This window comes from Chiroxiphia lanceolata, chromosome 10 (assembly GCF_009829145.1).
Source record: "Chiroxiphia lanceolata isolate bChiLan1 chromosome 10, bChiLan1.pri, whole genome shotgun sequence".
Taxonomy (NCBI): domain Eukaryota; kingdom Metazoa; phylum Chordata; class Aves; order Passeriformes; family Pipridae; genus Chiroxiphia; species Chiroxiphia lanceolata.
In genome coordinates, this window is record NC_045646.1 from 1422410 (window position 1) to 1656165 (window position 233756).

At 45.9% G+C, this 233756-nt stretch overlaps 7 protein-coding genes and 2 long non-coding RNA genes across 16 annotated transcripts; 5 read left to right on the forward strand and 4 right to left on the reverse strand.

The window, feature by feature from the left end:
- Nucleotides 1-28759: 28759 nt before the first annotated feature.
- LOC116791791 lies at nucleotides 28760-31403 on the forward strand. Of its 2 annotated transcripts, none has more exons than XR_004358867.1 (3): nucleotides 28760-28837; nucleotides 30520-30726; nucleotides 31176-31403. It is a non-coding gene; the product is annotated as an uncharacterized LOC116791791 (long non-coding RNA). The 2 variants fall into 2 exon arrangements; XR_004358866.1 differs by having other exon boundaries at nucleotides 28777-28871.
- Nucleotides 31404-33755: 2352 nt separating this feature from the next.
- On the reverse strand, nucleotides 33756-38213 carry SHOX2 (short stature homeobox 2). Its single transcript, XM_032698124.1, has 5 exons — nucleotides 37926-38213; nucleotides 36719-36927; nucleotides 34342-34399; nucleotides 34123-34211; nucleotides 33756-34036 (listed from the first exon to the last, which is right to left on the reverse strand). Exons 1-5 carry the CDS (start codon nucleotides 38179-38181, stop codon nucleotides 33785-33787), a joined length of 864 nt encoding a protein of 287 aa, XP_032554015.1. The 5' UTR covers nucleotides 38182-38213; the 3' UTR covers nucleotides 33756-33784.
- Nucleotides 38214-43561: 5348 nt separating this feature from the next.
- On the forward strand, nucleotides 43562-148303 carry RSRC1 (arginine and serine rich coiled-coil 1). Of its 2 annotated transcripts, XM_032698122.1 has the most exons (9): nucleotides 43562-43841; nucleotides 45767-45892; nucleotides 66446-66622; nucleotides 91291-91327; nucleotides 103386-103437; nucleotides 132108-132176; nucleotides 145070-145176; nucleotides 146012-146158; nucleotides 146899-148303. In XM_032698122.1, the coding sequence occupies exons 1-9, from the start codon at nucleotides 43657-43659 to the stop codon at nucleotides 146989-146991; spliced, it is 993 nt and encodes a 330-aa protein (XP_032554013.1). In that variant the 5' UTR covers nucleotides 43562-43656; the 3' UTR covers nucleotides 146992-148303. The 2 variants fall into 2 exon arrangements, with proteins under 2 accessions (XP_032554013.1, XP_032554014.1); XM_032698123.1 differs by lacking the exon at nucleotides 66446-66622.
- On the reverse strand, nucleotides 52821-53547 carry LOC116791792. Its single transcript, XR_004358868.1, has 2 exons — nucleotides 53513-53547; nucleotides 52821-53023 (listed from the first exon to the last, which is right to left on the reverse strand). It is a non-coding gene; the product is annotated as an uncharacterized LOC116791792 (long non-coding RNA).
- An 8021-nt stretch (nucleotides 148304-156324) lies between the features above and the next one.
- MLF1 (myeloid leukemia factor 1) lies at nucleotides 156325-169730 on the forward strand. 2 transcript variants are annotated; one of them, XM_032697813.1, is made up of 8 exons: nucleotides 156325-156456; nucleotides 161320-161491; nucleotides 164013-164057; nucleotides 164951-165037; nucleotides 165331-165459; nucleotides 167048-167207; nucleotides 167473-167599; nucleotides 167854-169730. In XM_032697813.1, the coding sequence occupies exons 1-8, from the start codon at nucleotides 156410-156412 to the stop codon at nucleotides 167957-167959; spliced, it is 873 nt and encodes a 290-aa protein (XP_032553704.1). In that variant the 5' UTR covers nucleotides 156325-156409; the 3' UTR covers nucleotides 167960-169730. The 2 variants fall into 2 exon arrangements, with proteins under 2 accessions (XP_032553704.1, XP_032553705.1); XM_032697814.1 differs by lacking the exon at nucleotides 164013-164057.
- An 842-nt stretch (nucleotides 169731-170572) lies between these two features.
- Nucleotides 170573-186929, forward strand: GFM1 (G elongation factor mitochondrial 1). Its single transcript, XM_032697816.1, has 18 exons — nucleotides 170573-170693; nucleotides 171352-171504; nucleotides 171777-171909; nucleotides 172370-172574; nucleotides 173239-173355; nucleotides 173881-174031; nucleotides 174144-174298; nucleotides 174922-175006; nucleotides 175650-175787; nucleotides 176275-176376; nucleotides 176476-176532; nucleotides 176914-177051; nucleotides 177726-177808; nucleotides 183733-183895; nucleotides 184716-184860; nucleotides 185500-185660; nucleotides 186185-186238; nucleotides 186500-186929. The coding sequence occupies exons 1-18, from the start codon at nucleotides 170640-170642 to the stop codon at nucleotides 186629-186631; spliced, it is 2226 nt and encodes a 741-aa protein (XP_032553707.1). The 5' UTR covers nucleotides 170573-170639; the 3' UTR covers nucleotides 186632-186929.
- Nucleotides 177484-183258, reverse strand: LXN (latexin). 3 transcript variants are annotated; one of them, XM_032697819.1, is made up of 6 exons: nucleotides 183130-183258; nucleotides 182127-182189; nucleotides 181430-181604; nucleotides 180732-180868; nucleotides 178998-179060; nucleotides 177484-178129 (listed from the first exon to the last, which is right to left on the reverse strand). In XM_032697819.1, the coding sequence occupies exons 1-6, from the start codon at nucleotides 183256-183258 to the stop codon at nucleotides 178034-178036; spliced, it is 663 nt and encodes a 220-aa protein (XP_032553710.1). In that variant the 3' UTR covers nucleotides 177484-178033. The 3 variants fall into 3 exon arrangements, with proteins under 3 accessions (XP_032553710.1, XP_032553708.1, XP_032553711.1); XM_032697817.1 differs by lacking the exon at nucleotides 177484-178129 and having other exon boundaries at nucleotides 178140-179060; XM_032697820.1 differs by lacking the exons at nucleotides 177484-178129; nucleotides 180732-180868; nucleotides 181430-181604 and having other exon boundaries at nucleotides 178140-179060.
- A 2172-nt stretch (nucleotides 186930-189101) lies between the features above and the next one.
- Nucleotides 189102-197810, reverse strand: LOC116791614 (ovocalyxin-32-like). Its single transcript, XM_032697821.1, has 6 exons — nucleotides 197473-197810; nucleotides 192331-192393; nucleotides 191350-191524; nucleotides 190565-190701; nucleotides 189797-189859; nucleotides 189102-189675 (listed from the first exon to the last, which is right to left on the reverse strand). The coding sequence occupies exons 1-6, from the start codon at nucleotides 197698-197700 to the stop codon at nucleotides 189517-189519; spliced, it is 825 nt and encodes a 274-aa protein (XP_032553712.1). The 5' UTR covers nucleotides 197701-197810; the 3' UTR covers nucleotides 189102-189516.
- A 19847-nt stretch (nucleotides 197811-217657) lies between these two features.
- MFSD1 (major facilitator superfamily domain containing 1) lies at nucleotides 217658-231522 on the forward strand. Of its 3 annotated transcripts, XM_032698167.1 has the most exons (17): nucleotides 217658-217859; nucleotides 218577-218629; nucleotides 218988-219100; nucleotides 219438-219480; nucleotides 219900-219967; nucleotides 220391-220499; nucleotides 221979-222081; nucleotides 222671-222769; nucleotides 223791-223902; nucleotides 224398-224454; nucleotides 225054-225210; nucleotides 225833-225930; nucleotides 226668-226780; nucleotides 227249-227296; nucleotides 227709-227769; nucleotides 229849-229963; nucleotides 230192-231522. In XM_032698167.1, exons 1-17 carry the CDS (start codon nucleotides 217682-217684, stop codon nucleotides 230249-230251), a joined length of 1587 nt encoding a protein of 528 aa, XP_032554058.1. In that variant the 5' UTR covers nucleotides 217658-217681; the 3' UTR covers nucleotides 230252-231522. The 3 variants fall into 3 exon arrangements, with proteins under 3 accessions (XP_032554058.1, XP_032554059.1, XP_032554060.1); XM_032698168.1 differs by lacking the exons at nucleotides 229849-229963; nucleotides 230192-231522 and adding an exon at nucleotides 228934-229691 and having other exon boundaries at nucleotides 217659-217859; XM_032698169.1 differs by lacking the exons at nucleotides 229849-229963; nucleotides 230192-231522 and having other exon boundaries at nucleotides 217659-217859; nucleotides 227709-227773.
- Nucleotides 231523-233756: the final 2234 nt, after the last annotated feature.

Consider the following 233756-nt stretch of genomic DNA (forward strand, 5'->3'; position numbering starts at 1 on the left):
ACTTTCTAAGTAGCAGGGAGGAATCCTAAGCCCATATACACATGTTTTATCCTCCCTTTTTATCATAAGTTGTAGGGAAAAATTCATAACTCCTGCACTAATGACCAGTACAGTGATAAGTGTCCCACCTAGAGAGGTGATAGGCACCTTCTGGGAGGCCACAGATGCCCACCCGAGCAGAGAAAATATTTCATGCAGAGGGATGATGAATTTGGGTGTACTAAAATGCTCTGCCAGGTCTTGGGCTGCAAATCTGCCCAGTTCTGTGAACAGAAGCTGTTCATTTGCCTTCTCCGATTTTTTTCTCCCAGTGGAAAGAAAAGAAGACAAAATAAACAGAATTATCTTTTTTTAAAGAAAGGAGTTTCCCTTTTAAAATCTGCCAAAAGGACTGTGCATTGGAACAGCATTTTGAAGAAGACATTCATTAGGAATTTGTGTTAAATACAATGTAATGGTCCCCAAATGACAGCAGTGATTTGGTTCTAAAAATTGCCCCACATTTAATAACGACATAAATCACGTGTAAAAGATTCTTCACACCAAGCGAAACTGCTTTACATACATAACCCTCATAATTTGTTTTTATTGAAAAGATTCCGACAGTCGAACATTATTTATGTTTTTAATTTGTCTGCATCACTAAATAACTCCCTCTCTCGGGCACAGGGAGACAGGGCTGCTGCTCCAGGGGCTTTGTCCCCAGCTCCAGCCTCTGGTGTCCCCAGTGCCCAGGATGCCCAGGCAGTGCCCAGGGATCCAGCAGGATCAGCTGGAGCCACAAGGACTGAACATCCTTCTCCCTCTCTGCAGCCTGGGGTCCAGTGTGGGGGTTTGGAGCATGTCCAGGGAAGGGGATAGAGCTGGGGAAGGGGCTGGAGCAGCAGGAGCAGCTGAGGGAGCTGGGGGGGCTCAGCCTGGAGCAAAGGAGGCTCAGGGGGGACCTTCTGGCTCTGCAACCCCCTGACAGGAGGGGGGAGCCGGGGGGGGTCGGGCTCTGCTCCCAGGGAACAAGGGACAGGAGGAGAGGGAACAGCCTCCAGTTGTGCCAGGGGAGGCTCAGGTTGGACACCAGGGAGAATTCCTTCACCAAAAGGTCTATCCATCCCTGGCACAGCTGCCCAGGGCAGTGGTGGAGTCCCCACCCCTGGAGGGATTCAAAAGCTGTGTGGATGTGGCACCTGGGGACACGGGTCAGGAGTGGCCTTGGAGTGGTTGGACTCAGTGACCTTAGAGGGCTTTTCCAGCCTAAATTCTGTGATTCTGTGACTTTTTAAATGCAGAAACATGCCATAAACAGCTGTGCAGGGGACAACCAGAGGTGGGTGTTGGCGGGGCTGTGGCAGCTGGGGGGTCCCTGGGGGCTGTGGCAGCAAAGCATCACCCGAAGGGGGCAACCCACCCCCACTCCTGCACCAGAGCCTGGCAAACCTACAAAGGGCTGGAAGCGGGGGGAGCAGGGTGTCTGCAGGGAGGGGCTTGGCACTGCTTGTGACAGCCAGGAAAGGGCCACCGGTGTCTCCACTGCAGGGGACAAACCATCCATCTGTGCTGCGGAGGGTTGGGTGAGTGGAGGTCTGACAAAGTGCACCAGGAACCCTCAGCGCTGGTGAGCGGCTCTTCATGGGGAACATCACCTCACGGGGACTGGAGCTGCTGCTGGGGGTGGCAGCCCCGGCCCCAGCTGCTGGTTCTGCTCCTGGAGACCTGGGCACAAACACATTCTGTGCTGCTCAGCTGTTGGTGGAGCCAAAACACTCCAGGGTGTGCCCAAGTCCCAAAAGCCGACTGGGTTTGAGCCTCCTGCTCTCCAGGCTCCCCAGCTGGGGCTGTGCCAGGGCACAGAGCCCAAGCCAGCACTGGGAATGCAGGGCCCAGGATCCTGCTGTGGAGCAATCCCTGACAGTGCCCTCACCATGGATGGACTGTGTGGAGAGGACTCCTGTGGATTCTGGCTCTGTTTGGGATGAATGCATTGCAGAATTTTGAATTTTGCCCTGAACTAAGGGGAGACCTGCCAAAGACCCGCTGTCAGATGGGACACCCCTGGGTTCAGGCAGCAGCTGGGGGTGTGGTTTAACCTCCTGGTTATGAAAACATTAGTGAAGTGTTTGCAGTCCCCCATCAAAGCCCCACCTTCAAGCCTTTTCTAAGCCCTCTCACACCGTGGCATTACACCTGGAGAAACCTAAAAACAGCGTCCCCAGGGGAGCTGCACAAAGTAGCCAAAAAAATGAAATAGGTGTTATTCAAATATAAGCTGTGAAGTCGTCCTGGAACACCACGATCTGTCCTTGGGGTGTGAGGTTTGGGCTTGGGGCGTCCTGGGTGCCAGTCCAGGGGAAGGCCATGTGCCCTGCCTGGCTGGTCCCTCCATGGGGTGGAGGAACTGGGGGCATCCTTGGGGCTGTGCCGGACCCTGGGCTGCCTGGAGGAGGCACAGTGCCCCAGAGCCACCCGTGTGGGACCTGAGCTGTGCTGGGACATCTCTATCCGGACACAACCCTGTGCCACGTGCTCTGGGATGATCCTGCTGGAGCAGGGAGGTGGGACCAGGTGACCCACTGTGGACCCTTCCATGATCCATCCTGTGATCCCGGGGTCCCGGAGGGCAGGGACCGTGGGATGTGAAAGCACTGGAGTTTGGGGTTTTCCTTCACCCCAGAGCAGCACTAGGTAAAAATCCCTTGCACCGATGGTGGGCGACACTCGGTCAGACGCCCCTTTCCCGGGGGCAGCGCCCTCCCCACGGGCACCCCCTGCTCCCATCGGGGCACCCCCTGCTCCCACCCAGCCGCCCCTTCTGCCGCCTAATCCCATTAGGGGTCGGGGGGAGCCGGACAATCCGATTTGGCGCAGGGAGAGCCCCTCTCGGGCTCGGTCCCAGAGCGACTCCATCCTCTCCCAGCGCGATCCCGGCTCCTCACACGCGCCGGGCATTGTGAGCTGTGACAGCCTGATTTAATCTGCAGGAGGCTGAATGCCTCTGACCACTGCGCCGAGTCATTAACCTTGACTCGCATAATTGAATTCAAGGTTGATTGCCTGTGACCCTCCTCGGCGAGGTCCTCAAAATGTACATATTCATTATGAGGCGCGCGGCTAAATGGATTGCACAGTGAAAGCTGTAGCAATCAGCCTGCTTGGTATGCGGAGGGCGAGGAGGGCACTAATTGCATGTTAGAGCTGAGGATTAGATTATGAAAAGAGTGAGAAAATGAAGATAGATCCCCGTGACACTGTCAGATTAAGGGCAGCCACGCACAGGAATATGACATGGAAATTTACGGCGCCGTTAAGGGAAGGGACGTCGGGAAGGGGGTGTTGGATGCAATTTTTTTTTTTTTTTAATTCACATGTATTTGCTCAGTTATGAGCTATTTGAAGGCACAGGCTGATAAATGCATATTTTAAACCTCAATAAATTAAAGCTGGAGTGCTCTGGGTGTCTCTGGATGGCTGCTATGAGGAAGGTGTGCTCTCACCTACCTGTTGTTTAACACAACCCTGAGCAACTCGCTCGGGTGGAAGGTGTCCTTTCCCACGGCAGGGGGGTGGAATGAGATGGTTTTAAGGTCCCTTCCAACCCAAACCATTCCATGGTGATTCTGTGACTACAAGTTGCCCACTGTGCAAATGCCCAAGGACTGGGATGGGCCCAGGATGCTCCTGGTGGGACTGCAGCAAAGCCCACACTGGGCAGGGGGCAGTGTCTGAGTCCCCCAAAGCCTTGCCTTGATCCAAGAGGGGTTTCCCACATCCAACTCCCCTGCTTGGCTCCATCCCAGAAGGAAGGGGAAGGAGGAAGGTGGCCATGAACAATCTGTGGGTTCAGGTCAGTGCTGTTGTGATAACTGGGGAGGATTTTCCCATGTTTTGCTGCAACTCCAACCAGATGTGATTTTTTTTTCTTTTTCTTTTTTTTTTTGCATTAAACAAAAGATAAGTACAAAAACATTTTGGCCACAGGGGATTCTGATTCTCAATGTGCTTTTAATAACTGTTTGTAAAACATTTAGGAAAATCTATGGCAACATGTTTAGGAAGGGAGGAAAAATCAAGTTATTCTTGCCTGAAGTTGTTATTCTGGTATCTAAACTTTATGAATCATCCTGTGTGGGCCAATTTCTAGTCAGTCACAGTGTGGAAGAGAATGGAAGTGTCTGAATTTATTCCATGTAAAATTGTTTAATAAAGATGCTAATTGGCTTAAAATCTATTAATAACTTTTTACTAATTTGGATGTCCAACCCCTGCAGTCTAACACAGCAAACCCAACCCAGTTCAAATGGATGTTCTTGTTAGGATTGATTGCAATGTGAAGGCCCCAAGTCTGTGCCAGCTCTTTAAGGTTACTCACGTTAAAATCAGGCTTAAAATCCCAGAATGGATTGGGTTGGAGGGACCTTAAAGCTCATCTCATTCCATCCCCTGCCATGGGCAGGGACAGCTTCCATAGACCAGGTTGCTCCAGTCCCTGTCCAACCTGGCCTGGGACACTTCAATCTGCCATAAAACAGTGTTTGAACTCCAGCATTTCTGGAGGTGGAAGCTGAATATTTAAACCCCAATCCAAAGGCTTTGCCTGTTGTTAGGGAGAAAAGTTCGTGCTGTAAATGGGGTAAAAGCTCATGCAGGTTTTTATCCCAATCCTACAAATGGAAACAGAAGATTTTGGGAAGTTTTTCCCTTCCTATTCCCTGTTATTGTGATTTCATGTGTCAGGGAGGCTGTGAACAGGCAGAAAGCACCCAAGTGGCTTCACACAGGTACAACCTGCACCTTTTCCTTGCAGCAATCTTACCTGTTATGCAAAGAACCCTCCTTTTTCCTAACAACCAAACCCTGGAGAGCTGCAAAGAGCTGCAGAGCTCTTGGGATGTCTTGGCTTCCCTTCAGGGAGAGCAGAGCTCCTCAGCTGGGCTGCTCCCTGCTAACGGCCTGTGTCCCTCAGCCACCTCTCCAGAGCAGTGCCTGCATTAATTTGATTAAATTCCCAGTGTCCAGAGCTCGTGGTCCGGTAACGACACCAGGATTGTAGGTGGCACCACATCCAGAAACATAAACCCTGTGAATTGCCAGAGTTTTGGGGTTTCTAATATGCTGAGGACATAATTAACAGGAATAACTCTGCGGTTTCAATCAGAGGGCTCTGTCCTGGAAGGAGGGTTTCTAACTCAATGGTATGTCAGGACCGTGCTGGATGAGTCTGACCGGAATTTTTATCTCCTGCTCATTAAATTACCTCCGTGTATGACTTTATAAGCACTGGAAGTCAAGGCAAATCGTTGCTGACTGACAATTTGGGATTGCTGGAGAGTGCAGGTTACCAACAGCTGTCTCCAGTTGAATAAGACTGACAAATTAGTCCTCCTGCTCCCTGGACAAGGCTGTAATAAAATCACCCTGCCACGTGTGGGTGTCTCCCGTGTGGGAGGGCGGCGGCACCCCCCCGAAAGACAAAAATAGTCATTTATTCACTGGGGGGAAGAGAATTAAGTTTATAAAGTCTTCAGATACAACAGCAGCGCGTTGCTCTGTGCAGTTACACACATGCAATGAGACAGCTAAAATCCATTTGTCTCCAAAAACCCCTTTGATTGGTTTCAATTTATGAATGAGCCGAGGAGAGCGGAGGAAGTGCCCAAGGAATGCAAATGAGGTGGCTGTGCCATGGTCTGTGAAAAAGGCCCCCAGACATCTGATGAAGGAAATTTTCTGTGAGGAAACCCGGTTGTTGGCATTTTGTAAACCCTAAAAACACCCAAAGACAAATAGTCTAACTCACTACTGCTGAAATTTCATTTACTTACCAACCACACTAATGAGGCAGTGCAGAGGGACTTCTAATTAGATCCACTTTATTCCTGTCACTGAAATGAATTTATTTTCCTTCAGCTTCTAGAACTAGTTTGATATTTTCCTGATTTTTAAGCTCAGGCAGTACAAAGGCTAGAAAAGCTGGGACTGGCTCTGGTATTTACACCCGCCTCATGGCTGGAAGTGGAGGGTTTGGTGCAGGTTTTATCTGGAGCCAGAAGATCTTTATCAGCACGTTTAGGGCAACTCTGTGCTGACCACGAGGACAGGGGATGGTGCAGGCCCTGGGCTCGAGGTCCCCAGAGCCCAGTGAGGGCTCTAAGTAAGCACTAAAGCAGCAATATTGTGCCACTTGGCGATTTCCTGCCTCATGCATATTCAAAGGGGGAAGAGGCTGGATGCATAATTCATCAGCCATTACAATTGCATTAGACTATTTATACTATTACTTCGGTAGCTGTTTAAATTAAGGGTTACAAATGGCTCGTTTGTTTTCTGCTGCTCTGGCAGGAGGGTTCAGCTCCTCGAAGCCCAGGGAGGGCTTTGGCCAGGGCAAGGGGTGCAGGGGGGGATCCCTGTTGAGGGCACCCACTAAAGTTTGCAAACTTTGTGTCCTGCTGCTTTCCTTGCCAGCAGCTTTCCCCCACGAAATGGGTGGAGCCCCCAGTTTCCAACCCCGGGGGGAAGCTGAGCCCCATCACTTGAGGGTCCAGGAGAAGCTGATTTGGACACTTGCAATGCCGAATAAATCCCGGTTGTGTCAGTGATGTGGCTCGAAATCACCCTCTTCACACCCTAATAAAACCCAGAGAAACATGGGAAATCCTCAACTGGTAACTAATTGTCAACTAACTACCAAACCCCAGCTCTTGATGCCCATATTACGACTCTTGGTGCCTTTCCAAACATTATTTTATTAATATGAATAATATATTAACTATTGAACAGTCTGGATTTCATCCAAACCACTCTGTTGTAAGTGCTTTGCTCAGACTTACCAAGGATATTTACTTCTCTAAACAACAGGCAACATTTGTATCGGTTTTGGTTTTATTATTGTTTTACTAAATAGTTGTGAGAGCACCAAGAGAGGAATCTGAAGATTTTCAAAACGGTTTGAAAGATAGTCCATAAAGTGCTTTACATCTTCGGGAGTTTAAAAGGTGAATTACTGTTCTTTAATAATTTAAAGAAACCCCTCCAGAATGCATTTTTAAATGTATTTCCAGCTAAACACAGGTTCCTGTTCTCTGTTCTCATCACCAGGGGATCACGTCAGGATGAATCACAGCGAGGGAGCCGCAGTCAGGGCTGTGTAATCTAAAGCAAAGCTGCCAAGGGAAGATCTGCTCCCCAGGGACAGCCGGCAGATACCGACGGATGATCTCTGCTCATTACCATGTGCCCAGGTCACGGACCAGAGACGGATCTGATTTAGATGAGACTCAAAATTCAATTTCTCAAAGTTTACTTAAAATGACTGAGACTCACAAACGCTCTCCTGGAGGGCTGAGGCATTAAAGCTGAGGGAGGTTTAGATGAGATGTCACGTCAGGCCTCCTTTGCCCTGAGAGGTCCCGGCTAGAGCTTGGTGACCAGGAGCTGGGCTCGGTGATCCCTGTGGGTCCCTTCCAACTCAGGTTACTCCAGAGTTCTGTGAGTAGGAAGAAATTCTTCCCTGTGAGGGTGGGGAGGCCCTGGCACGGGTTGCCCAGAGAAGCTGTGGCTGCCCCATCCCTGGAAGTGTCCAAGGCCAGGTTGGAACAACCTGGGCTAGTGGAAGGTGTCCCTGCCCATGGCAGGGGGTGGCACTGGGTGGGCTTTAAGAAACCTTCCCACCCAAACCAGTCTGATTCTGTGAATAAAGGAGGGATGCTTTCGATTGGGGTTTTGGTTTTTTGGTGGCTTTATTTTGGTTGGTTGTTGATTTATGTGATTTTTTCTGCAAAGAATCCCTTTAAAGACCACATGAAGCTCTTGTCCAGGTTTAGCAAAATCAGAGTAAAAATCAGGTGGGAGTATTTACCTTCAGGCTGCATTACTGGGGAGGGGAGGACAGGGAGAATCAGTCCCACTGAGGGACAGGACAGGTCTGTAAATCTCAGCTGGGGCTGGAGGGTGGTGGTGCCCACATCCCCTCGGATGATGTGCCCACATCCCCTCCTCTTCACTGCAGAAGCAATTTTTGCTGTCCAACTGGTTCAAATTTTGCTGAGCACCATCCAAACTCACTCTGACATGAGTGTGGACAGTTATGAACATCCACTGGGATGACAGTGGTGCCTCTGCTCCCTGCACTCCTCCAAACTCAGCATGTCCATCGATGCCTCTGACCATGGACACGGGAAGAGTTTAACCCTCCCCGGGCTGTGCAGACCCAAAAGATACCAGCAGACAACTCTCATTTATAAACTCTCAAATTCATATCAGACTTTCATTAACCCTTCCCTAAATGTGCTTCTTGCCTGACAGACCCCTCAGGAAGCAGCGTTTCACCTCTCAGCTTTCTCAGTCTCTGCAGATTTCTGCCTCGCTTTTTCACCCCATCCCACATCCCGGGGGTTTGGCTGGGACAGGGATGGTCCCACCACGCTGGGGTTAACCCAGTGCAGCTGGAGGGAGCTCCCTGCTCGGGTCTGAGGATCCTCTTCCAGACAGCCCATCATCTGCTAATGGGACTTAAGACAGTTGCTGCCTCATCGGCAGGAGCGTAATGATCGCTGGGCAGCGGAGAGGCCCATTATCCATCATCCATCATCCAGAGTCCTCCTCTGATGATAATGATTTCTTAGTTCAACAGGAGTGCACAGGGACCTCTCTGCTTTGGGCACCGCTGCAGTTTAATATCCTGAGTGAGACAAACACAGGCTGTGTCTGGGCTGCAGGGCCGGGCACCCAGTGCTGTGCAGGGCAAACACAATGAGGCTTCCCTCAAAGGCTTAGAGGATATGCAAGATTCCCAAGAAAACCTGGGAAGTGCCTGTGTTTTGTGCAGCAGGGGCGAGGTCGCTCCCCTCCCTGCCCAGTGCACAAGTCCCTTCCAACTCAGCGTGTTCTGGGATTCTTTGAGATGAGGATTTGAATGAAAAGAATTGGATCAGGAGAGGAAGAGAAGAAAATAACTGAAAGCTCTTCAAAATCCATTTGTACTTCCTATTTCATTTTTCTCCAACCCAAACCGTTCTCTGATCCTCTGATTATTGATTGACTATCGGCATTTCAATAATTACAATTAATGGATTTAAACAGAAAGAGTGTAGGTTTAAATTGAGTATAGGAAGAAATTGTTCCCTCTGAGGGTAGTGAGGCCCTGGCACAGATTGCCCAGAGAAGCTGTGGCCCTGGAAGTGTTGAACAGGGCTTGGAGCAAGCCTGGGATAGTGGAAAGTGTCCCTGCCCGTGGGAGGGAGTGGAACTGGATGGGCTTTAAGGTCCCTCCCAGCAGCTGGTTCACCATGCTGGTGACCTTGATCACAGTGATGCTGTGATCAAGGATGTGCTTCCCTGTCCCCCTTCCCAGCTGGAGGAGCTGCACTCTCCGCTGGCAGGGAGAGGGTGAAGGCACCTGGCTGACACTATCAGGAACTTCAAGTCCAATAAACGATGCTCAGAAGAAATACAATAGCGGGAGCAGAGCCGCCGCTGAAAATTAAATCTGAAAGACAAGTATTTATTCTTCTCGGACCTCCTCGAGGAACACGGGCACACCAGCAGCATGTTAAACAGGGCAGAGGTGCAGGGAGACAAATGTCCAGGCAGCTCCTCTGCAATATCCATTTGAAAGAAGCTTAGTGCCACGAGGCTTTCATCTCAATATTCCTGAGGCCGGATTTGAAAGTGCTTAAGGTTAAATATTACTCACTCTTGGAAAGAACATCTCCATCTGTCTCATAAAAAAAGCTTTCAGTCTTGGAGGTACTCAGGGAAACTCACCCATAAACACGGTCATTAGAGACTTCAGAGGGGAAAAAAAAAAATCCAAGGAGAAATTAGCCTTTCAAATCCAGCAATGTTTAATCCCACAAAGTAATACACGAAATCTAATCCATGTTTCCTGTGGAGCTGAGCCGGGGGGTGAGTGTGACCCTGCCTGAGGAGCCACTGCACAGCCGGGTCCTGCTCACCCACAGCCGGGTCCTGCTCACCCACAGCCGGGTCCTGCTCACCCACAGCCAGGTCCTGGTCCCCCACAGCAGGGTCCTGCTCGTCCACAGCCGGGTCCTGCTCACCCACAGCCAGGCATCCCGAAGTGTGGGGCGAGGGGGAACGTTCCAGCAAACCCACCTGACCCCGAAGGATCCCAGAAGGATGCTCCTGCCTCAGGATGAAGCCATCGTGTGTTCCTGGCTGGCTGGAGAACTCCTGCAGCATCTCAGAGACGCCAAGAGCCTCTTGGGCTGCTAAATGCTTGATTCACTCTTGAAAACTGGATTTAAGCTGCTGGTTTGGAACATTTGCTGTAAAAGAGAGACCCGCAGTAGCTCTGTGTGGTTTGGGGTGCAGTGCCCCAAGGCCTGGAGATGATCATTGCAGACTCTTTAAACAGAGAAGGTACATTTTTTTCCAGGTGGTGAAAGCAGCTGACGACATCCCCAGGGACCTCCCGCAGCTTCCGAGGGGAGAAATCCTTGTCTTTTCAGAGGCTGACAAATGACAGAGCTCAGCAGCTGGAACGTGGCTCATGGAGCCCTGGATCAAACCCAGCGGGGTGGTGATGGTGCCCTTGTGACCACCACGTGGTGTCACCAAGCAGAGGGACCAGCAAGCCACGAGAAACCCATCCCACAGCTGGAAACACCATGGGAAACATCATCCACGGAGAGATGGCCCAGAGGAAGCTGGTGGGAAGCTCTGCTTCAGGGATCACTCCCTGTTCGTCCCCGTGGAAGGAGAGGAGATGGGTCCTGCTAACTCAGAGAGAAACCTGGCTGGTTCTCCTCTCAGGTGTAAACCATCCTAGGGGTTATCCCAAGGCCAGGAGGTGAGGTCTGAAGTATCCCAGTCCTTACTGTTGTCTGGTCTGTTAGAATAAAACCAATCTCAAGACTAAGACGTATTTGAACTGCTCCTCATTCTGTAAAAAGCACATTATTCTGCAGGATCTCCTTCAGCTTGAGACCTCTCCCCATGCCACCATCCTCATTCCCGCTGTATTTTCCCTGCTGTGCTCAGCTGTGTGAGGCCCCAATATGGCATGAGGTGTCTTCTTCAACCCCCCAAACTCCAGCTTAATGAGATTGGTCTGAAGATGCTGCTGCACTGATCACTATGTGCTGACCTGGTGGCTGCACGGGGAGGCTACTGAGAAAACCTGAGTTTTAATATATTGATCATTGCTATTTGATTACACGGGGAGAAAGGTCGGAGAGAAAATGCCAATAACAGTGCAAAACTTGGAAGCAAATTAATGCTTTTCCATCCTCACAGTCCTGCCTCCCACCAGTGCAGAAGAGCAACAGGAAGCACAGCATCACACTGAGAAGATGTGGTGGTGTCTTCTCCTTCCTACTGCATATGAAGTAGGGAAAGATGGGTTATTGTTACCAGTGTGGACTTGTCTTGCTTAAATACTGCCAATCTGTGCCCTGGTGTGATGTGCCCAAAGGTCAGACCTCTCAAATGTGGGTGCTGGGACAGCCACAGGGGGTCCTCAGTCAAATCCACACAGGAAAAATGATGTCAGGAACCCAAAACCAGTGTTTTCCAAACACTGAGAATAGGTCAGAAATAACAGCTCTGCTATTCTGGTTTCAAGTGACTCAGGAAGTTCAGAAAATAAAGTGCTATAAAAGTCAGAGGCACGTCCACCATGGATGGATATCCTGGGCACCAGGATTGTCATGGAGATTGGGATGCTTATCTGGAGATTGGGATGCTTATCTGGAGATTGGGATGCTTATCTGGAGCCAGCTGTCCAGCGACGCTCTCCCAAATGGGCCCTGGCTTGGGTGGAAAATAAACACAGTGAGGAGACCAATAAGAGACCTCACAGAAACATACAAAAGGGAGAGAATCAATACCAATAAACTGCTTCAGATGGTGATTAATTAATAGCAATTAATTTTGAAAAGAAGAGGATATTGACCTAAATTGACAGAGGGAGTAACCTTTGAGCAATTCACAGCAAACGTCTTTAAAACAGAGTGATTAAGTTGTAGAAAGTAATAAAAAGGCTACACTGCCTCCAGGACGAGCTGAACCCAGCTTGGGAGTGGTGTCAGGAGAGCCTCTAATTAAACATTGGAGCTTGATAAAGCAAATTGATGAGCTTGGCTCTGCCAGACAGGAGTTAAACAACCATCGGAGTTCTCAGTGTGCCCTTGGTACCAGGACAGCCAAAATTCCTGCAGAGCAGCAAAAAATGCTGAAAGCTTTGCAATCCTGAGGTGCTACAGCAAGGAAGGCTCCATGGCAGGAGGATGGAACTAGATGGTCTTTGAGATCCCTTCCAACCCCAGCCATTCTATCATCCCATGACACCTCACCTCCTCAGAGGTCACGACCATTCCAAAACTTCCTTATTCATCAGAGAACAAGTATCCGGATTTTACCCCCTCATCCAGGCCCTGCTGTTGGGATATGGACCTATGCTTTACTGAAAGCCATTCCTGCAGGTTCCCTTACTCCAGAGAACCTTGGAATGTTTTGGCAGGTCTTTCCTTCTGACCCAAGCACACGGGTTGTCTTCGGGCGAGCAATGCTCCAGAGCCAGCCTGCAGCAGAGGAAAGCCTGGCTTAGGCTGGGAATGAATCAAACCAACTGTGAACTGACATTACAGATGAAAGGACTAAACTCAGCTCTGGTTAACTGCTGGTAATTAATTATGAGCAGTGGGTCACTGTAGGGCTGAGCGTGGCCGTGGCGCGTGGACATGGCCCGTATTCACAGCAGACGTGGGTCAACCTTGGTCTTTAGACTTCTCATTTTCATGAGAATATAAAGTGATTAAACACTTTTGAAAATAAAATAGAGGCATCTGCTGTGACAGGTTCAGGAGACACAACATCTCAGCAGGCCCAAATTGCATTCTGAAGGTCTTCATTTCTTCTCCCCTTTCTTCCTCGACATTCTGAAGCCCTGGCAGACTGTTTGAAGTAAGTCCTAACCATAATCAAACAAAACTAATTTCCCAGTCTTCATAAAATACATCCCACGGAATGACCCTCCATCACAACAGGATGCTCGGAAATTCCTGAAAGCTCCTCCTGCTGGGAGCTCTCCCCAGCCACGGGTTTTCCAAGGAAGAGGCTGTTTCTTTTCTCAGTTCTTTGCTCTACCTTTACCCTAGGGTTAAACCACGACTCAGGACTTGGAGGAAATGGTTAATCACAGCCACATTGTCTGGGATGCAGCACGTGGGCTTGGACACGATCTGATCGCTCTGTGGTTTTGGAAAAACGACCTTGTTTCCCAAAATGGGCAGTTTATAGCTGGTTCTTACAGGTCTGGTGAGCACAGAGTCTCCAGGGCAGGCACCTCTGTCTACTAACAACTATTTCCAAACAGATAATTAAAGCCTGATTTAGATAAAAACTTTAAAAATAAAGGAATTCTGGAGTCGCTCTCGGCTCGTTTTGAAACCGCTCCATTAAATGTCAGCGGATGAAAATATCATCCAGCAACAGGGAGCTGAGCCCTGCTCTGCAAAACAAATAGCCCTGATTGGATTCAGCTGTGCAACAATGGGAACGCTGGAAAATCCCAGCCAGGGCTTCACCCCCGGGAAGATCACGGCCCTTCCCGCCGGCTCCCGGCCCCGCAGCGGAGCCCGGGAGGTGCCGGAGCCTCGTGGAGCCGCCCCTTGTCATCCCCTTGCTGGGCAAAATAAAGTCATTTCTGTTGGCGGGGATTTGGGAAGGATCCCACGGCGTGATCGGGTTTCTCCCTCGGAGCTGAGAGGCTGAAGACAGCTCTGTCTGCAAGGGAGCAAATCATCGTCGAGGCTGAAGACCTAAAATGACCTTGCAGAAAGACAACACTGTGATGGGAAGGGAAGGAACCCACCCCAAGAGGGTCTATTGTTAATAGCTGGCACAGCCATAAAGTTCACGATTGGTTACTTATTTAAAGATTAGTTTTTCTCAGATTTTTTTGCCTTTTGCAAATCTGACTTGAAAGGAATGCCATTCTTTCAGATCTCTACCAACACTCGTGTTTGCAGCCATGAGCAGCCCCTAAACTTGTATTTCAGCACTGAAGACAATTGAAGAAGCAGATCCAGATTCTGATAGGACTTTTTAAAAACAAATAAACATCCCCCGGTGGGATTTGCAGCCCATGGCTGCAGGACCAGGCTGATGAGTGGGAGCTGGAGAAGCTCATTTCTTAGGGCACAGGATGAACCAAACCAGTTCTTGGCTGTTCAAGTGGAGAATGTGGAAAGGAAACTGAATGCAGGGCTCCGAAAACTTGATGAGGTTTCTAGATTGCTCTTGGTATTATTAATCTACACTGCTGCCTTTTAGCACTGGGGACCAGCATTTTAATGCCCTTTAACCTGGCACTGCTCCTGGTGGCCCGGGAACTCTCTCAAGATGGGTTTGGTGTCGTGTTTTTGACACATTAACGGGTGAGGACATGCTGCATCTCACTGGAACCAGAGAGTAGGCTTCTTCTTGATCCAGTGCTGGCAAAGCAACAGTGAGACCTCAGCCCCAGGTCTTGATCCAGCACCAGACCCCCAGAGAGCGACTTCCAATGTGGTGGAGCCTTGATCTGTGAAAAATGAAGACAGAAAAAAAAAAATAGGAGAAGAAAATTGAAACAACGGAACATTGGACTCATTTAAATGTCAGTTTATCTCTGTTTTAAATATCAGTCTAATTCAATTTTAAATGTCAAGGCCTGATTCTCCTCCAATTCCCGCTGAAATGGCGTCAGCCCTCCCTGCCTGCCAGGCTGCAGAGCCCTGGGTGCTCTGTGAGGGGGCTGAGGGGGTCACAGCCTCACAGAGCCATGCAGTGGCAGCCTGGCTTCCCCCAAATTGGGGGGAAAAGGAGATGTGTGGGTCTCTGGTGCAAACTGATGGAGCCCATTGATGGGACACCCACATTGACACCAGCTGGGGACGTGGCCATGGAGGACAAAGTTGCTCCTGCCGTGGCCCTTTGGACCATGTGAACCCTGCTGCCTCCCAGGAACCCTCAGGAACACGTGTTTGATAGCAAACTCTGCATTTTTTGGGTCAAGATTTGCAGCCAGGGGACTCTTCTAATAATATTTTACTAGCTGTAGTACGCCTGTTATTACACAGTGAGGAACGAGATAGGAACCACATGTGGAGACATTATTTGCTGCAGAAGTTAAATTCCACCAGTGACCACAGAAATATTTACATTTCTAGTTTGTAATGAAAAGCTGGGTTATAATTATGGATTTGCAGAGGTGGGAGTAAAATATCACCACAGTATTTGCAAAAAAAAAAGCGAATTCCCAGTCCTGAAACCCTGAGTCAGAGTGAATCTTGGAAATGCAGGGACACCTCACTTCATAAAGCTGCTACAAGTCCAGAATCCCTTTTTTTTATGATCTAACTCATGCACAGAATTTAATAAAATTGTATTTACTTTTCCAAAGGCTTGTGAGTGCAAACATGTGGAAGGATATATAGGGAATGTTTTGGAAAGGGGAAAAGATGTTAAACTCCATCATGGAGAGATGGGAACCCAAAGCCAAGCAAAGTCTGCAGCAATAAGTCCTTGGACCAGAGACATCAACAGAGATCAAGGCAGTCTTTTGACTCCTTGAAAGATGAACTTTTCACATTTTATCTCCAAAAGGTCCAACAGAGCCGAGTTTTGCTTCTGCAAAGGCCCCTCCAAAGGCATCAAATCAGGAGTTCAGAAGGTGGCTCCTCTGGCTCCCACTGCCACACAAGAAGCTCTTGTTTTACAGGATAATATTCACCCTTCAAAACAACATTTTAAATACACTTGGGGACAGGGATATTTAATGTGGGCTGGCAGGGGGGCCGATGGCCAGGGGAGTTACTGAGCTTGGGTTCTCCAGCACTTTGGTCCTTCCTCCAGGGCTAGGAAGGTGCAAATCCCTTCTGGGATTACCCGGGAGTTGAGGTGTTCACAAAGCCTCTCTCATCATCCAACAGTTGACTCTGAAGCCATTTCAGAAAAGTCCAAGTGCTTGGGGTGGGTTCTTCTGAGAGGACCTCTGGGGCCACACTTCCCCAGCTCTGCTGACCAAGTGCTGATGCCCAAACCCTACACTTGATGGCTCAGATGGTGTTGGAATTTTTTTTTCAAAAGTAGTTTAAATAAATATATTATTATTATTATTATTATTATTATTATTATTATTATTATTATTATTATTATTATTATTACTATATAAATATTTAAACTACTATTTTTCAGTGCTCTGTCTGAGGATATGGCAGCAAATCTAAGAATAACTAAACTCTGCTAATGAGCCAAAAAATACTTGGGTATGAATGTGTCCAACCCAGTGGTGGGTGATGACTCTTTATTGATTAGGTGGAACAGGATTCCTCTCTCATTATGTGAACCACAGATCCTCTAAAAATGTTAAAGCAAACTTGCAATTGGAGCTACATGGCAGGTTATTAAACAAGATTTTTAGCACTGGAGGCCAGGATTTCCCTTTTAATCAATCATAACAATGTGGTTGAAAGGACTAATTGAGCACATTTCATTTTTCACACCATTTTGCTGTAGTTGGGTGGCAGAGGAGCCACAGACCACCATGGCTGCTCCATGAATTATAAGGAGCTAAATTTCCAGTGTCCCAGCCAGCTCCTGGAGCAGAGTTATCCTCCAGGCATTAGGGAAGAGCGTTACAATAATGAAAACCTTAAAAATTACAGATATGTGTAGGTCGAATAAGCTGTCACACCTTCAATGAAGATAACAGATTTGTACAAGCACCTAAAATATTCCTGCAGACTTCGGAATTTAAGCTTATGGTATAATAGCATTTGCACAATAATTCAATCTAATTGTGGAGGCAAGCTGTAAAACTGCTCTATCTCTGATGGTTTACTGTGCAGGGGGAAAAAAAAGGATGCTGTTCCACCTTTTTCGCTGACATCTAATGTTTCAGGTTTTTAAAAATATTGTATAAAGACTGAGATTTATTTCCTAAGATGTTTCATTAATGGTTGTGGCAGGCAGCTGGCCTGAGGTTTGACACACAATAAAATCCATGTCAAGAATATTAAAGATAGTGCAAAAGATAACTATGAATTTACATTCAAACAGGCTTTTGACAAAGCCATTGCAACAGGCTCCTAATCAGGTCTTGAGACCCAGCCTGCCCTCTCTTTAAACCCGTGATCTTGAAAAGGAGCTTTAAATTGGAAATTATTACACATTAAAACCTCAACATGGGCCGGATCGAAGCGGATCGATATCTTGCCGAGCACAATAAATCAGCCTCCTGCTCTGCGGTTACTGTTTGCTGAACATATTTAAATTTTCTTGTAACAAATTAATTCCAACATTTTCCCTTGATTGAATTAGGGCAAGTGTTGGAGCTGTCACAAGTATTTCACTGCTTCAGGGAGACAAATTGCTCGTCTGGACACGGGTAACAAGCCAAAGTGTTGAGTCCCTGATAATCTTTCCACTAATTCTCCATTACAGCAAAATGAAGCCATAAATCACCGTGACAGCTGATCGATGCAAACATTGTTTCCGCCATGATTGCCAGCGCTCCCCGCGGACCCACTGTCCGCTCACAATCCGCCCAAATTACTCCCCGGGCAGGTCCCCGGGAGCGCGCGAGCCTCGCTCCACAGGCTCCTGCCGCAGAAGTAACCACCTCATTCCGGGGCCCGGCCCACCCCCCGAATAGCAAAATATTAATCAAAACGCCCCGTTTTAGCCACCAGCCAGGTGATCCTTCCCGGCCACGAAGCGTTCCCGCCGCAGTCGCTCTTTGGGCGGAAAAAGATGGGATTTTAACCCTGCCGTGGGACAAAACCCGTCGGCGCCGTCGGGCTCCGGCCCTGTCGTTCTCTCTTAACTAACTGGTGGCAACTTGGATGAAATTACTTGACCCTTCATCGAGTCCTGCTAATGTCTTCGAGAGGAGAAATTAAAGCCCCCTCGGCGTTGCCCCGCGGCGGCTCCGCGCACATTTAATTCCGGGGAAGATGGATTAAGTGGTTCTGTGGGGGACTAATTCGCACGCCCAGGTGGCTCCGTGGCATTCCCGGCTCTGACCAGCACCCAGCCAGCTGAGGAACCTGTGAGGGAAGGACAGGGCCTGGAAAACTGCCCATGTGGGTTGTCAGTCCCCATTCAGATGGAATTCTGAATGGAGACGGGGCTGATGTGGTGCTCTGAGGGAGGAGGGTTGTTGGGGTGAGGTTTCACCACTAAATGGGGACGTGGCAAGGAGGAAAAATCCCAGGATCACAGAATGCACTGAGTTGGAAGGGACCCACAGGGATCATCAGTCCAACCCTCAGCCCTGCACAGGCCCATCCCCAGAGTCACCCCTGTGCCCCAGAGGATCATCCAAACCCTCCTGGAGCTCTGGCAGCCTTGGGGCTGTGCCCACTGCCCTGGGGAGCCTGGGCAGTGCCAACCAGCCTCTGGGGGAAGAACCTTTCCCTGAGATCCAACCTGAGCCTGCCCTGACACAGCTCCAGCCATTCCTTCATGGGAGCCAGTGCTTCCCAAACCTGCTTTGGGACAGCTCCTCTGGATTTGTGAGCAGTGCTGGGAACTCCACACAAACAAAGCACAGAATCACAGAATCATTTGGGTTGGAAAAGCCCTCCAAGACCATCAAGTCCAACCATTCCCCAGCACTGCCAAGGCTACCACTGACCCGTGTCCCCAAGTGCCACATCCACAGGGCTTTTAAATCCCTCCAGGGATGGGGACTCCACCACTGCTCTGGGCAGTCTGTGCCAAAGCTTCACAACCCTTTTGGCAAAGAAACTGTGCCTAATATCCAACCTAAACCTCTCCTGGTTCCCTTTGTCCTGAGCACAGTGTCACTGGTGAGATGCTCCCACTGCTGCCTGCAGAGAGGAGTGACAACAAGTGTGCTGCATCCAATGCATCCAACGAGATCCCTGCTAGGGATCTTTCCAAAATATTAATGGTCCGGAGCTGGGATTATTTTAGATGTCAGTGGTGCTGCCTTATCAGCTCTGAAACTCCGCTGGCAGGAGAAGAGGCACAGCCTTGCCCTTGCAAAGGATGGGCCGGTTATCTCTAAATAAAAAATGGGAAAGCAGCAAGTGGGTGACAAACTCCATGTCCTCATATAAAAGGTAATGTGGCCCATCATGTCAGCACTGAAATCTCTCCCTTCCACATAAAAAAGTCCTGCGTGTGTTGTGAGAAATTACATGGAGGCGGTTTGGGATCGTTTGTGTGCAAAAAGAGCCTCTTTGAGGAGCCAAAATTCGCCTCCCACGTGCCTACAACAACCAGAGCCCCCAGTTCTCCCCCCAGCCGGCCGTGCCACGGATCCGGGGAGTTCATCCCGGTATTGGATGCGAAGGGTGTGAGGGTTTCAGAGCATCCATCACTGTCCCCCTCCGAGCAGCTCCCGACTGATCACGGGCTGAGATCAATGAGGGATCGTTGGGGAGGAGGGAGAGACGCTGGAGGTGACCAGAGACGCGGGAAAGAATAACAAACCCTGCGCCGGCTGGGATATGATGGATCGCAGAATTTAAGGATGGCTTTAAAGACAATAATAATAATAAAAAAAAGCCATTTCTGCATCGTCCCCTTATTTGAGACTTTTCCACCCTGCAAGTTCCACTTTGGAAACTCTTATTGTAATTGAAATACACTTAATTGAGACACGCTACAGTGAGACTAATTGAAATTCCACTGCCACAGCAGCAAATTGAAAAAGAGGGGGAAAGATCAGAAAGGGTGTTTGCCTGACATGGCCAAACTCCAACTTCTTTTGCTGTGCCAAACTGGAGCGCTGCTAATAAAAACTCCTGTTCTTTTGCAGTAATTATGCATTTTCAGATATTGTTTTTAAGAAATAGCATCCATTATTTGCAGAAATAGAAATGTCAGTCAAAGGCATTCAGATGTTTTCACTGATGCACCGCACGCAAATCTGATTTATGGTGGTTTAAACAGTTAAGAAATCCCCCCAAAATAACTTCATTTATTATTTTATTGCCTGATTAATGGTTCAGAGGAACTGATTTGTAGCTGAAGTTTTACAGAATGCAAAATTAAAACAAGAGCCTTTTGTAAAAACGCCCCGTATTTGTTCAATTATGTGTTTAAAACTGCAACAAATATAAAAACTTCAATAAATATATTTTCTTCCAAGAAATGACATGCTGTGGGTTTGCTGTTATTGTTGGGCTTGATGTTTTTGCCTCTAAGGAGGTCAGCAATATGGAAACATAAAGGCCAATTTAATTTGGGCATCTGTGGCTGCCAAGTATTTTAATTCCGACAGCTGTGACTGAAGAGTTAATATTTTACTTGTCAAAATCCCAAAGAAGGCCAGTGAATCACTCTAATTCTCATTAAGAGGCTTCCCCCCAGTAGCACCCTAATTCAAAATAATGAAAGTAGAGACTGAGTGCCATTCTAATACCAGTTGAGACCTATCTTTTAATATTTCTCTGGTGATGGATTAGGGATCGGGGAAATTCATCTCAGATCATAGAGCCTAATTTAATAAGGGATCATTCCAAGAGTATTGCATTTTATAATAATGTCATTTAATGTGTCGTCTTCCATTTTTACTGTCCCATATGTATGCTTACATGATGGTGCCACAGGGATAAACTTTTAAAGGACCAGGATCATTTTTTGTCCTGAATTCTTCTTAACGAGGAAGTTTATCAGTGAGATGGTCTATTAGTGAGCTGTTATAATTATTAGAGTTAAAAGAAGCAGTGAAAGCCAAGAGAATGGTGACACAAACAGCACTTTCAAGCCCTGGAGTGGAGGGAAAGGGAGAACATTTAAAAGTAGGTTAAAATCCGATTTTGGTGTCTAACACAATAGTGCCATTGCATGAAAAATGTGGTCACCTGGTTGTTTAAAACTCAGGATAATAAAATAATATTCCCCTGTAACCACATCTCCATAAAACATTTCCCACTTCCTTGGTTGGTATATTCCTGGGATTATTTAGGTAGAACTAATTGCCTGTTTGGGGGTTATGACTATTTTCCAATGCTCTTTCCCCCGAAATGCAGTGATTTGCCATCCTGTGAGAGCAGCAAATTATCAACAACCATTATAAAGGGTCGGCCATAATTACTGTGTATTAATAATTGGGCTCTATTTAAGATTTAAATTAATTCGTGTTTCCTGGCATTGCACCGAAGGGCAAATTCTGGGTGATTCCCACCCCAGAGCCTGAGCTACTCAAGGTCAAGAAATAACCCAACCACCCAACCATCAATATATTGTTACTGCCTGTAAGTTGTAAAGCTGCAGCCTGGGCTTTGCCTAATCACACAGAGCCTTTAGGAAAAATGGGCTTATAATGAGGATTTTTGTTCCAAATCCATTCCCCTGATTAAGTCTTTATTTTCAGGTAACAACTCAACGGCTCCACTGTAAGGTTTGACAGAATTAGATCAAATACAGACAGGCTGAGCAGGGACCAGTGGAGTAATAACCTGCTGTAAACAATAATCTCATTACAGGAGTTTTCCAGCATTGAAATGTGTCGTTTGAAAGGGAACACAATTAATACAAAATGAGGGCTTTCATATTCTCCCTTTTTTCCTGAGTATTTTCACGGTTTTGTTTTCTTTAGAACATTGTAACTCGTGGCATTTCTTGCACCTTTTCTCGTACAACTCAATTTTTTATTCTTGACTCATTGAAAATATTTTTCCTCATAGTTTCTTTTGATTTTCTACTTTTCTCCTTTTGCATTTTGCACTTGCTTTTTCAAGTCCCCGTTTGTCTGCTGATTCTTTTCTTTCTCTTCCATTTCCTCTTCCTTCCATTTTACCCCATTTCTCCTCAATTCAGTTATTTCACGTTTCTCAGGTTTAATTTCTGAGCTGTACCGTCGCTTAAACCAACATTTGTAAAACCCTTTGTACAAATTGGAAAAGTTCATGTAAATTTTATAGCCTGGATTTTCTTTTTCTCACCATGTTATCTCTTCATGTGTCAGTGTGTTGCTTGTTAAACTTGTTGCTTTTGATTAAATATCAAAAGTTATTCCTGCAGTAGGAATGTTACACATGTACATGTTTGGCATCTGGAACCGCTTTAGAGACTCACTTTCTGAAGAGAAAATTATATTTATAACTGTTATAAATCAGAAAAAAAAAAAAAGAAGGGTTTGTTTGTATCGAAAATAATTAAAAATGACAAGTTTATATTAAAGAATTAGAAGCAAGCAAACAAAAAGTTAAATAAACAGGTTTGGAGGACTGTTTTTTAAGGAGTGTTGCCTGTGTGGGTCACCTTTTTCAATTTCCAAGGCTTGTTTTTCCCGCGTCACCTTCATTCCCATCCCTGGAAGTGTTCAAGGCTGGGTTGGACAGGGCTTGCAGCAACCTGGGATAGTGGAAGGTGCCCGAGGAGTGTGGAGGAGATGGGATTCCACAATCCCTGGGAGCTTTTTGGAGCTTTGGGAACAAGTTCAAAGCAGGACCTCCTCCCCCTTGGGCAGGCTGGTTAAAGGGAAGTTAAGCCAGTCTTTAACTGGTTGACTTGGCCCCAGCCCAGCCGAGCTGCCCATCCCACACCCAGTGCTATAAATAGCAGTGGCTCAGGGAAAGGTTGGCACCAGGCAGGAACTGGGTCCCACTCAGACACAAGAACAAGGTGCTATCAGCAAGTGAACTCCCTACCAAAGAACATCAGTGGAAGGATGTTTCCAAACTTCGCCATTTCTCGCTTTTCATTTGTTCCTTCGTCTCCCCCTCCCTCTTTCCCTTTCCCATCCATGAGCCCATCCTACTCGTCCCTCCCACCACCTTCTCCTGCTGGGGTCATTTTTGGCATATCTGCCCCCCATGGCCGAGCTCAGCCTGGCTGAACTGATTCCAGACTGGGAGACCATCTCAGAGGAGAAATGTCCTCAAGAACACAGCCTGGGAAGAAGCTTTCCAGGATGTGACCACTGTAGGTTTTCCTTCTTGCCTCACCAGACCCAGACAACACCTGCCAGGGAAGCCAGTTTGGCTCCTCCCTGGACCAGAGGTGTTCCCATCCCACCTGAAGCTGGGATGCCCCATCCCTGCAAGTGTTCCAGGCCAGGCTGGATGGGGCTCTGACCAACCTGGTCTAGTGGAAAATGCCCCTTCCCATGGCAGGGGGTGGCACTGGATGAGCTTTAGAGTCCCTTCCAACCCAAACCATTCCATGATTCCATGATCTGTTCAACCCTCCATCCACACCAGACCTCTCCCTTCCAGCATGTCAGGTAGTGGCCCAGCTCATGGCTTTCCCTTTGTTTCTTTCCTACCTTAAATTAATTATAATTCATTTTTAATCTGAATTTCACAGTCAGTTCACTATCAGAATTTGATAGTCCATACTTAGGGTAATAGAATTGTGCATTTAAGTCTTAGAGCATTTTTCTTTAGCTGTCTGGGCAGGTATAAATCAGTCTCACAAGAAAACCTCAGGCTGCCACAGCAAATCTTCTTTATTACAATACAAAACTGATTTTCAACAAATAAAATATGCTGTTGTGGTCAGTACTCCCCCAGATATCTGTGCTGGGAAGCATTTGCAGACAGCAGGCACGGGAGAAGACAAACACCCCACGAAGTGCATGTTTTAAAGATCAACCCAGCAGCACACAAAACCTGCCAGGGGTCTGCTCTGATCTCACTGGGGCATAAAACAACACCAGCTAAAATCTCCCACGGCCCGGGGAAGGCAGGGCTTGGGGATTTTCCTGGAAGCCCAATCTTTACTATTTTTTTTTTTTTTGTGTCCAAATAATAAGACCTGTTTAAAAATGTTGATAAAAGCGATGATAGAAAGGGAACCAGATTAGTCACAGAAATGTAACCAGATTAATGATCCTTTTCCCTCTGATACTGAACTGATATTTTTCGCTCTGCAGTTACTTTGTTAAATGCCATTAACTTTACACCAAACAGGCCAAGCTCCTGCTCTCTGGGGAGTGTCTTAAGGACACGAGATAACTTTGGTTCAGTTTAGAAGCATCACCTGCTCTTGCAGTCCCCGCACACGCCACATTCCAGCACTGCCAGGATTTATATGCACAATTATCCTTAACTTTTATTTCCTCGTGGACCTCCTGGATTATTCCAAGTTGAGCAGAACGTTGTGGGTGGAGGTGCAGATCCCCTGGGAGAGCTGGAAGCTCTTTGCTCTCCTCCCTGAGAAGAAGGGGGAGATGCTGGATGTGCTGGATGCCTCCATGTGCCCTCCCAAGGAGCTGCTCCAGCACGAGGCTTAAGATCCCAACACGTCCTCTCAGCTGGAACCCTCTTTACATCACTTGTAACAGAATCTGCTTCGCTACCCTGTGCTTTGAGTGTGAAATAAAGACATTAAAAATGACTAATTCAGGAATGTCTCCCCCTCTGAAAACCCAAACTGAGCCCACAAAGGGCGCAGGGGCTGTGAGGCCTCGGGAGCTCAGGGCTCTCTGTGATTTTTAGCAGAGCTCTGGGCAAACTCACACAGTTTAAGCACCCAGGGAGGCAGCTTTCACAGCTCTGGTTATGGCCACATTTTCAGATGTAAACTGGAATTCAACTTTATTCTCTACAAAGAAATGTTTATGGGTTTGTGTACAAATAAAATTTAAACTAACAGTTTATTTTGGGTACTCAGTGGCTTTGCTGAGAACTCAGACGTAAATCGTCGCTTAGGTTTAAATTTGCTTTAAAATGGATGTCAAAAATAAAAGTTATACTTTGTGAAGTTCCATTTATGCCAACAGATCTGAGCCACAGAGGGTGCTGCTCATGAGGCTTTCCATTGAGTCACAAGACATTGAAATATTGTCCATCTGTTGCAAATGAGGGAAGACAGCTATAATTAAATGATATTTTGCATTAATTGTATTTAAAGGCTCACAGTTTGCTGGCAGCCAGGGTGAGGTTGACTGTTCAGATGTGTGTTTGTACAAATTCTGGTGGAGGGAAAAAATATTATATAAAAGCTTAACAGTCCTCTGTCCTCCTTTCCATGACTGCCCATCCCCTTTCCAGCAGGGTTTCATAGAATCATAGAATCTATTGGGTTGGAAAAGACCTCCGAGATCATCGAGTCCAACCCTTGGTCCAAATCCAGTCCATTTACTAGATCATGGCACTCAGTGCCACGTCCAATCTGCATTTAAAAATCTCCAGGGATGGTGAATCCACCACCTCTCTGGGCAGCCCATTCCAATGCCTGATTACTCTCTCTGTAAAGAATTTTCTCCTGATATCCAACTTAAATTTCCAGCATCCTCAGGCAAAGAATTACCTGGTTGGCAGCAGGTAGGAGGCCAGAAGGGCATTTTTTGAGCAGGAGGATCTCCATGCCCTTTAGGGAGTCTCCCAAAGGTGTTTTAGTCTTCCAAAGATGTTTTGGTCTCCCTGCCACTGGGAATTATGGAGACAGTGGCCATTAATAGACAATGGATTACTGGGTATCAGGAAAATTTAATTTCCTGGTTGCACTCTGGGATTCTGCTCTTTCTGCAGGGACATAAATGCCCACGAGATAATGGTAATTCAAGGACCAAACCGTGGATATTCCCTTGCACCCTTTTCCTCCTGAACTCAGGAGATCTGGCCAAAGGGACAGCACTTTGTCACAAATTCGTTACCCAGGCTCTCTGGGATTGTTTAATTCAGGACAACAAACTGATGAGTGGGCAAAGCATTCCATGAACACCTCAGGTTTATTTACGGCCCTTCACCGGCTCCAGCTGGACAGGAGCCAACCGAGCTGGGAACGCTCCTGTTCTGCCCACAGCTCCCCCCTCTGCTGGCAGGGACCATAAACCAGCTGTGCTCCTCCCCACCGGGGTGTTTGTTCTTTGCCTCCTGCCCCATCTCCTCCCTGCCCCTGTCACACACGGCAGGGGCACAGCAGTGCCCAGCTCTGCCCTGTGCTGTCCCCGCACCACGAGGGTGCTCTCCACCCACACGCTCCTGATCCGTGACTCATCCCGATTCCTGGCTGCATTCAGGGGTTGGTTTCTACTGTTTTGGCCATTCTGTTGCATAAGGAAGCCCAGTGGTTCCCTCGTCCATCTGCAGCAAAGCTGGGCTGTGGATCCTCCACCTTGGGCTTCGTGATGTTCCTGCACAGCACAGATCTCAGATTGCATCATGGATTAACTCATCTTGCTCCTTCCTGGATGTCAGAATTCAAGGATCAAGGGCAGTTTCCTTCCAAGAGGTGTTTTCACTTTGTTTATTTCCTAGAAACACAGAATCCTAGTCTGGGTTGGGTTGGGAGGGACCTTAAATCCTTAAATCATCTCATTCCACCCCCTACCACGGTCCCTTCCAACCCAAACCGTTCCGGGATTCTGGGATTCAATAACAGAAGGGCTTGTTTCTGCTCCAGTTACTCTCTTGCACACTTGAACCCCCAACATTAATCCCTGTGTCTCCTTCAAGTTTTCTGAAATTAGACGAGACCAAATTCACCATTTCCTCACTGACAAGACTTGGAGAATATTGAACCACCACGTATTTCCCCGTGGCAGTGAACAATGACCGTACCCAGGGAACAGTTAAAAACAAAGGAAATTCCTGGTTAAGGCTTATTTTTTTGTTTTTGTTTTCCTGAAAACTAAGTGGGACGCTTAGAGAGCTTAAGCAAAACTTGAAAAAAATTTAAATAAATTCATAGCCAATAGAGATAAATTACTCCCAGGAATACATCCCACATAACTCAGCCTGACCTCGGACATATCTTGGCTAATAAGAGTTGTTTTGAAGTATATATGTTCCATTTATAACAGAGGGCTTAATTCATCTTTCTCCAGGCTCAGAGCAGGGAGCTGACACCCTGTAAATCTGCCTCTCCATTGTTTAACAGAGACGTCTCGGGGCAGATGTTATGCAAGAAAAGCTCAGAGGGAAAATTCACAGGCATTTCCCCAGCCCATGAAAAGAAGTTCTTGATTACAGGCAAAATGAGTTCATTAGAAACTAATCCAAATTAATTGCATCTGAACATAAAGTAATGTATGAATTGCAAATGCTTCTATTTCCTTTAGCAGGATTAATATGGTTGAATTAGTTTTGAAATTCATACAGAATCCTTTACCCAGGTAGGGAATTATTGTAAACCACTTGTGTAATTAAACTGATTACACGTGTCAAAACTGTCATCTCTTCATGGCACAGAGCTGGCTGTCAGCTGCCTGAACCAGGGACAGACCCCACCAAGGGTCTGGCACATCTTTGGCTGCTGCAGTGAGTACAGGGCAGAGCTACTGCTGCTTCCACCAGGCCAGACCTGGGCTGTGGGGCCAATAGATCCCACCAGAGAATCCTCCCCTGCCATCCTGCAGCCCCAGCTCTCTGGGAATAACCCAAATCCCACCTGGGGGTCCAGGACAAGGAGAAAAAACAGCTAAAAAATGACCAGAGACCACGTGGGTCAGTTCACATCCCTTCCCAGAGTAAGGATGGATGTTGTAGCAATGGCATTCCTTTAAATTAATGACTGTTCAAGTAATTGTGATAATCTAAACCAGGTATAAGCTGCCAGAGGGCAGGGCTAGATGGGACACTGGGAAGGAATCCTTGCCTGGGATGGTGGGGAGGCCCTGGCACAGGTTGCCCAGAGAAGCTGTGGCTGCCCCTGGATCCCTGGAAGTGTCCAAGGCCAGGTTGGATGGGGCTTGGAGCAACCTGGGATAGGGGAAGGTGTCCCTGCCCATGGCAGGGGTGGCACTGGATGAGCTTTAAGGTCCCTCCAACCCAAACCAGTCTGGGATTCTATGATTTAAAATGCATCAAACCCAGTTAATTCATTAGGCTGATTTTTTTCTAATTGGTTCAGGGCTCTGGGCTTCACCCCGGCAGAATTTCTGCTGCAGTCAACAAAGTCACTGCAAACATCCATGAATTTCCTGCTCAGGGACAGCAGGAACATTTACATGTGGTTCCCATTGTCCTGCATTTAACCTCTCTGAGATATTTTGGGGGAATACTTTATTTACATTTTCTTTAACAAAGAACATGTTTACCTTCTTCCTAAAGATTACCACATGCCCAAACACTTCCAAACCTAAATATTTCCTGAAAGGGAACCTGCATAATAATTAATGTACACACATTAAGTGGAGGAACAGTGAAAAAAGTTGTTCTGAGTATTCACAGGGATTTTGTAACGGGATATGGGCAGTATCCTAATTTTTAGCAGATTAGCAATAGGGGCAAGTGCAAGCCAAGTTTCCACTGCTTAAATATTTACTGAAAGGACAATAAGAGGTTGGTAAGTGTGCTGTTGTTAATACTAACAGTTTGCACTCTGCTGTCTTTGCTGGGGATCAGTGCACGGTCTGAGGGCTGAAGCCCCCTCACAGAGGGGTGATTGCTCAGGGCCAGCTCTCACCAGAAGAACTATTTGAGATCTAAAATAGTTCTAAATTAAAATGATCTCTGAGAAAAGTCGTTGTGTCTCTTTCTGGTTGCACCCAAAATTCAGCTGTTTGTCCTAAGAGCATGTAGGGACAGCACACAGGGAATGGCTTCCCACTGCCAGAGGGCAGGGTCAGATGGGATACTGGGAAGGAATTCTTCCCTGTGAGGGTGGGGAGGCCCTGGCACAGGCTGCCCAGAGAAGCTGTGGCTGCCCCATCCCTGGAAGTGTCCAAGGCCAGGTTGGGACCAACCTGGGCTAGTGGAAGGTGTCCCTGCCTGTGGCAGGGGGTGGAATGACACGAGCTTTAAGGTCCCTTCCAACCCAACCATTCCATGATTCTATGACTCCATAATTCTAATAACACACAGACAGTTCTTATTTTCCAAACCCCCTTTCTGGCCTGAGCTGCTCAAACGTGGCTGAACTCCACCCTTCTGTACAAGCTGCATCTGGTGTTCTCATCAGCGGTGGGTGACCGGTGGGTTGTGTTCCCCTGGAATGAAAAGAAGACAGTAGGTTTAAATTGTTGTTAGGGAAGTAGGAATGGTGGCAGTGGTTGCCTACACAGGAGTGATGAAATGTCTCCCCTGTTCCAGAGTGTGTGGAGCACGTCAGCATCTCCCTGGAGCTCCAGGGCAGGGCAGAGGCCGCTCGAAGGCAGCTGACTGAGAATTAAAATAGTTGGGTTCCACTGGGGGCAGGAACTGTGGGGTCAGTGCATTATTAAAACTGGTATCTTGCTCCTCTAAATTAGCTTAAGATGTTCATCAAAGATCCCACTGCTCTGCCTCTGTGCTCTGCCAACCAGGGGGTTTCTCCTCGGTGCTTCCAGGGTGGCTGTGGCTGCTGAGAAAGTCAAACTGCCCCTTGTTCCTTTTGTGCATTTTTTACCTCCCCATTTTGGAATTCTCTCCCAGGATTTTTCCTCTGTGTGAAAGGAGACAGTTGATGGCACATCAGCGTGTCTGATGTGCAAAGGCCATAAAACCTTTGTTATGAAGGAAGACGTCCCCAAACAGCCTTCACAGCTGCCATATAAGAAGAGTTTAAGAGAGAAAAGCCCTCTCTGGGAAAAGCCTGGGCTCCTGTGAGCACAAGAGGATCCTGCTGGAGGAGAAGCTGCCTCTGCAGCACAGCCCAGGAGCCGTGTGTGGGCACAGCATCGCTACGTGCTGGGTGATGCTGCACGCGGATGATTCGGCAGATTCCCACAGATCCTGCAGGCAGGAGCGCCTGGCACTCCCAGCCCTTCCCACTGAAACCAAAAATCAGCCCCAGACTGGGGAGGAATTAGGTTTGTGCTGCTCTTTCCTGTCAGAAGAAGGCACGGGGTCACCACGCTGCCGAGGAAGACGATGGGAACTGAGGGCTCTGCTGGTTCTTCCATTAGAAACTGAGCTTTTGGCCAGTCCCTAAAATTAGTAACAACAGGCCAAACAGCACAAATGCATCCTAAAACCTGCGGTCTGCCACTGGGCTGGGGAGACTCGTGGTGTAGAAAATTCTGAGTATTTCCTTCATTCACACCAACTTAATTGCCTGAAGAACACCTGCAGGGAAGGCTGGGCGCTGGTGTAAAGTGTGAGTAGTGACAGCTCACATTTATTAGATCCCCCAGCAAAACCAGGGGCAGTTGCTGCTCAAGTATAGGAAAGGTTAAAAATGAGGACAGTTTTTCCAGCTCCTTTCAAAAGTTTGCTGCCCACCTCAAAAGCACAAAGGTGATGCAGATCTGCTGCTTTATTTCTAACATTTCTGACCTTTAAGGGGCACTTTTGCCTGCTGGCACTTCACAGAAAGGCTGAGAAATAGCGAGAAATTGAAGATTCAAGGGCAAACGAAATGGGAACAGCCACAAAATTGGACAAGTATCAATATTTACTGGGCAGGAAGCAGCACAGTGTGTAGTGTTACGCAAAGCCCATTATTTATTCCATGGGTATCCAGCCACAGCTCACTCGAAGGACTGGAAGCCACGGAGGTTCAAGTGCTTTTCCAGGGCTGCTCCTCTGAAAGGCAAGTTTAAAAGCTTTACCTGCAATAAAGCTGAGCTGTGAGCGAGCAACACAACGCATCAGTTTTATACACAGCATTCAGCAGGTTTCCATGTGGTTTTATGCACTGGGCAGACACAGCGTTTTCTTTTCTTCTCCTTTCCAGGCTTTTTGTGCAGAGAACTGGGATCCACCAGCATGGCAGTGTCCAAGCTCCCTGTCAGACACCTGGCTGCCCTCGCCCTGCCCTGCTCACCTCACCTGGTGCTGTTGCAGAGGGAGAACAAAACCTGGAAGCTGCTGCTTCAGCCCCGAGGAACCCGCGTCAGGTCCTGCTGCGAACGCACCACGGGCTCTGCGAGGACAGAAACAGGTGTTTACTCCTTCCTACACGATTTGTTTGATCTCTTCCCTCAATCCCCTTCCCAGGCCAGCGCATCTCCATGTAAATTCCACAGGAAAATTTTCTCTCCGGGAAGCGCAGGCTGTGTGAGCGCCGGCTGGCTCGTGGAATACCCATAATTACTCTTCAGGAAACCTTTGGGGTTTTATATAGGCTTTATATGGGTTCAGACAGTCTAAGAAATAAAATAGAAACAGAAGAGTCCTGGCCAACTTCTGTCGGCCTATAGACTTATTAGGTATTCCAGTCCAAGGAAAGCAGGAATGTAAGTATTCCTGTCCAAAAATATCCCGTTAAGACTATTTTATTTTAATCACAGCTGCGCTAAAAAATACACAGTTCTCTTACACCATCCAATCGTCTTCTCTGGTAGGATGAAAGCACATTTTTCATGTCTTTTTATTACAATCATCTTGCAGACAGACGTGCCGAGAGCTGAGTCAAGGTTGGAGATTCCCATTGTACATGTCCACCAAACTCACGTTGCACACATCAATAACCTGCACAAGGTTGTTGCATAACTCTACTTAAACTAGTTGGAGTCTGAAGAGAGCAGGTAAAACGTGCCAAGTTTATCTGGAGGAGGGTGAGGATCCCGAGGCTGAGCCCGGGCTCTGCACCGTGTGCTGCTCGTGCTCATATTAATGAACTGCTTTATTGGGGGATCAATCGGCACCACCGCGAGTTCTATTGACTTTATAATTAGCAGTATCTTACTTTTGCTTGAATAAAGCCGTTTTCCCTAACATAAAATCCATCATTTCCAGCCCGTTATTTGCATAGAAGCGTTCCGAGCTGCTTTGGCTCTCGCTGCCTTTGGGCTTCGCCGGGAGGGCTCCGGGCACGCTGTCCCTGTCCCTGCCCATCCCGCGGGGGCACCTCGGGCTCTCTCCCGCAACCGAGCCCGGGGGGACCCTTCCTACAACTCACCGGAGGTCGCCGCTTCCCCGAGGAGGGGTTCGAGGGCTGCGGCTCCCCCTCCTCCCCGCCCGGCTCGCCCCCAACCAGCCCCGTCCATCCCCGGCCGCTCCCGGAGCCCGCTGCTCCCGCCGGGATACCCGGAGCTTCCCTGGGCCCGTTGTGAGGGGGCAGGAGCCCACCCCGGTGCCCCCGAGAGCGACCCGGAGCCACGCCGGGCTCTGCCGGGTGCGGGAGGCTCCGATCCAATCCCCCCCCCCCCCGGCTCCCGCCATCCCTCCCTGGAAAACATTCCGAGCCGTTCCACTTTCCTCGATTTTATTACCTGAGGGAACCTGACAGAACTTGTAAAGACACAATTGCTATAGAGCTTCCCACCGGCCGGTTTGGCTGCAACAGAAAAGCCACCGCGAACGCCGCGCCCCGGGGTTTGTGCGGCCGAAACTCAGGAAAAACTCAGATAAAGTGGTTGTAAAAAAAAAAAAAAAAAAAAAAAAAAAAAAAAAAAAGCGCTTCCTCGTCGTGCTGAGCGCTATCGGCGTGTCGCGATATCTACGGAGCAGAAAGAAACGTGCGAGCTCTACAGAAGGGTGTAAACACAGAAAAGAAAGAACATCACCGATGGTCGGACATCGACAGTACCAGGAGGGAGGCGAAACCGTCCCCCAAACCGTCCCCCCCTTCAGTCAATAGGTCGCAAAGTGTCTTAAATTCATTACTTGGCACTTATTGAAATTCGTGACGTCGAAAATGGATTAAAAAAGGTGAAGCAAACCTGAGTGAAACAAAATATATTGTACTGACAACAAATGCAATGAGATAACAGCATCTTGCTTTCTTTTTTTTTTTTTCATTTTCTTTTTTAAATAACTTAAAATACACTAGAAAAAATATGGTCAATATAAATAATTTTGTTTTCATGGAGAACAAATAGATACAAAGCCCGTCCATACCAAAGTTCACGTAGAAGAGCTTTCCCTCTGTCTTGGCAATAAGCTTGAGGGTCTGATGGCAAAATCTGGGATAACAATCACCGACTGCAGGGTGCCCCAGGTTAAATAGCTTTACGTCTCTCAAATAATAATAATCATAACCAAAAAAATCACAAGATTACATGAATAGATACACCTTTATGAGATAAAATGTAAATGTTTGACAGTCAACTATCAATTCACAAGTTATAGCCAAAATAAACTTTGTTCGTGTGTATCAACATATTTTACATGTACCCAGTACCTCTTATTGGAATTTGCCGTGGTGTCAAGTGGTGGTTGGGAATTAAATACTCTTTTTTTTTTCGTTTTCTTTCTTTTTTTTTTTTTTTCCTCATTTGTTTTTGCCCTCAGGACAGGAGAGACCCGGCAAAGCGAGGCACACTCCGCTCTCCTGGTGCTTTCCGCTCCCTTTTATTTCAGAGGTGGGACAGCAAACGACCAACAAAGATTTAAGAGTGGAAAAGGTAGTGCTTGATCTCCCTCTCTCTGCCTGCTTCCCTCCAAGATTAAAGGAGAAAGAACCCAGCCACGTTTGTTTGTTTGGTTTTGTGGTTGTCTCGTTTTTTTTCTACTAAAGATGAGGGTGAAGTGCAAGTGAATCAAAGGACTCCATCAATGAAATACAAATACATGCAACCCGGAATGCTGCTGGAGGAAGTATCCCGGACAGTTTCCCATTAGAAATTCGCAGAGAAATCAGTCTTTTTTCTTTTTTCCCTTTTTTTTTTTCCTCTTCATCGTCTCTCTTCCTTTTTTTTTTTTTCTCCTTTTTTTTTTTTTTTTTGTCGCTATTCCAGACGTGGTTGTTAAACTCAAGTATCTGATGCAACGTGAAGGGAGGCCCGCCTCTCTTATCAAATTTCTTGTATTAAAGTGAACTTCGCAGAAAAAGGTCAGTTTCAAAACCTGTGAACTTCCCAGCTGCGCGTCGAGTTCCTCTAATTCCTTAAATAACTATATATCTCCCGTCCGTTTCTCTTTTTTTTCTTTCCTTTTTTTTTTTGTTTGTTTTGTTGTGGTTTTTTTTGTTCCCCCACCTTTTTTTTTTCTTTTCTTTTTTTTTTTTTTTTTTTTTCTCCCCCTCCTTTTCCTTTTAAAAAAGCGGCGCGGGGCGGTCACAGCCCCAGGGCGGCGGCGTGTTTCTTGGCCTTCAGGCGGAGGTCTGCGATGCTGGAGTTCTTGCTGGTGGTCTTGGCGGCGGCGGCCGCGGCCACCACGGAGGCGGCGGAGGCGGACTCGGCGAGGGTGGCGAGCGGGAGCCCGAAGGGGGGGGCCGGGAACATCATGTAGGGAGCGTGGGCGAGGTGCGGGTGCAGGTGGTGATGCGCGTGGGCCACGGCGCTGTCCAGCTGCAGCTGCGCCTGAACCTGCGGGGACAGCGCAGGGCGGGCGTGGCGGCGACCCCCGGGCGGCCGCGTGGCCCCCCTCCCCATCCCACCCGCCCGTCACTTGCCTGCTGGAAGGGCATCCTCAGCGCGCCCACGTTCACGTACGGGGCCACCCGGCAGGCTTCGAACTGCGTGGCGGCACCGATGAGCACCCCTGGGGGAGGGCACGGCAGGGTCAGCAGCGGAGAGACCACCCCCCGACCCACCGCGCACCCCACGCGGGTCGCACCATCACCCACCCACCCACACACCCCCCATCCCCACGCCGCCCCCCTCCCCGGTACCTTTGTGCAGTTGGTTTTCTTGCTTTCGGCATTTGGCTCGTCGGTTCTGGAACCAGACCTGCGGGGAGGGGGGCACACGGTGGGGGGGTCACGGCGGCGCTGCCGCGGAGCTCCAAACCGAAAATAAACCCGAAAATAAACCCGCCAGCAACACCGCTGCTAATAATAATAATAACAACCAAAAAAAATCCCAGACCGCGCAATCCCACCGGCAAAGACAGTAGCCCCCGCTCCCGAGCTCCGAAAGGCAAAAAGGAAAAGGGAAAAAGAGTTAAAATACCCTGAAAATGGCCACGAGCGGAGTGCGCGCCCCGGGGACGTGATTTCCCAAGCCCCGGGTTCCCCTTTCCAAACCGAAGTCCCCAAAGACCGAAATTGCTCCCTGATATCCGATACTAACGCGCGCTAATGGGCCCGAGAAGCTCGTGCTCATTAATAAATAAATTAATTAGCTTTATCTCCCAGAAAAACTCAGCACCGAAGAGTTTAATGACTTTTTTCTCCCTTTCCCCCCTTTTTTCTTTTGTCTTTTTTTTTTTCTATTTTTGAGGGGGAGTAATTACGATCCTAAAAGCTTCGCTACAAAGAAGTTTCGAATTTCTCTGTTCACTGGAGTGTAGCACAGAAGCGGAATAATTGTCTCATTATCATGATAATCTAATTTGCTTGCACAGAAAACGCTGCCCGTTAGACAAGAACATACTTTTAATATCGGAAATGAAATCGTTAAAATAAATTTCCAGATTAAAGTTCTGCTCGCTCGGAGAAGTGCGCCTTTAAAACATCCCTGTTTTAATCCCGGCAGCCACATCCACCGAGGAATCTTTTCCCCGTGGCCAGGAAAAAAAAAAAAGTATAAAAATTGCATTTTTTGAAGTCTTACTCAAAGAGAGGAATACAAACGGGAATTTCCCTCGCCCTGTCATTTACTTCAGCCACGGAAAACCTGCCCAACAGCCACGTTTGCCCTCAGCTTCCCGTGGAAACGCACATTCCCTAATTTACAAATCAGCGCGGATACGAGGCAAAATATTATTGGAAAGCGCCTTTTTTCCGGCGGGATTTCTAGGGAACGGGTTTAATCTATGTAAATCTCCAAAAGTTATTATGCACCCTGCGATTTGGCATCATGGAAGCGCGGATTATGCGCCGCTGCCGCCTCCTTTGTCGAGCACCTCCCTGCTCCATTTTCCGCAGCCAACAACTTTTTGCTTTGGTTTTGTTAAGATTTCGTGGACGAAAATAAAAAATAAATTTAAAAACCACAAACAAACAAACCCAAACAAAAACCATTAACTAAATTTAAAAAAAAAAAAAAAAAGAGGGGGGGCAGGGGGGAGAGGAGAGGGGAAATGATGCTTTTATTTTTTATTTTTATTTTTTTTGTGGTTCAGGCTCTGACAAAAGCTGCTCATTTGGAGTTTTTCTGTTCCCCGCGCCGGCTCTGCCTCTGTCCTTACAATCTTACACGATGCAGGGAAACCCCCCAAGGATTGAGCGCATAGTTGGGTGCAGATGGTGCCTGCGAGCACAAAGATTGAGGGGGAGTATCTGTTACAGAGATACTTTCTACCAGCTGCAGATGTTCGGGGCCTAAAACTGCTCCATGTGTTCATACACATAATGACCATCATTTTCTCTTCTTTTATTATCAGAACGGAAATACACCGGAGCAGCTACATTTGTTCTCATTTGAGGAATCACCTTCTTCCCCACTCTTCAGCTCATCCCGACAAAACTCGCAGAAACCAGCCCGGGAACCCATTTTGAAAAACTTTGGGAGGGTGAAAAGAGCAGGTTAAATCCAAGGAAGCCGCGGCTTCTCGGGGAGGGAGAAAGCTTAAAATAACCCCTGTTCATCCCAGACTTTTTGTATTTCATAAGCCCGAACAAAGCACCTCGCTCAATTTTTGTGCCGCTTCCCTCAAAATTTAAGAACTACGCGGAAAACCGGCGTATATATATATAAAATTTTTTTTTCACTTAAGGGTTTCTAATTCAGTTTATGAATTAGAAACATCCCTGAAGTGAATCTGTGTGTCCGCGGATGAGTCTTGAGCAGGGAAGGAGAGGGACCACAACCCACACCATCACAGAGCCACCGAGCTGCTGCCGAGGCAGGGATGGAATAAACGCGGAGCTGGGAAAAACCGCGGCGGAACGAAGGGATGGGGACACGCCAGGAGACAAATCCCGAGGAGGCAAAACCCTGGGAGGCGGTTTCCAGATTTGCTGGGTGAAGCTGGGGCCGGGAGCTGTCTCCTCTCCCCGGCAGAAGGATGAGGCTCTTCCCCATAATGTCCCCGGCTCTTCCCGAGCTGGCCCTTTCTCCCGAGCACACGCACCCACGCGGGAGGGACCCCCGCAGCCCCGCTACCTGCACCCTGGCCTCGGAGAGCCCCAGCCGCTGGCTCAGCTCCTCCCGCATGAACGCGTCCGGGTAGTGGGTCTCGTCGAAAAGCCTTTCCAGCTCGTTCAGCTGCTCCAGGGTGAAATTCGTCCGGCTCCTCCTCTGCTTGATTTTCGTCTGCCCTTCGTCTTCCATCGCTTTCGCATCCTCCTTGCGCTCCTTCAGCTCTGGGGACACTGGGCACGACACAGCGGTCAGACCGGCGGGGCTGCGGGACGGGCACCGCGCGGTCCGGGGGCTCATCCCGCACCCGCCGCTGCCCGGGGGGATGCGGCGAGAGCCCCCCGGGGCCGGGACAGCCGGAGCGGGGCCTGCCCGCCCGGGCCTCGCTAGGCCGCCGCCGCCGTTGCGGGCCCCGCCGCCGGCTGCGGGAAGGCGGGCGGGGGGGAGCGGGGTCCGCACCGAGCCCTCCCCGCCGACCCCCGGGGGATGCGCTGCAACAGGTCCCCGGAGCCGAGGCCGCTCCGCGGCCCCCCGAGAGCCGCTTTTCCTTGGGTCCTTTTCTGCAGGAGACGCGCCCCGGGCCGGAGCTCGGAGCCCCCGCAGCGACCCCCGCACCGGCCCCCGGGGGCCGCCCGGCCCGGCCCTGCGCCCGCCGCGCTCCCCCGGCCCCGGTTCCCTTATTCCAGGCACCCGCTCCGGGGATGCTCCGGGCGCTCCGCCGGTCCGAACAAAAGGGCGGCAGCGACCCGCGGGTCCCCGCGGCCCCTGGGACGGGCCCGGCCGCTTCCCCGCAGCGCCCGAGAGCTCATTAATAAATCGGGGCGGCCCCGGGACCGGCCCCGAGCATCGCCCCGGGACCGGCCCCGCCGTACAGCCGCGGTTCCGCGGGGAGCCGCGGGGCGCGGAGCGGGGCTGAGCGCGGGCAGCGCGGCCCGGCCCCACGCGTGTCCGCGCAGCCCCGGCCCGCGGGGCCGGGATTTCGTTGGCTTCCCGTGGGATGCCGAGCGGGAACAAGATCGCGTTCCGAGCAAGTTAAATCCGTGTTGCAGCATTTTAATCTAAAAACTTCGAGGCTGGCCAAGGATCCCCCGCGGCCGGCGAAGCCCGGGAAGCCGCCCATCCCCGCCGGGCGCAGCCTCCCCGCCGGCCCCGCGCGTACCGACCCCGCCGGGGAAAGCAGGGCAAGGGCAAGGGGAAGGGGAGCGGGGGGGTCCCGCGGTGCCGCCGTTACCGTCGCTGAGCTTGGGGGTGGCCGCCTCGGCCGCTCTCTCGGCGGCGGCGTCGGGCTCCCTCGGCGGGGTCCGCCCGCCCGGCCGCGCCGCGGGGCTGCCCGTGTCCTCCCGGCCCGGCTCCGCCGCCGCCCCGCCGGGCTCCCGCGGGCCGCGCAGGGGCCCGCTCTCCAGCACCTCGCGGTAGGTGATGAGCTCCTTCTTCTCCTTGGCTTTGGGATCAAACGACTTGGAGACGAACGCCGTGAGCTCCTCCATGGCTCAGGGGCGCGCTGCCCCGGCTCCCCGGGCGGGCATCCACGGCGCGGGGGGGAGGCGGCGGCGCCCCGGGCCGTGCCGAGCCGGGCCGGGCCGTGCCGCCCGACGTGCAGGGCTCCCGGGGTCTGATAGCGACGCCGCGATTGAAGTGGCACTATTTATACTTTGCAAAGCCGGCCCCTTGTTCCCGGCGAATTACCTCCCCTCGGAGCTCTGAATGGACCCCTTCCTTCCTCCCTTCCTTCCTCCCCGTCCTTGCCGGCCGCCCGCCCGCCGCGGGGCACCGCGGCCACGGCACCGCCCGCCCGTCGCGCGCTGCGCCCTAATTAATTTAATTAGGAGCGGGACCGTGCGCGAGGTCCCGGGCGAGCGCGGCGAGGAGCGGGGCCGGGGCGGCGGGGGAGTGGCCACCGGGACGGCGGGGGGGCGGCGGGGGCCGCGCAGGCTCCGCGCACCGCCCCGCGGGGTCGGGTCAGCCCCGCATCCCGCATCCCGCACCGCCCCGCGGGCACAGCCAACGGGAGCTGCCGGGCGACCGGCCCCGCGGGAGCCGCGAAAGTTCGTCCGTGGGCGCCCAAACCCCCTCGAATTAACGCGCCGATAATTGGCGGTGACAAACGCGGCAGGGCCAGAAGCGGGCGCGCACCGAGGCATCGGATTCGGGCCAATTCCGCTATTTATCGCTAATATTGTTTCCCTTTGTTTTTCGAACCCCGTCACGGAGCACTTCTGTTGACGGAACTCACCTCTCTTGCACCTCCGCTAAATTCTAATAAATTATTCAGAATTGTTTAACTCTTGCCTGGGTATCGATTTTTCATTGACCTTTGGGGCGATGACTTCACAGAACGCGGCGTTTATTTACGGGGGCAGGTTGGGCACCGGGGGTGGAATTAGAGTGCGTCCAGCCCCGGTTACACACGACACGCAGCGATTCCCGATCGCCGCGCTCCCGGTTTCCAAAACCCGCTCCCACGTGGCACTGTCGGTCCCGGGGGCATCGGGCACCGGGGGCCCGGGTGTGTGACCCTGCCCGGCCCCTCCGGCCGGAGCTTTCGTTGATCCCACGCAGCATTCCACCATTCCCGTGGCATGGATCGCGTGCTCGGGAGCTCGCGTTAAACCGACCGAATTCGGGAAAAGGCGGAATTAAGCGAAGGATTCAATCGTTTCGTTGCTTTTCTCGCCGTTCCCGGCGGAGGATCCGCTCGGTCCGTGCCCACCCGTGTCCGGGGCGCTCCATCCCGCGGTGCCCACGGGGAGCGCTGCCTCTCTCCCACGGGGCTGTAAAACACTGACCCTGTCCGGGCTGTAAACACCGACCCGCCTTAATTTCTGCGAGGTGGAACCCCCCGCGCCCCCCGGGGCCGCTCTCCCCGCCCGGCCCCCACGGCGTGACACCAGTGCGCCCGTGGGTCGTCGCGGTTGTCACCGCGCTGTACCCGATGCAGACAGCGCCCCGCGGGCTCTGAATCCCCCCGTGGGCAGCAGGACCCCCACCCGGGACCACCCACGCTCCCCTCCTGCCCCTCACCCGCACTGTGCCCGTGGGTCGTTGCGGTGGCCGCCGTGTCGGGTCACCGTGTTGGGCACGCTACAGAGAGCGTTCCGTGGGCTCTGCATCCCCCCGTGGACAGCGGGACCCCCACCCGGGACCACCCACGCTCCCCTCCGGCCCGTCCCCCGCGCCGTGCCACGCACTGTGCCCGTGCGTTGTCGCCGTTATCACCGCGCTGTGCCCCTGCAGACAGCGCTCCGTGGGCTCTGCACCCCCCCGTGGGCCCCGAGACCCCCACCCCGGGATCGGGACCCCCACCCGGGATCACCGACGCTGCCCTCCTGCCCGTCACCCGCGGCGTGCCAGGCAGTGTGCCACAGTGGTCACGGCGCTGTGCCCGGTGCAGACAGCTCTCGGTGTGCTCTGCACCCCCCGTGGGCAGCGGGACCCTCCGTGTCCCCCCCCCGTCCCCCGCCCGACCCGCGTGGGCGTCAACAGGGTAGCGCATCGATGTCTCGGCGCTCGCTGCGGCGGGCTGGGCGCGCTCGGCGGTGGATTGGCGCTGCCTGCCCGGCGGCCCGGAAGGCGCTGGGCTCGAACCGGGGCCGCGGCGGCTCCGAGGAGGTACCGGGACACCGGGATAACGGGATAACGGGGGTAAAGCGGGGATAACGGGGGGGCGCAGCTCGGCATGGGGGGTAAAGGGCCCTGCTGCAGGGGCTGAGGGTGCCCTGCGGCCGCTCCCGGCGCCTCGCGGCCTCCTGTGCAGGGTAACGCCGATAACCCCGGTGCCGCACGTGGACCCGCTCACGGCGCTATCCCGGGATCCACAGGGGTATCCCGGGATCCACAGGGGTATCCCGGGATCCACAGGGGTATCCCGGGTTCCACGTGGCTATCCCGGGGTCCGCAGGGAGATCCGGGAGCCGCGATCCGCGGGGGTTTGGCCCCACGGGAGCTCCGGGGTGAACTCCCGTGGGCACCGACGCACATCCCGGTGTTAAGGGACTGGCGCGTGTTTTACATGGAAAATATGGGGGAAATCTGGGAATTCTGGAGGTAGTTGCCACGTCCACGGCTTGGTTTGAGGTCTTAGTGCAGTTCTCTGCTGTTTCCTGGTTGACCTGTGGTGTCCCCTTGATTTGGGGCTTTTTCCCACGCTCTGGAGTCGTTTAGGTGGGAAGAGAGCGTCGAGTCCAACCATGACCCAGCACTGCCAAACCCAGCACTGAAATACAGCTAAAGATTTGGAGCTAGAATGTTAAGGAACACTAAGGAGTGTTGGCATTATAAATGAATTCTTCTTTCATGACTTTGGATTGAGGCCACACTTTCCTCGAGTCCAAAACTGATGAGTTTGGAAGAAGGCTGTTGATAAAATTGTCAAAGAAAACATGTTTTCTGTAACCACACAAATGTTCTGGGCTCTTGTTCCTATGGGAGAGATTGTAAGAAAGTAGCAAAATTCCTGCGGTTCCTTGATCTTTAGATTTCAAAGGTAACTGGTTGTGGTGCTTCTCTTGGGGGTGGGATTCAAGTGTTCCTCTTTTAGTGAACTTTAACTTGGAAAAGGGAAAAAGGCAGCCCTGGTTAAGGAGAAATAAATACAATAACTTTGACTTCAGTGTCCCTTGTTTCCTGGCTGGACCTCCAGCAGCATCTCATCTCAGCTTGTTGCTTCTGCCCCTGGACTTGCAGGAACTCAGCAGGAAAGAAGGGGCTCCTGGAATATTGCAGTGCATTTTCCATCAATTTTCCATCAATATCCTTCTAATCAGTTATAATTTCTTAAAGGGCCCTCTTTGTAGAGGTGCCACATAACCAGTGTGGGTGGGCAGTGATTATTTGGATTACAGCTGATCTGTGATATGAGGTTATTACAGGGAATACAGGAAATAGTCCTGACATCTCTGAAACAAGATTGAACAGGGCCAGATGAATGAATTAATGAGTGTAAACTTCTTACTACTCTCTTTAAATAGGTTTTTATTTGGGAAGACTGTCTGTTTCCTATGTCATTTATGCTTTCTTTAGGTGGGATATTGGGAGGGAATTCCTCCCTGTGAGGGCAGTGAGGGGCTGGAATGGATTTCCTAGAGGAGCTGTTGCTGCCCCATCTCTGGAATTGTCCAAGGCTGGATTGGACAGGGCTTGGAGCAACCTGGGATAGTTTATGGAAGTGTCTGTGCAGGAAAAAGTGTGTCCTGTACTGCAGGGAAGGTCCAAAGCCCCCGGTGAAAGGTTGTCCCTGTCCAAGCTGTGTCACCTGTGGAATTCCAGGATATCCCTGTAGGACACAGCCACAGGGCTCAGCTGCACAAATTGTCCCAGGATCCACTTCTGGCACCTCTTTTCCCGTGGGAGCTCCAGGATGTGGAGGGTCTCACTCGTCCATGTGCCTGCAGCTCCTCCAGGGTGGATCCAGTGCTCCTGGAGCTCCTCCAGGATGTGCCTGGATGCCACAGGTCTTGTCCTGTCCTAGGGAATGGCCATGGCACGTGGTTCTTTGCCCCTGGAGACACAAAATTGAGATTTAGGTAATATATTTTCCAAGTTTCATGTGCTGCTTAACCCAGTTGTGTGTCCCAAGGGGGAGGGAAGCTGATGGCAAAATAAAAGACGTTAAAAAAACGGACAATACATAAGTTGAAATGGGATGTTGTGGCTCATAACGACCCACATCAGAAATGCCTTTTATACTCTTTGTTTCTCAGGTCTCCTTTATTAATCTCCCTGTGATCTGTGAACCTTTAACTCAAAATCTCTGGGTTGTAGTTTCATTTTCCAAGCAGTTCTGCTCATTTTGAGTTTCAGGTTCACGTTCATTTGCAGGTTGTTCTGTCATTGTATCCTTGAAGAGCTTTATTTTACTGTTCAATAACTGTTAGTGCCTTGGAGCTCTGGAAATCTTTTTACTACAAGGGGAAAAAATTGACTGCATGAGATGGTGTGTTGATATAAATTGACATTCCTTTGTGGGATTGTCAATTAAAGTTGCAGTTCCTTAAATGAGATAAACTAGTCTCTAAAGCCCTGCCTCTCTTTGCCAAAATCTGTGTGGAATAACTGCAGCAAGACGGTAAAATAACTTAATTTAAGACAGTAGTTCTCTTGCACAGCAGCTTAGGAGGATTCCTAAAATTTTGCTGGTTTAGGTGGACGGAGATTTGCTGGTTTAATCTGAGTATTTGAAAACTGTTTTATTTAAATCGTTGGCTGAAGGACCAAGTTCTGAAGTGCTGGAAAAAGAATCTGTTGAGAAGCGAAGTAAATAAATAGAGGGATTTGCAGCAGCAAAGCTTGGGAATGGCTGATTTGTAGGCTGATAGCTTGGAGTCGTGTGCCAAGGAGCCGTCTGGGATCCGCAGGGATTTGGCTCCATGGAAATGAGTTTATGGAGCTGCTGTTTATTGTGGCAGTGGGTGAACTCTCATGAGCATCAAAACAAATCCAGGTGCTTAAGGGATTGTCTTGTATTTTGCATTGAGCTGTTGGGGAAAATATGGGAATTCTTGAGGTCGATGCCGAGTCCAGAATTTGGTGTTTTCCAGTAGGATGTTCCCTTGCCTCCTGACTCATTCTTGCTGCAGCTTCCTCACCCTGGCTCCAGGGCTCTGGTAGTCCTTAGGAGGAGTTTCAGTCCTCCTTAATGGTGAATTCCTCCCTTGTGCTGTTCCCAGCCTCTCCCTGTGGATCAGGAGCTGCTGCATCGGGGGCAAAAAAAGTGCGAGAAAAGGGAAAGTTTGGCTGGAGAAAATGAACCGGTTTGGCCTGTCCGTGCTGGAAACTGGAGGATCAGGGAAGGGAACGGAGCTGGGGAAGGGTCTGGAGCACCAGGAGGGGCTGAGGGAGCTGGGGGGCTCACCTGTGTATGTGTGTGTATATATATATATATATCTATATATATCTGTGAGAACCAAAGTAGTGCAGACAGGAGATGTTGTCCCAGTTGTGCCGTTTGTTTGCCGCAGGTGAAGATGGGCCGGCGCTCCTCGGACACGGAGGAGGAGAGCAGGAGCAGGAGGAAGAAGAAGCACCGCAGACGTTCCTCCTCCAGCAGCTCCTCGGACAGCAGGACCTACAGCCGGAAGAAATCGGGAAGGAAATCCAGGTCCAGGTCGCGCTCCCGGGATCTCCAGTCCTGGTCCCACTACGAGAAAAGGTGCGTTTGTAGGAATTCGTCGTTGCTGATTTTTACAAACTGAGCTGGAGCTGGAAGTGTTTGAATCAGGTTTTCTCTGATTTCTTGGTGAAATGTTTTCGTTTTGAGCAAAGTTAGAAAGGCAAACCCACCCCCCTGACCAGAAAAACCCAAACCACCTTCACCATGCGGGAGTACTAAAGCAGGGAATTTGGAGATCCAAAGGGAACTTCCTCATTAAAACAGGTGAAACCCAGCCAAGTAAAACAACTTTCTTTTTTTATCCAGCAGGGACACCTTCCACTAGCCCAGGTTGCTCCAAGCCCTTTCCAACCTGGCCTTGGACACTTCCAGGGATGAGGCAGCCACAGCTTCTCTGGGCAACCTGTGCCAGGGCCCCACCACCCTCACAGCCAATAATTCCTTCCCAATATCCCATCTAGCCCTGCCCTCTGGCAGTGGGAAGCTATTCCCTGTGTCCTGTCCCTCCATCCTGTGTTCCAAGTCCCTCTCCAGCTCTCCTGGAGCCCCTTTAGGCCCTGGAAGGGGCTCTCAGGTCTCCCTGGAGCCTTCTCTCCTCCAGGTGAACCCCCCCAGCTCTCCCAGCCTGGCTCCAGAGCAGAGGGGCTCCAGCCCTTGGAGCATCTCCATGGTCCCATCCTGGTTGTCTCAGCCTGACTTCTGGTCAGTGTGGAGCTGGAAAGTTCTCCTTGTGTCTGGCTGCCCTGTGAATATATTTGGAACTGCTCCTGACAGCCCTTCCTGAAGCTGGTAGAAGAGGGATGAGCTGACTGGGGAGGAGTGTCTCAGCTGTTCATCTCCACCCCTTTCCCTGTGCTCCTTCCCAGCCTCTCCGTGCCCTGAGGGCACACGGTGGGATGCCAAGGGCTGCCATCCCTGGGCTGCCATCCCAGCCCTGTGCTGCCATCCCAGCCCTGTGCTGCTGCCACGAGCTCTGATCCCGTTAGTCCAGGGCAGGCATGGCCATCTCCCACACACCCCAGGGCTCCCAGGGGGATTAGGGGCTGGACGGGGACCAGTGACTGAAACTGGGTCCAGGAAAGACCAAAGGGTCTGGTTTTAGGGTCTGGCTGGAGCCTTGGCTGTGCCCTTAGTTTGGGACATTTGCTCCTGGCAGTTTTACACGCTGGGTCCTGCCGGATTTATCCCTGACCCTGAGAAATGAAAAGCAGCAGTTTCTAAGATTCCTGTTCCAAAGCCAGCAGGAAAGCTACATTCCTTTGCCAGGTGAATACCTGTTCTTTAGCAGTTAACCTCTATATCTCTTCCAGTTTTCCAGCTCCTGCAGCCCCTTTCCCTTGTGCTGGATAATCACATATCACACTGAGCACACCCTGAATTAAAGGAGGGTTTCTGTGCTGTTATATTTTGATATTAATCAAACAGTCAAAAATATGGAGGTTCTCATTAGTATTTTAATTGTTGCTTAGTTAACTATTAGGGAGATGGAGAGGAAATCTTAAAATTAAGACCTGAAAGATATCCCCATTCCCAGTTTTGGGGTTAGTTGGTGTAATTTAGTATCTGTTCTTTTAGTTTTCTCCTTTGTGTGTAAGAATTTATTCTTCGAATAAAGGAAACTGGGTGGGAGGGGCAAAGGAAGACACCCCAGTGACTCCTGATTGAACTCAGGAGGAAACTCCCCAGCTCAGATGGAATAAATTAACACTGATTAGTTGATTATTAAGAGCACTTTGAGGAGAGCAGCCCAAGCTCTGGTGGCCTGGGCTGTGTGTTCTGGGGTATCAGCTCTTTGAGGCAACACTGCCCGTGTGAATGGGAGTCACTTGTTCCGGAGGAATAGTGGGATTTGAGTATAAACCCCACAGGTTGGTGCCTTGTTTTGAAGTCATTTTCATGTTTTTGTGCCTGTTCCTTTGGGTTTTGAGGGGCAGTGACCCACTCCCAGCCTGGTTGTGTTGCAGGCGCAGGCACAGATCCAGCAGCAGCTCTTCCTACGGCTCCAGGAGGAAACGCAGCCGGAGCCGCTCCAGGGGCAGAGGCAAATCCTACAGGTCCCAAAGATCCAGGTCAAAAAGTAGAACCAGAAGGTAAGACTCTTCCCTAGGGAAAAAAAAATAAATAGCATTTTCAGTGTGACAACATGAATTTAAAACCTCCTGATTAGTGAGCTTGGAATACACCAGAAATAATGGATATGGGTGTTCCTGCAAACTCCATTCCCCTTGGAACTCTTCCTGATTTGAAATCCCTCTGGAGTGCTTTTCATCCAATAAACCTTTCAGTTACACTGGTGAAACAATTTGGAGAGAAGTTATTTATTTTGCATCTGACCAAGTGCAAAAAGCATGAATAAAGTCACTTGTTTTCACAGAATCATCTTAAAATTCCTTGTGGATTTTTTTTTGGTTGCTGGTTTCCATAATTCCCAACATTGGCTCCCCGAAGATCAGAATAAACTTCTTTTCTCATCTGTATTTCCCCTTGGAAAAAGATGAGTATTTAGTTAGGCAATTTTTCATTAATATTTCAGATATCTACAGTGCTGAGTTTTGTCATAAATTGCTTTGTGACAAATGAATGTTTTCAATAATAACCCCGATTTCAGTGTTTAAATCTGGCTCAGAAGTTGCAAATTGTGCTATGAAATCTGCTTTACTTTTATAATTAGAAGGAGCTCAATTTGTGTGTATTTTTCAATTAAGAAGTTTGGTAACTCAAGTTGAACCAGAATTACTGTTAGCATTTTTGATTGGTTTTAAACTAATTGAGTGTATCAGGCAGATCAGAGCTGTTTTGGTGTGTGTTTACAAATCTTCAGCCAAGTAATTTTGTGTCTCTGCACTAAGAATTTATTAAATCTGTTATTTATATATATTTATATTTATCTATCCTTATATACCAAACAGTAGAATTGTTGCCTCTAAATGCTGATAAATTGTTGTCGAAAGATGAGAATATTCCACTTTCTCTTATTTGTATTCTGCCCTGAGTTTTTCCCAGCTGTTCATTACAATAGTTGCCTGAACACTTATTGCTGCAGTGCCTTTGTAGTAGAAATTTGGTTATTTAAACTGCCTGATGTGTCTCTGAGAATCCTCAGCATCGGAGCTGGACACCCCAGATAAGCTGCTGTGCTGCCTGTAGAAATATTCCTGGGAATATCCACCTTTTCTATCAAGAAAATCAGTTTTAAGCCACTGAAAAGTGCAAAGGATGAGGTGAAAATGAAGGTTTTTCAGCCTGTCACGTACTCAGTGTTAGGAAATGTGATAAACTGATTTAAAAAGGGTTTTTATTGTAATAATACAAAATTGCAGCTTTCATTAGCAATAATCTAATGGTCTCTTTTCCAAGGGTTTTGATGATTTTAATCATCATTGAAATATATGGAAATTAGGCACCTAAAAACATGACAAATATTGGGTATGAAATATTTCATGTGTAAAATATTCCAACTTTGCAGTTCTGTAGAGGGTAGAGCTGCATGTTGCTTTAAATGCATTTCCTGTGCACAGACGTGATTCTTCAGGGAAAATATTTATAAATAACATCCTAAATGATACCAGAAGAGTCTAAAAACTTGGAACTAAACCCAACAGGACACATTAAGCCCTTTATTGTCATTTTTTTCCCCGAGTCTGCTGTAATGTTACCCTGAGAAGCCGTGGATTAATCTGATTTTTGGAGCAGAGTTAAATCCTTGCTGCTACTCCAGGCCTGTGTTTGCCCTGCTTGTGGTGTTGAGGCAGTTGCAGTGATGCCAAATAATCCCCTTTTTGCCTTGAAATCACTCAATCCAAGGGCTGACCAGCTTTCCACAGAGGACTCAGGATTCTTCAGGCTGGAAAAGGGGTCGTGGGGGAAAGAGGGAATGTGATGGAGGGGTATAAAAAATCAAGATAAGAGTAAAAATGGTGGGAAAAGATGATGAAGGATTGAGGGTTTCCCACCTCCTTCCGTGTCTGACCTGGGGCAGGTGTGGAGGGAGGGAAGTCAGGTGGGGGCAGGTCCTGGGAAATAGGAGATGGATCTTAGGGATAAAGGAATTAAGCTGTGGAGGTTGTGGATACCACAAGTGGAATTAAAAAAGAAATCAGACAAGGAAAATCCACTCAAATGTAGAGATGCAGAGACAGTTTGTCTTAGGAAATGTAGGCATTTGTACTGCTGAAAGGGAATTTTCATAAATTCCAGCTGGAATTCCTTATTTTCTTTGCCTGGGGTGGGACAACTTCTTTTCATGTGACTTTTACAGGTAGATACTGAAGGAAACACCTGTAAATAACTGCTAAAAGTAACTCAGGCAGCCCCTTGAGTTCCTGCAGTGAGCAGTGTGGGACCCACTGGAATATTCCTGTGGATCCCCAACTTCTGCATTGCCAGGGGAGGGAGGGAAAGTTCCTTCCCCACAGGAGAGCAGCAGTTTGGGATGCAGCAGGAAAGGGAAGATCATCTCTGTCCCCCTTGGATTTGTAACATTCCCCTTGTACCTTCCCAGTATTATCACCTTTAGGTCATTTCAAATTTAATTTAATTTATTATGGGTCTGACCTTAGAAAACAAGCTTCCTATTGGGAGTTAAGATCCATGACACGGTGTCTTTAAATCCCTGGAATTGTTTTTGGTGTCAATCATGCAGGTGGCACAAATTCTGTATCCTGTAATGTCTTTTCCCTCCACAGTCCCCTGTCAAATTAAGATTTAAGTTGGTTTTTCAAGGTAATGAAGGTGTTGTTAAAAGTCTGTGTGGCTGCAGTGCATTTTTTTTTAAATAACTTTATTACTAAAGTGATATTTAACTTTAATAGGTATTTTATTTGAGTGAGTGATCTACGGATCTCCAACAGTGTAAAACACTGAAATATATCCAATTTTAATTGGGAAAGTTGGGTTTTTATAATGACACATTCAAAAAGATTTTAAGTAGGTTTTATTTGTAACCTTAACCCATATTTTTGTACTTTATTTGAGAAGAAAACCTGTGCACTTATAACTATTTTATTTTAGAAGCAGTTTATAGGGTCAAAAAAGTGGGGCTTCCTGGTGATGCTTGTGCTGCATTTGAGAAGATAAGGAACCTTGTACATTTATAACTATTTTATTTGAAATGTGTTTTTTTGAGTCAAAGAAATGGGTCTTCCTGGTAATGTTTGTGCTATATTTGAGAAGAAAACTTGTGCATTTATAAGTATTTTGTTTTAGAAGCTGTTTTTATGGTGGGGCTTCCTGGTGATGTTTGCACTTGATTTGAGAGGAGGAGAAAACTTCTGCATTTGTAACTCCAATTATTTGGGATGCAGTTTTATAGTCGTAAAAACGGGGCTTCTTGGTAACGTTCGTGCTTTGTTTGAGAAGGAAACCTGTGCCTTTGTAAGTATTTTGTTTTAGAAGCAGGTTTTTTTTTTTTTTTTTTAGAGTGGGAAAAAAAAGTGGGGCTTCCTGGTAATGCCATAAATTCCGAGCTGTCCTCCAGCGAGGCAGCACGATGCAAATACGACTTAATAAGATCACAAACTGAATTTGGGCGAAACAAGCGAGATTTTACATTAAATTAGGAATTTTTAAAACCGATTTAGTTTGTTTTACTGAGCATTTGCTTAATAACATTTCGCCTCCTCGCAATCTTTATTTTAAAGCCAATAACTCGCCCGTGGAAGCGGCGGCACAGCCCGGGCGGGGAAATTGGAAGCAACAGCTCCCTCTCTGCATCCACCCGGCGAGGGGAAGGAATATTTGAGCTCCACGGGAATTTAATAAATCATCCCATTTCCTAATTTGATCATATTAGATGCTGATGTGGAAGGAGCATTGCGAATAGCAGCTCCTCATTAATATACATCAGGCTGGGGAGGGGAGGGAACGGGGGCTGCCGGTGCAGGGATGTCACAGCTCCCCTTCCCGACTTTCCTAAGTGGAACAGGTTGATGTGATCCCGGGTGTGATTTGTCACTGTCTTGCTAAAATGGTTTGGGTCGAGTTATGGAGTCCAGAGAGCTGGTGGCTGATAAATCAAACGGGGATTGAGTGGACAGGAGGCAGTGATTGATACTGTGACAGGATATGAGGACAGGAATCTCCATCCGAGCACGCACGATATTGAATATGAGGAGGAAAATGGCCCTGGAGTATGGATATTATTCAAGGAAATGAGAATAATAATATCAGCTGGAAATTATTGCTGGCTGAAGATTAGGAGAGTTCTTATTAGAATATTGTGCTTCTCTGGGATGGGGAAGCTCAGCCCTCGTGTAATTCCCGGGTGGATGGAGCCGGGTTAATATTTTTGGAGTTTTTGCTGTGATTGTTCCTGCAAGTTAATCATATATATATATATATATGTAATCATATAGAAAATACTCTGCATCAGGGCTCATAGCACAAATCTTCTAATTCACCGAGCTTTAAATAGAATTAACCCCCAAATGTTACCCCGTGTTCCTTGATTTCCGACAATCCTGTGATTACAGAGTATCCCACTATAATTGCCTTTAAATATGCAAGTTTGCTTTATTGTCTGCCAAGTGTTTTTGGCTTTTTGCTTCATGTTAAACTCCAAACTGCTGCTTTGTAATACCTTTAATGCAGTTCAGCTTAAAAACTGACCCAAACTCCCCAAGTACATCTATAGATAGTGAAGGAGAGGAAATTTTAAGTGTAAAATAACGTGCCTGTAGCGCTGCTGCTTTTGGAGTGTCACTAAAGGAGCTGTTTGATCAGTGTACAGGGGTTTTTTCCCCAGTGTGGGTGTGTGGATACACATTTACATCTTATTTCTTTACCATCCTTCCAGCCTAATTAATTTAATACTGAAATGTGTGCAGTTGTTGCAGTCCAGGGGCAGGGACCTGCTTCTTTGGAGCGGCTTTGGGATAAACTTGGTTTTGAGCTGGAAAAGCAGCTTGTGGAGTGAAGCTGCCACTACCCAGCAATGTAAACTGGAATTAACTGAGGCTCAACCCTCACAGCTTGGCAGAATTCTTTGTGTTTAGCAGTTAGAATTTGTACTGTTTAGGAACAGTGCAATGGGAAAGGGGCCATTAAATAAATCATAGTAAAATCCCACCGACCTCTCCTTTGGTCTTTAAGAATTTCCTTTTTAAATATCTTCTTATCTGTTGCTGTTGTATATTTTAGTGGAAAGTCAGTGTTGCACAGTGAAATGTTAACACTTTTTAAAGATATTATCATTGAGTGCTTTTGTATTTCTGTTACTTGAAATGGGTCTCTCTTCAGTTAATCTCTCTTTTCTCCATATTATTTTAGAGGGGTATTAACGTGTCAGAGTCTTTCCAAATTAAAACCTGACTTATCAGCTGATAAAAACTGTTGGATCAAGACCATGATCTATGCTAAGTTGTATTCAAAATACAGGTTTTACTTACAGGCTGTAATGGAATGGCTCAATGTAATTGTGTAAAATTAGAAGGCTGATCTTAAGGATGTCATGAAGAAAGACTGAATTTCAGTCTGATGCAGATGTCTGGTTTAAAGTTGATTAAAACTGATTAAAGTTGTTCCAGGTAAGAGCAGAGGTCCTGCTGTGGGACTGAGTGTCAGCACAGGTGATGTTCCAGGAGAAGGGAAGGGAATGAAGGGAAGGTTTTCTGGCCTGACCATCCCACAGCCATCACACAGGGTGGGTTGGTTTGTCTGCTGGGGAGGAGATGGAAGGGAAATTTGAGGAACAGCAGCAGAACTGAGGGAGAGCAGCAGGACTGGAACAGGGACTGGAACAGGGACTGGGACAAACACGACCCTTTCTCTGCTGGAAGAAACAAGAACTGACCAGACAACTGCAAAGAACGAGGTTGGGCACACGTAGAGAAGCTCTTAAAACTCTTAATCTATAAAAAGACTTTGAAAATAGCTCTTTGGAAAGGGATCCAAGAATTTTCCAAGGAGAAGCAGACAGGAGTCCTATAAAAAATCAAACAATGCTATTTAATCAGCATATTGCTTTGGAAATTCCAACCCAAACCATTCCATGCTTCTAGGATTGCTTATTTTTTTTTTTTTGCCTGGTTGTAGCTACTGGAGCCTCTATTCCTTTAAAGTATTGATCTGCTCCTTAGGATGTATTTTACTCCTGTCTTTTCTACACAAATGAACACATTCATGTACAACCAGCTGTACAGACCCACATGATTGTGCAAGGAATCAGTGTAAATATTACATATTTGTCTCTCTTCTTACTGGTGGGAAAATTGGAAGCCTCTGGTCCATTAGAACATCTATTTAATTTATATTAATATATATTTAATTAAGATATTGTAGCATTTCTCCCATGAAACTTCCAATAAAGTGAAATTCAGATCACTGAGTTTGCTCATGTGATCTTTTTAGTTTTTCTGTGGTTGGTAACATCAAATCCTGTTTGTTTTCCCCCATTATGTCAAAACCTGCAGTTTTATTTGGGCTCCTGTTGAGTTCCAGGTTGTTTCACCAACAGTCTCTAAAAATCCAGTTCTCAATTGCAAGAATTGACTTTTTCCAAGCGGACCCGAGCAGTTTGTGTCCCTGGCTGTCCTGGGAAGCCGTGGAGGTGAAGCACTGGAGATGTCCTGGAGCACCAGCCCCCCCAGGAGCACATTCCCAGCCCTAATTGACCGCTTGGGGAAATCAAACTTCCCAAGGCAGTGCCGAGGGCCCTCCAGTTATCAGTGAGGGCACAGAGCTGCCAGGGACAGGGCCTTTGATGCCTTTCATTGGGATAAAACAAAAACCAGCCTTAAAAAAAGCTGTGAATGCATAAGTGCTGTTCATTTAGGCTCAGCCTCGAGCCTCATTACACAGAAACTTGGTTTCTGAGCGGTCCAGGTGTCGTGGGCACAGAAGATGTTTGGAGTAGAGCTGCTTATTTTTGTAAACCCTCTTATTTCTCCCTTTGGAAAAGGTGGATGTGCAGGTTGGTTTGTTTGAACGCTTCAGTTTTCTGTTTGGGAAAGGCACTCAAGAATGTGATCCCTTAGTGGAGGATTGGTTTTGATTTCAACATCTCTCCGTTCTGAACCATCGTGTATTTTAACTGTTTTCTTTAATCCTCCTTTTCTTTACTCCCAGAGCTCTGGCCATGAAATAGAATCTGTTTTCTTGCTGCAGAGCTCGTGTTTCTCGAGCAGCTCTGCAAACCAATACAGAGCAGATGTCTTAGGATGCTTTGGGAATCTTAGACCTTCACTCTCTACTGGGTAAATTGTTGCTCTTCCCAGAGATGGTTTCTAGGAGTGAAAGAGTGAAATCAGAGTGAATTGAAGGAGTTAAATCAAAATATGAGCATCAATGTGTTGGTATTATTGATATGATACTAATATATAAACTATATTATGATATAGTATATGTATTAAGTGTATTAAAATATTATATATCATAATGTACCATAATATATATTATGTATAATGCATAATATTAATACACAACTAATATAACAATATCATTAATATAGTTATGTTGTCACATAGCTATTATTTACTTATATGTACATATTATTATATTTATACTATTATCAGTATTATTGATATATGAAAATAATAGAATTTAGTAGTAAAAATTTACTGGTTCCTCTATTCCCGTCTTTCATTCTTTTTAATTCTAATAACACATGGCAGTAACAGAATCTAGTTCAACATGCTGGCAAAAAACCTGTATTTCTGCTGAAAAAAGTGGTTTACACTATTTTTTTCTGTGGGACTCATCAGAATGTAAAGAACCTGAGCAAGAGAAACAGTTGTGCTGTAGAAGAAGAACACAAGGAGCTGTCAATCCCATGTGTTCCAAGACATCAGCCTGAATGCTGTTGGATGTGGTGAAGTCCATCCCTGAGGTTGTGGGTGCTGGAGTGAGGTGATGTCACAGCCCTAATGCAGCTTTAGGGGGGGGTGATCCAGGAAGGGCCTGCAGTGATAGAAGGGGAATGGCTTTAAACTGGCAAAGAGTGGGTTTAGGTGGGATATTGGGAAGAAATTCCTGCCTGTGAGGGGCTGGAATGGATTTCCCAGAGAAGCTGTGGCTGCCCCTGGATCCCTGGGAGTGTCCAAGGCCAGGTTGGACGGGGCTTGGAGCAACCTGGGCTAGTGGAAGGTGTCCCTGCCCATGGCAGGGGTGGGACTGGATGAGCTTTCAATTCCCTTCCCACCCACCCCATCCTGTGATTCCATGATTCTCTATAAGCCACCACCTGTGCCCTGGAGTTCTTTGCTCCCTTTGGTCCAGGATTTCAGCCTTTGCTCCATAGCAGGACCTGGCTGTGTGTGAGCAGGACAGTCCCTGCTGCACTCAGGGCTTTTGGTACCTTTCAAACAAATTTTATCCCAGGAAAATCAATTGTCCTTCAAGATCCAGGTGGGCAGCTTCTAATTTTGGTGGTATCATGGCCAGAGTGAGCTTTGGGAGTGGGTTCATGCCAGATAAAGCTGAATAAAATTGGGATACTGTGACTCTTCCCTGACTGTCCCTTTCATCCTTTGGTGCTGGTTCTCCCACATCTGAACTTTGAGACACTTGGAGTTTTCCAGTTTCCAAGGGAAGACACTGAGTCTCCCAAAAATCCAAGAGCCAGAACGTGAAGAGCTGATAACACTTCATCTGGTCCTAATCCAGGTTTATTGGCATCAAACTTTGGCAAAGCTGCACTTGACTTCAGTGATTCCAGATTTTACTGAGGTGTGATGTTACAGGAAGAAAAGGGTATCAAAAAAAAAAATGGAGATAATTTCAGGCACATGTCGAGTTTTTGTCCTTTTGCTGCTAAAATAGGGTTTGAGTAACTATGTGAGCAAAAAAATTGATGCTAAATATGTGATCACATTAGGAAAAATGTGAAAACTTGTATTTCTTTGCACGTTATGTAACTGGAGAGAGATTTATTTAAATATAATGTCTATGTAAAACAATTAAAATCTAGGAGAAGATGGGAATTTAACATCTATGCCGTAATTTTAAGCATAACTAACATATTTTGGTTGCATTCCTGTAGATTTTTTTTTTAATACAGAATTTTTAAGTTTTCTGCAAATATTTATATGCAAACCTCCAAAGTCCTGTGAAACATATGCTTTCAATCTGGAGTCGATTATCCATAAATATTCCTTTAAGAGAGTCTCCAGTTGTGGCTTTCATTGGGTCGTATCATCTTCTAGTAATGCAAAGTGAAAATCTCTCAATGAATTGAAAGGTTTAGATTATGCTCAGCTGAAATAATGATTTAAATTTTTGTTGTAATTCTGTGCCGCTGATTTATATCCTGGAAGTGAAGGCAAGGGCAGTAGTGTGGTTTTATTATTTTAAATTATTCATATACTCTTAGATATCTATTTTTCTTCTCTAGTTTTTGCTTCTCCTCTGTGAAAACATGCAGGGATGAGCTGCATTGTGATAGAATTTAAATTAATCTGTGGCTTAGCACTGAAAATCTGTTCCCAGTCCATATCAAAAAGATTTGCTAAAAGTTTGCCTGTTAAAGCTCTGAGCTTCTTGATTGGAGAACGGGGAAAAAAACCCGAGAAACCTCTTTTTCCTATTTTTCTCCTATATCGTCTTCTTGAAGTTCTTCCAAATTAGATTTTAAATGCCAATTAGGAGGTTGAATATACTAAAATAAAAGCAAATACAACCAAAATGGCCTCACCTTATGGCTAGTTAGGCTTCCTCTCTCAAAAGCGGCACCTTTGCTCTGAGCGTGGCTTTGAGAGAGATATCCAGCCTAATGAACACATTAATTAGAACCATAACTATTTATAAGATAATTAGAAACGAAGCCCGGTAAACTGGGCCTTTTTCCTGCAATTAATGGAGGATTAATTACTGGAGGTAATGAAGTGGATTTTTTTTTCAGTGCGGGGAGGTGAAGTACAGAGATGTGCAGAGGCTTTGTGAGCGCCGCATAATTATCGCGGGGCCGTTTGAGCGGGGCCCGGCTGAGAGCGCTAATCAGCGCCGTTGCATCATTATGGATGCACTTAAAAAGCCTCCCCACCAAAATCACTGCCTAATTATTTCTAATTGGCAGGAGTCTGTGTAGTCATTGAGCTGTTTGTAGCCATTTTAAGGTTCATTTAACTATCCTCGGGGCCATGTGATAGATATGGTGGTGGGGGGGAAAAAGCCGCCGCTCCGCGCCCGGCCTCGGCTGGCGCCGTTAATCAGGTTTGGTGGGCTCGGGTTTGAAATGCATTTGCTCATGCAGAGGTCAAAACCCGAAGTAGTCCAAGCAAAGTTTGGCTTTTTGAAGCCACTTGACTGCATTCATTAGCAATTAGTAAAATAATTGTGTCTGTCGCTATATTTGGATTTCCACGCGACTCGGGGCTCTTTCATCACCGGCCCTTCTTGTGGCATATTAGCTTCCCTGGAAAGCAAATATTCTTCCAACAGACCCTTTTAGCAACTTCAGTGCGGTGGCATATGTTCAGATCCACTCCTTTCTTCACTCATTTGTTCCCTTAAACAGCGCCCAACATTTCAACGCGAGCGTCTCGTTTGCTCCCGATTGATTCCCCAGTGGAAGTTTCTACATTTTGGGGCTTTTAAGGGTGTCTCCAAGGAATTAGTCATGAAGCATTAAGAGAGTAGTCAAATCTGTGACGTTTCCCTGAGTTTGGCAGTTAGGAGCATCTATTTCCAAGATGTTGACAGCTCTGGATATCCAAGGAATCTGTATAAGAATCCCGGTTGTCTAAAAACTCCTCCTTGGGTTGGGGCGCTGCCACCATCAGTAATGTTGTGCCCATCGTTCCAAAATGCCCCTTTTGGAGATGTTGTAATTAGGGTGGAGTTGCTTTATCTCCTGCTGTCAGGTTTAACGTGACATCCCATTAGGAAAGTGTCTGGGAAAGTTCTCCGGGAGCGTGTGGGCCTGGTGGGCGTAATCAGGACCATGTGGGGGGTGTTGTGAGCCTACACGAACCACTCACACAGCTCAGGAGGACACTGCTGAGCAAATTGGAGGCTAATAAAATACAGGGCAGCCTGGCTGTTTTTGCCACAAAAAAATGTGGTTCTGGTAATTTAATATTAATACAGAACCTGAACAGTTATTCTTTAAACTTACGGTTAAAGTGCGAGGTTGACTGAAAATAGTTACTCAGTAAAAACCAACAAAAGCATCATTTATTAGTGAAATGTTAGCCCAAATAAGAGATATTAGTCCAAATAAGAGAATGGTAATACCCTGATTGCCTGTGGTTAATCAGCCCACCCTTATGTTAAATTATAACAGGAAAGTGCCAGCCAGGACTCAAGCTCTTCGTGCTCTTGGCAGCATCAAGGAGAATCCAAAAGAGAACTTGAGGCCCAAGGACTTGGAGTTGGATTAGTAGCAGGAACCAATAGGTGTGAAGGAGAAAGAAAGTTGGGGAGACATGAAAAATTCATACCAGTAAACCAAGTGTCTGCTCATGGTGTCACCGTGGGCAGGGGGACATCAGGGACTCCTGGAGAGGCACTGGGAGGTGCCAGAGGGGTGACAGGCAAGTTTTCCCTGTTTATTGTGTTGTTAATTTAATATATGTTACACCTTTCCATCCTGCAATCTCCTCATGTTCCCGTTCCCTCCCCTCCAACGTCCCCATGGGGGTGTCAAACCTCTGGGAGTCGGGATGGGACTCTTGGGAAGAGAGCTGGGGAAGGCTTGGAGTGACTCACAGGTAGTGGGTTATTTTTGGAATTCCTTTTTGGAAATCATTTGGATAATATTCTCAGTGCTGGAAGTAACAGAGTTTCCATTTTAATTCCAACCCCCAGGTTTGGGAGTGGAGCTGAGTGTGGTACAGGAGTGATGCTGCTCTGTCATTATTTCCTGGGTTTGGGAGGTTCCTTTCTGTTTTAAACAAAAAAAAAACCAACAAAGCTTGGAAGAAAATTCCACGAGGGTCTTTGTTAAACAAAGGCATAGGTATGTAAAAATCACATTCTAATTGCTCTTTTTACCCATTTAAATTGGGACTAACACCAATTAGTTTGTGCTCAGCATCATCAGTTGATCACAACAGTCATAACACATTTTAAAGGGTAATAATCAAGTAGTTTTGTTGCTTTATTTATTTTTAAACAATCCAAATTTTCTTGTTTCTTGTTTTGGTATGTTTTGTTTTACAGTATTTTATGTAACAACTGCAGGTTCTATAATGGAAAAACTACTTTTTTTTTGTTTTTTTTTTAATACTAAGTGAAATTTTCAGAGTTTCTTCCCTCCCTTTCCTTGGAGTTTTTAATTAGTCATTAGAGTCGAGGTTTGGAAGGACAGAGCAGGGTTAGAGGTGATAACTCCCAGTAAAGCAGATTTTTGGGGCTGATAAACCTGGCAGCTCCATATTCCTCATCAGTCTTCGGGAATGAAGCTGTTCAATATTCATTCAGGAGAATATTAAAACCAGACCAGGCTTCCCTCTATCTGCCTTGTGTTTGGAAAATACAGAATATTACAGCAAGATGCATCTAACCTGCATGTAAATTAGAAAATTATCGTTGCATTTATAGGATGTGCACTGGAAAATAGGAAAATATCCAAACTGTTTATGATGTGTCTTCAAAAGGTTTTGAGTGTACGGTGTGATAGTTTTGCACTTTTTTTGGTGTGTTTTTAAAGCCTTTTTATGAGTGAATTTTCAGAGCCTTGATCCTATAGTCATGTTACAGCAATTTTCATGAAAGATGTTAAGTTTGTTTTGGTTTTAGCTTGGGAAAAACAAGGTGAGATTCTAAAAGTCTTTCTGTGTTCTTCGTACAACTTCTGTGGTGAAAATTATAAGTGGAATACCTCAAACCTCTTTCGTCTCCTAAAATTTACACCTGAACTGTTTGGTTATCACTGAATTAATGAAAAAAATTGCCACTTTTCTTAATTGTGAACACAGGAATGGTTTGATTTGTTATCAGTCAAGTAAAAGCAGACACACAGCTTTTCATTTAAGTGTCATTTTAGGTCATGGTGTGAATCAAGTCAGTCCCAGTGTTCCCAGTCTTCTACATTAGGTATTTCTTTCTAAGGACAAGCAATGACTTAATCTTGTCTGTAAGCAGGTTTTTTTTTGCTTTTTAAATGGTGCTGTGACTTGAAGAATGAGAAATATTCCGATTTTTTTTCCCCTGTTGTTTCAGTTTTGGGTCCATGCTGGTGGTACCTCCCTGTTTGAGTGCCTCATGTAGACGCTGATGGTGCTGTTCTGCTCCAGAGTGGTTTTTTGGGGGGTATTTTTGCAGGTTTTAAACATTTTAAACATCTGTTTAGGTAAGTCCCCTCAGTCTAATCTCAATCTGTGGATATAAATATACACAAATATCACAGTGTCCTGAAGCTCAAACCATCACCAGGGTCTCAGTTTGAGGGGTTTTACCACCACAAAACCTAAAATCCTGCTCTTGTCCCAGGCAGACAGAGGAGCAGCATTTTCCTGTCACTGATTTGAGCCGAGGCACGAGGGAAGTGGAACATTTCAACCTCCAAACCTCTCCTTTCTGCTCCTCAACATTTCACCACAATATCAGAGGTGTTGTCAAATTTACAACAAATAATTGCCTGGGCAGTGATTCCATCTGGACAATGGATCTGACCCTTTCTCAGGGCTCTGTGATACATCCAGATCCTCCTGTCGTGGCAGATGCAGAGTCACCAGAGAGGAATATTTGGTGTGTTTATTTAGAGTCCTCAAAGGAAGCTGGACCTTTGTTTTCCCAAATAGCTTCCAGCTGTATCAAGGATGGAATAACTACTCGTGTGTGTATAAATTCATTACAAAGTCTGATGGATTCATTTGCTAATAGAATTTGTTACTTTATTCCCTCATGAAGAATTCAAGTTTTCCTCCCCCCTTTTTTTTTTTTTTTTGGAAGGATGTAAAAAAAGATGTAAAATGTCTTTCCTACAGGGTTATACAACTTAAACTTTCCTGCAGCTCATATTTTTTTCTGGTTGCTTTTTCTTCAGACTAAGCAGTGGCAGTTCTGGAAATTGGTTGGGAGAGGAAGGAATTTCTTGGTGGCATCTTTGTGTGGCAAATCAACTACTGTTTTGCTCTTGCCTCGTGGTCAAGTAGGTTCAGAACTCCTGGATGAGCAGGAGACAAGTTGGATGTTCCCAACTGATTTGAGCTTTTTTTGTTTTGCTGTCAGATTATTGGAATATATTTGCTTCTCTTATCAACCTGAACTTTGGGGTTATATGGTAGTTTATATCTAGTATACCTGCAGATGGATATTGAATACATTTATGTAGGTGTATGTGATTTTATGCCCTTGAACTCTAGAACTTCCAGACAGCTTTGGATGAAGAAGGACAGGGAATCAGAGGGGTGGCTTTTCACTTAGTTTATTTAATAGCCAGGACAATGTACTATCCTCTGTTTCTTTGTTATTTTATCCCCTGAAGTTTATTACAATTAAATTCCATTCTTTTCTGCCCAGTCATGACATGGTTACAGGGATGCAGGGTTAGAAAAAAAGGCCTGTTTTGAGGCAGACTCTAAGAACATGTGAGAGAAATTCATGTCATGTGAAACCAGGTGTGTTCTGGCAGTGATGGTCCTAATTTGAGGTGAAATGTTAGCAAAGAGAGGCAGTTTGAGTCCTCCCACAGATCAGCCCTGGAAATGAACAGTACAACATGTTTCCCTCATGAGGATGAGGCTGAAGATCCTCAGATTCTTTGGAGCAGTTGTATCCAGGGCAGTTGGTGACCTCTGTGTAAGCTAAATCATGGAATCCCAAACTGGTTTGGGTTGGAAGGGACCTTAAAGCTCATCTCATTCCACCCCCTGCCATGGGCAGGGACACCTTCCACTGTCCCAGGTTGCTCCAAGTCCTCTCCAACCTGGCCTTGGACACTTCCAGGGATCCAGGGGCAACCACAGCTTCTCTGGGCAACCTGTGGCAGGGCCTCACCCCCCTCCCAGGAGGAATTTCTGGTTTCCAAAGGAATGCAGTGGGGAGAAAATCCCCTCCTGCTGGCACTGATAGAGTGAAGTTCCCAATTCCAGCGGATTGGTGGGAGCTGTTTTCCCAGCTGTTCTCCCATCCCAAATCCCAGCCAGTACTGCCCTTACTTTGACCACAACTGCTCCCACAGTCCTGCCTCTGCATCACAAACCCGTTGAAATATCGTGCCTGGAGTTTTCCACCCAGTTCTTGACCTGCTGTGGGTTCTCCAGCTCTTTGGTGGCAGCGTGGTCGAGCTGAGCCGGAGTCTGGGTGTTGTCAGCACTGTGTGTGGAGCCTTTCCAAAGGCTCTTTGTAGGATAGTCAAGGTGTTGTGGCAGAGGAGGCACCTTCATCTTCCTGGGCAGTCAGGTGAGGTGGCCCAGGAGGCTTGGATCTGGAGAACTCAATTTGTGACAAACCAACTGCTGGAGAACAAGCAGAACCTCCAGTGGTGTCCCCCCTCAGTTCTCCTCTCCGGCTGCATCCCTGAGCTCTTTGGGCCAACTTTCCAGTAACTGTTGCTTTTCCAAGGTTTTTACCTCCTCCCATGTTTGATTATGTGATTAACAGAATTTAGAGGTGCAGAATTGTTTGTTGCTGGGCTGAGCTGGTGGCTGTGTCTGGTGAATTCATTTTCTCAGCTCTGCAAACGGGGCTCTTGGTTGTCCCGGGGATTGTATTTGCTTCATCCTGCTTTTCCCTGGCACCTGGGATGATATTTTTTTAAATCTTAAATATTCCCTTATTTTGAAATGTGTTTTTTCGCTTACCAACTGTCCAAACTGCTGGATTGATACAACTTTTTTCCTCTTAGCACCAGTTTCCTTTCAGGCTTAAGCTCTGGCTCTGCTGCTGCCTAGTTTTGTTTTCACTCTCTTTATATTTAACAATAAATAACCCTCCTCCATATTATCTATATTTAACTCCCTCAACTACATGCATTTTCAAATTGCAGACTAATAATGACCTGACATGTTTTATAGATGTACCATATTCCCATTAAATATATATATAGTATTAATAATTTATCTGCCCTGAACAACTGCAATTGATATTTGAAATTATTTTACCTTTCCAATAACTTGTACGTGGTATTTTTTTTCCTGGTGGTGAAGTTGAGTTAAACAAGAAAGTTTCTCTTAATATGCTTTGAAAGAGAACATGGCATTTTTCTGCAGTTCCTTGTGTGTTTGCACTCTGTCTTTATTACCAAGGTGAATGTCCAGGTTTGATGCAGAGCAGTCGTGTCTCGTTGTTCTGGCCCAGACTTTGGATTTATGGCTCGAGTATTAATTTGTTGGGTTTGTTTGTGGCTATTGAGCCAATAATAATCTAATTAGGATTGTGGCAGGTGAGAGACACGTAGAAGAATTCCAGGGGAGGACTTGACATGTCAGGAACGTTCATTGCAGTGGGGGTTGCTGTTTGCCAACAAAATAGATTATTTTTTCATAAATTGTCCTTCACTGGAAGAGCTCAAAGAGAAGGAAACAAGCACTGTCTTGTTTTTGGCCTCTAACTCCTCTTTCCTTTCAAAAAGCCTCTCAGTGACTCTTTTCCAGTTGTAGGGTTTTGCACAGATTAGATTGGCCCTCTCAGATATAGTTCAGAGCTTTAGTGCAACATAATTGGGGAAATACTAAACGCCACTGACCTCATTTCCTTCAGAACAATGAAAATTAATAGTTGCACGTTTTATTAGGCTGATATTCCAGATGTAGTGTACATTTAATTAAGTGTAGTTTCCTTTTGCTTATGGTATGTGTCTCTGCTTTCTGTCGCAAATTCTTTCTAGTTTTACAGTTTTCCACATGTTTTCTTTCACCATTTATGATTTTTTTCAAAGCAGAGCTGGGAGGATTTAAATCACTTTAGCATGCAGCAAAACAGTTCCCATTCAAACAATAAACGCCATTTTAAAAAGCCTTTAGATCTTCTGGCACTTCATAAATATAAATGTATAAAAACATTATGCAGTTGTAGTGCCCACCTGCTAATTAAATGCAGATTTCCTCAAACTTGTTTTAAAATCCGCTTATTTGTTTCAACTCTGTCTCTGCTCGGGATACATATGGCCCTTGTGAAACTAATTACGCTTATGGAGCAGCTGGGAAATTTAGTGCAACTAATTTTATCCAATATTTTACATTTTAATTGATTACCTGTGAAGAAATTAGCAAATTAACACTTATTGTGCAGTCGCTGAATGGGCTTTTATGGAGACTCTCAGTTTTTTTACAAGCGGCCCAAGTGTCGATGGAGTAAAAGCCCTTTCCTAGGGCTGGAGGGTGGGGAAGGGATGGGGGAGCCTGGATTATCCGGGGTGGGAATTTCGGGATCCTGAGCCATGCCAAGCATCTGTGTGTTCTGCAGCTCGGACATGAAAAGCAGATTGGAAAGTAATGGCTTTTCACAGAATTTTGGGAACATATGGGCTTATCTGGATCTAAGGGCTCTTTGAAGATCTTTGAACTTGACTAAATGACTTAACCTTTGGCTTGGTGGGTGGGTGTTGGTGGGTGTCACTTTGGGGGAAAGGGGGGGGTCCCTGCTGCAAATTTACTCTCCAGCTTCATTTTTCTTCTTTCTCTCTGGTAGTTCTATAATTTGAACGTTTTGGGACTTGCTGTAATAGGACTAATCGTGATTCTTGTTATTTTTCAACAGTAATAAAATAGGAAATCTTTCTTCTCTGTCAGATCTGTGGACTTTTGTTCTTGTTTAGTGATGAATTAGTGACACAGATGACTCTCTGTAGCTCCATTTGATCAAGTTTTATCTTTATTTCCTGTTCTGTAGATCTTGCAAGATACTTTAATAGGAATTAAAAGGGGGCTTAGAGAAGGGGGGAGAGGGATTTCACAAGAGCGTGGAGGGACAGGACAAGGGGGAGTGGGCTGGAGCTGAAGGAAGGGAGGTTTAGGTGGAATATTGGGAAGGAAGTCCTGGCTGTGAGGGTGGGGAGGCCCTGGCACAGGTTGCCCAGAGAAGCTGTGGTTGCCCCTGGATCCCTGGAAGTGTCCAAGGCCAGGTTGGAAAGAACCTTAAAGCCCATCCAGTGCCACCCCTGCCATGGGCAGGGACACCTTCCACTAGCCCAGGTTACTCCAAGCCCCATCCAACCTGGCCTTGGACACTTCCAGGGATGGGGCAAAGAATTTTGTACAATGATGGAAAATCCAGGAAAACTCCTCTTTGGAGGAGTCTGTGGAGCAGAATTCCCCATTTTTGAGAAGCTCCTCACTCATATCCCAGTGACACTCACCTGCCTTCCTCACCTGTGTCCCTGGGAGAGGGAACACAAACTCTGTCAGGGCTTTCCTGTAAGTGTGAAATCCAAAGGGGAAGCAAGGATTTGGGCTCTGGGATAATGGATTTTATGGTGTGAAGGGTTGCACGTGAAACAACAGTGGCAGCTTCTGGAGAGAAAACTGTTTGTCAGTTTGTCAATGCTCCTGTAAGGGCAGCACCACAAGTTTGATGCAATAACTCTAATTTTTCAAAGCTGTTTTCTGTGTATAAATGTCACCTGCCACTAGTTCTGCTTAGACATGGGAACCAACAGGAATCTGAGGTTGGAGCATCCAGCTAGTCTGAGCTGAATTTGTTCTTGTCTGCACCTAGAGAAGGAATATGTGAAATCAAGTTCAGATTTGAGCTGAGAAATTCTCTAGCAGTAAGTATTTTAGATTCCTCAGTTATTCCTGCTTGAAGGACTACACCCTTAAGTGAGGAATGGCCATGCATCAATTAAAGGTGATTTGTGTTGCTACAGGACTCCTTTTTTTGTTTTTGTTTTTTTTTTTGAGTTTTTTTGCTGTTTTGGACTTTGCATCTTACCTTCAGAGTTCTGAGAAATCAGGGTTACCTGGGAATGGTGAATTTGGGGCAGTGCTCTATAAATCTGTGCTGCCTCATCACAGTGAAACACCATCTTTGTGCCAACCAAAAAAATTAGATTTAATATCCAGAATCATTTCTTAGGTCAAAAATTCCTCTACCTGAGGGCTAAGAAGGAACGGATAAATTCGTGATGACATCCTAAAAACCCATTTTGGGACAGAAAAACTGTTTTCTCTGGTTAATAACACACCAGTCAGGGGTAATTTGATCTGCTGGACAAGTGTTAATAGTGGGACCAATAATTGGGGTTGTGGTGCTGCAAGGTGGCAGCTGCTGAGGGAAACCTGAGCCCAGGTTTGACCTCTGGGCCTGGGCTGGAGAGCTCCTGGCAGGAATAGGGACATTAACCCCCATGTGCTGGACAAATTCCAGGCTCAGGAACAACATTCTGCCCCAGTGTAATTTATGGCTTCATCTGGAGGCAGGATTTGCTTTTGCTCAGCCTATTGTTGAGTTTTATTAAGCAGTTGTTGCTTTTGAACCGGAGTGATTTTTTTTTTTCTGTGTGTGTGTGTGATTTGGCTTTTAAAGGCCTTGGGAGTTTTGCATTCCAAGAGGTGCTAAAGACATTTTTTTGACGCTGTTTTAAAAATTGTCCTTCCCCCAGTCCTCTCGTTTTTCCATGAGGTGCCATCAGAACTCCTATAGGATTGTGGAATCCCAGCATGGTTTGGGTTGGAAGGACCTTAAAGCCCATCCAGTTCCACCCCCTGCCATGGGCAGGGACACCTTCCACAGAGGTTGTTCAGATGTTCATTGGAATAAAAACTAACCCAAACTTGACTGGCTGTTTTCCCAAATACTCCTTTTTTGCTCATGTAGCATGGAAAAGGTGTATTGATCCATGATAAATTATTAAATAAAATTTAGAAACTCTTCCAAAAGAAATTCAGGAATAATGAAAAGGGTTTTTCAGATACATCTAGAAACAATCCTAATACTTCTTGATCTTTTTTTCAATGAAGTTTATCAGGAACAACATAAATTTATCCCAGAGGAATGGATAACATGGTTGAGAACGGAGTGTCCTATGTCCATGTAGGAACTCAACTGAGAAACCCAAGTTACAAGTCGTGGTAACCAAACCCCAAAGAGATGCACAAACCTCTGCACCTGTGGGCAGTTTGTTGCATTATTGGGCCTCCAGAGTTGGAATATTTTTATATTTATATAGTATTTTATATATATCTATATAATATTATATATATATATTTATATAATATATATAATTTTATATTTTCTAAGTTGACCAAGTCCAGCCATCAGGAGGTTGGTTTGGACCCATCACTTCAGGTTTTTCTGGGTCTTGTTGGAACAAAACAGTGATATTGGATTTAATATGTAAATGCACAGTAGCAGCTGTAAATTCTTTATTTTCCAAGCTGAACTGATTAGAACTCAAGAATTTAAAGTTTAATATTCCAAGAAAAATTCCCTTCCCTTCCCTTCCCTCCCCAAACCTTCCCTTCCCTCCCCAAACCTTCCCTTCCCTCCCCAAAACTCCAAGATTAATTTGTTGATGGATGAATCCTATGTAGTATGGTTTAAGTTATTTTATATATTTCTATATATGATATATATATATTACATTTTATATTCTTCCTTCAAAGTAGAAGCAATGCTTTCTTTCCCCCTTTAGATAAATGGACAGTTTCAAAGCATTAAATGACTGAATATATTGCATTATTAACGTGTTATATTTATTAAATGCAGTATGTTATCATTAAATCATGGAATGTGTGACGTGGTTGGGTCAGATAACAGCTCTGACGTGCAGTGGCAGTGGCAGGGGGTGGTGGCTGGGCTCTGACCCTGTGGCTTTGGTGCAGGTCCAGGTCCAGAGGCCGGCAGCGTTCCTACAGCCGGAGCAGCGAGAGGTCCGGCCACAGGAGGACCCACAGCGGCTCCCGGGAGAGGGAGCGGCGCAAGGGCAGGGACAAGGACAAGGACAAAGCCAAGGACAAGGGCAAAGGGAAGGACAAGGAGATTTATGGCACCAAGTCCGGGTAAGTGAAGTGAGAAGTGATTGAATGGTAACGAGAACCAGGCGACGGGTCGGTGTCGTTTTACCCCGGAATGATTTTCCCTTGTGTGATGGTTTTTTATGGGCTAAGGGGAAGTTCTTCAAAATGTTTGAATGGTGGGATTCTTAGGATTTCAAAATTATGGAATGGGACAATATTTCCCACTAAAGGATGGTTTAATTTACAATTTTTTCCCCACCCTGTGAGGGTGGTGAGGCCCTGGCACAGGTTGCCCAGAGAGGCTGTGGCTGCCCCATCCCTGGGAGTGTCCAAGGCCAGGTTGGACAGGGCTTGGAGCAACCTGGGCTGGTGGGAAGTGTCCCTGCCCATGACAGGGGAGTGGCACTGGATGATCTTTAAGGTCCTTCCAACCCAAACCAGTCTGGGCTTTGGGGTGTGAGAGGTTTTCCAGGCTCTGTGTAGAAGCTCATCTCAAATCCCATTGGATTTGGATCCCACTGAACAGTGTCCCAGAGGATCCTGCTGGGCTCTAGGTCCTTTTAGAACAAGGATCAATAGGAAGGAGCTGCAGGAGGAACACAATGCCCAGACAACATTTTTTTAGGCGAGCAATTAATTTCTATATTTTGATAACTTACAAAATTGCCCAATTTTGGGTTGTTCCCAGGGGAATTGGGACAAAGGGTACAAATTGATATAGAAACACTTTGTGCCCTCAGTCCTTTCCCTCTGAGCTCAGGGGCTGACTTTGGACAAGGATTTCTGCCTTGGAGCACAATCAGACTGCAGAGTGAACCATACCTGGCTGGGGCTGATATCATCTGTGCTTCATAAACTTTTCTGAGGGGGCACAACATGTTTTCCAGTTTAATCAAATGCTGATCAAAGTGTGTCTGTGCCGAGAATATGGATCTGAGCAGCTTTGCCCCTTTATTTGTTATTTGTGATTTGGAAGATTGAGGCTTTATCAGCACCACTTCAGTGTTTGGGAAAGGCTTTGCAAAGCCACATGTTTGAATACAGAGGAGACAAATCCCTTTGATGGGGTTGTTATTTGAAATTTGTCTATGAAATATTCTGTTATTGACCACAGAGAGAGAATTAACTGTAGGAACAAAGAGAGTTTCTCTTTGCCTTGTTTGTGCTCCAGGAAAATGAGGTGTTTTCCAGTTGTGTTTTTGTCAGAGGCTTCCTCAGGCCTCCCAAGCTCTCCTTGTTCTTCCCCTGCATCATTTATTTATGTATCTATTTTCTTTTTGGGTGAAAAGCGTGGAAAAGAAAAGATCCCCTTGGCCGGGTAAACTCACCTGTCCTTGAGTTATGGATGTAGAGGGAGGAGGATGGTGGAACACAAACTGAGGGAATTTCTTGTCTGTTGACTTCTGGAACTTTCCCTGTGTCCCCTGCAGCAGCAGGGAGATTCCATGGTTAAGTTGGATCCAGTTTGAACAGGAAAAAACCCAAGTATTTTATTTTTCCTCCTGGCCTATTCTGCTATAACCAACACAGCGATGGTGCTGCTTTTCCAAATTATTATTCCCATTTCTTTCCTGCTCTGAAGTATGAGGAAGAAATGAAATCCCTGTCAGGTGCAGGTTTGGATGTGAAATACTGAGAGGAATCAACTGGAGATGACTGTCCACGTGAATGAATTTCTAGATCCAGTGTCTAAATCACCACTGAAAGTATCTCATCACTCTCCAGAGCCTCTCCAGAACCTCCAACATCAGGAATCTGTAGAGGAAACAATCCTCTGACCTCTGTGCTTGGAGTAGATCCTTCCTCAAAGGCACATCAAGGACCAGGTCTAGTTTTCAGTTTAAATTTATAGCTGTTTGGAATGTATTTATTCAAAATAGCCACTTTAAAGCTATAATGAAGATCATCCCAGAGCCAGATTGTGAGAAGATGGAACATAAATTCTCGGGTGCTGCTTGACTTTATAGTTTAACTTTGCATAAAAGAAGGTATTTCAGTTTGGCAGCACTGCAGGTTATCTGAGAGTTGTTGTATATTTGGGACTTTACTGTTCCTCTGGAGTGGAGAATCAAACTGCAGGTTTTTAATTAAGGAGAAAAATGGTTTTATTTGTTTGGGGCTCATATAAACCAATGATTGTCTTTTCTGTGCCTGGCTTGTGTTTGTAGATGTGAGGGGGAAAGGCTTGTGTTTGATTTTTAATTTGGGGTGACTTTAGATTCTCTCAAGGTAGATCTTGTCTTCACAGGAAACATCTCAAGAGGGATTTGAAGAGTAGAAAAGGAAAATTACTAAAAAAAAATTGTTCTGGTCATTGTCCTTTGGCATTCTCCATTTCAGTGGTGATTCTTTAACTGCGAGCACTGAACTTCTGGTCTGTTGGAGATGTTTTAGCAGTTCTGTGGAGATGGGCTGTGTTACTCCTCCCTTCTCCCAGTCTGAAGTGGTTTAAGGGATGTGCTGTTTGTGCAGCCCTGATGGAGGGTTATGGCTGGGAAGCTCATGGACAGCACCTGATGGTACCTGGGCACCAATCCTGGTGTGAAGAGCAGCCTGTCGAGCTTTGGGAGAGTTTTGTGCTCACTTGAAAGGTAAAGCAGCACAGCCTGGGAAATGTTCCTGAACACAGAATTGATCCACCTTTCAGATGATCAGGATTGTTTCATTTCCAGGGAAGACTCTTTGCACAGTAAAGCTGCTGACAGGCAGGTAGCAGGAAATGTTCTTAACTAGTTCACAGTCAGCTCCTGCAGTGCTGCTTTTTTTTCCTTCCATTTTGCAAGTCATCCCAACTGCCCAGTTTGCTTTGGTTTCCTCTCATCCTGCATGTTCAACCTGTGCTCCCCCTTTCTGTGTGTGTTCTGGCAGTGCATGGCAGAGAGAGCTTTATTACCTGGAAGGCTATAAAAAAGAATCAATCTGTGATATGGCTCTTTCTCAACAACAACTGCTGGCAGCATGTCCAAAGCAAAAGCACGTCCTGGCCTCTCAACCTTTTCTGTTCCCCCAGTCCCCCAGCCAGGTTTGCAATCCCATTTCTGTGTCTGTGATATGAATATTGGTCCCTGGTGGTTCCCCATGGCTGCAGGAGGATGCTGTGCCTGTCATTGCCTTGCACCACTGTTACACACCAGATTTTGTGCTGGTGCTCCTGCTCTGTCCCTGGCACACACAAGGGGGGACTTTCCTCTTCCCGGGGAAGTTTAACAAGTTAATCGAGTTGTTACCACACCTTTGTAATTTGGACAGAGCTCTTTGCATTTACTGATACATTATGAAGTGTTATAGATGGAGTTGATAAAATAAGGACTGATATACATTCTGTGATGAATTATCTTCGTCTCTGCAAAACTTTCTGATGCATAATCGACATCTGATGTCTGGTTTTTACTGATAAATTTTAGTCTAGTGATTTTTTTTTTATTAAATTTTTGTTTGAAAGACCCAAAACTTTACTGTTCTGCATTCTGCCAGAATAGTTGATCTGTCCCTACATTTGACTGTCCCAGTCCCTGTTTTTCTTCTCTCGGTTTTGATTTTCTTCCCCTGCAAAATGAATCTTTTGGAAGAGGATGAACTCTGGGCTGAAGCAAAAACATGAGTGGCATTGATTAGAAAAGGTCACTGAATGAAAGGGGAAGAGCTTTGTCTCTGCATCCAAGGAATGGGACAGGTTGGGATGAATTTCCCTTTTCCAGAAGGGAGTAGTAAATCTCATGTTAGACTTTTGCTATGGGGTTTTGATTGATTATGGGAAAATTAGTCATAGTCTTCCTGGACTTATGTACTTACGAGTTTTTGACTTAAAAAAAACACTAAAAACTTGTTTATTAGTTGGTAAAGCTGAATGTGATGTTTGTGTGAGCCATTGAATTTTGATGTTTGAAGTCTTGATTAGCTTAAAAGAAAATGCAAGTTCTGGCAATGTGAGACACTTTTCATAAGGCTCCTCGTTCACTGTGGGATTGGGAGGAAAAGCTACTCAAAGCTTGCTGGCTTTACATAATTTTGCTGGATTTATGGGTTTCATCGTTGCTTCTGCGTAGTGGAATTTTGGATTACTGGTTCAAGTGATTTTGACAATTTTTAATGGAATAAATTAAGAGCAGCTTCTCAGTTGTTATGAGAAAAGAAGTGGTGACCCATTAATCAAACCTGACCAGTTTAATTTCTGATACTTGGCGAGGTCATTGATGCATTTGGGCATTAACTGGTTCACAGCTTCTGAAATCCTTGGACAGATCCCAGGATCCCAGAAAGGATTGGATTGGAAGGGAATTTAAAGGTTATCTTGTCCCACCCCCTGCCATGGGCAGGGACACCTTCCACTAGCCCAGGTTGCTCCAAGGCCCATCCAGCCTGACCTTGGACATTTCCAGGGATCCAGGGGCAGCCACAGCTTCTCTGGGCAACCTGTGCCAGGGCCTCCCCACCCTCACAGGGAACAATTTCTTCCCAATATCCCATCTAACCATGTTCTTTGTCATATGAAGCCATTCCCCCTTTTCCTGTCAATATTACAGCACTGAAAAGTTTGTTGTTAAAATATAATCCTAACTTTTCCCTTTAATTCCATCATTAAGTCTTTAAAGCTGCACTGAGGTCCCTCTGTGTAGGCCCCTTTTCCCAGTGGCACATCCCCAAAGCCCTTGGAGTTTGATTCCCATGCTCAGTGCCCGGGAAGGTTCCATGGATGGGACATGGGTGGTCAGTGCCTGTTGATGAGCTTTTTGTTGCTTGGCTTAAGATGTCAGGAGTAAATTGGGAATATTGGACTTTTCGGAGCTGCCGGCAGTCAGACACTCCTGGAGCTTGGCACGGCAGTATTTTTGCCTTCCCTCTTCCCACACTGTGCAGTGGGAAGACATTTATGGTAATTTGGCCTCATTTGCATACAGGTTCTGGAGTGGGGGGTGCTCAGGACTCCTGTGTGGTGCGTGCCGGGATCAAAGCGGGGCCGTGGGAGCGCCGTGGTCTGACACCGACGGGGGGCTGTTGTTTGCATGAAACATTTATCACACTCCCAGCCTGGCAGCGGGAAACCCTGCGCTGGGATAACGTGTTTTCATGCAAAATTGATTGGAAAAGACAATTGGAGAGGCTTTGCTGCCTTTCCCCGGTGGTGGAGGGAAGGGTTTGACCGGGGGAAGGTTCCTGGGCCACATTTGGGGTTTGGGTCACGCTGAGCTGCCAAGAGTTTGGCTGTAAAGAAACAAATAAAAACATCTTAAAATGGTTTATTCTCAGCAATTGCTTCGATAGGTCCCGTGAATGTTCTTTTTGTTTTGATTCTCTTGGGTTTTAACAACAGTTGGGACCAGTTATGGTCCCATAACTAAGGGATAGGTTAATATTTGTAAATTCAGCACTGACTTAATGGTGGGGACTAATACATTAAATTTCTTAATAGTTCCATGAACATCAACTCTTGTATTTAAGACTATTTGCTAAGAAAGTTAGGAATTATTATTAGAATATATAAAAATAATATATATTTCTCTATAATTATATTATAATATAATTATATTATTAATAATATACCAATGCTATAGAATTAGTAATATATAATTAATACATAATCGATAATACATAATTAATATATATTATTAAATTATATATTAATATCATGTAATGAAATATATTAATTATATATTATATATTAATAGTAATACTATATTTATATATAATTATATATAAAATATATAACATCTTTGCAGTATAAACCACTTTTTTTTAAACAAAACTGATTAATTGATAGCATACTTCTTAGAGTAAAGCAGGATTGATTATTCATATTTAGTGGAAGGTGTCTCTGCCCATGGCAGGGGGTGGAACTGGATGAGCTTCAAGGTCTTTTCCAACCCAAACCATTCCAAGATATTGGAAGTTGCTGGCTCTGGGCACTAAATCTGAGGTGTTTCAGCTGCTTTTGGAGACTGAGAATAACTTTCTTGTTTCAAAGTGTATGAAATTAGTACATTTTCTTCCAGAGTTTGGTTATTGGAAAATAGTTCTAACGTGCAAGGAATCTGCAACTGCTGTTTGTTAATGTAAAGACTTGCAAAAGACTTGCAAAAAAAGCTTTCTGTAAATAAAGAGGACTTAAAAATTGATTACTCTCTAGCTCTGTTTTATCTTTCATGGAAAGAATCTCTTTTATCACCTGCCTCCTGCCATGGCCCTGAAAAAGGGTTTTGCCAGCAGGGAAAAATGAGAGGTGGGTCTGCCCCTGGTGCTGTTATTTCTGAATGCTTTTTAGCCTGAATAGGATTGAGGATACTGCACAAAATTTTCCTAAAGCTCCCTGACTGAAAGAGTTGGAGCCATGGTGGTTTAAGGTTATATGAGAAGCAGTGTTGTGGGTGGGAAAAAGAATATTTCTCTTTCAGACCAACTGGTGTCCAGCCATTTCCTTTGACTCCCTGTGGGCTTTGGAGGATCTTTAAGATGTATTGTCATGGCAGAGGAGTTACTTACCCAGAATAAAAGCAAAATGCCTCTTCTATTTATTTATTTATTCATTCATTCATTCTACCTGCTTTCACCTTCCTTTCTATCTCTAACCCAAAGGCAGTCCAAATATGAACATAACTAAAGAAGTCACCTTGTGCTTGTGGTGGGTCTCTGAGGTGAGGTTTCTGCAGACAGATTGAGTAACTTTGCCTTTCAAAATCCTTGTTGTCTGCTGGAAAAGGAGCTGGGTGGTTTGGGCTGTTCCCATCCAGGGATTCTGAGGAAGATTCCTGGGGGTATCCCGGACTCCGGGTGCCGAGGGCGCGTGTGAGCACTTTAAGGATGGGAGAAAAGGAGTTGATGAGCTTTGCTGGCAGAGGTGTTGAGGTGTTGAAGGCAGGAGGAAGCAGCTGAGAGGCCAGATGAGGACAGTTTCCTCTGCAGTAAGTCAGCCAAAGGCTAATGGGAAGCAGAGTGAGGGTTTTCCCTGGAAAGGACTGAGACCTCCAGATGCCCAGAGCAGCTCGAGGGTCACTTGCCTTTGACCGAGATTTGTTGCTATTGTTGTCTGAGCTGTGTTGGCCTTGTTTTTCTTTTTGTTTGCTAAAAATCCCCTTTTCCGACTCAAAAGCCTGGCCAGTTATTTAATGGGCTGTGAGGCAGCAGCATATGGGATGATTTCTTTTCTTTTCAGTACCAGACAGCTGGAAAACCCAGTGTGGATGGTACATGTCTGTAAAGTGTCCAGGAGGTGTCAGGGAACCTCTGAGGCTGGAAAATAAATAGATTTTAGCCCAGAGTAACAGTTTCATTTTCATTCACTAAAGTACTTTCTGTGCTTAGCACAAAAATCTGAGTTTTGTGTTCCAATTCTGTGGTTCAGACTGTCAGTTAGTGATGGTTGTTAGATGAGCTTCCCTGCTAAATTCGTGTACTATGTTGAGGGAATTATACTTCTCTGAATTTCCAGAAATAGGTTTTGGAATGCATTTGAAGGCAGTATCTTCAAAGACACACATTCTTTTTAAGCTGTTTAAAATTTTCCAAACTCTGCACTCCTTAAAACTGCCAGCCACCATGATTGTCCTTTTGTAAGGATATAATTTGCATTATCTTGGGTTTTTAGTGGAATCATTCCTGAAATACAGAGCATTCCTGCTTGGAAGGGTGTGTTGGTTGCCCACATGTGCAAACACCACAGGCTCTGAATGTAAACATGGAGTTTTGGGGGGTTTTTTGGTTTTTTTTTTTCCACCTTGCACTGTGAGAGCAGCTGACTATTGTTTTAATGGCCTCTCTTAATCTGTGCATGAGGAATCCAAAGGGAATGATCCAGAGCTGTGAAAATCCAGTTAGTGGGAGCTGTAATCTCTTTACTGGGTTTAAGGAGTTGGAGTGACACTGAGACACCCTGCAGATACTGAGCAGCAGAGATACAGTAATCACCTCGGCCGGGCTCTGCCCAACCTGCAACTAAACCCCCTTGTCCCAGCAAAAAACCAGGAGACCCCAGGAAAAACCAAACCCAACCCAACGGCCTCCTCAGAGCAAAACAACCCCATCCAAGACACATGCTATGCTAAGGTAAAATTGAATTTCACATTAAAGTATTAAACTCTTTGTTCCACCTTGTTTTTTGGGTAAAGAGTGCGTTTTCTGGAATGGAACTCGCCTGCTATGGGCATTATAAAGCATCCATTGCTTTTGATTGGGAAGGGAAGGAGGAGCATCTGTGCTTGAAAGAAGTATTTCTAATGCAGGTCTCATTTTGAATCTTTTTGTTATTTTGAATTGTAAAATAAGGTGAAAAACTTAAATGAAATCATCTAAATCGTTGATAAGTGACAGGACTAGAGGAAATGGTTTTAAATGGAGAGGGGAGAGATTTAGATTAGAGAAATTGTTCCCTGTGAGGGTGGTGAGGCCCTGGCACAGGTTGCCCAGAGAAGGTGTGGCTGCCCCATCCCTGGAAGTGTCCAAGGCCAGGCTGGAGCAACCTGGGCTAGTGGAAGGTGTCCCTGCCCATGGCAGGGGGTGGGACGAGATAACCTTTAAATTCCTTTCCAACCCAAGCCCTTCTGGGATTCCATGATTTGCTTCCAGGCTCTAGTTTCATCCTTGGTGTCTCCTGGTGGGAATGGGAAGATCCAGAGGAAGCGTTTTAACTGTGCTGGGGATTCTCCTGGATCCCGACTCGCTCCTCATCTGCTCCCAGCAGCTGAAGTTCTTGTAAGACAAGGCCCATTTAATGGTGAATTATGTTGGGAATGATTTCTTCCTGGGCTGAAATGGAAACACGAGCTCAGTCCATTCTCTCCAGATGGATTAAGGAATCGATCAGCGAGGGCTGACTTGGCTGCTCAGATCAGAACCTTTTGAGGCTGCTTAATGGGATCATGTCAGAGTGGGAAAAGGGGCTTTGCCATTGATTCTTCCAGGTGGACATTGCTCTGTACTTTGAAAAATATTATGAAAATACAGACAATGGATTTATAGGAGAGGGTTTAGCAGAGTGATGGGGAATGGGGGGGATGTGTCTGTCTCTGCCCTTTTCCTTTCTTATTTCCTCCTTTTTTCCACCTCGTTAAAGTAAAAACCTTCCTCTCCTGACCACGTGAAATAGTGTTTAAAAAACCTGGATGAAATCTTGGGTAACGTTGGCACATGAGTTTCTACTGGGATTTAATTTATGACAGGCCCTCTGTAAGTCAGGAGAATGAAGAGGGAAGAGGAGGAAGAGGTTTATATGGAGTGGGAGCCATTAAATCTTATTTCAAAGGTCACAATGTGTTTTGTATTGAGGAGGACAAAAGATTAAAATCCACCCATTAATTTGTTTAATAAACCAAACCACGCTTTAGACCCCAGAGCTTCTTGGAAGCTCTTTCCATGAGCTTTGGAGGTTAGATAACAGAACTCTGCTCTGGAGAAATATCTGTATTGAGATTAATTGGAAACATTGAAGGGTTTGCTTGCTTATTTTTAATAAGGTACAGATTAAAACACAGTTTAGAAATGAAAAATAGTCACAGAAGCCCAATGTTGAATGTTCCATATTGCACCATGTTAGCTTTCAAATGTTTTTCTCCTCCCCCCAACTCTCCTCAGTTGTATTTTCATCATGTAAAAGGCTGTAATATATAACTATAAAATCCTGACAGATTTTAGCTCTTGTTGCTGCATTTGAGTTCTGGCTTTTGGCAACTTTTCCTGGCACTGCAGTTCAGCTTTCAGTCCTTCTCAGTGGTGGAAAAGCTGTGGGATGAGCCCAGGACATGGGGGGTTCCTGGGTACCACTGCACATCCCTCTCCAGCCCATCAGTCTTGACTGTGACTCCAAACTGGGAGTGATCTGAAAGGGAACTTTGGGACTCAGTTGTGTGTGTCCAGCAGGGAAGGTGTTGGGAATTAGTGGGGACGAGTACAGACAAGATTTTCAAAAATATATTCTCCTTCAGTGCTTTTCAAAGCTCTGTCTTTTAAGCAATTCTGAAAATTTGCCTTGCCTTGGATAAATGATCCTTCCAGTAAGATCCTGCTACAGGGGAGCACTTCCCTTTTCCTTCCACAACACCTTCTCATGTGGATAATATGCAGGGAACACTTCTTTTAGGCGGTGTGGGAATAGACATTTTGGGAACACACATCTCATCTGAGCGTGGCAGTTCTCCCACATGATCCCAGAGATATTTCCTTCTGCCAGGAGAAATGAGGAGCTCAGTTTTCCGTGGAGCATCATCCTCCCTTTTCCTGGTGTGCCTTTAATCCCGCGCTGTGTTTGTGTAATGCAATAGAAATGTCGCTAACGTGATTAGACTTTTCTATCTTATTAGCTCCAATACTGAGCACAATAAAATGGAAAACTGTTTAAATGTTATGTTTAAGTGCTTGAGATAAGAGTTCTTGTAAATGAAATGTGATTACATTTCTGTAATAGATCTTCTCTGTCTGCTCGGACTTTGTTGAGCGATGTAATTCTTTGGGGATTGCTGGTTCCCAGTTTGATTTTTCTCTTTTTTTTTTTTTTTTTTTTAGAACTATTACACAGCAGACAATGAGCACAAATCTGTTGCAAACTCAGGGTTCCCAGTCTGAGGCAGCAAACCACGGCTCCCTAGTTTTCTTTGTGATAACCAATTTGAATTAAAGATAATTCCCCAACATCACCTTGAATTTCCATCTGTGTAACCCTGATGTTCTTAAGCGTTCTGCATTTACCTAATGCTCTGGGCTATTTTCCCTGAGCATGTATGGAAAACTGGGACTATCCTCCAACTGGAGATGATATGAATAACAATTGTTTACTGATCTTCCCCTGTATCTCCCTGGATAACCTGCAGCCTGCAAAGGCTGAGGAAGTGGCAGATAGCTTTTGTCATCCCTTATCCGGGCTGTACACTTGTAAGGAAGAGCAGGGATAATCGCCTAAATCTAATTAGGGGTTAAAAGAGGCCATGACTGTGATGTGGCAGTGAGACACCTTACTGTAGCAATCCTGTTTGCATTAGAAAAATAAGGTTGTCATATTGATTATTCAAATGAGCTTATATTGGCCATGGCTCAATGGCTGCGTCGCAGCTGAAGCACTCGCAGGTCCCAGCTTTTCAGAGCGGGCCCACGCTCGGAGCATATTTGATGTGCTGTCTTGTTTGCTCCTTTAAGGGGTTTAAAACCAGGGCTGGGGGAGTTTTGTGGTGAGGATGAAGGGTTTAAGTGACCACTGGAGAGGGGAGTGGAGCTTTGCTGAGTGGCTGTTAAAGGAAGGCCGATGAATCTGCTTCGCATCTTTTACGGAGTGAACGGATCTTGTTTGGGCGTTAATTGACGTTCAGTTCAAAGTCAAACACAGCTAAAAAGAGTCAAGTATTTGCATTCAGATCAATTCCACATCCGAGAGATGGAGAATTCCCTCGGCTCTGACTTTGGGGTCTGTGTTTTAATTGTTAAAAAATATCTACCTGGTACTGGGCTGTTTTGGCTCCTCAGATATTTCTGAGGACTTGGCTTTTTGTCCTTCAAAAGTCACGTCTGCTGATGTCCTGCAAGTGGATGAGGTGCTCCAGACAGTGCTGATTCCAGCCTTGCTCGTTCCTCACGACGGATGATGTGAGTGCCATACACGGACTGGGCAGGAAAGCCTTTAAAAGGACCAATTTTTAATTCTTTTAAATTTTTTTTTTGGTGCCCCAAGAAATATGTGCTAGGCTCTGTCAGATGTACAAAGACTGGACATTTTACTGATGTTTTATCCTTGCTTTGTGCAACTTCTGGCATTAAGATGTACAAGGAAGAGTCCACCTTAAATCCCACATATCAGACAGAGTTTGCAAATTTCTCTCCATAGTTTAAATGGTTTCACTTATTTTATGTAGAGTTTGAATGTGGTTGTTCACTTTGGGTGTTTGCAACGCTGTGTTTCTTCCTGCTGCTGGGTAAAAATACATATAGAGATAACTAAACTCTTTTTCCCTCTGTTGCACACAGGTACAAGGTTTTCAACTTGATTTTTAACTTTTTTGAGATGATTCTCCCAGTCTCTTCCGTTCTCTGCAGTTGGTGCTGGTGTAACAGTCACCCGTCCTAACAGCTGGGTGAGTGGAAGCCACAATGACCAGAGGAAGGCTATATATGTCTATATATTAATGTTATATGTTATTTCTTTACGTTGTTGGAACATCCTGACCTGTTTTAAGGGACTGGAAATTATTATGCGCAAACATTGCCGGAACTTTCCAGTATCTTGCTGGAACAGAAAGTTAAGCAGTGGCTTATCCTGTCACCCATTGTGTGAGAGGCCACTCGGTCCTGGGCATTGTGTTGAACCCCTGAATGTGTTTGATTTCTTGGAATGGTTCCAGTTTCTGGCTCTTCTTTGCAAGACACCGTAATCTTGTATATTAAAATTGCAACTTTCAGGCAAAACTGAAAATCTGGGAAAAGCCAATAGAGGAGACTTTTTTTTTTCCCAGCAATATCGATGTGCTGTTTCTGTAGCTCACTCTGTGATTTTGCACAGTCATTCTGTGTTATGAATTTATTATATTATTTTTATTTAAGCCTGACTTTAATCTCTTTCAGAGCACAGGCACTCAATGTTCTCCACCACCTTCTGATCATAGTTAGCAAATGATTAATCTTGTTCTGATTAACATCAGCAAGACTGTCTGGGATGCATTTCTTACAAAGAGGGAAATAAGAGGACTATGGGCAGTGTTGTAATAAAGTAGGGAAAAATCCTTAATTCTGGGAACACGCAGAGAGGTGAAATTTTCTGTTGATGAAGGGGTTGCTGCTGGAGTGGCTGCTCCTCTTTGAGAAGTGATAAAAGCTGGATTCCCACAGAACTGGGACGGGCTCTGGGACTGACTCTACCACCCTGAAGGTGTTGGCCTTACTTTGCTGTAAAAAAAGACATTTTCATGTAAACCAAACCCACTTTGGTGTTGTCTTAGAGCATCACTGCTTCATGAATGGTTGGACTCGATGACCTTGGAGGTCCTTTCCTACCTTAGTGATTCTGTGACAACTAGAGGAGGGTCAGGTTGGACATCAGGAGGAATTTTGTCACAGAAAGGATTGTCAGGCACTGGCAGGGGCTGCCCAGGGAGATTTGGAGTCCCCACTCCTGGAGGTGCCCAAGGAAGGCCTGGCCGTGGCACTCAGTGCTCTGGGCTGGGGGACAAGGTGGGGATGGGGCACAGGGGGGATCCATGGGCTGGGAGGGCTTTTCCAACCTCAGGGATTGCAGGAATTCCTTCCTGAGCAGCAGGTAGGTGAGTGCTGGAGGGGACATGTGACAGATAAAATCATTTCCACTGCAGAGTTCAGTGTCCACACAGAGGGGGGTCACTGGAGATTCCACATGTCTCCTCCCTAAAAGGTGTGAACTGAGGGGAGCTGAGCCAGGTACAGCTAAAAATACCTGGATTAAGGTGACTTTTATGGACCAACAGACATCCAACTCCAGCTTATTTCCCCAGAGAAGGCCAAAGAGCAATGCTGGGAACTTGGAGTTGACTTTGATGGGGACTGCAATTTGTTGGTTGGGTTTGTAACTCGAGGTGGTTGTTGGAGATTCGCTGGGTTTTTTGCAGATTAGTAATTCTTTTCTGGATCATCCACATTCCCAGGTCTTTCTATATGTTCTGTGACTCCTCTTAAAGGATCTGGCCACTGATTTGTTCAGAGTTTTTTTTGTAGAATGTTTCATTTCACCTCTAAGATTTGCAGGTACAACAGGAAATGCTGGTTTTAATCCTCAAGCTTCGAATTGCTTAAGATCCAAGTTTTCTTGGAGCCTACCATGTTCATGGTACTTAATTTCTTCAGGAATCTCTTGGCTTTATTTAAAAAAAAATAACCTTTGAGGGAAATCTTGGCTGTAGAACGAGACATGTTTTATATTTTTGTCCTTTTTTTTTTAAACCTAATTTTGGTCCAGTTGGTGGCAAATCAATAATGTGCAATACTAATATTTTTAATTTCATTGAAGAAATGCCAAAATCCAAAATGCTTAGCAAGGTTCTAGTGGGAGGTGTCCCAGGCTGTGGTGGGGGTTGGAACTGGATGGTCTTCAAGGTCCCTTCCAACCCAAACCACACTGGGATTCCGTGATTTCTGGTCTAGACACTGGACTTTCTCTGGGAAGTGCTGGGAATGAGAAGCGCCAAATAAAATAGGTGATGTTGGTTTTTCGTGGCAGTAAAAGATTAAAAGGATATTATTTAAAGCAAGAGAGTAAAATGAGTGAGACCAATGTGATGTGGTAACAACTTAATAGTGAAAGAAATGTGAAGCCTAAAGGAGGTTTTGGTGCAACTCAACGAACATGAAGAGTTCAGAGATAGTTTGAAGGTTTGGGGGTTTTTTTAGGCTATGACATTTTCTAAAAAAAACCCCATAAATTGGGATTTAGTGCCACTTGAAGATCTTTCTGTGTCCTCTTCTCACCACAACGTGTGGGACATCAAATTCTGGTGTTTTCAGCCCAGGCACATCCTGATTCCATCTGTTGCTTCTGGAATTCCTCTTGCAGAAGATATGCAATAAACACAAGGCCAAAAGCAATTTCAACATTGATTAATTGTTCTCAGATAATAACAGACTTGTATTTGATGTAGTCAGAGGCCATTGCAAATTACTGGAGAAAGAAAGGACAAATAACCAAGGTACAGAGCGATTGGTGTTGGGTGTCTAGAGCTTCTGTGCAATTAGGAGAGAGTTAATTGCTCCTGGATTCCAGAGAACTCGTGGCCTTGTGAGATAATTGAGGAATGAGCCTGTTCCCACAATCCCCACGGGGCTGTTTTAGGTTCAAATCCTCTGACTTGGTCCAAGCGCAGCAGATTTTTTTTGGGGGCGACTCTGAAGGTCTTTATTCTTGAATTCTGAAATATTGAGATCAAGATGCACTTGAGTTTCTGACCCTTGTTATTCTGAGTATTTGAAGGTGCTCTTACAGCCTTTGGTGGTTTGGTGCCCACAGGTGGCCAGCCTTCTTTTGGACTGAGTGCTGTAAAAACCAAGGTGGGCACTGCTGTGCATGGAACCACTTCAGTGATCCCTGTCCATCTCCTCTTCTCCCTGACTGCAGTTTAGCTGGAATGAGTTTGATTTGGGTTTTTTTCCCCTCACCTTTTCATTACTTTTAAAGCATTTTCAGGTGATTTTTGTCACTGTCTGTTAGGCTTGGGTTTGGTCAGATGTGCTTGAGACTTGGAATGAATTTTTATTTTCATTTGATTTTGATGAAATGTTATTTCTTTCCCTTTATTTGTGGCCAAGGAACTAATTTCCTCTCAAGCCTGAACAACTTTACCTTTGTAAATTGTACAAATTTCTCTTGCAACACAGCCCAACGTGGAAGTTGTCAGGAGGAGATACAACTTCCTTACTGGAAGTTAGACTGGATTCTTGGAATGACTGTTTTACAGAAACCAAGAGACTTCCAAAGGTTTTCCTTAGGGCTACATTGAGTTGTGATTAAAAAAAAAAAAAAAAAAAAGTTTAATTGTGAAATAAAGCCTGAAACTCAAAGCTTTTATGACCAGAAACTCTAAAAACTCTCTTAACTGAGGGAGTTGAGGAGAGAAAAACTAAATATTCTGAGATCAAGTAGATCTTTTCAGGAGAAGGAAAATTTTTACCTTGTCTAGGAATGGAAAGCTGTCTGACATTTCAACATATTTGAAACATTTAGAGTCTATTCCAAGTGTCCCTCAGGGAGGGAAATTCAGGCCGGATGAGAGAATGTCGAGGGATGAAACCAAAGGACCAAACCTGACTGCAGGGACACAAGGAGGGGCAGTGGGAAAACATTTCCAGTGGTGAGGCCTAAAAAAGCTCGAGGTTTTTGGGCTAAAATTGGATCAAATGCAGTCCCAGGCAGTGGAATTTCAGCCAAGTGGTGCTTTGTGGGGTCCTCTGAGCTGAGCATGGTCCCCAGAGTGCTGCTCTGGCCTTAATGTCATAATGGAAATGTGGAACTACCTTTCTTTGGTCTTTGGCTTTAAAATCTGTGTGTCCTGGGGCTGCTGGGTCATCCTGGTCCTTCACCTGAGCTGTGGAAATCAATCAGTTGTTGGTTTATTGTTACTTGTTTTAATTAGTTGTTTGTTTTCCAGCAGTGCCAGGGTCCTGCTGCTGCTGCTGCTGGAGAGGAAGGAACCACATCCCAACTTGCTCCTGGCTTGTTCTGGGACTCCCTCAGTCTCACCTAAAACCCTGACCTGCTCTTTGAAATCCATCTGGCACTTCCTGTTCATTTCAGCTCCAAGTGCAGCATCTTTTGCTCCTTCAAGGACCTTCCAAGGTCTTTCAAGGTCCTCCCGAAGTGTGGGAACTTTTAATTTTTATTTTATATTCTTTATTTTCAGGAAGCAGAGACAGTGGGGCAGCAAAACCAACTGTTTTAGTGCTACATAGATAAAGGCATATCAGGTTTGGGTTTGTTACTCTGTCGTTTGTTTTTTTTTAATTATAAGAACATCTCTGTGTTTAAAACCTTTGAAGAAACTTGTGAAGTGCAAAGAACAAAACCAAAGCTGATAAATTCTGGTGTTTAGATTTCTCATAAAAGAAACCCTTAATTTAAAGGAGTATTTGCCTGAGGGGCAGATGGAAGGAGTTTGTCTGACTTGTAGTGATGGGTTATAAAAACAATCAAAAATCTAAGTTATGCAAATAGGATAAGAAGTGATGGGTGAGGTGAGTCCCTGAGTTTGAGAAAAGTGATTTTGCTGATTAAAAAAATAAAGTAAAAATGTGTACAGCTGTCTTTGCCATTGGTTATGGATAACAGACCCAAGGCTAGAGAAGCTGAACTCAGTTCAGATATTAAATACAGATATTAACTTTGTTCTGGGGGATTAAAGAAAGAAAGGAATTAAAAAGATTTGTGATTTGTTTCCCAAGTTAATATAAAAACTTTAAATTGCCACTGTAGAATCACTGAGGTTGGAAAAGACCTCCAAGTTCATTAAGTCCAACCTTTCAATATGAATATTCAGTAACAGAATGAGCATCTGCACAATATAACCAAGGTTTTATCTCACAATATGAATTTCGAGCAATGAGCCAGAGCAAGAAGTGTTTTATTCACAGAGATTGATAAAAAGTTGGGTGCCAGCAAATAAGTTTTGAATACTTAATAAAGTTCTGTAAGATTTTTCTCCTTTTGGGAAGAGTTCACAGCGCAGTCTTAAAAAATAATAACAAATAATGAATCCAGATCAATTGGAGATTGCCTGGTTTCAGAGGCAGAATGCCTTTAATTGGTAACTTTATTTTGATTGAATATTTAATGAGGAACTGGTTAATGTTTCCCTAAGCAGAATTTTCATGAGCATTTACTATTTTTTGACCAGTTTCTACTGAATTCAGGCAGAGATGGAGCCGTTCAAACACGGTGCTGTCTCAGTGTGGTGTAAAGTATTTACCAGAGATTATTCCAGAACTTGGTTAACGTGCACAGATAGTTCAAAAAAAAACCCAACCCCAACTAACCCCAAACTAAACAGGCTTGAGGTTTCCTTGTGGGATTTTTTTTTTTTTTTATCACCAGACTGAGGGCCTGAAGGAATAGAGGAAGTGAATGGCCACCAATGTATCCAAATATCTCATTTTGCCTCCGAGCAAGTGCCGGCAGATAAATGCCCATAAAGGGATTTCTTCCTTAAGCCCCATGGATTTTTTTTTTTTTTTTTTGCAACTTTTTGTGCGAGTTAGAAATGAAAACCATTCATCCAGTGCCCCAAAGAAGGGCCTTATTGAATGGAATAACAGTGTAATGTACCATTGAAGGCAGGATTGAAAGTGATTATCTTGTTAACTCTTGACAGTTCCCGCCAGCTTGAAATAGAACTGGCAGCTTGATTTGCAAATGAATTAGAGCTTTTTCATTTGCTGCCAGGATCATCTTTTTATATTCTGATATGACAGATGCTATGTTCCAGCCCTTTGTTTCCCCTCACTTTCCTACTTGCAAACCAAAAACAAAAGATTACGATAGTCGTTTTATTTGCATCTTTTTCTCTGGGAGTTTTATTCTTTGTCTGGAAGTTTTTAAGCTCCGATTTTTTTTTGTTGTTGTTGTTGTTGTCGTCGGAGAATGGCATTGTTCCCGTGGAATAAAATTTCATTAGGTTAAGTACAGTAGTAATTGGGTGAATGAGGGGGATTTAGAAGCTTTCAGAAAATGGAAAATTGATTGTAGTCAAATTGTTTTAGTGCTTAGAACATTTGAATTTCCTCCCTGCCTTGCACTCGCGGTGGATATTCCTCAGTTCCGCGAACGGGGGGTGGAAACTCTCCCGGTTCCAATATTTATCCTGCCAGTATGCAAATAGAAATACATGTGTAATTAGTTCCAGGCTTAATGCTGATCAACTGTGTTTATATTCCAGAGCCATCCAAACACAGATGGGAAGGTGCTGGGTATGATAATTACTGTGCACTCTTTCTATGTTCCTCATTAACCTGTAACACTCGCTACTAGTCCGGAGAGTTTTTCCTGTAGTTGTGCCTCCCAACATTAAAACTTGCTGGGCTTTGTTTAATATTCAGCCCAGCGTTCTGGGCATTTACAAAGCTGGGCTTTTTGCTACTTTTCTAATCTGTTTTGTACTTTGAGGCTAATTAGCAACACTTCCGACCAGCACCGATGGCCGTGCTGGAAATGTTTTCCTCCACTTTCACCTACAGGATGTGTTTTAATTGAATATCTACCAAATAATATTACAGAGAAGGTAAACCAGGCCAAAGTTGTCTAATTTATTTGAGGCTGGTTAACACAGACAGTGACATTCCAAAGCCTGATGCTTCATCATTTGTGTTTGCTGGGAATGCAAACGGGGATGGACGAGGTTTGGCTCCTCGGGAAGGGAACCCTGAGCCTGGAACAGGAGAGCAAAACCCACCCAACCAAAACCCAGGGGGGAAAAAGCAACCAAACCTTGCTCTGTGGGTGAAAGCTCCAAGGAAAACTGAGGGAAAAAAACAACCAAATCCCACTCCGCATGAAAACTCCAAGGAAAATTCGGGGCAAATGCCAACCAAACCCCACTCCACGGATGAAAACTCCCAGGAGTTGCATGTTCTGAGGTCCTTGCCAGGTTTAGTGAGGGGTGGCTTGAACTGGCCTCCAGGATAAAGAAATCTGCTTTGGTAATTCCTGGTATTCCCATATCTGACCTGAAGTCTTGATAAAGCCCAGTCAGGAGATTTTGGGGAGTTGTTTTGGCTCTTGTTTATCTGAGAAATGCATACAAAGGAAAGGAATATTTTTGTAGGGTCTGTTTGGAAATACTGATTCTATCTCTGGTTTTCCCCCCTCTGTTTAGCTTCAGTATTTATTTCAGTTGCATAAAATCTTGGATTTTACTCTGTCAGTCGGGGTTATATATAAATATATATTTCCCCCTCTTGAATATTTGATAGGGTCTCTTGGGTAGCGATTTTCCTTCTCTCTAGGATAACATATTATGGAAATTGTTTCACCTTGTGTCCTGTTTGAAGTCCCTGGTTTTAGCATGATTCAATTTACCTTTCATTATATTCCACTGAGTTCCTCGGCAGTCCCAAGTTATTCCGATGTGTTTGTGGAGGGGGTGACTCCTGCTTTTCTTCCTGCTTTTTCTAAGTGACCTTCATATGATCTCCTTGAGTCTTTATGGCATTTAAATTTATTAGTAATTGGCCAAACCTCTTAGTGCTTTTTCCTGACAGGAGTGAGGGGTCCACTGAGCCAACTACCACCAGCTTTGGGGGCTTTCCAGGATGTTTTCCTGATATTTTGAAGCTGATATTAAGAAAGGGAGAACAAGATTCCACTCTTTTTGTAAAAATATGGTGGATGTTTTTCCTAGCAGGGTGTAGGATTCCCCAACCATTTGCTGCTCTTGGTGGGTTTTTTGTGCAGAAAAGATTAGAAAAAGCAGGTGTGGTCTCAGAAGTCATGAGATGTTGGCCTTTAACCTCAGTGCTGGGAGAGAGGATCTTACCACAGGTTAGAAATGGGGGATTTCCATGCTCTGAGAGAGAGAGGAGAGAGTTACCAGCTGGTGGTGGTGCCATTTGCTGGGATTTACTCAGAAATTTGGAGTATTAACAATGCTGCTGGATTAAGGGGTGTCATAAATTCCTTATCTGAGCCTGATTTAGATGAGTTTGATCTTATTTACCTTTGTCTCCTTTCAACACTGAGTGTAGGGAGGAGGCAGAAGGGACCAGGCCACCTCTCCAGGTGGGTTTCACGTGTTCATCTCTTTTTGCTTTGTTTGTATTGGTGAGTGTTTAATATCTTGTCACCTGCTGAAGTTCCTGAAGAGATTCAGCTGTTTGTTTTGAGGTTGTTTATCTAGAATGGTAGATAAACATCTAAATAATTGATCTAAAATAGTAGATAAAAGTGGAGATCGATAACATGCCAAAGAAAAATAGGAGGTGTGGGGGCTGCTCAGAGGAAGATTTGTAGGGAAGGCTGAAGTTTAAGGGGAGGATAAAGAACAGGAAAACATGAGGTTATTCCAGGAACACCTTCTGCTCTGAGGCTCTTCATCCAAGAGGAATAGTGGGACAAAAGGGGATTATTTCAAGTGATACCTGACAGATTATTGACAGCATTACGTGATGTGCTTGTGGAATGATCCAGAAATATTTGAAGGGTGAGAGAGCTCTGTGAGAATGATCTGTGTGCACTTGGGATGATGCTCCTGATCACCCCTGACATGCTGGCACTTGGGAGGGGTGGGGTGAACAGGCCCTTGTTGGGAGGGTTTGGTGGCCTGACCCCAAACACTGTGTGTGACCTTTGTGCTGCAGCTCCTCGTTAGTGTTGAGGACCTGGGGGGGTTCTGCCAAAGGCCTCACTAATGATGAGGTGATTTATTGATCCCTTTGGCTCCCCAGGGGCTGAATCAGCCATTGGGATGTTTAGGGTGGAGTTCAGGCCACCAGGATGGGAGGGGCTGGAGCAGTTCCCTAGGAGGGTCCTGAGGGACTGGGGGGGTTCAGCCTGGACCAGAGGGGGCTTTAGGGGCACCCCATGGCACCCACCAGCCTGAGGAGGAGGCAGGTCACTGAGGAAGGGGATTTGGGCTCTTTGGAGTGGTTTGTGGTGGGAGGAGAGATGCAAAACCACAAGTGTGTGGAGCAGAGAGAAAGGAAAGATGCTCCCAGTGAGGACCCTGGATCAGCAGGACATGTTCCTCCTGGAATGGGCTTCCAAGACCAACCTGGATAAGACCCTGCACCCTACAGAGGCCCTTCAACCCAAATTATCCTGTAATATCCATAGGTACAGACAGTCCATAGAATTATTCCATGGCCTATGGATTTGAACCCAAAAACCATGGCAAAGAAAATATGTGTTAGATCTACAGTTCCTGGGTGAAACTGCTCTGAATTTGCTAACAAGTAAATTTTATGTGATATCTTAGGCTACTTTGTAATACCTAAATTTGGGTATTTTGAAGACATTGCACATTTTCCAGCTCCCTTAATTAATAGTTGCTTTGCTTTGGGGACTATTTTTAGGAACATGAATATATTCCAGACTAAAATCATGATTTCCAGCAAAGTGCTGGTGAATATTTTTAGTTTAGTTTACTGGCAAAGGCAGCAGAACCTCTAAGTTAACACCACCTCAGTTACCTACGCTGGGTTTAAGTAATCCCAGTCCTGGCTAAACTTATGGAATCCCAGAATGGTTTGGGTTGGATGGGACCTTAAATGTCATCCAGTTCCACCCCCTGCTGTGGAAGTTGCTTAATTGAATTCTTGGCTTGTTGTTACAGGTCCCTCATGACCATGATTCAAATGGAGCTGGAATTTCTTCCCTTGGCAATTCTGAAACATTTGGATTAGCCTGAGTGTTATGTTTGCTGGTTTAATGTATGATTTTAAATGCTTATCAACTGGTATTTTACAGCAAAAATCTTGGCTGTAGTGGGGAAACACCATTCCAGAGCTTTTTGATGGGAAGAAAAAGAAAACTCCAGAAGAAAATCAAACTTCCCTAATGAACCAAAAAAATAACTGTCGGGCACTGGAAATGATATGAAAGGCAAATATGGACTTTGGTGTGTGGAGTGAACAGTAAAATGGAGTAAAACATTATTGCTGATGGTGATATCAGATTACTAAAACTTTGTGGAGTTCTTTTGTCTGAGTTTGGGAATACTGGATGAGCACAAAGCTGCTCTTGGCTGTTATTTGTGGTGATTTTTGGGTTCAGATTTTCTGCAGATGTTAAAGGTGAGGCAGAGCTGTAGCCATAGTCTGATTATGCAGAGAGAACATCTGGAATAGGGAATGGATGGGACTCTTATTTGTGTAATATAATAGAAACAATACAATTGTATAGTGTATAGAATTGTTTGATATATTGTAATCTGTAGCTTAACTAAAAGATCAGGTTCTGCCATGGCTGCACTGGTGGCTCATTGATCCCCAGCAGCCTCCAGCTGGGAAGGGTTTTCATTGGAAGTGACAGGTGCCCCAAGGTTTATTTAGGACAAGCTCAGCCTTGTCCTGGTTAGTTTGATAATGTTTTCCTTATGGATGTTCAACCAGTGCATTTCCTGTGTTAGGGCCTTGTGTTACACCAATATTCCTGTCTGTGCTGCCTCAACTACAAATTGGATGAACAGCCAGTGACACTTTTTCAATATTATTACATTAAACCAAGTGGATTTTGATTGATAACCTAATATTCAACTAATGCAAAACATCAATCATGGCAAGTATATTAATTATTTAATATTGCAGTCTAATTCAGAAATCGATGTGCTGCAGGAGGGGAAGGGAAACTCGCTGTTCCCACAAGACTTGAGACAGGGAATGATTAAAAAAGAGCCCCCCTCCCAAACCCTGCTGTACTTGTGTGTGTTGGTTCGATACAAATCTTTATTCGTTTGCCAATAATCTCGTCGCATTTTCCACTTCAGGACCTTTTTTATCAGTTTTGAGCCCTCTAATTGAATGAAGGTTGTTCTCAGCACAGGGCAGGGGGAGCGGCACAAATATTGACGGCAGGGACGGCGCAGGATGGGCCTGGGAGCTCCTCCTGCCACGTCCTGCATCCTGCTCCCAAATAATCCAGTCCTTAAAGGCCTTTAGCACCTGAAAAATAGATCAGAAAATCACGGAATGGTTTGGGTTGGAAGGGACCTTAAAGCCCATCCAGTGCCACCCCTGCCATGGGCAGGGACACCTTCCACTAGCCCAGGTTGCTCCAAGTCCCGTCCAACCTGGCCTTGGACACTCCCAGGGATGGGGCAGCCACAGCTTCTCTGGGAATTCCATCCCAGCCCCTCACCACCCACACAGGGAGGAATTTCTCCCCAGTATCCCATCCAAATCTTCCCTTCTTTATCTTAAATCCATTCCCTTGTCCTGTCCCTCCATCCCTTGTCCAAAGTCCCTCTCCCACTCTTGGAGCCCCTTTAGGCTCTGGAAGGTGCTCTAAGGTCTCCCTGGAGCCTTCTCTCCTCCAGGCTGAAGATATGGGAGACAAATTCTGTTTAAATATTGTATGGCTGAGATCAATACATTCTTCTTTCAGCATTCAAACTGACAGTGTAAGGAAAGTGCATCTTTTTCTGTTGCTTCATTAATGACCTTTAAATAGAAAAAAAAAAACCTGCCCAGCACATTTTTGGAAAGCTCCATGAAATTATAAATAAAACCTCGATGTAAAAAGTCTAAAATACAGTACAGCAAGGTGGTAAATGTGTAATTGCAGGTAGCCTTGTTCAGTGTTTAGTAAAATATCCTCCATTTGGCCATTTTTGGGTGTAAATTCACATTGTGCCTCTCACAGCCTTTTGAAGGGAGCAGAGCCTGGGACTGGCACCCTTTGCTGGCTTGGGAGAACCCAGCTGGGCTTTTGGTCCTCTGCTTTGATAGAGCTGAAAAATTACTGAAAAATTGATATTCTAAATTCCTCCTGCACTGTATAGTTCAGTAACTGGTTCCCTGAAACCCTCGTGGGTGGTTTCTCCTTGTTTGCCACAGGAACAACCCCCTTCCCCAGGAGGGGATGGTTTTGGAAGTGGGTAGAACCTGGAGTCAGTGGAAATGGAAACCAGTCCTTGTTCAGTGGTTTGAGATTTGGAGACTTTGAATTTGTTTACATCTTTTTTTTTTTTCCATAGCAGGCCGTGTTAAGGATTAATTTTCCCTCTGAATTCTTGCTTTTTCAGTGTTTTTCCTTTGATAGTTGGGTCCATTCTTTTTGCAGCTGCCTTTATGCGACGTTCCTGCTCATTTTCTACCTGTACATTTGGATTTTTTCCAGCTGTCAGGAATCAAATGCAAAGTTGCAGCGTGGCTGCCACGACCCCAGAGCTAATATACAATTCATTCACTCCATCACCTTGTAAATGGGCACAGAATTTTATTATTCAAGCAGTGGCAAAGCAGGACCAGGGGCCACCAAATGTGGGTTTGATAAATAGCCCCGTGCCCTGTCCTGGTGGATTATTTCCAGTAGAAACAATGGGATAATTACATTAAAAATGTTAATTTTAAATGCTTGTCCTGCTGCAGTTTGTAGCAATTTAAAGGCAGGTAACGTTTGAGGGTTTAAATAATGAAGATAATCAATATTTTTTACATATTACAAGTAAATATATTTATTAAAAGTAAAAATTTTATATACTCAAGTAATTACACGGCTTTGCCATTTCCCAGTTAAACATAAATCGTTGCAGACAAGGGTTTAGCAACTATTTAGAACTTTTGTTCTTCTGTTACAGGGACTCTGGAAACATCAAAGCTGGATTAGAACATCTGGTAAGTTTTAATTTTCTCTTGAACATTTGCATCATCTTTGATATCTGCATTCCAAATGAACACTTTTGAATGAGCTTTGAATACCTTGAATTGAGAAAGTCAACCATTTCCCAGAGGGTCAGCCTACTGTTATTATGTGAAGGCACTCACATTTCCATTTATCTCCCCATTTCAAGGGAATTTTAATTTTTTTTAAATTACTTTTTTTTGATGTCGAGATGAAATAAACGGGCCTACAATCCTCGGATTGATGATTGCCTTCATTATAAACAAAACTTGTTTGGTGTTGGATTTTTGGCATATCCTGATCTGAAAACAACAAACTTGTGATTAAAAAAAAAAAAAAAAAAAATTAAAAAAATAAAAAAAAGAGAGAGAACCAGAGAGACAATCAAATATTCCATGCATAAATATGGTGTGTTTTAGTCATTTGGAGGCTTTGAAAGAAGTGCACAGCTTTGTGTTTTCTCTTGTCTTTGCTTTATGAATAATGGATCGGCTTAAATTCCATTCAGTGCTGCGGCAGAAAATAATAATTGAGGTGCAAAATATTTTTGGGTTAAGTAAACATATTAAACCAAGTGGTGGCAAGCCAGACTTAGCATTAAAAACCCATCAGTTGATCAAAACTGGAGGAAATACAATATTGTCACAAGTCAGAAGCTGGTTGAGCCTCGGATGGTTGTACCGGCAATCCCTGGAACATTAAATAGTTCATTTAAACAGGTTCTTAAATCCCATTAAATTAAAATATTCACTGTTAACGACACGTCTGGCTCAGTCCATCGTGAGAAGTGTTTAAATTGCTGTTTGATTTTATCATGGAATGTCTAAACAATCCATACTGGTCCATCCTGCCGTGAAAATCAAACCTCGATGCCTCTATCGCACGAGCATCGGGAAAAATCGCCCTTCTCTTGTTGCTTCCCATTTTGGGAATGACCTGGGAAATATGATTTGTAGGAGCCTGGGTACCAGTATCTCCCTGCAGTGCCATGGGATGGGAAGGATGTATCTCCTGGCACAGGTGTCAGCAGTTCCCCTCTGTAGTGGTGGCTCATGAAATGTTCTCCTGCCGCTGGAGTTTGAATCTGCAAATGGAACAAAGAACCAGGTTTTTAGAGCAGTTGGAGAATTCGTCTTGTTTGCTGCTTCCAGGGGTATTTCACGTGCAACTTGAATCTCTTAAATATGTTTTGGAGGTGTTTCCTTGCTCTGCTGGTGTCAGGGAGCTGTGATCCGACGGGTTCCCGGGATTTTCCTCGTGCATTCTGTGCCTTGACAGATGACCATGGCTGAGACTCGTTCTCAGCTGGGATTTCTGTGACAGCCTGAGCTGCAGGGCTGATTTATAGCAGCACCTCACACCTGGAGGTGGGAAGGAAGAGGCTCTGGGGGTTTGGAGTGGCCTGGGGAGGTGGGGATCAGGAATAGAGGTCACTGGTGTGTGCAGAGTTTCCCTGGAATTGGGGCAAAGTGTGCCGGAAACCTCCTCTGCAGAGTGGTGGTACCTGAGCTGCTGTACAGGGTAACTCCCTCTGTGTTTGACTAAAGTTGTGTCTTCATCAAATTTAATTTGAGGGACCTTAAAGATCAGCCAGTGCCACCCCCTGCCATGGGCAGGGACATCTTCCCCTAGCCCTGGTTGCTCCAGTCTGGCCTTGGACATTTCCAGGGATCCAGGAGCAGCCACGGCTTCTGTGGGCAACCTGTGCCAGGGCCTCCCCACCCTCACAGCTTCCCTTTTCCCACCCTCACAGGGAGGAATTCCTTCCCAGTATTCCATCTAACTCTGCCCTCTGGCAGTGGGAAGCCATTCCCTGTGTCCTGTCCCTCCATCCCTTGTCCCCAGTCCCTCTCCAGCTCTCCTGGAGTCCCTTTAGGCCCTGGAAGGGGCTCTCAGGTCTCCCTGGAGCCTTTTCTTTTCCAGGTGAACCCTCCCAGCTCTCCCAGCCTGGCTCCAGAGCAGAGGGGCTCCAGCCCTTGGAGCATCTCCATGGCCACCTCAGGACTCCTTCCAATGTCTTCTTTCATTGGAGCACCCAGAAAAAACCCCCACAAACCCCAAAGAACCAAAACTCCCAAACAAAACAAGCCACTCCTTTATTAAGTGTTCACATTTAATGTTACCTCTTTATTGTTGATTTTAGTATTTATTTAAATAACATAGATGTTGCTTCTTTGTTGTTAATATTTATCTACCAGCTTTCACAATTTTTTTCTTGGAGTTTGATTTCAGTGCCACCTCTCCCTGATTGTCACTGTCTCAGTTTCTGGTGGTCACAGCTTGGTGGTCCCTGACCGGCCCCTGGACAGGGATGTCTGAGAGAGTTGTTTGCTTTCTAATGAGCTGTAGAACCAAGCAACCAATTATTTGTGCTCACAAACAATTAATTAACGCTCTTAATAGGAATAATTATGTTTGTCTTGCTATGCTGGCAAAATTCCATGCTGGTCAATTATATTCTGCAGACTGGAATTGTCTCTTACTGTAGCAGTGTCAGGGTGAAGGGAGGGTTCGGATTTTCCCTGTTGAAAGTGTATTATTTGAAAACAAGCTATTTCACTTAATTTTTTTTTTTAAATGAAAGGCATTCTTTCTCCCATATCCTAATCATTAAACCTGAAAAAAATTCCCTAAGGAAAACCACTGTGGTGTTCCTGGGAATTACAATTTTCATACCCCTTGGTTTCTGACCAAGTTCCCCTCCTGGGTGAGATCCCTGAGGAGGCACCTTTAGTCCAGAAGAGAAGGAAGCCTTAGAGAAGAACAGGACTGTGGTGCTGGGGTACAGTTATGGCAATATAACATGGAATTTGGGTTTTCTTCATAAGAAAACGGTATTCTGTGAAGTCTCCCCCTCTGGCACAGGAAGAGCCACATGGACAGAGTGGGTGTCGGTGGATATGAATGGATTGTCTGAACTTCATAACCTGCTTTTCTTCTCATTTGGGCAACGGGATCAAAACATCCCAAATCCCAGACTGGTTGGGGTTGGAAGGGACCTTAAAGCTCATCCAGTGCCACCCCCTACCATGGACAGGGACACCTTCCATAGACCAGGTTGTTCCAAGCCCTGTCCAACCTGGCCTTGTGATGGGACCAGAATCTTTATCCTGGAGCTGCTTCAGGAAGGAGTTGTACAGAAAGTCTCTAAGAATGGGAAATTATCCTGAAAGTAAAATGTACAAGTGAAATCCTTTTCTGTATGAGATTAGTGGAAGGGAAATGGTGCTGGGATGTGCTGGTGGTGTCAGAACCCTTGGAGATCATGGTCTGTAGCTTGTGGTGCCATAAAACATGCTGATGCATTTATTTCCTTCCTCAGCCACGTCTCATTTCTTGCATGTGCACAGAGTTAAGGCCTTTTACACATGACATGCTTTGCTTATATGAACTCTTCAGTCACTGCTGCTTGTTCAGGTGAATATTAAACTTGAATCTTCAACCCTTTGATTTTCATCCCTTATTAATTATAAGGGATAGTTTCACTTTGAGGTTGATACATGTAACTCTCAAAGGATTCTTCCCAATGTAAATCCCTAAAATGAGTTCTCCTGGCAGGTCATAGTTGTGCTGAGCACTGAGATTTCCAGTTGAAAACGTTGTCCCAGTCTGAGAGGAAGAGTTGAGGGCAGGGGATGGAGGTCAAGGTGATTTTTGTGTCCAGGACATGCCCGGGGACTTCTCCTTGGGCAACCTGAAGTGCCACCAAGTTTCCAGCCCTTGCTTCCCAAAATCAGGGATGGCAGCAGCCTGGGAGGTGCTTTTTGAGGAGCAGTACCAGGGCTGGCTGTGTCCCCCCTGAGAGGGTCCCCGTGGTGTCCCCAACCTCAGCAGTGGCCCCTCAGCCAGGGTCGGTGTTTAAACACTGTCCCTCCTCTCAGCAGTCTGTTGGAAACCTTTCCAACTCCTTCAGAAGCTTTGGATCGGGTTCATATTAGGTAATCACGCAGCAGAAGATCAATGGCTTATGAATATCCATGGAAAAAGCCATTCTGTTTGGCTCCATTTGCCTACGGGGATGAAATACGGGCTCCTCCTCCAGAGGGGCTCTGGAGATCCGAAGGATTTGTGGAGAACCCACTGTCCTGAATATGTATTAAATTAATGTGCACACACCACTTTTATTTGTTCTGAGGGTTTTGTGCTTTTAGCTCCAGATATTCATCAAACAACTGTGGTATCAAACTATCATAGACAGAATATGTTAATGGGGGAATATTCAAAGGGTTGAAGTAGTTTGTTGTTACAACAGCGACAAATTTGGTCTAAACTTTGTAAAAGAACCCAGTTTTACCCTGTCACTTTGCATTAACAGCCACCTCCGAAACCAGAGCAACTCCACATGAAACAGAGCTGGAGGCTTTAATGTCTTTGTGTCTTTATTAAAAAGTAAACTTTGATCATCCTCGTTTAATAACGTGCCTCCATCAGGTTTGGGGAGCGCTGACCTTTCACCCACCTGACCCTCGGGCCTGTTTTTTTTTTTCTTTTTAATTTTACTTTGTCGTCCCTTCCGTATTCGCTCCGGGATTTTGACTCCCGTGAATTTGCCGGGGCAGGGCCGGAGCGTCGCCACGGACAGACGATGGGGCCGATGGGAGGGAGTCAATAACTCCATGAAATATCCCAGGAGTCACTTCCCTTGCCATCCTCACCAAGCCCTGGCCCCGTGCGGGCGCCGCGATCTGATGGGGGCCGATGAGAAGCCGCCGAGGTTCACGCGGCGCCCCGTTAGACGAGAGCGGCGCGGAATCAGAGGTTAATCTCCAAACAGATTTCCATGCTTATTACTCTAACGATCCCATCCTATTCCATGGTGAGGTGGCGCCCTCGGCGTGCCGGGGGGTTGGACGCGGGCGCTCGTTAAGCGCCGCGGTGATTGGGGTGACCCCACGGCTCCCGTGATTGCGCCGCGTTCCGACGGGGAAATTACCGCCGGGGAAGAACCAGCGGCTCCGCGTCCCGCTCGCTCTCCCGCTCGGGGGGGAAAGGAGGGGGAAAAAAAAAAAAAAAACTTAACAAAAGAAATATTGCATTAATTTTCAAATGATGATATTCCATTTAGTGCCTGGGCCCCATATATCAAAAAGGGGGAACTGCTCAGTTACTCTCGGCGCTTAATCTTAATGGTATCTGTGGATGTCAAGGGCACGGAGGAAATTAAATCGGAAAGTGCAGATAGACCTAAGCAGACATTATCTCTTGATGATTGCAGTTTTGATAGGTATTTCAGTGAATTTCATTTTCGCAGAATGCTGGAAGATGAGTTAGCCACCAGATTTTCTCATTTTTCTTGCCCATGATTTATGTGAGTTGAGTATAAAACTTTTTATGGGAGCGCAGTTGCGGGAGATGAGAGGGAAATTAATGCACTGGGTTTCCATCTCGGCCCCGCGCCCGATTGTCAGCGCTGTACATCCGTAATGGGGCCATCATTATTCAGGGTTGTTTACATTCAAAATATGTAATGAAATCTGTTCAGAATAATGAGGGAAATAAAAGTTTCGAAAATTGTAAAGGTCATGAAGTTTGAGAAATGATGCAATGCTCCCAAAATAACATTTAGGCAATATAAATTACATTATTATGCACCAACTCTGCCTTATAGAGACATGAAGATAAAGTGCTTTCGACTAGTAAAATGCTGTTAGTGCTCTCTGAAGTATGAGAATGTGTAAAATGTTTCTGATTTCATATTCTGGTTTTGTGCATATTGTGGAAAAAATATATAAAGGAACTTTATGGAGGGCAGTGGCTGCTTCACCAGCCCCAAGTTTAAATGCATTTTCCTGGGAGGGTTTTCTCCAACAAACAAACACTTTGGCATAAGTGGAATTAGTTATTAATCTAATTACTGAGGCCACCGTCAAATTCAGCTTTTTAAGGGGTTCTTTCTCCTCTTCTTTTGGGGATTTTACGTGGAGGTCTTTGATGTGCTGATTGTGTTTTATTGCATATCTTGGGTGCAGAACAGCCCAACACTGGAGCGAAGCATAAATTCACCCAACTCTCTGTGGTCTGTATCTAAAACACGAATCTTCTCGCCCTGATTTTATGCAGGTTCTCCTCAGAATAATTACGTTTCCCCCTCCACATTTTATGTTGTGTTTATTTGTCAAAAGAAGCAGCCAAAAGCAGGAAACCCAGGTAATTCTTTCAAAAGTTAACACAGTCAGGAGGGGAGGGGAGTTGATCATTGAATCTTAGAGCGAAGAGAAAATGCACTGTTTCATTCATAGTATATGATCTTGATTAAGCTCAGATTAATTCCTGTGTAATTAGACCTGATTTGGGGTAGGACATTAGATTATTTTTAAACTGGGTGCTGATTTAGAGATCACAAGATCCTGGTGATCTTGGAAATGCTTTTCGTTTTCAAAATTTTTTTTTTCTACTATTTTTCAATTACTGTATTTCAATCCAGATATTCCAAGGGGAACATGATTCCCCTTTTTCCAAAAAATTTGAATGTATTTAGAGAAGACGGTGGGAGAAAATAAACCACTAATTCAAGGCTAAACTCCTCCTGTTCCTGATTAATCCCTGGTACCTGTTGGTTGTGCTCCTGTGTTTCCAGCCAGTCAAACTGTTTGCAGAACAGTTTATAATGTGTTAATTAAACATTTTGATCAAAACCCGGGTTTATCTGATGCTATTTTTATATAAATGTGCAGCTTAATTGTAATATACTGTAGCAGAAATACAAAATTATAAAAGAGAAATGAAAATCCACATTTAGAAGCTAAATGTTATTCGCCTTATTGTTTTTTAAGCAGTGGGGATCGTTGCTACCTTTAATTTTGGGTTCCACTCACCCTGTAATGCTAGGACTCAGTTCAAATTCAGCTCAGAAATTAATAAACTGAACAATTTTCAAAGGGTAAAGGAAGAACTGTAGGAATTTTTAGAGCAATGACCAGATGATGCAGATGCAAAAATCTGTTTTATCAACTCTTTATCAGGACATTGGACTTTTGGGGGATTGTTCCTCTGTTTCCATGCAAATGTCAGTCTAACAGATAATATTCCAGGCTGCAAGTGAATAAATAGATGGGGGATAATTTTTCAGCCTTCAGTGTGTGTCTGGATCCAATATTATCTCTATTCCCTCCCTTATTAAAGAACTCACGCAGAGTTTAGGGCCGTGTAAGTCGAACATTTCCAGTAATTTTTCCTTTTTAAAAGACCCGGATTAATTTATTTTTAAACCTTATTTACAGCTCTCTATTTCTGCCGACTGCTTAATCCAGTTTTCTGTATCCACTCCCAGTAGGAAGCCCCTTTTTCCTTGCTTTTCCTCAATAATTTTCACTGAAATTAATACATTACATTTTCTGGTCCTTTTAAAGGAGCACTTGCTGCAAAAACTGATTTGGATCCCGAAAATCACTCCGTGTCTGGGAGTTTTTTGCCACAGCCTTTGATTTTGTTCCAGTAATCCATTGTTGCTTATTCCTCAAAGGTTGGTTTGGTTTTAGTCTCAATTAAATGTGATTTTTTTTTTTTTCCCCCCCACCTTGTGTGGAACAATCAAATGTCGTCTCTCTGGGAAGCAACGTTGATTTTTTTGGGAACAGGTGGATCTGTATCCAGTCAGGACACTGGTCCTGTACCTGAGTGCTGCTACTGATTAATTGGATCAGAGGAAAAACTCCGACTCAGACATAAATATCATTTTACCATCCAATCTTTTCAACTGATTTATGGCTGGAAACGTGGAGGTTTAATTCAAATAGTGCCAGATGTGCTTATTATATTCCTGTGTTATTAATTCATCTTATGAATTCTTCCCTGGGATTTTATTTTGATGTGTTTAATGTGAAAAATGGTCCTCTGACAGTTTGGAATTTGCCACCTCAAAGGCTTATGTGAGGAAAAGATGCTGATTACAAGTTCTCAATTTCTGTTGTCTTTATTTTTATTTTAGTATTTTATGCTCCTGTAAAGTGTCCTCTCAGACAAATAAGTTCTTTGTTTTCCATGTCTTTGGTAATTAATTTTTTTAATCACCTGATGAGGAATAAGTGACGGGAAAGGAATCCAACATTTCTCTGCTAAAGAAACCTCCATGATTTGATCAAACTCTATTTAAAAGCTGCTTTGTTGCCCTTTCCCTGTTGAGCCACATTTGCTGGCAGTGGGATGTGCAATATTCCAGGGGAAGGCAGGCCCCTGACTTACAGGATGGATTGCAGTGGAATTATGGATCTTTGTCCCCTTTGTTTAATTGTTGTCATTCCTTCCCTGACTGTTCCCAGCACTGACACCCCGAGGTGGCCTTTTGGCTGCTCCTGATGAGGCCCAGCTGGGTTTTCCCTGGATTGGTTGGTTTTTGGGAATGTGGTGACATAGGAAGAGTCTCCCCATGGCATTCCCTGTGTTTATCAGCATTCCCTGTATCCCACTATCTGGGTTATCACTGTCCAGTTAAGCCTGTCAGTGTCCTGTATCCCAAATGCTGGCTTTCCCTATAAATTGGGAAAATAAATTGGATGGGCTGCCATCATTCAGTGTCATTCCCAGATCCCCACTGCAGCTGTAAAACCATTCCAGTGTAACATGAACAGGCAGCAATTTCTGATTCCTGGGAGAAGTGGATTTTGGTGATTTTGGGCCCTGATTCCTGATTTTCTGGTCTTACACAGGACTTGAATTCAAACCTTTTGGCACTTCCAGGGAAACATCAGCTTGTCTTTCCAGGCCCTGTACCCCTGTGTTTGAGAGATTGGACAGATTTGGGAGATGAGGCTGTTTTACCAATGGAGACCCCACTCAGACAGTCAATTAATGTGATTTGGTTTCCTTTTGCTCCTTTCTCCATGGGAATTCCAGCCATTCAGTGGCAGGGCTTTATCCCTACAGAACAATCCTCTTCATCCCAACCGACCTCAACTTCTCTGACACCTCATTCCACAGGGGAAACCTCTCCTCTGCTTCGCTCCCCTTGGGAATTTCTCTTATATTCTCAACCTTGCCAACCCTTCTTTTCTCTGGAATTCATTCCAAACAACATTTGCTTTTGGTTTCTGACCCCCTTTGGAAGAATTCCCAGGAGTCTTGGGCAGCCACCTCCTCAGACAACTGGGAAATGTGTGTTTTGTTTCTTCTTTTTGTTCATTACACTTTTCCTTAACCTTTTTTTTTGAGCTCATCAGGTTGGGAAAGGTTGGATAAATGTCCCCAGGAAAAGGATGACAAGGCTGGAGTTAAAGAGGGAGGATGGAATTGTGCTCAGCTTTTGAGATCATATATGGAGGTACCTAATTAGTGCTTATTCACTGAGTCCTTGGGGTATTGTTCAGATTTTGCTTTTAGACTGGAATTTTCCTCTTGAGGGCCAAAGGACTGTTGGGTTTGTCTTTATCAAATGCAAAGAAAAAGGATTCATGTAAAAAAACCTACAAAAATTGATCACAATCACAATTAATTGATGTTTTTATCGAGATGTTTTAAGACAGAGAAGTCCTGTAGGTAAATTTTGCCCACCCAGTGTCGTTAATGATGAACAGAAGGAACTGAACATGTCCAGTTTTGGCACATTTTAGACACATTCTGTATGAAATTCCATAATCAGCAAAATTTGGGAAGGGAGCATTGCCCCTCAGAATACTACAGGCCATGAACTGCTGGAATCTTGGGATAATATGGTTTTCCAGGGATGCCAAGAGCCACATGCTCTGCTCAGCAATATTCCCAGTCCTGGGCTCCAACAGAAACTTGGACTCTCTTCATAAACTTCACCTTTCTCAAGTTTTTTTCTCAATTTTTCACCTTTCTCAGTCAAAAAGGTTTGTGATTCATCCCAAGGAGCAGGAATAATTTAACAAAGAAAATCTGTACCTGAATTAAAGGGTTTGTTCGAAGATATTAATTAGTAAATTTAAAAACTGAATCCCCTCAAAATGTAATATTTTGGAAGCCAACCATGGCACTCCTGGCATGTCTGGAGCTGCCAATCACACACAGCAACTTGTGGGGAGGATTTACACAAAATGCACCAAATTTAAAGTTGTGAGAGGCTGGTTTTAGTGTAATTTTATTAAAAATACAAAAATTATCAAAGCAGTAGTGATGGGATTCAGTAGATGAGCTGCAAAGAAATACAAAGTAAGAAGGATGTGTCACATCTTCCTAAAACAACTGGCATGAAAAATGGAGTACATCTAATGAAATTTTGGCTTGAGATATTAATAGCAGCTATTGATCAGTGGATATCTGTGGTTTGGGGTGTCCTGTGAACACCAGGAGTTTCTGAAATGTCACTCCAGCGTGTCACCAGAGACTTTTGGATGTGAGGAAAATCAGTCACTGGAGATGCTTGAGACACCTTAGGTCGTTTTAGGATGTGCTGGGTGAAGAATTTTAGGGAATTCCACAGTTGGTGGGCACCTTCACCAACTGCCACCAGAAGTAGTTCTATTATTTTTTTTTTTTTTTTGCTCTATTTGAATTCTTTACCTTCTGTGTCGTGCTTGAGACCGCGAGGAAAATACGCGGGTTCGTTTTGCGCCCGGTGCTCGACATCACCCTGATAATGTTTCCCCCACCAATCATTTTTAGGTTTCCTGAGGGCCTTTCTGAATTTGTCACTTAATGGTCTCCTAAATCAATAGTAACCTCCAGGAGCTGGTTATTATCACACATTGCTGGTTGTCCTCACAATTGCTGCCGGCTCCTTTGAGGGTCTGATGGTGATTTTCGGCTGAAATTGTCTTTGTCCTCCTTTTCCCGAGTATTGGCCTCATTCACCGGTTGGAAAAACGCTTTCTGAGGCCAACTTAGTCACCTTTATTTAAGAATCCTTCGTGTGCTTGTTGTTTAGGGCATATTGATTGCTAATAATGGCATCTGTGTGGAGTTCTCCTGCGGGTAAAGCCGTGTCCGTGAAGCAATTAGCACTTGGTGTGAGGGCAGAGGGGAAGGCGCCCCCAAAGCAGCTGCCTGGGCAGTTCCCAGTGGGATATTGCTCAGTAAAAGAAGGATTTTAGTCTGTCCTACCTTATACCAACAAGACATACTCGTACCTCCATGGCAGGAGTAGGAAAAGGAGTGGGAAGAGGGGGATCAGTTGTGTCGGGATTGGTGGAGCTCCTGTTTTATCCCATCTATCCCTACCCTCTGGCAGTGGGAAGCCATTCCACCTTGTCCTGTCACTCCAGCCCTTGTAAATAGTCTCTCTCCATCTTTCTTGTAGCTCCTTCAGGTCCTGGAAGGCCACAATTATGTCACCCTGGAGCTTCTTTTCTCCAGGCTGGACTATCCCGACCCTGTCAGCCTTTTTTCCCTGGATTAACACTTGTATGGGAAATGGGGTGAAACTGGGAGGGTACAGACTCCAACTGGTTATCAGAAAAAAATGTTCCAGTGGCAATGTCTGCCTAGAAGAGTTTTCTAAGCACTAAAAATTTCCATCCCTTTGTTTTTTAGTGCAGAGCAGAAACCTCCCAAACTTTCCCGACGCTTCCAGAAATAATCAACTTCTGAACTCCGTGACAAATGGGGTTTGTGTATAAATTTAACTGTGGCAACGTTTGAGTGGCTTCAAATTTAGAGGGGTGGCAAGCACATTGGACACAGTGCAACATCACTGGGGAGCATTTGCATAGTGGGGACACGGCCAACAATGTGTTCCCTCAGCCCGGCAGATGCCAAGGAATACCTTAAAGGAGAGGAAAACATCCAAAGGGAGCACGACAGGAGTGTGCAAAACTGGCCATATTGATCATGTTAAGGGCAGCTTTGGAGTGTGTTTGTGAGCCCTGGTTTTGTGGGTTTGCCCCCAGGAGCAGGGAGGGTTTGGTGGGGGTGGGTTCCAGCCTGGCCGTGGTGGTGGAGCTCAGCCTGGTCCTGGTGCCACAGCACAACGGGGACAATGTTCCTTGTCAGTTCTGAAGGTTCCCTTGATAATCCCCAGCTCAGTGTGGCAGGGCTGGTTGCAGCTGGAAGGTTCTTGGCTGGTGGAAGCAGGAGCTCCCCGTTGGCGCCGGGAGCGCCGGACCTTGAGTCTCAAATGTCCAAACACTTCTAAGGTTGATAAATCCTCTCTTTCAGACTCCTGCTGAACAGGCCAAGGCCAGGCTACAGCTGGTTCTGGAGGCAGCTGGTGAGTAAAATGATATTCTTCAGAAATACATTTAATTTTTGTAATATCACGTAACAGTTTTATCCAGTTTTTGGCAAATGTTGAGTCCCGTTCTCTGCGAGTCACTAAAATTCCAGGTTAAGATGAATCTGGTTTGCATTGTCATTGGCACTTGGTAAATCCCTTTAAGGAAATAAAAATAAGTGGTGTTTTACACTCTGGCTGCTGCTGTTACTGAGACTTTATTCTGTCCCCTCCAAAATTTTGGGGTTTAAATTTTTTTAATTTTCTTTCTTTATTTTTTAGGACTGATCTGAATTAGTGCATGTATATATTTATTTATTTGAAGTGATGGCAAGCTTTCCAAAAGACTTTTCCAAAGCTTTCCAAACAGCTCAGATCAAGAGGCAGATCTACAAATTAATTCTCTACAGAGAGAAACATTCCCATTTTAGCATTCCTGTTTTGATTTTCTTATTAAACTCCGTCAGCTTGTCACACAAGAAGGAAAGCTTTCAGTATTTCATATATATTGTAATAAGTCCATGTTTCTCTTTACTTTCCTATTTGCATTTTTAACTTAAAGGCAGCAATTTCCAAGAAAAATGTTTTTTGTTTTTTGTTTTTTTTTTAATTTTCCCCCTTTTCAAACCTTTGGTTTTTAGGAATAATCTTCTCACATTGCTGGTGTCTGTTTTCCAAAAGAAATCCAGCTTTTTGCGTTGTCTGCCTTCCAATTCGTTCCTTGTTCTCCAGAACTTTTAATAAATCCTTGAAACATGTAATTATAAAATAGATGTGACAGCCCTGACCTCAAAAGCACAATGTGTGTGTTCTGCTCCCATCGCTCACACCTCAGTTTTTCATTTCAATATTTTAATTTTAATGTAGAAAAGGTAACTCTGGGCTGTACATCATCACGACCTGGGCTCCAAAATTTCCCAAAACGTATCAAAGGTCTGTGGCATTGTTAAATTTAAATATTCACCACTGAGGGCTGAATCTTGGATTGGAACTGTAAGTTGTTCATAAAGAGCCAAAGAGACTTAAAGTCTTTTTTGCCACCCAAAATACAGCCAGAAGTCCTTTCCTGGCTTTATTTAAGTCTTGGGCACCTCAGGCCTTTCTGAAATCACCCCCCACCTTCTTCCCCCAGTCCTGCATTCAGTCCATTGCATTTAATTTTTATTAAATTGGAGGGAAAGGAGTGTTATTTCAACGTCTTTTAGCGTGTTTACTCATTGCAAAATCAGTACTTTTTTCACCTTTTGGTGTTAAAAATGAAGAATAAATTTGTGTTAGACCATTCCAGGAGCTCAGGGTCAGCAGGTTCATTGTTGTTGCTGTTTGATGGAATTGGATATAAGATAAATTAACTCCGTCCCTGGTAACGATGAACGAAGCTGTTAACGATGATTGAAGCTGTTGTTCGTGTGTGTAGGGCTTGAGACAGAGTCCATCCCAAACCTGGGAATGAACTTGTGGAATATCTGGCTGTACATGTTACAGGAATTGCTCCAATCCCGCTGAGTGGGATAAAAGCTGGGCTTTAATCCCACCTGGATGTGGTTGGTAATGACTCTGTGCTCCTCCATGGTTTGGACAAACAAACCAGGGGCTCAAAATTACCAACAAGTGTTGGAGAGACATTTGGGATGGTCCCCTCCTGGTTCATCCCTGCTGACATCATGGAATCCTGGAATGGTTTGGGGTGGAAGGACCTTAAAGCCCATCCAGTGCCACCCCTGCCATGGGCAGGGACACCTTCCCCTTCCCAGGTTGCTCCAAGCCCAACCTGGCCTTGGACACTTCCAGGGATCCAGGGGCAGCCACAGCTTCTCTGGGCAATTTCTTGAATTTCTTGTCTTTATTTTCCTCTCTGAATTTCCCTGTTGCAGATATTTGGGATCTTGGGGAAAATCCGCTTAACTTAGATGTAATTTCAGGAAATATCTAAGGGACAGGAGGTAACAAGTAGTTGAACAGGTTCTTTTTATTTAGATTTATTTCTCTCTGGTGCATTTTGGAGATGGGAATTGTGACTTCTGGTCTCTCATTGTGGGAGAGCTGGTGAAATAAAAAATATTCACCTGTGTGTGTGTGTGAGGGAGGAGAGGAAGGTGGCTGTTTTTACATCCAGGTACTATAGTGCTGGCGAGAAGTTTTGTCTGCAAGTCCTGTGTTCATGTTGACTTGGTTAAATATTGTTTTTCTTTGTGTGTGTAATTAATGTCAGTACCTTTGTTCTCATTAAGGGCAATGCTGGGAGGTGCTGAAAGCCTCCAGTTTAATCCTCGAGGCAACTGATTTTTGATTTATCGAAGTAGAAGCCGTTGGTCTGGGCTCTGAATTCGTATTTATGTGACTTTGTTGAATTAGATTTCTTAATACTGAGGTGCCAGGAAGGCTCTTGCAGCCCCTGACGAGCTCCCCCAAGTCGCCGTGCTCGAGCAGATGTTAAGCAGGCAGTAGTTGAATGTTAATTTGGAGAGGGTGGGATGTTTTAAGCCCATCTGAAGTATGTTGCATGTGGGCCTTCCAGACTCAGCCACAATGCTTTGTCCCTTGGGAGAATTTCCAAGCTAAACCTCTTTCTCTTTGTGGCTCTATATGGACTCTCTCAAGTCAGTATAAAGCAGATCATCCCTGGGCTAAAGCTCTCCAGCTTTTGTTCCGGGGCTCTGTAGGGCTGTAATTAGGCCTCCTGGCAGGCCATGCCGGCCAGTTAATGGTCATATGGAGTTTCTATGGGGCAGACTGGCTTTGTGTAAATCCTTGCTCAGGAGCCGTTTATGGGTCACTTCCTACCAGGCCGCGCCTTTGTGGCGCTGCCCCACGGGCTGACGGGGAGCAGGTTCCCTTGACCATCCCGGCACAATCCCCCCTCCTAATCCCCAGTGTAAACAGAGGATTTAGCTCAGCTTCTGTCACTTACAGTTGCCAAACCACTTGGGTGTCTGTGATTCCTTTCCCAGACTCCACTGCCCAGAAGGAAGGGAGGTTTTGTGTTAAACGTCGCTCCGCTCGCCGGTTTTAGGGGAAAAGTTCTCTCCTTGCTTCAAACCCTAAACTGGGGACAAACAGCAAACCTCACAGCTTCAAAGCTTCTTCATTCACACCTTAATTTGCCCCGTGGCACCAGTGTTTCCTCGCAGAGATTCAAACGCGGATGAATATTCCAAAAATGTCAATAAATTCCTCTGAAACAGCACGTGGAGGTTTCAAACCATCAATATTCCTGCCTCTTCCAAAGGGCTCCCAAAGCTTTTCCATGGTGCTAAGCAGAAATGTCTTGCTCTCCATATAAAGACGCTGACAAAAGGCAATTGATCTGGATTTTCAAAGGTCTAGAGTTGAAATAAGTGACTGATGTATTTTTGGAATCTGCATTTCAATCTCTGGCTGAAAGAGCACTCAAGAATGGGGCGGTTTTGTGCAAAGAATTCGTCCTGGAGTTTATTTAAAGGAAACTTCAGGATGGAGGCACTAATGGGACATTAACAATTGACACTAAAAATGGGTGAATACAAATCACAAGCATTTAACATTTATCTGTTTGGCTGCAATTCTGGATATTGGATATTTAGCTCATTATCTCTGAATTACGCCATCAAATTGCTGCCTTTAATTCTGTGCCTTTGTTGCATTTTACATATTCCTTAAAGAGAAAAATCACAGGATACAACAACTAATTTGGCCTTAACTGTTGCAAACACAAATGTTTTATAATTCTTACAGCTTCTTTGTTATTACTGAGGAGAAAAATCCCCATTTGCACTCAGTGCCTGGTAAATATAGTCAAATATTCTCTGCTTTTGGGCATCAAAATGGCTCATAACAGATGTGGCTGAAAGGACCACATACGTAGACTGTATGATTTTAGTCTGGTGGAACTAATAGGATCACTTGGTACTTTATAGATTCTTGCTTTTCTTTTGCTTTAATAAAAACTGTTTAGTTAAATAGGTTGGCCTCTATTTTGCTCTTTTCTAGCCATGCAGAGCAGGGAGGGGGGCAGGTGGCAACAAGTATGAAAAATTTCCTTTTATTGGGGCTTCTTTTCAACTGCCAAATTTGTGGAGTGGTTATGGATTTCTCGTTTTGTTGATGCTTTTCTCTCAGCTTTGCTGTTTGTGTTCTTCCCACTGAAAACTCCGTGGCTTCCATTTGAATTTCGAATTCTGCAATGAATTTTAGGAGGATGGATAACATATGTGGCTGTATAGACACAGAGGATGAAATAAGACTTAAAATATTTCACTTGTTTCGTGGAAATTTAAAACTGCTTTTAAAATAAGGTTTGTCCCAGAAATTGCAAGAATTTGAACTTATAACAGGCTTAAAATTTGCTGAATATGGACAAAGAGATTAATTTAATTGCTGTGTGGGTGTGCTCAGTTTGATTGAATATAAAATTCTTATTTCTATCCATTTCAAGGAGTTGTTTTGAGTAGCGTCGATTGACACTTTGGATAATTGAATTTTACTTCAGTTTATATAAAAATCTCAGTTTTGGAGAGCAAAAATCTCTTATGGAATTACCTTTTCTCTCCGTGGCAAACACGGATGTGCTAAAAAGGATTTTGAAGGTGTTTTGTGCAGCATTTCTTGAACCCCCAGCTAAGGAGAAGAAGTTTTCTCCATGGTGAGTCTTCACCAGTCTGGGAAGTTCATTACTATTCCCTGTCTCAAAGGAAAATAAGCTGGAATTACACTTGTGAAGTGCCTCCAAATGATCCAGGTGGGCTGTGCAGTTGGATTTCCACTTGGTGCCAGGAGAGATGCTGAATGCTCCATCTTCCTGGAGCTGTGGAGGGGAAGGGTTTTGATCTCTGGGCTTCAGGAGTCTCAGGGAGCTCTTCCATTCCATGAGGATCTGATCCATGATGGATTCTGCCACCTCTAACTATGTCCCTGCACTCCACAGGGGAGTTCACAAGTCTTGATTGGTGAAACGGTTAATTTTTTTTTAGGTTTCTCCTGCTCAGTTCTGCTCAGTGCCTCAATAGAGAGACTTCCAAGTTTTTGTGATATCTCCTGCTGTGGGCCCATCTTTGGAGATGGAAGATTTTACAGTTACAGAATCCCAGAATGGTTTAGATTGGAAGGACCTTAAAGCCCACCCAGTCCCACCCCCTGCCATGGGCAGGGACACCTTCCACTAGCCCAGGTTGCTCCAACCTGGCCTTGGACACTTCCAGGGATCCAGAGGCAGCCACAGCTTCTCTGGGCAACCTGTGCCAGGGCCTCCCCACCCTCACAGCCAGGAATTCCTTCCCAATATCCCATGTAAACCTCCTCTCTGGCAGTGGGAAGCCATTCCCTGTGTCCTGTCCCTCCATCCCTTGTCCCAAGTCCCTCTCCAGCTCTCCTGGAGCCCCTTCAGGCCCTGAAGGGGCTCTCAAGTCTCCCCAGAGCCTTCTCTTCTCCAGGTGAAAATTCCCAGCTCTCCCAGCCTGGCTCCAGAGCAGAGGTTTATCCTGTTCTTGAAAAACTGGCTAATTTAGGAAATCAATCTAATTATGGAGTTAATGAACCCAGTTTCTGGGTCAGCTGCTGATTCCTGCTCAGCAGATTTCGGTGTCAGGAACCATTTCGTTGACGTCGACAGAAAGAGAACTTGAACCAAACTGAGCCACGTAAGAATTAAACTGTTCATGAAAAAAACCCACAAAAAAACCAAAAAGAAAATTGATGTTGGAATAAACTTATGGCAGCTAATTTTTATATTACGTTTTATGAGAATTTCAGGTGGTTTAAGATGGGATTTCAGAAAATGCAGAAGGTCTTTGAGCTCACGTTGATGGTCAGCACCAGTGAGCTTCACAGCCATGGGCAAGTGCTGGGACAGCTGGACATGAGATCCATTTCTTCATCCAGTCCTTGCTCCTGATCTCTTGGCACAGCTTCATAGTCTCATTAGAGTACTAAAAAATAATAATTTCTGCATGCAAAGCGACAACTGCAGAAAAAAGTGTCACTACTCCAAGTAATTACTATTTTAACATATCAGTGGTCTCATCCTGACAAAATATGGGACTTTTGAGGTGCAGCTGGTTTGTGTCACTGGTGAGCAAAGTAGACACTTGAATAATAATAATTAATTAAACAATTAATTCAACTTCATTTTCATGGTTGCTGAAAGAACACAGGGTTTGAATTAAATGCAGGTAGAGAATGTGTTTGAATCTAAATAATTCACTTTTGCAATATATGTAATCATTCTATTAGTGTTTAAAAGCTCTTCACTTCAGGAACCTCTTTTAGGTTCTTATAAGAGATTAAAAAATAATTTCTTTGACCTGTTTTTGAAGAATGTCTACTTTTTTTTCTAGATTAAGAAGCCAATGAGTCCTTGCAGGGAGGCCATAATGTAAACCAGAGCCTATAAATAGACTTAAGAGTAACTTTATTAGTTAATGAACATTTATTGCCCTTCAGAAATAATTCTAAAGCTTTTAGAATTTCTTTTTTTTTTTTTGTTAGAGACCTTTTTTTTTTGTGCTACCAGAAGTATCTCAGCCTTACAAGAGAACTAATGGGCTTCAGTCCTATTGCAGCATATGGATACATGATTTTGATGCAAATCTCTCTGCTAATTATGTGCAGATGAATCTTTCAGTCCTGCCATTGATCTCAAGTCAAAGACAATTTTTCAGTTACCTTAAGTTTTATATCAATTCATATTTAGCAACTGGTAATTTAATTATCCACTGTTCTGGCTGCAGAAACCATATGTGGTGGTGGGGCTTGTTTCTGATTTAGTGTGTCTTTTGGGGAATGTTATTTTGTGATATTGATGGGAAAATATTAATTTCTCCTATTTTACATGATCTGTCACCCCCTCCTGTCTGTCCAGGTGCCTCATCTGGGCTGTGCTCAGTAAAGCAGGAACCAGGACGGGTGTCCATGAGGTTTGTTCTGAGTCACCTTGGATGACTTGGGATGTTTGTCACCCTTCTGTTTAGATTTTCTACAAGTGCAAGCAGAGGGTGTTTTTGTAGTATGGATATGAAATCCAGTGCCTGGATTTTATACTGTGAATGCCCAGAAAAGGGCTTTAAAGTGCCCCATGTGCCCAGCAGCACCAGGGCTGGCTGGTGGGAGCTTGTTAGTGTTCCGGTGTCCCTGATCTCCAGTGTGCTGGAATCTCTCCCTCATCTGAAGGGAACCTCTGCTTTAGATTAGATTAAATTAGGCTATAATTCCCTGTGAGGGTGGGGAGGCCCTGGCACAGGTTGCCCAGAGAAGCTGTGGCTGCCCCTGGATCCCTGGAAGTGTCCAAGGCCAGGTTGGACGGGGCTTGGAGCAACCTGGGCTAGTGGAAGGTGTCCCTGCCCATGGCAGGGGTGGGACTGGATGGACTTTAAGGTCCCTCCAACCCAAATCATGCTGTGATTCTATGGATTTCATTGATAAATACTGCCTTTGTTTTGGTGGATTTTAGCTCATGGTGCCCTTTTGAGGGACAACAATGGTTTGAGGGAGTCAGTGATTTGGGACAGTCCTGGAGAGTCTGTGATGGAACAGCCCTGAAGGCCCCCATGTCACCATCTTCATTCCCTCCTTAGCTCCAGACTGAGATGAGAAGCTGTAATTAATAATTAGTGCCCTGTCTGCTGTTTTTCCACTGGGAGAGAACTGCAGGGCTGTCCAGGGATACCCATGGCTGTGTGTGGGGCGAAGGTCCCTCAGCTGCAGGTGTGGAACTCACTGTTGTTGTATTTCAAAGACAGATTTTTAATCATTCCATCACTTTCATCATTGAGTGGAAATCAAAACCTGCTGAGTTTGTGCTTTTCACATCCATCCTTTCAGGAAAACCTGGAATACAGGGACATTTTTCTGAGTTCAGTAGTTGTCCAGCACCTGAAGATCTTGTTCTGTGCCCACATGATCAACTTGTAAATCACATGCATTAATTTTTTTTTCAAGAACAGTATTCAGTGTGGGTAATAAAATTCCTGTTTCAGTGATTGAAAGGACATTTATCACAACTTTATTAAATCTGGAGAACTAAATGTGCCGTTTCCTCCAAGTGGTTTCGTTCGCTCGTGTTTTCTTTGTTGACCCAAATGAATGAAATTAGAACAAACAATCTCGGAGTCATTTGTAATCAGGGGCTGATTAATGGAGTTTGCTTTCACAGCCATTATTCATGCAAGAACACCTGATATCTTTCCCATAAACAAATTGTGTTTGTCCAAATTAAGAAATGAAATGAAGCATTTGATGAGTTTATGATTGACCCTTCCAGCTCGGAGCCCATTAGTCAACGTCCTTATCATCACAACTCCTGCCTAATGTGCTGTGTGGATTTGTGATTCCTGATTAATGCCTCCTGCAAGCCAAACTCTGGGATTGGAGTAATTTTGGGATTTTCATTCGAGCAGGAGCTGAGGATTTTCATCTGGGATGAAAAGTGCCTTGGTGTCCCACCAGATTTAGGGATGATGGTGAGGTGGCGACCGAATAAATCTTAAAATGGAGCAGGGGGTGTTTTGCAAAGACTTCTTCAGTCCTATTGGGCTTTTTAGAAGGCTGATTGCCCATCATTTGTAGGAATTTTTGGGTGGTTTAAGAGGAGTTCTCATACCTATGCTTTTGCAAATGTGGGGGGCCCATAAAGCTTCTTAAAGAGAAGATCCCCAACATATTTTAAACAAGCAAAACATCTGTCCTCATACTTATGAGACTAATAGGAAGAATTGCTATTAGAATAGACTCTTTTTTTTCCTTTTGCTTGTTTAAACATCTTTATTTTATGAGTATTTAATATGTGTATTTTTTAAAGATTTGTCCTGAGGGTGTTTGGTAACTTTAGTTATTTTGAAAGGATTTTAAATGATGTTTTCTGCCATAATCTCTTGAAAAGCAGACTTTAAGCTTCTATAACAATAAGAGGGCTTTATCATTTAAAATGCTATAAATGCTGTTATTTTGAGAAATTTTAAAGTTCTAGCTGTCTAAAACAAAGGATTTTTCTTTTTCTCTTTAAAATTTAATTAGGGGCTCTGTACAAAAGGTTGGAACAAGTAGTCCCTTAATTCACTGGAAAACAGACATCTTCAACAATCCTCTGGAGCCAGGCTGGGAGAGCTGGGGGGGTTCACCTGGAGGAGAGAAGGCTCCAGGGAGAGCTGAGAGCCCCTTGCAGGGCCTAAAGGGGCTCCAGGAGAGCTGGAGAGGGACTGGGGACAAGGGATGGAGGGACAGGACAGGGAGGAATGGCTTTAAGCTGAAGGAGGGGAGATACAGATGGAATACTGGGAAGGAATTCCTGGCTGTGAGGGTGGGGAGGCCCTGGCACAGAGAAGCTGTGGCTGCCCCTGGATCCCTGGAAGTGTCCAAGGCCAGGTTTGATGGGGCTTGGAGCAACCTGGGCTAGTGGAAGGTGTTCAAGTTGTATCTTTATTTTATATATTAATAATTTCATCCAAAGGCAAACGAGTATCTTCCCTTTGAAGATCTTCCCTGGCAGCTCAAACCCTCTCAGGATCTGCTCTGGGAGCTTCACACAGTAACAGCTGAGGGAGCATTCAGAGCCTCCTGAAAAACATCTCCCAAATGTGTGATGAGCAAACCTTCCCTGCCCAGAGCTGTGTTTGCCTGTGGCATTTCCAGCTCCTGATTCCTTGTGTGGTGTTTGGCTGGGAGGGGAGACCTGAACCATCTTCCTCTGATCCTAAACCAAAGAGTGGGAAGGGGAGAGGCAGAGCTGTGATTTGAAGCACCCTCTGGATGCCTTTTAGGACGTGATAAAATGGTAAAGACAGTGTCCTTTATTTGAGCAGTTTATTGGCAGGTAGAAACCATATATCTGTCTACACACAGACAGAGAGGTGGGTTTTAGCCTTCTTTTTTTGAAATGAAGAGCTGGACTTTCTTCTAATGCTCTTCCAAATGTGGAGCCAGGAAAGTTCACTCTGAATTAAATGTGCAGCTAGTGATTGCAGCCATGTGGCCACAAGCCCATTAAGGAATTACACTGTGATCCATTGGAAAGGGCAAAACGGGGTCTTTAATAAGAGGCAACCGTAATGAAAACCTCTGTCCTTTGCCACATCACTTGTATTGATTACCCCAGCAAGGAAAAAAGAAGTATTTCAAAACACAGCTTATGTGAAAAATCAAATTAGGTGCTTTAATGTCAGATCCTCCCTTTAATTCCCGTTCTATTGCTCTTCTCTGTGGGTACAGTGTAATTTATTATTGAAGACTTCTGGACAGGCTTCTTTGTTTAGCCATCAAGTATCTCTTTATGTTCTTAAAATGCTCAATAAAACTATTTAATCAGAGTATTTTCTTAAAGCTTTTGAGCATTTTATGCTGTTGATCTTAAGGCCTTGGAGAGTCTTCTCTGAGAAGTGTGAATGATTTTGCAGTGATGAGGCTCTTTGAGGAAGAGCAAATTGTGATTCCACTGATATTAACTCAGGGCAAGAAAGCATGAAGGGAAGGCTCCATCATGGATTCTCAGTTCTTTATGGAAAATGGGATATTCACATTTATGTTGAAAAAGAACAAGTGCTTGGAACCCTGAGCTGGTCCTACATGAGCTGAGCACGGAGCTCTGTGGGGATGGAGCTGTGTCCAGGCTCAGGGTCATTAACTGCACCAGTGGAGATTAAATGAGGTGTCATTTATTTTATTGTGTATTTACAGGACACTGGAGGAGGGGGGAGGCAGCAGTGTCTGGTTTTGCTTGTGTTATCAAGGATTTTAATAGAAATTAATTAATTTCCACACTGAAAACTGATAATAACTGAAGTTGTGCCTGGCAGGTTGTTTTACTGAAAATGCAGTGAATTGGTGTTCTGAGCAGAGTTTCTATTAATTAGTGTTTTCTGTTAGTTCCTGTGTCAGTATGAAAAGGGGAAGTAGGAGCAGTTGTTTTTTGGAAATAAGCAGCAGAATTCCATCCTGGAATTTGAGGCTGTGGCTGCCCCTGGATCCCTGGGAGTGTCCAAGGCCAGGTTGGACGGGGCTTGGAGAGACCTGGGCTAGTGGGAGGTGTCCCTGCCCATGGCAGGGGTGGCACTGGATGTGCTCTGAGGTCCCTTCCAACCCAACCCAGTGTGGGATTGTCCCTCACGTTGATGTGCCCACCTGCACCTCTGGGTTTGGCTCCCACACCTTCCTGACTTGCAGGAACACTTTGTTCTGGATTTCCTGGTCTGGAGTGTGGGGAAGCTCAGGGGGGGAAAGAAATAAGTTGTGGAAGAGCACATGGAATCCCAGACTGGTTTGGGTTGGAGGGACCTTAAAGCCCATCCAGTGCCACCCCCTGCTATGGGCAGGGACACCTTCTACCAGCCCAGGTTGCTCCAAGCCCCGTCCAACCTGGCCTTGGACACTTCCAGGGATCCAGGGGCAGCCACAGCTTCTCTGGGCAACCTGTGCCAGGGCCTCCCCACCCTCCCAGTGAGAAATATATTACTTTTTATCTATCTTAATATTATCTTTTGGGCTGTACCATTTCTAGGTTTCTCAGCATTACAGACTGACTGTTCAAAGCTTATTTTACATCCTTATTCCCAGCGTTTTTATGGTGAAACACGCATTTCCCTGTACCCTTTCCCAGCGCTCTTCCCACGTCACTGCCCCCAATTAGTCCCCAATTAGTCCCCATCACCACTTGCTCGTGGCCCCACGGGCTGTGCCTCCTCTTTGCCTTAAAGCTGGAGATTATTGCCATTTTATTCCAAGCCTGAGCCTCCCCAGGATGATAAAACCCTCGGTGCTCTCCAGCAGATAAATTTACAGGATTCACTGTGTGGAGGTGATTATGGGGCTGAGGCAAATAAAGCCTAAAGCACCCTATTAACGGGCCCTTGGCCGTGCTAATACACTGAATAAAGGCCTCAATTACTGAGCACTCGCAGGCCCTCCCCCGACAGTGCCGTGACATTAATGGGATCTTTATAACCTTTTTAACTTCTTGTGCTCTGACAGAGCTCTCCAATAACAGCCGTGGGTTTGCCCTTGGCAAGCAAAACCTCATTTGGAGGGGATAATAAGTATTTACTATTTAGATCGCTGGCAATAAAATTTCTCTGAATGAGATTTTCCCGAGAAAATACAAACTGATTAAATTACTGCCTTTAATGGACTGGTGAGACATGGAATAACAGTTTGTTGAAGCAGCAATTTAATGTTTAGCTTTTTTCTTTCTCTTTTTTTTTTTTTTTTGGTGTGAAAACACAAGTTGATTCTTTTTCCGAGTAGAAAATTATATCGTGGAATCATTAAGGTTGGAAAACACCTCCGAGATCATCAAGTCCAGCTGAACTCAGCACTGTTCACCATTTCCACATGTTTTCCTAGTCTTAGAAGTGAATAATAATCCCAAATATTGACAGTTAGAGTTGCAAAGAGTGTTGGGAATCCCTAAATATTCTTATGGAGAATTCCTGTAATCTGGCCCTGCAATAACCTCAAATATTGACAGTGGATTTTTAGTTTTAGTGGATTTATAGTTGCGAAGAGTGCTGGGAATCCTTAAATATTGTTGCTGGGAATTCCTCTCCCCTGGCACTAAGATTATGTGCAGAAACCTTTGGAATGGGATGTCAGTTTGTGTGTTAAAAATAGGTTTCTTTTTGGATATTCCCTCAGGAGCTGGTTTGGGACACCCCCTTCCCTCCCCGGGCTGTTCCTGCCGAGGTGGACAAATCCCGTGGGTGTCCTGGGGGTGATTTCCAATCTCATCCCTTGGGAATGGGGCTTTGAGTGCCACCACAGGAACAGCAGTGCAGCCCTTCCTTCCCTTTGTGGCACGGAAATAAACCCAACGTGTTCAAGAGAAATACAAGATATTTTACAAAGTAAGGGCTGTAGCTTGGGCTTGGGCAGAGCTTTTGATGTCCCCTGCAGGCCAAGTAACATGTTTATATTTTATATTTTCTATTAGAAGTCTCAGATTTTGTTAACAACTACGATATCACTGTGTTTAAACCCAAAAATCCCCTTTAGCACCATCACAAAACTCAATATTTCCCAGTTTTTCCCCAATTTATAGGCAGTGATGTATTTGGCACACGAGGAATTACTTTAAACGATCCCGCTTGGAATTTTCCTTCCTTAAAATAAGATTTATTTCACTTCCCCCTGACTCTTTCCTCCCCCCAGCCAGAGGAACAGCTTGAGGTGGTCACTGGGCTTTAATCCCTGGGAGGGTTCTCCAGCAGGCTCAGCTTTTCAGGGATGTGCCGGACAACAGGTTGATGCCATTTGGGCATTTCCAAGGAGAAGCACCTGTGGGAATAGGGAATGAAAGGGCAGAGCTGGGGGAGGCAGGGGGTGCCCATTAGTGCTGCCCACCCCTCCAGAGAGGGGGAATGAGGCTCTAAATGAGTTTTAAAGGACAAAGTTGGGGGATTAGGGAGTCCTGGATGATTTGATCCGTGTGGAATTGATCCTGCTAATAAGGAACATCCCTGGTGCACTGTAAGCTTGGGGGGGAAAAATCAAAAATTTCAAATACTTCCCATTTTTATTATGATTTCAGGAGTACTGTCTCTTTTTTCTGTTATATCTATGAAATGTGCACATGACAGTACATTCTACATGCAGTCATTCATATTTAAATGTTTTAATCATTAGGTGATGGAAAGAAACATTTTACTTTGTAACAACATAAATAATTCTTGAAAGTTGGACTCGGTGGTCCTGAAGGTCTTTTCCAACCTTAATGATTCTGTGATTCTATAAGTTTTATTTTGTTAAAATCAAACCTCAGCTTCATTATTAATGTTCATTTTTGTGTATTAATGTTATTAGATTGTTTATTATCATTCATATTTATTAAAATGTGTTTGGGGTATTTTTAAGCTGGTTTTAAAATCGATTTATTATTATTAATATTTATTAAAATATATCTGTTTGGGGTATTTTTAAACTATTTTAAAAATCGATTTATTAGTATTCATATTTATTGAAATATATCTGTTTGAGGTATTTTTAAACTATTTTTAAAATCGATTTATTATTCTTCATATTTATTAAAATATATCTGTTTGGGGTCTTTTTAAACTATTTTTAAAATTGATTTACCGGTAATAAAGTAGTTAATGAAGGATAATAGTAAAATCCCTTTTGCTGCTGGAAGAAATCAACAGGACTTTTAGGAATGATAACATAAAGCTGGTGTGGATTAAAACCCTTAAACCTGTTGGTCTCCACGTCCCTCCCTCCCAGCTTGGAATTTCCTATTGGAAGGGAGGGTCAGGGATCGATAGGAAGCTCTGTTGCTAATATTGTATTAATTAGAGTAATGAGCCCACGCTCAGACCGTGACACCTGCCAGGGGGAGCTCCCAGCCCGCAGCCAGGAGGGTTCCTTGGCCTGTCCATGGGCACTGCTCCGGGATGAATCCCGGCCGGAGCCGCCGCCCTGCGCTTCCCTGGCTTTGCTGAGCTTTGGGGAGTGTCCCCCCGAGCTGGGGATCGATGAGTTCCCCTCAGCACTGGTGTAATTAAAGAGCTGGCCCGGCATCGATCGGGCTGGAGCCGGGAAGGGATCGATGGGGGCGATGCCCCGGCAGAGCGGGAAGGGCGCGTGGAGCGCGGCTCCAGGACACAGGGATGCTTCCCTGAGCTGACCCGTGCCCGGCACAGCCCCTGCAACCAGCACTGCTGCAGTACCTGCTTTTACCACGTAGGCTCAGGACTGGTCTGGCCTGGTTGTTATTGACTGGGGCTGTTCAAGGGAGTGGAAATCAAGTGCTGTGAGAAAACAGGGGTTGAAGCGGTTAAATGTGTTTTTCGGGGATAGTTCTTACCCTGGTTGCAACGTTTGTGCCAATTTTAAAAGTAATCTTTTGTTTCAAAAAATGTTACGATGAAATTTATCCCCAAAAAAGTGATGATTTTTTAAAAGAGTGTGTTATAGAATCATGAGATGATTTGGGTTGGGAAGGACCTTAAAGATCATCCAGTCCTGCCCCCTGCCATGGGCAGGGACACCTTCCACTAGCCCAGGTTGCTCCAAGCCCTGTCCAACCTGGCCTTGGACACTTCCAGGGATCCAGGGGCAGCCACAGCTGGAACTGGATGAGCTTTAAGGTCTCACCCACCCAAAGCAGTGCAATTAAGGAATATGTGATTAACACAAATCTTAGATCTCGGTTTGAAATCACAGATTCCATGCACAGGCATCTCGTGGGTGCACATCCAGGTTCACAACCAGATCCTTCTGGATGGATGCTGGGCCTCAGCAGAGGGGCTCTGCTGCCAGCTCTGCAAGGTTTTGTGTGTCCCCTCTCCATTCAACCTTCAAGGAGGTTTTAATATTTCAAATTGTTTCTATTTTCTAAGAATGACAGAAACACGCTCTGGAAGTGCAGCAGCAGAGCTTGCAGAGCACTCCCGGCCTAAGTTAAAGCCGGCTGTAAGTAAAACTTAATTTGGGAAAGTTTATGGAATTTCTGGTGCTGACTGAGGCTGTTTATTTATTACTTCATTGCAGCTTTATACAAATATATAGATGCACATGTGTCTGAAGTAAAATTATGCTGCCCAGACTTCTGAGAGCCGGTTGGGATCTCTCAAGGTTGCAGATGAGCAGTGGAAATGCAGGTGTATATTATCAGATCTGCCCTTGGAGGTGCCTTCCTCGGGGATGACAAATCTCTCCTAGAAATCACTCCTTTGGTGCTTTTCAGGCTTGGACTTGTCTGTTTTCCCACTCGCTCTAATGGGCTCTACTGGAACTTTTAAAAACAAGCATTTATTTGAGGAATCCAACACTCCCGAAAAAATGTTTGAGAGCCCAAATTCCTTGGTGAGTTATTGAAGCCTCGCTGCAGCAAACTGTTTACTCGGGGATGTTCAGCCCGGTGTGTTGTAGGGCTGTAGTTTCCTTTTAATGCAGCTATTGAATTCCAGCCCACAGAGCCCCTGGCAGCATTCCAGGAGCGCTGGGAAGATAAATTGTTTGTTTTCAGCAGCATTTCTTCATCTTCATCACTTAATCGGGAATGAGATTTTACAGCAGCCACTGAATATTTAAGCAATATATTTACCTCTTTTATCCTGGGGGAGTATTTAATAATGCTGAGTACAGTAAATGATTGCAGTAGTTAACAGTACAAGCTGAGAACGGAGGGTTTCCCATCATTTTTGCCGCCGGGATGAGTTCCGTGCTCTCCGCGTTCCCGGCCCCGCGTTCCCGCTCCCAAGGCTATCCCGGTGTAATCGACTGTGCCTTGGCATGGGCTGTAGGTCTTTCCCACAAATCTTTCCTTGACACACACTCCCCCTTTTGGTGCCAGTTGTCAAGTTCTTTTGGATTCCTGTCTCATGATTCCGCAGTTATGGCACAGTAAATCCTGCGAGTTCCCTGCGCCCGCACCCGGGAGTTTTCCACCTTGGTTCCTGATTTTCCAATACCCCGTTCAAGATCTTTATGGATTGACACTATTTGGTGCTAATACTCACTTTCTTTAACGATGTCTTGGTGTTTATGGGCTTAGAGGTTTAAAAAATAACTTACAAAAAGTACTTTTTGATCCTTTTTGGTTTTTGTTGCTTCACGAAGACTTTTTCATTAATGTCGTGGTCCAAGTGGGAGGTGATCATGAGTGGGGTGAACAAAGTTCCTTCCTTCTGGAAAAAAGCCTCTAAAATGCTTCCTGTGGACTCCTTGTGGATTTGTGTGTTATCAATGTTGTCTTTTAGATGTTATTAATTTTGTTCTGCAGTAGGAAATCCCGAATTTCTCTTATTCTCTTAGTGAGTGCTTCTGTTCAGAAAGTCACGGAGAAGGAATAAAACTTGTCCTTTTTCATCTAGGAAGTATCCCAAAGCATTTTCTAAGGAGTAGGTGTTTCCATCTCCTGGTTGGGGTCACATGGAATAGTTCTCTTTGCCATGGAGTGTTCCCTGGCTACCCTACCCGAGCCCGATCAGGAATGTTTTATCCCTGCCATGTCCCATTTGGCTGCAGCTGGTGCCTGGATCTTGCACCAGGAAAAGCAGGGAAGTGAATCTGGGTAATTATCTTTGGGATTTGTTGTTATCTGGACCACGGGGGTCAGCAGCTCTCACTGGTTTTGGTGGTTTCCAGTTGTTGTTCCTGGGAAAGACTGTTGGTCGTGGGTGGTGTCCATAGGCCTGTGCCTGGGAATAAACCGAGGGAATTAAACTCACATATTATGAAGGTTTATTTTCAAAAAACTCCTGTGAACCTGATGTGAACCTGCCAGGGCAGAAGGACATTTCACACCTGTGCTCTGGGTGGGTCTGTGCTGGCAGCATCACCAATGGGAACCACTCCCACGGCTTTATTCCATGTGGTTTATTCCTTATGTTTTTATTCAGTTGGGAATCAGGAGCTGGGAATTCCCAGAGCTGTTACAAGGTGCTGGGGCCGGTTTGGCTCCTCCCAGCCGTGTTCCCTGGGATCAGCTGGAAGTGCTCCGTGGTTTCTGGCTTCCTCTCCGTGGCAGCTGAGTTGTCGTCTCCTCCATTTCCACTTAACGTGGTGATTCCTGACGTTGGGAAATTGGCAGATGAAAGAAGGGCTTGTTTGGGATCGAAGTTTTGGGAGGGAATTTTTCAGGGTTGCTGACAGGCTGTCAGGCTGAATTCTGCCCTTAACCCTGAGGAGAAAAGCTGACTGTCATTCCCAATCCGCAGGCTGGAATGACAACTGGATTTGAGGCACAGTGCCAGGTTTTTTCCCAGAAATCATTTAAATAATTTTTATTAGTGGTTATATTTTAAGCAATTAAGTGGGGTTTTTTAAGTAATTTAATGTATTTGTGAAATTATGTGGACAAGCTGTTACATTTCCTTGTGCAGGTCCGTGGTTGGTGCAACACAGGGCTGATTTCTCATGCAGATGCAGTGGGGAATTGCAGCTGGCACATTCCAGAAGGGTGGATTGAGTGTCCCTTGGGAGGTGGGATGTAGGATGGAACACAGTCCATGGAGATGGAGGGCTTGGTTGAGACCTGCTGTACAAGAGGCTTCCTGCAGGTTTGGTCTGAGATCCTCACAGGAAAGGGCTGGTTCCTGGGAGCACTGAAGCCATCGAGGGGAAAAAACCCAACCTAAATTTAGCTTTCATAATTTTAATGACGATTTTAAAAGTATTTCTTCCATCAGGACTGTAGGCCCTGGGCAGGGACAACTAGACCAGGTTGCTCCAAGCCCATCCAACTTGGCCTCCCTCCTTTCACCTGCTCACCAGCTCCGTGCCATCCCTGTGAGCAGAGGACCCTCCATTGTCCTCTCCTTTTCCATCCATGGTGTGCCAGAGGGAAAGAAACAACTCCAGATAAAAACAGTTTCCATGAGTTGTATCAAAATTGGAGTATTTCATATCGATCACTTCTCAGTTTTCCAGTTGAGCTGAAAATGATTCCTGAAGGATGTAAAAAAAAAAAAACCTTTTACTCCTTCAGTTTTTATATCTGGAATTTGTTTTCTTTGCTCCTAAATATTGCTGCCTCTTTTAGCTCAGTAGTTTAGGGGAATGTTTAACTCTGGGCCATCCTTTTCCAAGCTCTTCCTTCCTCTTCCCTTAAGGAAGAGAAAGCTCTTCTTTCCTCTTTAACTTAAGGAAGTGGCCTTGAGTTAAGGAAATGGCCCCAGGTCATGTCAGAGGAAGTTCAGATTAGATTTTAGGAAAAATTTCTTCATGGAAAAGGCGGTCAGGCATTGGAACAGGCTGCCCAGGGAAGTCTTGGAGTCATCCCTGGAAGTGTTCACAGAATGTGGTGGATGTGGTGGTGGTGCTGGGTTGACAGTTGGACTTGATGATCCAACCTTAATGACTCCATGATTCCCACCCCTTTTCCCCAAAAGAAACTCGGAGAGAAGGTGCCATTTAAACGTTTCCATTGGAACTGCTGAATTATTCCAAGAACTAATTTCCTCTCCGAGACCAAATATGTGAGGATACAGGAATTGCATCCAATCCCTCTGTTTTCCTGAGCTCAGCTGCAGGTTGGGGCAGCAGGTCCAAGGTGAAGCATCAGTTGATTAGAAGAGGTGGGGAATGCACAGCCTTTTCTGGGATGGCAGCAAACCTTTGGAATATTCCACAGCAGCCCCTGCAATGAGTCAGGAGCCATGGAAGGCATTGGAGCCAGTTCATCCTCAGTGTTAAAACATATTTCGGTTGGATTTTTTTATCCAACATGTGTGTGTTGGGGAAACAGTGGCAGAAAGAAAGGAATTAGGAGTGTCCTAAATAATAGATGAATGTAGCTCGCCAAGATCTGCTGATTAAGCCTTGGTTAGGATTATTGTTATAAGTGTGGAGTGCCAGACCCTCAGCTGGGGTAAATGTGCTTGGCTCGAGTGGAGTCAGTGGAACTGTGCCACACTGGTCCTTAATTCTGGAAAATGGGGATATTTTGGGAGGAGAACGACAGGGGCTGTGAGAGGTTTGCTAATGGTAACACCATTTTCCTGGTTATACCAGGGAAAAAAATGTAAATTACTGTTCTTTTGACTTTGGTAATGAAATTCAAGGAATTGCTTGATGTTATTTCATTAGATGTAAATGACTGGTCCTTAAAGTACATCTTAAACCCTTGCATGGATTAAGGAATAGTGCATGCAAAATGGTGGAGTTTAATGAATTTTTTTGGATGGTGGTGTCTTGCACCAGGATTTTTGCCGTTTTTCCCTTAAAAATGTCACGTGCTCCTTGGAAGGAGAGAAAGAGCAATAAATACATTTGATTTTGGAAATCTGTTCCTCACACCGAGCTGCTTGTCCAGCAGGAGTGAAGTGCTGTAATTTAATGGGGCAGCTCATCCAAATCCAGCATGGGGATGTCATTTGGCTGCATTTTAGAAACGCTTAAATTTGGGAATTGCTTAAAAAAACCAACCCAATGACTTGCTTCCACAGTCAAGGAAAGGCACATTGTTCTTCTGGACCATGAAATGCAGGGTTTGACCACCTAGAGGGGTCACACTCTAGACAGGGGGCAGCCACTGGGATATGGGGAATCTTTGGGGTCATCGGCCCCGCTTGCCGGAACGGGATTTTATCTGTCACTTCTTACCTTTCCCTTCCCAACAACCCCCATCCCTTATTTTATCTGTCACTTCTTACCTTTTCTTTCCCAACATCCCATGTCCCTTATTTTATCTGTCACTTCCTGCCATTTCCTTCCCAGCAACCCCGTGTCCCCTTCTCAGCCTGTTTTTCCCCTCACAGATTTACATTTAAAAAAGCACGTTCCTGAAACAGCAGCAGAATGTCTTGGAGGGCTAAAAACAACACCCCAAACCGAGTTTGTTCTCTTCCTAATTGTTCTGACCACGGAATTAATTTCCCAGTCCAAGCAGGGCACGGCTTTTCCATCACTCCCGCTCCGGAATATTCAGCGTGTCACAGATGGTCATGAATAATGTCCATTTTAAGCGTTGGCAGCGAGTTGGCGAGATGAATGAAGTGTTGGGGGGATGTGACAGGCAGCACGCTGCTTTGTGATCATTCCAAAGTTCTAATAATCTCCCTCACCTTCCCTGCCTGCCTCTAATGAAAGAGAATAGGTGATTGCACCTCGGGCGATGTTCGGCGCCTAATGACTCCTCCAAAGGCAGATTTATGAAGCAAAAATTAACTTTGAATGAGGATTGAATTGGCCCTGACAGTCTGATAGACTGTGACACAGATTCTGTGGCAAAACAGACGTAGCCCTAATTGATTATCAATATTTTAAGCAAAGTGATGAAAATAAGCATTAAGTGATGAGAAAGGCAGTCTTAATCCAGCAGGCAGGCACCGGGATCCAGGCAGTCTTCGGGGAGGTCGGCCCCGCTCGCCGGAGCGGGATTTGATCTGTCAGCTCTTCCCTCTCCCTGCCCAACACCCCGTGTCCCTGCTCAGCCGATGTTCCCTCCTGGGTTTCTGACCAGCATGTTAATATTCTGGCCGGGGATGGACGTGCCTCCCTCCCTCCAGAGAAGTTTGGTTTGAATATTTAACCCGTTTAGGCTCGAGAGTCGCTCGAGCTGTTTGGTGGTCGGCGGGTTTATGGGATTTCCTTCGTGCTCTGCTTTTCTCCTGGCCCTGGGCCATGTCTGCCCAGCAGGTTTTCCACAAGCTGCCTCCTGGAAATGGTAACAGTTAAAGGAACTAGTGAGAAATTGCCTGGTTGGCACGAAAAATCATCATAAATATCTTGATTATACCCAACATAGACAAATATCTTGGTTATACCCAATATATCAAATATCTTGGTTATAGCAAGTATATCAAATATCTTGGTTATACCCAATATAGACAAATACCTTGGTTACACCAAATATATCAAATATCTTGGTTATAGCAAATATATTAAATCTCTTGGTTATACCCAGGATAGACAAATGTCTTGGTAATACCCAATAAATACAAATAACCTTGGTTATACAATATGTATCAAATATATCAAACATGCAATATGTATTAAATATATCAAATCTCTTGGTTATACCCAATATATCAAATATCCTGGTTATACCTACTATAGACAAATACCTTGGTTACACCAAATATATCAAGTATCTTGGTTATAGCAAATATATTAAATCTCTTGCTTATACCCAAGATAGACAAATGTCTTGGTAATACCCAAAAAATACAAATACCTTGGTTATACAATATATATCAAATATATCAAACATACAATATGTATTAAATATATCAAATATCTTGGTTTTAAGACTAAGAAAACTTTTGGGTTTTGCTTGTGTTTTTCTAGTCGAGTCACATGGTACTGGATGTATCTTCTACCAGAAATAGATTTAATATTCTGGAAAACCTGTCTGGCTGTGAGAGTTGAGAAATAACATCCCTACACCGGGAAGAATCGGTGGGATAACATCTCCCTGCAAACAGATTTGGGCTTACAGGGAATTTTTAAGTGTGACTGTGAGCTCTGGATCCACCCTTGTGCTCAGGAATCTCCAGCATCTGTAATTAGAGTCTGGGGTAATTAAATGACACGTCACAGTTGGGACAGCAATGGCAGGAACTTGTGGTGTTTGGGAATCACAACCTAATTAGGGAGGACAGGGATAAACGGAGCCCTCGTGGCAGTGAGAGGGTCCATGTTTATGGATGGACTGGGCAAGTGGCCACTGGAATCATGGATTCATAGAATCATGGATTCATGGAATCACAGATTCACAGAATCACAGACTCATTTAGGTTGGAAAAGCCCTCTGGGATGGGAAGACCTCTAAGAATGTGCTGTTTAAATCTGGGGGGAAATGTTCTCATATCGTGGACTGAAAAGACAAAAATATAGAAAACCAGCATAAACTGGGATGATAAAAATGTGTCTGGTGGTGTCACAGCAAGAGGTTGTTTGGAGTTTGTGTTGGAGTTTGTTGAATGTAGAAGAGATAATTTTCCACGTCAGGCCATGAATATTCAGCAGGGAGGATCTCCACCAGCCTCGATAAATTTAATATACCAGAAAAAAAATAGCATGTAAATTAAACAGGGCCTTGTAAATTAATAATGGATTCTACTTGTATTTTTCTATGTGAGCTGACTGAATATTTTATAAGTGCAAAAATGTTTGTGTTTAAAAGAAAGGGTGAAGTCTTTCTGATGAGCATCGTGGATGGTTTGGCTGCATCTTTAGATGGGATGTCCATGTGTGTTTTTTGAGTTTCAGTGCTTTCTTTTCCCCAAATACATCTTGTATTTTCAACTTTGAAAAGCTGGACAGTCCACAATTATGTTGAATTAATTTATTTTCCCGAGTGCCGTGTGGTTTGCAGTTGGTGGGTGTTCTGACACTCCTCTTGTTTGAATTTTGACAGTAAAATGAGTTCTTAGTGTGGGGCTGAGCCTTTTCCGTGCACCTTCCCTGCTTCTCCCATGGTGCTGGGAGAGGGCTCTGCTGCAGGGGCTCTTCCACGAGCTTTGCTGTGCTTTCCAGCCCCAAACAGCCCCTGCCCTATTTCTACCTTGGAATAATTCATATTCTTTGGGTTTCTTTTAATTAGCAGCTTTTCCTGGGACTGTTTTACCTCAGCACAGTGTGAGGCTGGTCAGGATTGAATCATCACTCCAATATCCATCCATCCATCCATCCATCTATCCATCTGGGAGTGCCTCTGTGCTTCCCAAACCTTGAGGGCTTCCACCACCCCAGAGGTTCAATAGAATCACAGAATCATGGAATTGTTTAGGTTGGAAAAGCCCTCCAAGACCATCGAGTCCAACCATCCCCAGCACTGCCAAGGCCACCACTGGCCCATGTCCCCAGGTGCCACATCCACAGGGCTTTTAAATCCCTCCAGGAATGGGGATCCACCCCTGCCCTGGGCAGCTGTGCCAGGGCTGGACAGCCCTTTCCAGGAAGGAATTCTCCCAATATCCAACCCGACCCTCCCCTGGCACAGCTGGAGGCCGTTCCCTCTCCTCCTGTCCCTTGTTCCCTGGGAGCAGAGCCCGACTCCCCGCCCGGCTCCCCCCTCCTGTCAGGGGGTTGCAGAGCCAGAAGGTCCCCCCTGAGCCTCCTTTGCTCCAGGCTGAGCCCCCCCAGCTCCCTCAGCCTCTCTTTCCCCAGCTCCCTTCCCTTCCCTGGACAATCCTGTGCTGTGGGAGCACCAATGGAGCCACAGAACCACGGTGGAGAATCCCCTCCTATACCACATCTCACTCCCAAATAATCTTATTTACACAGGTGTGGCCTTTCCCATTCCCAGAAACATTGACACAGCTGAAGCCTGTGGTTCTTTGCAGATGAGGAATTCCTGTGAAATCCTGGGGAAAATGCTCCTCTCTGGCTCTGCTGGAAAACCCAGGAAGAGAAGCTGCTGTGCTGTTCAATTAAAGTTCCTTTTCGGTGCTGTTAATTTTCCATTTTCCTCATCTTCAATAATTAAGAGGGAAATAATGCTGACTGTGTGTTGGAGGACTTTGTCTTGCCCCTGGGGCCTGGGAGGTGTGTTTCTCACAGAACTGACCATAGAAGTAATGCTGATATCCATCCATTGAGTCTTTCCAAAAGCACTGAACTCCTCTCCTGTCAGCAGCTCTCAAGCCCAGCCAGGCTGATGCACATTATTGGTGCTGTTTAGAAAATGAGTTATTGGTGATGACCATTTTTTTTCTCTCTTCCTTTTTTTCCCCCCTGGAAAAGCTTTTATGTTTGTGTTTTATCAGCTGTTGCTCCAAAGAGATAGTCCCAGCATTCCCTGTTCTTGTAATATCATGGACAGGGTGTTTTAGTACCAAATCTGTTGGTTTTTGCAGTGTGTTTTTGTTCAGCTTTGTGGAAAGTGCCACGTGAATATCAAGGAGACATGGAAACAGCCACCCTCTCCTTTTCTCAGGCTGGAGAGTTTATAAACTCTTTTTTCTCTTCTCAGTGCATATGGAAACAAGAAGGGTGTTTTGGGCTTAGTTTGGGGTGTTTCAATAACAGTAGAAGTACTTAATGCAGCTTAATTTTAATTAAATCTCATTGTCTTTGTTGTAACTTAGCAATATTGTTCCACTTCTGTGTTTATTTGTCTGGGTAACACGCCCACACTCTTTACTCAGGGTTTCTTCTCATTGCAAAGTTAGGATTTACTTCTTCCCCCTTTGTGCTGCATCCAGCACAGTGATCCCAGCCAGGAACCAGCCCTTCCACAGGGACACCTGGGAACACCAAAACTGTTGTGTTAATTAATGGGTTAAAAGTACTGTTGTACTTGTATTAAGAGTCCACCAGCAGATATCTGCATTCACAACTTTATATTTTAGTGATAAACCTCTCCAGCATCTTCTGTCTGTCCCTGCCCATCCCCAGGGCAAACATCCAGCAGCAGGATGGGGATTTTAAGCTGGGGTTGGACGAGTCCTGAAATGCTTCCAGCTCGAGCAGCTCGTCATTGATTGGTTTGGGATTTGGAAAGCTCTGGAAGCAGCCAGGCTTTGTTGTGCTGGCTGTTCCTCCTGCAGGAAGCCCCGTTTTGGGAGCAGCCTCAGCAGCTCCAACCAACCTGGATCAGTCAAAGCCAGGCTTTTGCTGAGGTGACTTCTTTGGTCCTCCCCCGCCCAGGGAAGTGCTCTGCAGAGCTCTCTTCCAAACATCAGCTCCTGGAAGTGCTTTTAAGTGGCCAGGAAGGGCTGACTGTGCTCCTGCACACCCTAAAATAGAACAGAACCCACGGAGCAGAGAGGGGCTGTCATGTCTTAGGATAAGTTATAGATTGGCAGAATTGTTAAGGTTGGAAAAGACCTCCAAGATGGTCAAGTTCAACCTTCAAGTCCAACCTTCAAGTTGTAAAGATCTTTGGGTGTGGTTGGATTGGAGCTCGATTCGGTCAAAATAAATCTCAGCTTTTAATGGCACTTTGTCAGTGAATAAAAATGTTTGCTGGCATATTATTAATAATAATAATAGTAACATCAACTACAATATATTCACTGGCATCAGCATAATAATAAAGAAGAAGAAGAAGAAGAAAAAGAAGAAAAAAGAAGAAGAAGAAGAAGAAGAAGAAAAAGAAGAAAAAAGAAGAAGAAGAAGAAGAAGAAAAAAAAGGAAGAAAAAAGAAGAAGAAGAAGAAGAAAAAAAAGGAAGAAAAAAGAAGAAGAAGAAGAAGAAAAAAAAGGAAGAAAAAGAAGAAGAAGAAGAAGAAAAAAAAGGAAGAAAAAAGAAGAAGAAGAAGAAGAAAAAAAGGAAGAAAAAAGAAGAAGAAGAAGAAGAAGAAGAAAAAAAAGGAAGAAAAAAGAAGAAGAAGAAGAAGAAAAAAAAGGAAGAAAAAAGAAGAAGAAGAAGAAGAAAAAAAAGGAAGAAAAAAGAAGAAGAAGAAGAAGAAAAAAAAGGAAGAAAAAAGAAGAAGAAGAAGAAGAAAAAAAAGGAAGAAAAAAGAAGAAGAAGAAGAAGAAAAAAAGGAAGAAAAAAGAAGAAGAAGAAGAAGAAAAAAAGGAAGAAAAAAGAAGAAGAAGAAGAAGAAAAAAAAGGAAGAAAAAAGAAGAAGAAGAAGAAGAAAAAAAGGAATAAAAAAGAAGAAGAAGAAGAAGAAGAAGAAAAAGAAGAAAAAAGAAGAAGAAGAAGAAGAAGAAGAAGAAGAAGAAAAAAAAGGAAGAAAAAAGAAGAAGAAGAATGACAACAACTGTGGGTCCTTCCAACCTGCCCCATTCTGGAGTTCTGTGCAATAATGACTGAAAATTTAAGGTATTTTAAGGGAATCTTCAGCATTAAATCCTTAAAGCTACTCGTGGTCTCAGTGCCTCTGTTGGTGGCAGTGGACAGTGCCCTGTGACCTCAGGGACCGACTGCTCTGGGCATTTATGGGATCAGTTAAATTGTTGTTAATCAGCAGTTTTATGTAGAGAGTTGTCCTCCTGATACTTCCTGAATTGCTCCATTGTCCCTCTAATTAACCAGGATTTGGAAGGCCAAAGCTCTGCTTCAGCAGCAGAAGTTCTCCCTGGAGTTCCAAAGGTTCACTGGAGTTCCAAAGGTTCACTGGAGTTCCAAAGGTTCACTGGAGCTCCAAAGGTTCACTGGAGCTCCAAAGGTTCACTGGAGCTCCAGAGGTTCACCGGAGTTCCAGAGGTTCACCGGAGTTCCAAAGGTTCACTGGAGCTCCAAAGGTTCACTGGAGTTCCAGAGGTTCACCGGAGTTCCAAAGGTTCACTGGAGCCCCAAAGTTTCCCTGGAGCTCCAAAGGTCAGAATCCAGCAATTTAAAGTTCCCAGATACAAGCTGCAAATTGATTCACTGACCAACAGCACCTTCCACGTGTGTTTTAATATCTTCTTGCCTGGCAAAGCACCGAGGTGCCCAATGAATTGTTCCTGTGCAGCAGCAAACCGGGGAGGAGGAACAAAGTGGAGCAGGGAAGAGATAAATCCAATTTGGGCCGGGGAGTTTATTGAATCTCAATTGTGCCCAGTTGGCCCACGAGCGATGGGAGCAATCCATCTTGTGTGATAATGGAGGGGCCTGAAACCCACCTGATGTTTGCATTATTAAATTCCAGCCTAATGAGCTCTGCTAATACATATTGAAGGCAGTTGTAAGGAGCGGGATGGGAATGGGAGCGGGATAATTTGAGAGAAACATAAGCTGAGCATTTTACATGACTCAAGGGGTCCAGCTACAATTACACATATCACCCAAATTGAATTTAAATGGAATTTCTATTATCCCTGTCCTTTTACCGAGGAGAATAAAGTGTAAATGAAGTAAAAGTCTTTTGAGTTACCTCTGGTTTGGTTTTATTATCCGATTTAATAGATTCTTGTAATGATCTTCGGTGGCGGAAAAGTTTTAATATTTCAGGGCTTTAAATGTTGTCTAAATATGTATAAAAGTGTGGAAGTGGGACCAGAAGTGTGTAACTGGAACCAGAAGTCTGTGCAATGACTCCTGTCGTTTGTAACACCCTGTTCACGTTGTGCATTTTGAGGTGTAGCCACTGGCTGAAGAAAGGTTGGAACGACCCCTTCACCCCCCTCCTGATCTGAATTTGATTTTTTAGAAATGATTGCTTGATTCAGTAGCTGGTGGGACTAAATCTTTGCAAAACTGGCCACGCTTTTGCCCTTTGTGCCCCAGTTTACAGTGATTTTATTGCCTGGTTTAAACCCTGAACTCCTGTTTTATTTTTGGTTCTTTTGGCCTGCTGATACTTTTGAAAACTTAATATTTCATCAAGTATAATGTTATTAGAGGCTTATTCTCACTTAGTTCACTCATCAGGCAGTGAGATGGCAATAAAAGAGAATGGCTCCTTTGAGACATTAATGCTTTGGAATAAATGATGTGCTAGAACAGAAATTTAATTAATTTACAGAGTATATTGATAGTCCCTTGTTACTGTGCTGTATATTTTTAATCTTCTTTAACATCTGTAGTAAAGTGTTTGAAAACCCCTGCAGTTGAGCAACTAGTAGATAATTAAGTAATAAGGGAAGAGGTTTCTAGAGGGAAAAGGATTCTTTTTAAGGAATATTGTTGTAACATGAGTAAAGGAGCACTGCTGTGATTTGGAGTGAAGAGAAAATTGTGTTCTGCCTAATAAAGTCCTGAGTGAGAGGGGTTTGACTCCTCTTCTAAATGCAGCTCTGCATCCCTGAAAATATTGTTTGCTTTGTGGTTTATCCCCGGAATAGGTCTCCTGGATTACTCACTATGGCAGCAAAGCTGCCACTCCACAAATGCTCCGTGTTCGGGGCGTTATCGGTCGCTTTGGGGGCACCTGGGGTGGGCAGGTCTGTGTTCAAAGCAAAAAAAAGCCCTCTCAAAAGTCTCTCCAAAGTTTTACTGAACAAAAAATGAACGCAGGGATTTGAATTTAACTCATTTGCAACCGTTGTTGCCCCAATATTGACCCAATATTACCCTCCACAGTCCCATTTATGCTGCTTCTTACCTGTAGGAAAATCCTTAAATAAAATACATGAAGGACAAAGTCCTTGTTCTCTCCTGCTCGTGGATTTCCTTGTGAGACCTCCAAAAAGGAATCTGAAATTGGGTTTGAACCCCGGGAAATGTTGTTTGGCAACAGGTTGTTGGCTGCCCCATCCCTGGAAGTGTCCCAGGCCAGGCTGGACGGGGCTTGGAGCAACCTGGGCTAGTGGAAGGTGTCCCTGCCCATGGCAGGGGGTGGCACTGGATGGGTTTTGAGGTCCTTCCAACCCAAACCACTCTGTGATTCTACAATTTTATAAGATAAATGAACTAATTGAACATTTATGTCGTTTTTCTTTTCCTTTTAGCTAAAGCAGATGAAGCCCTGAAGGCCAAGGAGAGAAGTGAAGAGGAAGCCAAGAGGAGAAAGGAAGAAGGTGAGGAATTTTTTTGCAACTCAGTGACAAACTAAAGCCCAGTAAGTCAGAGCTGATGGTTTTTAAGGGTCCCAGCTCCAGTGGGATGGTGGGATTTCCCTACAGCTGGCAGTTCATTTGGGTGTTCAGTCTGTGGGATGCCATGACATGAATTCACGTGTTTCTCGCTGAAATTCAGTGCCCTCAAAGCTGGTGGGATCAGAGCTGTTGGAATAACTAAACCAAATGGATTTTTTTGGTGGGATCAGAGCTGTTCCCTTTGGAATGCAGCAGGTGGAATAACCAAACCAAATGGATTTTGCTTGTGTGTCAGGGAGAGATGGGAAGAGACGTTTCCAACAGGGTGAGGGAGCCGAGGGAAACCATCCCAGGAGCCTCCAAGTTCCTCACTTGAGCTGGGACAGAAATCCCAGTCCCTGAGGAAATATCCCAGTTGTTCAGACTGCAATGAATCCTTTCAATGTGACTTCCACGAGTTTCTGTTTGACTCAAACACACAGAAATACAGGGAAGGGCTTCCCTTCCTGGCTGTGTTTCCAGTGTCTGTGGGAATGTTCCTGATACTCCCTGTCCTCTGCTCCTTGCACCTTCCAGTGCTCTCCAAGAGAGCTGGAGAGGGACTTTGGAGTGGCAGGACACAGGGAATGGCTTTCAACTGCCAGAGGGCAGGGTCAGGTGGGATATTGGGAAGGAATTCCTGGCTGTGAGGGTGGGGGGGCCCTGGCACAGGTTGCCCAGAGAAGCTGTGGCTGCCCCTGGATCCCTGGAAGTGTCCAAGGCCAGGTTGGACAGGGCTTGGAGCAACCTGGGAGAGAGGAAGGTGTCCCTGCCCATGGCAGGGAGTGGGACTGGATGGGCTTTAAGGTCCTTCCAACCCAAACCATCCTGTGATTCCATGATTTCCTTACAAGAGGTAACTCAGGAAAATTCCCTGTCTGAATCCACGGCTGCCATGAATTTCATTCCACATCAAAATGTTCTGATCATTCCCGAGTTTGACTTTGGGCCTGTGGGATGCTGAGAGGGATTAACTGGTGCTCAAAGTTAATCCTACTTGGAGAAGGTACTTAGGATACTGAAGGCAAGTGGAAAAGTGGGATATCCCAGACGTGCCTTGGGAAAGAAGGGGAAGGGGCACTTAGAATTCTGGCTGGAAAAGGGACCAAACCAACCAGCTGTGCCCCCTCCCCACTGTGATTCCTGGATTTTGGAGCAATCCAGCTCTGCTGGGCCCATGGAGAAGCCTCCACCTGCAGGAATCCCAGAGCCAGGCTCTGGCTGTCGGGATGAGGTGCTTGGGTGTCAATGGCACGAATTTGCAGGGAATATTTGGAAAAGAATGTGTTTTTTCCCCTTCCATCCCATTGTGAGTGACACATGTGGTAGTAATTGCTCTGCCAACAGGGGTAGAGAAGTGGGAGTATGGAGAAGCAGAGGGAAGTAAAAAGGGGCGGTTTGTGACTTGGGAACAATGGGAATTTACAGGGAAACTGGAGGAATTCTTTTCAGTTTATTAATAAGCCCCATAAAAACTGTCCTGTGGTGGCTTTGAAGGAGTTGTGAGTGTTCTAAAATGAATAGAAAATGTTTCCTGAAGAGAAGTTTCTTCCCTGAAATTCATCAGTTTGCTGAGGAATCAGTTCCCAACCAGGAGCAAAGTGGTGCATTTTCCCTGGAAAATAAAAGGTCTAATTAAATTGTGCATGAAGAGTTTAAGCATCCCAAGCCCATGCAAGACATCCAGGGAAATTGCACACTGGGAAACTCCAGTTTTAGGGAAGTTTATGTCCCATATGGATTTAAAATTCCAGTTGTGGGCAGGTTTATGTCCCGTATGGATTTGCAAACAGGACATTTTTCCTGTGTGTTCCCTTCCCCATCCCGTCTATGCTGGGCCCCAGTGACAAGTTTTTCTTGAAAAAAGAGATCTTTGCCTTTTTTCTTAGTTCTCCTTTCCTCACACAACATCTGTGGGTGGGTTTGAACCCTCTTGGAACCACAGGATCCCTGAGGTTGGAAAAGCCCTCCAAGACCATCGAGTCCAACCTGTGACTGATCCCCACCTTGTCACCCATCTTTGACTTTTTTAATTAATTCACCTCTTTCATTAAGGGCATAATTGTCCATTGGGATTCCCTGCCTACTCTCCCAAGCCCTTCTGCTTGGAATAATGCCAATAAATAAGGAAATAATAAGGAAATGGAAAGGAATATCCAGCTACAGTTGACCCATGTTTTGACCTGATGCACCTTAATCTGTCTGTGCATCTTCAAGGAACAGTGTTGGCCTGAAATATCCACAGGGTCACCAGTAAATTGTTGTAAACTGTTTTCAAAGGTCATTTAAAAAAAAAAAATCTCAATAATTTTGGTTGGAAAAGAGCTCTGAGATCACCAGGTCCAATTTTTGACCAGTCATCACCTGGTCAACCAGACCAGAGCTCTGAGTGCCACGTCTAGTTGCTAAAATAAAGTAGAATAAAATAAAATAAAATAAAGTCTTTTCGTAAAAAATTCTAAATTATGATTTTTAAAAAAATTTTTGACTTCCCTAAAATCCCTCATTTTATTTGCTTAAATCCAGCTCCTCAAAAGGAACTTCCAGCCCGCGTGGGCAGCGAGTTCCTGTGATTCCTCTTCAACCTCTACTGAGGAGCTGCAATGAAAATCATTGTACAAACGAAACAATCCTTCCCCACCCCATAAAAAGTGGTTTTCTCCCTCACCCCGTGGCGAGGGTGTCTTAACATTCCTTTTATTGTCACTTTATTGGCGAATCAGGGCTGAGATTAGATGGGGGATGTTCCCTGTAATCTGCTCGGAAATCAAATTATTTGACCTCCCAGCCCAGTTCTGCCCCTTCCCGCTGGTTCCCTGTTAAATATGCAGCATTTCCCTGGCATGAATAAAAAATTGAGGACAAATTAGAATCTGCAGCCAGCTGACCCCAGCCCAGATTAGAGACTGGGGGGCTTGTGCTGCTTTAAATGTTTTAATTACCGTCGCTCGAAGGCCACGCGGCAAAATGCTGATTTATTTTCTTTTTTTTTTTTTTAGGGGCAAAAAAAGCAAAGCAAGAAAGAAAAAGGGCTCCCTCGGCCTCATTTGAATTTTTCAGTTTGATTACATTTGCACTTCCATGGGGGTTATGTTAATTTGCTGCATGAAATTAGGTCTATTAACCAAAAATGTGACTTTTTCCGGGAGCGTTTCGAGGGTTGGATCGTTCCTACTTGGGTTTTGGTGCCTTGGGTTGGGAGTGCCTGGAAAACATCAAAATCAAACTCGATTTTTCACTCCAGACAAATTCCAAGTGGCTGAAGTGGGTGATGGAAAAATTGGAATAAAACCCACCATGAGCCAGGATGGAAAAATCCAAAGCGAGTCCCATCGGGATATAAAATTCCAGTTGTAGATGGGTTTATGTCCCATGTGGATTGAAAATTCCAGTTGTAGGTAGGTTTGTGTCCCATTTGGATTGAAAATTCCAGTTGTAGGTAGGCTTGTGTTGCATATGGATTGAAAATTCCAGTTGTAGGTAAGTTTGTGTTGCATATGGATTGAAAATTCCAGTTTTAGGTAGGTTTCCAGTTTTAGCCAAAATTCCAGTTTTGGTCAACATTAGGGGAAGATTTTGGGCTCGTTTTTCTTAGTCTCCCATGAATAATAATAGTTTTAAATATTCCCTGGAAACTGTCAGGGGCACATTCCCAGTGCCACGTGGGGAGGAGGAGCTGGGCACGCACCAGAAAACAAGGAAAAGAAGTTTTCCCAGAAAACCAGCAGTGCTAAATGGGACTTTTTGGCAGCTAGGCCCCGGGTGAGTGGCTGGGAGGGTGATGCCGTGCCAGGGAGGGGTGGGGGTGTGTTATCCCAGTGCCTTTCCCTTGGAATTTGCATTCCCCGTTCCCGGCGTGTGCCGACCCAGGGTTGAATTGATTAGTTCTTCCTCCCCTGTAGGCACTGCAACATTTTGATAGACTCTGGGGAAATAAATTTGGCAGCGAAATCAGCACGAGGAGATTTAATTATCACTGGGAGACCTTTCCCTTTTCTGGCTTAGCGATCCCGAAGGCCCCGCGCGTTTCCCTGGAATCGGCGCTGACGCCGAGCGGCACCTCCCGATTCGTCCCCCTCGCTCGATGATAAGCCAGGCAATTACCAGGTTATTGATTTTTCATCAGGGCAAATTTAAAGTTGATTTTTGCCTGCGAGGGGGGGGGGGTGATGAAGCGTTTCTCGGCGGTTCAGTCCCGGAGAGCGGCGGCACAATCCAATATCCCGAGGTCGGGCCCCGCTCCGAGATAATGCGGCGGCTGGGCCACGTGCTGGGGAGAGGAATGAGGGCTACAAATGCGAGGGGATATGTGTGGAGACAGTTTAATTTGTTCCATTTATGTGAACAAGTCGTGTGGCACATGCTTGGAAAATAGCATTTGGAATGGGCCTGGCGCTGGAGCCACGTGGGCAGGGAGGGAGGGGATGCGCCGGAGACACAGCTGGGCCTGGAGCAGGGGATAAAGCCCAGCCTGGGGGGATTATTCCCAGATTTTACTGAGCTGAACGTGCTGCTGTGGGGGCTTTCCTTTAGCAAACTTAAACCCTTCAGATCTGAAGAATCCCAGAATTCCAGACTGGGCTGGAAGGACCTCAAAGCCCATCCAGTGCAACCCTCTGCCACGGGCAGGGACACCTTCCACTATCCCATAGCCTTGGACACTTCCAGGGATGGAGCATAATAAAATAGGTTTGTGTTCTTGCAGGGAATGCCATGTTGGAACACATGGATTAACAGGATTTAACTCAGAGCAGGAAAACTGTGCTTTCTGCAGGTGAGGGAACGTGTTGCTGTAGCTTAAATGGACTTTTAAAACAATACATGTTATGGATTTAATTCAATTAACCTAAATGAGCACGTAGCAGGTGGGTTTAAAGGATCTTTTCCCCTATTGTTTCATATCAGATATGTAAGTTTATTTAAAATATTTTAAAAGGAAAGGCTGGTGAGGCCCTGGCACAGGTTGCTCAGAGAAGCTGTGGCTGCCCCTGGATCCCTGGAAGTGTCCAAGGCCAGGTTGGAGCAACCTGGGCTAGTGGAAGGTGTCCCTGCCCGTGGCAGGGGTGGCACTGGATGGGCTTTAAGTCCTTCCAACCCAAACCATTCCATGATTCTGTGTTTTTGAGTCATGGGGGGGTCACAGAAGAAAAGTTAGAACATACAGGAAAACCTGGAGGACTCAGCTTTTAGAAAATCCTGTCATTGTAAACTCTGAAATGATCCCAGCTGATAAACTCTGTTTTTTAATACTCATTTTTAACCTGTTGGCCAAAAGTACTCACGTGGAGAATCAAACCAGCACTTTATCCATGGCCACCACAGAACATCCTGAGTTGGAAGGGACCCACAGGGATCATGGAGTCCAACTCCTGGCCCTGCACAGGATGACCCCAAAGCACCTCTTTCCCTCCCCACTTCCTTTAGTAAGAGTTAAAGGACTCTTCCCTTGGTGTAATTGATATTAAAACCACGGGTTGGCTGTGCCACGAGAAGATTTGATGGGATGAGGTCAGGCAGCTCTAATAAGTTAAAGTGCTTTACTCACCAATCCAGGAATATATTGGGATGCCCTTTAGTTCATTAGTTCCTGCCTTAGGTCATCAGTTATCTCAGTAAATTTTGTTGAAGTTCATTGTGGTGGCAAAGACCTGAACTCAGCCTGTTAAGTCCCCAAAATCATTTAATACCCATAATAGATGTAGGAGAAATATGTGAATGAGCTTTTTGTGTCTTACCAAAGGTGGGATTTCAGATCTCTCCTGGTTTTTGCCTGGGCAGTGGCAGGTTTTGCCCCACCCTGGTGTCCCTCGTGTGCCACAGACTCCTGGTGTGGGGCTGCAGGTCCCAGGGGCTGTCCCAGCATCTGGCACATCCTGGGATCCTCCTTTATCCCTGTTTAATCTTTATATTGACAGCTCAGAATTCAAAATAAGCAGGAACAAATCAAGGATGAGATAAAAAACCGGGAAGTTTTGGTTCAGTGGCCGAGTGGGGTGTGTTAGGAAGAGCATCCAAACAATGCTGATGGAAACTGGGAAGGATGACATGGCAGGAGGGAATGTGGCATCTCTGCTGGCCACTCCCTGTGCCCACATTCCTCCTGGGCAAAGTGAGGGAAAGGGAATCAGGAGAGGGATCAATAGCCCCCCATGGATAATGGCTGTGGGAGTAATCAATCCCAGGCTTTTGATTAAAGCTGCTGTAATTAATAATCACTTTTAAATGTGTTCCTTGAATTTTAACCTGCTTTGTCCTGCCCATCATCTCCTGCCCCTTTGTATTCCAGGGCTTCCAGGTGAGCCCCAATCCTGGTGTCCTGGTGCTGCTCCCAGGGTTGGAGCCAGGCTGGGAGAGCTGGGGGGGTTCCCCTTGAGAAGAGAAGGCTCCAGGGAGAGCTGAGAGCCCCTTGCAGGGCCTAAAGGGGCTCCAGGAGAGCTGGAGAGGGACTGGGGACAAGGGATGGAGGGACAGGACACAGGGAATGGCTTCCCAGTGACAGAGAGGAGGTTTAGATGGGATATTGGGAAGGAATTCCTGGCTGTGAGGGTGGGGAGGCCCTGGCACAGGTTGCCCAGAGAAGCTGTGGCTGCCCCATCCCTGGAAGTGTCCAAGGCCAGGTTGGAGCAACCTGGGCTAGTGGAAGTTGTCCCTGCCCATGGCAGGGGGTGGGACAGGATGGGCTTTAAGGTCCCTCCAACCCAAACCATTCCACGAATCTTTGATAAATACAAAAACATTTTTTCAGCTGGTATTGGAGTAATTTTATTGTAGGAATTACAACAGGTCTAATCAAAGCTTTACTATTCTACAAGTGAAACAGATAAATTTATGGTCTCTCCAACAAGGAAATTTATGATTTTATTTTTTTTTTTTACAAATTAAAAGTCTCAAAATTGTCTTCAACATTTCAGACAGATGAGGAACAGAGATGGCTTCTGTACTTCATTAGTGTTGTGTGTTTTACTGTCATCTCGTGGCATTTATTTGTGCTAAAGGATAGGTCAGGTAATGGGATTGTGAAGCCATCAGGTAATTAGTTATCTGACTGCAATCATTTTAAACAACAATTTATAGCTACTTATTGAAAAGCTGTTTCTAAAGGGAAAATAACCAGGGTTGTATGGAGAAAATAACCAGGGATGTATGGAGAAAATAACCAGGGATGTATGGAGAAAATAACCAGGGATATATGGAATGGGCAGTGAAAGGAAAAAATGGAAAGTAAAAAATCTGATTTTCAGTTGTCTCCTGAGCCTCTTAAAAAGCAGCAAAGGTGCAGCAGGAGGAGTTGGGCAGAGGTTTAGGAAATATTGGTTGTGGACAACAGCTGAGGGGGCTGGGTTGGATTTATCCCAAGGAAATGGAAGGGGAGAGAAGTTTTCCAGTTTGGTTGTAAAGGAGAAAAAAATTATCATGGAATCCCAGGGTGGTTTGGGTTGGAAGAGACCTCAAAGCCCATCCAGTGCCATGGGCAGGGACACCTTCCACTATCCCAGGTTACTCCAGGCCCCTCAGTGTGGAGCCCCATCCGTGTTCTCCACAAAAAGGGATGAATTCGGGAGCCTGGGAAGCTGAGAGGAGGCTGAGCCTTTGGTGGGGTTTGACAGAAATCCAGATCCCTTTGCTTAAACTACAATTCCTCATCTGGAGTCTTTTATTTTCTGATAAAAAATGGGTTTCTGTGGCTCTGGGTGCTTGTGCCAATGTCACACAGGGATGGACAGAGGTGTTTTTCCAAGAGCACGGAGTGAATCTATGGGATGAGAATGAGATTTTACTGGGAATTGCCTTATTTATGCTGGCTGAGGCCTAGATAAATGGGAATTTAAGGATGTATCATGTTTTCTTGGTGCTAGACAGACATTTACCTGGTGTGAGTGGTGTTATTTCATATCCCAGTAAAGGCCCAGCCCGGGAAAAAAAGCAGGAAAATAATGAAAACCAACCAGTATCTTCCTGATCTCTGTTTCATTTTCCCTGGAGCCCCTCAGACAGTGTTTGAGGGCAGCCAGAGGTGGTTGTAGCTGCTGTGCTTTTCCCTTGCTGTGCTCCTGAGGATCAATATATGCACTGGGAATAAAAGCCTGGAAGTTCCCGACCCCGAGTGCCAGCGCGGGATCCCTGGAACGTGGTATCCCCTGGAAGGGCTCTGTGGGTGTCACCACACACTCTAACAGGCAGCAGGGGGAAAAAAATAAACACTGGGCACGTGCCAGCAGCACTTTTGAAGTGTAAACACAAAATGATCCATGGAAAAGCTGGAGAGCCTCCAAGTTCCAGCCCTGCTGTCCTGCAGGGCCTCGGTGTGCTCATCCAAGCAGCTGATTCCCGCTGCAATACACCCATTTTTTGCCCCGTGTCCAAGGTACAGTCCCCATTTTCCCGTTGTTTCTGTGCTGTGGGATCCCTGGATGCAGCCGGGTGTGCCCCAGAATCCCAGGAATCCTTTCCCTGCCCGTGTCAGACAGCTCCGGGTGTGGGTTTCACGGAGACAAATCGTTCCGTGTCGGGTCTGCCCTGGTGAGCTTGTACCTACAACACGGGGGTTATTTGGGATGGGCAGATGGAAAAGATAGAGGCAGGCAGTAATTGCCTTTAAGATCAGAGCACAAAGCATTACCTTGGATTTTACAAGGCCAGCGAGCAACAAAAGAGCCGTAATTTATGAGCTCAGCGTAAAAGAAGAGCATAATTGCATTAAAAATTAATGCTAATGAACACTAAAATGGGGAAGGTGGTTATGATGAAAGTTTGGATTCATCTTCCCCGGGTTGAATGATGGCTGGGGCCTTGATTAATGGCTTAATTTCTATCAATTAGCGGGGAAAAATCTCCTGCGAGACAAGGGTAAATTGAGCATCGAGTTACAGATCCTGCCTTTGTGTCCCAGAAAAACGCGGAGCCGGGAGCTCCGGGATCGGCCCCGCTGGCAAACGTGGGGTGGCCACATCCCAGCCCTGCACATCTCCCTCCCTGGGCTGAGGGGTGGGAAATATCCAGGGATTTGGAGCCGTTTCCCACCGCTCCATTGGCCGAGTGTGGCTCCTTCCCGGAATGTTCACAAAAATGTCCCAAAAAGCCCTCAAAATGTGGATGTGGGAGCAAGCCCAGGTGGGAAAGCACGGTGGGGAAGGTCATTTAAGGCTGCAGCAGAAATTTAATATTCTGAAATTAAAAGGTCTTAGTTAAAATGAAATATAAATTCAGAGCTCAGTAGCTGAACTTTCCCATCCTGTTTTCTGCTGGATTTTATACCCAGTACTTCCATTTTTTCAAGGAAAAACCATTAATGTCCAGACTTGTTTTAAAATCCTTAAAAATGAGGTTATTATCACTATAATGTAATAAAACAGCAAACTTATAGTATTCTACTACTCTCTGTAGTACCTCTCTTGTAAGTACTAAGTGCTCACAAAGTGCTATTTTAATATATTTTAATGATAATTAAAATTAACAGGATTTAAAAAAAAAGCCAAACAATTTGACAGGATTTTAAAACAAGCCTGGGCAAACTTTTCCCTGCTAATTTGTATTTTTCCAACTTATTTGTAAATCCTGTAGGGAATGAGTTCTGGAGTCCTCACAACCTGCTCCTTCAATGCCTTGTAATCGTATTTTTAAAGCACTTTGGGAGAACAGAAATAACAGGCAAAAAACTCCATTTGGAGCGTGTTTATGGCTTCTGTGAGTTTGGCTGGGAAAAGCGATTTCCCTGGAAATCCCAACAGCTGGGAAATAGTGTGGGACCGGGATCGGGGAGCAGGCAGCAGCCCTGAGGCTTTGAGGGAAGGCAGAGGTGGGTTCGGAGCTATTCCTAAATCCGGGATGCACCGGGATGGTGTCCGGGCAGGGATGCTGAGCTTGGAGCATCCTCAGGCATCCACAGATCCAAAGGCTCGGCAAAGGCCCCGTTGAGTGTGGAGGTGCCTCCCTCTAACGGCAGCTGGGAAGCGGGATGGGCTGGATGAGATCCCGGGAGGCTCCCGAGGGAACACCGGCCTGGAGGGACCTTGGAGGGACAGGAGGAGAAGGGATCTGGGGACACGGGGGAATGTTGTGTTAAAAGCTGGCGGGAGCAGGACATTCCTGGGCTGTTTTGCTCCGGATTTTGTTCCCACTGGTGCTGGAATTGTCACCTCTGGAGTGGCCTCTGAGGCTCCAGCTGGGAAAGGGGACTCCCAAATTCCTGTGGCTCCAGGTCGGGACAACTCCCGTGAGCCAGCACTGGTTGTCTCCTGCTCAGAGAAAAGATTGGAGGGGGAAAAAATCCCTAAAAACCATCACTCCAAGTTTGATAAAGTCCAGGGATGACACAACCACAGGGAATCCCCCCATCCTATGGGATTTTCCCTCCTTCCCCCGGTGCTTCCCTTGTGTTTAATCCCAATATCCCAGCGCAGTGCCTGCAGAATCCAACACCTCCCACAGCCAGGGAGTGGTTTTTTCAGGGAGATTCCTGATGGGTTTGCCTCTCCTACTGCAAATTGTCCAGGGAAAACTCCAGTTTTCCTTTGAAAGTGTCAGTTTGTGCAGCTTCAGTAAAACTGGGATCAATTAAAAATCAGGGGGGGTGTGGGAACAGTTCTGTTGGCAAACAGACAGTTCTGTAAGGCAGTCATATAAAAATACACTTCCAATAATCCCAAATAAAATGGGATCAAAGGGAAAATATTTTCTTCTTCAGTTGTTTGTTTAGTCTGGGATCTGTTGGTGTTTCCTTCAAACTCATAAACAGAGGAGCAGGAAAAAAAAGCAGCGATTTTTTTTCTGTCTTTCAAAGCGTTTTACCCAGAATGGGTTATATTTTAATTTGCTCAGTTAAATTAACCCCTTAAATCTAATTAGTGAAATAGGAAGAAACAGATTCTGAGGGATATATGAGGTTTATTATGTGGTTGCTTTGATTCTAGAGTTAAACCTGCTTGAAAGAAAGCTCTTTATGTTGTTCATGTTCATGGTCAGGATTTGAGGTGAGCAGTGAATCCATAATAATTTACACCTAAAGATTTCCCAAGAAATATTTGAAGAATATTTTTATTTAATGGATGATCCACAAGATGTTATTGGTCATTTAATGCTTTTAAAACTCTTAGTGGGTTAAATTTTGTCTTTAAAAATTAGGAAAAAAAATGGGAATATTTTAGGCCGAGCTTGCAGGGAAGTTACTTTTTCTTTTGTGTGATTTACAGAATCATAGAATTCTCTGATTCTTTTTCTTTTATCTGCTTCTCTGCTGTCTTTAATTATTGTGTGTGTGATGTTTTTGGGTGGCAGCTAAAGAATTCGTACACATTTCTTGTTTTAAAGTGGCATTTCATGTTCTTGCTAATATAGGCTAATTCGATATGAAATTAGCAGCTAGAAAAGATGGGTTTATTTCTATATATGGGAAGATAGAAATAGATATAAATATAGAAGTGTAAAATACTGAATTATCTCTGAAGGATGGAGTTCCCAGTTAAACCTGTGACTGGGAGAACTGGGAAAGGTCCCCTCAACCATGGAGCTCTGGGAAGGAGCTGGTGACAGGGATGGAAATTGTCCCCCTTTTGATAAAAAATAGCCCCAACAAGCCCTAATCCAAGATTTAATTCCTTTTTTTTCCCCTCTAACAGGGTGAAAAGACTCCGTGCAGTGAGTTAGTATTGATTTTTTTTTGTCTGAGGCCTCTTAGCTTTCTGACTCCATTATTTTTGATTTTCCTATGAAATACATCTCCTTCCTACTGACATCTGACAAACAACATCTGGAAGTCGTTTTATCTCCCCATAATGTGTTTGTCAAACAAGTCCTGCACTAATGGGCTCTGCTTCCTCACTCCATTTACCCCCTTAATGTCCCTGATGTCATTGGGAGCATTCAGGGATTTTTGCCCCCTAATTTGTCATTCCCATCAGTTTGTGTAGGGTCCATGTGAGATCCTGGAACCGGCTGGGATTTTGGGAAATCAGAGCTGAGCAGCTGATTTTAAATCTCCTTTCCCTGCCTTTCTGATCCATGGCTTTAATCAGGGGCCCTTTATTTCCCCTCAGGCCAGGTGGGCCCGAAAACTCCATGGATTATGACTCCCTCTCCCCAGCAGGGCATTGGTAGATTTGGTTTATGCCAAAAAATCCTTAGGAATGTGTTTTAAAGGAGAAGACTTCAGCAGCCAGGCAACTTTTAAACACAAGCTTAATTCCTGCTAAATTAAAAATAAAACAGGATTAAACTGTACTTCTGGGCTTTGCTGCAGTGCAGCTCTTGGCATCTTGGAATCATGGAATGGTTTGGGTTGGAAGGGATCTTAAAACCCATCCAGCCCCACCCCTGCCATGGGCAGGGACACCTCCCACTAGCCCAGGTTGCTCCAACCTGGCCTTGGACACTTCCAGGGATCCAGGGGCAGCCACAGCTTCTCTGGGCAATCTGTGCCAGGGCCTCCCCACCCTCCCAGCCAGGAATTCCTTCCCCATATCCCATGTAAACTCCTCTCTGTCAGTGGGAACCCATTCCCTGTGTCCTGTCCCTCCATCCCTTGTTCCAAGTCCCTCTCCAGCTCTCCTGGAGCCCTGGGCTCTCATGTCTCCCTGGAGCCTTCTCTTCTCTGGTTATTCCACAAGGACAGCTCTGGCAAATTCCTGTCAGCACCTGGAATGCTCTCCCAGGTTGAGCAGTAATGGCCAACCCCGTCCCCTGGTGTTACATTCACCCAGGGAGTTTTTTAGGGTGTTTTAGGCTGCATCACACATTGGGATTTTCCTGGTACGTCCCAAACTATACTCAGGGAACCTCTTGGCCAGGGTTTGATGCCAGGATTGCACTAAAGGCCCCTGATGTCCCCCCTGCCCTTGCAGACCAGGCCACCCTCGTGGACCAAGTGAAGCGAGTGAAGGAAATCGAAGCGATCGAGAGCGACGCCTTCGTCCCCCAGACCTTCCGGTCGAGCAAAGAAGTCAAAAAGGTACCTTTTCAGTATTCCCACGTTCCTTTCCTGCTCCACAACCCTCTGAGAGCCAGCAGGAAGCTGTGCCATGAAGGCAGTTCCCATTGCTGAAAGGGCATCGATGGTGACAACCTTAAACCCCAGCGGCCCCTCTCCGGTGTCTGGGGTGGGTTCAGAGAATACATTTAAATGTGGAAGAATTCTGTGAAGCAGAAGGGTTTGAAGTCTTGTTTGAGGTAAAGCAGAAGAATTAAAATCTCAAAGTAATCAGACATTTACACTGTAATTAAAGGGAGAAATGTCTTGAATTCTGCTTAACTGGAGCCAGACTTTAAGACCACATTTACTCCCTGAAAAGAACCAGCTTGGTTTTCAGCTTTCCCAGATTTGACAATTTTACCAGGATTTTGACCACCCAATCTTCTAGAGAACTTGGATGCTGTTGTCTTTGGAAGTGAGCAAGGCAAGGCTTTGTTCAGTTTTCCCACCTGGCAGGGAGGTGTTCAGAATTATCACTGTTGGTTTCCCCAGGAACGTTCATTTTCTTGCCATTCCAGAAACCTCCGAGAAGTTGATGCAGCTTCTTCAGAAAGCGACCCAAGAACCCATCATTCCTGTTCTTCAGGCTCTCTCCTTGCCTTGGGCAATACCTTTTTTGGCACTCCATGTGCTTATCCTGGACCTTTGTCCATGGCCAGTGTGTTCCACCAAGCACACGGAGAAGTATTTCCATGAGGATCCTTTTGTGGGCACATGTACAAAGGGAAGACAACTGAATGCTCAGTTCAGATCCTGCCACGTTTGGGAATTTGAGGATAAAGTGCTTTGATTTTCTGTGTTTGTTTCTTTTTAGGTGACAGAACCTCCTGAGCTCCAACATGAACCTGTGACTGTCGGAGCGGGCGCCGCTGAGGCAGCAGCTCCTGAGAAAGAGCCTCCCCCTGCCAGCATTCCCACTGCCATCAAATACCAGGATGACAATTCCTTAGCACATCCAAATGTAAGTGTGCTCATATTTATCCCGAATTTCTCTGTAGCTGAAGGAGAGCAGGGTCACACGACCCAAATAAGTTCACCAGTGATGTAGCTGTAGACTTACAAATGAATTTTATAACAAAATATAACTCATGTAACACAGGGGAATTCAAGATCCTGTTCAATAAGAATTCAGGGCATGTTGTTGGTGGAAGACTGAGAACTTGCCCATTTTTTGTCAACTTGTGAAGCTTTAAATGCAGTACAGACTTAAGGTAATTTTAAATCATGTGGCTAAACTTAAGCAAGTTCCTTTATGAGCACTTTAGCAGGAAATAAAAGGATTTGCATTGAGGTTTTTTAAGAGTTAGCAAGTTAAAAATGACTAAATGAATGTGAGTGTTGTATAATGAACCCAGTGACAGGGAGCAGGACACGGGCAGTGATGAACTTGCTGGTTCAGGAGACTGAAACTGGAGTCTTTGCTTTCCAGTTGTGATGATCTTTAATGTCCTTTCTGAAATTGGAAATTGGAGCCTTTGCTTTCCAGTTATTGTGGTCTTTAATGTCTCTTCCAAGCCAAGCCATCCTGTGATTCCATGAGAAGTCTCTCCTTCCGTTCGATCTCCCCTTTGTGTTTCACCCCCTGTGCTCAGCTGAGCTTTTCCCTTGGGCACTGAAATAGTTCCCAGATATTCCAACAGGTCCTGACAAACAGAGAGTTCCTGAGTTGTGCCAACTTTCCCTCCTCTCCCCTGTCCCCAGCTGTTCATTGAGAAGGCAGAAGCTGAGGAGAAGTGGTTCCAGAGGCTGGTGGCCCTGCGGCAGGAACGGCTCATGGGCAGCCCCGTGGCCTGAGCAGCTCCCGGGAACATCAGGAGCCAGTTCTCCACCAATGCCAAGAAATCCCAGCATTCAGTTGTTCTGTTCTCCTCTCCTGAGGGATTGTCACACTCAGGCTGAGCTGTGCAGGCAGTAAGTGTTTCATCTGAACAAAAAGGGCTGTTCTGTCCGGGCTCTCTCCTGAACTCCTCGGGGGTGTTGCTGTGGGGGGTGTGACAGCACAGCAGGGCCATTCCCTATTTTATATGGAATTCCTCAAGGGTACAAAACAACTGACAGCCCCAGGAGATGGAATTTTATACCTCCCAGGCAAACAATTCTGTCTAACCAGGGAGCACTGGGGAGGTAAATGACAAGATGGGACTCAGGGCTCAGATTTCCCAGGACATTGGAAGCCAAGCGGAGCCATCCCAGGCCAATCCATCTCCTGCAGCTGGAGGAGGAGCCAGGGCAGGATGGAGGATCCAGGCAGGAGGAGCCAGGACAGGTGGGGGTCATTGATCCCTTCTTCCTTCCTCCTCCTGGATCCTGCATCAGGCTCCTGGCTGAGGGAATCTTCTCCGTGGATGTTCATCCCCCGGCTCGTGGTTCCTCACTCTGGGTCGGAAGGAACATCCCACATCTCCTTGACCATCTGCTGGAACTCTAAATAGGAAATGACATAAATGTCATAATTTAGATAGTGTCCAGTTTCTATCATCTCAAACACACCTGTTTCTGTATAGAGTGACTGGTCCCAGGCCAAGAACTTTCCTTTGTCCAGGTGGGACTTTCAAATAATGAAAGATCTGAATTTAGCCTGAATAAACTTCCAAAAAATCTGCCCATCATCCAACTAAAAACAGGAGATCAGGCAAATCAAATAAAAATATGGAAGTATTTCTACAATCAAAGCTGTGAGAGAACTGTCCCATCAGGAGGAGTAAGCTGAGGTGTGTGTCCCCCCCAGTGATGGACCTCAGCATTCCCATGGGAGTGAGGCTCTTTTTTGGGATTATTTTTCCTGATTCTCAGCCTTGTGGTGATGAAAAATGGAGGATGGTTCTGGAAATGTACTTTGGTTGTCTTGGTTTTTGTTTTAGATTCCTGATGTAAAAGGAAAATGTGTTAAATTTGCATTCTAACACAGTTTTACTTTCTTTTTGAAGTGTTGGATTTACTTTATCCTGCATTAAAATGTTCCAAGACATTTGCAGGAAAATCTGGGAGGAAAATTGTTCCCCTTGTTTCATTTCAGCATTTTCAAATGGTAAATATTTGTCACTGTTCTGTTTCCTAATCACCTTTTATGTCTCTTTCTTAGTAAATAAAAACTGTTTGATCTCCATGGAAGGTACAGCTGTGAATTCCTGGTTTTCACACATTATGTTGGTGGGTTTATTGGATGCAAAATGATTCCTTTTATTTGCAGCCCTGTGGAATATTAGAAAATACTACAAACCAGTCAGTAAATAAGACTTTAATTGTACTGATATTTTATATAATTCCTATAATATTTTATATATTTTATTTAATATTTTTATATATTTATATAAAATATGTATTTTATATTATGTTTTTTATATTAATTTAATAGTAGTAAATACTGTTTGTTGCTTATCAATCAACATCTAAATCTGCCCAGCAAGTCCATGCTAGAGGAGAACTGGGAGCAAGAGCTGGGAAGAAAATGGGAATAGCATTTAAATCATTCCAACTGAATAGAAACAGGTACTTGTCTTAATCTGCTAAATCTTAATCTTGGACAATAATCCTACTTTTTAGTTCCTATGCTTTTAATTTCTTCTGCTGTTCTCACATGTAGGGCTCTTCCCTACAGAAAGTTTACTTTTTTGGTTGTATTTCCCACTTTGCTCCGTGCTCCTGGTGAGAGGGAATAGATTCCTGATTGGAAAAAGGAATGAAACAGCTGTTCATTAGTTTTCCAAGGGAAACAGAGGATCTGAGCTGTGTTTTGCAGCCTGCAGGGAGCAGTGACATGATCTTGTCATTGGGGGCTGTGCTGTCCCTGATACACAAAATTCCTGCTGATGCCAAACTACCTTAACTGGGGCTCAGGAACGGAGTGCAGGGATGGAAGATAGTGCTGTAACTGGAGCCCTGACTCCTGGCAGTCAGCAAAGACCTCTCCTCTCAGGAATTCCATTAGGAAACTCATTTCCCTGGGCCTGGGAGCAGCCACCTGGGATTAACATCACTCTGGGCTGGAGTTGGGAACACTCAGGGAAAATGGACACGGGCCCTTCCTGGTTCCTTACTCATCCAGCACCTCCACAGCTATTTGTTAGTGGGATAATTGCTTGCAAAGGAGCTGTGCTTAGCTTTAAAATTATTATTATTGTTATTATTATTGGTGCAGCAGCTCAGATAATGGTATCTAAGGAAACACTCCCAGCCAGGAGATCAAATGTTGCTCCTTCTGCTTCAGTCACTCCGATGGGAGCAGGACTGGATGATCCCAGAGTCCACCAGTAACCCAAAACCAGCCCTCTCATGGTTACACTTTTGTCAGCTGACAAGAAGGGAGTTATTTTTAGGGGAGATCCTTGAACTCCAGAGACCTGTCTGAGGAGAGATGGGCTTGAACCTGTGACTTCACCCACGCCTGACCCGGGGCTGCGGTGACTCTTCAGCTCGAAACAGTGATAAAAAATGCTAAAAATACTGTTAACCTGGGTTTAAAATGGCCCCCATTTGGAATGTGGACTTAGGGCAGCTTTGCCTGCTTTGTTTTTCCTGGCTGTTCTCTCCTCCTTTGGAAAGAAGAGCAGCAGTGGCTGGGCTGGATTAGGTGCCCCTGGGAGTGAGTCACCCTGAGTCACTCTGGAATTGTCACTCCAGGCTGAGGGGACACCGAGTGCCTCCTCTTTCTGGAAGAAGCAGGAGCTGCAGCTCAGCCCTGGAAGGGAGGAGGGTGCTCAGTGCCACCAGCAGAGCTGGGCTCCACTTCCAGCCCTGCTCCCACCACCCAGGCACCTCAGCCCCAACACCACAAAGAGCTGCTGGGATAAATCCAGAGGAGGCCACGGAGATGCTCCCAGGGCTGGAGAGCCCCTCTGCTCTGGAGCCAGGCTGGGAGAGCTGGGGGGGTTCACCTGGAGAAGAGAAGGCTTCAGGGAGAGCTGAGAGCCCCTTCCAGGGCCTAAAGGGGCTCTAGGAGAGCTGGAGAGGGACTGGGGACAAGGGATGGAGGGAAGGACACAGGGAATGGCTTCCCACTGCCAGAGGGCAGGGCTAGATGGGATATTGGGAAGGAATTCCTGGATGTGAGGGTGGGGAGGCCCTGGCACAGGTTGCCCAGAGAAGCTGTGGCTGCCCCATCCCTGGAAGTGTCCAAGGCCAGGTTGGACGGGGCTTGGAGCAACCTGGGCTAGTGGAAGGTGTCCCTGCCCATGGCAGGGGGTGGAATGGGATGGGCTTTAAGGTCCCTCCAACCCAAACCAGTCTGGGATTGTATAAACTGACCCTTGTAAAGAGAAAGCTTTTCCAGCACTGAAGCAGAAAGTGGAGCTTCCCAACAGCTGCTCCGAGCTCTTCCATGCCCTGCCCTTGGCTGTTCCGTTTTACACCAACTCCAGAGTGGGAATTGTGTCCCAGCACTGATCCCTGGGCAGGAGCTGAGCAGGGGGAGCTGCAGTGGGTGTTGCTGTTCTGCTCTGGGGGGAGCTGGGCCCGTTGGAAGGAGCTCATTACGGGAGCCAGTGCCAGGGATACGTCAGGGCTGTGTTTGCACAGAGCCCCCTCTAATTGCTCAGCCCCTCTCATGGTGTGTCTGCTCCTGTTACAGCTCTTTGGTGCAGATAAAAAGACTCCTGGAAGAAATCACCTCTCCAGCTCTGCCAGTCTGGAGGGCATCTCCAATGAGATTAATGATGTCTGCCTTAATAGAAGAAAACTTTGCATAAATGAGATTATGGTTTCTGCTGAAACCTGCCAACTCTTATTCATTTGCAGTAAATATTATCTTTAATTAAAAGTTTTAAGGTATCTTGTTGCTGAACTAATGAGATCTACAGTGATTTCCCTTAGGAATTAATTTACCTTCTTAATTCTTATTCATTTTGGTGATATGACTGTTTAAATCTGATTCAGACTTCAGAGCTCTGTTGAACACATTCATCTGGAACAAAAGGTCATTTTGCCATGTTGGAGTTTTGTTGGTATTTATAATTCTCTTGTTCTCTCTCCATTCCAGAGATCCCTGTTTGGGTTCCTGCCCCAAACATTTCCTCCTAACCCTTCTGTTCCTCTTAACTCTTCATGCTGGGAGGCCTTTTTCCAGAGCCATTTCCCTTTGGATTGTGTTTTGTGTTCCCTCCAGAGCAAAACTTAATTATAGGGACGCTGAAAAAAACCCACCCTGATTGTGATCAAATTATTTATATAAAATATACTAAAACCTCTGGAAAATATTTGGTGCAACTGCTGAGAAATGCAGGGATATTTCTGCCTTTCTGTCTGGGCAATCATCAAGTCTAATTCCTCTACAAGGATTATTTTTAGGCAGCAGGGATGTTTAACACCTGGAGGTGAAAATTGCATTCCTGGATATGTGTTTCAGTGGGCAAAGTGCCAGGCAGGAACTGGGCTGGGAGAGTGGGAGCCAGAACCCTTTCTAGGACTGGACACGTATTGCTGGCTAGATTTTAAAATATGTAATTACTAGGACTAAATTATAAAGTTCCCTTGTTCTAAAAATAAATACAGATGGAAGTGAAAAAGTAAATTTGTAAGGAATTAACTGGTTTGCACACACAAAGAAGAAACCGAGAGAAAAGAAAGAATTAATATTATTAATATTCCTTAGCTCATTATCAAGAGATTTTTCCAGTGTGAATCCTGAGCCATCCTCTCAATGTCCAGGTCTGACATGGGTGGTTTAAAAGGTGGTTAATTAATTACCCTAGTGAGGGAAATGGAGCAATCAGAGCAAACCTGGCACTGATGACCAGCAGTGTTTTTGTTCTGCCTCTGATGAAAAATAAAACACCTCCTCAGGAGCATCTTGTCAGCCTTAACTGGGCAAGTGGAACCATATTTTAGTTAAGATGCAAACCATGAAAGAACAATTCTTGCTTTTTATGGGAAAAAAAGGCAATTTATTTCACTGTTCTTCCCAATTTTTCCATTCCCCACCCAACAGTTGGTGACAGGAAACATTCCTGTGTCCACCCTGAAACGGTCCCTGTGGAGAATCAGGGATTATCCTTAAAAACTGCTCCTGTGTCTGTGCAGCTGATAAAGGAAGTCTGTTCCAGAGCCCAGGAGGGACTCCTGGCTGGAGGGAACTCCTGACCCTGAACTTGCAGCTCCAAAAAAGGGTAAGAAACACGTTTTGTGGCCCGGGCCGAGCGCGCGCCGGCCCCGGGTATTTATAGAGTTGTCAGCAACTCCTCCAGGCTGGTGATAACCTGCCATTTATAACTCACTGCCAGCAACTTCCTCCAGCCCACCCCAGTCAGAGCATTATCAATGATGGAGGCACTAACAAATAATGCTGTTGGCAGGGCAACAGCCACCCCTCAGAGTGAGGGAGTGCCGGAGATCCTCGTGTTGGGATGATGATGGTCGGAGTCTTCCAGGTCCTCAATGGAGAAAAATGAGATTTATTTTTTTGGCATGTGTTTCTTTGAGGCAGCTGAAGGAACTGGGGACAAAGTACAATATAAACCACCAATCTGTTTACCAAATGCCAAGCTAAATGTAGGAATTGCCAGCTTGGATTACCTGCCATGTCTCTGTGGTGTCCAGTGTCTCTGAGTTATCCAGGCTGGATGTTCTGTAAGGAATGTCCCCAGCAGCCCATCGTTGTCATCCCAACTCACATCCAAGACATCCAGGATAAACTTTTAGTTTAAACCTTTTTAGTTGGAATGTTACTTTTCAAATCATCTGTCCTTTGGAGACCCTCTGAGTTTTTGCCTTTAATTCCATCTTGGAGCAATGAATTCCTGAGCTTCATTTTCCACCACAAGAACCAGCATTTCTTTTAATCAGCCCTAATTCTGTGACATTTCCCTCTACCTTGTCTTCGTGTTTTTGTTTAGCAGAGTACAAACTGAGGCATATAAATATTCTTAAAAAACAACAGAACCCACACCCAGTCAAGATTTGGCGCTGGGGGGAAAGTTGATCATTGATTCCAGGGTTTGATCCAGAATTAATATTTGTTTAAATGGGCTCTGTTCCGTTGTGTGCATAACTAGGGATTGATAAACCTTTGGCAGCCCTTGTGCAGCAGAGAGAATTCTAATCCAGAACTGCAGCTCCCTCATTTTGCCCAATGGCCAAGGGACCAGAAAATACACATTGAAGATGCTGAGCTTGGAAAGTATTCCTTAAATCCTGGAAAGTTCTGTCTGGCACTGGAAGGGAGAGGAAAAGCTCCTGCCCCAGCCTCAGCTGCACGAGTTTTTAATGAATGGGATAAAGTCACTTGGCACTTGTTTTGGTGCTTTCTCCAGCAGTACATCCAGGGGACAGCAATTCCTGTGGGAAGTGGCTGATTCCTCTCCAAAGCTGGAGAGACACCAGGAGAAGGGCCCCTGGGTGGTATTTTGGAGGCATTTCTCGTGCAAGCAGAAGAGGAACTGCTGGCAGCAGGAGGAAAGGCAGGAAAGGCAGTGCTGGGGCAAAATCTGCCTCGGGTTAATGGGGAGCATCACCCAAACTGAGCCCAGAATTTGGCCATGGCCTCAAGCCTGCAAAAACAGACAAAGAAAAATGAAAAATGGATAAAAAACCCACACCTTGATTTCCCCAGGGCCTCCAAGAGCCCATTTCCACAGGAACCCACCCCCAAGTTCATCTGGTTTTTACCAAGAAGCCACTTTTATTCACTGTTTAAAACCTGTGCCCACAGTTCAGATAATGGAATTAATCTGAAAGGTCTTCCCTGCCTCAGGCTCTTGGCCTCTGAAGCTAAAAATGACTCTTGCTGCTTCAGCAGATATTATCAATTACAGGTTTCAATTAGTCCTGTGCAAAACAAGTGTGTTCAGTGCACAAGTTCTCACAACATCCAGCTCAGATTAGGGCTGGTTTCACAGGTAGGGCAAGAATTAATTGTCAAGAAGAGTTTTCATTGTTCACCTTAAAAAAAAAAACAAAACAACAAACCTTTTATTACACAATTGCTTTTTAATTACGTTTTTTGCAGCCTGGGACTTCCAACAATGCAGGAGACGTCCCTCTGTTTGCCCACCTATTGAGAACTAGCACAGGGTATTGAAAATAGGTCTTTTCCCAGCTATTTTGGACAAAAATGAGAGCAGTGGGGGGCTGTGAGCAGCTCTGTGCTGGGTGTCCATGTGCTGCCCGGCAATGTCAGCAGCAAGGTTGAAGGAAACCTGAGAGGACTCAGACAATCAGTGCTCAATCCCTGCACTTCTGGAGGGATCAGCAGTTCCTATTTACATTTTCAATGGATTGGCATCAATGAGGCCCCCTCGTCCTGCCAGTTGTTGCTTCCCAGGTGGGCTCAGAGTTGCAGTGCAATTCCCAGAGGTTTAAGTGTGTTTTTAGTGGGAGAGGCCTTTGGGCAGTGCTGTTCCAGAGCTGATTTAATTCCATCTCTGACATCAGCCCAGTGCAGAGGCTTCTGCAAAGGCAGCTTGTTATAAATTGGTGGTAAATGTCAGATAAAAGCATCATTCTGCTGCAAACAACTGGAGGTAGGTGTGTAATAACATTTACATTAATATTTCATTTAAATATCTCTTCAGTTCACAGTCACCCAGACCAGTAACTTGTACTAGTCCTGAAATAAGATGGCAAGAATTTGCAACAAAAAAATAGTCAAATTCACTGCAAAGGTAGAGAATCATGGAATGGTTTGGGTTGGAAGGGACCTTAAAGACCATCCAGTTCCACCCCCTGCCAGTTGTTCAATCTGTGGATTGAATAACTGCAGTAAAGAGGTTGATATTATATATTCTATATATATTTATATATATATGTATTTGTAATATTGTGTGTGGCTTGAAACAAAGCTGAATTCTGTCTCTGGGCAATAAAAACATCAGAACTGGCACGAGATTTGATTATTAAAAAGCCAAGAAGCAGCAGAATTCCCTTCCCTGAGCTGATTCCCTGATCTCTCCTCCTCAGTGCACCTCAGGAAGGTGTCCCTGCCCATGGCAGGGGGTGGCACTGGATGGGCTTTAAGGTCTTTCCAACCCAAATAATTCTGTGAGTCCATGATCTTTCCCTTAAAAACTGGGATATTGAAAGAGATGTGAGGAGAGGAGGGAACAGAGGGAACAACCCCCAGGCTCAGAGCTCTGGGACACTTCCAAGCACATAAACATTTTTGTCCACAATCCTCCTATTTTATGAAGAATGAAGGTGAGATTCCCTTACCTCTGGTTCTTTCGGGCTGTTTTCCTTCAGAACTAGGTTTATATGTGCCCACAGTTCTTATCCACACCTCTAAATGATGCCAACCTCTGCTCTGACAGGACTCTCCATGTGTTTGGAATCAGAGAATATCACAGAATATTGTATTTAAAATCAAGTCATGGCAGGACTTGGATGATCTTAAGGGTCTTTTCCAGCCTTAATGATTCAATGATTAAGGTTGGAAAAGACTTCCCAGGTCCTTCTTTCACTGAAATTTCCCTTTGATAACCATGCCCCGGGTTTGCTGAGGGATTTTCCCTTTCCCTGTGAGCCCCTTTGTCCCTGCTGGGAGCCCAAGATTCCTTTTCCCTGTTGGACAGTGATCCCCACCCTTCCCCCTCCCAAAGCCGGTGCAGTTAAGGAACAGAGAGTGAACCAGCACAAAGCCTTGGAAACAGGATCTGCCTGGTCAGTGCAGTGTCAGGTAACCCCGGCACCAATATCCCCCTCCCTCCCTGCTCCGTGTGTCCTCAGCGCGGTGTTTCCCTGGAATAGCTGTTTATGGATATTCCAGGGCAGGCTCCTGATGCTTTCCAGTCGTGCTGAGGCCAACGCAGTGTTTCCAGGGCGCCGCAGCTTTATTTTCCTGCCAGAGGGGCCGCAGCTTTATTATTTTACTGCCATCTACTGGAAAAACCAGAATTATTTTTAAAATTGTTCAGGAACGGGCTGAGGCCGGGCCTGCGCCCCCCGGCTCTTCCCCAAGTCGGGCCGGGCTGGGCCGGGCCGCCCTCCGCGGCCTCACGGGGCAGAGCGGGGCTTCAGGAGGGACATCCCGAGGCGCAGCGCGGCCCCGATTCCCGCATTCCCCGTTCCCGCTTCCCCCAATTCCCGGATCCCGGGAACGCTCCCGGAGCGGCGGCCCCGCGGTTGCCACGGCAACGGCGGCGCGCGGGGGAGGCCCCGCCCCTGGAGGCGCGGTGGCCAATGGGAGCGCTCGCGGGAGGGGTCACGTGGTGGGCGGGGCGGCGCGCGGCGCGGTGAGGAGGGGCCGCGCGGGGCCGGGGGCGCGCAGAGCGCACGGACCGCCGCCATGTTCGGGGGGCTCGGCAGGTGCTTCGAGGAGGATCCTTTCTTCAGGTGAGGGGTGGGCGGGGACCGGCGCTCCGGGCGAGCCAGTTTGGGGCTGTAAAGGGGCGGTCGGGGTGCATGTGAGGTGACAAGGAGCTCCGGGGACCGTCAGGGGTGGTGGGTCGGAGGCAGACGTGGGGCTGCGAAGGACCGGTCCAGGGCTGTAGAGAGGCGGCTGGGATGGGACTAAGGTGGGGGACTGGTGGGGGACTAAGGGACTGCCTGTGTTACGAGGGGCCAGTCGGGGGCTGTAAAGGGGCGGCCGGCGGTGAAGCGGCTCCGGGCGCCGCGGGAGCGGGGTCGGTGCGGGTCAGAGGGGTCGGTGGTTGAAGGACGGTGTCTGTGCGGGTTCCAGGGCTCGGTGCCGGTTGAAGGACGGGGTTGGTGCGGTTTAACCGCCGCTGTGTTCGCACCCGGCACCGTCCGGGCCCCCCCGGAGCCGAGCAGGAGGTTAAAGGCTGTCAGCGATGTCCAACAGCAGAGCCGTGTCTCTGCCTCCCCTCCCGGCTGGGAAGGGCTGAACCCCCGTCTCGTGGTGGCACCGGCTGAGGGGGAATCGTCACCTCCCTTGGATGGAATCTCTTGATTGTGTTTTGTCCTTTTTTCCTAAACACAGAGGCTGAGTGTTGCAGCTTTTATTTATTTATTTATTTGTTTAGCTATCTCTGGGCTCTTGTCAGTGCCAGCACTACAGGCAGCACCCGGTGTTCTTCAGTTCAGACTTTGCAAACACGTGCATGAGAGCGCTGAGGACAAACTGTCTCCTTGTGCTGTTTCTCGAAGGGACGTTGGTGCTTTTTCTCAGCAGATTGGTTTTTTTTAGTTCTTTTTCCCTGTGAGGGTGGGGAGGCCCTGGCACAGGTTGCCCAGGGAAGCTGTGGTTGCCCCATCCCTGGAAGTGTCCAAGGCCAGGTTGGACGGGGCTTGGAGCAACCTGGGATAGTGGAAGGTGTCCCTGCCCATGGCAGGGGTGGGACTGGATGGGCTTTGAGTTCCCTTCCAACCCAAACTTGTGATTCTATTTCTACACCGTGAGCACAGTGGTGGGTCATGTCTGTGTATTCAAGTCTGAGATCAGTTGATTCCCTGTGGGAATCTTCTTTTGCCACTGGAATCTAAATCTTAGTAGAGAGTTGTGCAAGTCCTTCTGCCCTCAGCCCAAACTGCTGAGTTATCTGCTCTGGCCCCGTGTTGTGTCTTTGGTCAGAATCTAATCTTATAACAGCAGGTGAAAATGGCATCAGAGAACTCTGAGGAGCCTCAGTAATTGTTGTTAATCTTTAGAAAAACTATGAGGGATTTAATTGCAGCCAAGATCAGGGGTGAGGCCAGGGGGGTGGATGAGGAAGGGGAATCAGGCCCTGTGCTGTGGGTTTGTTGTCTGATCTCCTGGTTACGGGGTGTTGTGGCTGAGGCTGCTCAAAGGACAACCCACTGCTGAGCTCCAGCACATTCCGAGCAGGGGGGGAGTTCCCAAAGCTCTGCTGCAGGGATTAGTGCACTTGGTTTCCAGGAATATTCCTGCTGTTACAACAGCTCCTGAGTTCCCTGCAGGAAACTTCCCTGTGCGTGGAATTAAAGTAATAATGGAAATTAAGTCTCGTTTGAAATATCCGTGGCTTTCTTCTTATTTATTAATTTTATTTATTGTTATTGTAGACACTGACGTAGGAAAAGAAGATTGCAGGAGGCAGAGGAAGGGAGTGTGTGTGAAAGAGATGAGGTGGATACTGAGACTCATTTTCTTGGCTCTATCCTTGTAAATCTGTTTTGCATATCGTTAAGAAATGAGCTTATTACTGAGATAATCTTATCTCCAAATAGTGTAATAATGAGCTTGTGTTGCCTCATAAGGAGAGATTTGGATGCTGAACTGGAAATAGTGCCTGGGTTCAGTGTGAGCAGCTGTCCCAGGGAAGCACCAGTCACTCACCAAAGGTGTCCAGCTGGATCCAGCCCTGGAACCCTGGGCAGGTGCAGGACCTGTGTCTTCCCTGCCAAGAGCACTTGGCCTGTGCTTTTAATGCACCAAAGCACAGCTTTTGTGGTGTTGTGCCAGCTGTTATCTCCAGAGGGGATCTGCCACTGCAGCCTCTCAGTGTCCTGAGGGGGGAAAGGATATCTAATGTTCATGTCTAATATATTATCTAATAAAAACATATCTGAGAAATATATCCAGTAGCAAGAAATATATCTAGCAACAGGAAATATATCTAAGGCAAAATACACTTTTCAAGAAGAATAAAAGACACTGATTTTTCACACCCTCCAGTAAGAAGTAAAACTGTGCTTTTGCTATAACACCCTGAAAGGTTTTAGCTGGAAAATAGATCCTTAAACTTTGGAGCTGTCCCCTTTATTAACCCCTGCAAACACCTGACTGTCAGGTGAAGGTCAGGTTAATATGCAGTGGACAAAATTTTGTTACTGCAGAGTAGTGGAACAACAAATGTATAAATTGTTGGTCTCCATCCAGAATTTAACTTTAAAAATAATGTAGTTTGTAACACGTGAAGGACATAAAGTTGATGTGCAACATTCTTATGGAGCTCCCTTTCTACGTCATTTTTATGCTATAACAGCAATGTCTTTCTCATCAAAAGTATCTTTTTCCCCCTAAAAGAGATCAAAGTCAGATGTAATCAATATAAATCAGAGTATTCTACACCTCTTGCCATCCCATAAAAATCAGTGATTGGAGCAAGGATCTGAAAGTCTTGCATCCTGCACTGCAGAGACTTAGACTTGTCCAGTCCATCTCTATTTTTAAGGGTGACCTCCTCCTTTTGTAACTGTGGGTTGAGTTTCAGTCATCAGAGCCATCAGAGTTTAATTCCCTGGAATCCTTGTGTCCCAGATGGATTCTCTGTTCCCTTTCCTTTGGTTTTGCCCACTCCAGGTCATACCAAAGCTTGACAACACTGGATCTTTTTAGGGCTGGCTCCCTAAAATATCCCAAGGGAACTGGGAGATTTCAGTTCTGTTCCTGAGCTGTCTCTCCACACTCTGTGTCCTGCTTCCCTGTCCCTGGCAGTGAGGAGCTGGATTTCCAAGGTGTGTCATAAATCTTTAATTCAAACAAACAAACCACAACCCCCCAGGGTTCCAGGTGCAGGTGAGGTGTGTTACAGCGTGGTTTTGATGCTAAATTCCACCAGTTTTCCCTGTTTCCATTAAATCTCTGGAGTCTTGTCTTGCCCCTGTGTTGTGGGTAGTTTGTGAGTGTCCTGCTTTTGAACTGGAAGGGGCTGGGGAGAATCCTGCTGTGGATCAGTTCCTGCTGGAATACAGTTCCTATTTATTTGTGTTTGGTGACCAAACTATCTGAAGTTGCAGATCTGATGGAACTGTGCAGGTCCTGGGGAGGTGTTTGTGTTCTTCCCTCCTCTTGGCTCGTGCCTCCACTTTTTCCATCTGTTCTTCATCCTGAAGTGTGGGAACAGCTCCTTATCATGGCAGGGCTGGAGCCAAAGCTGGGAGTCAGGGCAGAGGCTGCTCCAGGACAGCACTAAAATGATTTAAACTCTAAAGATCTCCTCGCACTGGGTGATTTTAAGTCTGGGTGTAGCTTAAAGGAATATTTTTAGTTAAAAATCCTGTTTGCAAATTAATCCTGCGTCATGTTTTTATCACTTAGAGGGGAAAAAAAAAGTAATTAAATGCAGCTTTGGCAGAGGATCAAACTGGGCACGTGAGGTGGAAACTGGGGGCTCGAGATAAGGGCTGGGGAGCAGAAAGGCTGTCCAGGAGATAATGGGCATGGGAAGGAGTTGGAGGGACAGCCTGAAGCTTTTCCTCAGGAGATATCCCGGGAAAGGTTGTGGTGTCCAGGAGGGATGAGGGTGTGGGGAGTGCCAGGGATTGAGAGGAGGGAGGATGAGGTGCTGTTAAGTCTAAATAAACATACCTGGGAAGTGACTGTTCATGTTAATAGAGTGGCTCTCAGTGGAATGGCAAAGAGGGAAATTAGGTGGAGGGAGGAAATAATCCATGGTTTTGTATGGGAAGTATTAATTTGGAGTTTGGACCTCAGGCCACAGCTGCTCATCTGTTGTGCTCCTGAAAAAATCCTGGTTTGCTCCTCTTTTGGCCTCAACTGGAAATATTTAATTCTTGTCCAAATTAGAAAATGCAGAAAATTAAGAAAGTTGATCAGTGTTTTCCCTGCAAGTCAAACTTTGGGAATGCCAGTGGGGTTCTGAAGGTTTTTGGGAGAGGAGAAGGGGGGGAACCAACAGGAACACAAAAAGTCAGTGGGAATCTTTGTTCCTCAGCAGAGAAAAGGGATGTGGGAACAGGATTTGTGGAGAGGGAAGGCAAAGATGCAACAGTGGGTGACTAAAGGAGATGGAGCTGGCCTGAATTTACAGGATAATGTGGATTTTCAAGCATCTGGGACAAGGAGGAGGAAAAGCAGGATGGGAACTGGCAGCAGAATAAATTTGAGGGGTGAGGAGGGGGAATCCAGTGGGACATGAGGAGGTCAGTGAGTAGGACTGTGCCAGGCTTTGGAAGATGAAAGGGGGAAAATCAAAAATAAATTCTTTTAATGTCAGGTGTTGGAGGTGGAAACAGAGATAAATAAAACATAGGTGAGTTTATAGTTCCTGGCAGAGAATAAACATAGGCTGGAGTGGGAGATGGCTGGGAAGGATGGAGTATTTCTGGAAAAGACAAGGAAAAAGTAATACAGACATCGAGAGTGAGAAACAAGAGAGTTCATTAGGAACCACTTGGGTCCTATGAAAATAAAGGTTTTTGCATAAGGAACCACGTGGAACGATTGAAAACCGGGGTTTGAAAGCTTTCAGAGCCCTTGGCTGTGGCTCGGAATGAACCCCAGCGAGTCACCCTGCGGAATGTGTTTTGCAGGGATCCCTTTGCTGCCCACCATGAGCACATGAGGCAGGTGATGAGGAGCTTCTCGGAGCCCTTCGGGAGGGAGCCGTTCCCGAGCCTGCCCGAGGGCAGGGACAGAGGGGAGCGAGCGCTGGAGCGGAGAACACGCCCGGACTCCCGGCTGGCACCGCGCGGGACCCGCAGGGTACGTGTCCCACCGCCCGGGGAACGGGCATTTCCTGGGAAACACGGCCCTGGGAACCTTGGTGCCGCTGTTTCATGGGAATAACCCCTCTCTTGGTTCTTTCCCGGCCCAGGGCTCATCCCTGCCAAGCTGAGCTCAGCTCTGGGTGTTCCCTGCTCAGTCACACACGATATTCCGTGGACAAACCAAGCGTTTGGTTTAGTCAGGATTATGTAGGAAATGTTTCTGCTACATGAAGGCATTAAAAAATGTCCAAGGACAGAGACTTCCCTGAACACTTATTCCCTCTTTATGTTAACTTAAGAGGGTACCTGGATATGGCTCTTGCCATCCCTGGAAGTGTCCAAGGCCAGGTTGGAGCAACCTGGTCTAGGGGAAGGTGTCCCTGTCCATGACATGATCTCTTAAGGTCCCTTCCAACCCAAACCACTCCCTGGTATCTTTATGCCTTCCCTATGCACTTTAGTGCCCTGCCTGTGGTTATTTATATTTGTCACACCCCTGTGTTTCACCCCCTAAGTAGATATTTTAAACACAGTTTCATCTTTGCAGCAGTGAATAAAGGCTTCACACTCTCTATTTGGGCTGATTCTTAATGTTTGCTCTGGATACAAGCCTGTAACAATTAAAGATCAGGGAAATTGATACAAAATTTAGTATTTCTGGATGTTGCCAACTGAAACTGAGACCTTGGCAGTGACCTGTGTTTGAAATAAAGTATCTTTTCGACTCTGGGCTCTCAGGACAGTTCTCTGCTGCCCTGCTGGAGCTCAGCCTTATCCCAGTGCTGTATTTAGAGAGGAGATACACTGGGAGGTGGTTCCTTTCCCTCTACATGTTTGGCAGCTGCAAATCTCCTACTGAATGGACCCCACTGGAGTTTAAAAACCGTTGGAAGATAAAGGCACATGATGAGGGCTCGTGGCTCCGGGCCAGGTTTGAGTGGTTGGTCCAGCCCAGATAGTCTGAGCTCAGTAAAGCAGAGCTCAAACCCAGTGTGTCACCTGCACGTCCAGAGAGGAGCTGTGAGATTCCTTCCCCTCCTCACCCACTGCCAGTCCCTTCAAATATAGAAGCTGCTGGATCTAATTAGGGCAGAGCTTTGCTCTGCTGATCCTTAGGCTTTAGATCAGCAGGTGCCTAAACCTGGATTTTTTTCCTTTAGTAAAGGAAATGTCAAACTGCCTTTAAAGCTTAGGGGGCTGTGTCCCTGCTCCTGCAGGGAGGGGTCAATGTGAGCCCCAGAAAACCTTTCCTTTGGTTGCAGCAAGAAGTTAAAGGTCCGGGAGTGCTGTGAGAGTTTGAGAAGCACAAAGGAATTCCACACCTGCCAGAATCTTTCCAGGATCTTTTGATGTCCCTCATGTTTCACCAAAGACTTGGCAGATGTCACACGAGACTCAGCACTGATGAGTCTCATCATTTGCTCCACAAGTGATTTAAACACTCAAAATTAGATTTTTATGTAGGAAAAGGCTGAACCCTTACTGCCATGTAAAATACACTCGTTTCAAATTACCCACACCGATTACTAGTGTCGTAATTTTATGTTTAATTAAACTGTAGCGGGCCTAAAACTGCTTTAAAAGAAACTAAATTAGTTGTAAAACCTGCCATGTGTGTCACCAAAGCATTCAAATTTGAAACCAGCAGGTTTGCAGTGTCAGTTTTGAGGGAAGGAGGAGGAAAGGGGATGGAGCAGGAGGAATGGAGTGAATATCTCAAGAGACACTGTCATGTAGGTTTGTTGGGTTATTTGATTGTCCTGTGTATTAGACAACTACTTTACAGCTTTCAGTGTGTATTATAAACCAAAGTTTATAAACCTTTTATGGCTAACAGCTTATTTGAGAGGATCTCCTTTTGCACTTGATATATAGGAAAAAATAGATTATTTTTTGCAGTTCTGCCCAGTGTGTACTGCCAGAAATCTGAAGAGTTCATGAGGATATTCCAGGATTGGATAATTCCTTCCTTTTGTACTTACAGTTCCTGTGAAGGGTTTGGTCCTTCTGTGTGCCCAGCCTGTCTTTGGGCAGGCCTTTCTCTGAGCCTCCCATCTTAGTTTCCTGGAAACATCCCAGTGTTTCCCAGGATCTCCCTGCCCTGTCATACAGGGATGCTCACTGGCAGTGGGGCAGAGGTGTTGATTTGTTGATTTTAATCAGTTGGTTGCACAGCTGGAGTGGAGCATTTCAGGCCATGTCTGGAGCTCTGAGCTGTGTTTTAAATCACATCACAAAGGGGTTTGTGGTGTACAAATGTTTCTCAACCTCCAACTCTAAGTGCTTTTAGTACGTCCTTATCAATATTTATTAAATGTGGTGGCAGCTCTCACTGTCCAATATCATTAGTATAAATATTCCTACATACCCAGAGACTACTTGATATTATTAATTACCAAGTTCTCCTGAGTGACTGGTTTGATTTGACTGGAAGTGTTTAATGTCACCTGCTGTCTATAGAAGTTATTTCTGATAACAGGTAAAATAATTAAAGCTGTTGGTCCTTTTTTTTCCAGGCAACAAGCTACTCCCTCATGCCCTTTGCAGGCTTTGGGATAGGGGTTAGTATCCCAGGAGTAGCTGCTACTCCTGCTAGTGGGTGTATGCTGTGTGTGGAACCAAAGCATGGGCTCTGTGCTTGCAACGTGCCTTTGGGGGTGAATATTCAGAGACAGGGAATAATATCCTTCAGGAAAGACTGTTTTTCCCCTTGCTAAATAAAAATGCTGGGCTTTGATCCCTGGATAGGGATGGGATGATCCCTGGAGAGACTCCAAACTCTGAGTGCTCCCCATGGATGGACATTGGCAGCTTGAGCGTGTTTGTGGGGGTGATCCCAACAAAACCAGGAGCTCTGGTCACAGCTGAGGCAAACCAGCTCCTGGATGTGGGAATTCCACTGCAACTGGCCTTGGAGTGTTGTTCTGCTGTAATTTGGGGGGCTGGAATATCCTGTAAAATATCTATAATCTGCCTGTAATTCAGAGCCCTTAAGGATTCCAAATTCTTGTACTCAAGAAACGAGCCGAAGATTTTCTGTACCTGAATTTTACTTAGTTTGGGGCTTAAGCTGCAGACTCAGTTTTTAAACTTTGAAATGAATTTATTTCAGTTTAAAGCACGAAGGGTCACACAGTCCTTTTACAGCAGAACCTGATGAGGTTGGAAGGTACATGAAAACTTTTGTAAAATAAACTCATATTGTGGCCAGTTTGACATCTGAGTGTCCAATCTTCCACTTCCATCTTCCCAATATCTCCAACTTCACAACCAGGCTTCCATGCTACCTTCAGTTTTCCTTGGAAAAGATGCATTTTGGCTTGTCTGTGTGTGTGAATTGCAGTCTGAAAACCTTTCTGATGCTCTGAGTTGCATTAAAAATGCATGTAAAAAAACAGCTTCAGGACTGGAAGAGTCAGAAGAGTGTGTTTTAATTGTGATATCTTTTTATCAGGATGCAGATTTTGGGGATCCATTTTCTGCCATGGACAGGATGATGTCAAACATGAGGAACAGTATGCTGGAAATGCACAGGAAATTTGTAAGTTCTTCTAAAACTGCTTCTAAAATTAACTATTGAAGAATGACAGTTATTTGAAATATCACTCAGAAAAATGTTAGTGATCTCAAGGAGACAGTGAGAATTTATATTTTTTGCCCAGACTATATTGTGGTTATAATTTTTCTTTAGTCTTGGAAAATAAAATTGAGAGTGTTGCCCACCAGGCCTTATCGGGGGTGCCAGGAGGGTTAATTTAATCACAATAAAATAATGAGAAATACCTGTTACCCACCAGATTTCACTTTTGTTGATGAGTTTCTGTTGCTGTGTAGGATGACCTGTCCTTGAACCCCGATGGACACACGTTCAGCTCCTCCTCCATGATGACTTACTCCAAAGTGGGGGATGAACCTCCAAAGGTTTTCCAAGCCTCGGCCCAGACTCGCACGGCCCCGGGAGGGGTGAGTATTCCTGGCATCCAGCTAAAGCTGGGCTGCCCTTACCAGGATGGAGGTTGAGCCACACCAAACCATGCTTTGCTCAAAGTTCTTATCACTAGAGAAAGTTACTCTTGTCATTCCCAGAATCCCTGAGGCTGGAAAAGCCCTCCCAGCCCATGGATCCCCCCTGTGCCCCATCCCCACCTTGTCCCCCAGCCCAGAGCACTGAGTGCCACGGCCAGGCCTTCCTGGGACACCTCCAGGGATGGGGACTCCAAACCTCCCTGGGCAGCCCCTGCCAAGGTCTGACCACCCTTTCCAGGGAGAAATTCCTCCTGGTGTCCAACCTGAGCCTCCCCTGGCACAGCCTGAGGCCGTTCCCTCTCCTCCTGTCCCTTATCCCTGGGAGCAGAGCCCGACACCCCCCCCAGCAACACAACAAAAATGTAGAAAGTGAGGAAAATACATGTCTCTCAAACACTCCTTTGTATTAAAGGCTTCTTAAAGGACTCTTTTCCTCCTTGTAATTTATGTGCTTTAAGTAGAACCTAAATAAATTATATGTTTATCCAAAACTGGAAAACCACTGCCAGAACAGCTGATTCTCCAAGGCAGCCTCTGATGTCTTTCTCTTTGCTATAATTAATGCTTTTCCTGCCCATTTAGACTCCATCAGAGGCATCTATTTCTGCCAGCCCTGCCTTTGGATGCCCCCTTTGCCTCAGGCATTACATAACCCTGAGCTGGAGCTGCCCTTCCAGCCACTTCCCTGCAGCTGTTGTGTCTAATTCTTCCCAGACCTTGGAATCTGAGCCCTGAAAGCCTAGAACTGCTCCCTAAAGGGGCAGCCCTGGGGCTGTGCCAGCTCCTGCACACACTCACTCATCACAGTGGGTCTAATAATACCCACTGGACAGCAGGATAAGTGGTTGCCTGGGTTTCAGGCCAGTCAACACCACAACCTAATAATTAGTTGTTCCTCACACTGGGAATTTTGCCACTGGGTGTTGCTCGTTCTGTTGTCAAGGAGAATGTTGAAGACTTGGCTGTGTAGTAAATTTAGACTGGTTTTTTTTCCCCCCTTCCCCAATAATTAATGTCCAGTTAAGGTGGTGGTTAATCTTCCTGCCCGTTGGCAAAAAGAAAATAGACTTGATTTGTGTTTTGTTGGTGTATTTTCAGCCAACACAGTAAATGGGATAATTGGAAAAGCCTGTGAAACCTGACTTTTATAAAGGAAAGATGTAAAACATTTGGGGGAGGAAATAACTTCACAAGGATCTGGAGTGACAGGACACAGGGAATGGCTTCCAGAGGGCAGGGTTAGATGGGATATTGGGAAGGAATCCTTCCCTGGGAGGGAGGTGAGGCCCTGGCACAGGTTGGCCAGAGAAGCTGTGGCTGCCCCTGGATCCCTGGAAGTGTCCAAGGTCAGGTTGGAGCAACCTGGGACAGTGGAAGGTGTCCCTGCCCATGGCAGGGGGTGGAATGGGATGGGCTTTAAGGTCCCTTCAACCCAAACCACTCTGGGATTCTGTGAACTGGTTTAATTTCTGTTTTGGTTGGACAGATACTGATTTTTCCCCCTTTTTTTTTTTTTTTTGTACAGGTTAAGGAGACAAGAAAAGCACTTAAGGATTCTGAAAGTGGCCTGGAACAAATGGCCATTGGCCATCACATCCAGGATCGGGCTCATGTCATCAAAAAATCCAAGAACTGCAAGACTGGAGATGAGGAGATGAACCAAGAATTCATCAACCTGGATGAAAGTAGGTCTTTTTTAGGCAGTTCTCTAATGGGCTTTGCACTGTTTCACACACCAGTGTGGGAGTTCCAGCTTTAGGCATCTTGAAAGGGACTTTAAACAGACTGAAAGTCTGCACATCAAATCCTCTTTCCCCAAAAAATAGCTGCAGACCATGTGGAGAATCATGGACTACAAAATAAAAAATCACTACTCAAACTCACCAATACTCATTATGTTTATTTTCTTGTCTTTATTAAAAATAAAATGTAAATTTATCTGTGTTCCAGATGAGGCCGAGAGCTTTGATGAGGAGTGGCAGAAGGAGGTCATGAAGTTCAGGCCATCCAGAACTAGAAGCTCTTTAGAAGCTCCAAAATCCAGAAGTATCAATTACAAGGAGAATGGATCAAAAAGGTAAAAACCGTTTCCTACCTATATAAGGCAGGAATATATAATATATATAATAATATTAATATATATAATATAGATCTGTATAAGGTAGGAATGATTTCCTGAAAAAGGAAATTCCAGCAGCACAAGGAAAATCCAATTCTGGAGCAAATGTGTTCATGAACAGCCAATTCTTGTCATCCTGAGGAGGAACAGCAGGTTTTATCCCTCCTTTTCCCGTGGTGATTGTGATTGTTGTTGTTGTTGTTTTTTTCCAGAGAGAAGCTACTTGGAACTGGAGGTTCCAGGGTGCCCAAAGATTCCTTGGAGTCTCTCAGTGTGAAAGGAACACACGTCCCCCTCAACAAAAGCAGCAGGAAATAAGTGGCCCCATTCCCCCGGGATGGAGTTTCTCCCAGCAGATAATGGTGCTCATGTCCATACAAATACACAGGATATGTGACCAATCTCTGTTTGTGTTGTGCCTTTGCTCCTCCTGGATGTTCCTCAACCTTCAGCTCCTCAGTTAAACCCTCTCCTTTCAGTGAACTAAAAACCCAACAACTTTCTGCCTGAAAGCACTTTATGGATTATCACCAATTCTGTTAAAAAAAAGCACTGATTTGCAAAGTTTTTCTGCTACAACTGCACCAGTCTCAGACTTTATCAAGCCTGGCAGTGCAGCTACTTTTCCCCACTCTATAAGTTGCACAGAAAATAAATTCTCTTCAGTTTATGTGGCTGAAATGATTTTTAGGTGATACTTACTCAGAATTGGAATACATTAGAGCCACTATATATACATCTCTCTTTAAAATCACACTGGAAATTCTTACAGAACCCCCCCATTCACCTTGTTTTAACATGAAGAAAAGCGAAATACTAAAATGGCAATACTTTATCATTTTTAAGTTCATAAGCTGGGCTTGCACCTCATTTTCTGCTCCTGAAGTGTCCGTTTTGTACCTCTGATGCTCTGTGTGTTTAGTTTGGAGTAGCTGTCTGTAGTAGCTTTTAATCACCCCATGTGTCCTAAGAAACTCAGCTGGCACTTATTAGTTATTAATGGGAAAAATATGTGGGAGAAATGAGTTTAACTGGAATGATGTCACCATTTCTCCTGTTCTAAGGAGCCAGGAGAGCCCTGGAGACAGGAAACTGTCTCCCCTCAGCTGAGTTTGTGATGATCCCAAATCTCCATTTGATGTCCCTGGATGATGTTGTTTGAGTCTGATGTTCTAGAAAAGCCAGGAAAATCCCTGTATTCCAGGTGTCCATGTGCTGTTTTGTCACACAGAATTATCCACATGTTGTAGCATAAAGAATTTCTGTAAATTAAATAACGTTACATAAATTCAAGACTACATTAAGTGTAGCCTTAAAAAGCACTGTTTGTATGATAAAATAGCATTAGTAAGTTAAGAGTAATATTTGTTTGGCCAGAAAGCCTTTAAATCATATTTAATCTTCCTGCAGTTTCCCCAGATTATTTAAGTTTAATGAAATAATGTTTTTAATAATGTTGAAAAATAATCACCAGCACTTTTGTTGAGCTCTGACAAAGGGAAGGACAATTACTTGTTTCTTGCAGTGGTCTCTTCCTGTTCCTAGAGCAAATATTTGTGGCAATAAGTTCATGTGATCAATTATTAGTGGCATTAATTGGGGTTATTCAACCATTTAATGAGCAGTGAAGGCAAGGGGGGGTCAGGGGACGCTTTGACACCCCCTTAGAGCACAATCCAGGGGCTCCTTTTCCCTCCACTGAAGACAACATGGCTTTTGTAATTAATTTAATAGACAATATAAGGCCGTGGAGGCGTTTTCCAGGTATGTCACTCAAATTTCCCAGTAATTACCAGCAGCAAAGTTTTCCAAGTTGGAACTTGAGCAGGAATGTTGGAGAGACTCTGCTGTTCAATGGAAGATTCACCTGACAACTTGGATTTCTGTCTGAGATTAAAAAAACCACGATACAGACATGTCATAATAAAACAAGCACATCCTTTGGTTTGGGAATTACAGCGGGAAGGGGTGAATATTCCTTATGGATCACTTTGTTATGCCAAGACTGTTCCCAGTGTAATGCACGAGAAGCTGTTCTCTGTAGAACCATCTGAAACTGCAGTTCTTGAATAAAGTTATTTATTATTTATGGGGTTGCTTTGGTTTATTCTCCGCCACAGAGGGACTTGTGCATTATTTAGTTTGGGCTCTGAAATATTCCAGTGTGACACGACCAGGGAAAGCTGGGCTATGGAAGGAGTCCCTGCCATGGCAGGGGGTGGAATGGGATGGACCTGAAGGTCCTTCCACCCCAAACCACTCCGGGGTTCTATGGAAACCCCTCAGTTTCCAAAGGGAAATGTGATTTTTCCACAAAAAGTTTGAGAGAAGGAAACTGCTGGAAGTGGGACTCGAGTATGGAGAGGGCTGGGCCATTCCCAACTTCAGAGCTGCTCCTGGAGCCTTCCCCGGGATGAAAAACTTCCTGGTTTATCCAACAGCGGGGAATTTTTTTATATTGAGAACATATTTAAGGTTTCACAGCGTGTTCCAGACGGGTCCCTGTGCCGCACACACCGTCCTGCACATCACGGGATCGCCTTCCCCTTGTCCTTGCGCTTCTGATGCTCTTAGGACGGAGAGCCCTTGTTTCTAATCGCTAATTGTTCACAGTTGTTTCTAATTAGTAATTAGAAACAACTGCAGCTGTAGCTAATGACTAACAATCCCTAACTCCAGCTGCCCGCCCGTGGATGGTGCCCCCTCACTCCATCCCAGGCTCCGTCCCGCTCCCGTTCTACGGCGCACTTGGAGAACTCCCCGTGTGCGCACCGGGAATGCCCCGCGCGGGGATCAGGGTCGGGAATCCGCCGGGATTGGGTCGGGAGGAGCCTCCCCCATCCCCGGTTCCCCCGGTCCGTCCCGGCGGGTCCCGGCCCGGACGGCGCCTGCGCGGGGCCCCGGAAGGGGCGGGAGTGACCCGGGGCTGGAGCCGGGATTGGAGCCGGGATCGGGGCCGGGCTGGGACAGGAGCCGGGCTGGAGCTGCACTCGGGGCCATGCTGAGGGTGTTGAGAGCCGGGCTGGCCCTGGGCCGCCCGCGGCACCTCCAGGTACCACCCGAGGGGCCCCTCAGGAGGCGGCGGCCCCGCTGTGAGGGGCGGGAGGGGAAGGGGCCGGGCCGGGCCCGCCCGAACCGCCCGGCGGCTGCGGGACACGCGTGACCCGTCCCGTGGGATCGGGCACAGGGATGGGGGACACGGGACAGCGGGAATGTCAGCGGGGTTGGGATGTGGGGCTGGCGAGGAGGGGCCGTGCGGTGCGTCCGCGCTGGGGACAGTCCCGGGTGACCTGGAAAGGCCATTCGGCCTTAAGTGACCGGTGTGACACAGAGCGGAGGCCGTAGGGAAGCGGTTGGGAACTTTATCCATCGGCACAGCGAGTCACAGGAGCAGTTAGGGTGGGAAAAGACCTCCAGGATCTCCGAGCCCACCCTGTGCCCGATGCCCACCCTGTCCCCCAGCACTGAGTGTCCCCCAGAGCACTGAGTGCCACGGCCAGGCCTTCCTGGGACACCTCCAGGGATGGGGACTCCAGACCTCCCTGGGCAGCCCCTGCCAAGGCCTGACCACCCTTTCCAGGGAGAAATTCCTCCTGATATCCAACCTGAGCCTCCCCTGGCACAGCCTGAGGCTGTTTGCTCTTGTCCTGTCACTCGCTGCTGTGTTGGGTCAGCTCCTCACTAACCCACAACCTCCTCTTGCCCTCCAGCTGCTCCTGACCTCCTGCAGACACTGCTCCTCAGGGGTCCTTCCCAACGAGAGGATCCGCAACATCGGGATCTCGGCCCACATCGACTCCGGGAAGACGACGCTGACGGAGCGAATCCTGTTCTACACGGGCAGGATCGCGCAGATGCACGAGGTGCGGCTGCAGGGGAGCCCTGAAACCCTCCTGCTTCCCTGATAACCCTTTAAAAATTAGTGGAGGGCAAGGGGATTGAATCCCAGAATCACTGAGCTTGGAAAAACCCTCCAAGGTCATCGAATCCACCCCATGCCCCATCTCCACCTTGTCCCCCAGCCCAGAGCACTGAGTGCCACGGCCAGTCCTTCCTTGGGCACCTCCAGGGATGGGACATGCGTTCTTAGTAAACTCCTGGGACTACATTTTTTTTTAATTTCTTTTTTCCTAAGGTGAAAGGTAAGGATGGAGTTGGAGCTGTGATGGATTCCATGGAGCTGGAGCGACAGCGGGGCATCACCATCCAGTCTGCAGCCACTTACACCATGTGGAGAGACACCAACATCAACATCATTGACACCCCAGGTGAGGGAGCTGGGAACACCTGGGGGTTGCTGTTCCTCATGGGTACAGAGGACATGGTCCATCTCTGTGTTGTGACAGGACAATGTGGCGTGGATTCAAACTGACAGAGGGGGAATTTAGGTGAGATTTAATTCAGAAAGGAAGAAACCCTTCCCTGTGGGGCTGGGGAGGCCCTGGCACAGGTTGCTCAGAGAAGCTGTGGCTGCCCCCGGATCCCTGGAAGTGTCCAAGGCCAGGTTGGACGGGGCTTGGAGCAACCTGGGCTACTGGAAGGTGTCCCTGCCCATGGCAGGGGGTGGGATTGTATGAGCTTTAAGCTCCTTCCCACCCAAACCATTCCATGGTTCCATGATCAGCCACTCAAGCTGGGGTGACTCTGTGGCTGGAGGGTTTGACTCTGTTAGCTGTTGCTCCTTTCTGCACTCATTGATCATGATTAATGAGTTTTATTGTCCTTCAGGACACGTGGACTTCACCATTGAAGTGGAGAGGTCTCTGAGAGTCCTGGATGGAGCAATCCTGGTGCTCTGTGCTGTTGGAGGAGTCCAGTGCCAGACCATCACTGTGAACAGGCAGATGAAGAGGTACAATGTGCCCTTCCTGACCTTCATCAACAAACTGGACAGGATGGGCTCCAACCCAGCCAGGGCCGTGCAGCAACTCAGGTATTTACCAGTTAAAATGACTTGGGAAATAATTCTGAATACTCCCATGGCAGGGGAAGAATGTTGGAGAGGGTTCTCTTTGTAGCTGCAGTTTGGGGAATGCCTGACTTGGGGTCAGATCTTAATCTGACCCATAAGTCTCCAAAAACCCCAAATATTGGGGTCAGCCAAGACTTGCAGTGACCAAGAGCTGGGGGTTGATATTTACTTTGTTGATGGAATTAAATGTGGAGCCACCTGGAAAGCAGCCTTTTGGTTTTCCCTGGATCCTGGTAGCACATGTGCCGCTGGAATTCCAGCGGGGAGGTGATGGGGTGGTTTGGATGCCTGGAATCCTCCTTGCTCCTAATTTGATCTGTGAGATAACTCATTAATATGCATGAAGGGAGAAGCCTCTCCCCTAATCAAATAATCAATCTCAAACGAGTCTCCTCTGCCTTCTTTCCCAGGGGAGTTGCTCCCTGTTCTTGTTGGGATACAGAGGGCTGAGCCACCCTGGAAAACACCTGGGTGGTTTTTATCAGCACTGACAGATTCTTGGCACTGCCCAAAGGATGAAATCCAGGGATTTTGTGGGAGCGAGAGGTTGTTCAAAGACTACCTGGAGGAGACCCACAGAAACAACACTTTTCTTGAACTAATTTCTGTTTTCTCCCTCTTTCAGGTCCAAGTTGAAACACAATGCAGCTTTTGTCCAGATTCCAATTGGGCTGGAGGGAGACTTTAAAGGAATTATAGATCTTATTGAAGAAAAAGCCATTTATTTTGATGGGGCACTTGGGTGAGTTGTGGAACTTGCTCCTTTCTTGGCTGGAGCTGCTCTTTGCATGAGGAATTCCTCCTGCAGAGGTGAAACCCTGCTCTCTGGGAATATCAGGGTGGGGCTTGTGCCAGGGCTGAGCTCAGCCTCCAGCATTCCCATCCGCTGGCCCTGCAGGTGAGCTCTGGGATGGGTGGCTGCAGCAGGAGCTGGCTGGTGGGAAGGGGTGGTGGCCACACTTCCCACCCTGAGAAACAGGGAGACTTGCTCCATAACGGGATCTGACAGTGCACAGGTGGCTTCTGGGATGAAGATAAGATGTGGGTGGGGCTGTTGGACAGGTTGTCCTGCATCCTTCAAACTCCTGCCAGGAGTGGGAAGGAACCTTCTCCTGCCAAAGCGCCAAAGCTGATCCTCGTAGGGGATTTTTCCCGTTATCCGTGTCAACAGTGAGTTTTTCTTGGTCAGGCTGCTCATGGCAGTGATGGAAAGGTTGATCCACGTGGTCCATGCCCTGTGGGTGATGGTTTGTCCCTGTGTGTGCAGGCAGACCCTTCGTGTTGAGGAGGTCCCGGCCGAGCTGCGGGCGGAGGCTGCCGAGCGGCGCCGGGAGCTCATCGAGTGCGTCGCCAACGCCGACGATCAGCTCGGGGAGATGTTCTTGGAAGAGAAGATTCCCACGGCTGCTGAGTTAAAGGTACCTCCAGAGGGGTGCAGCTCCTTGCTCCAGGAGTGGAGATGCCCAGGGAAGCCAGGGAATCTCAGGCTCCTGAAGGTGCAGGGGGAGAGTTACCAGGGCTGTTTTCCAGCTTGCCATCAGAAGAGCGACGCTGAATAAGTCCTTTACCCCAGTCCTCGTGGGAAGTGCTCTGAAGAACAAAGGGGTGCAGCCACTGCTGGATGCTGTCCTGGAATACCTTCCCAATCCCTCTGAGGTGGAGAACTATGCTATTCTGAACCAGGGGTAAGGACAGCCAGGAGCAAACAAGAGTGTCCAAGGCCAGGTTGGACGGGGCTTGGAGCAACCTGGATGAGTGGAAGGTGTCCCTGCCCATGGCAGGGGATGGGACTAGGAGGCCTTCAAGGTCCTTTCCAACCCAAACTATTCCAGGATTCTATGGAATAGTTTCAAAGCTGTTTAATACGTAGCAGGAAACATCAAAAACAAGATCCAGGATCATTTACCATTTGTATTAAATAATGGCACCAGAATTTGGCACAAACTCCCAAAACTGAGAGCTCCTTTCCTCTGAGGGTTACCCTTTATACTGGTGTTATTAACACATTAAATGTGGAAAATGATTATGAGGTAGTTCATCAGAAATGATGGCAGCCCATCAAGCCTTCAGCCCCTTCCAGGGCTTGAGCACCCTTTCCAGGAAGAAATTCCTCCTGATGTCCAACCTGACCCTCCCCTGGCACAGCTTGAGGCCATTCCCTCTTGTCCTGTCCCTTGTTCCCTGGGAGAGAAGTCCAACAATTAGGTGTGAACCCCAACATAAAAGCCAGTAAAGAACCAATAGATGCTTAGAGGAGGCTCCTGTGTTGCCTCATAACCTCACCTCCCTCTCCATCCCTGTTTTTAAGGGATTCTGAGGATGGATCCAAGTTCCTGTTGAACTCTGCTCGTGATGATTCCCAACCTTTCATTGGCCTTGCCTTCAAACTGGAGGTGAGTCCACTGAGTTCCTTCCTAATGACTCACAGAGTGATTCCAAACAGATGAGACTGCCAAAGTTACGTAGAGCAAGCTTTAAAATCAGTTTATATTTAAATTCAGTTTAAACTTAACCTTTAAAAAACTGGTTCCCACCATAAAATCCACCAGTGTGTCCAACACTGCCAATTTGGAAGTTTAGAATGGGTCATGTCCCTCAAATATTTCATGGTTTTCTTAGTTAAATCTTAAACATCTGGGGGGCTTATGGGTTACTTCAGATACTTTCAGAGAAAAATCCTGGGTTTGAAAACAATGGAACAGGAGAGATTTGGAGAGAATAAAATGCACAATTTTAAGGAAACAAATTGTTTCTGCCTAAAGAGCAGCACTTGAGGTTTCTCGTTGCATGTCAATGTGTGTCTCTGTTAGGAAGTTTTGGGAGGGATGAAATGAGTTCAGAAAATTGCCAGGAAATGCCAAATTCCATCCCAGAGCCGAGGGAAAGCTGGGACTCTTAAAAACGTTTCGGTTACACTTCTAGTGTGGAAATTCAAACCAGAAACATTCAGTCAGTGCAGGTGATGCTTTCAGTAACAGTGCTCTTGGTTCCCAGAAGGATCATACGTGATTTTTTTTCCATGGATTTTGCTTCCAGGCTGGTAAATTCGGGCAGTTAACCTACATCAGAGTTTACCAGGGGATGCTGAAGAAGTCTGATTACATCTACAACACCAGGACTGGGAAGAGGGTGCGAGTGCAGAGGCTCATCCGGATGCACTCGGACAACATGGAGGTGAGTGATCCCTAGGGATGGACTCTGAGCCACTGTCTGACATTCCTGCAGTGGGCCAGGACTGCCTGGAACACAGCACATTGTTTGCTTCACACCCTTAAACTAGAACAAGTTGGCATCCAAGCCGAGCTCTCCCTTTTGTCCTTGGAATAAAGAGGTGGAAGATTTACAGAGCATTTTATCCCAGCTGGAATTTTAGAGGAGCTTAACGTCAAGCTTTAAAACACAGAATATATTTATGTGTCTTCTGTAAGCCAAGTGTAGTTTGTAGGTTATAGAATCATAGGAGAAATCCCAGAATGGTTTGGGTTGGAAGGATCTTAAAGCCCATCCAGTGCCACCCCCTGCCATGGGCAGGGACACCTTCCACGATCCCAGATTGCTCCAGGCCCTGTCCAGCCTGGCCTTGGACACTCCCAGGGATGGGGCAGCCACAGCTTCTCTTATCTCTCAGTGTTAACTAAACAGGAAACTTTTCTTTCCCCAGGATGTCAGTGAAGTTTATGCTGGAGACATCTGTGCCCTGTTTGGGATTGACTGTGCCAGCGGGGACACCTTCACTGATAAAACCAGCACTGCCATCTCCATGGTGAGTTCCCCTTTCCCTGAGGGCCTCAGGCACTGGCATTTACCAGGATTTTGCTGGGAAAGTTTGTAATCATCACCTCTTCCTTGGTGGCCACTGCAGGAATCCATCCACGTCCCCGATGCCGTCATTTCCGTGGCCATGAAGCCTTCCAACAAGGTAGGAGCCTGGGGATCCACATCTCCCCCTGGCTTCCCCTCCCTTTGCTGCTTTTTAGGATTTTATCCAGCTTAAATAAGGAACAGGCTAAAACAAGCACTGTTTGAAAGTGTTTTATCCACAATCCCTGAGATTATATCTCTGGATAACCCAGCGCGTGGCTGGGCTGGATGGTGTCACTCAGCCATAAATAAGGAGCATTTCTTTGACCTGAACTTGAAATTAAATCACAATGAATACATTAATAAACACAGTTAGAAGTGTTTCAGAAAATCACCTCAGAGAGCAGAAGTGCTCAGCAGTTGATAGGAAAAGTCGAGGCCTTTTTCGTGGATAATTTCTGGAATTTGAGCAAATCTCGTGTGTTTAATTGCATTTCAGAATGACTTTGACAAGTTTTCCAAAGGCCTGAACCGCTTCACGAGGGAAGATCCCACTTTTAGAGTCCACTTTGATGATGAGAGCAAGGAGACCATCGTTTCTGGGATGGGGGAGCTGCACCTGGAAATCTATGCCCAGGTAATTGGGAAAGCAGATTCCACTGCTTTTCACTGGTTTTCCAACCACGAATTCTCCTTCCTTTTCCTCCTCCTCTTTCTTCTTTCCAGCTGCTTTGGGAAGAGTTTAACTGTAAATCAAATTCTGCAGGTTCTTTCTCTCCATTTTAAAGGAAACTTCTGCCTGGAATATTTTCACTTCTTCAGTTCAAATCCATAAAAATGGATTAAACACTACACTTTGCTTTAGCAGCCTTTGCTTATAATTAATTACTAATTAATAATAATTAATTACTACAGAAAAATTCTGTGTTTCTGTGGTTTTAAATGTATCCTTCCATATAAAAGCTGATGCAGGGAGAAGGGAATAGTTACTTACAGTGATTAGTCTCATTCCAGTTGATGTCTGTATTTTAATTAACACAAGAGATGTGTCTGAAATGTTGACAGAACGAAGAAAAGATGCTTTTGTCTTGAAAAACTTAAACTTTAATAGAAAAATTAATGCTGTTCCCTTTCCCTGTGTAGATCTTAAAGTTGGATGCAGAATGACAGTGAACAATGTATAACATTAAAAAAAAACGAACAAAAAGCCCCCAAAAATCCATGAAAAACCCCTGGTTAACCCTGATTAAATTAATCCAATAATTTCCAAAGAATTGCTCTAATGGAACAACTCTGGGTTCTTTCCTGCAGCGAATGGAGAGGGAATATGGTTGTCCTTGCACCATGGGGAAGCCCAAAGTTGCCTTCAGGGAGAACATCTCTGCACCTGTGCCGTGAGTATTCCCTCTGGGAATTGTTTTAGTCGTTTCTTTGGATGCAGCATTTGATTAAGCAGCAGGGAAGAAAAGAAAAGATCAGATCCAAGCTCAAGGCACAGGAGAAGTTTAATTTATTGTCTTTGTACCCTGATTGTTTCTCCACCGCTTCCCCTCCTGTGCCCTCCCTCCAAATGCCTGCTGGAGCTCTGGAGCTGCTTCCAGGTGGGATCAGGGGGTCCCTCATCCTGAGGTGTGTCCGGGCTGGCGGCTCTCCCGTGTCACTTGGACACCATCCCGAGGGTGCCACAGCACTGTCATCTCCCAGGGAATGATCTCCTGTGGGAGTGACAACAGGGAACAAACTGGGCTTCCATTCTCTTGGTTAGTCAGGAATTTCCCTCCGTGGAAAACTCAGGAACCAAACCCACTGCAGGTGCCCCGAGTGAACCTGGCTGGAATTTAAAGCTGACCTTGGTTTAAATTTGAATTTAAAGCTGACCTTGGTTTAAATTTAAAGCTGAGCATCACCTTAGGAGTTACTCTTAACTCACAGTCTGTCTTCTCCAAACACACAGAAAAACTGGGAGAATCCATAGAATTCTGTTAATTTAAAACTTGAGAGTGCAGGGGCTTGGAAGCAGCGGAGCTGGAGCTGGGCGGGAGATCCCTGGGTGGTTTTTCCAGGAGGTTGCACAATCAGGAACTTCTCTTTCATGTTTTCTGTGTTTTCCTTATGAAAACACTTGCTCAGATCACAGAATTATGATGGGGAATGGCTCCAAGTGTGAATACTCTGCTGGGAACCAGTTTGTGCTGGGATAACTGGGATAGGTGAGGTCTCTTACTGGGCACCAGTGCTGTCCTCTGGCATGGGAGCATTCCCAGCCCCCTGGAATTCTGCTGAGCACTCCAGGATGCTGCTGCTTCCCTCGATCCCCGCCCAGTTTGGCACTGGGATCTCCCAGGAGGAAAGAGCTGTGAAGCACCAGTGTTTTGAAACCCCAGCCATTCCCAAGAAAGCCCAGAAACAGCTGGAAATTGCTGCTGTTGTGTCCTGGAATGCTGGGATGGACAGAGAAGGTGGCCCTGACCTCCCCCTCACCCACTTTGTCCACTCCACCATCTGTGTGCCTGAGCTAGAGGCTGCAGAGCTGCCAGGCTTCACACAACAACAAAAAAGGCTTTTTAGAAATCCATTATTTACCTGGGACACCATTTCGTGCAGCAGAACCACGTAGTCAAACTGCAGATATTCATCACTTCTCCTCTGGAAAAACAAGGTGAAAAGGGCTGAATTTGGGGCTTCTCCCCACCTACAGAGCAGTGAGTCAGTTCTCTTTGGTTACCCCAAGAATTCCCTGCTGTATTTCAGGTAAAACAGCTTTTTATAACCAGTAAAGCAGGTGGAGCTCAGTCATTGTGACAAAACAAAAAGGATCCTGATCTATGTTTTTGTCACTCCAAACTTGCACTGGAGAGATGAATGTGAGGCTTAAAACTCTGCTAATGCCTCCCTTAAAGAAATCAGATAAATATCAACTTCAGGAACTCCTTTGGGATGGGAACACCTACAAGGTGTCAGTTTAACCCAGATAATCCCAAATCAAATTGTCAGTAGGATAAGGACACACCCCAGAGGCCTCACAGGGATTCTGTGAGTGACAAAATATACACTGGCCTTTGGAATACACTGTTTTCCCATGTATTTTTCAGGGAAAAGGAACAGAATTCCCCAAGAGAGGTAGCAGCTGGGTTAATTTAATAGTTTTCTGTCTGCCTTGTCCTCGAATTTGTTAAAAAGGGGTTTAAAATCTTTGAACTCTTTCTGGTGCACAGCCCTGCAGCAGCTGTGAATTGCTCCAAGATGCCATCAGAGGGAGCAAAACATTCACAAATCCTGCTCCCTGAAGCAATTTGTCTCTCCTTCATCCCCAGCACTTCCTGGGAATTCACTGGCTGTTCTGAGTGGCAAAAACATTTGGGCTTTGGGTTCTCTAAATCCTGTTTCTTTATCTTGGCTCACATAAAAAATTGCCTCAGATTTAAAGCTGACCAGCCCTTTAGAGGTTATTCTTAACTCACAATATATTTTTTTTTCCAAACAGAGCAGAGGAATTAGGGAGAATCTATAGAATTCTATTAATTTACAAATCAAACCCAAAGGATTTGGCTGTGACAGTAAGTTTTGTGAAAGCAAAGTGCTTTCTCTCACTTAAGCCTGTTCCAGGCAAGGAGTCTGTCAGGCCTGGTGGTGGCAATTAATGACTCAATTAATGTCAGGAGCTACAGTGAGATTTGCCAGGTTTTGATTCCTGAGCTTAGGGCAGATCCAGGTGTGCTCAAGATAAACCCATCCCTTGTAACCACCCAGACATAAAACAGGAAATATTTTATTCTGGAATATTCTGTTCCCTTTCTCCCTCGTGTTCCCCTTTTGTCTTCCTCAATTCAGGTTTCTCACCATAAACTCAATTGATGCTCATCATGATAAGGGAAGTCCAAGAGCTTCAGTAAAAATCCCTTTTAGGTTCTCTCCCCTAACTGCTGTTTGATTAGAGGGAAGGGGTAGTGGAACAAAATTCAAACACTGGACTGGATTCTTAAAACCAAACCAGAGCAGGATGTTCAGACATAACTGAGGTTTCCTGAATGTGGATTTTTAAGAATGTGGATCCAGCTCTGCTCTAGTCCCTGCTCAGCTCCTGAACACTATTTTTCTTGCAGAGCATTGAGAGCCAAGGCCAGGTTGGAATATATGTCAGGGGAAAGAAGTGGAGGAGAACACCCTGAGAGTGTCCCAGGCCAGGTTGGACGGGGCTTGGAGCAACCTGGGCTGGTGGAAGGTGTCCCTGCCCATGGCAGGGGGTGGCACTGGATAGGCTTTAAGGTCCCTTCCCACCCAAACCACCCTGGAATTCTGTGACTGATGGAGACTTACCACCTGCTTCACATGTTTGATTTGGGCCAGCTGGAGCTGGGTGTTTTCTGTGGAATTCTGCCACACCAGGTACCCCGAGGCGACCCAGGCGAGCAGGTGGAGGGGCTCCAGCTCTGGGGGCACGTGGCCGTGGCTGTCTGGGAAACAAAACAATTCCTGGGGGTTAAACAAGAGCCAGCAACAGAACTTCATCACCTGGTGCTAAAAAGTCACTCCCTTCCATGTCACAAAACCTTCCACGGGATCTTGGAAGAGCTGCTCCATCCCCGCAGTGATTCCTCCTGTGGAATCACAGCGTGGTTTGGCTTGGAAGGGACCTTGAAGTTCACCTTCCACTAGCCAAGGTTGCTCCAAGCCTCGTCCAGCCTAGCCTTGGACACCTCCAGGGTGTTGTTCTCCACTTTTTTCCCCTGACATATCAAGTTTTCAAGGCTCTGAAGTCAGAGCAGCCCCTCGTTGTGCAGTCAGGGTGTGGGATGTGCTGTGCCAAGGACAGCTCAGAGGGAGCAGGCAGAGGTGACAGTGGCAGGTGGTTCTGCAGAACAGCCACATGCAAATCAGGCCTCAATTCTGGATTTCAGGAATCAGAATAAATTGAGTAGCTGTAACTGAGAGACCCCCAGACAGAGAAAGGGAAGCAGCACGTGTTCAGAGCAGGGGGGAGGCCTGATCCTTCTCCCCCAGCCCCATCCTTGTACCTGGAATGTTCTCTGCCACAAGCTCTTTTTCCAGGCTCCTGATTCGAGTGTAGAACATGTGATCTGCTTCCTCTGTGCTCTTTAGTTCTCCTTCAAGTGTGAACTGCACATCTGGAGCAATGTTTTTGTTGCCCAGATGATACAGAACCTCAGCAGTGCAGTTAACAGTACTGTCCTGTCACAGAGTTAATTATGTGCATTAATATTTCATTAAGTACATGTATAATGTGGGTAATTTGCACTTCTAACATGTCTTTTTTTTTGGACTTGCTGTTTTCTCTGAGTCTGGCCCAGAGAGATTTGTGATTATTTAAGACAAGGTTAAATTCACGGTTTATCTGTGAATGCATAAAGGTGATTTGCTTTCTGCAGTGATGGGAAGGGCAGTGGGTGGGGTGCAGAATGTCCCTTGTGCTGTTCACTTGGAGCTGAGTGACACTGAAATGTCCTTGTCATCCCTCCAGCACTGTCTGGTGCTGGAGTGGAAGGTACCACATGGGCAGGGCTTTTATGGTGGTAAAATTTAGCCTTTTTTTACCTGATTTGCAGGATAGAAAATCAGAAACATGATTCCAAATATGATTAGTTGGTGTGTCCCCTGGCCTGAGCCAGAACAGTGGCATCAAGTGAGTTTATGACACATCAGTGCTGCCAAGCTCTGCCCTCAGAGTGTTTGATTAAATCAACCTGAACTCACTTTGTCCAGGACATCTTCCAGCTCCAGTTCCAGGCAGTACTTGTGCCCAACATCCTTGATGTCCTAAGAAAGGGAAAACATTGAGGCTGTTTATTTTGTCAAATGTTGAATGACTTTGCATGGTGGACAAGATCAGAGAATCATGGGATGGTTTGGATTGGGAGGGAATTTAAAACTCATCCAGTCCCACCCCCTGCCATGGGCAGGGACACCTTCCACTAGCCCAGGTTGCTCCAACCTGGCCTTGGACACTTCCAGGGATGGGGCAGCCACAGCTTCTCTGGGCAGCCTGTGCCAGGGCCTCCCCACCCTCATTTCTAGCCCTGAATACCCCTGAATTAACATTTTGGGGCTCCCCATGTGATTCCATCCAGCAATGTGCTGCTGGTTAAATACTCAGGTGGGAGTGCTCAGTGACTCCTCAAATGAAGTCCCTTTTGCAGTTCATTATGAATCATGTCATGGAGGTTTTTGGCTGTAATGACTGAAGGGAGTGGGGGGGTTGCTGTGCCCCTGTTTTGGGGTTTTGTGCCCTGTTCTCACAGGTGGGGTTTGCTGTGCCCTGTTCTCATGGGTTTCCCTGTAACCCAGCCCAGGTGAGCAGCGAGGTGTGTCCTGGCAGCCGAGCACCCTCCTCCCTCCTGAGTGTCCTTGGGAGGTTCTCCGGGCCCGATGCCATCGTGGGAACAGCACGGGGTGTATTCCACCTTCCCAGCCTGCCCGACTGCTGCCAGCCCCCGGGCTGTTCGGGACACACCGATCCTGCCGTGCCCCCCAAACGTGGGTGGGCAGAGGCGCGGTGACACAGAATCCCAGGATAGCGGGGGTTGGAGGGGACCTCGGGGGAGCGGGTGGCACAGGGACGCTCCGGGTGGGACTGGGGTGTCTCCAGAGAGGAGACTCCACGCCCTCCCTGGGCAGCTGTCCCCGAGCTCCGGCGCCCTCCTGGAGGGCAGTTCTCGGGGGTTTAATTGCCGCCCCTCGCTCCCGGTGCCGCTCTCACCTGGGTGCGCGCCCGGCGCAGCTCCCGCAGCCGCGGCGCCCGCGCGGGGCCGCCCCGCCGGTACCGCAGGAACGCCACGGCCACGGCGGCGGCACGGCGGGCTGGGAACTGGGCCGGGGGCAGCTCCATGGCCACGGCCCGGCCCGCTGGGAACTGGGCCGGGGGCAGCTCCACGGCCACGCAGCTTCCTCCGCCCGCAGGAAGGCACCGGCACGGGGAGGGACCGCGGGCGGCGGGTCCCGCCCCGGGGAGCGGGCGGGGACGGCGCTGATGCTGCCGAGAGAACGCGGACTGGCTGGAGGGAATGAAGGTTTTAACTGCGAACAGGGTTAGGTGGGATAGTGGGGAGAAATCCTTCCCTGTGGGGAACAGGCACAGGTTGCCCGGAAGAAGCTGTGGCTGCCCCAGCCCTGGAAGTGTCCAAGGCCAGGTTGGAGCAACCTGGGCTAGTGGAAGGTGTCCCTGCCCGTGGCAGGGGTGGACTCCATAACCTTTACATTCCCTTCCAACCCAAAGCAGTCTGGGGTTCTATGAACTGCAGAATGGGAATTTTTCCCTGGGGTTGCAGCAGGCTCATGTGTTCGGGGTGTTGTTTGTTTTCAGGTTTGAGTTCACCCACAAGAAGCAGACAGGAGGAGCAGGCCAGTACGGCAAAGTCATCGGGGTGCTGGAGCCCCTGGATCCCGAGGACTACACCAAAGTAGAGTTTGAAGACAGAACCGTTGGCACAAATATTCCCAAACAATTCGTGCCCGCTGTGGAAAAGGTACAAACCATTTGTGTGTACAGCAAATACTGATTTTTGTGTTTTCTTGCCATATCACCCACATTTGCTGTGCTGGCCTTGCCACCGGCAAGGGGGCTTTTCCGGTTTCTTCAGTGGAAACAGAATCATTTGTGTGGTTTTACTTCATATCTCACATTCCTGGGGTTTCCACTACCTTTAGAAGCTGCTGTGTTTGCTTTGGTGGTGTGTGCTGGCTCTGTTTCCCTGGCAGTGCCTCCTTTCCTTGCTCACAGTCCAACAAGCCTCCTGCTCAATCTGCTTCTTACTGGCCCTTCTGCTTTTGGTTGTGGCCCCACAATTCTCATCTCTAACCCCAAAATATGGGACTTTTTCTGTGACTTCTCTGAGGCCAGTTATGTAGGAAGCTGCAATTAAGCTGCATTTCCTGCCTGAATTCCCAATTCATCTCTGAATTCCTTTTCCATCTCTGTGACTGTCTCTCTGTAAGATTTGTCACAGACTATTTTAATTAGCCTGCCATTATCTTGGAATTCCTATGATAACTCAGAATAATTCCTTCATTATTCTGTGATGCAACACTTGAAGACTTCTGCAAAATCCTGAAAAAAACACGCAGCCTTAAAGGAATCTTGTTCTCCAGGCAGGAGCTCTTTCCACACAAAGCATTCTTTGGGGTTTTGGCCATGCAGTCCCTTAGAAAGCCAAATCCTGGGGGTGGTTTTCCTTGTTCCTTGGTTTTTTAGTTTTTTTAAAAAGTATCAGTATCCAACTGAGGTGCCAAAGACTGACAGCACAGAGGTTCCAGATTCCTGGTGCTGATTTGGAGCTGTTGTTCCAGGGATTCCGGGATGCCTGCGAGAAGGGTCTGGTGTCCGGGCACAAGATCTCCGGGATCAGGTTCGTCCTGGAGGATGGTGCCCATCACATGGTGGACTCCAACGAGATCTCCTTCATTAGGGCAGGAGAAGGAGCCCTAAAACAAGGTAGGAGCTCCTTGCTTGGATGTGTCCTGGCTGTTATTGCTGGGGCTGAATTTAACAGCCTCGTTTCTGTAGGTTCTTTTGTTATTTGGGGTATCCATCCACCTATCCATCCATCCATCCAAAGTTTGGCCACTTGTGTAGAGCACAGTGTAAGAGTTTATGGAATTTTTGAGGGAGGCACAGCAGTTCTTGTGGTTCTGTGAAAGAGATCCTGTTTTGCTGGAATCCAGTACAGAAACACCAGCAGCACCATCCTTACAGGGTAGGAAGAGAACATTTGGTCAAACTGTGCCTTTTTTAGGAAAAATGTCTTCACTGGAGGAGTGGTGAAGCACTGGGACAGGGAATTGGTGGAGTCACAATCCCTGGAATTGCTCCTGGATGTGGCACTTCACAACATGGTTTAGGGTCAGAGGTTGGATTTGATGACTTTGCAGGTCTTTTCCAACCTTAATGACTGTGATTATGGTGTCAGGAATAACAGGCTGGGGAGCTGGAATTCCACAGAGCTGCTTGTTTTCCCTCGCTGTCGTAGGAAACACTTGGCATTACCACGAACCATTTGTTGCTGTGCGTGGCAGTATCTGAACTTACCCCAGGCTTGTGATGCTGGATTGTTTCTCCCGCTGTTTTTCCCAGCCATGGAAAACGCCACGGTGCGAATCATTGAGCCCATCATGGCCGTGGAGGTGATGGCTCCCACAGAATTCCAGGGAGCTGTCATAGCTGGGATCAACCGGCGCCACGGGGTCATCACGGGGCAGGACGGGGCAGAGGGCTACTTCACCCTCTATGCTGAGGTTTGTGCTGTTCCCAGCTCTTCCTTTCCTCCTGTTGCCTTTTGACTCCATCACTGTTTTCCTTAGTTTCTGTGGATAGACTTGGAACCAGGTTGACTCGTTTTCCTTGTTCCCTTTCTTATGTCCCTTCTAAAAACGTGTGTTTTCCTGTTGGGTGGTGGGAGGGAAAATCATCTCGGCAAAGCCTTGGCTTTGGGCTGCTCTGCATCCCTTCTGCTTCCTAAACTGAGGAATTTAATTAGAGCTCCAGTCTGGAGTTATCTCAAACCTTGTGATCTCTGGATGACACAGCCCTGAATCCAGGATGTTCCAGTTCCTGGTGCATTCAGACTCTCAGATTTTTCAAGTTTCCTTGCAAGTATAAATCAGTTAAAATAACAAGTACTTTACAACACCAGCTCATTCAATCCGAGCTTTTTACAGGCAGCACTGACTCTTTGTGTCAGAATTGGGATCAATTAGGTGGTGACTCAAAGTTGATGGAAAAAGTGTTTTGTTTTTACCAGCCTGTGTTGGGATTTCAGGTGCCACTGAACGATATGTTTGGATATGCCACCGAGCTGAGGTCCTGCACAGAGGTGAGTCCTCCACGTCCTTTTTGCTTAAACGTGTTTATTTCTCTAAATTTGGGCTACTTTGCATCATTGCATCCATAGCACCTGCGGCAGGGAAGGAGATAAAAACCAAACCCAGAGCTGGGTCGTTCCTGCTCGAAAAATTCATCCATGCTTTGGGTTTTGTTTGTGTGGGATTGTGAAGGATTCTTGGGTGTGACCTTCTGCTCAGCACGGTTACACGTGTCCCATCCTCACGTGGACTTTCTTTTCCCAATTTTACAGGGAAAGGGGGAATATACCATGGAATACTCCAGATACCACCCGTGTTCACCCAGCACTCAGGAAGAAATAATCAACAAATACCTGGAAGCAACGGGGCGACTTCCTGCCAAAAAGGGCAAAGCCAAGAGCTGATCTGACTCCTCTGGAGTCCTTTGAACAGTTTTTCCCAATCTCCTCCAACAGCTCAGTTTTCCAAGCCATGGAAGCAGAGAAGGCTGGCTGGGGAAGGCAGGCTGCAGTGGGATTTGGACTTGGAATTTTGTCATCATACCCTTCCTCTGTGGAATTCTCAGGAGCCACCAGAGGATCACAGTGGAATTGTTCACGTGTAAATGCTGTCCTTAACCAAATAGATGTTAAAACACGGCTGATAATTGGTCTTGAAATTCATCTTAATTAAGTTCTATTAAAATAATTGTATTTTTTACTTTGATACATCATTATTGTGTAATTAGGTTTGGGAAGTTTGAAAACGTTGAGGCAGCAGAGTCGGGTAGGAGCTGCTGGACAGGCACAGGGAGTGAGTTGTCAGCCCACACTGAGCACATCTCACAGGATGCTCCCAGCTTCCCTCCAGGGAAAAATGCCACTTTTCCCTCCAAATCCTCCAGAAATGGCACAGGATCCTCCAAAGTCTCCACCCACTGGGCAAAGCCATCGCTCAGTGCCACTGCCCTGGCACCAAATCTGCTTTTCACTGGTGGCACAACAGAGTTGAGAAGGGTGTTGGTGGGAGTTAACTCTTCCCAAAGCTGGGAACAACCTGGAATTCCTGTATGGGCTTGTGATGTGGATTCATTGTGTGGGCTTGACTTTGGCTCTCTGTTAGAAAACCAAACCAGAGCTTTCTCTTCCCAGAATCTCCCAATCCCGAGGGCGTGTCCAGCCATGCTCAGCGCAGGAATCAGTTGACTGAAATCTTGCTGACTCATTGCAGAGACAAAACAAGGACCCTGGAGTTCCTTGGGAAGGAGGAGATATTCCCATAATTCTGTATTTTTTTAATGACTCCCAGAAGGTCCATGTTGAAGTGTCTCTCTCCCTTCCTGACCTCCTCAGCTTAACAGACTTCCAGTAAACGGGGATGAAGTTCCAGTCCAAACCCAGCGACATTCCTGGCACAGGACTGGGGCTGATGGTTCCCAGACACAGCCAGGAGTGCAGCAGCCAGGCTTCTCCACAGCCCTCATGGGAAGACAGGGAAAAGGACTTATTTTGACCTTGGGAACAGGTTTGTGAGCACATGGAGGTGCTAACAGGGCTCAGGCTGGGGTGCTGTATCCATGTGGTGTATCCCTGTGTATTGCTCTGGGACAAATCCCCAATTCCCCCCCATCCACAGCTTTGTTGTTGTCAACTGCTCAGCTGGAATTGATTTCTAGAAAAGCCCTGCAGGTCCTCAGACATTGGGAGATTTTCTTGAACAACCTTTTACCAAAATTCAGGGTTGTCTTATGAAAGCAGTGTGGAAACAGGAAAGGAACGGGGTGGTTGGGATTTTATTTATGTTTATGGTTTTCCTGCTCTGCTCAGGCCACTGTGATGTGAATTCCTGGCTCGTGGGTGCTGCCAGATGTGCTGGTGCTCCACAAATCTGGAAAAAACCAAAACCCCAAGAATTCTGCTGTATGATTTTAGGTTTTAGGCTGAAATCTTGGCCTAAAAGCAGCTGTCTTAGAATTCCAACAGCTTTGCTGCTTCTCCAGAAGTTCCTGTGGAGTAGTTGGGAGTTACACTGACGTGGTGACTTGGAAGTGCCCAATCCTCTGGTCTGGGCCTGCAGAGCAGTGGCAAAAACAAGGTAAGGACACTAAAGTAGAGCCCCAAAGTGCAAAATCCATCCCATTTTCTTATGTTTCAAAAACTATTTTAATCACCAGCTTCTTTAAGAAATGTTGAAATTCTCAGCTCTGATTTCATACTTTTGATGAGGAGAAATGTTCTACCAGCACAAAAGAAAACACCAGGAGGACGTGGGATGTTGTTCCCTGAATTTATTGTGGTGCCTGGTGTGTGCTGAGAGAAAAAGCTTCAGTCAGGAAATCAGGTTTAACAATCTGTGTGTAAAACACTGGAATTCAGGGGGTTGACATCACCCAGCTTAAATACATGCAGGGAAAACTGTCATGTGAAATCCTGGAATCATTGTTACTGATTACAGATCCAGGATGATGAAAACCACCACAAACTGCAGAGAACAGCCATCCCAGCACCTGTTTCCCTCAGGAATGGGGTGTTCTTGGTAAGGATTTCATCTATCCTGGCAGAAATCTGGCAAATGGGGAGAAAAAAGGTAAATTTGAGACAGTCTGGCACAACCTCAGAGAGCAGAGGTGGGATGGTGGTGGATCTTCTGGGAACCCAGCTGGAGGATTCGGAGGCAAAGGAAAAACCCACGACTTTGTGGTGTTCAGGATGGGAACAGGACAGGGCAGGAACCAAGAAGAGCTGTATGGGGGGTGTCCTGCCCATCCCAAATGTGGGAATTCACCCATCTGGAGCCTTCCTGGCTCTGCAGGTCTGTTTTGGTTTAGAGTTTACAGAGAAGGTGGAAATTTGGGGTCCAAGAGCAGCACAGTGAAAGAAAACCCAGCCTCGCCCCTGAGTGATGGTATTTGGTTTATTGGAGAGGTGAGTTGAAAACCAGCATGATTCCATCCCGAAAAATGACCCAAAAAATGAGTAGGCAGATATTTCTTAGTGAGAGATTAATACTTTCCTGGAGATTTTTTACCCAAATATATTAACTTTGTTTACAAACTCTACGTAACAGTTAATTAGTGACATAAAATCAACCTGTGTATGTTCATCTGTGTATATGTGCAGTAGCAAAGGCTTTAGGCAGAACTCTCTAGAAGTTGAGTCTTGCAGTTTGAGAAGTGACAGGAAATAATTTTGGCACAGAACAGAGTAGTGAAAGCATCCCGATCGCTGACTTGTGTGGAAACCCGATGCCGGCTCCAGCTCTGGTAGCAGGAGGATTTTCTCCCTGAATCCAGGGATTCTGACACTCTCCCTCAGAAGTTGGCCTCCCTTTCCTCTGAGAGCCCAGCAGCTGATCCCGATCCCAGCCCAGATCCCTCCTTCAGCCCGTGGGTCTGGGAGGCACAGAAGTGTTTCACTTTCAGAGGCCGCCCAGGGAGCCACGTGAGGCGCATGTGGCAGGAAATCATCTCCTGCAGGAGGGATTGAAAAACACCTCTTTTATAGAGAAATACTGATTTTATAGGTGTATACTCATCACCTTTGTACTGCCCATCTCCTGGGGACAGGAGGGATTGCACCCCTGTTTCTTACCTGTGTTGGCATCTCGTGGAGCAGGACAGTGTAGTCAAACTCAATAAAATCATCTTTCCTCATCTGGGTATGGAAAAAAAGAGAAGGATTATCAGGAACACAAGTTTATATTGTTGAAGTTTAGCTTCTGCTTTGATTTACTTGGCTGCACTGAGCTTGCTTAGGGACTGTGGTTGCTGGCTGGAGTGAGGTGGGTTTTGATCATGGAAAGACAGGGAATTAGGAGCACTTCCTGCATGGAATTCTTGAAGGCAATGGCTGCTGTGTGGCTCTGCAGCCCCACTCTCTGCCGTGAAACTAGGCTGGCCCAGGTGCTAATTAATTGAATTTACCCCTCTGATGGATTTGAGAATATTGCCTGTTAATCTCTCCTTCAGAGAAATCTTGTGCTGAATGGAGCAAAAACTGGGTCCTGCCTGTGGATCACAGGGACACAGAGCTTTGGGAGCTGCTGTTTGATGTGCTGGGGGGTCAGACCTGCTCCCCAGCCAGGTGTTTGTGCCAAGTCTGAGCCTGCTGGTGCCTGTGAGCCTCACAAAGGGTCAGAGTGACCTGGTGTGGGGCTGAGGAACTGCAGGACCTGCAGAAGCCACTCATGCAACAAGGAAAGCCAAATTTTGTCCAAATGAGTAAAGTTTTCCCACCAACACCTGGACAAAGTGCTTGTCCAGAGGTGGAGCTGCTGGAGAAGGGGAGGCCCTAGGGTTTGGGGGATCACACCCACGGCAGCAGTGAGAGCTGGGGGGTTCTGCTCCCTGCTCCACTCACCCACTGCTTCACCGACTTCACTTGTGCCAGGAAGTATCCCACGTCCTCTGTGGACTTTTCCCACATGATGGAGCTGCTGCCAGCGACAGCCAGAGCCCAGGCTGGCTCCAGGGCAGGCTCAATGTTGCCATAGCTGTCTGCAGGGCACACAGAAACACAAACAATATCAATTCTGGCTGTTCAGCTGAAAAATGATGAACCACAGAGCACTCTGGCCTGGCACAGGCTGGTCCTGGGATGAGACTCTTCCCTCTGACGTGTCACAGGGAAAAGGGAGGAGAACGATGCTAAAGCTGTATTCCAGGAAAGTAGGAAAGTGTGGCAGGACTGACATTGCCAAAAGACAACACTCACAGGGTCCCACAGTGGGGTAAGAACCCCAAAATCCAGGGTAATGGAAGTCTTTACCTAGCTGGGAGGAAAAGATGGACTCTTTCCAGGATGGAAAAGTTCTGTTAGTCATGCCCAGTGAATTTCCAGCCACAGCTGGAGAGGTTGTGGCTGGGGCTCTTGTTATTCCTGGAGGGCATTCTGCATTTACTTGAATTTAAAATGGTGCTTTTAAACCCAAACCACATTCAGAAGGTGGTGCTGATGCCAGTGTTAAATGCAAAGGGGTTTTGTTCTCCCAGAGGATCCCTGGAAGGGGGAATGTTTTGACAGCACTGTGGTTTCAGGGTGCTGCTGTAAATAATGTGTCTCCTTGCAGTGCATGTGTTTGCTTGTGTTCTTCACAGTGCCCTGGGAGATAAACCAAATACAGCTGACTGGCTGGAGGAATATACCTGGAATATTGCTCCCAGTTATTGGTTTGGTTTGCTGCCTGATTCTTTGGTAGAGTCTGTTGTCCTCTTCCTGGATTTCATTCTGGTCTTTGGTGTGTGAGCACTTGATGCTGACAACAGGAGGAGACTTTTTCCTTGGATACAACACCGTGGCCAGGCAGCTCCCGGCGTTTTCCTGTCAAGGGAGAATTTAAAACTCTTACCTTTGATCAAGATTTTAGTTACCAGCAACTCATTCTTTGGATGAAGCTGGTCAAGGGTCAGGGAAGTCTTCAGAAGGATATAATTTTTTTCCCCCAGAAAAGTAAGTGGTTTAAAACCACGAGGCTGAAGGGAGTTAACGGAAGTTTTTGATTAATGCACTAAGTCATCTTGGAAATGTGTTTGAGAGTTTTAAGAAATAACATTAATTGATAACAGGGACTTTCATTGTATTATACTTCAGCCTTGAAACGAAAATAATCTAATGCTTCATATTAAGTTCTGAGAATAGTTTGAATTCCACAAACTATGAAGGAAGAGGGCAGTGAAATAGCTGGTGACAAGTGTGACAGGGAGAGTGGAGGGGGTTAGAATTGAGAAGAACATGCAGCTGTCAGCTCATTATCCCCTTTCTGGGGTGTGGACAGCAGGAGCTGCAGTGGGATAATGAGCACAGTGGGATAAGGAGCACAGAGGGATAATGTCCCCAGTGGGATAACGAGGACCAGGCTGTCACACTGTCACTGAGCTTGGGCCACTGGGAAGCTTCACTCAGGCTCTTGGTGGCCCGAGGTGACTCGAAATCCTTCAGGAGTGAGGGCTGAGGATCTCTCAGGTGCTCCTTGGGGCAAAAGCCCTGCCAGGCAGGCAGGGAGGAGCACAAAGGTCTTTCCATTGGGAAAGATCCGTTTCCTGAGCTTGTAAATGTCCCTGTTTTGGAGCTGCTGAAGTTCACTCCATGCCCATGGTCAGAGGGAACACAGAGGACCCCAAACTCACCCCAGTCCTGTAGTCTTCTGTGCTGAACTGCAGGTAATACTTGTGCCCAAAGTCTGGGATGTTCTGGAAGAGAGAAGGTTCAGCCATCAGTGGAACTAAAGCTTTATTTATGTGCTGGAAGAAGCAGTGAGGAGGGGAAACAACAATAAACAACCTGCACACCAAGGGATGTTTGAAAGCCTTTCCTCACTGAGAGGCAAGAGGGAAAACCCAGCTCAAAGTCCCTCCTGAAGTTCCAGAGTAACTTCATAAATACTAACATACTAGAGAGTGTTCAGTGTCCAAGGAGGTATTTTTGCACTGACTATCATATATAAATGAATCCAATCCTGCTGAGTCACATCTGAGCAGGAATTACACAGGCTCATTTAATATCTGAGCTTTTGGTCACTGGTGATGGGAAAGAAACTGGTTTCACCACACAAATTCTGGTCTGTCTGCTCTGGTTTGCCCTGAAAATACCAGTCCTGAAGGATCCCATTCAATCATCCAGGATTCTGCTTGGTAAGGAAAAGCAAAAGATAACTCCTTGCTGATGGGAAGCAGCCAGGAGGACAAAACACCTGAAAAGCCTTAGAAATGCAAACCTCTGAAATGTGTAATTTTCTTGGATTTAGGGGTTTTTAACTTGAGGATTTCAGTTAACAAATGGGCCTTCTAGTGTGGGATCTTCTGTCTCAGCTCCAAGCAGGCTGAAAGAGAAACAAGTCTTTTAATATTGGCCATAAAAACCACTCATTTCCCTGGGATTACCTCATCCAGTTGTGCAAGAGCAGAGCCCAGTAACAAGTCTTGGCATTATCTGCTCTTTATTTCATGGTCAGTCTTTCATTTTCCTGCCAGCTTTTAGACTGAGCTCTGAAATATCTGTATTTTTGAGTGTAAGGGCGCTCATTTGTTCCCCTTGCTCAGGTTTTGAACACAATGCTCTTCAGAGGAGCAGGAGGGGAATTGTGGCTGTTTGCAGCAGTTTGCAGATGAGGAGCCAAAGCAAACGTGGGGTTGTGTTTCTCTAACCTTGAGCCCTCATGTTCCCTTCCCGGTTTCTCCCAGGAAGTTGTTGATGCCATAAGGTTGGGAAAGCCCCACACCCGCCTGCCTGGAGTACCTGCACAGAGTTGTAAACTGCAGGTAAGAGGACAAACTGCTTTAATCACTTGTTCTGTTTTATAAAACCCCCTCCTGAAAGTTTAGGGTGAGTCCAGTGTGGAGCTGGAGCCACATCCCACTGGGAAGAAGGTGGAGGAAATGGAACGAGCTCAGACTTCTTTAATTCCTTTCTTCTTTTCCTCCTCGTTCTCCTCTTCCTCCTGCCCCTTTTTGTGTGTTGCCTGAAATATTGTCCTCAAAATGGCAGAGAATGTGCCATGAGGGATCACTCAGTGTAGCAGAATGGGACAAACTGACTTTCTGAAGTGCCAAAGAATCAGTAATCAAATGAAATGATAAGGAAGAAGGGTCTAATCTCTCACAATAATCGCTGCAGTTAAGGCTAACTTTCTGATTATTGTAAAGCTACCCCAGAGCTGTTATTGCAGGGGTTTATAACATTCCTAATTTGATCAAATTTGGGTATTTTGAAGCACAGTGAGCCAGGCTTGTTCCCTTTGGGTCATCACTGCATATGAGAGAACCTGAAAGGGTCAGGACTTGAATAGAGAATTCTGTGCTTTGGAAGGAGATATTTTTGAAGGAGATGTTTTTGAGGCAGATATTATCCCTTCATTTGCAACAACTCCACCACAGTACTACCAGTAGGTATTACTACTACTTCTGTGCTATTACTACCTAGAAAGCTTTCAAGAGGTGCCCCACAGCTAAAATGCAGATTCAGGCTGGGGGGGCTTCTTTGAGCCCCCCAGGGAGGAGGGAGAAGGTCCATTTGGCAGGGAATAATTGTACATTTATGAAAGTATTTGTAGGTTCGAAGAAAAACACCACTTTTCTTTCCATTATTATTTCCCACTATCATCTGTAAACCCTCCCAGAGTGTGAGTTCCTCAGAGCCCAGGGATATCTGAAAGCAGCCAAAGATAAAAGTGTCCAAAAGAGAAGAAAACAAGTGAGTAATTCATTTTTCCACTGAATATCTGGGTCACAGGATTGTTTTATTTCCAGGCTCAGAATTCTTGCAGCTTTTCATGATGGATTTTTAGTGGAGGCCAAAGCAGCAATTCCAGAGCAGGTCCCAAAGGAGGGAGTAATTTTACAATCAGTTTATAACCAGTTTACAATCACTGCTCTCACTCCCCACTGGCACAGGAAGGGGGGATCCCTCTCTCACCCCAAACTGCAGGTTTCCATCTCTCCTCCTCTGTGTTTCCCACCAGCATTTTCCCCCTGGATCCAGTTTTTAGCCATTTTTTTAAGCAGGAAAAGCTGGAACTTCAGAGAGAGGAGGGTGAGCTGTCCCTGCCACAGGTCCTGCCTTTCCCACCCTAACAGGGGGCTCTCACTGTTGGAAGTAAGAAAATAAGGAATTTTTTAATTGACTTTTAATATTAAAACCAGTGTTGTGGTATTGCACTGTTCTGTGTCCAGGTGAGGCTGTGAAGAGAAATATCCACCTGTAAAATGGGATTTTCTAGTCCAGTTTAATCCAATGCTGCAGTTTAGCCACAAGATTACCTGGCTTTACCTTCACCCTTCACCTCCTCCTAAGTTATGATTTCCAGGACAGCTTGGGATGGGAAATGCTACATCAGTGTTTTGAAAGCTTCCCTCTTTGACTTCTGGGATCTTCAGCTGGCACAAACTAAGACTTTTCTTATCTAAAGTGTATTTTAAAGTGCAGCTGTTTCAACAATTCCACGAGCTGCTGTTTCCTAGAGGATCCTCACTAAAGGAAAAAGAAGGGACAAAACAAAGAGCAACCAGCAAGGCAGGGATTATCCCATGTTTGGCATCTCTCTGCTAGTTGCTGACAGGAGAGAAAAGCCCTGAAGTCTCATTTTACCTGAACATGAAAGATCCTTTCCAGGCTGGGGACTGTCTCCAGTCCTGTTTCCAATTACCAGTTTCACCAGCTAGTGGGCTAATAATGTCAGGATTAAATTACAGAGCTCATTACTGAATTCCATGATAAAATCATCCTGGTTTTATGGGATCCAGTGATATAGTAACCAATAGGAAATTTGCCTTGTTTAAAAAAATTACTAAAACCCAGACAAACCGAAAACCCCCAAACCCCAACATTTCTGTCTCCTGCCTTCACCTAATAGAGCACATTCCTTCCAGGAAATTCTTGTCATTTTTTTCCAGTGGAGGACAGAAAAGAAGGAAGTGACCACGTTTAGCACTTTTCTCCTCTTGTTTTCACAGCGTGTGCAAAGAAAAAGGGGAATTAAACTGCAGAGAGTGGTTACAGTGAGCTCCTCATCCAGAGCTGGGAGGAAATAAGGAGGAATTTCACTTCTCTATAACAAACTATTCTCCTTCCTGTATTAGGAGTCAGGTGGCTGAGTGGGAGGAAAATCCCTTTCCCTCCCCCCAACCCAAACTAGTTCACAAATATTCAGCTGGGAAGGGGATCTGCACCACCCTCTTCCTGCTGCTAGTCTCTTTCCTAGGGAATTGCAGTGCTGCCAGCTTGTTCTTCAGCCAGGCACAAGTATTTGTATATGGAAATATATCCATATATCCCTATGCAAACTGCCCAGGAAATACAGAAGGAGCATTTGTCCGTTTGGAAAGAAGTATAAAACAGCACAGGAGGTTCCTGTCAGGGGTGTCTGCAGCAATTTCATAGGAAAACTGAATGTCCCACGAGCAAGTCCATACTCAGCACCTAATAAGTTATATTTAATGGCATATTTGGGAATGATGATGAGAACACAGAGTTACCTAAAGGGCATGATTCCAGATGAATCCATAGCAGAATTCCCAGGCAGGGCTAACACTGTCTTTCAGCCTTGCAATACACCAAAGTCTGATTTTTTTCACAGTATTTTGCGTTTTGTCAGATTTAATTGAAAATTATTTTGACCTGTTAAATATCGCGTGCAAGTCAGGCTTCAAATTGTTTTGGAGCCACTGCCAAGTGGGATTTATGGGAAGGATTCAGGATCAGGACTGCAACAGCACATCCTAAACTTTTTAGGCTGGCTCAGAGCTTCTTTCTTGAAAGGGAAGATTTGACCTTCCCAGTTTCAGGAGAGAGGGCCTGGATTGCACAGACTGTGGAGATGCTGAAGGACAAGTGTTGTAAGGTCTCCAGAGCCATGGAAAGGATCCAGGGGAATCCAGTGCTGCATTTGGCCCTTTGGAATCCAAACTAAGCAGCCCTTGCTCAGAGAGCTGCCCAGCAGCAGGACCCGAGGGCTGGCTTTAAATCTCGTCCCCTTGGCTCCCCAGGAAGGCAGTGCTTTCCTTCCAGGATCTACAGCCCGGGACAAACATTCCCCAGAAGCTTTTGCCTGATTTCTTGCCTTCAGAAACTGATCGAGCTGCAAAGAAACCCCCAAAGCTGGAGGAGGAGAAGGGCTGCACAGCACGGGGCTCATCCTTTGGGGAGCAGAGTCCGCGTACCCCGAGCACCACCCCGAGCATCCCTGGCAGGATCCGTGACGGGAAGGCTCTGCCCCTGCAGCTGCTCCTCTCGGGGACTCCTGCCCCTCTCTGTCACCTCAATTTGCCGTGCTTTTTGGAAGATAGAGCTGTGTTTTCTGATGGGAACTGCATCGCCTTTAGATGAAGTTCTCGGTCTGAGGAAGGGGCGGTGGGACAGCAGCCCCTGACGGGACCTGGGTGTCCCTGAGGAAGGGATGGTGGGACAGTGGTCCTGGAGGGGACTCGGGTGTCCCTGAGGAACGGGAGTTGGGACAATGGTCCCTGAGGTGACCCAGGTGCCCGGAGCCACCCGAGGAAGGGGTGGGAGGACAGCGGTGCCCTGAGGGGACCCGGGTGTCCCTGAGGAAGGAGCAGCGGGACAGCGGCCCCTGAGAGGAGCGGGAGGGCACCCCCGGTGCCCAGCGCGGGACCGCGCTAACCTCAGTTATATATAACAATTAATATAATAATTACTGCTAATTGCAGCTATATACAATAACAACAATATAATAATTGCTGTTCATTGCACTTTCCCCGGCGTCGCTCTAAGCCCGGCGCCCCCCCGGCCCCGCACCGCCCCCGCTCCCCCCGTACCTTCACGGTGGCCTTGCGGACCTGCCCCAGCGCCCGCAGCCCCCCGGGCGATCCCGCCTTGAAGTTGCGGTACTGCAGGGCCACCCTCGCTGCCGCCGCGGCCCGGCGGCTCCCGGGGTTCAGCTGCCACCCGGCGCCGGGGTCCGCGGGGACGGGACCGGGGAGCAGCAGCAGGAGGAGGAGGAGGAGGAAGGCGGGCGGCCCGGGCGCGGTGCGGAGCCCGGGCATGGTGCGGGAGGCACTGGGGCGGCCCCGCGGAGGTCCTGTACTAATAGCGGGGGGCCCGTCCCCGCCCGCTGTCAGAGCGGGCAGAGTCCTGTCCCTGGGCTACTCCCCTTCCCTCAGCCCTCCCACCTGCCGGGGGACGGGGCAGATGGAAGGGGAGGGTGCTGAGGGAACCCAGGGGGCTGCAGGGGGCCTGGAGGGGAGCCAGGACTTCAGGGGTGCCCAAGAGGGACCGGAGTTTCTGAGGGGAGGTGGAGGGGACTTGAGAGGGGCTGGGGATGATCTGAGGGCAGCCACGGGGGGCTGGAGAGGAGCCAGGACTTGAGGGGTGCCAGGGTGCTGAGGGGAGATGAGGGGTGTGAGGGGCATGTAAAGAGGGGGTGAGGGTTCTGAGGCGAGATGGAGAGGACCTGAGAAGGGCTCGGGATTGTCTGAGAGGAGCCAGGACTTGAGAGGTGCCAGGGTGCTGAGGGGAGCCAGGGGGATGTGAGTGGGACGGGGGGTACTGAGGGGAGCCAGGGGGATTTGAGGGGTGTCAGGGGGAGTTGAGGGGGACTGAGGGTTCTGAGGGGAGTCAGTGGGTTTGAGGGGTGCCAGAGTGCTGAAGGAAGCCAAGGGCATTTGAGGGGAATGGAGCTTCTGAGGGGAGCTGGGGGACTCGAGGGTTGCCAGGGGGGCCTGAGGGGGACCATAGGTGTTGGGGGGAGACGGGAATTTGAGGGATGCCAGGGCTTGAGGGGGACCAGGGAAGTCTGAGGGGGATACAAGGGAGACTTGAGAGTGGCCGGCGGTTGTCTGAGGGGAGCTGGAGGGGCTTGAGGGGCACTGGGGGTTCTGAGGGCAGTCAGGGTTTTCTGAGGGGGCCTGGGGGTCCTCAGACAACCCCTCAGCCAAGAGCAACGTCTGTGTGAGGAGAAAATGCTGCTCCCAGACAGATGTGCCACTATAAGGACACAGATCAGAACAAACATAGGTAATTATGTGGAAAAACACACTTCGCTCCTTCTCAGCGTTACAACAACTCAACACTTCCCAAAATTACAGAGGCTCCTTCAGACCCAGACGTGCTTTCCCTGGGACACAGCTGAAATATTCCAAAAACTGTGCACAAGAAGCAGAGGGAAGCATTCCTCCCTGAAATAAATCTCACTGAGTGAAGCTTTTTGGAACCAGTGTGGTCATATCTCTTGTAAACGGGAAGAAAATGAACTGAGACAGCGGCCAGATTCCCTTAAGATGCTTTTTGGGATACAAGTGGGCTTGTTGCCTTGCTGCTCCTGGAAGCATCTCTTGGAGACACTGAATGTGGTAAAACATAAAAGGCTGCAACCCTTTCTGTGTTAAAAATGCTGGGTTTTAATGATCTACTCTGTTACTATCCAAGCAAGTGGGTATTTACATGTGCAGCTGGGAGTCTATTTTTATGCTTCTGGATGCGTATTGGGGAATATTTCTGGTCTGGGACCTCAGAGAAGTGAATCAGAACTCTGGTTAAAGACTTAAACTGTCTCCTGTGGAGCTTTAAGTCTCTTTTTATTACTGTAATGATTTTTCATAGAACTTGTAATTCAGTATTTCTGAGGCTTCCCTCAGTGAGGAAAATTACTACAATTTTTACATTATTACAACTATCACAATAAAGGTATAATATCATTCTTTATAACGCTGTTTTCCGTGCCACGCAGCTCAATAAATGGTCCTAATTTTGTTTGAGATCATGATTTTTCTTCCTGAAATAAATTCTGTAATTAAGAGTTGGTATCTTCACATCCATGTATCACATAGGACAGGCTGGATTGGGGTTGGCGCAACCTGGACTAGTGGAAGGTGTCCCTGCCTGGTGTAAAATTTAGGAGAGGGACCAGGCTAATTTTTTCCTTACTGGGACACTTGCCATGTGTGTCTCTGATATTTTCTGTTTGGCTGGAAGGAACCGAGATCCGGCCTTTCCTCATTTACCCTCGCTGTGATGACAGCTCTGATATTCCCTTTAAAATGAAATCCAAAAGGGTGAGCGATTCTCCTCAGCTGACACGGGAGGGGTTTGGGCAGTGCCAATTGTTTCCCGATGTTCCCTTCGTGCCCTCGCAGCACACCCTGGATGCAGGATGAGCCCCGAGGATTTCCTGGGAGCAGGGGAGGTGCAGGTCCATGGAAGGGAAGCCGGGAGGTGGAGCAGGATCAGCGGTGAGAAAGGCTTTGGTGCAGGATGTGAGGAGGGTGGGGTGGCAGGAGGTGAGGGCTGAGAGGGCCCAGCCCCTCCCGCTCCCATCCCTGTGCTCATGAGCTGCAGCTGCCCCAGGGAAGGAGTTAAACCCACCCCGCACACGGGCTTCACACTCACAGCTCTGCTGCTTTAGGTTTTGGGGGAGTTCAGAGGCTCAAGGGAGAGGTAAGAGCTTAAAAAGAGGTCAAATCTTGTAAATCCAGCTTTGTCTCTCCCGCTGGAAAAGCCTGCAAGCCCCTGGAGGCTCAGAGCTGAGCCCTGCGGTGCTGACCCCATCCGTGACTCGGTGCCCTTCCCTTTCCCTCGGGTTCCCCTCCTTTTCCTGCTTTCTGGATCAGCCCCGCGGGCAGCGATAGGGCTGTTTCCTTCCTCCCGAGGGCAACAAAGGGGCTGTGAGAGCCCAGGGTCGGGGTGACAGGGGCACAGAACCCGCGTCACAAAGCGGGGACAATCCCGGGGCAGTTTCCTAACATTTCTGCAGGGATTATGCTGCTGTAATTTGCTGTTGATCCAAGGTGACCCTGAATTTACAAAACAATTTGACCCGGGGAAAACGAAAGCTCAAGTGTTGAACAGGTCCGGGGCGATGTTTGTAAACACGGACAAGTGCAGTTTGTAAACATGGACAAGCACAGCTTTTGTGCCTCCACAACATTTAGAAAAAGTACTTGTTTTCAGCCCTGTGTTTTTTTGACCCTAAAAAGCTGGGAGTGCATCCTCCGGCAGCCAGGCCTCAGGGTAGGCTGGTTCAGGCTCTTGGGTGCCAGCAAAATGAAGCTCTGCAGTGTGCAAGATTGGTACAAAAGGAGCTGAAGTGAGTGATCCGACCTGTGGGAGGAGTCCAGAGTGACACCAAGTTGTTCAGAGGGCTGGAGCAGCTCTGCTGTGAGGAAAGGCTGGGAGAGTTGGGATTGTCCAGCCTGGAGAAGAGAGGCTTCAGGGTGAGCTAATTGTGGTCTTCCAGTGCCTAAAGGGGCTACAAGAAACATGGAGAGAGACTGTTGACAAGGGATGGAGTGACAGGACAAGGGGAATGGGTTCCCACTGCCAGAGGGCAGGGTTAGATGGGACATTGGGAAGGAATTTTTGGCTGGGAGGGTGGGGAGGCCCTGGCACAGGTTGCCCAGAGAAGCTGTGGCTGCCCCATCCCTGGAACTGTCCAAGGCCAGGTTGGATGGGGCTTGGAGCCACCTGGGCTAGTGGAAGGTGTCCCTGCCCATGGACTCGTTGGGCTTTAAGGTCCTTCCAGCCCAATCCATTCCATGATTCCATACGTTCTAGTTAGCTACAGTCTGGTGTATGTAGGCTCTGTCCTTCTTTAGCATTTTTTCCTTCTCATCCCAGTTAACCTGGTCCAGGCTCGGAGAGGACTGGTGTCAGTTCTTGAGCCTCTCTCACTCTTCCCTGCTCTGTTCCCCTCCAGAAACCAGGACACTCTGGGAGATTTCCCAAGTTTGCACCACACTTGTGTCACAGCTGACTTGGACCCTTTGGAAATGGAAATGGAAATGAGGGTTGTTTCAGGCAGCTGCTCCACAAAGCATTCTGAGGTTTGCATTTTCTCTTTTCATACATCAAATGCTTGTTTAGAGGCCAGTTGTTGCTAATTTGCTTCATATTTGAAGGCTATTTCTATACCCTTTGGATAGAACAGACCTCGCTGGCTCATAATCACAACCAGATGACTGTAATGTCATACAATGAATTTGGACAAAAATCAGTTTATTTTGTTGTGCAACTTTTCCACTTTTATCTTCACCATCTTGCTATAATTAAGAACAAGCTCCGTTACTTGATTTTAACTGAATTGTTTAGGGCTTTATTTCATCCTCATCAATAATTGTGGCTTATTTAGTCTCCATAATTAGTCCCAAGATCTTATTTTTACCTAGTTTCCAATTATTTTGCTGGATAAATCAAGGATAGTTGATCTTCTAATGCATTGCTGGGCTGACCTTGCCTGTAGGCACAAAAATATGTGCGTTGGTTTAGTGTGGCTCATTTTTTTTCGGGGTAATTTGGCTTCTGATTGTTTTTAAATCATGGACAGAATTTATGTTCATTGTCAGCAGAGAAACATTTATGTTCAGTGTCAGCAGAGACAGACCCCAATCTTTTTACAAAAGGGCAAGTTATGTTAAAGCCAAAATAATTCTCTTATGTTTCGACAAGCTTTCTAAAAACCTGTTTATTATATGATTGGCCTATGGGGAAGTTTGTAATAGCTCCATAGGGAAGTAGGAAAAGATAAACAAGAAGAAAGCAGCTGAAGCCTAGAAATAATCTCTGTGACAGGAATTACCACCAAGGCCTTTCACTTGGCCTCCTGTTACACTTCTGGTTTTGACCAGAATTGTTAGAGTAGGAAATGAAAAGTGAAAGGACATGAAAACCATCGCTTAAATGCTGCATTTTGGGTCAGAACAGGAGTGATCACGGAATCCCAGAATGGTTTGGGTTGGAAGGACCTTAAAGCTCAACCAGTTCCACCCCTGCCATGGGCAGGGACACCTTCCACTGTCCCAGGTTGCTCCAACCTGGCCTTGGATACTTCCAGGGATCCAGGGGCAGCCACAGCTTCTCTGGTCAACCTGTGCCAGGGCCTCCCCACCCTCACATTCCTTCCCAGTATCCCATCTGCCCCTGCCCTCTGGCAGTGGGAAGCCATTCCCTTGTCCTGTCACTCCAGGGCCTTGTAAATTGTCTCTCTCCATGTTTCCTGTTGGCTCCTTCAGGTCCTGGAAGGCCACAATTGGGTCACCCCAAACACTTGACGTGTCAGGGACAATATTTATGTCTGTCAGGAGGGTCTGGTTACCCCTTCTGGCCAAAAACCTGCAGGTTGGTTGGGGCCGTTTCCATTAGTTTGTATATTTGTATGTTGGTTTTACAATGTGTGCCCACATCCTGTAAAATTGAAAAGGCGCAAATAAGTTCCAGAGCTCTCTTAACTTTGCCCGCTTTTCCAGTGGACTCTGCATTAGGATTTCTGCTCTTGTTGCTTGGAGACTCCTCCAGTCCAAAAGTTTCATGGTATGAGTCACCTTTAATACCCATTGTACCCCCTTTTCCTCAGGTATTCGAAGCCACAAGGAATTTAATTAAATTTTCCATATCTTTAATCTATCAAATCAATCCTTGTACAATGTCAAACATTTTGTGCAGAAAAAACCCTTTGGGGATCCAGGGAAACAGAGAGAAGCACAGAAACTCTCAAGCACGTGAGCATTTACAGGATCCTCTTTCATCGGACTTCCCAAATTAAGTTTTGCTAAGAAATCAGAATATTTATGAAATGACCTAAGCCCAGGGAAAGTGAAAGGACATGTGTTGTAAACGGGGGTGGGGTGGGGTGGGGTGGTAAATAATTGCAGATTATCACTGTTACTCTGGCATTAAAAAGAGACACAGAGCATTTTGCAAACTTATTTGGATTGTTTTCTTTTGCTTCTGGAACTGATACGGAACAGAGAAATTGTTATGGACAATTCAAATAAATCCAGCAGCAAACAAATCCCTCACATGCCCAGAGATACCATCACCCAGAATAAACAGGAGCAATAAATAGCGCCTATTAATAAACTGCAATCACCCCCCTGCCCTGTTTGAGGGTAACAAGTGGATCTGGGGCACATGCTCGGGCCTGTTTAAAAACAAACAGCCATTAAAGCAACCATTCGAGCTGAAATGCAGGTTGGAGAATGGGCCTGCTGGAGTGTTCTGTGGCTGCCACAGAGAGCTCAGCTGGGGTGGTGGTTGTTGGACAGCTCTTGCAGCAGTTCTGCCTCTCCAGAGATGTTTGGCCAGTGCTCCAGGTCCCAAAAACGAAGCCTCTCCAGCACTGCTTCAATGAAATTCCTGCTGGTAGATCCTGGTGGATGCTGAGACACCACCTCTCCCCCCCCACAATTTTAATTTGCTTGAGTCAACATTTACTTACCTGACAGCTATAAACCCCCCCTTGATGAAGTGCGGGCTTTTTTGACACTGATTTTGTAAGGATTCAGTTCATGTCACTGTTAAACAGCGATTGCAACACAACAATCACTCCTGAAGTGTTCTGTTGCCGTTGTGTTTAAAGAAATTAAATATTTGCACAACAAGGGGATGACTCAGGGGCTGTTCCAGAGAAGGTGAGGACAAGTGAGGGAATTGTTGCTGAATTCCAGAGCATTGTCTCACAAACCACCTCAGAGATGAGGCACATTTTCGGTGTCTCACTCACTGTCCCCTCCCATTTGTCCCCTCTCTGTGCCCGCTGCTCCCTCTGCAGTGATTGTTTCCAGGGATCTGCCCTCTCTGGATGCTGAGCTGGAAGATCCCTGGTGCCTGTAACTGAAACCCAAAATGACCAAAACACCCTCAGAAGCCTGGGGGGGGACAATCCTGCACTGTCACTGAACAGACCTAAAAGGTGCTCCTAATATTTGTTATTTTGTGATTTCTGGCATTTCTCAGACCAAAGATAAAACACACACCACTATTCCTCATTGAAACCTTCCCTTGAGTATCTAGGGGTGGTATTTAGGCTGGAAAACAGGTGGAATTTATGGTTAATTCTCTAGGAAGAAAAAGTTTTGTTGTATGGAGATGTTTCAGAGATTTATTAATTTATCTGTGGCATTTTTTTCTTCTCATACCAAATGTTGTACTTACTTTTTAAATGATTTGCTCAAGGTTAAACACTATAACCTGCATTAACATTAGTGTATATATATGTATTATTCAAAGGTTGGGCTTGATGTTCATGGAGGTCTTTTCCAGCCTTAATGATTCTGTGACTCTATTACCCAATTTTCAGCTCACAGCTATAAAATGGTGTGATGACAACGTGCAGATCCCTGAATTTTCTTCTCTGAAGGACTTTCTGCAACACCAGGTGATGCAGTTCTGAAGCAGATGGACCACCTTGAGAGCAAGAAAGGTGAGTTACTCTTCAGGATCTTCTCAAATTATTTCAAAGAACAAATTAAAATCCCTACTGTGCTTTGTTCTCATTGTGAGGTTCACAGTTGGTTATTGTAGATAGTACTCAGCAACTTAAAAATCAACTAGAATTATGTTTTTACTCTGAGTATTAGATGAGTGGAATAAAATCACTGGAGCAACTGTCTTTAGGTAATTTATATGTATATATAATCTCATTTACGTACTAATGAGTGGTTTGTTTTCTCAGCACCTCTCTCAGATGGTCAAGGGGTTTTCTTATCATTGCCCCATCTCATGATAATCTGGTTTTCTGGGATCTGATTAGGAATAATTCCTCCTTTGTCCTTTCCTGCATCACTGTGTATTCCCAGAACTTTGAGAAAATGCTCTTTTTTCCCTTGATTACTCAAGGTGTTCTGACAAACAGGGCCTTGTTTCCTCACCTCAGTGTATAAGAACTGTTGGGTTTATTCCTTAACCAGCAGGAGGGGGGGGGGGGGGGGCAAAATGAAAATGTCCTTGAGGTTTGAGGGTTAAAGAACAGGGGGAGAAATAACACCTTGTGCAAAGCCCAGGGTTCAGCGTGGCCAAGGGGGTGCTTTTCATGAGCATTGGAGTCACTGGAACTCTGTTTATCTTGCAAAAAATCCAAGTGACAACCAAGGGCTGTGATCTCAGAGGGGCTTTGATCCGGGAACAAGACTGACTAAAGGACTTTTAAAGCTCAGGGAAAAAACAGTTTGTGAAGAAGAGCAGAGAAGCACTAAGCAGTAATTTTCTGCAGCATTAATCCCAGCTGGAGGGACTACAAGGAGAAAGCTCTTCCACTTTCCTCACTGTTCAGGGTGGGTTTGTGCAGCCTGGCAGAGTTCCACTGCCTCGAGCTGAGTGCTCAACAACCACATCCCAAAGGAGGGGGAGCTGCTGTGCTCACCATTCCAGGGGGAAAATGGCTTGTGTCAAAAATGCTGGAATGGGCATTAATGTTTAGTATTTTTGCTTTATATTGAGGGGTATTATGAGAAACAAAGCAAATGAAAATGGGAAGTATTTAATGTCATGTATGGCCTAAATTCTGCTCTGGAAAAGAAGCCTTTGGTACATTCAGATGTTCATGGAATCAGAGAATCCCAGCCTGGTTGGGGTTGGGAGGGACCTTAAAGACCATCTCATCCCACCCCCTGCCAGGGGCAGGGACACCTTCCACTGTCCCAGGTTGCTCCAACTTGGCCTTGAACACTTCCAGGGATGGAAACCAGCCATAGCCAGGTACCTTTTTATTGGTGACACGTTCACAAACAAAACATTGCCAGTCTATGTGAATAATAAATGAAATAAGAAATATTTGGTGAGAGAGGTGTAACCCATGACTGAAGCCTTGCTGTGAATATTGTGGTTAAGCTTCCCTTCCTGAATCCCTGATCTCATCCACCTTTCCCTTGGAAGGATTTTTTAGTTGAGGGTAGTATTTAATTCTTGATCTTGTCCAAACAAATCTAGAAGATTCAAGGGAAATTGTTATATAACGAAAAAAGAGGGAGAACTCTCCCTTTTTCCTATGCAAGACAATGATTATTGAAGTTTCCAAGCAGAAAACTCCAGCCTATATTGACATTTTGCTTTGTCTTTTTTTATCCAGTCCTGGCTGACCCTGCTTCCAGAGGGGAAGGAGGAAAACAATAGGAGGGGAGTGAGTGCAGAGCATATTTAAAGCACAATCATGGGAAATGCTGCCACTGCCATTTAGCCCTTTTCCTGCCCCTGGCACATCCCCTGGCTGCACTTCAGGCCTCTGGATCCAGGAGCCTCTTCACTAAGGTAACTGTCAGCACGTGGAAAACACCTGTATTCCAACAGACACGTTTGGAGGGCACAAGGAAACCTCATTTAAGGCCTAAGGTCCCTTTTCTTACTGCATTCAGAAGGTGCTGCTTGTGAAAATTCTTTGATTTTAACAGCTGAAAAGGTTAAAATTTTTATTTTTTAATGATTTCATTATTTGAAATTATTAATTATTTTAATGATTAATGACTTTTTATGATTTAAAATGAATTTTGATAAATTGTTTTTTCTAGCTTTCTGGATTCTAATAAGCACCTCTGCATAGTTGTACTGAATGCAGGGGTTTAAAGCAGCAGAGTAAATTTGATTTAGACGTAACTCTTGTTTCTTAACGAGACACTTTAAATGAGGGGAGGGGTGGTGTGAATATCTCACTTGACTGAAAGAGGAAATGCTTGGCAGTCCCAGGGAAAGAGTCACAAGCACCTGCTCTTAAATCAAACAGATTGTTGGCAGGAATGATCTCATTGCTCGTGATAAGTGGGGTAGAAACCATTTTCTTGTACAAATAATGAAGGAGGAGACCAGATCATGACATGACATCAAAAAGCAGGTTTGAAATGAGAGAAGGTAAACAGAAAAATGTTGTATATTAAAAAAAAATATGAGATGGTAGAAGATCAATACTGAAAATCAAACCAAAGGAATTTTCCCCTTATTTTTGCTGTTTCCTTCTGCCAACAAGGCAAAGAAGGGGCAAGGGTTTAGGAGAGTCTGGTTCAGGATAGTGTTGCTGACACTTTAAACAATTCAGGTTTCCCTGATCAGTCTGTCAAATTAAATAAAAAGGCAGAATTTTAAAAGATATTTTGGCATTTTCCTGTAGTTGGCTGCAGTGGGTCTTTCTCAGACTAAAGGCTGGGAGAGCTGGGGGTGTTCACCTGGAGAAGAGAAGGCTCCAGGGAGAGCTGAGAGCCCCTTGCAGGGCCTAAAGGGGCTCCAGGAGAGCTGGAGAGGGACTGGGGACAAGGGATGGAGGGACAGGATAGGGAGGAATGGCTTCCCACTGCCAGAGGACAGGGCTAGATGGGATATTGGGAAGGAATTCTTGGCTGTGAGGGTGGGGAGGCCCTGGCACAGGTTGCCCAGAGAAGCTGTGGCTGCCCCATCCCTGGAAGTGTCCAAGGCCAGGCTTGGAGCAACCTGGGCTAGTATCCTTCCTGGGAAGGTGTCCCTGCCAGTGGCAGGGGAGGTTAGAGTGGATAACCTTTAAATTCCCTTCCAACCCAAACCATCCCATTACCCTAAACCAAAGACAAGGTGTTTACGATGCCAGCAGTGTCCAGGCTCTAAAGCACCTTTGTAGCTGTCGATCAGAAGAGGAATTGCAGCCATTAAGTTGATTTTCTCCCCGTGTTTTAGTTGCTTCCACCTTTTCTCAGACAGGGCAGGAACAACCAGCAGCCCCTCGGGTGGGACTACAGGACCACCCACAAGCTCAGGAGAGAGACACTTTGGGAGGGGGACTTTTAACAACCAGCCATTGGTCTTGCCAATGTTTTCCTTCCTTACAGCCCCAAACTGTGACCGAGCCAGTCCCTGCATCCATTGGGATCAGGATACTGTGGTTGTAGGATAACCCCCCCAGCCAAGTGTCCCCTCACCCCCCAGGGAGCCAATTCTGCCACTTGGAAGCCGTTTGTTTTTCTTTGACTTCCTTGCAGGCCTGTGTTGTGAGCAGTGACTCATCCCCAGTTCTTCCCAGTCCCGTGGGACTTGTTTCTTTCCCATTTCCTGGAAGCACAGGGTGTTTGGGGAAGGTTGCTGGGCTGCTGCTGGACACCCTCCATGGCTGCTCTCAAAGTGTTGTCTCCTGGGTGTGACATCCTGAAAATCCCAGCCCTTCACTCCTCTAGGAAAATTAACTTTTCCTATGGGGCACACAGGCTGTGAGGCTGCCTGGGAAATATTCCCAGGGAATAAAGGCTGGGAATGTGCTCAGGGCAGTGTTGCTCTCTCAGGTGTCAGTATAAGAAGCTTATAAAAAGCTTCATTCCTGCTTGTTGAGCAGAAAGTGCAGTAAAATGGGAGTCAGGGCTGGGAATAAGTGGAGTAGGAGGTGAAGTTCTGTTGGGACAGCTTGGGATGGAGGCAGGAATGCTCAGCAGGAAAGGCAGGGCTGGGCAGAGGAACAGGCAGCCTTTACAGGGAGAGAAAGCTTGAACCAGGCAAAACAAATATACAGAGATTCTGAGTCATGATCAATTTGCAGGGTGAGTTTGGTACACGTGAACTGACTTTGGAAAATGGGATTTTTGACTCCAAGAGGTGCAGATTTTGAACCCCTGCCTCTCAAAGCCACGATTTTGCTTGGGGTGAACAGTTGTGCCTGCTGGTGCCACCCCTCCTCCCCAGCACCCACCAGAGCAGGGTTTGGATGTGCCTTGTGTGTCCCCCCCTCCAGTGCATCTACTGACTCTAATTCCTTGGAATAATCAGATTTGAAGAAGTTATAAAAGCACTAATCATTTGTTTCTTCTCCTTTTGTGGTGATGTAAACCCAGAAAAGCCAACCAAAATAAATACCCCAGTCGTTAGTTAGCAGGCCCCCAGGGACACATTCCCATAGAAATTAGGAGTCATTCCCCAGGAGCTCTATGCAAATTGGATAGCAGGGAATTTAACTGGAGATCCTGGAGCCAAAGCACTCATTGTTTGGAGTGCAAGGATAAGCTGGATGAAGTGTGAGTTTATAGTTTGCCAACAAAGTGTGTAACAGGGCAGCAAACACTCCAGGTCCCTCAGGGGCCAAGATGGGATGCTGTTACTTGGCACCGCTCTCAAAAGCAGGATTTCGATCTGTTCCCTTTCCTGAGTTGAGTTTTCTCTTTCCATTTTCCATTCCCTATCACTTCCCAGAGCTGTGCTCCTGGCACTTGCTGTGAGATGGCAGATAATTGAACCAAGAGCTGTATTTTCTTTGAAGGCCTTGTGGTTGTGGCTCTCAAATTTCCAGGAAAAAAGACGGTATTTGCTTTCCAGATAAGAGAAAAAAAAGAAAACTTCCTATTTTTTTTTTCTCTCTTCAATTTCTACTAGTCCAAAACTTCATCTCATGGTTACACAGAGTGCCCAGGGCAGTGGTGGAGTCACCATCTCTGGAAGTGGCCAGAAATCCTGGGGATGTGGCACTTGGGGACAGGGGTTAGTGGTGAATGTGGTGGGGTTGGATTAACAGTTGGACTTGGTGGTCTTGGAGGTCTTTTCCAAGCTTTTCTATGGTTCCATGATTCTAAAAGGCTTTCAGCACATCTGAGTGTGACCAAAGCAGAGTCCCCAGGAGATATCCATGGTCATATCCATGTAGTGGGATTTGCCTTCCCATCCAAGGGAGATCACGGTTTCTATGTCCAATTACAGTCCTTTAAATATTAATGTCACTGAGAATTTTGGTCCCAGTGGAAGCAGGGAGAGGTAAAATCCCATGTGGCCTTCCCATGTCTCTGGGATCCATTCCTTGTGCTGGTGGTAAGAGATGGATGTAACTGAGGATTTGCCTAAATGGAAGAGGTAAATATATAAGTAAACCAAGTTGGGAGGGAAAAGTTCTAAAGCACAGCATAATTTCCACTAAAAACCATCTCGGAACTTTGCTTTGCTTATCTTCTTATGCTCCAACAAGGTTATTTTCAGAGAATTCTGCTCTTTTCCTCCTTCCCAGAGGGACCATGGAGAGCCCAGGCACACATGACTTGGGTGGTGAACACACACAGCACAGCTTTTCCGGCCTTCTGGAAAGGTAGGAAGGTTTTCCTCCCTTGTGGAAAGGAGGTGAGTCCTGTAGGTCTCCAAAGGTACAATTTCCCAGGAAACAAAGCTGGAATGACCGTATTGATGACCTGGTTGTGGTGCCAGGAAACGTGAGGGGAATATTTCAGTTACTCACCTGTAGAACTTGTATTTATTCACTTGTCATTTATGGGCAAGAACAGGAATCCACTCGTTTTCTTTTTCTTTAATGCCATGAATAATATTTATGAAGTTGTTTGTACTTGGAAACCACAAGGTGGGGAACTCAGAGCTATAAAAATGCAAAGAATTGTAATCTCCCAGGAATGAAACTGTGAAATCAAGCGTTGAGCAAGATGCTTTCAAATGAAACAGTATATTTTCAGAATTATATTACAAGTGAGGGTTTTTTTTTGCTGGGCTGAATAATTTTTCATTCACTCTTTGAGGGAAATAGAAAACTGTGCATTTCATCTCCCTTTCCAGCCCCTTACTTTAGCAAATACTTAGGCAGAATATCTTGTCCTCGCTTTTTTTGAATTATCAGTTTGTGAAATGCTTTCTTCCCCTCTCCAGCTATTTTCCAATTCCTTGCCAATGAGGAAAGGATTATTTCCCCCCCCTTCCCACCCTTCTCTTTTTTCCTCTAAGTTAGAACTTCTTGTGATTTTTTTTTTTCCCCCGTGGTATCACTTTCTTTGGTTGTGAAACAAAGCCTCCCACTCTCAGAGATAAACCTGGATATGTAGAGACAACTGAGAACTATTGGAATAACAGTGATTTTCATTTCTTGTTTTTGTTTTGAAACCACTCAAGCCAGTGAGAATATTTGACACAACCACATCAACTACAGGAATAGAATTTAATTTTGATTGTTTAGAATCTGAGAGGTAAAAAACTACCCCCCCCTTGTCTCAGTTATTTGCTGCTCTTTGTGGACAATCATGGAAAATCCTTGGATTTTGAGAATTCCTGCTTATGCTGTGCCACCTGCTGAAGTGTTGCAGCCAGAGTGAGAATTCAGGGAGCAATGGAGCAAAGGGGAAGGGACCATAAACCAGGAAACTAAAAATGGGTGGCAGGAATGATCTCCTGGAATAACAATTGCTGGATAAGACAGAGTGGGGCAACAGTTACCAGGGGTGTTGTCAGGAAAAAGCTCTGGAGCAGGTTGTGTTCAAATAGGAGTTCAAGGAGAAGGTTCCACAGTGGAAGAGACGTTTTAAACACACTCCCAGGTCAGAAGGGGAAAGTAGTTCCTCAAATCCAAGGAAAGATGGTGAGAAGGAATTGCACAGAGGGGTGGGAATTCACTTGCCAGGAGATAAAGTGAGTGATAGGGTTTATCAGCAAAGGGATGAATCCCAAAATTCAGGGCACAAGGTCCTGCTGAATAAAGATGTTTCCTTGGAAAGTTCTGCTCAGCTCCAGCCTGGAGAGAGAAGGAAATAAAACCACCCCACCTTCCCCAGGCCTTGGAAACCCTCCAGCAAAGTTCAGTCACTTGAGGGCAGAGGAAATGCCTGATGAGGAACTGCTGGATGTGCATAAAATACTCAGCCTTGGAGGGGGAAAAAGGGGATTTTGAGAGGAGATCTGCTTTTGGAATACAAGGAACTAAGGGAGATGACCCAGAGCTATGGGGGGAACAGCAGGGGCATTTGTGCTGCAGGTGGGAAGAGGGGATTCTGGTTGGATACCTGGAATGTAGGACAGCCTGAGTGGCAGGAACAGACGTGGATTTAGGAACAGACTGGGATCTGTGTGGTGACAGGGCTGTGAAGGGGGCACTGCGAGCCCCACCACAGAGTCAGTGGGAACCAATTCCCTTCTCCTGTCCATTTCTGCATTTCCATACACTTTCATTTCAAAGGAATGAGGAGCCCAGCCCTGGTGACAAAGAGCTCTCACTTGATCTCCAGCCAGAGCAGGGAAGCAGAGCCCTTGCTGAGGGTGTGAACTTCCTTCATTCCCAGGGCCCTGTCACACCAACGTGCAGCATTTTAATCAAAATCAAAGCTTCCCTCTGAAATTCCTGGGCTTAGTTATAAAACACTTCATGTCCATCCTGCTGGAAAAAGCAGGAGAGTTTTAAGAAGTTTAAATGTTACGAGAATGTGTCTTCCCAAAGGCAAACTGTGCAGTAAATGCTCTGGTTCAGTGGCTCTCAGACATCTGTAGTTGTTCAGGATTTCTGTTAAATAATCTGGAGATTTTTAAAACTCACCACTGCTAACAACAAACACAGGAACGTGTGTAAACACAGGAGTGTGTGTATCCTGAGGAAACCTTTGCAGGCACAAAGGGAAAGTTGTGCAGTGAGCCAAGTGTTATCTAATAATTCAGCTACAGTCCCCAAAGCCCAAAGCTCTGAATTCCCAGAATCACAGGCTGGTTTGGGGGTAAACGACCTTAAAAGCATCTTGTTCCATCCCCCTGCCATGGGGGAACACCTTCCACAGACCCAGCTGCTCCAAGCCCTGTCCAACCTGGCCTGGAACACCAACAAAACCCTGAAATTCCTGCTTTGGCTGAGAAGCTGCGCACTGTTAATGATGCTTTTACATTCTCGTATTTTTGAATGCATGGCCTGATTTGGCTGTTGGACATAGAGCCTGGTGCCCCCCTGCCCCAGGGAACAGCTCTGGAATTCTGGGGAGCACGGGGGGCAATAGTTCGGAGGGGAGTCTGTAGGAGAAGGAGCCATAAAGCCCACACTCAGCCCTGCTGTGACTCAGCACAGAGGGAGGAGCTGTTTGCTTTGGCAGAGCGTCCCTTCAAACCACAGCAGCTTCCTCAGGCTGAGATCTTCGGTGTCAGAGAGATTTATGTGCAAAAAGGCTTCCTCAGCCTTTTCCCAGCAGTTTACAGGGGATAGTGCACAAGCCCAATAAAATCCGAGCGGGACAGAGCCCAGAGAACTTTATAATAACACATTCCTTAGCACATGGAGGGATTAAAGAACTGTTTGCGTGGCTGTGTGCGACAGATCCTGCATCACACGCTGTCAGTGCGTGCTGGGGGCAAAGCACAGGGCTTTCCTTTCAGAAAATGGGTAATGGTGTAATGATGGTGGAGGAAAAAATGTATTTAATGGCGTTAAACGCGGTTCCGGCTTCGTTGCAATTTGGAAGCGTCTTCAGCAAAGACAGTGATAACTCAGGAGAGCTGAGCCCTGAAAGCTAATCGTTGTTTCATGGCAATATTTACTGTCCTGAGTGCTCAGTGCACTTGATTGATCTGGGCAATGCAAAGGGGTGAGGCCACAAGCACAACAATTTTATGGCCCCTATAAAGCCCCGCACGCATTTTGCTCCATTTTCTGCTGTTAAACCCAGAGTTTGGGATCATATGGCACTTTAAGTGCTTTGATTTATGGGCAGACAGCAATTGCATGTGTAATAAACATCCTAAAGCAGGAGTTTAAGAGCAATCTCCTGTATTTATTTGTGACATAAACACTCACCTGCAATGCATGTGGGAATCATCTGGGGCTTAACTCACAGGGAACATCTCAGCCATTAAGCTCCAGGCACAGCAAGGTTGTATCCAAGGTGAAGATGGAAGGGACCGGGAAGAAAAGGGTGGCATGGCAAATAAAAATGGAAAAAATCTTCTTTTTCTGCTGTTAAATATTCCAGCACACAACTGTAATTTCTTACTCTCCCGTAAAGAGCCCGATAAAGTGTACAAGATAAATTACAACCCCAGTCTTGTTTAATATGAAATATTTAAGCACACGGCCATGAAAAGAACATGAAAAACACACTGACGCCTTTGAAAATAAATATAATAAAATTGCAGGTGTTTCAGGTTTGTGGAAAATCCCTCCAGAATGACTGAAAGCACAGAAACCTTTCGTGGCACAGGAACCTGCCCCAGCTCTGCTCCACATGAGGAATCCTCCCCATTGCATTGGCTGTTTTGGTGCCAAATTAATTATCCTCAGTGGATGATTAGGAGTAACAGAAGGTAATAATTTTTAAATGATTTAAGTAGCTTTTAAAGTAACTTAAATAGTTTAATCCTTCCTTCTTTGCATTATCTTTGTATGATAGTAATAGAGTGTGGGAGAGTGGCATTAATGTAATTGATACTCTTAAGGATGAATGACAAGGATTCATGGACTTTAACACTCATCCATTTATTTCTTAAGAATACAAAATTCACTTAGAATAAGCAAATTCAGATGGATTTCTGGTCTCCCAAGAGCAGGAAGAAGAGAGGACAAAAAAAAATCCAAGACTTAGTGTAACCATGAGCTTGAAGTTTTCACGGTGACACAGAAATAAAAAAGACAAATTCAGGATTCTTGAGTTTAAATAATGAAATTAGAGGGAGATCTGAACAATATTCACCCTTTGAGGTTGTAAGGGCTGCCATGGCTTTGTCTCACTGTTTTTACAGGAAAAGGAAGGAGATTCTGTCATTTTATGTTTGTTACATATTGATACAGGAGTGACCCACTGAATTTCTTCCAGTAAGGAAGCCTTGGACTGTGATGCTACAGAGACTTAATAGACTAAAATGGAACTAGAAGATCATAAACCAGTGCTTAAAATCCTCCTGGTAACATGGCAGAGAGTCAGGAAGCCATTTTAGGCTGAGTATTTATTTTTCCAGGAATCCTTTGTCATCCCACTTGGCACAGACAAGTTGTCAGAAGCTCTCAAAAGTACTTTTGCAGAGTGAACTTTTGGGTCTTTAGTGTACAAAACTCTGTGACAAAAGCACACAGGATGAAATCCTGATCCCTAAGGCAGCCTGAAAGATTGTGGAGATTTTGGTTAATTGATTAAATGAAGTCAACCCAACAAAAGCTTTGGTGAGGACATCCCTAAAGCCTCTGAATGCTCATCACTTCCATGCTTCCCATTGGCACACACAGCTGAATCCTGCCCAAAATATTATCATCCCACATCAGAAATTGCAATTTAATATGTTTGTTCACTGTGTGGTTTTGCCTATTGCTTTTCCTATGGGGTGAAAAAGCCTTTTTGAGACTCAGAAGATAAAAATCTGCTTTTCTGGATCTTCCTTTAAATAAAGGATAAAACTGCTCACAAGTTAAAGGAGAGAATGTCTGTGGGATCCTGTTGCCAAAGTCACTTGTCAGTGCCCATATGAGTTACATGTTAGCTTGGTTTGAAATTCACATGAGAATATCATAGTTCAAAGAATAAAATCGAAATATTAATCAAAGTAGTGTTAAAGACAACGATAAAGCATTGAAAAGTGTGTTAGGTGCCTTTTCCAGCTTCAGCTACCACTTCTCTACATTTACCTTCTCTCTGCTTCTGAACTGACTTTGAAAGTAGTACCAAGGATTATTTTTTTTGATGATAATATTTTGGCACTCTATGGATTGAAGTTTAACTTTGCTGGGTGCAACAGCCTGGATTTGGTGCCTATAATTTCTTGTTGCTGAGGGGTATCGTCCTCAAACCACAACATAACATCTCTGAAATTCCTGTGGTGATGATGATGCTGGACATGGAGCAGGAGAGGCTTTGGGAAGCAGTTCTGAGCCACAGAAAGGTCAGTGCTGTTGCCTCTGTCTCTGTATTTCCTCTCCCTCACCAGCCCTGGATCCAGCGTGTCCCGACATTCCTCAGCGTTTTCCTTCTGAGAATGATGGTGGGAGGCTGGTTTGGGGTGGTGTGACCCTGGTATCCTGGAATAATTGGTCTAATTAGCCAGGAAACAACCCTACATTTAACCTCCATCCACAAGCCTTTGCTAGTTGTAACTTTTCTTTCAAAAGTTATCCCTTTTATCTCTGTAAATAAATTGTGATTATAAAACTCCAGGTGCCCTGCAGGTCACAAATTACCTTTGAGCTCCCTCAAGTGGCAGCGAAACCCTCGAGTTTGTAACAGAAATGCAGGAGGTTGTTACAGAAACTCTCAGGTTTGTAACAGAAACCCTCGAGTTTGTTGTACAGTCTGTTTCCCAAGGAAGCCTTGTAATTTAAAACCATGTTTTTCAGAGCAACCCGAGTAAAGTGAAAGAGCTGTCTGGATTTCACAGAATCTAAACCAGCACTTGAAAAGGTGCCCCACTAATTTAATAACACAGTTCTCTTTTGACAGGTCTCTGAAAAGACACATATTGAGTGAAAAGAAGCATTTTATACCCAGTAGGAGTTTTCAACTCGTTCACGACACAATTCCAGCATGTTTTGAGAAGTCATTTTGACCTTCTTCTGTGGTTCCTGATCAAATTGATTACAGAGTAGCTGGAAAGTGGACGTCTTGGTTCAGCATCTCAGGTAAAACTGAGCCCTTTCTGCCACCCTGAAAAGGAGAATAAATCCTTGGGCTTAAATCACTAGGATTTCTGCCTTGTTAAGAGTGTATTTGATTAAAAAAGAGTATATTTTAAATAAAAGTACTTGATGACGTACACACAGGAGTCAGGTCATCTTTGGTGCAAGAAGACAAAATTTGGTGGAGGATTGGCCCTTTTTACAGTGAATCAGTATCTTTTTCAAGGGTTTGGATAATATGGGAAGAAGCTTTTGGAGTAAACAGCTCAAGTAAAATGCCTTTGGAGAAGAGAAGGCTGTGTGGAGACCTCAGGGCAGCCTTCCAGTATCTGAAGGGGCTACAGGGAAGCTGGAGAGGGACTTCTGGTCAGGAATGGGAGTGACAGGGCAAGGGGCAATGAGTTCAAACTGAAAAGGAGTAGGTTTAGATGGGATATTGGGAAGGAATTCTCGGCTGAGAGGGTAGGCAGGCCCTGGCACAGGTTGCCCAGAGAAGCTGTGGCTGCCCCTGGATCCCTGGAAGTGTCCAAGGCCAGGTTGGAGCAACCTGGGACAGGGGAAGGTGTCCCTGCCCATGGCAGGGGAGGTTGGAATAGCAGCACCTTTAATGTCCCTCCAACCCCAACCAAAGTCTGTGATTCCATGACTTTAATATCCAACGGAAGGATAACGGGGCAGTTTCACGAGCTTTTGCGTTTCCCCGCATGTTTATCGTGGGCTTATTGCAGTCTGGACCTCAAAAACTTTCCCTTTTCATATATTTATTTGCTCATTCATTTGTCCATCCGTTAAATTACCCATTTATCTGTCTATACACTTATTTATTTATTAAATACTTATGTATTTATTTATTTATTTATTTATTTATTTATCTATTTATTTATTTATTTCAGTTCCCCTCCCGAAGGCCTCACCCCCGTCCCCGCTGCCACGGTAACCGCGCACGTGACGCGTGGCTCACGTGCCCCCGGTCACGTGACCGAGCAGCGATGGCGGCGGAGGAGCAGCGGGCGCTGCTGGACGGGGACGGGGATGGGGATGGGGACGGAGGTGGAGATGGAAATGGGGGATCCCCGGCGCCCCTCCGCACCCTGCCCGCCGCCTGCGACCCCCGCCGCCTCCCGCACCGCCTCATCGTGCTCTCCCTCATGTGCTTCCTCGGCTTCGGTGCGGGACTGGGGGGGGGGCTCGAGTTTGGGGTGCCAGGGTGGAGGAGGCTTGGATTTGGGGTTTGAGGTTGTGGCTCGGGTGTGGGGAGTGCTTGGGTGTGGGGGGCTCGAGTTTGGGGTGCCAGGGTTTGGGGGTGTCGAGCGTGGGGAGTTGGGTCGGGGTACCTCGGGTCTGGGGGTGCTTGGGGTGCTCAGGTGTGGGGTGCCGGGTGGGGGGGATGTCGAGTTTGGGGTTTAGGGTGGGCGTGCTCTGGTTTGGGGGGCTCGGAGTTTGGGGGGCTCAGGTTTAGGAAACCGGGGTTTTTGGGGGGCTTGGGTGTGGAGACTCGGATTTGGGGCGCCAGGGTGGGGGTACTCGAGTTTGGGATGCTTGGATTTGGGGTGAGGGGTGCTCAGGTCCGGGAGCTTGGGTGAGGGGTGCTCAGGTGCGAGGGACTTGGATTTGGAGTTCAGGGTAGGGGGTGCTTGGGTTTGTGGTTTTTGGGTTTGGGGTACTCGAGTGTGGGGGGCTTGGGTTTGGGGTGCTGGGATCTGGAGTTTGGGGTGTTGGGTTTGGGGAGTGTTCGGAGGCTTGAGGGGTGCTCGGGAGTGGGAGTGATGGTAATGTTTTAAATAAAATAAAAGTAGGTACAGGTCTGAACTCCAAGGCAGGGTTTGGGGAGTGCTGGGTTTGGGGTGCCTGGGCAGAGCTCTGAGCCATCCCTTCTCCTCCCAGGCAGCTACTTCTGCTACGACAACCCTGCAGCTCTGCAGACACAGGTTCAGAGGGTGAGTGACTGTCTGGGGGCTTAAAAGGGGCTTCTACAAATGAGAGACAGTGACCAGGAATTCCTGGCTGGGAGGGTGGGGAGGCCCTGGCACAGGTTGCCCAGAGAAGCTGTGGCTGCCCCATCCCTAGAAGTGTCCAAGGCCAGGTTGGAGCAACCTGGGCTAGTGGAAGGTGTCCCTGATGTTGAACAAAATGGATTTTAAGGCCCCCTCCAGCCCAAACCAATCTGGGATTCTGTGAAGTGGCCAGGTCAGAAAGTTCACTTGTTCCTGTGTGGTTGTGCTCGGATCCTTACTCTGTGTCCCTGCAATTGCCTTACAAGTAATCACTTCTTTTAATTCCCCCTCCATCCTGCAGGACATGAAGGTGAACACAGCCCAGTTCATGGCTCTCTATGCCTGGTATTCCTGGCCCAATGTGGTTCTTTGCTTCTTTGGAGGTTTTCTGATAGACAGAGTGTTTGGAATACGGTGAGTGTGAGGTTTGTGTCACTCCTGCTCCATGGTTTTGCCAAACCAAAAGTGCACGTGGCCTTTAGGCTTTATAATACAAAGGTTTTCTAAGTTATAATATATTTTTTTCCAGATGATTTAGGAATTTCCACCAGTATAAATGAGCTTCCTTCCCTTTATGGCTTGAATAAATTGGCTCCAAAAACACCAGGCTGTTCTCCCTGTTTTCTAAGGAAAATGTTGAGCTGTACAATTTATTACAGAGACCTTTTATTGTTGTTTCCCTGCTGTAGGTGTTTTATGGGAAAAAAAAAAGACTCCAGTTCTGCGTTAAGTGATTTTATTTCTCTTCCAGGTTGGGCACTATAATATTCAGCATCTTTGTGTGTGTTGGGCAGGTGAGTGCAAAGGATAATCTGAGTCTGCAGGGTGTGTTCATTAGACAGGTGAGGAGACCTGAAATGGGAGAGCTCTGAGTTGTATTGGCTTGAAAAATGAGTGAAATAATGAGAAAGAGCCAAATGTTTTATGTGTTTGATCTGAAACTACCATGTTAAGTATGATAAAGGTGATTTGAGCCCTAGAGGTGTTTTCTGAGTGCAGTCAAGGCTGGGCCAGGTTGGATATTGTGTTGCCAGCAGGATTTTGAATAAGGCAGAAGGAACAAAGCCAAAAAAAACCAGGAATAGGAAGTGGGTGTGAAGTCATTTTGCAGGTTTGGGAAGGGAGAAGCATTTTTGTTCCTGTTGAAGATAGTCCTGTTTTGTCCCATATTTAATGGCACGGTTATAATGTTTCCTCACATGTATGTTTGCAGGTGGTTTTTGCTCTGGGAGCTCTGTTTAACACTGTCTGGCTGATGGACATGGGCAGGTTCATATTTGGGTAAGTGTAGAAGAGCACATTTGTGCTCCCTGAGGTGAGGCCCATCTTTGTGTCCCACAAAACTGCTGCCAGGTTGACACTTGGAACCAAAATTGTTGCATTTTGAGGCCTCTGTGAAGCTGAGCCTCGGTGGCATTCCTGCTGTAACAAAGTTAGAAAACAAAAAATAGGACTTTGCAAGTCTTGCAGTTATAATCACTCCTAGAATACTTAAAATCCCTTATACTTTTAATTACTCTGAAGACAGTGCAGTTCTATTTGGAGTTTTGATTTGCCTTGCCTTGTGTCTGTGCATTAAATCAACCTGTACACACTAAAATTTCTCTGAAATTCGGTCACCTTGGGCCTACCAGCAGCTGATGGACCTTGGTGCTTTGCCTGCTGCAGTTCATGTGTTTCCTTTTGTCCTTCCTTCTTTTGTAGGATTGGTGGGGAGTCCTTGGCAGTGGCCCAGAACACCTATGCAGTGAGCTGGTTTAAAGGCAAGGAGTTAAACCTGGTGTTTGGGTTACAGCTCAGCATGGCCAGAGTTGTAAGTGTCCAACTGTGCCTTTAATTTATGGGATTGAAGGGCTGTGGGGTCATCAGGGCAGGGAGGCAGGTGGAAAACAGCATTCCTGATGCTCCCCAGGGAGTTGGAGTTATAAATGAAATGTAAACTGTTGAAGATTTGAGGTGAACAGACAAAGGAGACACAAGGTTAATGGGGTGTCTCAGAACCTGTCAGAAGGCTCGTGGTGATCTCAGGGTGGGACATGGACCTGCTGGAGGAGTCCAGAGGAGGCACCAGGATGATCAGAGGGATGGAGCTCCCTGAGGAAAGGCTGGGAGCGTTGGGATTGTTCAGCCTGGAGAAGAGAAGCTTCAGGGTGACCTGATTGTGGCCTTTCAGGACCTGAAGGGAGCCAACAAGAAAGATGGAGAGAGACAATTCACACAGGATGGAGGGACAGGACAAGGGGGAATGGCTTCCCACTGCCAGAGGGCAGGGTTAGATGGGATATTGGGAAGGAATCCTTCCTGTGAGGGTGGGGAGACCCTGGCACACATTTCCAGAGAGGTTGTGGATTCCTCATCCCTGGAAGTGTCCAAGGCCAGGTTGGATGGGGCTTGGAGCAACCTGGGCTAGTGGAAGGTGTCCCTGCCCATGGCAGTGCTGCATTTCCCCTGACTAGTTGCTCCTTGTCATATAAAATGTTGGCTTAACTGAGTGTAACTTGGAGCTCAGGGACTACTGCAAGCTGTGATGAATGATTTGAGGTGCTGCTCTAAGAAACTCCAATCTTTATGGCAGTTGTAGGATGGTTTTGTCCCCATTGCTGGTTCTGGTAGGAACTGGGTGACAGCATCTCAGCCTCATTTGGTTTGTTGTAATCACTGAAACAGCTGGTTTTATAGCTGGGTTTACACTGACAGACCAGCTGAGAGAGAAGAGTGGAGTTGTGCCTCTTTTTTGGGGTTCTTTTCAGCCCCCTGTCCTGTGCTGAAGCCCTGCAGATATTTTGTGTCACCAGGGTAAGGAGTGAGTTGGTCCCAGCTGGGCTGGTTCCTGTCCAGGCTGTTGATCCTCAGCAGTTCCCTCATCTGAGCTGTGCTGGAGTTCCCTGGTGTGAGCCCTGGGATTGCAGCCATTGCCTTCTCTGGGGGCAGGAGGAGGGGGGGAAAAAGTGCTTCTTCCTGGTGTCTGTGAGGTGGGAATCCTGTTTGCTCTGATATATTAAATTCAGCTCCATTTAGGAGCTGATGCACTGTGTGGTGGGTTTGATGGCACTTCTAAACTCCTCATGGAAACACTGTAATAGTTGGGTAACATTTAATTAGTGATGGTTTATTATTGTTACAGTGATTACTTTGTTACAAACCAGCAGGGAATAATTTCATCCTTGTTCCTGGTGTTTAAGTTCCCTGTTTAGCATCTTAACCTGTTCAATAAGCAATTCTGCCTGATGTTCCTTCTGAATTAATATAATTGTGAAATCAATTATTCCTCACCTGAGTCTGTTCTGCCCAGGGGAGCACAGTGAACATGAACATCATGGGATGGGTCTACTCAAGAGTTCAAGATCTCCTGGGTTACACTGGTCCCAGCACTCTGGGCTTGGCTCTGATGATAGGTCAGTAATATTTTTTGATTTTGGCTTCCTGAATTTGCCCTGCATGCATGTTGATGGTTTATTAACCACATGAAAGTAGGACAAGTATATTTGAGACTGGGGAGAGCAATTCAAATACTGTTCTATCCATGTTTCATATTCTTGTACTGAGTGTGTGGTTACTGCAGGTGTTAAATTAAAAATGTTGTGAGGAGGATCAGATCTTGTGTGTAGCTGTCTGATGTGTAAAAGTGGGATTTCAACAGCTTTTGGGTGTGTTCCTTTCCCTTAGAGTCAGGGTATGAGACCCTGGTGTTGGGAATAAGGCCTGGCCTAGTTTCTGTTGTGTTCTGTGCAGCTCAGGAGCTTGCCTGTGCTGAGTGGGTGTGGTGGTAAATGTTTTCAATAAAATAAATGTAGCTGCACATCTCTGCTCCAAGGCAGGTGTCTGTTTTACACCTTGTTCTTGGAACTGTTCAGGTGCTGAGCCTTGTACATGAGACAAGCTGGGGTTAAACGTTACAGATCTAACAAAAACTACACGATTTGGGCTTGAAAGCCAAATTACACTCGAGCTGTCAACTGACCATGTGGGGTTTCCCTCTTGCAGGGGGTGTCACCTGCCTCTTCTCCCTGACCTGTGCATTAATCCTGGCTTACCTGGACAGGAGAGCAGAGAAACTGCTTTGTAAGGAGCAAGGGAAAACAGGTGAGTGGTGGGGCTGGACCTGCCCTGGGCTTCAGTCTTCTGGAGCAGCCCCTTCCAGCTCCTCTGCACTCTGCAGGTTTGCATTTGGGGTAATCCATGGCTGCTGCTGAACATCTTCACTCTTATAATCATCATTTTTAGTTCATTTTTAACATCTTCACTGTTATAATTTTTGGTTCATTTTTAACATCTTCACTGTTGTAATCATAATTTTTGGTTCATTTTTAACATCTTCACTGTTATAATTTTTAGCTCATTTTTAACATCTTCACTGTTATAATTTTTAGTTCATTTTTAACATCTTCACTGTTATAATTTTTAGCTCATTTTTATGTCAGAGGGAAGTTTTACAGTTTTAAACACCAGTTTAACAGGCAGAAGTGCTGTCATCTGCTTTATTTTTAAAACTCAAGGTTCACACTGCTTGATCTGTGCCATTGCCACTGCTCCTTTGTTTTGGTGGGTTTGACCTTATTTCCTTTATAGATGTGGAAAAACACAGAGGAGCCCTTTTCTGTCAGTGTGTGGTGGTTTGAGTTTTCTATGTGGGACAATTTAGAGCATTTAAGAAAACCCCTAAATTTGAGATCCAACTAAGGGCATACCATGGAATCCCAGACTGTTTTGGGTTGGGAGGGACTTTAAAGCTCTTCTCCTTCCACCCCCTGCCCTGGGCAGGGACACCTTCCACAGCCCAGCTTGCTCCAAACCTCATCCAACCTGGATGAGGCTCCAGACAGGAGTTTTGGCAGCTGATCAAACATTTCCTTGACAAAGTATATTTAATTCTGCTGCATAAGACTTTCAGAGGTTTAATCCATCAGCTCAGTGGGGGAGAGACAGTTTGTTCTTGGCTTTGGCTCTGTTGACTTGTGTGTGAAGTGACTCCCACTGTGTAAACTGGGACAGGAGGGTGACAGGGATGTGCTTTAGGAGGGACTTGGGATCACCTGAGTGTTTATTAAGTGTGGATAATCCCAGATTTTGCCTATGCTGGCTGACACAGTGTTGTCTCTTGCAGGTGAAGTGATCAAGCTCACGGATGTGAAGGATTTCTCCTTGTCCTTGTGGCTCATATTTATCATCTGTGTCTGTTACTATGCAGCAGTTTTTCCTTTCATAGGACTTGGAAAGTAAGTGCCACTCACTTATCCAGCCATTCCCCTGGAATCTGGGCAGACTTTTAGCTAATTCCTTAAAAACTTGTCATTTTTCTGCTGAGCTTTGTGGGAAATGCCATTGCTGAACTCAAAAGCTTGAGGAATGTTTTATTTCCCGATTAAAACTAGACACAGATTTAAAACACGGTGTGAGTTTGGGGTGGCATTTGGTGTCCTGTGGAATTCCATCTGTAGTTATAAGCTCATGTCTCATTATTTGGGTTCCATGTTGGTTTTGTACTTTGGTTGTTTTCCTCAAAGTGTAATTTCTATGGTCCTTAAACAAAAATGTGTGGAGTCTGCTAAAAAGCTCCTAAATTCATTATAAATGAGAATCTGTGATATTTATGTCAAGGCTATATTTAATTGTCTTGTAAACTAGGTTCTTGTATCTTTGTCTATCTTAATATTTATTTCTTGTCCTTCAATTGTGCATTTTCCTAAATCTTTTTTTTTTTCTTCCTTCAGGGTTTTCTTTATTGAGAAATTCAGCTTCTCACCTCAAGAAGCAAGTGCAATTAACAGGTATGTTGGGGTTGATTTAAGCTGATTTAATAAGTAACACTGCCACTTTCTAGGGGTGCAGGATGGATCTTTGGGCCCTGAGCAGTGGGAGGAGGTTTGGGATCTCCTGGTGCATTTAAGTGGATAAATAGATTTCCCATGACCCAGGGAATAACTGAGAGGTGTGGGTATGTTTTTGTTGAAAAGTCTTAGATGTTCACACTGGAAAGAAAAAGCTCTTTCTGAAGGGTTTTATTTTGGTATTTAGTGATTCTTTTCTGAGTGATAAAAGCAGTTTAATAACAACACTAAATTTTTGTAGTTTGCGGATGAATTTGTGATGTGACAAAACCCCAACAAGAAAACACTTGCTGCTGTGTGATTCCCAGAGCTCTGAGGATGTCACTCCTTCCTTGGATGCTGAGTGTTTTCATGTGCTCAGACCTTTTGGGAATTCAGAATTCCCGAGTTGGTTGTTTGGGATTTTTTTTGGTGGGTTTTTTTTTTTCTCTTATGGCCTCACATGTAGCAGAGGAATTTGGTATTTTCTCTGGAATCATGTAACACCTGGAGCTACCATGACCAGAGAGTGCTCAGCTCTTTAATTTGTGTTTTTCTAGCATTGTGTACATCATCTCAGCCCCCATGTCCCCAGTCTTTGGCCTTCTGGTGGATAAACTTGGCAAGAACATCATCTGGGTTTTGTGTGCTGTGATAACCACACTGGCCTCTCACATCATGTTGGCTTTTACCTTCTGGAACCCCTGGATAGCAATGGTAACTGTTTCTTGGAGATTTATAGCTAAATGTGATAAAGCAAGCCATGGAGTTGATGCTGAATTATTGTGTGTGTTTTGAGGTGGAAAAGCCTGCTTACTCTTTAACTTAATTACTGTGCTACATGCTCAGTTTTCTCCTAAAACTTGCTATTTTATTATATTTCTGAAGCTTATTAATATTATTTAAACTGCCCCTGTGCTGTATTGGATCTGGCAAACCTCAATGCAAACCTTCATTACTGATTTCCCCTTCCTAGGGCAGCTTCCCTGAAAAATTGCTTGTGAATTGAGGTTTATGGTGCTCACCAGTGTCAGGGTTTAAAAACAGGGTCCTTGTTTTATCAGCTGTTTCTGTGGAGTTGCAGCATTAATCTTTTCCACTTTAATGCTAATTAATAGAGTCTTTAATGCTAATTAATAGAATTTAGTTTGTGGGTCACTCCTGGTCAAAGTTCTCTCTCCTTCTAAACGTGCATATTTATTCAGAGTGATATTATAAGTGTTGCTTGAGCTCTGGTTTTCACTTTTCGGAGAAGGGAAGACCAACGTGTTAATTTATGAGCACTTTGCAGCAGAAATGCATCTCATGTGACCCGTGTTTATTGTCCCTGTGTCCCCAGTGTCTGCTAGGAGTGTCCTATTCCCTGCTGGCCTGTGCCCTGTGGCCCATGGTGGCCTTTGTTGTCCCTGAGCACCAGCTGGGAACTGCCTATGGCTTGTGAGTACCTGAACTGGGGGGTCTGTGCCACTGGGGAACTCCAGAGGGGCACCAAGATCCCAGAGGGATGGAGAACCCTGAGGGAAGGCTGGGAGAGTTGGGATTGTTCAGCCTGGAAGAGTTTCAGGGTGACCTGATTGTGACCTTCCAGGACCTGAAGGGGCTACAAGAAACATGGAGAAAGACTATTTACAAGGGATGGTGTGACAGGACAATGGGAATGGCTTCAAACTGCCAGAGGGCAGGGGGAGATGGGATACTGGGAAGGAATTCTTGGTTGGGAGGGTGGGGAGGCCCTGGCCCAGGTTGTCCACAGAAGCTGTGGCTGCCCCATCCCTGGGAGTGTCCAAGGCCAGGTTGGAGCACCCTGGGCTAGTGGAAGGTGTCCCTGCCCATGGCAGGGGGGTTACACCAGATAACCTTTAAATTCCCTTCCCACCCAACCCATTCCATGATTCTCTGCAGTGACCCTGCCCCTGTACTCCTGAACCAGAGAATATTCAGCAGTTGTGACACATCAGTGGGTCCCAATTCCCCCAGTTTGTTGCAGTTCAAGAAGTCTGGTGCAGTTCAGGATGTGGGGGTGGGAGAGGCACAGAAACTTCTGCAAAACTCTGCAGTCACGTGCCAGACAAATGGGGGGAAGTTCATCTCCTTGGTAGTTCAGGGCCACCAAGGAATTTTCCCTAAAAAAATAAATCTCCCCCAAGTGCTGACCAAGCTGTGTTTGTGTTCAGCATGCAGTCCATCCAGAACCTGGGGCTGGCAGTGATTGCCATAGCAGCTGGAATGATCCTGGACACAAGAGGATACTTGTTTCTGGAAGTTTTCTTCAGTGCTTGTGTTTGCTGTAAGTATTAAACACTTTGAAAACAGATTCTGTGCATTCAGGAGGCTTTATTGAACTTTATTTCTTAATATTTCCTGTAAACCGGTGATAACTCCTCTCTTAAAGTTTCAGCTGGGGCAATAGTGAAAGTAACTCAAACTTAGTAAAGTGTTTTGTGGTTTCTCGAGGTGACCTGGTGTAATAGTTTGTGTTTCAAAAAAATGTAATAAAAGAGTAGACAAATAATACTTCCAAAGCTTATGTTTATGGTGGCTGTTTATTAATGTAACTAAAACTAAAACAATCCCTTCTGAATTACCAGATTCAGTGGGAATTTCAAAAGTAACTAAGAGATGCTGGTGGAAAAACCTCCTCTCAGTTACAACTACCATGAAAAATTTTAGTTGTTACTTGGGTGTAGGTCAAAGCTGTTCCTCTGTCCTTGTTGTACAGTTACTGTCAGCTAAAACTGTTCCTTTTCTGTTCCAGTGTCACTCATAGCTGTGGTCGTGCTGTATTTTGTGAATCACCTCACAGGTGAGTGTTTGCAGCTGCTTTTGGCATTTTTAATCATAATTCTGGAAGTTCTCAAGGGTACATGTCCCTTGGGCTCACTTGGACACTTTAAACCTTGGAATTCTGTGGAGGATACTTGGCAGGTTTTTCTTTATTAGGAAAAAAATCTCTATTTTTTTTTCTGATCAAGCTTGACTGTACCTGAATCTGTGAAGATAAAAACTGAGCTCTTTCCTTAGTTTGGGTCCCAACTTTGCTTATTCACATGATTAAGAACATGCTGCTCTTTCTGTTTACCTCAATTTATACTTTTGTAAAATCACTGCCCTGATTCCTGCAGTGCTCTGAGAACTCCTGGAGTGAGTTTTGATATCCAGGCTACCAAAAACGACCAGTCTGAAAGGTTTCAAGGTGCACATTTCTCCTCTTGCAGGTGGTGACCTCAACTGGTCTGCAAAGAAAAGGGAAAAACTGCAAAAAGCAGCTGCCTCTGAGTAAGTGTCAAACCCAAAAGATATCAGTGGCCTTATGAAATGTTTAACCTGAACAGGTGAAGTAGATCCCTGTCTGAAGTCAGTCCCTTTTGCTGTTGGGATTGGATGTTATTTTCTTTCTCACCAGCCAGGAGCAGGATTTCACGTTCCTGCCTGCTCTGAAGGAACATTTAGAGGAAGTGGCAGTAATCAGGTGTCCTTTCCTGGCACTCTTCCTTGCTATTTTCCTTTATTTCAGTGGCCTTCCAACTGAAATGGGTTGAAAAAATGTTGTATTTCTTGTTTAAAACTGTGCTTCATGTCTGTAGTGGGTACCTGAGCCAGGCAGCAGCAAACATCACCTGCCTTTAGTGTCAGGTTTAGCACAGACCAGTTTTAAAAGTGGCATCAAAAACTAGATCTCCCCTTAGAAGAAATGACAAAGCTGATCCAATCCATGGAATTCCAGCTGGTTGGATGAGAAGAACAAGGGATTTTTCTGTTGAAGTGCTTTCTGTTCTGCCCTAATTCACCTCAGCAGGTCTCAGATCTTGAAGCTGATTTGCTTTAATGTTGTTGGAATTCCTTACTTTTTAATAGGTAACTACAGCTCAGCTGCAGCTATTGTACATCACACAGTTTATATGTGTTTATATAATATATATATATTATGTTTGGTATGTTATTATATAATATATATGTTGTATTTGTCCCTGATTAATACTTTGCTAACAAGACAATGGATTTATGGACTTCTCTAAAACTGGACTGTGTAACTGTCCATATGGTGATACTTTAGTTAATCCCAAAATTCCCAAAGGAAGGTCTATCCAGGTGACTTGTGGGCTTTACCAGGCTTTTGTTTCTTGTTCTTTTCACACACCAATCTCAGGGAAAACTCGGGGAAACTAAAACCTGCAGAGTTTTCCAGCTTAGTTGTCGTGAGTCTCATCCTCCAGCCAAAAGCTTTTTAATACAAATCCAACAAAAATCCCCCAAAGCTTGGAATTCTGTGCCCAAACAGAGCTGCTTCCCACCCTGCCTGACCCAGGTAGGGGATGTGTGCAACAGCTCCAGGATTTCCTGGGAGTGCTGTGGGATTTACTGTCTTGGAACACAGTGTCGTCAGGACTCTCCAGCACTGAATTTTCTTGGTTTTCTTGATAAATACTTCCTTTTTTTCAGAAAAGAAAGTTGAATAGCAAATGGCATCCCGGAGTGGGGAACACTGCTCAGCTCCATGGCAGCTGGAAGAGTGCCAGTGTTTAGTTTGCACCCTGCACATAGTTCTGGGGGAAGATTATCCACCCTCTGGGGGGGGGTTACAGCAAATGCCTCCGTTTTTTAAGCTTTGTAACCAGTTTTAACTAATGCCAAATCATCTTTTAATTGGGTTTAGAGCCTTTTGCACTGTGTTGAAGCTCTGCCTTGGTGCTCTGCCATCCAAGACAAACACATTCATCTTAGGACATTTTCTATCAGACTTTCTGTGCTGCACATGTTGGTGGGGTGGAGATTTCTTCATAAAATGTTATTTTTCCTTGTGATTAAGCTCATCCAGAGCTTGGAAACGGGTCACTGTTGCTGCTTTTGTCACTGTCTTAATGCAAACCACTGTCTGAAGTGTATTTACAGCTTGGGGTCTGGTTCTCTTTAACACTCACGTGGAAAAAGAGCTACAAATGCTCTGGTCAAATTGCCTTTTTTTTTTTTTTAGGAGATTTAAGAACTCTGCAGGCTGCTGAGCAGTCTCTTATTGCCTTCTTGACAATTGATTCTGTTTGTATTGTAATCTTTATTTGACGGGGTGAAACTTGTTTAATAGCCAGTAAAAGCTGTTACAGAAGCTCACTGAGCACGTTGTAATCTGGGGAAAAAAAACCAGAAGGTTTCTCTTTCTACTGAAATCTTGGAGTCTGAATAAAAGGAAACTGCAGAAAACAGCCTCTCTCTTTCTTTATGTGGAATTGGAGTTACCCAGACAGATCTCAGTGTCATTTAATCTGATATTTAGATTAAAAATAGGTATTAAAAATAAACCTGCATCCACCAGGGTTTGCACTGCCAGTGCAAATGTCTTAAACCAGTTTTCTTTTCCAGAGCAGAAGAACAGGAGAGACTCAGACGTCAGAATGAAGATGACTTGGCTAAATTACTGCCAAAAGCTGATGACTTTAGTTTAAGGAATAAATACCTCTCCAGACTGGGAGCTCAGGTATCAATAACACAGCACAGGGGTTAGAAAGGAGGATTGAACAATGAGATCTTTATTTTAAGAACTTGGATGTTGTTTCCAAGAGCCAGCAAATCACCCTCTCCCTGCAATCCAGAAATAATAGTAATTAAACACCTCATGAAGGGAATGAACCAATGGCTGGCCAAGCAAATAAGTTGAGGAGCGACTTCTCGTGATCCATGATGTCTTAATTTTATTGTTTTGCAGCTCCCAGATAATGACTCCTCCTTTTTATCCACCCTGGCCCACAGAAGCGTGTTGAAATAGCAGCTTGTCCCTGTGGAAAATCAGGAATGCATCGAGTTTCCTGGGACACAACCCCCAGCAGGAGCAGGACGATGCTCCTGTGCCTTGCTGCAAGACTAGAGCCTAGTTTTAAACACCCAGCTTAAATCCTCCTGGCACTGGGGGTAATTAGCAGAGACCCTGATGAGGAACCATCTGGCTCTTTGCTGGAAGCCCTGAGAACCTCCTGCACCTCCTGCCTGTGAGCAGCAGCCAAGGCTGCACCTCTCTGGGGTCAGAAATGTGAAAATCTGATTTATCTGCTGTGAGGTGAGCCCTGGTGGAGCTGGGGCTTGTTCAGCCTCTCACCTGGGACACCTTTGCTACTCCTGGAAATGCTCTGGTTCATTTTTTCCTGTAGAAAAACAGGAGGAAAACCTCCCATTTTTGAGAGGAAACTCCCCAGTGCAGGGTTCCAGTTGAGGAAGAGCTACCTCTAGCAATAACCTCATGTGAGTCCTGAATAATGTGAAAACTGCTGGATTTTTAAGAGGCTCCGCCTAAAAACCTGTGAAAAGAGTGAAATGCAAGAACTGAATTTTGCTTCCAGTAGGAAAAGTTTCCAGTTCCGTGGTGAAACTCAGCCCTTTCCCATAGTTTCAGTGGAGGGCTCAGTGCTGAGCAGGGAGTTCCTGGGAGCTCCTCCAGGGTGCATTTTGCTTGGGTTTAATTACTCATCAAGGTAATTGGATAAGCTATTCCTAAACTGAGCTGATCTTGCCTTAGAAAGCAAGAGTGTGTGGCTTTGTGGAGGACAAGGTGTGCAGGGATGTGTTCCTTGGCTGATTCCAGCCACAAAATGCTCAGGAGCCTTTGGCAAATTGTTTGACTGCAGAGAAATAGTTTGAGGTAATAAAAATGTTACTTTATGTGTAGAACATGTGTTTCTTTTCCTGCAGTAATTTAAGCAGACCTGGAATTCGTGGCCTTAAGATTTTGTTTTAAGAGACTTTTCAGTGGAGATTCTTTTATGTTCTTTAAAAACTAAAATCATCTTCCCTGAAGGACTAAACCAGGAGTATTTTGGTTGATAATTCTGAATTCTGAGGGACAATTTAGGGAAACAAACAGCAGGTTGTGAACTTGCTGCTTGGGGGAAGTGGTGCCCTGACCTGTGCTGGTTTGTACTGGTGCTTTTTCGGCTCCCCCTGAGACCTGACCTCTGACAGCTCTGACATGGCTGGGACAGGTTGCTTTGTTTCCCTGGGGAATTCTGGGTCTTTTTTAATAAAAACCTGAAATGGACACTGGCACCTGTGTTTTCTGGACTGTTCAGGGGTGGGTTGTTGCCTTTGGTGGTTGGTGAGACCCACACAGGGATTTTCTGAGCAAACCCAACTCTTGCTTCCCCTGGGAGTGTGCAGAGTTTGAGGGACGTGGATCTTGGAGAACCAAAGGGAAAGGTTCCCCCACTGATGGGTTGATGCAATTTTCTTGGAGAAGGTGGGAATTAATTTCTTGTTCTTCTGTTGCTCTTCATCTCCCCGTTCCTAATTCTGAGTGTGGTTGTAGAACCCCTCTGCTGTCACCTGCAGGTCGATGTTTCACATGTGACACAACAGTAACCCTGGACTTAATGTTTTATTGAGCTTTATTTTCAGTTCCTAAATTCTGTTCCCTTGAGCATCCTGCTAAAATCCTGGGGTGGACTTCTGCAAATGGGGGAACTTCCCATGTGAGCTGCAAACCCCCTCCAGGCACGATCTGAGTGTGGAAAAGGGGTTTAGCCCTCCCTGGGTAGTGATGTAAATATTTTACTGATCTTACATATCTCAAAATCTCCTTGGCTTTGGAATTATTGCACCACTTCCTTCATAATCTGCTTTATGGATTAACTGGCAGCCAGTGCCCAAATGGCTGGGAGCACTTTTGGAAGTTGGGGGAGGTGGGTGAGATCGTGGTTGGGGGGGCAGAGGTGGGGAGGGACATTTATCCCTTCCCATTTATTTCCGTTTTCTGGGATATCTGTCACTAGAGGTCAGCACTGCAACGCTGCTGGGGAGGAAATGTTTTCTGGATCGGGATAAAGAGCCTTCGAGGATCCAACTGCTGGCACTTCAAGGATCCATTCTTCTGGCACTTCCTTACATGACTTGGCCCTGGCACAGGGAAGCTGTGGCTGCCCCATCCCTGGGAGTGTCCAAGGCCAGGCTGGAGCAACCTGGGCCAGTGGAAGGTGTCCCAGCCCATGGCAGGGGGTGGGACTGGATGAGCTTTAAGGTCCCTTCCAACCTAAACCATCCTGTGATTTTATGATTCCATGGAATAGGGTCCAGTTTTTGGAAAAAAAACCCCGTTTCCCGTATTTCTGTTGGATATTTTGGATGTTAACTCTGACCCAGCCCAGGGCAGAGCTCCCTGAAGTTGCTGCTGTCCCACCTGATGTGCCCACAGCCATTGTGTCGTCTCTTTGGTGGATGTGCAGCAAACTCTGACCCCTGGATTGGATGGAAAAGCCAAGACTGGTCAAAAATATCCTAAATTTTTCAGTCCAAGACCAAAGTTATGTCCTCCATGGAAAAACATTCTGTGTGCTCAGTGGTTTCTTACACACCCACCTGTGTATTCCAGCACAGGGAGCTCTACTGACCCCTCCCTGCCCAGGCCTTGCTGTTCCCATCACAAAACCTCCTTGGTTTTTGTAATGTCACTTTTTTTTGGAGCTCATTCCTTTGGCACAGCCCCTGGTGGGTTCCAGGAGGATGGAGAAGTTCCTGCTGCACAGAGTCCTGACCCCACCAGGTTGTTCCATCCCCAACCCCTCCATTCCCTTCAGCTGAACTGATTTCCAAGGTGGGTAAATTCTTGGTCTTCTGTTGTGTTGGGCCAGGGGAGGCTCAAGTTGGACATCAGGAGGAATTTCTCCCTGGAAGGGGTGGGCAGGCACTGGAAGGAGCTGCCCAGGGAGGTTTGGAGTCCCCATCCCTGGAGGTGTCCCAGGAAGGCCTGGACATGGCACTCAGTGCTCTGGGCTGGGGGACAAGGTGGGGATGGGGCACAGGGGGGACTTGGTGACCTTGGAGGACTTTTCCAGCCTCGGTGATCCTGGAATTCTGTGGTTATTCCATGTGTTACTGAGTGGTTTTGGGGTGCCTGGAGCAGCTTTGTCTGTCCCAACTGGAAGGTACCACTGGAGCAGCTCCATCTGGGTCCTGTAGCTGGAGCTGACCTTTGGAGAAAAACCTTCTCATCCCTTTAGGATTTGGGGCTGAAATCTCTTTGTGCTGCAAGCAAAAGGTGGGACCTTGCAGGAACCAGAAGGGAGGAAATAGTTCCTGTCCTGTTTCCTCTGCCCAGGGAAAAGCTGCTCTTCCTGGGGTTTTCATCAAGCATCTGTGGCTCTGTAAACAAGGGGCTGCTCCTCAAATTACTGAAGTGATGTTATTACAGTGCCTTAATTAATTGCCTTGTTTACATGTTGACAGAGCTCTATCTGTGCCTGGAAAGCAGCTGTGAATGGCAGGAATTCAGCCTGGAGCTCCCACAG

Bases quoted from the DNA above. Each gene is read 5' to 3' on its own strand.
- SHOX2 (XM_032698124.1), bottom strand. From the start codon at position 38,181: ATGGAGGAGCTCACGGCGTTCGTCTCCAAGTCGTTTGATCCCAAAGCC. The intron at 34,212-34,341 runs GTACCGGGGAGG...GCCCTCCCCCAG, and splicing joins AGAAAACCAACTGCACAAAG to GGGTGCTCATCGGTGCCGCC. The intron at 34,037-34,122 runs GCAAGTGACGGG...CTGTCCCCGCAG, and splicing joins TGAGGATGCCCTTCCAGCAG to GTTCAGGCGCAGCTGCAGCT.
- RSRC1 (XM_032698122.1), top strand. From the start codon at position 43,657: ATGGGCCGGCGCTCCTCGGACACGGAGGAGGAGAGCAGGAGCAGGAGG. The intron at 45,893-66,445 runs GTAAGACTCTTC...GCTTTGGTGCAG, and splicing joins TCAAAAAGTAGAACCAGAAG to GTCCAGGTCCAGAGGCCGGC. The intron at 103,438-132,107 runs GTGAGTAAAATG...TTTTCCTTTTAG, and splicing joins GCTGGTTCTGGAGGCAGCTG to CTAAAGCAGATGAAGCCCTG.
- MLF1 (XM_032697813.1), top strand. From the start codon at position 156,410: ATGTTCGGGGGGCTCGGCAGGTGCTTCGAGGAGGATCCTTTCTTCAG. The intron at 156,457-161,319 runs GTGAGGGGTGGG...TGTGTTTTGCAG, and splicing joins GAGGAGGATCCTTTCTTCAG to GGATCCCTTTGCTGCCCACC. The intron at 167,208-167,472 runs GTAGGTCTTTTT...TCTGTGTTCCAG, and splicing joins ATTCATCAACCTGGATGAAA to ATGAGGCCGAGAGCTTTGAT.
- GFM1 (XM_032697816.1), top strand. From the start codon at position 170,640: ATGCTGAGGGTGTTGAGAGCCGGGCTGGCCCTGGGCCGCCCGCGGCAC. The intron at 174,032-174,143 runs GTACCTCCAGAG...GCTGTTTTCCAG, and splicing joins CCACGGCTGCTGAGTTAAAG to CTTGCCATCAGAAGAGCGAC. The intron at 176,377-176,475 runs GTGAGTTCCCCT...TGGCCACTGCAG, and splicing joins CCAGCACTGCCATCTCCATG to GAATCCATCCACGTCCCCGA.
- LXN (XM_032697817.1), bottom strand. From the start codon at position 183,258: ATGGAGCTGCCCCCGGCCCAGTTCCCAGCCCGCCGTGCCGCCGCCGTG. The intron at 181,605-182,126 runs GTGAGTTCAGGT...ACTCTGTGACAG, and splicing joins TGGAAGATGTCCTGGACAAA to GACAGTACTGTTAACTGCAC. The intron at 180,869-181,429 runs GTACAAGGATGG...TTTGTTTCCCAG, and splicing joins TGTGGCAGAGAACATTCCAG to ACAGCCACGGCCACGTGCCC.
- LOC116791614 (XM_032697821.1), bottom strand. From the start codon at position 197,700: ATGCCCGGGCTCCGCACCGCGCCCGGGCCGCCCGCCTTCCTCCTCCTC. The intron at 192,394-197,472 runs GTACGGGGGGAG...TCTCTCTTCCAG, and splicing joins TCCGCAAGGCCACCGTGAAG to AACATCCCAGACTTTGGGCA. The intron at 189,676-189,796 runs GTAAGAAACAGG...TCCCTCCTGCAG, and splicing joins TCCACGAGATGCCAACACAG to GAGATGATTTCCTGCCACAT.
- MFSD1 (XM_032698167.1), top strand. From the start codon at position 217,682: ATGGCGGCGGAGGAGCAGCGGGCGCTGCTGGACGGGGACGGGGATGGG. The intron at 218,630-218,987 runs GTGAGTGACTGT...TCCATCCTGCAG, and splicing joins TGCAGACACAGGTTCAGAGG to GACATGAAGGTGAACACAGC. The intron at 222,082-222,670 runs GTCAGTAATATT...TCCCTCTTGCAG, and splicing joins GGGCTTGGCTCTGATGATAG to GGGGTGTCACCTGCCTCTTC.